The following is a 266,836-nucleotide window of genomic DNA, read 5'->3' as shown; positions in this document are numbered from 1 at the left end:
TGCTGCCCACAACATAACCCACCAGTAAATAAGTGTAAAGTACGCTGCCTGTTTACACATCACCGAAGGACATTAATAACCATGACACCACCGCTCGTCAGAGGCCCTCTCTGGTGGGCTACACGCTGCAAATGCCGTCGGGCGCCCTGGGATCTCGACCTCGTCCATTATGAGCCGGGACACCGACCTCTGGCTGGTACGTTGACCTCTGTGGGAGCAACAGAAGAGCCACGGAGGAGTCGCCAAGCTCCCAATGCGTGACCATCCGTGCTTTGCGTGTGGTGAGCATACAGCACAGCTCCTTGACTTATAATCTCATGGCCCGCACCACTCACTGCACACCCACCAGTGGGATCTTTCGCTCATGAAATTAGAGGGGAAAATATTTCACAATGAAGCGCTTTTTTTTTAGTCAATAATGACTGCGGGTGGATGAAAATCGCACCTCTGATGATCACTGTTAGCAATGTACGGTGCGAAAGAAGTTCAACATACAAGCGTAATGATGACTAAAACTACTCTCCAAACCCCCATGTATGACTGAATATTATGAGACAAACTCAGCTATTCGCGAAAATGTAATAACCAACAGAAAACTATTTTTTGTGTCTTTAGACAACTAGACTAAGAGAATGAGTCCATGATATCCACGGGCCTAAGACTTGGCTCAAACCCTAAGAGGTTTATTATCGACTAGACTGAGACTATGGCTCAAGTAAAATATGCCGACTAAATGAACTGTAGTGATGTCACGAGCCGATTACGATAATAAATTTAGAAATTTACTAGAGGAAAGTACCTACATTAAAATTAAACGAGATCCAACTAATACTTTAGAACGTAAGACCACTGCAATAATTGCAAATTCATTAATCCCTAAAAATGAGCAATACCAAATTAAGCCAAGGGCCTCAAAACCACCTAGACTCTATGGGCTACCAAAGATTCATGAAATCGGCATCCCATTACGACCCATAGTCAGTACAATTGGCTCTGCCACATATCAATTAGCAAAATATATAACCAAACAAATACAGCCCTACATTGGTAAGACATCTTCATTCATAAAAAATTCAGAACATCTTGTGAATGTGATTAAATATATTAAACTTACTCCTGATGATATTCTGGTAAGTTATGATGTGATGTCTCTATTCACTAAGGTTCCAGTGGACGAATCGCTTAAATTACTTGATACACTAGTAAAGAATACCGGTTTACCAAAAGATATTCCGAAACTTGCTGGCCATTGTTTAAATAACACTTACTTCTTATGGAGAGGGGATTTCTTTAAACAAAAGGAAGGAGCAGCAATGGGTTCTCCTTTATCCCCTGCTATAGCAAATTTGTACATTGAAAACTTTGAAATAAGAGCACTTGCCTCGAGCACATTAAAACCATCCTTTTGGTTTAGATATGTGGATGACACTTTGGTTGTCTGGCCACATGGTAAAGATACACTTAATGATTTTCTAAATCATCTCAATGCACAAAACCCGGCCATCCAGTTCACCATGGAAATGGAGGTGAATAACACACTCCCATTCCTAGATATTTTGCTTGGACATGGCCTAAATGGTAAAATGACACACAGCGTTTACAGAAAGCAAACGCACACTGATGCCTATCTGAATGCAGAATCACATCATCATCCAGCTCAGAAATCCTCTCTTATCAAGACGCTCATACATCGGGCTAAAACAGTGTCAGATGGTGAGAGTCTAGTGAGAGAGATTAAACACGTTAAAGACGCACTACGACAGAATGGCTACAATAATGCTCAAATTAACAGAGCACTGAATGCCAAATCACGATCGCAAAGCAATACTGCTGAAAGCGACCAGATTGTTAAAACAATAAAAATTCCATATATCTCAGGAGTAACTGACAAATTAGCCCGTGTTTTGCAAAAGCAAAACATTACAGTAAGATTTGGTACAGTACACAAAATTCAAAAACTAGTATCTTGCACTAAAGACGCATTACCTAAATTATCAACAGAAGGTGTATATCGGATTAATTGTTTATGTGGCAGCTGCTACATTGGACAGATGGGACGTAACATCAGCGTAAGACTAAAAGAACATCAGAGAAATATTAAATTATCTCAAACACAACTGTCGGCAGTGGCAGAACATGCTTGTCAACAAGGACACTCAATTATTTTTGACAATGTTGCAGTGGTGTGTAAAACTAATTATTACTGGCAAAGACTAATTAGAGAATCCATTGAAATTGAGAGGAACAAGAATAACTTTAATCGCTCTGACAGCTACAGGCTTAGTGCGGCCTGGAAGCGTATTATTAAATAATACACATTACATTTTGATTTAAAGAATTACTAATCTACAACTCATTACTAATCATAACCAATGACTGATTACTAATCGATTATATAATTACAATACCCCCCCCGCCTCTAATCACTGCACCTGATATGAGTTAAGTGATGACGTCACCCTGCTGCTCTATATAAAACCGGGAGCAAGCGAGGGCTTTACCATTCTGGCGAATTGCTCGATGATGCTGGATGTATTTACCAGCGAAACGTCGTACTCAAACTGTAAATGTGGATTCACTCTTCAACACACCGGTGGGCTAAAGTAGTGAATTATTTGTCTTTTGTCAACGTGACACTTTTTTGCTGATTGGCCGTGTCGGGTGGTGGAGGGTTACGACACATTTATAAATAAACGCGATCTAACCCAAAAACCTTTATTACGACTAAATGAATTCACGACTATTCAACCATGGCATCGTGTAACTCGGACCTGAGCGGCAGTGCCGTTTTCTCTCAATTTTCCCATAGCCCAAATGGATTGCAGGGCCTTACTGTCGTTGTCAGTGTTCACCGACCGATTGAATGGCCGCGAGCAATGGGCACAGTGTAATTTGCGGGTCCGTAATTAAGCCTCGCCCATAAACAACTGCCTTACACACTGTATCCATTTAAGCCAAGGGAGTTGAGCTCACTTTACTTCATTGGAGTTTATTATCTATGAAATCTCCAAACGGAACAACACCGAGAGAGTGATAGTCACAGTGTATCCAGAAGCTCGGCTGGATTAAACGAGGGGCTCGTGTTTACAAGACACGCACAGGGGTGGGTGGAGGGGGGTCATTATACCTTTAACCTGTACACGAAATTGTGTACAACTTGACTCAAAAATACTACACTGTACAGAGCACACACTTGAATACTCAATGAAGATCTGCGCCGGGCTATAAGTCACCACAAGAAATCTTATTCGTGCATTGCCTACAAATCCCCTTCACCAGCTTGCTCACAGACGGTCTGAGGCCAAATTTCTCGGGCTGCCCACAAAGGGGAGTGGGGGGGGGGCAAAAGGAGCAAACTTGCCCGAGTATTCAGACGAAAGACGGCAACGCAACGGACCTGGGGACTCGAGTGGCCTTCTGCCCCCGGGTCTCCAGTAACTTTCTGTCTGGGCGGCGCTGCCAATTCATGCAACTATCTGTCCACCAGTATGCAACTTTTTGGTGGAAATTATTTTTGTTTAATTTAAAATTGGAAAACATTTCCACTGCTTTGTATTTTATGTGCAGCCACTTCCACATACAACCCCCTCCCCCCACCAATTCTGCCACTTCTCTGTCCACAATTTCAGAATGGCCCAAAGTGGATCGGGTTAGGGCAGAGCCTGCGATGTGGAATGTCTCCACCATTGTGCGGAATCGCGTCAATCACAAGTTTGGTGGGCGTGCCTTGCATGGGGAGAGAGTTGATAGGATGTGGCGATCCACGCCGCACAGATCCGTGCAGATGTTTGGGGCCTCCGTTCTGCTCCATCTTCATGTATTCGTACAGAGAGTATAGAGCAAGAGTTTGGGAGCTCTTAAACATGTTCAGAAAGCAGCAAAACGGAGACGGACGTGCATATGAAAATTACGGTGATGATGAAGATAGAAGAAGAAAGATGATCCATAATACAGTTTTTTTAGGTTAGATCGCGTAAATATATAAATGTGTCGTTAAACCGGCCACCACCCGACACCGCCAACTAGTAAGGGTTGTCACGTACACAGAACGTGGCCAATTCGTCACTATAACAGCACACCGGTGTGTTAGAGAGCCGAGCCACAACATTTACAATCTGAGTACGACGTTTCGCCGGTAATTACAACTAGCTTCATCAGGCGACAGCCAGTTTTGTGTAGAAGTCCTTCTGTTTCGTTTCTTAAATATAGGGGTAGATGTGATGACAACGCTTGTGCGCTCTTCAAACCAGCAAGATGATGCTGGTAAAGACAGTCATTGATTATTTTCCATCTTTCTAAAATACTTCCCAGCATTCACGGCCTTAACATATTTTTTTTAAATAACAAGGTTCCTCTAACCCTTGAGACGCAGTCACAGTTGGACGCTTTTATAAACACAAATTGGATTGCACTCGAAACCAAACAACACGAGCAGACGCGAGATCAAACCTGCTGAGCCGACTCAATCCACGCGCATCAACACCACCTTCCGTCTCAGAGTACACTTCTACCAGAGCTCCGACGAAGACGTTAAGAGCTGCTTCAGTCTGCGACACACAGCAATGCATCTGGTCATAGTTGTGGCCACTGGTGTGCATCGTTTGTTTTGAGTCTAAATGCCGTATAAAGGAAACCTTTGTTGGACTTAACACATGTCGGAGAAACCACAAGGCCCCCCCCCCACCAAGTCTCCAAAATGTCACCGAAAGTACCCCCCCCCAGCTTTGATCTTCCCACGTGGGGTTTCTCTGCCTATCTTCACTGTCCTCCCAACAGCTAGCGATCTGCAGATAGCGCTGGCCCAGTGTCTCACCAGGATGCCCTATATCATTCAGGTATATGCAGTCACTAAACGAGACATTTTTGCATGGGTTAGGAAGGGGTCCTGCAGCACGTAGGAAGCTACAGTTACGGGTAAAGCCTTGCAATTGCTCACGCATGCCATTGCTGGTGGAAGGGTCTACAATAGAGGGAGCTCTAGAGAGACACTGTGGAGGATATCTGGCCCACTGGTCCATGCTGACCAGAGGTTTTGCACGCGCTAATGCGCGAAGCACAATTCTGTGCAATTCATACCACCATTAATTGAAGGGCATTTGCTATGTTGTTGTCCTATACTGATGGAGGCGTTTATCAATGTGTGATTTAACATTGATTCTTACACTCGTGATGAATGTGTCAAAGAATGTGTGTGTGTGTTTGGATGTTGCTGGAGGAAGCCCACTGTTAAACTTCTTAAGCAGGGCCACTCAGAGGCTGCTGGAGGCCTGGGGGCAGAATGCTGCCTGAGGTCCTCTGAATTTATATGCGGGGCCCCTCTTCTGTGTGAAGTGCAGGGCCCTGGTTTTAAGGCTACTTACTTGTAAATAAGCAACAAGATAACCGTGCGCTGCCGCTCGAGCAGCTGCGTTGAGTGGCTGCATATGCGCTCATGTTTGTACGTTCGTGCAACGGAGCAGAAAAAATAATATTCTCCCGTGGCTCCTGACTCAGAATTAAAGCCGAGGTTGGCACAGCAACAGCGAAGGGGATTGGGAGAGGGGGGGGAGAGACTAAAAAACACGAACAGCACTCTCTATTTCCTTACCCAAACTCTGCGAGTGTGAGCCGTAATCACTGTAAGCACTGTACACGTATAACCTGTCAGGCGTTGTTTACCCTTTCATAAGAGATTGAATTGCGTTCACATTGCTCTTGAGAAGCAATTTTACGGGTAAATCAACGCTGCACTGCTGTGGTTCGACTCTGGGTTTCAGCCGCCTGTGGTTTAATCTGGGGTTCTCTGGCCTCAGCTTGGACACCAATGACTGCACACACACACACACAAAAGACATTCCATTAAATATTTTGTCCTGCTTTTAATTTTGATATTTTGTAGGTCTGAGAATTAAAAGTTACCTTGCGATGCTCCCCATTTCTGTAAATTAGAAATCACTCGAGGATTCTCAGAGGGAGCTCTGTGATATCCACTTCTGTGGGCCGTTCTCTACCAGGAAGGGTTGCACTGCTGTGCGAGAGTTCCAAAATTAAACGAGATAAAACTGTGGGAAATAAGAAACATCGTTTATTTATTTATTTATTATAAAACATCTATATCGCAATGCATAGTTCCGATTCTTCTTTCTACAGTTGTGTTGACATTCACAGCGTTGTTAAAACTGAGACAAATCTCGTGTCACACGAAAAACCGTACACAGTATAGATGCACGGTTGAACTCTGATGCACGTTTCAACTGTGAAGGAGTTAACTATTCCCATGCATAAAAAACTTCTGCCCATGTGGAAGCAATTATAGTGCATTTACACATGTATATATGTCCACTGTTAAAAGATATGTAAATGGTTGTACCAGAATATTTTGAGAATCAAACCTCATCATCATCAATGCGGTGTTTCATTTGCCACTATTGTGAACACGTGGCACGCACAGGCAGACAGGAATGCACGTATAAAAAAATACACGAGGATATAAGCAGGCAAACGCTATTCTTTAAATGTATTCCTTTTCCAAACCGTCTTCCTCCTGAAAAATTAACATCATGCCCTAAAACAAGGACACACTCATTTTGGTAACGCTTGCAGTAAGCATTGCATCTCGTTGTGTCAAATGCTGCATTCCCATGAGCACTTTATAGCGAACTGGGCAAGCGGGCCTATCCCAGATTGCCACAGCGACCCGTGAGCTCCACCCGAGCCGTGCAGCCCACTCAGGTAGCTCCTGTTGCCAACGAGGATTACAATGCGAACACAATGGGAAAAAGAACGACCTGTGGAAGATGCCGTCGCATAACTACTTCAAAATTCCCTTCAATTGCCACGTATGCACACTCTCACTTGCCCAGCCGCAGTGATATTTAATGCAAGGTTGATGCAACCAAAACTGTTGTCCTCAAAGCAGGAACTATGCCAAATAGTTAGCGACATTTAAGCTCCACTTAACAGCTCAAAGATAAGCTGTTGGCATTTGAGCAATGATGTTTTTAGAATTTAGATGGATACTTTGAATGTGATAAACAGACAGGATAAGCAATGCAGAAGTCTGGTCGAGGACATGGCAGATAAGTGTTGTCGATATGATTAGGGAAAAGAAAATATCGTGCTGGGTAAGACGTGTGCTGGATGGAGAAGGACTTGTTGCCAAGCAGGCATTTTAGTGGTCTCCACCAGTTCAGCGACCAAGGGGAAGACCTAAGACAAGATGGCGGGAGGCTTTCAGGACAGATCCTGGAGGTTGCATGTCTACATTGCAAGCAGCTGCAGGATCTGGTAAAGGGCAGAAAGCATTGACGAAACGTGGATTTAACAGGTTTGGCAATGATGACATTGATCTTGAAATATTAAATAATGGTCTTTCGTGAAGTCATTGGTGATTGGGCTGAGACCGTGAAGCAGCAAAGAATTGAGAACCCAGAAAATCACTGCAATGGCTGTTTGGATATGAACCCAAGATTTTAGGATACCGGTTGAGCGCTCTGAAAATATAATAGCTCCCAGGGCGACCCGACCACCTTTAGGAAGAGCTATTCATAACAAACATAGCCCACCTCTACACAGGTCAGCAGGGGGAAATTTTAAGAAAACGCTATGCATCAACAACGGGTGGAAAAATATTCAGTTTTTATTACGAACGTGATTTTTTTTTCAAACGCAAAAGCATTTAGGTCACAGTGCCAGTGCATCGAATTCCTTCCATGAGTGAACGTGGCAGAAGCTGAGTGGCCCAAAGTGCCAGGCCTCTGCAAGGGACACTGTTGCCGTGGAGTGGTCACCTGAGCAACAACACAGGTTAAAGAGTGCAGAGTCAAATATGAGAGCGATTATTCCAATACTTGCACAGAAAACTATGTGCCTTTGCTCAACGGAAATAACACGTTAATTGCGAACCAACAACTTAGCCATGCGTTACACGCACACGTCTATTTAAAGAATCCTGGCATTTAACATCAGAGGTTCTATGACAATGCAACACGACCCACTGCAGCACCACACATATGGCATTTTTTTTAAAAAGTGCATACCACTGCAGAGTTTACATGAAGGGATGTTTGCATTTTCGTGACCGCATGTCATCATTATTATAAGCAGACGGCCATAAGCCATTTTTTCCCGGTGTAAAGTTGATCTCTACTTTTACGTGAGATCGGCTCTTAAACTGGCACTCAAACTGGCTCAGCATCCAAGCAGCATAAAGCAATTTTTAACAGCTAATATATTAACGTGCTTTAGGGGGCATACTGTGGTACAGTCCTTACCATCATAAGCCATTGTCTGTACGCTATTGGAGGAAGGCCTTCCCATGCCGTCACCATCCATCTGGGTCCAGTGCTGCTATCGTCCGTCTCTCTACTCCACATGAACTCATTTTATCGCTCCATGCCCGAGGGGGTAGTGCTCTTGGATGTACTCTCCCTCCTTTGGCTGCCATTCTGTCACCAGTCTCGCCCATCAGCCATCATCCCATTCAGCGACGTGACCTGGTTAATCTAATTTATCTTACTTGTCAACACGATGTCTTTGGTTCGTGTTTCTTTCCTGATCCGCGTGTTCCTTTTTCTGTCCCTCAGTGCAATTCTAAGCAACGCATCTCTCCAATGCTTCTTTGTGCAATTGTATGCTTTGCTCCATTTCTTTGCAAATATCCTTGCTTCAGATCACCTTTTCAAAGCTGGCAGCAGAGTGGACTGATTTAAAGACTGCCTTCTTCACGACTCACTGGTGTGCTCATTTTCACTATCATGTTCAACTCTCCGAAGGCACTCACACCATCCTGCTCTTGTTCTCCTCTTTATTGCAACGTGGTATATCACACTACCCTTTTTTTGTTATTAGAGCATGTGTGTGGCTCTGGAAAAGAATTCGGAGACTGAGACACATTGTGAGCTCTGCACGCATTTCGTCCCGACCAGGTATGGAAACTCCAGGGTAGGAAAATTATTTCATCGTGCTTGGCAAACCATCGTGCTTGGCAAGAGTTTATTTTGATGGGGCCCTCGTGTCGCTTATAAGATTGACTTATTAAGCAGCATGATCATTCGGTGGCCTCATCCTCACTCTGACAACTGCAACAATGTGATAAGACGCTGTCCATGCTTCATTCACAATCAGAAATAAAGACAATACTGGTGATTATCAATCCAGTACTAGACCCAAGGCCTCCTCATACCCCGTTAGTCACGATGTTGTCACGTGGGTTCAGTGCGGGTAGTAGAAGAGAGATGCCCATGACCGGTTTAAGTTATAAAGCACCACTGGTTTTTAGCCATGGCCAGGGATACAACTCAGATAGCTGGGTTCATAGCTCAGCATGCTAAACAATTCATATTCGTATGGCTGATGTTTGATGTGCAACAAATTTGATTTTACATTGATGCGGTTGAGCCAGACAATTATGTCGGGAGTAGCTTATACGCTCCACCACCAGAGTACAGCAGGATAATCGCGGTGACTCATTCCACAGCAGGTGAGCGTCAATTGCCACCACGGCATGGAGCTAAGCGGCATAAAACTCGATGAGACGGTTCTATTAGCAGGTTCGCCGATGGCTCCTGGGCGTAGCCGTATCCCTCTCTCTCTGTGTCCCGCCAGAGCAGTCTACTGCTGCGAGGGAACGTTGAAGGCAGTGTGGCGTCTTAAAGGCCCTCACGAAACCCACCAAATTATATTATTGCTGGATGGAGTTGTGCCGACGCGGCACAGACAATTCCACTGTAAAGTCCGTGTATGGAATCAACCCTACCCCACACCCACATCCAAATGGGGGTGGGGGGGGGGCTCTAGAGTGGGTGCGTGGAATGGAGCACCCATGATTTGATGCTTAATACACTTTGGCAGCTTGTGCATTTAATACATCTTCTGGAACTTGCTGAGAGGGCGGATTGCAAGCTTCGTGTACTCTCCTCTCCCTCTCCTGCACCCCCCCTCTCTCCCAGATCCCTTCAGTCCCCTGCCCTGGCATCACGTGACACCACCTCCTCTCTGGTGAGGGAATGGATGGGGCCCTCAGCCTCCCTCGCAGGGCACCCACTTCGCGCTGTCCTCTCACCTCCCTGCACTGGCTCACTTCACGCCTCCTTCCCCTTTAAGGACGGAATGCTCGCTATTCTTTCTTGTTTCCCCCTTTTCTCCTCTTCAAAAAAATCACCACGGGCCATTTAAAAAAAATATTTAAACCATATAAGCAGAGCTTTAAAAAAGCATTGACAGTTGCTTGTGTACATATTTTCCAACCTCTGCAAAAGCAGATCCGTGCAGTCTGAAAGACAAAATGCTATCAAATTAGTTTTAGAACGAGATATTTTCTTTAGTCTTTGAAATTTGTTTTTGTTGGTTGAGCAAACATCTTGTTCAGCTTTTAGTGAGGACACAGCAATGTAATTCAGACATCCACCGAAGCAGTTAAAATGGAAAAAAAAAGTCAACTGATGCCACACAATTTGGCACGATCAAATCATCGCTTTAAATCTGCTGTCGTGCAGACTAACGCGCATTCACAAAAAAAAACTTCAGTAGCTTTGCGTCTTTCTGCTGGAAAACATAACCACAGTGCGGCTGGCAACACGGCCTGACTGCGCCGGGGGCCCAGACAGCGAGTGAACACGTCTGTGGTCAGCGGCCACATCCCATCAAGATACTGGCTTTCGTCTCGCCATATGTGCACCGCCTCACCAGTGCTTGCTCCCTCACTTTTTAAGACATGAAATATGCCCCCACCCACCCCTCCCGATCTGGAAATCGTTAACTTTGCTCTATACACAGGAAAGAGAGAACTAATGTTACTGGCTTCTTGCCTGTTTCCAGTGCTCACTCTTGCCAATTCTAGAAAGACTTCAAGATGGGCAGTCCACGACTCAGTTTTTTTTTCTCTCAATTTGTTAACAAGATATTGTGGTTGGTACTGTGAGTTGCCAACCAGAAACTGCCGCGACTCTGCACGACTGAACTTTTTTTTCCCGGTCCTTACAGGGCACTGTGGAGAGTAGATGGTCGAGTAGAATTAAGCTTCTAGAGCATTCTTTTTTGGGGCACATTAACACTTTGCTTACTGTTCCAGTAGGCCTAACACTCGACTGGTTGAGCCAGTCGTTACTTTAAAGCTTTAATAGACGGCAAAAGGACCTTATCGGGGCTCCCTTCAATGGGCCTCTATTAGGCCACATGCTTATATGATTCTTCGCGATACTCAATCAAATATAGTGGCAGATTTCATCTCTAAGAGATTGGGACGAGCAAAGAGCACAACCAAGTTTTAAATTGGCTTCACTTTGTGTCCGTGTGCCGTCACTGGTGACCAGTGTCCGGAGCCAGGATCTGTTGTACTGGCTCGGTGATCTGACGTGGCCATTGATGAGTCCCCGGATACCTCTCTTGAATGCTTTAATGCGTTTGTACGCACACTAGGGAGAACCGGGCGCTCTTCCGGAGAGAGTCCAAGAGTCCAGTGCGCGGTTACGTCCAATAGAACTGGGCCTACCATGCACCAACTCGAAATGCACACAAAACGCAAAGGGTCGTTAATTGTTGAAAATTTCTGTTGGTTTGAAATGTAAAGACGTTTGGAGAAAATTGTAGTTCTCCAGCACCTCAAGTCTAAGCGGACGCCAGGAAGATTATGCGGGGTTTTTTTTTCCAAAGATTGCTAATGCACAAGGAGCCGAATCGTTTTAATTAATAAAAAAACGCACGCAAATAAACTGCAGTATAATTGTTACATTTCAAATCGTCTCATCTATTTGCACACCAGGTGATGGCATCACTCCATCTCCATGGTGGTCATCGTCTCGGGTGTGTTCGCTACCTTTGGCTGACATTCACACACACACACAAAAAAAAACCGTGTAAAACCTGTGGGTGTTATGGATAATTTATGAGTTTTCTGGCCTGCACTATTCTCGTGCTGCAGTTTCGATTGTTCAACCGTCCTCCGCACGAACCACCTCGGCTGCTCCACGTGGAAGAGCCCTCGACCCGAAGGCACCCACGGGGTCACACGCAAATCTCGCCCCGGGTCTCGGCGCCCGCCCAACAGGCGCGGCGAGCTCGGCTCGGCCCCCGGCGAGGAGAGCCCGCGCGCGGCGGACTCTCCCGGCCGTAGGAGAACGGACGAGCGAGGCGCGGCACAGGTTAACGTGCAGGGTGCGCAAGGCTCAAATGGAGAAGACTGTACCCCCGCTCGGGTACTGTACATCCCCAAGAACATCGCTCCGTGTGCGAAGTCTCCACCACCCCCCCCCCCGCCAAGGGCCTCCGCGCACGGCCGCTATCACTGCCAGGGGAGTCTCCTCTCCCCTCCCACGTGCAGACAGGTTCCATAATTTCTTGCAGATGTGTCTGGCAGGCGGCGGGAGGTTTTTTTTTTGCTCTGTTGTTTGGCCTGGCCCCGGTGACCGGGGGTGGGCGTGCGTGCTGGACAGGGTGGGGGTGAGGTGGTGGGGAGGAGGAGGAGGAGAAGGAGGTGGTAGGGGGGGGGGGAGATGCCAGGAAAATGTGAACCGCCGCCGAGCTGCGGGTCTCGAGCGGTGGTCGAGCAAGCAGAAGAAGGCGGTGGGGTCTTCTCGAGATCACCAAGCTCAGAACCAGCTGTGTGGGGCGAGACGCGAGAGAGTTGTCGCATCTGGCGCGACCGGCGTGTGCCCATTTGATTGTTGTCATTTAAAAAAAAAATGTGCACGGTTTTACTGGGATATTTTTTTTTTTAAAACGGGTTTTAATTCCTCGGATATATGGAACGTTCTCGTTTGCGCGAGCATCCGGGGTGTCGAGTGCCACGCAAGCACGCAGAACGTGACTCGTAGACATCGGCCTACGCTGATTGTTGAATTCAGTCACAAAAATTATCAGGCCACTGATTGGGAGGAACTTGATTGATCAGAATGTATTCAGTATTGAACTGTACAGAGTGGTCCAGTTTGTCTTGTGACCCCCAATTAATTGACCCTCTAACATTTTTTTCCCTCTGCATATTCATTTATGTTTTAAATAAACCTTACTTTAAAAATGTTAAGCAAGTTTTAGAAAACTATATAGGAGTCACGCGACATCTGGACCACCCTGCATGCACGTGTCAAGTAATTGGTAGCTTTGTAAACTTGACAATCAGGTTTGGGTCGTGCTGAAGTTAAAGACATTAATGTTAGAATTAAGCTACCAACTACGTGACCCAACCCAAAAACAAACATGGGATCATTGCGTTGACAACAATAACCTGCGTTTAAGTTTACAAGAATACAAATATTCTTTGGGTCTTTCGGTAAAAGCCACGTAGATAATTTTTCTATCTACGTGGCTTTACCGAAAGACCCAAAGAATATGAATTCCTGCAGTCACGAAAGCTTTAAGTCAAGTATACAAATATTGTATTGTTTTAATTCTTGTGCGTTTGGTGATGTTTTCATGTTGGTGTGATTGTGGTAAGGTCCCTTTAATGGGCATCACTCCACTGGTTGGAATCGCTACAGGTTGATGCTATGACGTGGGCGACACTTGAATTACAACTGAAACGTTCATTTTACACTCTTGTCGCAAAGTGGATATTAGACTCGATGGAAATTCGCTCAGGCTACTGCCCGCCAGTAATTCCAACATATTGAGAAAATACCAATGACAATATTTTTTCATTCTTCATTTTCTGAGGACTGTATATTCTGAATATAAAAAATATATTTTGGGACATCTCCCTACTACCGAAGAGGTAACTCGATTTTAATCAAACCTGGGCTAAAGTACACTGCTTTTATAAATAATGCAGATGTTTACATAACAATACTCAGACTCTTTGAAGTAGCAATATTTTGGTAAGTAATCATTCATGAGCTGAAGTGACCCATTAACCCCCCCGAGGTGCTGTGCAGATGAGCCTATTCCTGACCGTCTTTGAGGATGATACTACCATTCATTAGCATCAGTCATGCTCAATCCACTGCTGTATGAAGGGTTCAAGTCGCCACCACCTCTCATTATCCTGCGATGCAATAACCCAACGAACACTTCTACCCGAACTGATGTCATGGCTTCATCTCCCCGGTGGACCCTCTTGAGAACGATCAATTCCTTAAACGTTGTCACTTTAAAATATATTGCAGTGGTTAGATCTAGGAGGTGTCTTGTGAGTCCTGGCAGCCCTGCTGCTTCACCATCCCAATGATTTTTGCATCCAGAGCTGCTGGCGACTTGGGCCCATGGTTTAGGTCAGTGGTTCTTGACCTTTACTGTAGCCTTGCACTCCGTTAGTTCTCCATCGTTAAACAATGTATAGTGTCAATAAATAAATAAATAAAAAGGTTGAATGAAACAAAGTAGTTGTACTTACGTGCCCGTGCTTAATTAGTTTTTTGGATTATTTACTTTCGAAAAAAATCTGGCCATGTCTCGCACCCTCCAGAAAGGGCATCTCGCATCCCCAGGGCCTGCGTGCACTCCAGGTTAAGAACCACTGGTTTAGGTGCATTGATCATGAAATATTCTCCCATTCTGAACCCAGTGTCCGGTGAATGGGCACAGGGTTAGCACTCGGCTATAAACAGTGATTAACGTGCAATCCAGGTCGTTACGTTTCTTCAGGGATTTATGGTAAATGTTCAGAATGTGCGCGGGACTTTCAATGCTTTAAGCTCTAACCGTGTGATCGTAAACATCCCATCGACAATAATTGTCATTAATGATATAGCTGCTGAAAGTTACGTTTCGCAGATGAACTATATTAATGTTAAAACAAATAATATGAATGCCTGCAGTCACGAAAGCTTTAAATAAAAAATAATGTTTAGTTTATCCTGTGGGCTCCCTCCCCTCACCCGCCTCATTCTGCCTTTACCAGTGACTCAAATACTCTTTTAGCCGCAGTCATTCCACACACACACATAATTTACCAAATCCCAAAAAGTCACACCCACAATTTTCCAAACCCCAACAACCGGAGAGACATTTCTCAATTAGTTTTTCATCGCCATTTCTCACAAACCTTTGCAGTACACTGTGTTCTGTAACAACGTGACATTATCACCGCCTTGTGACGCTAAGTCAATCACAGAGGAGTTTATATCGGATGGGGAAAAAACGAATGCGAATTTTAGCATATCGATTTCTTGCCATCCAGCCTTAGATGATCTTAACCTATGAGAAATAGAAATCAACGAATGAATGAAATCTCCCTTCATTGTCGGGAAGAGCCATTGGCATCACTCGTGCGCGCGTGAACAATAAGGGCAGCGCTATTTGTTGTGATTTGCAGCGGTCAGCAATCGCGTAACCTGCGAATGTCTTTTACACAGTTTGTGGCTTTTGCAGAGAAGTTGGTTTTGGTCGCTGTGGGGGAGGAGAGAGGTCCTCTTGGAGTTGCCATGCAGCTTCAAAATAAACCATGTCATGGAAAACAGACGGCCGCTGGCCGTCGCCAACGCCAACATCTGATCTGCATTTCCTCGCATTCTTGTGGCAAGAGAGTGGCTGCTGCCTTTGTCTCGTTTTAAAAAAAAAAACCGCGACATAACATCACAACAGCAAAAATATATATACAGGAGTTACACTTAAGAACACGACCACAAGATTTATGAAAGTCTCAGCATAAGTCTTAAACGTGTTACATTTAAAGTGGTAAATGCTTGATTCATTTACATCACAACTTGTCCACCGTACAATGGTATAGGCTCGTGGAGTTCATCAAATAATTAAGAAGACATACAACATTTGTCTTTAACGGTGTCGATTATTTGCTTGAATGCACATGAATAAACAACCCCTAGGACAATGCTTTACTTGTGTACACGGAGGCAGAGACAGCGCTTACAAAGCCAGAATATATCCTACGGAACAATGGGGGCGATGTGTCACTCACAAGCCTTGGATATGGCCCAGCCCATGCCACGTACACACTACTCCAGGGGGAATCGCTTACACTGTGTTGCACACGAGGTGAGATTTAATACCACACTGGTGTTGCAGGATGGAGTCCACAGACTTGTGCAGTACATACAAGAGATCGGCAAAGCACAACTACGTAGGGTGGCAGGGTCAGTTTAATAAGTGTCAAAACTAAATAGAGGCCTCCCTTGGGGTGCTAATTGGTGTGGTGGCTAATTAGCATGCATGAAAGAACTAGCAACTTGCCAGGGTGTAGAAACAGGTGAGGTTTTGCTCACCGCTCGCAATTTTCAAACAAAGCACAAATCGCATCAGTTGTCTTAAAAGTGTGGATTTGCATACAATGCAACATCAGCGAAATAACGACCCCCGACCAAATGCAGCGCTACACTAACAAAGTCATCAAGGTGGAAGGGTACATGGTGAGAGAATGTGCTTGGCGGGAAGGTAGAGATAGTTTTGGTAACTTGTTAAGTCAAGAGGCCCTTTTATATTTTTTTGGTTTCACAAACAGCAACGGCCACATTTGTAGTCCGAAATGATATTTCTGATGTTAAACATATCTTTAATGTATAACAGATTTGGCAATTGCCAATGCAAATGGTTATTCCAGACACAACTTTTTTCTCACTCGACAGACACGCACCACAGCACTCGCCATTTGCTTCCAGCGAGCAAAACGGTCATTATTGTGAAGGCCAGGACGGTAAAGACCACGGCCAAGTAAAACACAGCTCGTGAAAACCCCCGAGACACAAGCGCATCATGGGAAGGCCATACGAGCTGGAGGACTGTGCGCTTCGTGCACATGGAGGCGCCGCCTAAGGTCTTGAGTCATGCCCACATCGTCATGCCATCGCAGGGCAGTGGTTGGTGAGCAGAGGAGGACTCGCAGCCTAAACCCGTGTTACCATGAGCTTTGTAATTTGACGGTCCTTCGAGATACCTACAGTCACAAATAACTAAGTAATTTGATGGGGGTTTTTTGTTTGTTTCATAGACGCAAATAAATACCATGGCAAGTTTTTGGACGAGTCTTTGATCAATGTGTCCAGTTTCTTAAGGATACGTTCCTATCAGCAACACGACGTTAATGCTCGCATGTCATTTAAATTAGATAACCTTTCCGAGAGTAATCTCATGACCCCACGTTACAGACAGACGGACAAAGATGATGCATTGATGCTGTCAAATGTGGTTGGAAAGCATTAAAACAGATATGCTCCTCATCAATCAAGACCATTGTAAAAATCCTGGCTTTGAAACGTACTCCACCCAAACATTTAGAAATACATTGAGCCTTTGCAAAATGTCAAGCCTTAGACTATGTTTCATGCTGTAAATACAGATTGTCCTGCGTGTTCCAACAGCGAATTTGTAATTATAGAACAACCACAAACATGCGAACACTCGGGCATTATTACAACAACCACGTGGTGTACGGGCATTATTACGACAACCACGTGATGTACGGGCATTATTACGACAACCACGTGATGTACGGGCATTATTACAACAACCACGTGATGTACGGGCATTATTACAACAACCACGTGATGTACGGGCATTATTACGACAACCACGTGGTGTACGGGCATTATTACGACAACCACGTGGTGTACGGGCATTATTACAACAACCACGTGATGTACGGGCATTATTACGACAACCACGTGGTGTACGGGCATTATTACGACAACCACGTGGTGTACGGGCATTATTACGACAACCACGTGGTGTACGGGCATTATTACGACAACCACGTGGTGTACGGGCATTATTACGACAACCACGTGGTGTACGGGCATTATGACGACAACCACGTGGTGTACGGGCATTATTACGACAACCACGTGGTGTACGGGTATACATATGGAGAATGTGTATATGGAGTAGAAGGAGGACGAGAGGGATTGAGCTAGGAAAGGCTTTGATTTTTTTAAATTAGGAAACATGTTTCCTGCTGGGAAATACTGCCCCTTGGCATATTACAGTAATATCTATTGTGTTCTTGCTACGGTCTACCAGCCTAACGGATCAATCTCAACGTACATCATCACCATCCTACAGTCTGCATCCCTCATCACCATTCCACAGGCCTCATAAGCCCACCCTCCATTTAACCCATCACAAAAAAACGACACGAGCATTGCTTGTTCACTGATTATGTTAAACTTTCTCAAAGGTACAAACTGTAAGGCACAGGGAATAATAGTAAAACCCATACATGCAATACAGGCACTGTATCTCAGAGTGAAATTATTGAGATCCTTTACCAATGCACCCAATACCTGGCCCTGTTCGCAAGGCACATGGGGACAAAGGGGGCCAACTTCTGAGCCAGTTTCTTCTTCTTCTTCAGAAAATTGACCCAAGCTGCTGCTGGGACTGCCTCTCCTGCCCCCGCTGAAGAGAGCGCACCCCCTACTCAGCCTTGAAGCCTCTTTGCCCAGGCCAACCCCAAATTTAAACTGGCACCGTGCACAACATGAAGCCCATTCAACCGACCCCCCCCACCACCGACACAACACTCGCAGGAGCCTCTTCACACATGACAACTACACACTTCTTACACCTCCTCGACAACAACCACTGACACTTCCTCACACATGGTGACTACAACCTTCTTACATCCCCTCGACAACAACCAACGAGCCTCCTCACACATGGCGACTACAACCTTAAATTTTGATTTAAAGCTTTCGTGACTGCAGTAATCCATACCCTTAGCTCTTTCGGTAAAGTCACGTTGAAGGGAAACAATAAAATAATAAAATATATATAAAACAATAAAAATTCTCACGACGTTTCGACCATAACGCAAACAGTCATCATCAGGTGTGAAAAAAACCAACGGCAAGAAACATTTGAAAGAAGTGGCGGTTTGCAGCAATCTATTTATTTATTTATTTTAAACGGCGTGTTCATTTATTCATTAAAATACGTTAGCGTCACGGGCAGCGATTTGGCAGTTTATTTAGAAGGACGAGTCCATCTATGTTCTGAAAAGAGGAGGGGGGAGACGAAAAATTAATGCATGCTGTCTGAAAGCCACTGTAAGCGTGAAGAATCAATTAAGACCTGAAATGGTTTATCAAATCCTTCCAATGATTGCTAAGCCAGAATCCATCTTCTCGGTTGAAATTGTCTCTGTGTTTGTATATGTGGATAGCCTCATGAATGAATCTCTCATGGTAGCCAGATGGCTTACAAAGAACCTCTGCCTTGGAAAAGTCAATGTCATGTGAGCCTACTGAATTGTAACAATGATCTGCCACGGCCGTTTCAACACATTACATAAAATCCGTGATCTGGTTCCGTCTGTAAAAGATGTGATTCCGGACATACAGTACCCTGGTGTCTACAAACTAAGTTGCCTCTGTGGTAGTAGTTACATTTAAGAAACCAAACGCCATGTCTCGGACCGCATTCATGAACACAAAGCAGGCCTTAAACACGGTAGGACCAACACCTCGGCCATGGCAGATCATTGTTATAATTCAGTAGGCTCACATAACATTGACTTCTCCAAGGCAGAGGTTCTTTGTAAGCCATCTGGCTACCATGAGAGATTCGTTCATGAGGCTATCCACATATACAAGCACAGAGACAATTTCAAACGAGAAGATGGATTCTGGCTTAGCAATCATTGGAAGGATTTGATAAACCATTTCAGGTCTTAATTGATTGTTCACGATTACGGTGGCTTTCAGACAGCATACATTAAGTTTTCGTCTCCCCCCTCCTCTTTACAGAACATAGATGGACTCGTCCTTCTCAACAAACTGCCAAATCGCTGTCCGTGGCGCTAACGGTTTTTTTTACTAAATAAATGCACCGCCCAAAAATAAATAAATAAATGCGAACCACCACTTCTTTAAAATGTTTCTTGCCGTTGGTTTTTTTTCACACCTGATGATGACCGTTTGCGTTATGGTCGAAACATCATGATAATTTTTATTGTTTAATATATATTTTATTATTTTATTGTTTCCCTTCAACATGACTTTACCGAAAGAGCTAAGGGTATGGACTACAACCTTCTTACATCCCCTCGACAACAACCACCGAGCCTCCGTGTGAGGAGGCTCGGTGATTGTTGTCAGGGGGATATAACACGTGACAACCTTCTTACATCCCCTCGACTAGGCCTCGGCAAGGTAAGGTAAAAACAATGAGCCTACCTTTACCCTACCTTTTACCTTACCACAATACAATCACTCTACCCTACCTTTTACCCTTCAGCAGCTAAGGTAAAAGGTGAAAGGTTAAAAGCAACGAGCCTACCTTTACCCTACCTTTTACCCTTACCCCATACAAATTACCCGATTACAGGGTAATTACTGGGGTACTACACATGAACAAGGTTTATAACAGGTAAATGCTAGGTAGAGCGCTTTATTTATCTAGAATACTCTCGATGATTCCAATTTTACACGCTTTCTTTTAAGTCACTCTGCCGTATCCTCAAATCTTGTAACTCAATTTTAACCCACATCCCAATGTGGTATCGACTGCAAAGTTGGTATACTTATTTCAAACTAATGACAATACTATATTCTATCATGAAAAATAAAAAAAATAAAAAAATTTCATATGTTATGTTTTGGCTTGGGTCTAATTGTCCACTGTCAACTGACGTTGGCTGTAATTGGCCACGGTCCATTACGTTGTGGCAAGCTTCGGGGCCACTTCCTGGAGTCGTGGAGTTCTGTCATTACTAGTAGGGTACATTTCATTAAAGCGTGTTTTAAAAAAAAGTTGTGTTTAAAATATTACTTGTCAAATGGAGGCCACGGACTGTGCCACGGAGCTTTTAGCGGTAAACAAGGCACCGTATTTACCGGGTTAATACTTCGCGCTACCTTTACCCTACCGGGCAATTCTTCCGAGCTACCTTTACCCTACCCTTTACCTTACCCCTTGACATGTCGATACATTTACCCTTTTACCCGGTTAAAAGGGTAAATTACCTTACCTTGCCGAGGCCTACCCTCGACAACAACCACCTAGCCTCCTCACACGTGGTGACTACAGCCTTCTTACACCCCCTCGACAACAACCACCTAGCCTCCTCACACATGGTGACTACAGCCTTCTTACACCCCCTCGACAACAACCACCTAGCCTCCTCACACATGGTGACTACAGCCTTCTTACACCCCCTCGACAACAACCACCTAGCCTCCTCACACGTGGTGACTACAGCCTTCTTACACCCCCTCAACAACAACCACCTAGCCTCCTCACACATGGTGACTACAACCTTCTTACACCCCCTCGACAACAACCACCTAGCCTCCTCACACAAGGTGACTACAAACTTCTTACACCCCCTCGACAACAACCACCGCGCCTCCTCACACATGGTGACTACAGCCTTCTTACACCCCCTCAACAACAACCACGTAGCCTCCTCACACAAGGTGACTACAGCCTTCTTACACCCCCTCAACAACAACCACCTAGCCTCCTCACACATGGTGACTACAGCCTTCTTACACCCCCTCAACAACAACCACCTAGCCTCCTCACACAAGGTGACTACAACCTTCTTACACCCCCTCAACAACAACCACCTAGCCTCCTCACACATGGTGACTACAGCCTTCTTACACCCCCTCAACAACAACCACCTAGCCTCCTCACACAAGGTGACTACAGCCTTCTTACACCCCCACGACAACAACCACCTAGCCTCCTCACACATGGTGACTACAGCCTTCTTACACCCCCTCGACAACAACCACCTAGCCTCCTCACACATGGTGACTACAGCCTTCTTACACCCCCTCGACAACAACCACCTAGCCTCCTCACACATGGTGACTACAGCCTTCTTACACCCCCTCGACAACAACCACCTAGCCTCCTCACACATGGTGACTACAACCTTCTTACATTCCCGACTTGCCCCGACAACAACCACCTAGCCTCCTCACACATGGTGACTACAACCTTCTTACACCCCCTCGACAACAACCACCTAGCCTCCTCACACGTGGTGACTACAGCCTTCTTACATTCCCGACTTGCCCCGACAACAACCACCTAGCCTCCTCACACATGGTGACTACAACCTTCTTACACCCCCTCGACAACAACCACCTAGCCTCCTCACACATGGTGACTACAACCTTCTTACACCCCCTCAACAACAACCACCTAGCCTCCTCACACATGGTGACTACAGCCTTCTTACACCCCCTCGACAACAACCACCTAGCCTCCTCACACGTGGTGACTACAGCCTTCTTACACCCCCTCAACAACAACCACCGCGCCTCCTCACACATGGTGACTACAACCTTCTTACACCCCCTCAACAACAACCACCTAGCCTCCTCACACATGGTGACTACAGCCTTCTTACACCCCCTCAACAACAACCACCTAGCCTCCTCACACAAGGTGACTACAGCCTTCTTACACCCCCACGACAACAACCACCTAGCCTCCTCACACATGGTGACTACAGCCTTCTTACACCCCCTCGACAACAACCACCTAGCCTCCTCACACATGGTGACTACAGCCTTCTTACACCCCCTCGACAACAACCACCTAGCCTCCTCACACATGGTGACTACAGCCTTCTTACACCCCCTCGACAACAACCACCTAGCCTCCTCACACATGGTGACTACAACCTTCTTACATTCCCGACTTGCCCCGACAACAACCACCTAGCCTCCTCACACATGGTGACTACAACCTTCTTACACCCCCTCGACAACAACCACCTAGCCTCCTCACACGTGGTGACTACAGCCTTCTTACATTCCCGACTTGCCCCGACAACAACCACCTAGCCTCCTCACACATGGTGACTACAACCTTCTTACACCCCCTCGACAACAACCACCTAGCCTCCTCACACATGGTGACTACAACCTTCTTACATTCCCGACTTGCCCCGACAACAACCACCTAGCCTCCTCACACATGGTGACTACAACCTTCTTACACCCCCTCGACAACAACCACCTTGCCTCCTCACACATGGTGACTACAACCTTCTTACACCCCCTCAACAACAACCACCTAGCCTCCTCACACATGGTGACTACAGCCTTCTTACACCCCCTCGACAACAACCACCTAGCCTCCTCACACGTGGTGACTACAGCCTTCTTACACCCCCTCAACAACAACCACCGCGCCTCCTCACACATGGTGACTACAACCTTCTTACACCCCCTCAACAACAACCACCTAGCCTCCTCACACATGGTGACTACAACCTTCTTACACCCCCTCGACAACAACCACCTAGCCTCCTCACACATGGTGACTACAGCCTTCTTACACCCCCTCGACAACAACCACCTAGCCTCCTCACACATGGTGACTACAACCTTCTTACATTCCCGACTTGCCCCGACAACAACCACCTAGCCTCCTCACACATGGTGACTACAACCTTCTTACACCCCCTCGACAACAACCACCTAGCCTCCTCACACGTGGTGACTACAGCCTTCTTACATTCCCGACTTGCCCCGACAACAACCACCTAGCCTCCTCACACATGGTGACTACAACCTTCTTACACCCCCTCGACAACAACCACCTAGCCTCCTCACACATGGTGACTACAACCTTCTTACACCCCCTCGACAACAACCACCTAGCCTCCTCACACGTGGTGACTACAGCCTTCTTACATTCCCGACTTGCCCCGACAACAACCACCTAGCCTCCTCACACATGGTGACTACAACCTTCTTACACCCCCTCGACAACAACCACCTAGCCTCCTCACACATGGTGACTACAACCTTCTTACACCCCCTCAACAACAACCACCTAGCCTCCTCACACATGGTGACTACAGCCTTCTTACACCCCCTCGACAACAACCACCTAGCCTCCTCACACGTGGTGACTACAGCCTTCTTACACCCCCTCAACAACAACCACCGCGCCTCCTCACACATGGTGACTACAACCTTCTTACACCCCCTCAACAACAACCACCTAGCCTCCTCACACATGGTGACTACAACCTTCTTACACCCCCTCGACAACAACCACCTAGCCTCCTCACACATGGTGACTACAGCCTTCTTACACCCCCTCGACAACAACCACCTAGCCTCCTCACACAAGGTGACTACAACCTTCTTACACCCCCTCAACAACAACCACCTAGCCTCCTCACACATGGTGACTACAACCTTCTTACACCCCCTCGACAACAACCACCTAGCCTCCTCACACAAGGTGACTACAAACTTCTTACACCCCCTCGACAACAACCACCGCGCCTCCTCACACATGGTGACTACAACCTTCTTACACCCCCTCGACAACAACCACCGCGCCTCCTCACACATGGTGACTACAGCCTTCTTACACCCCCTCAACAACAACCACGTAGCCTCCTCACACAAGGTGACTACAGCCTTCTTACACCCCCTCAACAACAACCACCTAGCCTCCTCACACATGGTGACTACAGCCTTCTTACACCCCCTCAACAACAACCACCTAGCCTCCTCACACAAGGTGACTACAACCTTCTTACACCCCCTCAACAACAACCACCTAGCCTCCTCACACAAGGTGACTACAGCCTTCTTACACCCCCACGACAACAACCACCTAGCCTCCTCACACATGGTGACTACAGCCTTCTTACACCCCCTCGACAACAACCACCTAGCCTCCTCACACATGGTGACTACAGCCTTCTTACACCCCCTCGACAACAACCACCTAGCCTCCTCACACATGGTGACTACAGCCTTCTTACACCCCCTCGACAACAACCACCTAGCCTCCTCACACATGGTGACTACAACCTTCTTACATTCCCGACTTGCCCCGACAACAACCACCTAGCCTCCTCACACATGGTGACTACAACCTTCTTACACCCCCTCGACAACAACCACCTAGCCTCCTCACACGTGGTGACTACAGCCTTCTTACATTCCCGACTTGCCCCGACAACAACCACCTAGCACAGCAACCGCACAACCGCACGCTTGCCGCCTTAGAATGAGACCTGCATGACAATGGGTCTGTCCGGGATGTTCCAGCAAGGCAGTTGCCAAGGCAGCCATGTACATAAGTGTAATGCTTAATAAGAAATAGTGGTGACTATCGGTAATGCTCATGATAAAGGGATTCTAATTATGATGACTGACATTTTTGATTCATGACGATGCAGTGAACTCATGACTTATTAAACACGTCACATGACCATGAACAACAGTCTGGCAAATAATGATCATGGGCCAACTAATTGATAGTGAATGTGATCTCATGCCATGTGCTGAACATCTTTGTGCTACTTTTTGAACAAGAGGTTGAGACTTGGGATGTTTGCGTGCAATTGAAGCGCACATTTCTAACGTTGCATGTCTATGCCGCAGGCATGGTCTGAACCCCACTTCGTAGAGCTGTCATTTGTGGCCAGGTCCCTTCAGAAAAAGAGTCATTTAGCTCATTGGGCCCTACTTGGTAAAATGAAATAAAAAGTTAACTTTAGAAAGTACGAACCCTTTAAGTGCCATCCATTGCATTGCACCACCACAAAGCTGAAAACTGTACTCCTTCTGCTTTATGTCACCCCAATGATTTCCAACGAACATCGAGACTGTGAAAATCTCAAAAGCCAGATGCAGATTCTTTTTTTTTTCTTCCTTGGAAAACTTCCTGTTTAAATTCCTCTCAGGCACAGTGCAAAGGACCTCAGCCTCCACAGCTACAGTAGTTTAATGCAATGTTTTATACAGCACATTCCTGGGGTTTAAATTAACTTTGTTTCCCTAAATATCCAATTAACTGGGGCACCCTGCAGTCCTCTTAAATTAATTCCATATGACAGAAGGCAAGAAATGGAAGCAAATAAATTGCTAAGTGAACACAGTTCCATAAAAAAAAGTAGAGTAATAAAAAGTAGTTTCAAAAGTAACACATGTTTAGATTTGGCTTAGACTGACACTACCTGATCTCGTATGTTAAAGACACAGGGAGCATATTCATAGCACATGGGGTGAACGACTGGGTCCGGAAATGCGGTCCACACAATGCTCTGTAAATCTGGCAACCTGAGTTGAACTTCTGTCCACGGCGAATGGTGGCAAGTGCTACCCACACTGACCAGCATCGTGAGGTATGGTAAAGTAACTCCCATGGCATCCAGGAGTGAATTCTCAGAGGCTTCATACACTGGTTAGAACTATTATGGCACCAACGTAATGTGTTATTTCTCAAACAACAATAAGCACCATTTTGCGGGGAAGTGAAACTGTTCGTGCTGGGGATGAGATTTACTCCCGTCACGGTAAAATGGAATTTCCACCACTGGATCAGAGCCACGAGTAGGAAATGAGCAACGCCTCGATGCTCATTCAAACAAGAGTTCGCCTCTTAACTTTGAGTCACAATGGTGACGTTGTGGACGACACGCTGCTGCTATGAAGGGGATGGAGAAGCGTTTGCTGTGTGTGCGTGGCGATGATTTCCCCCGTGAGATGTCTCATCTGTGCATCGGATATCCCCGTGTCAGCAGAAACTAGCTTTTTGCGAAAATGCTCTCTCTCTCTTCGTTGCAGCTCTTCCGCTCAAAAACATCTCCAGCATTTCATTAAACCACCTGCAAGCCAAAGCTAGCTTCAACGTTGGACCTATTTAGGCCTACATTCGAAACTGAAAACTTTTCTTTCTAACTGATTAGCACGGATGGCTAAATACGCTGCGAAAAAAGTTCGACATACATGCTGCATATACAAGCCGAATTTCATTTTAAAAAAATTCCCACTGGAATAACTGGCCAGTTTAATGAAGCCAGGCATTTTATACCTGCTGCGGACTCTGAGATTGCGTGGAGTTCCAAATGTGGTGCAAATTGGGTCAATGGTCAAACTGTAATTGGCTCCATGGAGTGTCTCTAAACGCTACATATCGGATGCAAGTCCCGGAGTCGTGATTTCTTATGAATTAATAAATACATGTAGCGTATTCCAGTACTCCATCGACCAATTCGTTAAAACAAAGAGATAATTTAGTTATGAGTACATAATCACGATTAAACCACGAAGCAGGGCGGTCAGCTAAGCCTCGTGTATATTTACTTACGAACGTGATAATTCTGTGTATTATTTTTTTAAGGGGCAATACTGTGCAGTACTTGTTTTATGTGTGTGAAAAATTGAAGACGATAAAAAAAACCTGATAAGCATCTCTTTTTGTTGTTGTTGTTGTGCACCACTCATCTCGAGTTTGCACCGCACAGCACGGCCACGGCACGGCCACAGCACGGTCACAGCACGTCCACAGCACGCCTTTCCCCCCGCGCCTTGCGCTTCTGCTCGCCGCTAGCTCGCTCGGAGCAATTTCCACTGAAACCTTTCACTCCCAGCCTCCCACGCGTGCCTTCCTTTTCCACGCGTGCCTTCCCGGCGGGCGCGATGCACAGGGCCCGCTGACGAAGCTCCGTCGCCAGGAAAGGCGGCTAACTTGCAACGCAAATGCCCCCACACCCCCCCCCCCCTTGTAAGATGGTGACATCAAAGTGACACGCTACGTTACCACGGCTAAGAAGGTAACGGCAGAGGTGCGTCCCTGCAACTGCATGCTCTAACGGTCACTGCTCGTGGAAAGGCCTCCACGAGAGGGAGCTCTAGACAGCCCCTCTCCACGGGGTATTTGGCTGATCAAACATCTTGGATGAGGTGGGATTACCCCGCGACTGTGGTGTAACTATTTATACTGCTGGGGGACAGAGGCGGGGAGGGGAGGGGGGGGGTTAAGGAACTGTAACTATAACTTCGAATCAAGGGTGGGAAAAACCCGATTTTTTTTTGCCCGACAAATCGGGTTATTGGTTTTTAATGTAATTAAACCCGATTTTGCCGATTAAAACCTGGTTTTATTATCGGCGTCTCGTGCACACTTCAATCCTGCTCCTCCTCCTCCTCGTCGTCGCTCTCGCTGCTGGACTCGGTGTTGTCGCCTTCGTCAGGCGTCGAGTAGTCGTGGAACGCGTTTAGGTTCGACTTGACGAAGACGAGCTTCTCGACTGTGCTGGGCGCCAGGCTGTTCCTCAACTTGGAATGGATAAATCCCAGCGTCGAGAAGTTTCGCTCAGACGCAGCAGCAGCAGCGGCGGTCGACGTGGCCACGCTGAACAGTTTGATGGCTCATCTTCTGGAGCCCGGGCCCCGGCCGGAACGCCGCTAACGGGGTGCGTGCGACTGAAATCCCGACTTAACTTTAATAAAACCGAATAAAACCGGATTTGGGCAGGATCCAGGTGCTGCCGGTTTTATATAAAAACCGATTAAAACCCGAATGAATAAAACCGGGCCTTGCCAGCCTTGCTTCGAATGCCGTGCCGGGAAATTGAATCAACCAGACACCTCTGGATTGCAAGCCGAGTGCGCTAAAAATGACACCGAGGCAGCATCTTACCTTGGGGCTTAAATAGCTTAAAAGTAAAGTTCCTTTGCACGTTAAATGATTCGCAATAATAAATCGACTAGTGAAAATGTTATCAAGTCGTGGCTAAGTTTTACGAACGAGCATTACAGACTTGGCATCATGTTACAAACACAAGGAGCCCAGTGTCTTTGTTTAAAGGAAAAAGAATATGGATGTGAATTGTATTTTTAAGTTGCTATTGATATTTTCCAGAAAACAACATCTTCTGCCATTGCTGTGCTACAATAAGGATTTTTTTTCCAGTGCAATGTTTCCCCGAAACACACAACTGCACATTGACGTAAGGCAACAAAAAATACTTGTCTTTAACTCATGAGGGCTGTCATCTTCACCTAAGAAGGGCTGCAAGCTAAGAGCTTTAATTATTTCACGGCTGCCACAAAAGGTTTTGGATTCCAGGAGAGATTTTTGCAGTGAGTCACACACACGAGTGTTAAACACAAACCACTGTTCTCTCTGCGCCTACAGTCAGCATGGGCGCTGTATGGAGATACATGTTTTTCGTGATCCCGCGTTGGCTGTGCTGGCACAAGCGAAAAAAACTAAAACACATTCGTCAGCCATGTGGCTACGTGGAAGAGCAAAGCGGCTCACAAACAGAAGGCTGCGAGATCAAATCCTGGTTGGAGTTTGACTCAGCTCATCATCCCCTCCGAGGTTGATAAATTGAAAACCACTTTGCAGAGGTCAACAGTGGTTGTCCTATTGACAGACTCACTCCGTTCACAGGAATGTGTAATTTCCACCACTTGATCAAGGCTGCGAAGAAGATTACGAGCACTAGCCTCAATGTTCATTTGAGCAGGAAATCACTTTGGCTTCTTGTTTGAAGGGCCATTGCCCAAAACGTCCCCTGCAACTTTACCCGAGCCATGCTAATGGGAAAAATAAAAAATACACGAGACGGTTACAATTTGAAACTGCGACTCAACTAAAAGCCCACGATTTGGTGGATGTAACGTGAGGCCGCACCGCAACGCACCACCTCTCCTGCCAACACTATCGCCGGGATAAATGTTTCCATGACTCATTGACGTCCCGACTATAAACGTCGGCACGAATCTATCACGACCCAGCGAGGGCATGGTGTGCATTCAGGAAATTCCAACTGGCTTTAAGTTTAATATATAAAACGTTCAGCGTGAGCCTGCAAACAATCCCCGTGGAATACAGCCATTCATTTCGCTATACCGTTGTCCAAGGATCGTTTTCCTCGCCGTGTCCCCGCCGTGTTTTTCGCAACGCGATGGGCGAGAGAGAGAACGAGTTTCGCCGTGAGTGTCAACGAGAGGAGAAGCGCGACACCGCAGATGCTCCGGCTGGTAAACCAACGAACAGCCCATTCATTCCGACATTGTTCAACGCTGCACCAAAAACAAACCCACCGGCATTCAACGTGATCACGAGCGCCGCGTTCCTCGTCACTCGGGCGCATTACCCTTGCATTCTGATTTACAGCACCACATCAATGGAAGGTGCCACGTGGAATCCTGTTTCAGTTTTAATGTTTTGCCCTATTGCCCTGATACTATTCCGCAAATGCAAAAAAAGCATTTGTTTTACATTACACGGTTGTGGTTTATGGGTTGAATCAAGACAACGCAACTAGGACTGTGGCGCTTCTGTCCACAGCGATCGCTACATTTTACAGTGCGTGGTTGGCATTAACGGACGCAGGTACTCGAGAGGATATTACATCCAGTCTCACTTACCCAGAGCAAGCCTCAATGAGTAAAACATGTATTTTTCAGGAGTGTCTTGCTAAATTTTCACATTAAGGAAGGGGGGCCCCTGGGGGTTGGTCACGATCGCTATGAGTTTCCCAAATCATTAGGAGGTAATTTTTCATAATTTGGACCGTGATGCCGGCTCACAATGGCACGTTCTTCTTCCAATGACAGCACGGGGTATTTAACGTCCACCGTGAAACAGACGCTGCATATATTACGGTTAGCACACCCACGTTATTAACCACGGCGGCCTGCCAGATTCAAACCGAGATCCTCCGCAACAAGCGGTGAACATGCTACCACTGGGCCGTGCCACCGCCGATATGAAAGAAGCGTAGCGTAATGAAGGCACATGTGGCCGACTCAGCTTCAAAGATCCCCCCATGGCCCAGTGGGTCACTTGATAGTGAACCTGGTAATCTTCTCAGCTTCATCGGTGCCAGATGTGGGCACGGACAATGAAATGCCGTAAGGATGAACGGGCGAGTAAGGAGGAAACTTCTCCAGCATGCAGATGGTGCAACCTTAAGCTTTGAAAACACGTGGCTGATTCAGTCACACCGAGCTGTAGGTAATTACAGATTAATTTATGGAGAACTACCTCCAAGTGTTTTAAGGGGGCCTTCAGTTAACTGCCAAAACGTGAACACCCTGCACGTACATCAGAAAGGGGGAGAGTTATTTATACGACATGCACAATTATCTTCGTAAACCATAACGCTTAAAAGCTGCGCGCTCACAAAACAGAACTGCATTCATTCGAATACATGGTTAGTGCGGTTTCAAACAATAAAATTCCATCCTTACACATCATGTCGTGGACAAATACAATGTGTCTTTACATGTGTGCGTCCGATTCGTGTTTTTTTTCTCTCTCAACGAAACATCTGGATATGCTTGTCGAAGTTTGGCACGTTCAGCCAAATACAAAACCGGGACTTCCAGCCAACAGCTATCTCCAGGCCACGTGCACATGCTTTGTTCGCTGCCACATGTACGTGTGTTTGTGGTCATGTATCGCTTCCTCTTGTTAGCTGCGCATCCACAGAGAGGCGCGATGCGTTGAGAACCCACGCACGAAACTAAACGCCCGCGACAACGACGCTCGATTACTCGAGTCAGCAGGCCGGAGCCCAAAGCGTTTGGCCGCATTACTGCCGTCTTGCAGCCTGAGGCCTCGAATAAGTTGGAGATGGTGGTGGTGGTGGTAGGGGGGTGGACAGCGAGGGAATTTAAACGCGAGGAGGGAATGGCTGAGTACATTTCCTGTCGAAAGCCGCAATCCATTGGTTCAGGGAGCATAGGATTTCCATTGAGCAGTAAGCCATTACACCACTGGCTGGGTTTGGCTCGCTGAGAGGGCACCAGTTTTGGGGGTTTTTTTTCCTTCCCTTGTCCCCATGCATCGACTCGAAAAGGGTCGATGACAAGAGGCCAGTCGTGTGACTGTATGGCACCTGCAAGCGAGACGACTGCTCAAGAACCCATTTTTGTTGTACATTTCCCAATGTAAGATTTAAACATACTCAAAACGTAATATATACACGTACATTCATGGCAATTGAATTACATTTTGGAATTAGTGGCAAGATTTTAACCACACGTTTTTTTTTAAATCCATGTAATGTATAACACCTTTCTGTGAGTTCCTACAGTGAGGGAAATAAGTATTTGATCCCCTGCTGATTTTGTACGTTTGCCCACTGACAAAGAAATGATCAGTCTATAATTTTAATGGTAGGTTTATTTGAACAGTGAGAGACAGAATAACAACAAGAAAATCCAGAAAAAACGCATGTCAAAAATGTTATAAATTGATTTGCATTTTAACGAGGGAAATAAGCATTTGACCCCCTCTCAATCAGAAAGATTTCTGGCTCCCAGGTGTCTTTTATACAGGTAACGAGCTGAGATTAGGAGCACACTTAAAGGGAGTGCTCCTAATCTCAGCTTGTTACCTGTATAAAAGACACCTGTCCACAGAAACAATCAATCATTCAGATTCCAAACCCTCCACCATGGTCAAGACCAAAGAGCTCTCAAAGGATGTCAGGGACAAGATTGTAGATCTACACAAGGCTGGAATGGGCTACAAGACCATTGCCAAGCATCTTGGTGAGAAGGTGACAACAGTTGATGCGATTATTCGCAAATGGAAGAAACACAAAAGAACTGTCAATCTCCCTCGGCCTGGGGCTCCATGCAAGATCTCACCTCGTGGAGTTGCAATGATCATGAGAACGGTGAGGAATCAGCCCAGAACTACACGTGAGGATCTTGTCAATGATCTCAAGGCAGCTGGGACCATAGTCACCATGAAAACAATTGGTAACACACTACGCCGCAAAGGACTGAAATCCTGCAGTGCCCGCAAGGTCCCCCTGCTCAAGAAAGCACATATACATGCCAGTCTGAAGTTTGCCAATGAACATCTGAATGATTCAGAGGACAACTGGGTGAAAGTGTTGTGGTCAGATGAGACCAAAATGGAGCTTTTTGGCATCAACTCAACTCGCCGTGTTTGGAGGAGGAATGCTGCCTATGACCCCAAGAACACCATCCCCACCGTCAAACATGGAGGTTGAAACATTATGCTTTGGGAGTGTTTTCTGCTCAGGGGACAGGACAACTTCACCGCATCAAAGGGACGATGGACGGGGCCATGTACTGTCAAATCTTGGGTGAGAACTTCCTTCCCTCAGCCAGGGCATTGAAAATGGGTCGTGGATGGGTATTCCAGCATGACAATGACCCAAAAGACACGGCCAAGGCAACAAAGGAGTGGCTCAAGAAGAAGCACATTAAGGTCTTGGAGTGGCCTAGCCAGTCTCCAGACCTTAATCCCATAGAAAATCTGTGGAGGGAGCTGAAGGTTCGAGTTGCCAAACGTCAGCCTCGAAACCTTAATGACTTGGAGAAGATCTGCAAAGAGAAGTGGGACAAAATCCCTCCTGAGATGTGTGCAAACCTGGTGGCCAACTACAAGAAACGTCTGACCTCTGTGATTGCCAACAAGGGTTTTGCCACCAAGTACTAAGTCATGTTTTGCAGAGGGGTCAAATACTTATTTCCCTCATTAAAATGCAAATCAATTTATAACATTTTTGACGTGTTTTTCTGGAATTTTGTTGTTATTCTGTCTCTCACTGTAAATAAACCTACCATTAAAATTATAGACTGATCATTTCTTTGTCAGTGGGCAAACGTACAAAATCAGAAGGGGATCAAATATTTTTTTCCCTCACTGTATATTGTAACATGACATTAATTTTATTCTAAAAACACCCACAAAATGTTTAAACAAACACTCCATGAATTTACCTGGACCAGAGAGTTTACTCTCAAGCCTTACAGCTCCTGACAGGACATTAGAGCTGGATCAAATCTGTAAATTACGAGAAACATCCCATCATATACTGTATTTAAGTCCTGTCGTGAAAACTCACCTCTTGAAAATGGCCTTTACCCCATAGTGCTGGCCGTTTACCCAGCTGGTTCTGTTTATTTCCTGCTTTCCATGCATGGTGCATTGGGATCTACGGATTAAATGCTGCTTACAAATGTAAATTATCATTATAACAGAAAAAATAGTTCAGGCTAGACAACCATTAAGTTTCAAACAAAGCACAAAAACACGTCTACAAAAAAGCATAATTTCAAAAACTGCTCATGATTTTTTTTTTCATCACGCCAAACAAAAGGGCTGAGCGTTTGCGTGCTGCTTGAAACTTAGCCGCTGGATGCCGATGAAACGTCTACAAAAGCTCAAGGCAAAAAGGACAGATTCACCAGGATTTACACAACGCTGCTGCCTGCACCGCGACAGACGATCGACGCCTGGCCAAGCTGTGGCCGCACACCGCGGGGCCCCTGAAGCTGTGGAGGGGGGTGGGGGGGCGACGCAGCTGTGGAGGCCTCCGCGGTCGGGGGTCTCCCGGGAGACTTACAGTGCTTTGGGCCTCCACGCGGAGCGCTCGCGAGAAAACAAATTGGCACCGCAGCTCGATGGCTAAGCTTGGAGAGACAAAAAATCTTGAGAGATTGGTTTTCTTCGTTTTACACTTTCACCACATCGAGCGCAGCGCGAGCGTTGTGGAGCGACAACGAAGCGAACAATGAAAGCCAGAATCAGAATAGTTATTTTATACTGGAGGAATCCGATGAGCTATAAACGCTCTTTTTCACAGATGTCCACTGCAATGAGTAGAGCGGTGGCGCAGCGGTTAGCATGCACTCAGGGATCCGAGTTGGAGTTTCCTCGGCCGCGGCCAACACAATTGGCAAGTGATATCGGAAGCAGTCCTGCGAAGTATGGTCAAAAAAATATACGACTGACATGGCGTGGGGAGGCTATCATGCAATTGGTTGATCGAGAATGGCTGGAATTATTTTTTTTTTACGTGGAAAATCGTCAGCAACCACGACGAGGCCCCAAAATCATTCGCAGGCAGCGAGCGAGGACCTCTCCAGAGGTCGCACAGCGGAGTGGGCCACTGCCTTTTAGCTAAATTTCATGAACACTCCTTCAATCACGCTTCATCGGCCATCGGGAGATATAAAAAAAAACACGGAACGACTGCCATACTTTGTGCAATAAAAAAATATATATACTGTTTGAAAACCGGTGCATATATTTCAGGTATATGCTGAGATGTTGCATCAGATTCTCCGAACGGTTGGCGAGTGATACTTGAGGACTGCATTGACACTGAGCACCCTCCTCGCGGCGAGATTTCATAACGGGTCAAAAAAATGTGGGAAACAGGAGGTATGTTTTAATAAGTGGCGGAGGAGCAAGCTGGGCCATATCCGGCGTGTGTGTGCCTCTGCCGCCAGCAGACGTGGCAGAAATACCTTCACGCGTGCGGGGATTTATTCTAACAAATTATTCCAAACTGCATCACAAAATAATTAAGGCTGCATTAGTTACCATCGCATGTAAACGCCCTGTAAGTATGTGAAATTGCTGGCTACGTACATCCAGTTTAATTACATTGTGTAAAAAAATGTATTTTTTTCAGCTTTTTTTTTTACTTTTGTCTCTTTCAATGTCATATATGGAATGAGGCACGCAAATAATTGTGATGAATAACTGAACATTTGTGGTAAATTAAAAGCAAATAGAATATGAAATGCATATTATGATTATTCTGGCTCCTACTTAAATAATGAAAGAAAAACAAGTTGGTGTGTGGCTCACGATATGCGCCAAACAGGGAAGCTGTTAACTTACAATTGCTTGTCACTCAAAATTACAATATTAGGCCCAGATGTGCCAGTAATGAATTGCCGCTACCTTGGCCGTGCTGCTGGGGACATGAGGCATCAAACGTTGAGGCGCCAAATGAAGCTGTGGTCCAGCAGGACCCACAGGTGTTAGCAAGGTGAAGAGCGACTTCCAGTCAGGTGGCTCGCTCCGAACTTTACGAATTTTGTTTTACCAGGTAAGCTACCACTGAACTATTTAGCGCTTTTTCAGAAGCGACCTAGCCACGAATGACAGCTTAACGAAGTGGCTTATCGTGTGGAAATTTAGAGCAGACATATACTCATAATGCATGTTTCTAAATGTGGAGGGAATAACCGGAGGACCTGGAGAAAAATCCAAGCGATCACGGGGAGAACACAAACTCCAAATATACAGGCGGCACGGTCGGGATCGAACCCACGACCTCCTGTATACCAGGCGAGGTAGTTAACATCTCCTAGCCACCGTGGCGTCCCACGGTGTGCATCCATGAAAATGACCGTTAGTATCGCGCAATTACACAGAGCATTTACATTTTAATTTTCCAGCTGTTTAGAGGCTTCCCGTGCAATTATGCACGGATGATTGTTTTTTTCCAATTTAAATGTTTATATTGTGTTGCACTGTAATCAGAGTGGAATTATGAAAGTGCCTAAGTCAAGCGCAGAGGAAATAGGAGTGAACGGCACAGAATATTAATTCGGGGAGGTCAGTGGGAGCGAAAGTCGCATTCGAGTTTGAAAACAATGCGACAAAATGCTTTGTGGATTGAAGTTGGTTGGAGGAGAGATGTTAGTGGAGGCATCTAAAATTATTCCAGTCACGAGAATGATCTTTTTCAGACATGGAAGATTAAGAGGCATTCTGCAGTAGATATGCTTCCAGACAATATCGCAGATCCCTGGAAGACTTTCTCTACCACTCGACCATTGATTTCCCTGCGTCGATTACATTGTCATTACGCGTCATCGATTTTTTTGCTTGCTCAATCTTCAGCTTGATGAAAATATGTAGTTTGTGTTTTTATGATCCTTCATATCTTCCAACAACCTCACAGAAAAGTCACAGCCTCACCATGCAGCGTTTCCTCCAAGGTGGTCTAAGCAACAGCGGTGCAATCAAGAGCTATTTCTCTCCTGTCTCTTGGTACTTTCCACCCTTGACAAGAGAAAACAAAAAAAGGTATCTCAGAAGCCCGTGCTCACACCTTGAGATAGGAAATGCCTTTAAGGACGTTAACAGGAGCTGGCACGGCAGCGACGCTCAAAACGACGGATATTGCACGAATGGAGGGCAGAGGGCACAGCGCAAAGCTAGGCCCGACCCTTCGAGAGCGGCCGAGCCAATGCCCTGGCCCTAACGATAGGCTCTTTATAGAAGAGCTACTCGAGGGGTACTCGATTTTCAAAACGACAGGAAAACAGAACACGTGTCCTGGGCCGCCCAGAAGATCCTGGAGGCCACGGGCAGGACGCCACCCGGGGCCCCCTCATTCGTTACCGACGAAATAACAGGCTGGTTGTGGGGGTCCTCTTGTGTGCGAGGGGAAGATTGTCCCTTTACAATCCCCCCCCTCCACTCGATGGGTGGCCGTGCAGACAATGACGGCCACTCACTCATCTGTACAAACCCATTTACCTCGCACGCCACATGCATTGCATTACTTGGAGTGGCATTCAGCTACCAGCGTAAATTCATATTGTGTGCCTAAATTGATGGAAACGTTTTATATGGGGAGGTTTTTGTTTAAATTTTACACGGTTGCTGAACAAAAGGCCCTTAAAGGTCAACATTGCTAAGCAGTCAGCAATGAACAGAACTGTTCAAAATGTAATGGACAAAAAGTTTATATGTTTCTTCAATCAAGCAAGGTTGTGAGAACCTAGGACAAGCGAATATTGGAAGTGATTCCTAAGTTGAGCAGAACGAGGAAAGAAGCAGAGAGGAGGAAAGTTTTAACCGTCATTGCCGTGATTGAACGATATTTGAATTTGCCTCTTGTAATTGCTGGCATCAGTAAGCACTGCACATACATCAAATTAGCAAGCATTGTTGTAAAATGGTGAGTTAAGACCCACAAAGATAAGAAGTTACTTCGGTGTAATGCTCATTATTTTTCACTTCAAGCAACTCTACACAAGGTCCTTGTAAAACTGAAATTGCGCTATCTGAAAGTTCAAATCAGACGCACGGTTTTTCATTATTTTCACGGTTATTTCTCTCCTGTGCCAGTTTCATCTGTAAGTCGTCGCACGCCGTTCAGACCACAGGTACGGACGTCTTAGCACAGCAGAGCATCCGCATCCATTCCCACGTGCATCGTAGCCAGCAATGTGCACTTGCACCGTGTTCATCCAGGTAACCGCTGAAGAGTTCACAGCGGTTTATTTAGGATATCTGAGAATGTGCAAGGATTGTGCATTAATCGTGGACAACATCTACGCACTATTACACTGTTGCGCAATAGTAAGGCCCCATCAGAAATATTGAATGTGAGCACCCACATAGGTTGAGAACATTTTCTCCTAAATCATAAATTTACCACAACTGCACATATGTATGTATGTTGAACTTATTTTGCATCCGCACGTAGTCAACTGTACTAATCGGAGGTGCGTGCAAAGACAACAAACTAAACACACATCTGCACGAAACACTAGGCTGTTATCTTTTGTTCATCCGCATTTATTGGCAAAAAAAAATTCCAGCAGGAATTGTTCAAGCATGCACATTCTAAATGACATCAGCTGTCAGCTCTGTTAAACACTGCCGCTGGGTTTGTTTAACTGACCTGGATGGACTCTCGAATGTTTAAAGTTATCCATGAACTTCTATACAACTAAACTATATATTTTTTATTTTACGAAGTTGGGCCCGCTGAGCCACATAGCTCTTTTTCTGAAGCGGCCTGGCCACAAATGATAGCTCAACGAAGAGGTTTATCACGTGGACATTATATAGCAGCAAGCTACGATATCAGCAAGTGGCTTTTATAGTCATTCTACGACTGCGCACTATAAGCATATCATTACATGAGCGCTACTCTTTTAAGCAAGAATACTCAAAGCTTCACGATTGCCCTTCGCGCACTTGCGTGCACGACACATAGCGCTCACGCGTTCTGGGAGCTACAGCCACAGGCGGGAGTAGTGCGGGATGAGCAACAGCAGAATACCCGAGAAATAGGCTCAATCCCCTGGCCACACCCAGTGCCCCGTGTCCCCTGTGCTCCTACACAGAGTCTGGCTCTATCGGGCTGTGCTATTGCACGTTAAGCTACGACGTTCAACTGCAGCAAACTCACTTCATTTAAAAATAATAATAGTAATTATGAAAAAAAGTTACACATTGTCAGTGCATTGCTGGATGAAGGGTCTCCACACGCCATGTCGGTCAGGGGGATGAAGGTGTGAAGGGAGCAGGAGGCAGGACCCGTTTAGATTTCAACTCGCCCCTGATGTGAGCCGTGGCCAAGAATCAAACTCAGGTCGGCATTTTTTTTTAGCACAGCGTGCTAAGGCACTGCACCACTTCTTCCCCATTTACTTATTCGGAATAACAAATAAAAATGACATTATTTTAAAACTTAACCCAAAAAGTGAGTTTAAATTAATTGGTTGAAACACATTTTTAGCAGCCCTCGTCCAATGCACATCTCTCCCCTTTGTGCCTTGACGGGCGCTGAGACGAAAACCCACGGTCACAGTGCAGGTCCGGCTAGGGCGGTACAGCAGGAGCAGCAGCAGCAGCAGCAAGCGCACAATAGGCACTCGTTCAGCCAACATTCTCGAGCAAATTAATAATGCGCCGCATTCCAGCGGCCCCTCTTCCCTTGGAAATCAAGCGGGGCCTCGTCAATAAATACCGTCCCTGCAAACGATTTAGTGCCGTGAATGAAAATGTCAAACTTCTGAGCAAACATTGAAATATAAATGTATCGATTGTAAAAAAAAAAAATGTTTAAATATTTTTTATTGTTCTACAGTGATGGTCGGGATTTATTTTCCACCATCTAAGCTTTGAAAATATGTATTGTTAAGAGATTGGATTGTCTTACATTTTCCATTTTATTCAAGTGTTGTCTTTCTTTCTAGAATGAAGTGTTCCATGAAACAGAAGGGTTGAAACGTTTCCTAAATTGCACATGCAGTAAAAGTGTGTATATATAAAAAAGATAAGTTGACATACATTGCGAATAAGGGATAGTTAATCAATTGCAGGATTTGGGGAAAGTGAGATTACAGTATATTAATGAGCTTTAAAAAAAACAAGCATTGTTAATATTTTGCCCATTAATCGTTGCGTTAAGACGTGCTTAAGTACATCCATGAGCACATATGCACCAACAGTAATTATGACACGAGATTTGAAGTTATACGGGAAGCCATGCCAGGAATTGCACAGAATAAAGCAGGCCTGTGTTTTAAAAGTAGCGAGTCAGCACCACCTAGTGATGATTATTAACATTACAGCAAGGGCCCTGATCTCAAGAGCCTTTGTAGAAATTTGTATATTTCTACAGAACATGAAAAAGAAGAATATGTTTTACGCTTGCTGGCAATAAAATAGGTGTTAAGATGTTCCAACATCAAATAGATAGCTTTTGCAAGGAATCACGTCTGCATTAACCACACAGTACTTGTGGTAAAACACTTGTGGTAAAACATGCAAACAGACGTGCTCTGGTAAGAGAGCAGTTATGTTCATTGCACTGAGATGTTGCTATGTTGTTTATGTTAGCTGTACCAGAGCCCAAATCGTGACAGCATCAATCACAGCCACCGGTATTCACCGTGCAATGGGCATGATCAACAAACCAACAAATTAGAAGCCACAATAACGAAGATACAATTAGTGCACAGTAAATGTTTTAATTACTGTTTAGCGCATAATATGAAATCAAAGGATGAAATAATTATGACGAAACAATTTTGACACCGTAATTAAAATAGTATTGCACAACCAAACGCATCAACAAAAGCTGAAAATGTAAACATGTGCGTCATTTTTTCTATTTTATTCAAAGTTTTGGGTTTTTTGTTTATACCTCTTAAACATGATACGATAACCATTATATTTTCCACCACGCATCCAATTTGGCACACGCTGGTGGCTGTATGCAAATAGCTTCACCTCGTTATCCCAAGCCTTCACGACTAGTCGGCGATTAATCAACCAATTCGAGAATTCAAGTAATTAATTCGTAAAATCTAATTACTCACTCCAGGGGTGACCCAAGTCTACCTTCATAGCAATTCAAATTCTCGCGCTAATGGTCCCTTCCAGACGGAATAAACAGTAACACCGATTGCTTTGTTCCACTCCCGAAGCTGTCATTTGCAGAATTCGTGAACCCGAGTCTGTGTCTATAATGAGACTCGCGGTACGACGGTTTAGCACTGGGTTACATGGTTAACAAAGGGTGCTTTATATAAGCATAAAATGTGCCCTGAACATGCACTCCCCTTTCTCAGTCACAACAATTCTCCAGCAAAAAAAAATAATCTGTTCCATAATCTCCCTAAAAAAAATACCTTGACAATAAATGGCAGAATTGATCATATATGTGAATTGTGCTTGTATTATTTTCATCACAAACCTTCACAGATAAAAATTCCCACCCAATCAGCATTTCTGCAAGGAATTGAAATTAAATTGAAAACGACATTTTCAGAAGGTCCTTCGAGTGTTCTTTTCAAACTTTACTCGCAGGGTTCCATACAAATAATGTGTTAATGGAATGTTTGAAGGTTGTATCATTATTATTATTATTATTCTCTGTCTGATTAGCTTTACATAAAAAAACGGCTTACAAATATATTTTGCATCAATGTAATTTCCTGCATTGGTGAGAAGGGATGTGCAGGAAATTGTACAGTGTGACATGCACCTTGCTATGTATGTATGTTGACCTTCTTTGGCATTGTGCGTAGCGGGACACACACTTACACTCAGCTTTGACATTAATAAGACATTTATAAATGATTCACAGCCCTTTGTTTTAGCTCTCCAATGTTGGTTTCAGCTTGGTCCCATGTGTTTCTCCCCACGATGTCCACCGTTTCGCTCCACATATTAGGAAGCCACTGGAACTGTGCACTTTTAAATCTAAATTGAAAACTCGCATTTCTCTAGAACCGCTTGTTGTGTTTATTTCATGGTCCTTCATCTGCACCTCCGATTAGCACGGTTGGCTACGTACGGTGCGAAAGAACTTCAACATACGTACACATGCACTGTAGCTTCTTAGAAACTAAACATAGTTCCCGAAATAATCACTTCCTGAAGAAGCTGCCGGCATTCGGAGGGAAACGACGGACATCGTGTTGCACAACACGCGGTATGGTGAGTGCGTACGAGAGTGGGCACCCAATGATGGCGCACATCTGTAATTCATTACCCAGCAGGCGAGGATTGGCAGATCATAGAGTAAAACTCTTAAACTCACTGGGCTGCAATGTGACGAGGAGATGGCAGCACAGCGGGTGCATTGAATCCGCATGTGCAGAGTGCTCAGTGAGATCGCGTTTATATAAATGTGTCGTTAAGCCTGCCACCACCCGACACGGCTAATTAGTAAGGTTTGGCACGTAAACAAAACATGCCAATTCGTTACTAGTACAGCACACCGGTGTGTTGGAGAGTAAACCCGCAATATTCACAAGTGTACACGATTTGTACTCGACTATAGAATCAAGATCGCGAGCATCATCTCTTAGATACGCAACTATAAGGTGATGCAGATGATGGTGAAAGGAGGCTTCCGCTCTCGTTAAAAAAAAATGGCTGGCGAACACGCGGCTTTTCAGCCCCGCTTGCCCATCCGTCTTCGTGTCGTGGCGACTCTGAAAGGGCAAACACACGGCTCGAGTGGGAGTGAAACCTAGATTAAGTGAAACAATTGCCAAAATGGTGCAAGTGGTAAGGATCCCATCCATCTTGCAGAGGCGGAGGTGTTGCTCTGCAGGCCTATGAGTGATTGCAGAGGAAAAGGTTGGCAGCCAGCGGATGACGCGAGGGTGAGGAGGAGGAGGAGGAAATAGAAGGGAGTTAAAAACAAAGGGTAATGAGAGAAGTTGTGGGACAGCGTGGCCTGTAATTGCAACACAATTATGTAAATATGTATTTCCCCCCCCCCCCAAAAAAAAATATGACCCTTAGCAGTCCACGTATACGCGTGCAGACATTGTTTTGGAGGAACGCTCAGTAAACAAACCCGTGAAATCTACGTGTGACAGCTGTGGTAAAAACACGGGGGGAGAAAAACACACGAAAATATTTCTCTCATTTAATTCCAGCCAAAGATTCACAGGATTGTATAATTTCCGATATTCGATGTTGTTGTGCAAACTCAAGCCTCCCGCGCGGCTGTCAGTTTTGTGTCTCGTGCACGCACGCGCGCACTCATTATCCCGACCACAACAAGATCTGCATCCCGATGGGGCATTAATTACGTGTCACAGGCTCCAACGTGGAAGCACGTCATCTCCCAAGCAGTTCATAATCACTGTCCACAGAGTGCTACGACTAATTAATTGCAAATGCTCGACGAAATTCTCAAAGCTAGTAAAGAATGCAAATACTCTTTGGTTCTATTCGGTAAAGTCACGTAGGTAAAAAATAAAACAAAAAATCGCGACGTTTCGGCCACAACGCAAGTGGCCTTCTTCAGGTGAAGGAACAGAACTGTCGAGACGACGGCACAGGAACGAAACAGGTGGACTTCTCCACAAATCTGTCTGTCGCCTGATGAAGCTAGTTGTAATCGTGCTCAGATTGCAAATGTTGTGGCTTGGCTCTCCAACACACCGGTGTGTGCTGTACTAGTGACGAATTGGCCACGTTCTGTTTACGTGACAACCCTTACTAGTTGGCTGTGTCGGGTGGTGGCGGGTTTTAACGGCACATGTATATATTTACGCGATCTAACCCAACAAAAAAAATCTCTATTGGTCGCGAAAGTCTACCACGTGTTAAAGTGACGCACACACTGCCGCAGCGTATTCCGAATGCCACAGTGCAACCACGTGTTCACTGCGATGAGTTATGTTTCGCTTTGCATTAAATAATAATTATTAGCGTAAAAAATATATAATGATATAGTAATTTTATTATAATGAATATTGGTAATTTTTATTCTAATAGTTATCAATCATTTTATTATTCATTGTTATAATAATTATTCATTAATAATACATATGATATAGTAATCATAATTATATCATTATAATAACATCATTATAACGTCTTTCTAATTATAATATCATTATAATTATTAATTATAATATAGTTATTATTCCTAATTCGTTTGTCTACCAAGGAAGGAAAAAAGGGTCCTGCCAGGTCTTTGCAGCAGGGGGCGACGTCACCATGTGCAATCCCAATTGAGTCATTTGCAAGTACATTTGTTTTTCTCCCGACGTGATGTTTGGTCAATACCACATTTTTTTACGGAAGAAAAGCCAGAAAACCCGGAGGAAACCCATGGATAACAAGGGAGGAGAACATACAAAGTCCAGTTAAACACGTAAACTTTCGCGGCCAATATCATACGTAAAATAGGTTTAGTTGGGTTAGATCGCATACATATAAACGTGTCGTTAAGCCCACCACAACCCGACACAGCCAATTAGTAAGGTTTGTCAAAATATGTAAATGTTGTGGATTTGCGCTCCAACACACCTGTGTGCTCTCCTCGTCATGAATTGGCATGTTTTGTTAACGTGACAACCCTTACTAATTGGCTGTGTCGGGTGTTGACGGGTTTAACGACACATTTATATATTTACGCGCTCTCACCCACCAAAACCTACATGACACAAACTCCACGCGGAGAGGCAAGTCAGACTTCGAACCCAGGATATTCTTGCTGCGAGCCACGAGTGTTACAGCGGCGCCGTCCTGCTGCCTCGTCAGGATGAACTCATCAGCTGTGTCGCTATCCTGGTCCTCCCGCTACTGAGGCACGGGAGGGTTACAGTTCTGGAAGCCACTGCCGTTCTGAGTCAATGACGTTCCTTTGTTGCGCCTTCAACAAAAAGACCAAACAAAGACGAAAGTTTGCTGCGTAACGCAGAGGGCACGGCTGGGTCGGCACCACTCATAACCTAGGTTCGAATCCACGTTTCGGTTCGAGGCTGGAAGGGGGATTGGTAACCATATTACTCAAAGCTAGTTCAGATACACGTCTGAAGGCTGAAATGGACACACGAAGGATGTGAATCGGCCTGTCAAAAATATTTTGCACAGCCATTCCCTAACACGCGGGGCGACGCACCGACCTTGCGATATTTTAGACTGGACAGTACCAACATAGTACAATCTGTAATGAACTGGGGGAAAATATTTCCTTAAAATAAAAAAATATATATTTGTTATCCACTTTGAATAGAGATATCCATGTGGATTGTAGCACTCACTGGTCGTGGAAAAATCGTTCCATCACAGGAGACACACCACACAGTGTCCCCTACGCTGTAAGAGAAACACGCATGAATGAAATGTTACCCCATCAGCGGCCTGATAGATCAAACTGGGACAGCCACTTCCTCTGTTGACTGCGGGAGTTCACGTAAAGAAAAACAAAAATAATGTTTGACTGCACCTCTGACAATAAGAAAAAAGAGAAAATTACATTAACACATCACGCACTCACAAGGCACGCACGGTTTCCAGAAGACAGGTGCGCTAACGACAGACTGCATGTTTATTCCCAGTAGCAATGCCTGCTGGAAGAAGGCTTACCTATACATATGCGAGTCGTGGGGGTTGTTTGACCATATTTCACCACGTTGGTCGATGCAGGTTGGTGGAGCATCGTAGAGTACAACAACGGATCTTTGCTGCACTCTGCTGCCCACAACATAACCCACCAGTAAATTAGTTTACCGCAGAACATTAATAACCATGACGCCATCGCCTCCGCTCGTCAGAGGCCCTCTCTGGTGGGCTACACGCTGCAAATGCCGACGTGCGTGCTGGGACACCGACCTCTGGCTGGTGAGTTTGACCTCTGTGGGAGCATGACCTGGCGGTGGAGGCATCAGAAGAGCCCTGGAGGAGTCGCCCAACTCCCCACGCGTGCGTGTGGTGAGCACGCGGCACAGCTCCCTCGACTTTTAATCTCATGACTTGCCACCGGTGGGAATTTTTGTTCATGAAATCAGCGGCAGAAATATTTCGCAATGAAGCGCTTCAAAAAAAATCTGAGTCATCAATGGCTGCGGGTGGATGAAAATCGCACCTCCGATTAGCACGGTTGGCTACGTACGATTGCTTTGGGTGTACAGACGAGGGGAAATTAGGCGTGCGGCAAGTACACACGCGAATTTTGCTTGCAAAGCCCTAAACTTCCCGCTGCTCAGTCACGCAGCCGAAGTCAGAAGCCAACACCAACCTGCTTTAATGCACGGTGGCCGCCCACGCAAACCCTGTCCAGGCTCGAACCTGCTTGGGCGTCCCAGTCGAGATAGATTGCATTAATAAAGTATTAAAGCTTTCGTGACTGCATAAAATTACTCATTGGTTTTTTCGGTAAAGTCACGTATGTAGAAATACAATAAAATTATGTTAAAACAAAAAACAATCACGACGTTTCGATCACAACACAAGCGATCTTCATCAGGTGTCAAGAACAAATCACGGAGGTTAATACAACAAAAAGATGAGAGACGAGAATTCAACAAACCTGAAAAAACATTATGTGAAGCACATCCAGTCAGGCCAACAACACAGTTAGACACTTCCTGGCGGACCACGAATTTCAGAAGAGTGTTAAATTTCGTGTTCAACCTTTGGATTGCACATACCAGCATAGATAGAATGAAAAATACGAGGTACACGGTCAGTAGAAATACATATACAAGTCCACCAAGAGGTATGGAGGGAGGAAAGACGGACAGGGAGGCAGAGAGAGAGAGAGGGGGGGCCGGAGGGATGAACAGAAGCTTAAATAGGAAATACGGTTGGAGGGGGGGTGGGGCCAGAGCGAGAGCGGCAGCTCAAACACGCACATCTTACACATACAAAACGGCAGCTCAAAAAAGGACCACCTCTTGTAAATACAAAACGGCAGCTCAAAAAATGACCACCTCTTGTAAATACAAAACGGCAGCTCAAAAAGGGCACATCTTACACATAAATACAACGGTAACTTCCCCGTAGAAGTGTGATAATAAAGTATTAAAGCTTTCGTGACTGCATAAAAGGATTCATTGTTCTTTTCGGTAAAGTCACATATGTAGAAATACAATAAAATTATATTAAACAAAAAACAATCACGACGTTTCGATCACAACGCAAGCGATCTTCATCAGGTGTCAAGAACAAATCACGGAGGTAAATACAACAAAAAGATGAGAGACGAGAATTCAACAAACCTGAAAAAACATTATGTGAAGCACATCCAGTCAGGCCAACAACACAGTTAGACACTTCCTGGCGGGCCACGAATTTCAGAAGAGTGTTAAATTTCGTGTTCAACCTTTGGATTGCACATACCAGCATAGATAGAATGAAAAATACGAGGTACACGGTCAGTAGAAATACATATACAAGTCCACCAAGAGGTATGGAGGGAGGAAAGACGGACAGGGAGGCAGAGAGAGGGGGGGGCGGAGGGATGAACAGAAGCTTAAATAGGAAATACGGTGGGAGGGGGGGAGGGGGCAGAGCGAGAGCGGCAGCTCAAACACGCACATCTTACACATACAAAACGGCAGCTCAAAAACGGCAGCTCAAAAAAGGACCACCTCTTGTGAATACAAAACGACAGCTCAAAAAATGACCACCTCTTGTAAATACAAAACGGCAGCTCAAAAAAGGGCACATCTTACACGTAATTACAACGGTAACTTTCCCATAGAAGTGTGATAATAAAGTATTAAAGCTTTCGTGACGGAGGTAAATACAACACTTGTATATGTATTTCTACTGACCGTGTACCTCGTATTTTTCATTCTATCTATACTGGTATGTGCAATCCAAAGGTTGAACACGAAATTTAACACTCTTCTGAAATTCGTGGTCCGCCAGGAAATGTCTAACTGTGTTGTTGGCCTGACTGGATGTGATTCACATAATGTTTTTTCAGGTTTGTTGAATTCTCGTCTCTCATCTTTTTGTTGTATTAACCTCCTTGATTTGTTCTTGACACCTGATGAATATCGCTTGCGTTGTGATCGAAACGTCGTGATTTTTTAAAATATAATTTTATTGTATTTCTACATACGTGACTTTACCGAAAAAACCAATGAGTCATTTTATGCAGTCACGAAAGCTTTAATACTTTATTATCACACTTCTACAGGGAAGTTACCGTTGTAATTACGTGTAAGATGTGCCCTTTTTTGAGCTGCCGTTTTGTATTTACAAGAGGTGGTCATTTTTTGAGCTGCCGTTTTGTATTTACAAGAGGTGATCCTTTTTTGAGCTGCCGTTTTGTATGTGTAAGATGTGCATGTTTGAGCTGCCGCTCTCGCTCTGGCCCCTCCCCCCCTCCAACCGTATTTCCTATTTAAGCTTCTGTTCATCCCTCCGCCCCCCCCTCTCTCTGCCTCCCTGTCCGTCTTTCCTCCCTCCTTACCTCTTGGTGGACTTGTATATGTATTTCTACTGACTGTGTACCTCGTATTTTTCATTCTATCTATGCTGGTATGTGCAATCCAAAGGTTGAACACGAAATTTAACACTCTTCTGAAATTCGTGGTCCGCCAGGAAGTGTCTGACTGTGTTGTTGGCCTGACTGGATGTGCTTCACATAATGTTTCTTCAGGTTTGTTGAATTCTCGTCTCTCATCTTTTTGTTGTATTAACCTCTGTGATTTGTTCTTGACACCTGATGAAGATCGCTTGCGTTGTGATCGAAACGTCGTGATTGTTTTTTGTTCTAATATAATTTTATTGTATTTCTACATAGATTACATTACCAAAACCCATCGTTTTTTGGAACAAGGACGTCGAGTGACGCATTTCCACCATCGCCGGTAAACACGACCAAGTCTGCCGCTGGGACGGAGACAGAGAAACCGGGGCAGGCGACTATCCAAACAAAGCGGAGCCGGCAGAAACACGGCCGTATCGAGTGCCGTCTGGCAGAAGTGGGCTCTTGTTCTTCGCGCGAGGCTGTCGCTGAACTTGTGGGCAGCGAGTGAGTAATTTTTTGCGGAAGAGACACTCACGCCTGGGTTTCCTGCTCTCTTACTTTCTCCAACTGTCAACAAACACCGCTCGTGCTGCTAGCCCGGGGTTCTGATGAGCCACTGGGGTCCTCTCTGACTGAAGCGTGACCGGCCTGTGGCTCCCATAACAATGTCATTTGTTCCGTCTGAGTCAAGTGAAGCTTGCCCCCACTGTGAACGGGGACATTTTGTTACATTTAAATTTTCACCGTCTCGATTGAAATGGATTTTGTTATTTTTTTTAACCTATCTATGTGACTTTACCGAAAGACCCAAATAATATGAAATGGATACCGCTGCAGAGAATTACACCACAGGAATATTTCCCTTCACGCAGAAAAAAAGTCTCACCCAGACATCATCTAGTCCGCACGTCCCTCGTTAACCAGGACTTACAATCCGGGGTGGGGGGGGAGTTGAATCCTTGTCAACTTGCAACCGCGAGCTGCCGCGGAATGTGAGACCTGGTGAAGGGGCAGCGTTGCACTGAGATGTAGCATCTGGCTCACACTCACAGCGGTGTCGTGTTCTAACAGCCGCTCGAGCTGGGCTTATTTTCCACATTGTGAGGACTGATGGCATTACTGTAGTAAAAATCATAATATTTACGCCCTTTCATCCAGAAAAGTCTGTCTGAGCCTCAAGATTGTTTTTTTTTTTCAGGAGGGTCCTGCATTGATATGTTTCGGCCAATTTCATGAATGCGCGTTTGGTTCAATGTGGGGGGAAGCCGGAGTACACGGAGATAACCCATGATATGAGGTGTAACAGTCAAAGCTCTGCACAGATATATTCAAGAATACATAACTTATTTTGAACTGGTGGGCTCCATGCACACGCTCTATTCCACACCCCATGTAAAGTCAAAATACCTTCCAGAACTGTACTGAAAGCTGTGTTCCACAGGCAGTAATAATGGGTTTAAAGTGTACGCGTGCACCATGCAATCATCGTGACAGAATATCACGTTTCAAGAACGTGCAAGTGCATGCTGTGATATATTTAATATGCGCTTTAAAACGATACCTGGATATGTGGAGCAGCGGTAGCACGTGCCGCGAGCAATACGAGGAAGGCATTTAAGTTACATTTCAGATTAGGGGGTTGACTTTGGCCCATCATCCCTTTGGGACTGGCAAAGTGAGGACCACTCCATGGACAATTCAACAGCAACAGTGGTTGTCGTATAGAAAAATGCTCAGCCGTCGGAGGAATGCCATCATTGCCACCACCGGCTCAGGGCTCGGGAGGTGAGCGCCAGCCCCACCGAGAGCCCAAATGAGCGCTGCAACCCCTCTTACCGTCTTCAAATTGTTAAAACGAGACCACCGTCGTCATCGTCGTCGTTGTTGTTAAAGACGATGCCCAGGGTGCGTTTTAACAAATCACCCTGAAGAAACGGATGTCCACGGAGTTCGTGGCGTGGGTTAAACGTCCAAAGCATGGGAAAATAACAGCTTCCCCCGTCTCACTCCTGCCGGATGCCCAGGCCGCCCACACGTCCCGGAGTTTAATTTGACTGTGATTCAGGCAAGAGAATCACCGCCTCCGCTATTTTTCCAAACATTTAATCACTTTTCTCGCACCCCCCCCCCCCCCCAATACATCGCAGTTTGGTGCATTTAATGAAGCCTTATCGCCCGGGAACAGAAGGTGCATGTTTGATTTAGACTGCAAAACTCTACAAGTGATGTAGTTTCCGCGTAAATCAGTTTTCATATTTTTATAAACATGCTGGGTTACGGATGAATTACTACTCACTAGTCGTAGGAATACAGCAACAAATATGAACCTCTTACCCAGTGCAAAAGAAACGATGACACCCCCAGATATTAACTCAGGGGGCATAAGACAAACGAAAAAAACACTTTTTAAGATTCGGCATCACCTGCGCTCACGCTAAGGTGCACGGGTTGAAACATTCAACAAAATATGAAAAATAAGAATAGGTGTTACCCTTTCTGGCAATAAAACAGGTGTTAAAATGTTCAAACACCAGATAGATAGCTTATGCGAGGAATCAAGTACTGCATTAACAACACGTACTTGTGATGAACATGCAAACAAACACGCTCTGATAATATATGCATTGTCTTTGAAACTGATTAGCCTACACCAGAGGCAGCCTTCTCTATGGCCTTGTCTCACCAGTGTTAGACCAGATAACAACGCCAAAAGGCAAACGGTACAACGACAATGCACGTATCAGAGCATGTATACAGTAACTCGGGCAGTGCCGGATTAAGCTAGTGCGGGGCCTGTAGCATGATGTTATAAAGAGGCCATATATACACAAAAATATAACAAATATTAAAACACAATGTTTTTACTTGCATAGTAAAGTAATCGTATTTTTTATTTGCTATACAGCCAGATAATACGACAAATCACTAACCTTAAACACCCAGTCGTTCATAAAAGTTGAAGGCGGTATAGTACTATAGTAAAAGATGGATTCTGGCTTAGTAATCATTGGAAGGATTTGATAAACCATTTCGGGTCTTAATTGGATTGATCACGCTTAAGGTGGCTTTCAGACTGCATCCATTATTTTTCGTCTCCCCCCTCCTCTTTTCCGAACATAGATAGACTCGTCCATCTGAACAAAATGTCAAATCGCTATCCGTGGTGCTAACGTTAAAAAAACGCCACTTTTTTCAAATTTTCTTGTTGTGGTTTTCACACCTGATGATGATTGCTTGTGTTGCAGTCGAAACGTCGTGATAATTTTATTGTTTTATATTTGTATTATTTTATTGTTTCCCTTCTACGTGACTTTACCGAAAGAACCAAGAATATGAATCCCTGCAGTCACGAAAGATTTAAATCAAAATTAAGTGCTATAGTAATAAAGCAAGTGCAGAATCACTGAACCGGAAATGATAGCTTGAAAGCATTTAGCGCGGGGCCCTTGAAAGTGCGGAGCCCGTAGCTACTACATGTGTAGCTACTTTTGCTACTGGGATCATCCGGCGCTCAGCTCAGGTGAGCAGCGATATCATGGGACCTTTTTGGCAATAAAATAATTCACTCCCTGCTTTGCCCCTCTTTACACACAGCTGCGCGACAGACAGGTCGCATGTAAACATTTTCCTGTGTGTGCAAGCGCTTCACAGACGAGCGCAAAGAACATGCATATGAAGAAAAAGTCAAAAATATTTCACTGCGTCAGACAGCTATTTATGAAGATCTGTCTTGGAGAAAATATGTTTAATCAACCGCGGAATATTTCACATTCGCCTACCACCAAAACTTCAAGACATTTGTCCAAACCCATAATGACATAAGCCACAAAAGTTGAACTAAGGCTTCAACAACGACAACAACAAAAAGTCGAATCAACGGTTCAACGTTTGAGGCCGGTTGCTCAAACATACATTTCCCACACACCCCGCATAAGTCGTCGCACACCCACCCACTCATCCCGCCAACACACCTTCAGAAAGTTATCATCACAAAGTCAATAATGGAAAGGAAAATAAAAGCCCCGTGCCAGGGCCTCTGACGGCCGCCGTCCGTTCTCCTCCCCTTCCGAGGCCGCGAGGTCGCGGGGTGGTGGTGGTGGTGGGGGGAGGATATAAGCAGTCGCCACCGCGTCCCCAACCCAACAACCCAGCCCCCCTCATCCCTCGTGAAGACAGCCCGCTCGCGACTCCGCGTCCCGGCATGGCCGCTCCGTTGCTCCGCTCCGCCGTCGCCACCCTCGCCACGCTGCTGCTAGCGCGGCCCGGCCTCGGCCAGACAGGTAACCGACGGCTCCTCCGCCGCCGCCGCCGCCTCGCTCTCCCCCCGTGAACGGCTCGTTCATTACGGGCCAACCCCACCGCTCTTTGTCACTGCGCTGCCGAGCGAGAGGGAAAAAAAAACATTGGTGGTTAAGTTTGCTGTTCTGGCCGTCATGTGTCTTTCATTTTCCCGTCGTGGCAGGGTGCTCGTTTGACCGCACTTGGTCACTCTCTCTCACTCTCTCACTCTCTCTCTCTCTTTCACTCTCTCTCTCACTCTCTCTCTCTCTCTTACTCTCTCTCTCTCACACTCTCTCTCACCCTCTCTCTCTCACTCTCTCTCTCGGTCGTTGCAATGTTTTGGTGACGGTTGGAGGCATTGAGATGCTGGCAAATGTTGTGTTTTGTTCGTGGATATCTTTTGGTGAGCAATTGTATATTTTAGTGCGTGTGTGTGTGTGTGCGTACTATTAACAGACACGTAAAAAAGAAACATTCTGAAGTTGTATCTGTTTGAGGTCCCCGATGGCATAACAAGTGTTTTGAAGCCCTCTCTTCTTATAAACAGTTGTCACTCTTAACCTGCCTGTGAGCTTACAAACACGTTTGTTGATATTTTGTTGTTAAATAAGCAACTGTGTATATTTTAAAAATGAACAGACGAATTAAACAAGTAGATCTTTGATCATTTTCTGAGGTATTCTTTAGCTTAAAAGCCCTCTCCACGCTTGTCATATAAACCACATGCTTTTGATACTTGCCCTGCAGTTTAGGCGATGAATGCACACAGTGTACCATCGTAATCATAAGTTCATCTTCATTAGGACGTCAGGTGAACTAGAGTATCATGCATGAGTTTACACAGATATCCTATTGCAGTATATTTAAATTATATTTACTGATGGTTTAAAGGCTGTAAGGGCCCATGGAAAAACTGCTGCGATATCGTATGAAACACAAAATATGAAGTTTGTGGTCTTGAGAATTACTTCTGGCAACACATCTTAGAGACGAAGCGGGTGTTACGACGCTCTTTTTTGGTGTACGCACTTCATTATTGACGTTTCATCCGATATCGTAGCAGTTTTCTCAAGGCCCCTTCCCAATGGCTACTCTCTGGCAGCAGAAAAAAAACATCTCTCAAGATTGATGCGAATGGTGTATTTGTTTTTGCGCAGTGGAAGGGGGCCAAAACTCGCATGTGGTTCAGACTGCGATATTTAAATGTTTATTTAATATCAACAGACAACGTTTTCTTTTTTTTAAATACCTCTTCGTACAAATCAGGGGTGCAACGGTCCAAGTTTGAGGAATCCATCAAGAGAACCGCCGATTCCATGGCGATTATCTAAACCCCCTTACAATCCCCACACGTGTGAATGTAATGCGCTCAGCTGCCCACCACATACACAGAATACCAAACTTAGATCATTGAGAGAGTATTCTGAGGGGGGAGGGGAGGACTTTAGCAGAGTGAATGGAAAATCTGGAATGCATTCTGCATGTCAGAGCTAAATCAACTTCTTTGCAACGCAAGTTATATTGTTGCATCCTTTTTTACGTGAATAAGAAGAGACAATCTTTGGATATACTATCCCAGCAGCTCCCTGCAAAATTGCACGCATGGATTCTATTCATGCCTACTGATACAAGCCTTGCAACAAAATCTCTCCTTTGCCACTTGAATTGAACTGGCAGGGCCATTATTCATCCATTTAGCCCTATAATCATTTGTGTTGGGTCTCACTAACTCGCTCAGTCTGACGAAACCCCTACAGAGCCCCATTCAGTAATTCTACAAAAAGCTACGCAAAGTATTTAAAATATGTAATTGATGAAAAAAACCCTTTGCAAAATAAAAAAAAATATTCCTTTAGGCTGAAAACAAATAGATTCAACAACATGCAAAGGGTGCGCAGCATTTCATGTACAAATGCTCTGAGCCTTATCCAACCCACCGCATCAAAAATACTGAAAGCATGAACATGTTTGTTATTTATGCCACCAACTCAAACGGGAGCGGTGGTGAGCACAGTGCTCAATGAGCATGGCAACCCGAGTTCCATTTCGGGCGATGGCGAACACAAGTGGTGAGCGATATTTGAACCAGGTAAACCAGCCTCGCTTCCGAGACAGACGATATCTGGGTGACGCGACCACGAACCAAGTCCTGGTGCCCTCTTTCCATACCATCTCTCTCTCTCTCTCTTCATCAACATCTTGCTCTCACCCCCTTGCCACGTTATCCGCAACTCCATCCACACTCCCTCACGCTCACCTTCACACCTCCTTCACCCGTTGTCCCCCTCCACCCTCTCCACTGCACCGTTGGCCTCGCGGGGTGTGGTGTGCAGGGGCGGGTGCAGAGTCTCGCTCGAGCTGCATGATGGATTTGGACCCGGGGCCCTGCCGCGCCTACCTGCCGCGCGTCTTCTACAACCGCTACACGCAGCGCTGCGAGCCCTTCCACTACGGCGGCTGCTTCGGCAATGGCAACAACTTCGAGAGCCTGGCCGAGTGCAACGCCAAGTGCGCCTGGATCCCCGGTGAGACCCCCCAGCGAAGGAGCTCCGGCGATCCGGTGGCTCGGCTGGGGCAGAGCGAGCGGCTCGCGAGTTCAAGTCCCAGTTTTGGGCGTTGAGAGTCAAACTCCATCGTCCCCCCTCTGAGGTGGGGGGGGGGGGGTCTGATCAAAATACTGAAAGCGTGGTCAATAGTTTTGTGGCGAGATATTAACTACCTCACCTGGTATACATGAGGTCGTGGGTTCGATCCCGACCCTCACGCCTCTACATTTGGAGTTTGCGTGTTCTCCCCGTGGTCGCGTGGATTTTTCTCCAATTTTTCCCTCCACGTGTAGAATTACACAATTAGAGTATTTTGCTGCAATAAATTTCGATATGATAAACCGCTTAATTAGGCTATCATTTGTGATGGCCAGGCCGCTTCTGAAAAAAGAGCTGCATAGCTCAGTTGGGCCTTGCCTGGTAAAATAAAAATAGGTTTAAAGTAGTTTTAAATTTCCATCGAAGGAGTCAGCAGTGAAACAGCACTGCTGCCTGTGTGTTGTGGTCTAGGAAGCACGAATGGAAGGACACCTTGGTCTTCCTTCTTTGAAAACTCGTTTTTTCATGATGTCCCTGCCACACCTACTTCGGAATGCCGAGTTCAACTCGCTCAGCGGCGCACAAGATCCGGAGCATTCTGGGGTTGAGTCAACCTCACCAACCCCCTCTGGGGGTCGATAAAATCAGTACCACTTGTCGGGAATTCAAACGTGTTTGTCCTCTGGGCAGACTTGTCCCCTGTAATAGGAATGTCGTATTTCCACCAATGGCCAAGAGCTATGAGTACTGCCTCGGTGCTCATTTGAGCAGGACATAACTTTGTCTTTGACCATAGATTACAATTGAGGAGGAAACAAACTGATACCAACTCTCCCATGTCATTTCCAGATTCGCATAATGACGTTAAAGATCCCGTGAAGTTGTTTGCAAGAGTAGGTCCAGAATGTGCCGGCGTCAAGGTCCCAATTTACCAAATAAGAAAACATTTACCCGCAAATTACTTAATTGCGATCATACATAGCAACCATCACCACCAACTGCAAAAAAACACTTGGCAAGACCCTCTTGATAGAGAGTCATGAGACTCAGTGAGGCTTTCCTGGCTAAACATGCAAATAAAATAATAAAAGTAATAACTCTGACATTCCACAGCCTGAACTACACAGACCCACACAGCAGCACCGCACGCAATCATTTGTTGTCCTTCTCCCTGCAGAGTTGGCTACGTACGGTGCCAAAGATACCATCGCTCACGGCGCTTTGCACGATCACAGTGACAGCATTGGGCATAAACACGCGTGGCGTGCGTTCATAGTTCATTTATTTGGTATAGCCCTGTGAGCCATTCGGCTCTTGAATCGGGTGCAACCGCAACAAACAAAAAACATGAACATGAAAACATCTTAAAGTGATTATGTGACTGTGCAAACAGAAAATACAGGAAAAAAATATCAAAATATTCCTGAAAGAGCACCGTACACCAACGCTGTGTGCAAAAATCCCAGTGGGATGCAAGTCAAATAACAACAACAACCACAAGACAACTAAGATTAAGGCCATCAGTCTAACTCCGTACTACAATAAACAAAAACATAGCCAAAACAAAAAAAAACTTTTCGAAATCACCAAAATAATGGCCATGAATGCAATGTAACAGTGATCATAGGGACTGTGACCGAATTTTTAACAATAAACTACATAAATAAATTATAACACCAAAATCTAGAGCCATATTTTAGGCCACTGAATAGCAGTGGCAGCTAGGGTTGTACAACTCCTCTAGAGCAGTTTTGAGTGAAGATCTCATAGGTAGTGATTCAAGTTGCAGTTTATTGGCAATAGCATTCCAGACCCTGGGGGCATCAATAGCAAAGGCCCTTCCTCCAGTTTTTGTACGGCAATAGGGAATGTGAAGCTGGTAAATGAGCGAAGACCTGAGGTCAAATTTGTTCTTTGAAACAGAGAGGAGATCCAGTAGGTAGTCTGCGGAATTTTTCGTAAGTACATCGTGAATAAATAAGATCTGGTGCACAAGCCGTCGAACATTAAGAGATGCTAAGTTTGACCCAATGTAGAGATCACAGTGGTGAGTCCTATATGGCAGCTCGTGACTCGCGTCTCCCTGTCCCCTAGTTGCGCCGAAGGCGTGCCGCCTGGACATGGAGGTGGGCGTCTGCCGCGCCCTCCTCCGCCGCTACTTCTTCAACATGACCTCGGGCTCCTGCGAGGAGTTTGGCTACGGAGGTTGCCAGGGCAACCTCAACAATTTCAAGGACGCAGCATCTTGCTACCAGCACTGCGTCCATCGTGCAGGTCGGTGCCGTCCTCGCTCCAGTCACGTCGTCGTCGGCTTCCGTGTAATCACTTACGTTTCCAGTTGTAGGCAGCCTTGTGCACGTTATTCACTTATGATAATAATTCCATTGGTAGGTGGCAAGGCGGCTCAGAGGTGTGTTTAGTTTGCTGTCCTTCCCCCCCTCCCCCCCCCCCCCCCCCCACGGTTGACTATGTACGGTGCGAAAGAAGTTCAACATGCAATACATGCGGAGGTCAGAGCGTTGAGATGGCAGCACTGAGATTCTGGGTTTTAATCCAGGTTCTCAAGTGCAGTGAGTTGATTATCTTTACCCCTGTCAGAGATTACTTGAAGGGATCTCAGAAGTAGCTCTTTGATACGCGCTTCCACAGGCAGTTCTCTGAGACGGAAAGTGAAACTGCTCTGCGAGAGTTCGTCACCTCTAATGGGTGATACCAATCGAAGAATGGAGATACAATCTGAGAAGACAATGAATTAGAAAAAAAAGAGACATTTCCTTGTTTGTATCCAGAAAAGCCTCACAGAGGCCCAATATTGTTTCAGAAGGGTCTTTCATAGGTGTCGGCAAATCCCTTTGTTTTGAGTGTTTTCACTTGGGGGGAGGGGGGACCACAGTGCTTTGAGAAAACCTATACAAACAAGGCAACAGCGTTTGTAGAGACCGATTTGGAATCTATTTTCTGTACTGCCGTCACGTGGCCACCTCACAGCTAAGGCGGTCAGAGGGAAGCGTCACAACACATTGTGAAATCTGCTTCATCCACCAACCCTGCCTCCAAAGAGCCGGTTTGCAGGTGCGCGCTACCGCGTCTCTCATACAGAGGCATCATGTTATGAAACGCACCAGATGTGTGATGATGATGATGATAATAAACCAGACCTGCTCTTCTGGGAACATCTGTGCCGTTCAGTGTTTCCATCTGGTAGGTGAAGCTATAAATGGAGCCACTGCCAAACCACCTGAGCACGCGACCTGAGACCAAGAATAGCTCTCACGTGTGCAGGTTTGTTTCCTCCCAACCGAGAGCCGCTTCGCATACAACCCCTGCACGCAAGTCAGCGTTAGAGGACACCAAGAGCAGCACCGTGAACTCCAGAAAATAAAAAAACGGTCAAACCAAACAAACAACAACAACAACAACAAGGCCGCGCGGTGCAATGGGGAGAGCAACAGCGAGCAGTTTGGGGAGGAGCACGCCAGCCGATCGAAGGTGATAGCCGAACACTCCTGCCTCGAATCATAACCAACCAGTCAACCAGCCACGAGTAGTACCAGTCCGCCCACTGATCGCTAAACCAACTAGCCAACCAATCACAAGTGCCAGGTCCTTCTACTCCGCTAACCCCACTTTCTCACGCTTCAATATGCCCACTTTTCGTTCAGTTTTTACGTTGGTTCGCACCGCCCGCCCGCCGCACCTGACGTGCTCCGAATGCTGTCTCCCCCTGTCCTCTCTATCTCCCCCCCTCCCCCCCCTGCGTGTGCAGTGCTCCCCCGGATCTGCCTGATGAAAGCCGACCCTGGTGAGTGCACCGCCGTCATCCCGCGCTTCCACTACAACCCGAAGACGAGCAACTGCGAGAGCTTCACCTACGGTGGCTGCGGCGGCAACGACAACAACTTCAGTAGCGAGCGCAGCTGCATGAGCGTCTGCGGCCAGGGTCAGTGCTGCTCAGTTGTCGCCCTCTCTCTCTCTCTCGTTTTTTTTTTTCCCAGCAGAGTCCTCCTTTGTTTTCTAGCTGTCCTGGGAAATCTGCGAAGCCTTCCTAGGACATTACGAGTTTATAGACCCAGTGTTTAAATCAGCCGGAACAGTCAAGAATGCTTACCCTGGGATTGTTTCAGCACGAGCGTCCATTTCGCCTTATTTTTGTCCATAAAACCCGGTAATATTGTCACGGGAATACAGGGTACAGTAATGTATGATTATTACAGATAGGCGTTCCTCATACTCTAGTGGAAATAACTTACACCGATGATCCCTACTCCAAGCCAACCTCGCAGCATTCTGGAAAATATAGTGGGGAAATTAATAATAATGCTTTCATTTTCTAAAGCATTATTCATGCCAAAAGCATCCCACAACGCTGTACATTAATAGTATATAAGGACCAAATCCCATGTAAGCGGTTGGTTACGTACAGCGCTAAAGAAGCCCAACACACACACACACACGTACAAACCAAGCAAATTCAAACTTTACTTCTGAGATTTTTTTTTTATAAACTAATTAAGAAATGGCACCAAAACCAAAAGCACAGAATTCACCAACGCATTCACACGTAGCTTCTCCCCTCTCACAGCCACCTTGTGAGATATTACATTTTTCCACTTCTAAGTCCCATTACTTTGTGCCTTAGAAGTGGCAGCCCTAGACATGGGGTTTTGGCTCAGGAGGGTAGGCCGGTCGAGGGGGGGGGGCAGCATTTTTCTTCAACCGCACGCGTCACCGCGTTCCGCGAGGGAGTGCGCTTGTTGCGAATTTATAGGCTGAGCATTATTTTGTTCGCGAGGGGTCACGGGATCAACAAAAAACATTATTTTTACAGTAGGTGCTGCCCCTGATAGTTCAAGGCAGATGGGGTGGTATTGGCAATTCCCAGAATGCGGGATTTTTTTTTTAATATCAAATCATGCGGTGTTGCGGTTCAATGGAAATCAACTTTAATAAAAACATGTGTTGTTTTTCAGCTGTCATTCCGGCGTCTACAAGTGCTCAGTACCTGAGCCCGTCTCGTCGTGTCTTCGTGGCCAGGAGGAGGCAAGGAAAGACCTTCAAGCACAAAATTATTCGCCAATGAACTATGCACACAACGCCACCAAATGAGGCCACAGGTCTCTGATATGTGTTTCCACGTCATGCCGTGTTTTTTTTGGCATTATGTCCGACGTTTAGCTCCACGTGCTGGAAGCTTTTTCAAGAACTGAATGAAAAGCTTCCGGTATGTAGAGATAAACGCCGGACATTGTGCCGAACAACTCCCAAAAACATCGGTGAGCCATATAGTACAACCGTGAAAAGCTACGCAGTGGCAATGCCAGGGTTGTTGTCGGAAGGGGTAAGGATTTGCCGTGGCTTCAATGCAGCATTTCAACTTTAGTTTATTACTGGATTAGTTTATAACTTTTTTACAACTTTAAATAGCTTGTTAAAGATGGTTAAATTTTTGCCTTTTAGAAAACACCTCAAAAGTGAAAAGGAAAGGCAGTATTATCTGGACCAAAATATTTAGTATTTAATTCTTAATCATTAAATTCTGAAGTCACTGTCCAATTTAAATTCAACGCCAGATTTATAAAGTCAATGATTTATATAGATAAAGTTTCACTGCATCGTCAGTTTGTGATCTCTCTGGGTGGTGTTGGGTGGATGCTATGAGCCCCTGGCAACCGAAATGTGGTGAGAGCTGTCCGTCGTACGTGATAAATTCGTCGGAATCATCACGCGCCATGGAAACGGGCGTAGGCATCAGACACAGCACCAACCTCCACACCGCACCACAAAGTTGCGCTCCACTGCTCAAATCACGGGGCATGCTTCAGAAATTAAAATCATAGTCGTTCCTATTCATTCACAGTCCTTTGTCAATGGACTACTGGATGTAGTCCCCCGCCCAATGCCGTGCTGGGCGTGTATATTGAACTTCTTTCGCACCGTACGTAGCCAACCGTGCTATGCTTCACGCTAGTAAGTGCAGATTCGTTAAGGGGGCGGGGGGGGGCAGAACCGATTTGGCTACCACTCGCCACTGACTTTAGCCGTGGCAATAAATTGAACTCGGGTCGCAGAGTCCATATCTCAGTCTGCCATTGCCCCACCCGTTTTCGGAAATGTGCTTATAAAAAACTATTAATAACAGCCATCAGTACATCTCTCCACATGAAAACAAAAACATGATTTACTCCACCAGCGTATGGATTTTTCAGATTAATATTATTTAGTACCATTTGTTTCAACAAGAAAGCTCTGGACTGGTTTTGACATTGTTTGGGTCTCATCAGTCGGGTCAGGCTTGTTAAACAAATACCGCTGGCTAGCCAGCTTATACTCTCATAGGGTACTCCATGTACACAGCAGGACCCTGTTCAACTCCTCAAGGAATTTTCTATAAAAACTAAAAATAACTCGTGTTAGTAATTAGAATTGTGGATACCAATTTCATTACCCATAATGCACCGCATTAGATGGGTCTTGAGACATTTCCAAGTCCATCGCTGTACAAACCTGCCACCACGAGAGGTGCTGCAATTGTGAGGTGCGCTGAGTAAACCAGAGGCAGTCTGCCTTGCATATGGCTGGGGTGAATGGCAACCCGTACGTTTAAGTCCACATTAAATTACCCAAACGGCAGTGCATGTGCCGATCACGTAGACGTGAGTCATCTCACACACGAGGCACGTTGTGAAACTCCTCAAACAACCGAATCGACGTGAACGTGCCTAATCTCATCAAATATTAAAAGATAATCAACCTTGAGGCCGGTTAGCAAATGCGTGGGAGACTGCCTGCAAAGTACCAGATCATGTCGGCTTGGGCTGCGAGGTCACCAAGAGAAGGCAGTAGAGCAATGGAGTCTTCGCATCTATCTGCGGAACTTTAAGTGTACCTCATCGTGTGCGTGGGGTTTCTCCAAGCAACTCTGAATTCGTCCCACATGCAATATATTCATTAATGAAATCGGCTTTGAACTGCAATGCAGAAACCCCGTGAGCAAAAAACTCTTGAGGCTCAGTGAGGCCGTTCTCTGCGAAAATATGGAACATTACTTTTATAAATCAAGAATCCGAGGGTTGTCACATAACATTACCATCTCGATGCCGTTAAACATATTTTGCGCGTCCTCCATCTTTATATAGATTTTTTCGTTTTCCAAAAATGACAAAATTGCACATAAAATATATACTGTTGTGTAGCTGTATACAGTAGTGTGAACGAGTATTTTTTTTATGAACAAAAAATGTGTTCTGTTGGAATTTTGATTAAAGCTTCTCAATATGCTAATTGAAAATTCAGTCTTTGTTCGAATTTGTCGAAGGAAAAGCAACTCATTCACAAGTGACACAAAGAATTGCGGGATTCTCTTTCACGGGAAGCATTTTTCTACATTGTACTTTGAAAGACAGTGCAGCTGTTGGCATTCATATAACGCCATAGATAGTTAATTCGATTTGTTTTAATTGCATGACAAAACCGAGGTTTCAAGCGTGTTTTGTTCGCGCCAATGTTGTTATTAAGCTGCATATGCCGAGGCTCAACTGTGGTGCAATCGTGCCACCTGCTGCACACAGCCAATTCGCGTCGCTGTCGAGAGCGCAGACGATGCAACTGCTCAGAGACCCCACGAGCCAGAGTGGTGGGGGGGGTCGTGGGGGGGTTCAGGCGCTTTACTGCACCAGGGGTCCACATCCACCCACCACAACGCACTAATTAGCTCGCCCCTATAACAAATGCATTACTTCACCATATCTTGTGTTGCTTGAAAGCTACAGCACTTCACATGGAGACTCAGGATGTAAAGACGATTCATGAATTACTTCCGATTCTCAATTTAAGATTTTTTTTTTTAATTCATTGAAACGAATGTAATGGGTTTCACGTGAGCTCGCGTTGACCGCTGCAGCCACTGGTGGCCCGCTTACATTCATTGCAGTACTGAAAAGAAAAAAAGTATTCCATTCAACTCGTAACCAACTGAATTGTAAGAATTAATCGGACCGCCGGGGAGGTGAATCGTGAGAGCTCAATGGAGACCGGGCGGAAATTCCCGCAGCCGGTCCGATTGTTCGTCAAATTAGCGCCGATAACCCAACAACTCGCGGCCACCCTCAACTGTGCATGAGCAACTGCCGGGGGCTCATTGGCTCGCTCCCACCGCGACCTCGTCTCAGGAGCAACGCGCAGCGCGTTTCAATCAGCACGACGGGTTGTTGATCGCCGATCGCTTCAGAGCCGCCGCAGGGTGGCTGCGGGCCGCGTCCGACACGAGGGCTGCCCACCCCGGCAAAACGGCCACACAGCAACGTTTATCCGTCACCGCCAAAGCACCGTACAGCAACACTTAGTGAGTGCGATAGGGGAATGTGTGGTCACCTGAGGAGCGGCGGTGCAGCGGTTAGCGCGCCGCGCTCGCGGCCACAAACACCCAGTGACGATTATTAGAACCGGTCCTGGGCCTACCCTAGGTCGACTCAGCCTCAAAATGAGTAGCGGGTGCATTGTATAAAAAAAAACGTCGCCACTGGGGAGACAAAGGCGGTCGGGCGTGGTGCTGGCCACTCACCTCATCGTGTGCCGTGCCGGCCTACATAGGTGATCGCTTACAGCACTTGCCCCAAGTATGTTAAGTCTATACGGGGGATCTTTGGATTTTCCTCTGTTTGCCTGCCAAAGGTATTTTAAAGTCCTATTCAGCCCTCAGCATGGAAAAAGTGGTATGCATCCGGCAGGTCATCCTGGTTATTACTGCAGGTGTTTTAACCATAAAATACGCGCCGCCTGCTTCACAGCAGACGCTAAAGATCCTGTGATGTCCTTTGATGTCATTGTGCGCTGGCGTAATGGTCAAAATTTACCTAATTATAAAAAAAAATGCTGAAAATTACTCAATTTGCATTACACGTGACAACATGGCCCCATCCTACGAAACTACTGCAGGTTGTGTGAAACATAGCACATTGATCTACAGCAATAGCGCAAATGCCAAATGTATTAAATAAATACTTATTAATGTTGTCGCCTTTCCCATAAAAAAATAATACACCTGACACACACACACACCGGTCAAACATCACATCACTCACAAGATCCATTCATTTAACACGTAGGCTTTTGCGACCAATATCCATAATAGTACAGTGACGAATTGTCATGTTCTGTTTACGTGACAACCCTTACTAGTTGGCTGTGTCGGGTGGTGGCGGGTTTTACGCGATCTAACCACCACCCCCCCCCCCCCCCCAAAAAAAAAAAACCCTCTATTATAGAAGATCCATTCGCGTGTGAATCTGATACGAGCGGAGGACATTGATCCAGTTTAAGGAGTCGGAGCGCCCGCGTGGAGACCAGTGCCAAGTTCACGGACCTCACACTTGTGCCACTCTGCCCGGGCTGTGAACTCACTCGTCCGCAGTCTTCCATCGAGTCAACCGCAGAGTTGGGCGCAATTCGTTGGGTCAAACCACATCGGGACTCTGTATAGCGAGAGACGCCGCAAGCCCCAACGTTTGATCGCGTCGTCTCTCTCTCGGCGTCAGCAACGTACGCGTCCACTTCTTTCTGAGGCTTTGCGAGAGTTATGTAACTCTCGACCATCCCGATTGCAGCCGCGGAAAATGACACGACTCTTTTTTTTTTAAATGACCGTACTCGAAGTCTATTCCGACGCTTCCGTTGCTTCTCGTGCCGACGTCAGTCGCCCGTGTGAAGTCGCCGCGTGCCACAAAACAGCCTTAAAACTCCGTCACTTGAGCCCGCTGTCCCTGACCTTCGCTTGAACCCGGGTCCGGAGGCATTCCGCGGGCTTTACTGCAGCGATCTAAACACAGCATCGCCACGCTGGGTCATGGGCATACACCCAGACGCAAGTCTACTGTAAATAAGGCGGAGGGCCATGGGACCCCCCTTAACAACGCCCACCCCTCCCCTCCTCCTCCCCCTAATCCGAATCAGGGCCTCATCGTGAGTGACTGGAGAGACACTCAACTTTTCAAGTTATCGAGGCAGCCAAGATACATCACGGCCATTGCCATCGACGCCATCGCACCTCGCCATCGCTTCCTTCCTCCTGCCAGATCCCACCCATGGAGTTTATAACAAGGGTGTGGATATTGGTGGACGTGTGTGTCTCCCGCCATTACACTACCAGGTGCACTCACCTCTCGTGCTCCCTGTTCTCAAAATGAATTGATCCATTTTTAGACTGTCTCTGTGTGTGAGGGTGGTGTCCAATACCATCGACGATTATCAGAACCGGCCCTGGGCCTCCCCTAGGTCGACTCAGCCTCAAATACGTACGTAGTGCGACGTGTAAAAACATTGCCGCTGGGGAGACAAAGACGGCCGGGCGTGGTGCTGGACACCCACCCCCTCGTGTGCCGTGCCGGCCTTCATAGGTGATCGCTTACAGCACTTGCCCCAACAGTCTGTTAATGCTATACGGAGGATCTTTGTCTTTGGTGTCCAGTGAAAGTAGTGTTAATAACGTGGTATGATGCAGGTCACGTTAGTGTGATGTGGCCGGATATGATGCGCACATTAATGTGGACCAAAACAACACGAGCATCAATGTTACGTTGCCATGAACGTTTCTACCCCTGCCTTCCAAGATCTGTTCTGAACATTCTCACCCCACTGGTGGAGTTGTTCACCGTGACTGTGGATATTGGGAGTGGGGGGGGGTGCCTCCCTACATTCGAGTTGGTGCCGCAGACCAACGGGAACCGTCCTGGAATTACCTCTGCCTCAACCGCACGTGCAGCCCGAGTAGCTGCATCGCTGCCAGAGCCATGATTTATCAAACGCAGTGAATGCAATTCTTCTTCCGGTTCTCACGTTGACATCAAACGGCGGCGAGACGAGATATCTGTCTCTTTGTGGAACATGTCCACACCCAGCGCTGGCCGGACAGCGCGGACATGCACAGGACGCGCGACTGCATCCCTGTCACCGCCACCACACACAAACACAAAGACCACCCCCCCCCCCCCCCGCTTGTCATATAGCCCTCAACAGACTGCTAGGGGTTAAGTGCCGTCAGCAAGCACCCGAAGAACGACAGTACGGCACACGAGTGGGTGGTGTGGTCAGCCCCACTTCGAAAAGTCACCACTTGTGTGTTCCATCGTCGTCCCCGAGTCTTTTGAAGACCACCATGTGTTCCGTTCAGATCGATCTTGGCGGGGCCATCGGATTATTTGTCAGTGATTACTCTACCAATTATCCGTTCCATCACTCGACATATCAAATGACATAAAAATAATAGTTACGGGGGGACCTCCCACCTCTGTTCCCACGTGCGCCGCGGGACGGGAGGTGATGGACCGGGCTTATAGAGGGGGTTTGTCCCCCCCCCCCCCTTCGGGATACAGTATATGAGGACGGCCGCCGTTTTCAAAAGTGTCTACGTTATCGATCACAAGAAAAGCAACCAATTACACGTCTTTTTTTAGAAAAAATGGATCGGCTTAATGGTCTTAATTTGGCTCTCCAGCGCTTCATTGTGAAGGTTGGGGGAGGGGGGAGGAGGACAGGGGGGCGGGGGGGGGGCAATGAACAAACGAACGAACGAACCCTGGACGAGGACTCGCGGCGACCCGTGCGGACTTCGTCTGCCAGCGTGCGGTGGCTGTGGAGCTGCCACCACGCAGGGCAAAGAGAGACAGAGAGAGAGCCGCGGGGGCGCCGCTGGCCATGCCGCTTCCCCCGGCAGCATCGCTCGACGCCCGGCCGCCACCACCCCCCCCAACCACCCCCCCCCACCACCACCCCCCCACCACCGCCACCACCACCCGCACAACCACCACCACCCCCCAACCACCACCACCCCCCCCACCACCACCACCACCACCCCCCCAACCACCACCACCACCCCCCCCCACCACTACCCCCCCACCACCGCCACCACCACCCGCACAACCACCACCCCACCACCACACCACCACCACCCCCCCCCAACACCACCACCACACCACCCCCCCCCCAACACCACCACCACCCCCCCACCACCACCACCGCCACCACCACCCGCACAACCACCAGCACCACCACCCCCCCCCCCAACACCACCACCCCCCCCAACACCACCACCCCCCCAACACCACCACCCCACGTACGACCACTGTCGAGCACTGGCAGCGCCTGTCCGTGCCAATCACACCATCGCTGTGGCGTGATGCGACAGCGAAGTTGCCCTTTCATGAAGGCGCCTTGATTGCTTTGAAAACTTCGGCCACAGTCAAGGGCAATCTCGTTTGGAGTGCCACCAGCATCGTTAACAACTTGCCGCTTCTCCTCTTTGCGTGCGCGCAGGCTCAATAATACGAATTGTTGTTGCCTGTCTTCATGTGCAATTGTCAAAAGCAATGTACGACATCCTTGCTGCCACTATGTTGAACTTTTTTCGCACCATACGTAGCCAACCGCGCTAAGCGTAGGTGCGGGGGAAGGACACCAAACTAAACACAAAAAGGCATTTTTTTTAATAAATGAGTTTTCGATCTAGATTTTCAAATGCGTGGCTCCAATGGCTTCCCAAATATTTGGGAGTAAAAACACGGGTGTGCATTGTGGACCCCAGCTCGCATTGCTGTGCGTAAGACGTCGGAGGCACTGGGAGACAGGGGCGGTGGTGCCACGGCGCCAATCCTAGGACCACGTCTTCACGAGTCACCTGGGGTACCCGTCTCCGATGAACATTCCTTTTAATTGTGCGCATGCGTGGGGCTGGAAAGTTGGCTCAACCTTCAATGTCACCGAAGCGTGGCGGGCTCGATGTTTGCCTTCTCATCCGTCCCCACGGAACCTCCTCGTCACTCACTTGTCAATGTGCCACCTCGCAGTCTCCCAAAAATAGCCGGCTAACGATAATGACCCCCCCTCCCCCTCCACCAATGCCGCCCCGCACCGCCCACCCCTCCTCCTCCTCCCGTCCCTCGTGGCGCTGCTACGTCAAGCATAAAAAAGAAAGGAGGGCGCTCACTCGCTCTACAAGTCGCTTGGGAGGGAGGCAGGGAGGAAACGGGAAGGAGGGTGGGAAGGAGGGAGCGAGCTTGGCCCCGTCAGACACAGGCGCACGCACGCGCGCGCGCACACACAGGCAGGCGCATCCGCTCCAAGTCGGCGTGGGTTGCTGCACCCGGGGCAGAAGCAACGAGGCCGCGGACAAGTGCGAAGGGAGGGCAGCTTCGCTGGGCAGCGTCGTGGAGAGGAAGGGGAAGAGCGCGCGCTGTGCTCGCGAGTGGCACGGACTCCCGCGGCAAATGTCCAATTCATAGGCGAGAGTTTCACCGGAGACACTGAGCGGAACATCTGTCGCGAGCTAATGAAGACAGCGGTCGCGTTACACGGAGCCAAAGACGAGGACGGAGGAGAGACGAGACGCCCCAACCACAGATGGGGAACTTTAGAATCAACAGCATCGCGTTACATCGGCTCTCAAAGGTGACTCCCGTTGACCCTGTTCATCGCTCATATTCTCATTCTATTCATCTTCATCACCATCATCTTCCTTTTCAGCATCATCAACGTCAGGAAGGCAAGTGGCATCATAGAAGTACAAGTATTGTTATTTTGTGCATTCGTGTCATTCCCGTGGCATGTGTGTTTCACGCAGCACAAGTCAAACACGGTTCCCTGTGATCATTGTAATGTTTGGAAAATGCATCGGGCTAACACTGCGATTGTGTAAACAGCTAAAGAACAAAAACATGCGAATCTGTTTTCTGAAACACCCCGTTACGTAGGGCGATGTTTCCACTCGTGGTTCCCATGAACTCCCGCTGCCCATCAAGTCATTCTGCCCATGAACCCCCTCTTCTCGTTAAGCCTCCCGCTCCACGCGCCCCATTCATCCGTTGATGCGTAAAACGAGGTTTTTTTTGTTGCCGGCATGTTACCCGGCCCTACCTCTCCTTCATCATCTACAAAACTGGGGTCGGAGCGCCAGAAGGGAGGGAGCCGCACAGCTGATTTACTTCAAGCACAAATGTTTTCATGAGCGTACATCATTAGCACAAAACTCTGCCCTGCACCCGCGTCTCATAGTCGAGTTGTCCCAATTGGTTTTCTTGAACTTCCTCCCTTCAATTGAACATTTACAAATGCCCGTCGCTCCCTTGTGTGTTGCGTGCTTTGTGTGAATCGTTTCCAAGCGGTGAGCGGCAATTTACTAAGCGGTCTTTTAAAATAGGAGAAACCATTACAGTTTGCGATTTAATGTGTCGCCAGTGCCATGTATGCCCTCCATAGTGCAATAAAAAAAAACTTAAATTAATCAAGCGGATTATAATTACGCTTCCCAAGCACTGTACCGCGATTACTTATCCCATTAGTCCTCGGTTCATATTCGACGGCGTGTTTAAAGGTCACATCCATTCATCATCGGGGTTTTAATGCGGCACGGTAGCCCTTTTCCGCCGCACAAAGTGACAGCGCGCAAGCGTGCGGCAAATGCGAGCAGCCGAGGAAGGAAGGAAATTACTAGGAATGGGGAAGCAATTCCAGGCATATATTGTTTTTTTGCCTGCGTGTCCGATTTTTGCGTTTAGTCAGGGCGGTGTGCCAGAGCCGAGGTCACGCGGATCGCGCTCGCCCGATTGCGCCAATTTGCTTCTCGTGCCTCGCTCTGCACTGGAATGCTCTCTCGTTTCGCCCACCGGCGATTGTATGATGGGCCCCGGGAGGCCGCGAGTTCAATGTCAAGAGGCGTCACGGTCGCTGCATGCTACTGATGTCACCACCGCCATCACCGCCGCCGACACCGCTCAACGTCGTCGTTTCCTTCCGCCAGTCACCACAGCCGCTGTGCACAAGCTGACATTTCACCTCCACGGTCTTGCTTTTGCAGCGACATTCCACCCGAGGGGTTTCATACCTGTGGCTGTGGATATGGGTACCACCACCCACCACCCACCCCCCCCCCCCCAAAATGATGTGGTGCCCCTCGCAATGCTCGCTGTTCCAAAATGGATCTAACAGATTTAGGCTGTATGCGTGTGTGTATTTGTATATAAATTATATTTAAAGACTAAGTATTACTTCCGTTCTCATTAACACAATCTTTAACATCCGTACGCACGTTGTAATGTGGTGTATGGCATATGAGAAGCAAGTTAATGTGTATCGACAAAATAAGAGTTAATGATAGATTGCGACGTTTCGTTTTCCCATCAAAAGCACATGTTGGCCACATCATATACACCGAAAGACAAAGACACACACATACATAGGTTGCCTTCTGAAAGTCACTGCCAAACAGCTCCTTAATTAACCACCAGATTGCCGAGAGGGTGCGTTCTACGATCCCGCACACATTGTCCTCGGGACGTGATGTATTTCTGCGGCGCCGTCCATGGTTTGATTCCCTCTCGAAACGCTGTCTAATGAAACGTGGCAACTGTGCCATCGTCTCGGTGACCCCCACCCCCCAAACGCGACTTGACCGCGCGGGGCACTGACAAACGAGCGAGATGTCTCGGCGAGTGCAGCAAAAGGTGACGTTTTCAAAAATCGCGTTTCTCTTCCCCACTCCCCCACCACTCCCCAACAGACGTGGGATGAAATGCATCGGTCCCATGAGCAGAGCGTGCGACGATTTCTCACCCCCACCACCCCCACCACCCCCTTCCACTCGCTCTGTCACGCCGCCGCCACTGTGCCCGTTCGCGTGTTATTGTCCAGCCGCACACAATTTATTTTCCGTCCGGACAACCCGTCCATATAAATGCACACGCGCGCGCTTTGGGGCCCACTCGCAATTCGCGCTCGGTTGTTTGGGGTGCGAGTAACGGGGTGGCTCCGCTGCCTTTTGCTTGACCCCCCTTGCGTGTTCACAGGCTGCGGGTTTCGAGCTGCGGTGCCCGTGAACACCCCCGGCCGAATAGGGTCCAGCGTGTCGGCAGTGCAGAATTTCATTTCTGGAACGAAACGGCAGCGCGCAGGCACCGGCCTTGAGAAATAACCTCGCCGTGTGCCTTGTCCAGACCGTCGCCACGTCTTTTTTTATGCCCAACATTTTATTTAAACAACGTTATTAAATTATGAAGGGGTGATAAACCTACCGGCAAACTGACGCGGGTGTGCTCACGTTTACAGTTTGTATGTTTTGCGTGTGACATGTGCACATGTGCACAAGCTTATAGCGTACATGTGGTCGTGTGCATGAGGGTGCGCTTATAGCAGTGTAGCATGTGACATGTTGGAGTGTTTATTTACAATTGGGTGTTTATATCAGTATGCCTATATATGTATCGCATGGAGTACGTATGTGCAGGCATGTTAATATGTGAATAGCATAAATGTGTATGTGGTATGTTTGTATATACAGAGGTGCTGCTGCTGCGGCACGGTGGTGAAATGTTAACTTCCTCTCCTGGTATATAGCAGGTCGGTGGTTCGATCCCGATTCCGATCCTGACGCCTGTATATTTGGAGTTTGCATGTACTCCCCATGGTCGCGTGGATTTTTCTCTGGGTCCTCCGGTTTCCCCCTCCACATTTAGAATCAACATCACGCGTTTCGAGGGTTTGGTTGCTAAAAATAAAATGCACGTGATAAACCACTTCGTTGAGCTATCATTTGTGGCCAGGTCTCATCTGAAAAAAGAGCTACGTAGCTCAGTGGGCCTTACTTGGTAAAATGATAACAAACAACAAAAAAAACGTTACGTTTGAATCTGCAACCGCACTTAATAATGAACTGCGCGCGTACTCGTCCTCTCACACTATTCGTCAACATTGTGGAGTTTTAGAGGCGTTGGCCGAGTCTCTGTGATCATCACGACTCCGCACTGAGCGGACTTGTCACTGGGGGCCGGTTGCTCTGTGCGACCGCCGCTCAAACAACGAGCGCCAGCGCTCTGCACCGAGCAGTGAGCGTCACGCGAACACACAGTGATGGAACGAGGCAGGTTTAACCAACGCGCCCGCCTCAGCGCCACGATGCCGGTGTTGCAATGAGCATGGGCGTCTGTGGTTTACATTCCCAAAACTGCCGCTTGCTTAAAAAAAAAGAGCAAAACAAAAAGAAATCCACCTGACAATCTCGATAGCAAATGACGTTGCACGTGAAATTCTCATTGTTCATTTCCACGCAGCGGGAATGTTTTATCGACCTTTGCCCCGGGGAAAGCCTCCCGCTCGTCCGTAGCTCCAAAAGAGTCCCGCAAGTAAAGATGTTCCCCTCCGCTCACGCCTCAACCTCATCGTTACGCCACGGTGGCGAGATGTTAATTACCTCGCCAGGTATGCAGGAGGCCGTGGGTTCGACCCTGACCCGAACGCTTGTAAATTTGGAGTTTGCATGTTCTCCCCGTGTGGATTTTTCTCCGCGTCCTCGGGTTTAGAGTATTTGGCTGCTATAGATTTCCACATGATGAGCCACTTCGTTGAGCTATCATTTGTGGCCAGGTGGCTTCTGAAAGAGAGCAGTATAGCTCAGTGGGTCTTACCTGGTAAAATAAAAAATAGTTTCGTTTATATAACAGCATCGCCGCCACGATGTCACCAGCGTGAAACTCAGGAATTTCATCAGCCCATTCCCACCGCTCGTTCTTTTAAATAAAGTAATAATAATGTACACCATGTTAATCTATTCTGACGCTTCATTTATTTACCCTTCCCAAATAACTTTTCGAGACGCGTAGCTGTGTCACGTCCTGTGCCGTTCTATACTTTTGGCATGGGTACATTTCCCACCAGAGGTGTATATATATGTAGGCCGGGCGCCAGTGCGATTGCTCGGGCCAGAGACACCCACGTGCGACAATTGGCATCGCTCGATCACAGGCAGGTGCAGCCACCAACCACTGGATGCATTTGCGATCAGCGAAACATATCCATCGTCGACCAAGAGCGACATAAAAAAATACTTCGACTTATTCCTGAACTGCGATGGTGAAAACGGATTGGGGCAGATGAACCGTTCATACCCAGCGCTAGTGTTTTTTTGCTGAAGCCTCGTCGTTTACGGGCGACGCATGTAACTGAATACATTCGCCTATGTCCAGAATTATCATGCTATAGTTAGCATAATTTTAAAAGAGTGATGTCTCATATGCACAGCCTTCATATTATAGGTGTATTGATGCATCAATTGATTAATACATTTACATATTTTTTTATGAACTACATTCGTTGAATGATGTATGTAAGAATCGATGTATTGTTATTTGTTTATGTTGTATGTGATGGGTTCACAAGATCTCTGCACAGCCACCAAAGGGGTTGCCAGGGTGGTGAGTTGTTAACTCCCTCGGCTGGTACACATGAGGTCGTGGGTTCGATCCCAGCTCCTGGATATTTGGAGTTTGTATGTTTCCCCGTGGTCGCGTTTTTCCCTCCACATTTAGAAACATGGTGTTTAGATTGTTGGGCTGCTATACATTTCCGCGTGATAAGCCACTTCGTTGAGTCATCATTTGTGACCAGGTTATTTGTGAAAAAAACTATATAGCTCAGCGGGGCTTTACCTAATTAAATAAAAATAGAAGAATTGACGTAAAAAAATAGAGAATCGATCCTTTGAATCGTGGAATTTCACCAAATCACGATGCTGTACCACCTCGAATTAATGTTAATATTCTCACACGTACCCCCTGCCGCTTGTGCCCTAAAACGGCCCAGCACCATTCATCACGAAGGAAATAATTTAGTTGTCCTAAGTGAAGAATTGAGGATATATTTCAGACTTTCCACTGGATTGTCAAGTTAGCGGTTACCCAATCCATGTCTTCTCTCCGCCCAGTTCTCCATCGCCTGCTACACGCAGTTATATAATAATATTTGTAAATGCCTGTAATATTTATTTACAGACCTCTGTCATCCCATTGCTAGATGAAGGGCCTGTCGGTCATGGGGGGTTGGTTTGATCATACTTCACCGCACTGGTTAGTGTGAGTTTGTGCAGGGAAAGAACCATGGACCAGTTTGGATAGTCGTGGCCAGGACCAGTTTGGATAGTCGTGGCCAGGAATCGAACTCAGGTAAGCCAAGTTCACAGCTCCACTCTGACAAATATCCTGTGGATTTAACGAGCGTGCCTGTGTGCGTGTGGGATGGGGTGGGGGGGGGGCTGGTATTTGTGCTCAAATTTCCTTTCCGTGACATAAGCGACCTCCCGCGATTGCCCTGCGATTGTTATCGAGCCGCGATATCGCCGGGAGGGTTTTCACAAACTCCCACAGGGGCCCCTCGCAAAGCTTTATTCCATCCCACGCAACAATCCCCGCGCCCCGTGATGACAACCAACAATACAATGTGCCGAGAGATGCTGCGCGATATTAAAAACTACAACTTGAATCCTCCTCCTCCTCCTCCCGTTCTGCATAATGGGATCCATCAAAAACCCTGCAGGCATCATTAGGGCAATGTTTTATTGCCGTCATGATTTGTTGAAAGGAGAGACAAGATGCGTCCTCCTGTTGTGGGAGCAGATACATCGGTTTTATTGGCATACATCGGTTTTATTGGCCACAGTGAATGGCTAAGTGGTTTATATACAGTAAGTGCTCTTGTTTACATCCTGCGGGAGCCTGGCCAAAGATAAAATGTACAGCACGTCAGCGCAATGACCAGCTCCAAATTGTCTCATTCATATTTAACCTTGACTTCCTCAATTAGCGATACAGACATTCAGCACCGGTCCAATTACCATAATGCCCTCGGAGTAAGATTTCAGCGACGTGAGAGAAGGGAGGGCATTGAACACTCGCGGGGTGGGCGCTTTGATGATTCTGAGCGACGGGTGAGCCGCAGAAAGCGACTGAACCGACAGATCTTCCCCGCCTGAGACACTCATTCAGGGTTCCAGCAGCGTTGCCGACTCGATGAAGGCACAGAACTCTTTACTGTCAGATCCTTTGAAAAAATGTTGAATTCTGCCACAGGGCTTCGCCACTTGTTCGACTCCAAGGTTAAGTCACAGTAGTAAAGGGTGGCCATGCTGATGACTTGAAAGATTAAAGCTGCACATGAGGCAATCTATTGGTTTGCCTCTACTAAACATTTTAAATGTACTTTATCAGTGTACGATTTAAATTTTTTTATTTCCAAATGAATTTGGATGATGTAACATACTCAAGCAATACTGTGGAAGAGTAGACCAACTACCCTGTGGAGGGGCTCCCTAGAGCTCCGTCTAGTGGAGGCCTCTCCTCCAGCAGTGACTTGAGTGAGACATTGCGGGGCTGCACCTTTACGTCACACGTTTGCCTTTGTAAGTGCCCCAAGGCTCAATTTAATGAAAGCCATAAGTTATATCCACGCTACAAAGCCACGAGTTTCCAAAGCAGGGATACAATGCGAAGAGAAGCTCACAGATGCATCAGATTTCTAAAAAATCGTTCTCTACCCGTCACCCCCGAGCCGTGCTCTCGAAGGCGCCTGGTGATTCACACTCACAAGACGACATCGAGAAGGTGGTGATGACGAAGCCACTCGTGGCATATCGCGATCCGTATTCTCCACGGTGAACAGATTTTACATCGGATATTACTTTCGAGGGCGATTGTCGTGGATTGATTTAACTTGAATTCAAAGAAAAGCAATTTGTGTTGCATTGTACATTATATAACCTCTTGCATTGTGGCACGTGATGTCATGCTGCGTAACTGTGTGTTCATTTGTTGCACTCGAGGATACGTTTTTTGCTCTTGTGAAGTTTGTCGTTTATGGTGTTTAGATGGGAGTTTTAATTGTTTCACTGAAAACTGTTTGCTCTTACGATCTCCTTATTTGATCGGTTCTCTTTTGAAAAAAAAGAGGCATTTACAGTCGATTAATGCAGGAATATATTTCGATGCGTTTGTGGAATTCTAGAGCGAGCTGGAGTTTGTGGCTTAGCAAATGTATGACTTAGTAAAATATGGCTTAGCATTACTTGATGTTCATGTCGATGATGATGAAGACAAATTTGAAGCTGAAAAATAAAATGAAGATAGCGATGATGATCACGACTATTGTCAACGATGGCAGTGGTCCTAATGACGATCGTGATGAATGCACGTGATGTTTATGATTACATATCATTATGATGGAAATGATACATGACGATGGATGGAAAATTGAGGTGATGATAGCGATGATTCTTCTTCTACAATTACTGTAGCAATCCACCAACACACAATACAATGTGAACGCAAATAGCATATTAATGCACCCACATCTCAAAATTCATTCTAGATTTAAAGTTTTCGTGACTGCAAGGATCCATATTCTTTGGTTCTTTCGGTAAAGTTACGTAGGTGAAAAAAAAATCACGAAGTTTCGATTGCAACACAAGCAATCATCATCAGGTGTGACAACCACAGCAAGACATTTTTTTACTGAAGTTTTTACTGAAGTACTGAAGTTCAGTAAAAAATGTGTTGCTGTGGTTGTCACACCTGATGACGATTGCTTGTGTTGCAATCGAAACGTCGTGATTTAATTCATTTTATTGTTTTCACCTACGTGACTTTACCGAAAGAACCAAAGAATATAAATACACATCTCGATAGACAGTGCACATTCTTTTATAGAGGCAGACAGGCCAGGGTCCATTTGAGGTATTCAACCAGGACCTGGATAGGGGCAGGGATGCGACAATCTGTATGACTGGGAGGAGCGAGTTCCACACTCTTGGGAAAGCAAAGGAGAATGAGCGACCTTGTTCACTGGTCAACGGTTGACTCGGGGCTTCCACAAAAACAAACTTTAGTTGCCGGAGTGGAGAGTGTTTGTAGGGGAGCAGAGTAAAATGAGAGGTCGTAGAGTGCGTGCAGAGGTAGGAAGAGGCAAGGCCGTGGATGACCATCTGTAGTTTCGAAATGAAGAATACGGAGTAGTTCGTGGAGGAAAATGTTGCAATAGTCGTGTGAAAATACATTGAAGGCGTGGGCGATGGTCTCAGTGGCACATCTGGGTCAGGAAATGGCAGACCCGGGGTATGTTGCGCAGTTGGAGATATGAGGCCCTGCAGAGTTGACATGTGGGAAGAGAGCAAGAGTTTGGCGCCACTGACAAATACAATGTTTCGCTTGCTCTTTGCCAGTTGTCAAAGTTTGGGAGGTGTACTCTCAAACTAGAGTCTACTTAGAGTGAACATTTGGCCTATGAGGGGCTTCGGTTTTGATGACAAAAAATTAGCGAGAGGAAAAAAAATCGACACAAAGGCGAGAAGAAACCGTGGTAAGACATGCAGGACGTGGAGTCTGAGAGTGATTTTGGGTTCATGGAGTCAATGGGAATGGCACCAGCGCAGAAGTGATGGCGAAAATAAAACACACATCTTGACAAGTGGGAGAAGAGGGGTAGAACCCTGCGGGACACCCACGTGAACATCAAGAAGCGGCGACGTGAGTGACGTAAGGAATTGGACGAACGTCAATTTAAACATTGTTAGTTCGCACGAAACAGCCATGATATAGAACAGGGGCAGAATGACAGCCAGAATAGCTCGAACAATCAGCTCTTACCTGCTGCTTGATATACGAGTTTAGTTTAATAGAAAATTCCTGTTTGACGAGGGTTGTTTGATGATGTTTGTATTTCACTTAACGACCGCGCCCCCTCCCCCGCCACCCCCTCATTATCTATTTACATACTTCCTGCTATTTTCTCATCAGCATTACAATTGCGTACGTCTATTAATGCAGTTAAAGCGGGCTGTTCTAATATCTCTACTCCGGCACGTGCAGTTGAAACGACAAAGCGATGCCTCCGAAAAGGAGTCCAAAGTTCATCCGTTGTTGTTGTTGTTGGCCCGCTCTCTCCGTGGAACACGGACCACGGCCGCTTCGTAACAAGCACTCAAAATAATGATCCTCAGAATGTGGGCCTCCTTGTGGGTATTATTTATCAAGTTTTAGATCTAATCTAGCAGCTATGGCGTAAAGAACAGCCGTAATTATACAGATTATTCTCGGAGGCGGGATCCTGGCATCGACAAGCAGAGCCACAGCAACAGTCTGCGGCCCCGTTAGGGTTTCGCCCCCCCGACTCCTATGAGCACCCCCCCTCCCCCTTCATCTCCCAAGCTGCTGTGATTTAAGGCAAAAAGCGAAAAAAACGAGGAAGTTTAATTATACCAGATTAGAGCAAATCGGCACGGATCTTAAAAGATGCAAGCCCCCCCCACCCACCCCCACTGAACCTCTGGGACCTTCCAATATGCTGCACCCCCCTCCCACCCACTCACCCCCACACATACAATGCAGTTATCCAATTAAAATTATCGGCTCCTGTAATTCGGTTTCAAATCCATAGGCGAGTATTTATTATTTACTTTTTGGAGCGGTCTGTTTCGCGTGTCCTTTGTTTTGCTGGGTCCTTGCGTGGCTGTCGTCGATAAACAGAACATGGCCGGCCTGCTCGAGACCAATTCCTCGACCACATCAATTCCACACACCCAGCCATCAGGTTTGCCATGGAAGTCGAAAAAAGATGGCAAGCTACCTTTTTTGGATGTCCTAATAAAAAAGAGACCTGATTGGTTCAACGAGCCACTCTGTCTACAGGAAAGCTACCCATACGGATGCTTACCTGAAACCGGATTCCCACCACCATCCATCCAAGAAGAATTCTCTCATCAAGACTCTGCACAACAGAGCCAAATGCGTATCCGACCAGGAACACATAGCCAGTGAACTCAAGCACGTACACCAAGCTCTTAAGGCTAATGGTTACTCCGACTACACAATCCGCAAAGCTATCACTCCAACCATGAAGAAGGACACATTACATAAATCCGTGATCTGGTTCCATCTGTAAAAGGTGTGATTCCGGACATACAGTTCCCTGGCGTCTACAAACTAAGTTGCCTCTGTGGTAGTAGTTACATTGGAGAAACCAAACGACATGTCTCGGACCGCATTCGTTAACACAAAGCAGACATAAAACACGGTAGGACCAACACCTCGGCCGTGGCAGATCACTGTTATAATTCAGTAGGCTCACGTGACATTGACTTCTCCAAGACAGAGGTTCTTTGCAAGCCATCTGGCTACCATGAGAGATTCCTTCATGAGGCTATCCACATATACAAACACAGAGACAATTTCAACCGAGAAGATGGATTCTATTCTACTTTTGAAGCTTTCGTGACTGCAAGGATTCATACTCTTGGTTTTATTCGGTCAAGTCACGTGGATAAAATAAAACTAAATAAAACATAATTAAAAGAAAATCATGACGTTTCGGAGGCAACACAAGCTTCCGTCTTCAGGTGGAATAGTCACAGCAAAAGATCTGTGTAGACGGAAGCTTGTGTTGCCTCCGAAACGTCGTGATTTTCTTTTTATTTTGTTTTATCTTATCTACGTGACTTGACCGAATAAAACCAAGAGTATAAAGATGGATTCTGGCTTAGCAATCATTGGAAGAATTTGATTAACCATTTTGGGTCTTAATTGATTGTTCACGCTTACGGTGGCTTTCAGACCGCATCCATTATTTTTCGTCTCCCTTCTCCTCTTTACCGAACATAAATGGACTCGTCCATCTGAACAAACTGTCAAATCGCTCTCCGTGGTGCTAACGTTAAAAAAACGCCACTTTTTTCAAATGTTCGTGCTGTGGTTTTCACACCCGATGATGATTGCTTGTGTTGCAGTCGAAACGTCGTGAGAATTGTATTGTTTTATATTTTTATTATTTTATTGTTTCCCTTCTATGTGCTGACTTTACCGAAAGAACCAAGACTACAGCAGCAGAGAGTTTACGGAACACTTGGGACCTCCATCCCTTCAATGACCCCCATCACCACCCCCGACTCTCTCACACGCTCCCCACCCCCCCCCCCCCAAATCTTCAAGGCGGCAAGAATCTCACTTCCCAGACCATGCCACCCACCCACTGCATCCGTTCGCTCGGTGCAGAAGTGAAAAGGCGGTGGCAGGGGATTGCCCGCGGCCTCAGAAATTCCCACGTGGCAGAAACAACGGCGTCGTTCACCCAGACGCCACGGCGAGCACTCAGAGCCCCGAGCGTGCCAGGCACGGAGCCCGCTGCGTCCATTAACGTCGGGTTAAAAACAGACGCCACAAGATTGCATAACAAGGCTTGTTTCCCCCCCCCCCCCCCCCCAATTAACATCGCGGACACCGGCGCATGTGTGTGCCCTCACGAGTTCTGGCCAGCGGGCAGAATGTGTCGGGTCTCTTTCGTTTATTTCAGCGAAGCACTCGTGTTTAAACGTCTGCTGTGACCGGAAGGAACTTGCATCAGCGTCGTTGGTAGTTTTTCGCTTCCTTAATTCGAAAGGTTTCAATGCACTCACCAAACGAACCCACATTATTTGATCGTAAAAAAAAAAAACTATTTCCGCACGAGGCTCACGTCTGCGAACTTCTGAGGCTTCATCGTTGCTCTCATCTCTTAAATCACGGAGGCAGCCGCTCTGATCTCAGGCATTTTGACGCATTATTACCATCATCATCATCATCACTATTCGTTTCTTTCCCGCAGACTTCCGTCTCGTAAAGCCGGAGCTTTTTAATTGAAGCTGCCGGCGCAACATCTGGCACGACGCTATGGCGAGCGCCCCGTGGATATTCTTCCTCCTGCTCGTCCACTTACAGGTTGGTGCCGCGTTCACCAAACTCCCCGGGCTCCCAGCGCCGCGTTGGACCTCTGGGCCAGCGCCATGCGGGCAACGACAGCGCCCAGCGGCTTCGAAATATCTCGCGAGGCGCCCCGTGCCCAAGGCAGGAAAAGGGGCTTACTGAGATGCTAAACGTCTGGCACCTGCCCTTGCCTCATGCCCACAAGGCAACTCTGCGCTGGCACTCGCAGCGGAGAGCGACAGGGTGGCAAGCGCCGTGCGTGCGAGATTGTGAGGCAAAGGCGCAGCCCTGCAATTGCCTGCTAGGCGCGATTTGCTGCCGTAAGGATAGCAGCAGCAGCAGCTACGGCAGCTCGCTCTGGAGATCTACCTCGAGAGCAGGGGTCGGCAACCTACGGCTCCGTCGCCGCGTGCGGCTCTTTAAGGAAGTGCTTCCTAATGTTATTTATTAAGGGCCACCACTTCGCATTCATATGCATTGCGGCCCTTGGAATGTTGAGTTTTTTTGTTTGTTAATGGAATTCGAAAAAATAAAAATTATTGTTATTCTGGTTTCCGGCCCCTGCTCGAGAAGGCATGTTTGGCCTACTCTTCCACGCTGACCAGACGTCTTAAAAGAAGCGGCAGTTCCCACGCGTACCTCACCACGCGAGACCTGACGAATATCTAACTGTGGGTGTAACATATTCATACCGCTGTATTGACGGAGGCGGCGGCGGCGGCGGCGGGGGAGTGGCAGGAAACTCGCCCCGTTGTTTCAGCTGCTGTGCTGAGACAGCGACTGGAACCGGCGGATCGTCCGGTGTGATGACCGTTAACACCACGGCACCCGCATGGGTGAGACACGCTTCGCTTGATTGACAGAGGGTGCCGATTTGTAATGCCTCTCTTTAATGATCCCCGCGTTCTGAGCACCGGACAATATTCACTCGGTATGTCGAGCTTCATAATAAGAGGTTGTTTTTTTATGGGATAGATCGCGTAAATATAAATGTGTCGTTCACCCACGACCACCCGACACAGCCAATTAGTAAGGTTTGTCACCTAAACTGAACATGCCAATTCGTTACTAGTACAGCACACCGGTGTGTTGGAGAGTGAGCCCACAACAGTTACAATTTGAGTTCGACGTTTCGCTGGTGATTACAAGCAGCTTCATTCCAATGAGCTTATTCTTAGCTCTTTCGGTAAAGTCACGTTGAAGGGAAACAATAAAATAATAAGTCACGTTGAAGGGAAACAATAAAATAATAAAATATATGTTATTTTATTGTTTCCCTTCAACGTGACTTTACCGAAAGAGCTAAGAATATTAATTACTGCAGTCACGAAAGCTTTAAATCAAAATCCAATGAGCTTGTTAACACGACAAATTGTAGAAACGATGGTGGGAAATGTGTTATTTCATTTAGTCATCATTGCTGCACGATTAAGTAATAGCACCACACTTGTTTCAAGAGAAGCCTCTCTTAATACATTTTATGTATTTATTTTAAAAGTAGACATCGCGGCACGAATAGAAGTACTAAAGTACAGTACAGGTCATACGCAGTCTTGTGACGAATCTTTTGGCTAGCCATCGTACAAAGACGGCCACTACATCGTTCTTTCAGACGCGCTTCTGCGGCCTTCTGGAACGCTCTTCCTTCCGATATTAGGAAGCTACTGGAGCTATGCACTTTTAAATAATCTAGATTGAAAACTAATTTCTTTGCAACTGCTTTTTGTATTTAGTTTGTGGTCCTTACCCCGCACCTTCGATTAGCGCATTTGGCTATGTGCAAAATAAGTTCAACATACATCACAATCAAGCTGAAAATACTATTGTTTCAGCCGCAATATTTAAGTGGTCGAAATGAATAATAATGTGATTATATATTGGTATGTCATGATAATTACTCATTCATTGGGTCTTTCGGTAAAGTCACGTAGATAGGTTTAAATTAATACAAATTAAATGAACAAAAAACTGACGACGTTTCGATCGCAACACAAGCGGTTGTCATAAGGTGGAGAGAAAAGGGGGGGGGGGTGGTAAGCCTCGAACGCAACTGTTTATAAAGGTTTAAAAGTGGGTATAGCCCATGTGTCAGAACGGAGTGGGCGGGGCACAAGAGTCTAGGTCAGCAGTGGATAGAGCATCCTATAGAGATGGAGTCTAGGCCATGATAGAGCAAAAGCTATAGAGATGGAGCCTTGGCCAGCAGCGGATAGCACATGCAGTAGGCATGGTGTACTAGAGGTAGTCTAGGCCAGCAGTTGATAGAGCAAGCTAAAGGCGTGGTGTACTCGTGGTAGTCTAGGTCAGCAGTGGATAGCGCATGCAATAGGCATGATGTACAAGAGGTAAGACACCAAACCAGCAACATCAGTAAGGATAAACGTTTTGAACTATCTCAATTAAAAAAGAGGGATGACATCGTCACCCTCTCAGCCGACAAGGGCAATGCCACAGTCATCATGGACAAAACCACATACAGTACAATAACAAAATTCAGGACCTACTTAATGATGGGAGCTACACAAAAAAATCAAACAGATCCCACCAACAGCCTCGTGACAAAAACCCACAGCATCATCACTGACTCGGCTTCATTAATTGTATGGCTTACCAAAATCCTCCATTGACTCACCCACTACAAACTGGCCCAGTTTCTGTCTGAGACCTTGCAACCATTCGCTGGTAAGACAACCTCATCTGTACTTAACTCAGCTCACTTGGTATCGTTAATTAAGGACATCTCACTACCTCCAGGTGGTTTGCTCGTTAGTTTCGATGTACTGTAGTTTATTTGTTCACCAAAGTTCCTGTGCCCGACACCATTGTAATCATTGAAGATTTAGTCCAACAAGGATTGAATGCTGATGTACCGGCCCTTGTTAAACACTACCTCACCAATACATACTTCACCTGGAATGGAACATTTTACAAACAAGTTGAAGGCACCACAATATGCTCTCCCTTATCTCCGGTTGGAGCCAATGTTTTCATGGAAAATTTTGAGGCAGATGCCATCCAGGCATCCACTCAACGTCTGTCCTTGTGGAAGAGGCACGTAGATGACACGTTCGTCATTTGGCTACATGGCCAACCAGCTCTGAACCAATTCCTCAACCACATCAATTCCATACAACCAGCCATCAAATTCACCAGGGAGGTGGAAAAGGATGGCAAGCTATCATTTTTGGATGTTCTAATCGAACAGAGACCAGATGGCTAAATAAACACTGTCTACAGGAAAGCAACTCATACGGATGCCTACCTAAAATCTGATTCCCACCACCATCCATCCCCGACCATCATCACCTAGCCAGTGAACTGAAAAACGTGCACCAAGCTCTCAAGATGAATGGATATTCGGACCACACAATCCGTAAAGCTATCACCCCGACCATTGGGAAAGAACCATCTGAGGATCAAAACCATCACCTTGCCATACATAGCAAGGGTCACCAAAAATATTTCCAAAATCTTGAGCAAACATAACATCCAGTACATAAAATTCGTGATCTGATTCTATCTGCAATACCCTGGCGTCTACAAACTAAGCTGTATCTGTGGCAGTAGTTACATCGGGGAAACTAAGCGACATGTATCGGACCGTGTTAGTGAACATAAGGCAGATATGAAACACGGCAGGACGAACACTTCGGCCGTGGCTGATCATTGTTTTAATGCGGTGGGCTCACACGAAATTGATTTCTCTCAGACGAAGGTACTTTGCAAGCCCACTGGGTATCAACAAAGATTCGTTCATGAAGCCATCCATTTTTACAAATATAGACACAATTTCAACCGAGATGACAGCTACAAACACGGCAATCACTGGAAGGACATTATCAACCAGTTTAAGTCGTAACTGCTGTAATGTTTCCATTTTTAACACTCTCCGATGCTCACCAAGTGTTTAGCCCCTCACGCAACCTGCTCCACTCATTCCGCCTGCAACCGCCGGGGAGAGAGCTGATGTGAGGAGCCCCGCTCTATCCACTGCTGGCCTAGACTACTGGCTATAGCTTGCTCTATCAACTGCTGGCCTAGACTACCTCTAGTACACCATCTCTATAGCTTGCTCTATCCACTGCTGACCTAGACTCTTGTGCCCCGCCCACTCCGTTCTGACACTTGGGCTACGCCCACTTTTAAACCTTTATAAACAATGGCGTTCGAGCCTTACCCCCCCCCTCCCTTTTCTCTCCGCCTGATGACGACCGCTTGTGCTGCGATCGAAACGTCGTGAGTTTTTTGTTTATTTTATTTTCATTAATTTGAACCTATCTACGTGACTTTACCGAAAGACCCAAAGAATATTAATTCCTGCAGTCACGAAAGCTTTAAGTCAAAAATTTTTTTTACTAAATAACTAAAGCATCAATGGGCGACTATTTCCGCAGCTGCCACCACGGCACAGCGTGGGGCAGTAGACCTCAGTCCAGCAGTGGGTTGACAAAGGTCTGCAAAAGGAGCATCAACATTGAGACGTATTCAGGAGGATCCTGCATTGGGATGTTTGGCCAACTCCACTCGTGGAGTAAACACGACAGATGATATGCACGATAATAACGGTTTTTTGGGATAGCCATCGTCCGTCAGTGGATTGATCGTGGCTCACGACATGCGTACTATGATTGTAGTCAACATGCTGGGGATTCTTTCACATTGTTTGTCCAATACCTCCCCTTGAAAATATCACTTTGGCAGTGACTGCATCACTTTAATCGATCCGTGAATTAATACGAGTGAGGTGCCGACACACGCATTGAATTGCGCGTGCAAACATCTCATGCCCTTCAGGGCGCCTATGTTTTGAGTTGGTGGGGCTCACGTAACCCCCTTCAGACACACTATAGGCACTGGCGTTCACTACAATAGAAAAATGTATTCTTAAATCGTGACCATGACACGTGACAATTCAAAAGATTGCCACAGGAAAGATCGTTCATTACATTCCTACCTCGAATCGTATCGTTTTAGATGGGATAGAGATGTACATAATACACCCAGTACATTCCCTTTGACGGTTATTGCAAACAAAGCTACAGAACATGTACATTGATGTATGTATTAATTCATTCACTTTCAGGGGTTGCATGCCTGTTCCCATTCACTTGTTCCCAATCACGTTCCCAATTACATATTCCCAAACGCCTGGACCCAAATCACACGTTCCCAAAACACCCATGGAACAAATTAGTGGACGGCGTGCTTCTGCATCGATGCGCGCGTTTACTAATTTGAACGCTCTCAAATGAAGACGAGTGTCATCATTCCTTCGCGACGTTCTCGGGGTACATGCCACGTGGACTCACCGATGTCCCTTGTACGCACGTGAGAGAGAGGCCTGCGTGGCGCCTTTGAGATGCAATCCTTCCGAAGTCGATTATGAAATGAAAAGCGATTTGCGTATTTATTTGGACAACGTAATTTGGGAGGGCTTTGAACCCATACCTCAATCCAACGTCGTGTCTTACTTTAAATTGTAAGCTCTACTTCTGAGTATCACGATGCGATTTGAATGTGTACAACATATGAATGCAAAATTTGACCTTTTTTGCCAGTATTCAACGTATGAAAAAGAATAGATTTTAGCTTTTCTGGCAATAAAACAGCAGGTGTTAGTGTGTTCAAACACCAAATAAATGCCTATTGTATGGAATCAAGTTTACTGCGTTAACCACACGCACTTGTGGTGAACATGCAAACAAACACGTTCTGATAATTATAAATGCATCGCCCTTGAAACTGATTGGCCTACACCAGAGTCAGCCTTCTTCAGGGCCTAGTCTCACCAGTTTCACACCAGAGAACGCGTAACCGCATCAACGCCACTGGACAGAATCAATAGTGTCAGGCTGATACTGTGTTGCCGAAGTTGGCATATCTGCCTTTCAAAAGAGACTCCTGCCTGGCTCTCGTTGGGGCTCTAAATAAAGATGTATTTCTCCCCGTGATGGTGCATACGCGCTAATTGCAAAAAAGCTCAAAATCCGTCAAGAACAGTTCCCATTCAGGAAATACTGTTTAGATGTACGTGCAATCGGAAGCGTTTCTGGGCAATGACTGTTCGTCACAGGGATATTGAAGAAGTGGAGTTGTTACTGGCGTGGGTTTTGGTTCTCGACTAACGTCGATGTACAATGTCACGGCCACACACCACCAGCATGCATCACCCAGCCACACAGTGCCTTCTTTCTCTGATCAGTGATCACACGATTCAGCAGACTGAACCCGTTGCCGGGCGATTCGACGTGCATTATGAAAACAAGATGCCACGGTGAATCATGTTTTAGGATGAATGGGTTCGTACACATGCTGGGCTCTTAGGCTCTCAGGAAGACGAAAAGACAAAGGCCCCAGTATAGCCTTAACAGACTCATAATAAAGGTTCTTGGGTTAGATCGCGTTTATTTATAAATGTGTCGTAACCCTCCACCACCCGACACGGCCAATCAGCAAAAAAAGTGTCACGTTGACAAAGACAAATAATTCACTACTTCAGCCCACCGGTGTGTTGAAGAGTTAATCCACATTTACAGTTTGAGTACGACGTTTCGCTGGTAAATACTTCCAGCATCATCGGGCAATTCCAGCATCATCGGGCAATTCGAATTGCCCGATGATGCTGGAAGTATTTACCAGCGAAACGTCGTACTCAAACTGTAAATGTGGATTAACTCTTCAACACACCGGTGGGCTGAAGTAGTGAATTATTTGTCTTTGTCAACGTGACACTTTTTTTGCTGATTGGCCGTGTCGGGTGGTGGAGGGTTACGACACATTTATAAATAAACGCGATCTAACCCAAGAACCTTTATTATGAATAATATTGGTCGCGAAAGCCTACGTGTTAAACTGGTCCTTAACAGACTGTTGGGGCAAGTGTTGTTAACGAGCACACACGAAGGCCGGCACGGCACACGAGGGGGGGGGGGGGGGTCTCCCTAGTGGCGATGTTTAAACACCGCACCAGGTACTCAGTTGAGGCTGAGTCGACCTAGGGGAGGCCCCCGGACCGATTCAAATATTCGCCACTGTTATTGGTCGTGAGCAGGAATCGAACTCGGGTCGCCGGGTCCGTAGCGCAGCGCGCTAAGGGGCCGTCCATAAATGACGTCACGCACCTAGGGGGGTGGGGGGTCAGACATTTGTGAGGATGTGTGACGATGGAGGGGGGGGGGGAGTTTGAGAAATGCGACGTCACATTAAAATGCGCAACTTTAGATAAATATAGGCAACACGTTTTACTTAATCATATTAACTCTTTAATAAATGTTTTCTCCTACAACATGAGAGTGTAGCGCCACATTAAATACGCACTACAATGACAATAGTTTAAAGCGATTTGAAGCATGTTTTATGTTTCAAAATGGAAATATGCTTTTGGGGGGGGGGGTGGAGCAGAGCTTTGTGACGTCATATTTGAGGGGGGGGGGTCTGACTTTTTGTGACGCCGTGTGACAAGGGGGGGGGGTCAAAAATCGTCCAAAATCGCGTGACGTCATTTAACGACGGCCCCTTACCGTTGCATGACCGCTCCCCCCCCCCCCCACAAACACGCGGACAATCGTTGAGTTGCGTGTTGGTGGAACACGTGAGGGCAACGAGAGCAGCAGTTTGACTTCCTGTACCACATACCGGGTGGCCTGGGGTCGCGTCGAGGCAGCGTGGAGGTGACCTGCGGAGCGCCACATGGCTCCTGAGTGCTTGCTGCTACGGGGTTGCCACCTGTTCTGGTTTTTACCAAGGGTTGTCCTAATTTTTTTTTTTGCGGGAGCTGCATTGGGAAATATGTCAGCTTTTCCGGGACATTTCACCCAGTTTATGTCACTTAGGCAAAACTACACCACTCAAGACAACGCGTGATACTATACTGTACTCTTCTTCCCATGATATGTCCTGGTGTTTGTACCTCGGAGGTCGTAACCGTAGCTTGCGATGGGGGCTTATGAGTGGAGACGCTGCATTCGGTAAAAATGTTGGCTTCGTAACCGTTATGCTGTTACACGCTTTAACCGTTTCTGTTTATTTGTATTTCCTGTTTGTGCGAAATGTTCTGTCCAGCATCTTGAGAAACTTTGTATTTAGATGCTGCAACAACATTTAAATCGTGAAATCGTTACAACGAGAGTGGAGCGAAACCCAGTCAGAATCTGGATTCAGCTACAGTCACGGTCAGGATCCCAGATCCAGGGCCAGTATCTCAGCATCAGAGGTCAGAGTTAAATGTTGAGCTGGCCCCTAGATGGACCCCACCAAATTCCAGACCATGATCTACAGGACCTCCAGTACTCAGAGTCTAGCCGTGGTAGTGACTTCATCCAACAATTTATTGGGCGAGCAGCTCGGATAATTGGCAATTAGTAATGAGAGGTTTCAGTGGGTGCACAGTTATAGAGACGTCTGTGGTGGAGCTAGGCATAAGAGAACCAAGCCAAAGTGTATGGGCCCAATTAGTCCATGAGACTCCAGATTCATGAAATAATGGGGTGCATCAAATACCATCTGAAATTCAGCTCCTCGTAAATAACATGCGAATTAACTTAGAAAAGTCAATATTTTCTCATCTCACCCCACCTATATTTTTGTATACATTTCTCTTATCTCACCACATCTATATGTCTTTTAATTTCACGAGGTTTTTATACATTGATAAGGAGGGTGGGGGGAGGGTCTACAAATTATTTCTGGCCCCCAATGGGCTATTACCACCACTAGGAGAAGCCCTACAAGGCCCAGAGGCAACGGTGACATTTGCAGGTCAGCCATCCCCACGCCAACGACTAAAATTAAATATGCTGGGTCGAGCTCTGCCGCTTCGTCTTTCTCTTTCTGTGAGGAATAACCGCGTTCGTGATGCCTAGCTGAGCTGTGTAATTCCGTAACAACGACAGTCGATGGAGATTTTGGCGAGCGGCACGGCTGGAGAGGTCATAAAGACGCCGCCCTCACCGACGCCACGGCCCCCTGCCAAGCACCTCAACACGCAGCGGATTTCCAAGATGCAGTACGAGTGCAACAAGAGGATGCTGCTGGAGCCGCCCTACAGTGGCACGGGTCAGTCCCCCACTCACACGTGCCACCCGTATGTATGCACGTATATTGAACTTCTTTTGCAACGTACATTGCCAACCGCGCTAATCGGAGGTGCGGGGAAGGATAACAAAGTCAAAAGAAAATGCAGTTTTAGAAAAATATCTACATTTAAAAGTGGCTTCCGAATATCGGAAGGAAGAGCATTCCAGACGGCCGCAGAGGCACATCCGAAAGTTCGTGATGTAGTGACCGTCTTTGTTCGATGGCCAGCCGACTCTTATGGGCGGTGATGCGGCCCAGCGGTAGTGCATTAACCGATTGTTGCAAATCGTAACGGCAAGAATCCAGTGGCTGCCCTGATTATTCCTGCAGGGATAATAACCATAATCATTCTAACGCGCCGTCTGCTTCACTGTGGACGTTGAAAGATCCCCTCACGTCATTCAGAGAGAGTCCAGGTGTCTGGGTCCAAATATGGCACATTCGAAAATTACACTGCAAATTACTCAATTTGGATTACACTTAGCAATCATCGCCCCCGACCAGCAAAGTAAGGCTCCAGGTCCCTCTTGAAAATGGTACTATCTTGATTACTTGAGTTCTCACCTGGTTAATCAAAATGAAACTTGAACCAGCCACACCACAAACACACCACGGCTACCCAAGTAACACAGCCACACCACAGACACACAGCCAACCCAGCAAAGACGGCTACAGCGACCCGCGAGTTTGCATAGCTACATCTAGAAACACAGCTATCCCCATCAAACATAGCTAGCTACCGGGTAACACAGCTGGCCCTAGTAAACACCTTCCACCTGTCCTGATTTTGCAAGGATTGTTGTTTTGTTGATATTGATGCTGTGCTGGGAAATCTGCAAGTGACCCCGGGGCATTCAAAGTCTCAATGATTGTGAGTTGGGTAAATCAACTTGAACATTACAGAACGTTATTCCAGGAATTATTTTAGCACGCACATTCATCTCACCGTATTTGTCATTAAAAGCTTTTTAACTGAGTTATGATAATTAAGGCCACAATAATGTAGTGGTAGTGCTTAACACCAATAATCCCTTCTCTGCAATAATGCACCACTCAAGACATGAAGTTCTCCCCCCTTCGGACATATTCATCTGTCTATGATCGGTTCTGGTTTGTTTCGTACCTTATAGGAAGAAAGGAAACCCGTGATAGTGGCAGTTGGAGATGGGGAGAGGCACGGCAACGCAAGTCCAAACACAGCACACGAGGGACATTTAGTTTGTAAGCGGTGTCACGTACCTTCAACAAGGATAAAGTTCCAACCTGACTTGTCACTACACTCTGTCACCGAAAATCGGTTTCACTGCCAGATTAACCACCAGCTATGACGCATACACAACCTTTTAAACAAACAGCGCCGTCTTTATGCAGCGTAAATCAGCGCTCAGGAGCGATGCGAGCTGGCCTGCGGCAGAACGCCGTGGTGCCCAGGCCATAGCTTATATGGCCAAAGGCACTTTGGCACTACTCTTTAGCCCCATTATTACCCGGGCCCGTCTGGTACTACGGAGCCTTCATACGCAATCAAGAACGGCGGCACCGCTGTGGATTTAAAGCCACCAAACGCCCTGGTTTGACCGGGACAGTCCTCGTTTCCAGCGAAGTATTTGCGGCAGAGAAAAAAGAGAGATTTTGTCTGCTGTGGAAAAAAAAAACCGATCTGGCCTGGTGCTTGACTCGTAATGCGGGAAAAGGGTAGGGGCTACCCAATTAGTTGGCGGGGCTACCTGAGCAGTGGATGGGGTCAATGTCAGGACGAGGTCACTCGCTGTGTAGATGGGGCTAGCGGCTCGGTGGGCGTGGCACCCAGGATGACGCACATCGCAATGTTGGTGAAGCCACACCTCGTGGCGACAGCAATACAATCGTCAGCCATGATCGTTCCGCTGCTGGATAAGGGCCTCCTGAAACGGTCGTCTCTTACAGTCCCGCAATGTAGCAATCTACTTAGCACCCTACGCGAGCCGATTCAGCCGCTGTCTCTGCAGTGGACATTCTCTCGGGCGCGTTTCACGCAAATGGCTGCCATTTTGACGTTAGTTTGACCACCGGTCAATCATCCCTTCCTCACTGGACCCAAGCCCACTTAATTTTCTTCACGGTCAGGATATCAGATCAGTAGGATGTGAAGGAGGGGGATCGGACATCGGCGACAATAAACCCTGCTGAACAGCCAGAGACCACCGCCAACGGCCATCGTTTTTCTGGGCACGGGAGCTCGTCGCTCTCGCTTGTGGTTTATTTCTCGGAGCGTGGATGCGAGGGGAGTTGTTTGAGTCGCCTTTGGGGGGGCCTTACAGGCAATGCTCGAGCCCCTCAGGCCAGGGTTCTTGTTGCTCCAGGGTCTACAGTCTGCACTAAAAATACTGGAGGCACACTGACCGAGACAGAGGCGACGTGGAGCGCTTGTTACGTTGCAATAAATATGAATAGCAAAAAAAAATCACGCGACTATTGAACATAATCTGTGCCTCTATTGTTCGTGGCTGTGGGCTAAAACTAGCCGGGTAACTGGCTAAACGGGATTTTCCATGTAACAAATTAACATTTAATTGAAATGGTGAAAAGAAGAAGTTGGGAAGACATAATAGTGACACCGAAGAGGTGGGAGTAACAAATACAGAAAACCTTGGATTGCGAGCATAATTCTTTCCAGAAACGTGCTTGTAATCCAAAGTACTCGTATATCAGTTGTGATCACGTGACGCTCGGCAGACAAAGCGTATACGTACTACTCGTATTGCAAGACCTCGCTCGTTTATCAAATTAATATTTATTTTAAAAATTTGCTCGTCTTGCAAAACACTCGCAGACCAAGTTACTCGCAATCCAAGGTTTTACTGTACAGAAAACTGACCACGGTTCAATCTCTGTAACCTTTTTCAATTTGTGCTCCTATTAATTACATTATTTGACTGGAATATTCTTAAATCCTATAGAATAAAAAAAAACACTCGCAATATAGTATCTTGCCATTTTATTACATTCAAAAGGCAGATTACTTTGAATGCTCCGAGTACAGGAGGATTGTGAGCAGAGTATGTTAATGACATTTGTCTGTGTTCCCTTGGAGAGCAATGGGGATCCCTCTGCTCATTATTATAAGAATACGAATCAAATTATGTTTGGTAAATACCGCACTGTATTCAAGTTGTGCTTGTAAGACATCATAATTGCAATCAGAGGCTATTGTTATATCATGCTCATTGTGGCAAATTCTCAATCATTTTCCTTTCGTGGCCCAAGATGCATTTGTCGCATTTCAGAGCACCACAGCAACAGGTGTGCGTGCTTTTTACGCAGATGCCAATGGAATTCTTAAGCGAATGACGACTCGTTTTTTTGTTTTGTTACTGTGTCTCTATAAAGCGCGACCACTCTCCCGTGTGCACAGGGCCACCCACAGCGAAATGGGCTAAAATGGCTTGGGCCAACCACGTGACACGCGTTGGCATACCCGAATGCGGGCCGTGGGCAAGCGGCGTTGCTGTCGTGTGTGCAGGCGGTCCAACTGCGCCGGTGACCGCGGGTTTTAGGGGGCCCAGGCTCTGGGCTGCAAAGAACGGAGGTTGATATCGGGCGGGGAGGCCCCATTTAATTCCTTGTCACCAGGGCTCATGACAATCTCGCTAAACCTCCTCTGCTGCAGGCTATGGTAGTGTCCTCTTAATTGAGAACATTGAATGAAAAACAACACGAGCCAAAAACAAAAACGGAGCACTCAACGCGTGCCTTGACTGTGCGTCCATCGGCCATGCTCTGGGCATGCAGTTTCCTATGGAAAAATAAAAAGTAAAAGTTGCAGCCATGCAATTACTCGCTATTTTAACTACTGACGGAAAGGCCTCCACTGGAGCCAACTCTCAAGCATATTTGTTCTATGCTTCCACGCTGACCGGACGTGTTGGAAGAGGTGGGCATAGCAACACTTTACTCCCACCGCACCCGACCTGCCTATCGACTTGACTGTGGCGAGCCCATTCATACAGCTGGGTTGGAGAAACTTGCTACATTGTATCAACTGTTGCGCCGGAAGATGGAATCAAACCGGCAACATCTGGATTTCAAGTCCAGTGCGCAGCTAATCATTTCCCCCGCGGCAGCTCCGGTTTTCTTGGAAGCCACGCAATAACGCAACACCATGCCAACTGGCAATTGCATTGCGTTGGGGGAGTCATTCCATGTGGTAGCAGTGGAGTGTCTTTGCGTCTGCCCACAGGGAAACACTGCAATCGCACGTGGGATGGCTGGCTCTGCTGGGGAGACACCATGGCAGGGGATGTCGCCGTGCAGCACTGCCCCGACTACTTCCCCGACTTCGATCTGCAAGGTCCATTAGCGCGCGCACACACACGCTATCCCACTGGTGCCAACTCCTCGAAGCGTGAAAGTCTCCAAACGAACCTCACAAAGTGGTTAGATGTCACTCGACAGACCTTCCAGAGCCGTCATGAATGTCACGACACAATTTGTTGAGTGTTAAACATCGCAAACTAACAATTGCCAACTGATAAAGGATCCTCGGTGCACACGTGGGATCATTCTCAAATCTGCATAATGTCCTCGACCCAGAAATTCGCTAGATTTGTCACAAGATCAAGAGAAAATATTGCTAAGTTGGCAACACTGCTCCAACCCGGACCCTATTGGTCCAACCTATTCTCAGGGATTCAATGAATTATGACGATTCAGGGTCGCAAGTCACATCACTAATGGATACTTTTTGTCCGATATACCATCTCATTGATATTCTCATATTCTCATTTAATCTGTCTCATTCGTGTAGTTCTGTTTACTCCATTAGTCCAGACGTAGGATTAGCATAAATTCAATGTTAGCGCGAGTTCCATGCATAATCACAGCTAACATCAGTGGCGAGTGACATTTGAACTGGTCCATTCACCATCCCACATTGAACAGCATGGGAAAGTAAGGTCAAACAACCACCATTACTGACATTGCGTGGGGAGGCTTTCATACAGAAATGTTTTGAAAAATGGGCTGCACATTACACGTAACATAGCAGCATTAGTAGCGTCCTTTATTGTGACACACGATACATTGCCTGTTTTGCATGAGCGACTTGGTTTAAAACACTTTACATTTCACAAATTCTAGACAATATTGAGCCCGAAAATCGATTCAAAATGCACGAATCATCACAGCCCAGTGCACCCAGCCAGCCCCGGCTCCAGCCTCCTCTCAGATTGGGGTGGGGGGGGGCAGTAAAACTGCTGTGTGTGGGGGGGGGGGGGCACTACAACAGTCATTCACCGCTAAGGATTTTGTACTTGGATGGTGCCACAGGGGTGGTGTAGGGCCGACCCAGGACCCACCCAGGGCATACTCCAGAGACCCTCTAGCACCGGCCGTGCCCACCCGAGCCAAGTCCCAGCAGCTGGTGGTTTCGCACAGCCCTGTAAAAAGGGAAGCTGTAATTTTTTACGCAGCGCGGGACATGTTTTATTAATATAATTATTGCCCAACTCCATAAACTGAACGTTAGAACGAGGGTGGGAAAATCTTGCAGAGTTGAGTTATGATAGGGGATGAGTAAACAGGGTCCTCATAAATGCAGTTGGCGATATGGCTGCGAATGGGAGCAGGGATATGCGAGTTCAGGGGTCGACGTTTTAACGGCGCAGACTATTCTGTGAGAAGTCTCACCCCAAACAGCCGCCTTTCTGTCCGAGATTATGACCAAATCTCATTGATCTCCCCAATCGTGTTGAGGACGCGGTCCAACAGACTGGCTGTTTCATCCCATCCACTCTGTGGTCAACAACCACACTAATGGCCACAACACTCCTCTTTATGGTTATTTCCCCACAATGCTTTAACTTTGGAATTCACTCCCATCGTCTCTATTCCCACGTTCGTACAACTTTACTCAATTCAAGAAATGTATGAACACTTACCTATGACACCTTCAATAGTTTCAAACAACACACAAAAAAATGCATATTACGCACACTGCTTCTGTGCATATGCAAAGACCATCAGTATTTCCTGAACAAGTGCATTGTGGTCTTCTCGTCTTAGATCACCATCAAATGTGACCCACTGACAGGAGCAATGCAGTGATAGACAATCGTGGACTGGCTTCATCCTTATCAGGACTCATCAGCACAGTTTAGTCACCAATGCTCACAGCTGTAAAGTCTGTCTCTGAAAACATTTCGTGTGGAGTCCCCCACATCCACACCACGGGGCCCATTATCTTGGCTAATGCCAAAAAAAAACAATCAAATCTGTTAATGACGAGCGAAAAAAACCCAACCCCAAAACAGAACAACAGGGCAGGTCAGAAACCCATGCTTGAAACAACACACAAAGCCTTCCACAGTGCCGTCTCCTGCTGGCCGCTTGGGCACGACACACCTATGGGCCTGTGCTCAGCAATTGTGATTTAAAAACAACAACAACAACAACAAAAACACCCAAATTTCAAAAAGCTAAGAAAAGTTGAGCCCAGTTCATGCTTGCATGGGGTGACCATCAGGGCTTTCCAGGCATTGTGGGTGTGGGGGCTGCGAGGTGGCCACGCGATGGCCGTGTTGAGCACTTCCCACCTTGCACGCATGATGATTCCCCCCCCCCACCCTGCTTACTCGGATTGCCTCCCCCATGAAACCACTCGTGAATGGAAATGTTCAAACATCCCTTTCTTGGTGAAATAATTGACATTATTATAATGTACCACAGGTTAACATGTAATGGAGAGAAGTCGCATCTCTGTTAACATCGGGCGTGCTCTTGGTCATCCCCATAGTTACGATGCCCCCGCTCCCCCATCACCACAAATCAGATTGTCCACGCACGGTTGGAGTGGCGCAGCGGCTAAAGGTGTGTACAGTGAGGGAAAAAAAGTATTTGATCCCCTGCTGATTTTGTACGTTTGCCCACTGACAAAGAAATGATCAGTCTATAATTTTAATGGTAGGTTTATTTGAACAGTAAGAGACAGAATAACAACAACAAAAATCCAGAAAAACGCATGTCAAAAATGTTATAAATTGATTTGCATTTTAATGAGGGAAGTAAGTATTCGACCCCCTCTCAATCAGAAAGGTTTCTGGCTCCCAGGTGTCTTTTATACAGGTAACGAACTGGGATTAGGAGCACACTCTTAAAGGGAGTGCTCCTAATCTCAGCTTGTTACCTGTATAAAAGACATCTGTCCACAGAAAAAATCAATCAATCAGATTCCAAACTCTCCACCATGGCCAAGACCAAAGAGCTCTCCAAGGATGTCAGGGACACGATTGTAGACCTACACAAGGCTGGAATGGGCTACAAGACCATTTCCAAGCTGCTTGGTGAGAAGGTGACAACAGTTGATGCGATTATTCGCAAATGGAAGAAACACAAAAGAGCTGTCAATCTCCCTCGGCCTGGGGCTCCATGCAAGATCTCACCTTGTGGAGTTGCAATGATCATGAGAACGGTGAGGAATCATCCCAGAACTACACGGGAGGATCTTGTCAATGATCTCAAGGCAGCTGGGACCATTGTCACCAAGAAAACAATTGGTAACACACTACGCCGTGAAGGACTGAAATCCTGCAGCGCCCGCAAGGTCCCCCTGCTCAAGAAAGCACATATACATGCCCGTGTGACGCTTGTCAATTAACATCTGAATGATTCAGAGGACAACTGGGTGAAAGTGTTGTGGTCAGATGAGACCAAAATGGAGCTCTTTGGCATCAACTCAACTCGCCGTGTTTGGAGGAGGAGGAATGCTGCCTATGACCCCAAGTACACCATCCCCACCGTCAAACATGGAGGTGGAAACATTATACTTTGGGGGTGTTTTTCTGCTAAGGGGACAGGACAACTTCACCGCATCAAAGAGACGATGGACGGGGCCATGTACCGTCAAATCTTGGGTGAGAACCTCCTTCCCTCAGCCAGGGCATTGAAAATGGGTCGTGGATGGGTATTCCAGCATGACAATGACCCAAAACACACGGCCAAGGCAACAAAGGAGTGGCTCAAGAAGAAGCACATTAAGGTCCTGGAGTGGCCTAGCCAGTCTGCTGTCCCTGTCTGGGGGGGGGGGGGGGCGCTGTTCAACCCTAGCACATGGGCAAGAAGCCGTGCATGTGTGACGAGTGCGGCAAGACGTTTTCTCGCGCTCGGCCTACAAGTATATATATTTTATATTCCGCTTGTGTGTTAATCTGTGTATACCCCGGATATTTTAGAGATCGCAATTCTCCTGCTGTGTATCCTACTGCTGTCCCTCCCGGCCATATCTAGTGCCACACTCAACTCTACAAACAGCTACCCTCGTTACTTTGCGTCCATACTTGTTGCTCGATTTGCCACTACACCTGCTAATGAAACAGCTCATAGACACTTCTACACTCCATCATTGTATCCTTTTAAACCCTATCTTTGTCCCATTACTTCACCAGCACTCCTTCCAAACTTCATTCTGCTCTTAAAAATAACACCATCTGCGAGCTACTGCTATTCGTCCAAGGTTTGCCGCTCTTCATCCTTTCACAGAAAATACTTGTGCAAACTATTAATTCTACTTTTCTTATTTCTGGGTGGTATTGAGCTTCATCCTGGCCCAAATGAAAAGAAATCGTATAATTCTGTAGCTTTTCTGGCAGGAAAGGTGTTGGTGTTCTACATGTCAACATCAGAGGGCTTGTGATAAAATTAAGTCAACTAAAACTAGAAGTGGCAAATCTTGACCCGGACATTGTTTGCCTAACAGAAACATTTCTCACTCCTGCATCAATGACTTGCAGATTGCGATTGACAACTACAACCTTTTTCGGCTTGACCGAGGATCTAAAGGAGGTGGAATTGCCATCTATATTCGTAACACTATTGCATGTTCACTAGCTCACTCCTTGTTTAAAAAATGTTGCTTTGAAGGTCTGGCTCTCAAAATAACTCTCCCAAATAATCAACAGATATTGGTAGTGTGCTGCTATCGACCGCCTAGTGGTAAGGATATTGAAGCTGCATCTGCACTCAGACAGCTTTTTGGGGGCCTCCCTAAAGGTGAAATAGTTTTAGTGGGTGATCTAAATTGGAATTGGCTAAACCCGCCAGTTGTGGCCACAAATTTTTCAGAAGAATTTAATCTGTTTCAATTAATAAATGTCCCCACAAGACCCAAACTAAAAAATCCGGGACAGTCATCTCTGCTTGACGTCCTATTGACAAATGCCCCTCACAATTTCACACTGACTGGTGTTCTGGGTAATAACCTTAGTGATCACTCCTTCATTTTTTGGGTGAGATCATCAGCCAGACCCAAAGCCCCCCCTAAATTGGTTGAGAAGCACTCTATTAGACACTTCAGCACACAGGCATTAACTAATGATGTGCTTCACTCGGATATTGACAAGGTCTGTGATATCCCCAACCTGACTACGGCTTGGGAGACCTTCAGGTACACGTTTCTCCAAATTCTTAACAAACATGCTCCGTTGGTTAGTTTAAAACTAAAGGCAACCGCCCACCATGGTTTGATCCTTTGATTACAAAGCTCATGAAAACAAGGGACAAGGCTTGGGCATGTGCTCAGAAAAGTAATTTGGTCGATGACTGGCTAGAATACAGGATTTTAAGGAATAGATGCGTCAAAAAAATACGGCATGCAAAAAATGCCTACTTTTCCTCCACTCTCCTGGAATCACATGGAAATGCCAGGATTTTCTGGAAAACAATCAAATGTATCGAAAAGGCATCCAAAACAGACAATCTGCCCGTTGAGCTTAAAGGAAATGGGGAATATTTTTCAGATCCCAAAAACAATACTTGACAATTTTATCCTTCATTTTTTCTGAAGCTGGTAATCTTTTTGATAATGTATTGGGAGTCACCCCTGCTCATGCTAATTCCTACACCCCTGTCCAAACATTAAACGAATTTAGTTTCCAGCCAATCCACGAAAGTAAAGTTCTGAAACAACTGTCCTATCTCAAAGGGTCCTCCTCTACCAGAGCAGATAGTATTCCCGTCTTTGCTCTACTATCTGTTGGTCACCTAAAATACAAACCTATAGCCCATATTTTCAACCTGTCCATCAAAGAAGCATCAGTTCCTCTAGAATGGAAACATTCCTAAGTCCGTCCACTTCACAAAGAGGGCCCTAAAGATGATCCAAATAACTACCGACCTATCTCAATTTTGTCCCCGTTGATGAAAATATTTGAAAAATTATTGACCTACCAAATTAGCAGTTTCCTGTCCACCAACAATCTACTACATCTAAAACAATCTGGGTTCCGAAAAAAATACAGCACCTCATCTGCTGCATTAGACTCTCTGAATCACATTTACAGTAGCCTTGATAATAAGCAGTACTGTGCCTGTCTTTTTCTAGACCTGTCCAAAGCTTTTGATACAGTAGACCACAACACCCTGCTTAGTAAACTGAGTTTTTTTCCGAAAACGCAGTAAAATGGTTACAAAATTACCTCTTTTCTCGCACCCAAACTGTATTCACAGATGGTTGGAGGTCAAACAGTATTAAGATAACAAAAGGGGTTCCATAGGGTTCCATCGTCGGCCCCCTTTTGTTCTTTCTTAATGTCAATGACTTGGGCACTGACCTGGATCATTCCAGGGTAAATCTTTTTGCAGATGACACGATACTGATTACTGCTGGCCGCTCTCCGGATGACGTGATTGCTAAGCTACAGGGTGATTTCAACAAACTACAACATCGGCTAGTTGCTCTTAAACTAGTCCTGAATACCTCCAAAACCAAGGTGCTATGCTTCTCACCAGGACTAAAGCAGGAAGTTATTTTCCCCCAATTACATTCCTTAAATAATTATCAAATAGAGCAAGTCAAGATCTATAAGTATATTGGAGTTATCCTTGATTAAAAACTGAATTTTGAAGATCACATTGATTATATTGGTAAAAATACAAAAATTGGTTTTCTGTATCGACACAAGCACTGCTTCCCCCCAATGTTCCGTTTGGAATTGATAAAAGCTACCATACTGCCTCTACTTGACTACTGTAACATCGTGTATAAATCAACCCCAAGTACTGTAATGAAGATGCTTGATTCCATCTATCACTGCCCATATAGGACTCACCACTGTGATCTCTAGATTGAGTCAAACATACCATCTCTTAATGTTCGATGGCTTGTGCACCAGATCTTATTTATTCACGATGTACTTACAAAAAAATCCGCAGACTAACTGCTGGATCTCCTCTCTGTTTCAAAGAACAAATTTGACCTCAGGTCTTCGCTCATTTACCAGCTTCACATTCCCTATTGCCGTACAAAAACTGGAGGAAGGGCCTTTGCTTTTGATGCCCCCAGGGTCTGGAATGCTATTGCCAATAAACTGCAACTTGAATCGCTACCAATGAGATCTTCTCTCAAAACTGCTCTAGAGGAGTTGTACACCCCTAGCTGCCACTGCTAATCATTGGCGTAAAATAAAATAATTTGTTTCGCTCCGGATGACGCTGCAAAGTAGTATCTGTATATTGATTTAGCGTGCTGATCTTAAAGGTGCATTGAAAAATTTGATACTCCAACTGATGCTTCTGTTGTTGTGGAGTAACTCATGCAGCCAGCTATGGCTCTAGGATTTGGTGTTACATGTTATTTATGTAGTTTATTGTAAAAATTCGGTCACAGTCCCTGTGATCACTGTTACATTGCAATTATGGTATTTTTTGGTGATTTCGAAATCGTTTTTTGGTTTGGACATGTTTGTTTTGTTGTAGTACGGAGTTAGACTGATGGCCTTAATCTAAGTTTTATTGTGGTTGTTGTTGTTGTTGTTTGACTTGCATCCCACTGGGATTTTTTGCACACAGCGTTGGTGTACGGTGCTTTTTTCAGGAATATTTTGCTGCCTTTTTCCTGGATTTTCTGTTTGCACAGTCACATAGTCACTTTAAGATGTTTTTCTTGTTCGTGTTTTTTTTGTGGTTGCACCCGATTCAAGAGCCGAATGGCTCACAGGGCTATACCAAAATAAATAAACGAAACAATTTTAATGATCGTTAATAAGGCAGGGAATTGCTTCCCTTGCGCCTGTGGCAGCGTTCTCGATACACGACCTCCTGCTCCTGTCGAATGCTGAAAATGTCCTACGAGTGGGTATTTTGAATATTTAGATAGTCATATTTCATCACATTTCTGCACAGTAAGGCACTCTCTGTGTTGAGTGTCGTTTCTCCATTAAATAAGACACAGATGGCCTACTTGATCACACACACACGGGACCTTGCTGATGTGAGACTGCCAGAGTATGTAGGGTACGGAAGATAAAGAACATCACTCCTTTATTCTAATTTATATAATTCACAGCCCTTTGTTCAAATATACTTCTGGACAATTGACTCCCCATGCCGTGTCGGTCAATGGGGAAATCTGTCATCATACTTCACCAAACCGGTCAGTGAGGGCTTGTCAAGTGAGGGGGTGGGGCGGAGGATGTGCCACTGATGTCAGCCGTGGCCAGGAATCGCACTCGGGTTGATAGCGCCTGCATCACTGCTCTGTAGACCCCCCCCCCCCCCCCCCCCATTGCCGATAACCAAACCGTTTAATTCACAGACGTTTATCATCGCCCTGGCCCGGCGAATATAATTAATGCGAGCCACATGCGCAAACGTATTTTCACGAAGAATCAACACAATATAGACCGGCTTTCGAGCCTTCTGCCCACGCGCGTAAAGGTCGCGCCGCAGAACGCTCGGTACGTCCCAACGGGCGCGCGATCGCACGCATACAGATCCAGGGGGGGGCCCTGATTAACACCGGACTTGATTTTTTTTCTTCTTTGCAGAGAAAGTCACAAAGATTTGCAACACGGACGGACAATGGTTCCGCCACCCCGACAGCAACAGGACTTGGTCCAACTACACGCTGTGCAATGCATTCACCGCTGACAAGCTCAAGGTAACAGCACGGCTTGTCACGCGCAAGCCGAGTTTGCCCAAGCTCATAATTCTCTCACGACTGCCAATGGAGCGGTCTGCGAGAGGTGGAATTTATGCTGAAAAAAAATTGTGTATTTGGGAGCTCTAAATTTACGATGGTGCCACTGATTTGTTCGATGAGGCTGAACTCCCAACACATGTTAAGAATTAATTTTTAGGTAGGAGGTCCTAGATAACCTGAGAAAGGCGCCCCTTGCACAAGTGTGATTTCAATCGTTCGCTGCAAACACATGGGGAAACATTTCTAAAAGCATGGCACACTTGATGGTTTATCACACTTGCTGCATTGGAGGAGAGGGATTATTCAGCATCTCTTTGTTGAATTTAACAATTCAGGAAATATGTACATCGACGTCCAAGTAGAGATCAATGAGGGTTTCCAAGTATTTCCGAGTGTGGTTCTTTCCGGGGTCATTTTGGTTGATGCCAGAATTTTCCTCGGATGTGGAAATGTCACACGATTGTCACTCGCTCTGCCCACGAGCCCTCAAGCATTGGGGCACACTGGCTTTCATATGTTTACTATTCACACTGTCCATCTTTTAGTAACGGGGGGGGGTGGGGGGTGGTGGGAGCGGGAGGGCGGTGCACCATAACTCCTGTAAAGATGGTCCAGTGTCAACAAAGGTTTAGTGTGAAGTCGTGTTTCTATTAGAGACTTGAAAAGTGGCGAAATCTATCAGATGGCTTTGCTGGATTTGGAGACACAAGCCGGCGCTACAAATGACAATGTGCAAATGTGACTACGTGCTTTGGCCAGACATTGAAAAAGATTGAAATAATCAACGCGTGCAAGTGATCGTTCTTACTTTTTTTTCTGCTTTTCATTGTAATTTTCATCACCAGCCTATTTCGAAAAAAGAATAATTCGCCGGATTGAGACGGTGGCGTTAAACTGCGCCATCGAATTTGCCCCACCGCGCAGTCAAAGCTCGCAATGACGACGCCGAGGCGGCGCCCATTCCTTACGGGGGCCACAGCAGGAAGCTCCACACGGGGCCGGTGGGTCAGGCACGGGCAGTTTGTGTCAGCTGGGGTGTGGGGATGGGGGTCTCATCGCACAGACCCCCGGCTTCATTAGCGCCACGGGCCACGCAGTAGGTTTAACCGCATCACCCGAAGGAGAAGCCATTAAATTTTGACTTAGAACTTTCGTGACTGCAGGAATTCATATTCTTGGTTCTTTCGGCAAAGTCACGTAGATGGAAAATAAAAATAGAAGAAAATTAATTAACATTTTTTCTGCTTTTATTTTTTATTTAAATGTATTCTTCATTTTATTTTTTCATTTTCTATCTACGTGACTTTACCGAAAACCATTAATTTTACTCTGTCTACTCGACCCAGCCCGGGTGACCTTTTTTTTCCTGGGGTAAAACAACAGCTGTCATTCTACCGAAATTAAACAAAACAAAAAAAACAACAGCAAGCAACAAAAACTTGGAAGTGGATATTTTTTGTTGTGTCCAAATGCATTCTCGAGCTTGTGTCGTGCGCAACGAGGGATATTGCCACGGGCACTGAACCGCGTACACATCAACCCTCGCAGATAATTAGCAGATTAATTGTGCTCCGAGGCTCCTCGTGGCCGGTTATAAATGGCTCGGGCTGCCGTGTAACGCGATCCGAGGTTTGCCAGCGCAGCCAAGGGAAAACGTTCATCCTGGAAAACAAAACAATAGCGGAGGCCGACGGCCGCCCTTGCCGCCACTCGTCTCGCGCGTCACAAATGTGCGATGTCGCACACGCATTGGTAGACTTGTCAGAAACGTATCGGTGTACGTTATTAGTTTTGTTTTTCACGGGGGATCAAATCGTTTTACACGTCCTTGAAATGCAAAAAAAATCACGGATCATCGGGGGGGGGCGGCGGCGGGGGTGGGGTGGAAATGAGCAAATTCGTTCTTGTTTCACCGAGCAAATACATACACGTTACCTGAAAGATGCTTAGCAAGGGCTCATTAGCAACGCACAAGCCTTGACGGTAAGTTATGATTTACTTTGATTTACGCCGTATTTACCGCGCTGCTGCCCGTGTAACTGCCGCAGAATATTAAACGCAGGCGGCGCGTTTTGTGATGACTGTGGGATGATGCGGTGGTGCACCGAATCCCGTTCGGATAACCGAACCGCAGGGCGCGTCAGGAAAACGATTTGCAAGCCAGACCTCACTCCTTTTTTGGGTATCGATTCTCGAGGCAAAGCCTCAGGGAAGCAGCTGGTGAAGGTGCAAACAGCTCGATGGCTAGGGAGAGGGGCCTGGGATGAATTCCAAAGTCACGCTGCAACAATTACAGCTGCGTCACACACTCGCACAAGGGTTCACTGTGGTAACAGGGTGCACCGCACTGAACCCCCCACAAGGTGCAGGCACCAAAGTTCGACTCCCAGTAAAGGGCACGAAATTTCTTTATCAGGAGGGCGTCCTCCATCCACTATATTGACCTGCATCTCCAGTGGTAAAATTTGGCCGTTGCACTCCAACAAGTGTGACTGTAGCAGCAGTACCTCTACGTGGTCAGCATGAGCCCTGCTCGTCATCATCATCATCTCTCCCTTTACTGTCACGGTCGTTGGGCCACTAATGCTTTCGGCCGTCAACTCTCTCCGCGTTTCCCTTTCCTTCGTATTCCTTGTCAGACGCTGTGCCGACTCATCAGTCCCTGTTATCGCTTTTGCATGTACAACATGTTGAACTTCTTTCGCAACCGCACGTAGCCAACCGCGTTGATCTAAGGTGCGGGGGAAGGACAATAAACTAAACACACAAGAAGGAGTTGTAAAGAAATTAGTTTTTTCAAACTAGATTTACAAGTGCACAGCTCCGATGGCTTCCTGATATCGGAAGGAAAGAACGTTCCAGACGGCCACAGAAGCGCATTTGAAAGCGCGCGACGCGGTGACCGCCTTTGGCTGGTGGCGAGCCAACAGCCGCTGCTGCTGCTGTGTGGAGTTGGCGTGATGGTTGATGGTCCTTTTAAGAGATCAGCATGGTGTTGTGGTTCATTCGTGGCAAGCACTTTGTGTAATTAGTGAGACCTTATATTTTGTATATTCGTTCGGCATCCAAATGATCTTGGGTCGGCCTCTCCTTCTGTATTCTTCCTTCCCTTGGTGCAAGTAATGAAAACAACAGGGTTCAGATAATCCAACTACCGCGTGTGACAAAGTTGTGATGTAACACACGCATCGATAGACTTATCAAGAAGTCCACTTTCATAGTGGTGGGGGGGGGGGGGGTTTCATAAATATTTTCGCTCAAAGATGCACAGTGTATATATTGTTATCAGCGTAAGCGTGTTTGGAGCAATATGGCGATGATTTATGCAGGCGTAAAGATTTTAGATTTGTTTTTCAAGAGGGGATACGATCATTTTACACATCGATGAAATGGAAAAAAAATTCACCAAGTCTACAGATCATCAGAGGGGAAATCAGCATATACCTTCTTGTTTCACCGAGCGATTCAATAAAAGTTACCTGGAAGATGCTCATTAGCAGCGCACAAGCTTTTACTTCCCGTGCTTCTATCAGGCTCTGTAGCCTGGCGGTCAAGGCCCCCTCCTAAGCCAGACTAGGGCCTCCCCTCTCCGGTGCAGCTGCACCGCCTGCACACTCGAGAGCTTACGCCACTTATTGTCAGAATCTCCTGCGGCGCGCGGTGGGTTTAAATCCTCGGCACCTTCCTCCACCTATTCCGGCACCCAGGCTACTTGTAGACTGTGCCAGCAGAATGTTGAGCATCGCTCGCTTGGTGTGCGCGGCAGATGGCGGTGAACCTGTTCTACCTGGCGGTGACCGGCCACGGAGTCTCCATCCTCGTGCTCCTCGTCTCCCTCACCATATTCTTCTACTTCAAGTGAGTCTCCCGTGCTCGCCGCAACGCTTAAGAGACACAGCAGGACGGGTTAGTGGTTGCTGCGGGTTGGACGGAGTTGCTCCCCCCCACCCTCGCCCCCTACGCTGTTCAAGAAGCCCCAAGTGCCCTTAGGTCAATGTTCTTCATTGAAAGGCCCCCCAACAATACACAAGTGTGCGTCGTGGGGAGGCCGTCAATATACGAGCGGGGAGCGGTGGCGCAGCGGTTAGCGTTACGAACCCGGCGACCCGGGTTTCCGATTCCCGCTCACGGCCATCGCCAGCGACGATTATCTGAACCGGGCCTGGGCCTCCCCTGGGTCGACTCAGCCTCAAATGTGTACCTCGTGCGGTGTGTTAACATCGACCACTCGGGTGACAAAGGCGTTGCTGTCCTGGCCTTCGTAGGCGCTGCTCGCTAAGAGCTCTTGCCCCTACAGTCTGTTAAGGCTACTCGGGGGATCTTCGGGTTTTTTTGTTCCTTTACGAGAGTTGAGCACAGAAACAAACTCACACACAGCATGCGGGTCTCAAGTCTCGGGTACTTTCGCCGTCTTGTAAAGCACAGGAGGAGAGCGTCCCCCCCCTCACCCCTCCCACCCCAGGTCATCATAATCTTTATTCATAGTGGAGGAATCCGATGAGCTATAAAGCTCTTTGACAGGCAAAAAACAAGCGCTTCAGTGTTTCTGTCCAGCAAACTGTGCAGCTCGTGTTGTACAAATGTTCACAAAATCCGAACCGTTCCGTCGGATCTGTAGCGTTGTGGCTTGCTAAACTCTCACGATTAGAGAACCCCCCCCCCCCCCAAAAAAAAAGAACGGGAGTTTGAATTAAACTGATTCATTGATTGTTTGTGCTGCACGACCCCGACTCGCCCGCGCAATAATCCCATTTATGGTCACTACCGCCGGCGCCTTTAAACACAATGCATTTTTTTGTGCGTTTCTGGTATATTACATCATTGGTGCGTGAGCATGCGCTGCGCACAAGCGAATGTGAGGGGTTTCCCCTCCCCCCGTAAAGTATTCGTTGGGTTCGATCTCTTGAATATAAATGTGCCGTTACGCCCGCCACAGCCAATTAGTAAGGGTATGTCACGTAAACAAGACGTGCAAGTTGGTTATTTCTTCGGCACACCGGTGTGTCGGAGAGTTATCTGGGCTGCCACTGGTGAGGCCCAGCCATAAAGAACAAGGCTGTCTCTTGTGCAGGCGAATCGGTGTCAAAGACAACGCCTTAAATTATGTTCGTTTGCATGTTCAACCACAATTACGTGTGGTTTATGCAGACTTGATTCCTTACAACAGGCATCTATTTGCTGCTTGAACATCTTAACACCTGCTGTTTTATTACCGGAAAGGGTGCAGCCCATTATACATTTTTCAAACTTTGGCACTGCCAAAAAAGTCCCATGATGAACCCAAAACATTTACAATTCGAGTACTCTGCGGCGTCTCGCTGGTGATTACCACCTAGCTTCATCAGGCAATTAGCCAGAATTTTACATCACTTTATCCTTCCGTTTTGGTGTTAAAGTAGAGTGAAGGGTGATGTCATGACTGAGGCTATCAGGTGCGAGTGTGGTTTTTGGTTGGTTTCGCGTTCAGAGTTTCCTTATGTAGTGGATGAACACGCGCAAACAGCGGGGAATGGTAAAGACGCGCGAGTTTATGGACAGTGGGGTTAACGTGGGGCCGACCAGGTGTGGCGGCGGGTTAACTGTGCGGTACCGACGGGCCAATGAAGCTGGAGAGCGATGTACGGCTGTGATTGGCCGGGGTTGTTGTCAAGGGCGGAGTGGCGCCGGAATGTCTGGGAATGGAGGGGGGCGAGTAACAGGTGCGAGGGGACGCGGGGCGTCCGTGGTACGCGGCCTAATTAATTGGTGGGTAATGAGAACGGGGATATATTCGGAAGACGGGAAGAACGAGTTGAGTTGTTGTCGCTGGGACTGGAACGAAGCAGGTCGGGGAGAACCGGAGCGAAGACATAGGAGACAGAACAGGCTAGCAGTGGAGCAGAGACGAGCGGAGACAGACAGCGAGCGACGAAGAGAGACAGGGACGACGCAGAGGGACAGTGAGAGGGATAGGGGAGGAAGCGGAGTGAGCGAGACGGGCGGAGCGCAGGGGGAGCGAGCTGCGGCTAAGCGGAATGACGGAGTCGCAGACGTAATGTGAAGAGTTGTAATAAAAGTGGTGTTGGAGAAAACAAGAAAGTTGTCCGCGTCAAGTCGACCACTACACTTATATAAATCGCTTGCGCACTCAATCCCCTAGCCCTGTGACCAAATCACTCAGTGCTCCCGGTCTCGTCAGATCTCAGAAGCTAAGGCAGTGGTTGAGCCTGGATAGTGCTTGGATGGATGACGATCTGCGCAAGACTGGTTATTATTTGGCCTAGGTGCCCACGTGGTAGACAGTCGAGGGCAGTGCAGCAACAGCCATTGTTATATTGCACTTCCATGCTGCCTGCGCATATCTTTCTTACTGACCAGCGTGTATAACTAAGGTCCAATATACGGATGTTAGCCATGGCCAAGAATTTAAATTCTGTGGCTGGATTCGTAGCGCCAGTTGCGCCAAGCGCCGCACAAACACTCCCCACATGGCTGTAAACGGTGAATAAGAATACCGGCGAGACTTCCACTTGAGCGTTCAGTTGTGCGGCATGTTTCCTGAACGAGTTTCCCCTCGCACACATTACTGCGTGCGAGGGTGCGGGGCGGGCCAGCTTGGGCACCCGGCGCGCCCTCTCGCACAACCCTTGTGGCACGAGCTCTTTCCAATGTGTGGCTGGAAGCAGTCCATGTTAATGAAACTTCAAACGCACGTCAAACGCCAAAAGGAACGAGTCAACGACGCGCGATCTGCTTGCGTCTCGTCACCGCTGGGCTCTCGGCCCCCTGTGTGCTCAAGGAAACGCTTTGTCGCTGGTTCCATCCGTGCATTGGGTCCAAGTTGCCTCCCGACTCTCTGCGGACATTTTGTCCACCGTCACACGCGACGCTTGAAAAGAGCAAGGATTTTTTGCGGGCAGGTAGCGAACAATTTAAATCGGTGTGAACTTAAAATACATCCATCGCCGGTGGTAATTATTGCACCGATATAGTTATTTGTAATATTAGCATGTAAGAAGAGGGACCGATCCTTCAAAGGCGGGTGGATTCAGCCGCCCCAGCCCCTCTGATGCTATGTGGGGGGCTTGTCTCGCACTTCCTGTTTTCTGTCCACAGAAGTCTCAGCTGCCAGAGGATCACGCTTCACAAGAACCTCTTCATGTCCTACATCCTCAACTCCATCATCACCATCATTCAGCTCACGGCAGTGGCCAACAATCAGGAGCTGGTGGCCAGCAAGCCGGTAGATGCCATACGAATAGTCGTGCGTCGCGGCCTGCTGGCAGAAATCCCTCTCGCGACCCCGCACTTTTCGCTGTGGGGGACTTCTCAGATTTCCACAAGTGCCCTTGCTGGCTCCTTTGTATTGATACAGAGGCCTGCCGGGTTTACTTAGGAGCACGGGACAACTTCGCAGTAATTACTTGTTGCATTCGACGAGAGGTCAAAGAGAGTTTATTTTGATAGGAAATGTGTTTCATATCCACGGGCTTGCGTGCGCGCACTGCGCCAAATTCCGTGGTAGCTCCTCTCACGCTCCCCCCGCACCCTCCACGATCCTCCTCATCCCCTGTCGCCACCCTCCCCTGCTCTTCAGGTCTGGTGCAAAGTGCTGCAGTTTTTCCACCAATATATGATGGGCTGCAACTACTTCTGGATGCTGTGCGAGGGCATTTACCTGCACACGCTCATCGTGGTGGCCGTCTTTGCCGAGAAGCAGCACCTGTTCTGGTACTACCTGCTCGGCTGGGGTGAGTCAGCTCGCGTCGATTCGCCTCAATCGCTTTCGTCTCGACACAACACGCCAGTGGCGTGACTCACGTGGGGGGCCACGGGGGTGCCTTGGCCGCCCCTGGTGGCCAAGGCCACGAGTTGGGGCCACCTTGACAACCACCACGGGAGCTGTAGTGGCTGCATTTTGTGAAGACGGAGCGCCCCGACAGCGTTAAATGTTTGAGACCGTGAGCGTGATGATGATTAGGCAAGAGGAGCCGCGATATAGAATAGCCTAGGTGCGGCCTGTGCGACACAAATCAAATAATGGGGCCCCACCTGACCGATTGCCACACCCCCCGAGTTGACAATGTAGTCACTACGCCACTGCACCACGTACTATAGGGTTCCCGAGCCATGAATAGGGAGAGATTGCCAAGGTGGCCTACTCCTATCCTTTCTCAAGAGTATTTAACGAGATTCCAGCTGAATTTCGTACCCAGGAATCAAAGAAGCAAAGAGCTTCCTGGGAATGAGTCAAATAGGCTATAAACTAAACGATTTAACTATTTTTTTTATTTCACCAAGTAAGGCCCACTGAGCTATACAGCTCTTTTTCAGAAGCGACCTGGCCATCACAAATGACGTGGAAATTTACAGCAACCAAATCCTCTAAACGCAAGTTTCTAAATGTGGAGGGAAAAACCGGAAGACCCGGAGAATAATCCACGCAACCACGGGGAGAACGTGCGAACTCCAAATATACAGACGTCAGGGTCAAGATCAAACCTACGACCTCCTGTATACCGGGCGAGGTAGTTAACATCTTCTAACCACCCTGGCCCTTGAGGGTGGTTAGGAGATGCTGTCCTCAACAGTGTTCTTTATGTGACACCATCGTCCACTGTTATATCAAACCCAGGAAGAAAAGAGCTTCACTTTTTCATTTCAAAATGTCATACAGTAATCTCTCAATTATCTTGGGTCATGGCAGGCAGGGCAATACATATGTATGTATAGCATTTGCCTGCGTAGGATGCGTAATTTATTTTAATGTTTTCCTAAAGTCATTGGTTTATTTTGCCGACAAGAGAAATAAGTAGAAAATGGCACGACCTTGTCATCACGGATGCCAAATTATTAAAACCCAAGATCGTTGATCAAATAATAATAAAAATTCCAAGCAGGGATTGGCACGTTTGATCACGCGCTCTCTTAATCAGTGCTCGCTATTAGCACTTGCCCCCGCCGCCTGTGTGGGCTACACGGAGATCTCTGTCGTTGTCTTTGTCCTCCCACAGGTTTCCCCATCGTCCCCGCTCTGATGCACGCCGTCGCACGCACCATCTACTACGACGACAAGTGCGTGCCGCATTACGCGGGGGGCCCACATTTGTCCAAAATCATCACAGCGCAGCAGCCATGCCACAACTGTTGCATTGTTAAAACTCCCACGGCCTGATGCCCGCTCCGTTAAAAAAAAAAGCCTCTCACGCCCCAAAACGCACCGGAATACATCGCCCGCCGAGAACGCGCGTCGCGGAATCGCGTTACCAAGTTTGTCCTGCAACAACAAACAAAAAACGTGCTAAGAAAATGTCCTTTTTACATCCTCGTTGCAGCTGCTGGATCAGCTCTGCCACTCACCTCCTCTACATCATCCATGGGCCCGTCGTGGCCGCACTGCTGGTGAGGACAACCGTGCCGTGAGGCGGCCCACACGAAGTTGTAGGCCACCACGTGATGTGCATCGGGTTGCCAAACATCCTGGTTTTCCCAGGATTGTCCTCTTCCTTTTTTTCCCCCCCAGGGAGCTGTCCTGTGAAATGTGTCATGTTTCCCCGGTACAGAAAAAAAAAACGTTTTTCTTGCCTGTTGTGTCAAAATTACACAATAATACAGTAAAACCTTGGATTGCGAGTAACTTGGTCTAGCGAGTGTTTTGCAAGACGAGCAAATTTTTTTAAAAATAAATATTAATTTGATAAACGAGCGCGGGTCTTGCAATACGAGTAGTAGTACGTATACGCTTTGTCTGCCGAGCGTCACGTGATCACAACTGATATACGAGTGCTTTGGATTACAAACACGTTTCTGGTAATAATGTGTGATGGTGCGCAACTTAAGAAAATGCACGCAAGGTCTCCTCTATGCTGCTTTTGTGAGATATTCTTCGTATTTTTCCCATGATACGTCCTGGTTGTTTTTGTATCGCGGAGCTGGTGACCCTACCTCCACGCTCACAGGCGTCATTACTCAGCGTCGGCTGGAGGCGTTCTCCACAGCATCAGCAACGTGGCCTCTGCCTTCACGCGTCTTATGAACAGACACGCGTTCTGTGCGCTGCTATCCCCGTGCCTCAAAATGAGAATAATACGTGTCCTCTTAGTGTGTCCACACCCAGTTCAATATTTGTCCATTGTTAAATCTTTACACAAGGACTCCAATGATCTGTCGATCCCGAAAGCAATGTCTCTAACTCTGCTTTCGAAAAAAAAAAGTGTAATGGCTGAAGGCTGCTCAAGGATGGTGGGGGTTGTTGAAAACAATCAAAACATGTGAACTCAGTACATTTGCGCGCCTGTGACTTATGCTCGCAGGGGCTCGGAGTCAACAGGCAGCGCAAGGAATTCGACAGTCCAGAGGGGAGGAATTCACTGAATTTGGACTCTTTCTCCCACCGAACAACGGCCCCTCTCGATCGGCTCCCCCACCATCCTCGCTTTTGCAATGCAATGTTCATACGGCGTCTAAACGCAGCGCTGAGACATCGTGCATAAGCAGGACATGTACATCATGGAGAACCACCACAAAGCTTCGTGGATAGGAAACGATCATAGGAAGAACGTAGAATTGTTGAGCCCAGCCTTGAAGAGTGGAGGGAAGCGCAGATGGCCATGAGGCGGGAGTTCCAGACCGCAGGGACAGCAGCTGAGAGGGAGCGACCTCCCATTGAGTAGAGGTTAACAGAGGGCCTTCAGTGAAGGCCTTGGTTACTGGAGGGCAGAGCACATGGAGGTGAGTAGAGCAAGATGAGACAAGTCGGCAGAAATGATCCCATGGAAGACGCTGATTCTCGACTGAATTGGGAGCCAGTGAAGGAATCTAAATGCAGGGGTGATCTCGTGTCATTACGTCACAGGCTAGGGGAGTTTTGTGACGGCATTCTAAATTCGTCAGGGGGCAGAAGTGGTGGATCTGTGGAGGCCACAGAGAGTTGCGATAGCCGAGTTATGTCTGCAGCGATAGCTGGGGGTAAGGTAGTGACAGATGTAATTGTCTCAACTGATGACGATTGCTTGTGTTGCGATCGAAACGTCGTGATCTATTAATAATTTTCTATCTACGCGACTTTACCGAAAGAACCAAAGAGTATGGATTCCTGCAGTCACGAAAGCTTCAAATCAAGATGGTAACAGATATTGGAGTTATTATTGCCGAGTTGTAGGCATGAAATCCTGCTGGATGGAGATATGTGGAAAGAGAATCAATGACAACTTCAGGGCTTCGCATGCTCTTCTCCAGCCTGTTGTCAGAGTTTAGGATGTGCACGCTCAACCTGGAGTGCGTATCGAGAGTGGACTTTTTTCCAATGAGGAATGCTTCAGCTTTGGGCCCATTTAGCTGGTGGAAGGTAGCACGATGTAAGATCGAGACCGTGTTAGGGCAGGATGCGAGAGTGGACAGAGATATTGGTTGGGTTCATGGAGTCAATGGGGAGGTAGAGCCACTGTCACCGGCATAGAAATGATGGCAGGAGAAATATTGAGAGGAGCAGGAGACCGGGGGATGGAAGCTCGTGGGGACACGACAGCACAGGGTCTTCTAGGAGAAAAAAACAGCTGTCGTATGGAAACGCGATTTCATGAGGTGAGAACAGAACCAGGAGATAGACTTTCCGGAAATTAAGGAACGATCCAACCCTGTGGCCGCTTACTCAGATTACCCCCCCGCCCCCCCCGTCACATGACCCAGGTGAACCTATTCTTCCTGCTGAACATCGTGCGCGTGCTGGTGACCAAGCTGAAGGTGACGCACCGCGCCGAGACGAGCATGTACATGAAGGCGGTGCGCGCCACCCTCATCCTCGTGCCGCTGCTCGGCATCCAGTTCGTGCTCGTGCCCTGGAAGCCGGAGCGGTTCGTGGGAGAAATCTACGACTACATCATGCACGTGCTCATGCACTACCAGGTGCTCATTCACCACCACGTGCTCATTCACCACCACGTGCTCATTCACCACCAGGTGCTCATGCACTACCAGGTGCTCATTCACCACCACGTGCTCATTCACCACCACGTGCTCATTCACCACCACGTGCTCATTCACCACCACGTGCTCATTCACCACCACCTGCTCATTCACCACCACGTGCTCATTCACCACCACGTGCTCATTCACCACCAGGTGCTCATTCACCACCACGTGCTCATGCACTACCAGGTGCTCATTCACCACCACGTGCTCATTCACCACCAGGTACTCATGCACTACCAGGTGCTCATTCACCACCACGTGCTCATTCACCACCACCTGCTCATTCACCACCACGTGCTCATTCACCACCACGTGCTCATTCACCACCACGTGCTCATGCACTACCAGGTGCTCATTCACCACCACGTGCTCATTCACCACCAGGTACTCATGCACTACCACGTGCTCATTCACCACCACGTGCTCATTCACCACAAGGTGCTCATTCACCACCACGTGCTCATGCACTACCAGGTGCTCATTCACCACCACGTGCTCATTCACCACCAGGTACTCATGCACTACCAGGTGCTCATTCACCACCACGTGCTCATTCACCACCACGTGCTCATTCACCACCAGGTGCTCATGCACTACCAGGTGCTTATTCACCACCACATGCTCATTCACCACCACGTGCTCATTCACCACCAGGTGCTCATGCACTACCAGGTGCTCATTCACCACCACGTGCTCATGCACTACCAGGTGCTCATTCACCACCACGTGCTCATTCACCACCAGGTGGCGCCTCACCACGAAACGTACCCGGGCGGCCGCCCGCTCCGTTAATTGCTCACCGCTCGTTCTCCAACACAATTAACAAAAAACGCGCGCCCGTTCGCACAGTCAAAAGTTTAGTTAATAGCCCCGTTCCCCCATGGTTTAGTTTGTTGTCCCGCCCCCTCACCTCCAATTAGCACGGTTGGTTGCGTACGGCGCGAAAGAAGTTCAACAGATATACACACATTGTCAATCCACCGTTTAAATCTTGAAATGCTTCCCTGTGTATATTTGCCGTGGGTATTTGTCCACACAAAAAAAAAAACTACGTAACCTTGACTTGAAAACGTCTTGACCATTTTTTCAGTATTCTCTTTCATGATCTTCCCCACACATTTAATACAACGCCGCAGCCCTACGAAAGTCTGATTTAAGGCACGGTGATCGCCCATCCAAGCACTAACCCAGGCCTTAATGCTGCTTCACTTACGAGGTGTCACAAGACGGGATGCCTTTCAAGGCGATTCTGTCGGGGAGGCGATCGGGAAGGTGACGACCCACGTTGTTTGAACGTAGCTGCCGTGCCCTTTGACGTGAACGGTACACACGTCTGACACGGCGAGAAACCCCGATTTGCCTTATCGCGCCTACGGCGGCTGTTGGCGCTGGAAGTGACATCACCTGCAGAAGTAGCGCCCCGAATAATGGAGTCCGAGCCTCATTCTTTTCCCCCGACACGGTAGAGTTTCCGCTTCCAATCGCCGCGAGTAATGAACACAATGCCCGCCGCCGCTGTGTTGCAGGGATTTCTGGTGGCAACGATATTCTGCTTCTGCAACGGCGAGGTAAGTAGTGGCCTTCTCGAACGCCTTGTTGGTCACGCATCGTGGCACGCTTCCAACAATAACTTCCCGAGAATTGTGAACCCGGTTACTGAAAGAGACGGCTGAACATTCAAAACTGTAACTCGCATTCGACTACGCGCTGCGCTAAATATGTGAAATGTGGGTGAAATATTCCTGGCAATGCCTTCTTCCTGCCCGAATCTTCCGCATAGATGTTGCGGTAATTCAAAGTAATTTAGAGCCATATGTCAAACCACTCCTGGATGAAGCAACCCCCCCCCCCATCCGCCGATGCTGTGTCGGACAGGAGAGTTGTTTGACCATACTTCACCACGTGGGTTTGTGAATAAAGAGGCTCAGGATCGGTTCAGATGTCGCTCACCACTAGCGTTGACTTTGGCTGGGAATTGAATTCAGGCCGCCGGGTTCATAGCGCCATCACCCTCCCCCCCCCTCCGAATTGATTGAAGTGTGATTTGAATTTTGGGGAGCGAAATGTAATCTTGCACGATTATCTAATGTCGTTTATTACCCACAGTCCATCAAGACGGCGCATCAAACATTCTCATAATTTTGCACATCGTCGATACGCTCACTGAAAAATATTTCCCTCTCAAATTAATGTCACTGCATTTGTAGCGCAGTGCGCCCAACTGCCGTATTGCCCCCCCCGCCCTCCGCGGCATCTCACTACACTTATTAATTGAGTTGCCTGTTTCATTCGAGTGGGAGATAAACAAAAAACACAGCTTCGATGCCTCATCCTCCATTGCCAATTGCTCTCGCGTTGAAAGGGTTTCGCTACAGACTGTCTCAGATAATAAAAACCAGCCTTCCCCCCCCTCTCCCACACGCACACGCACGTGTCGCGCCCACACCCCTCGCGTTACGTGAACCCGACGCAGAATATCCTACACGGCGCCTTCAGATGCTGCACGTGTAGCGCAGGGGCAATGCGTCCTGATTTAGGAGCGTGCGGCATGTACAAAAAAAATAACAACCGGAGATTTAACAAACAGAAAAAATGTGCGGTAATGCGCTCTGCGGGCGCTGGGGAAGGGCGGTCTGCATTTTACAACCAAACAAGGAGATGTCGCGTTAAGCCTGAGATCACTGCAGCCCCGAGGCCAAACAATCCGCAACCCCCCCCCCCCCAGCTGCCCCCCTATTACCTAACACCGTCCGCCCCCGGCCATCCACGGGGCTGCCGCAGAGTTTCCGCTCGCCGTGCTGGAAAACAAAAGCCACCGCGACTGCGAGCACCAAAAATAACACATCTGTTGACTCCACCGTTTGTACAGCAACAACAGCAAAATATTCCCAAGAATGATTCATATTTCCTCGCAAAGTTATGGAACGCCAGCAGGCCCACTCTGCACACAAGATAACGCGGCCCAGCTGCCCGTCCGCGTATTACATTGAAAATTACAAATCGTTAATTACAAGCAGAGGAGAAAGAAACACAAACACGGTGGGGAGATTTGCTAAATAAAAAAAAACGAGTCGGCGGCAACCTCCCTTTCCGGAAACTAAGACGCACCACGCAAAGCTTGTGCCCGCTGTCAATGTGGGTACCGCATAGAAATCTGGTCCCAGGCCGACCACATAGGAATGTGGGAACGGCGGCACGCATAGCTGCAGGATTGTCAGACGCACCCCCGACTTTCGCTCTTTAAAAAAAAAGAAAACGTATCATCCGTAGCGTACGGCAACAGGCAAAGACGGCAGGAACAGTTGGTAACGGCTCGGCCCCACGTCTCTCCCCTGCTCCTCCCGCCAGGTGCAAGCGGCGCTGAAGAGGTACTGGATTCTGTACATGCTGCGCATGGGGCACGAGCGCAGGGATCAATACTTCATGGCGTCCACGTCCTACACGGCCTCCGTCACCGAGCTGCCGTGCCCCAACGGCGGCGAGCACCACGGCAGGATGGCCAGCAGCGATGCGGAAGCGAACGCTTTCAAATTGGAGGAGATGTACACCTAGCGGACGCGAGCGCGGCGGGTTGGGTGGGGAGGTCGATTCGCCGAGCCGCGGGGCTCCTCTCGTGCGGTAAACGCCGCCGTAGCCGCCGCAGCTGCGCGAGCCGGTGACCTCGCGCGCAAACCCGGACGCGTGGGCACTCTCTGCTCAGGCGACGCGTGGACAAGTCCGCGCGGTGTGCTGGCCGCTGGGCCAGGAAGGGAGAACAACCCGAGGAGCCGAGCGACTCCCGCAGAGCGTTCCCGTTCGAAACGGGGGGGGGGAGGAGGCGGGGACCGGGTGCGTGACGGTGCGCAGATGTTCTCTCTTCACGGGACGGCACCCCCCCCCCCCCCCCCACATCCCCTAGGTAGAGGGGGTCAGGACGCTTGCGCTACGGCCGACAGCCCAGAACGGCAGCTCCTGCAGGACCCCCCTCGCTGCGAACCAGGCCGGTGGAGGCGACGCAGCGATCGACTCGACAAACACCGAAATGCGTGCGTGCGTGCAAGTGCTCACAAGTGATTGCCGCAAGTCATCACGAAATCAACGCACACGCACACGGGGAAGAGAGTTGGCCGGCTGCAGGTTGCGCGATCCAAATATGAACGGGCCGCGCCCATCGCTGCCCGCGAGGAGCACCCACACGCGAGGACAGCGCACCTGAGTGGGCAAGGAGAGAGGAGTGAAGGTGACCGTGCGTGCGCGCACGCGGTTGCCAGAGAGGTGCGACATAAACGGCTGTGGAGGACATTATACGCGCCCCATAAAACTTAAAGCGTAATCCACAACTCGGCGAAGCACCAGCCTAATGATGTATAGTCTCCGCTTGAACAGCCCCAGACTTTCCGAACGCCCGTGACCTTATTTAATCCACGTGGGGCCATTTTTTTCTTTATAGCGCCACGGTTTTTTCATTTAAAATGTGTGGGTGTGTGATTTTTTTTTCTTTTCTAACACTATCTGTGAACGCGCCAGGTGGAGATATGCTGGAGATATTAAATCCATTACGAAGCAGATAGCCGAGGGTGAACACGAACGAGCGTGACTTCCACACTCCTTATACCTGCGTCTTTAAGCCCGAGCAGGCTGCAATGTCTGTGCCGATGAGACGCGTGGTCGTGAAAGAGACGGGATAATTTACTCAAGCTAAACTATTTTTTATGTAATCAGATAGGGCCCACTGGGCTATAGAGCTCTTTTTATCAGAAGCGACATGGCCACAAATGACAGCTCAACGAAGTGACTTATCACGTGGAAATCTAGAGCAGCCAAATACTCAAAACGCATGTTTATAAATGTGGGGGGAAAACCAGAGGACCCGAAGAAAAATCAACGCGACCACAGGGAGAACATGCATCAGAGTCAGGCTCGAACCCACGACCTCTTGTAAACCAGGCGAGGCAGATCATGTCTCGCCACCGCGGCACCCCAGTGGAAGCACAAGCTTCAGTGCCACGTCACTTTGCGTTGAGTGCAGAGAAGTCGATCATTCATGATCAGGGGCTGCAAAGTTACGTGGCATCAACGGCTCTGTCCATGATAACATACTGACCGTCGTTGAAGTTAATCGTTTAGATAATGGGTAATGAGACGCTAAAGTAGCCCCTCCGTGCAAATATCCACACCACTTGTTTTGAAAGGAATGGAGGGCGTCCGAGAGGATGTCCTCCCGACACGATGGCGCGATAAGATCAGGTCACGTGCAGGAGCTAGGCGGATTATTACATCACACGACCACCTAAAGGATGGCGGTGGCTTGGGGAGACCTCATCCAGCAGTGAAATGACCATAGCTGACGAATTGTGACGGCTTGTTTAAAAATATATACTTGCAGTCTCATATAAACACCAAAGGCAGAGCCAACATGGCACCGTAAAGATATTTTAAGAGCAGCAGTGGCTACAAGCGACGTCTATCAAATACCACTTTTCCACTTGCACATTCGAGCCGTGCTGGGGCCGTGCCAAGCCAGCGTTGCACAGGTCAGGAAGCACCGGTTGCATTTCCATTTGCACGAGCCGAGGCATGCCTCTTGACGTCACACTATTCGCACGCGTCAATAGCCTCGCCCCAGCACGGATTGGTGCGTGATGAGCCATATTCAGACGACGTCTTGTGAGGACAGCGTATCGCGGTTCAGTTCCAGCTCAGCTCGGTAAAATTCCAGTGGAAAACAACCTGGGACCGTGCTGGGCCCGTGCTGGCATGGCTCACTTGTGCAAGTGGAAATGGGGTAAAAGTGAATACTGTCTGTATTAAACGCAGCGGGCCAGAATCCAGGTACCCGTCGGAGGCGGGCTCGACGTGCCGCGGGTTAGTGCGAGCGGTCGTGGTTTCAGTGGAAAGTGCAGTTAACAAAGCGTGTTCTTAAGACCCCATGTCATATCACACGCGTCACGTAAGTGACAGCGGCACTTAGGCAAACCGGCATTGACACTCACAACTAGCGTGCGCGGGGTGCATCGGCCGCATTGTTATTTCGTGCCTCTCTGCACGAGTGCTCTGTCAATAGACGTAATTGAGAAACGCTCGTTACCGGTGCAGTGGTTTCGACCTTCTGTTGTCGTTCTTTAAAATTTTGGAAAAAAAAACTATATATCGCATCTTACGCCTTAATTTTTTTTAGAATTATTTTTACAAAAAAATATTGTAGAAAAAATATTGAAAGGTTTCGAAGAATTTTGGGGGGGGGGGGGGGGAAATATATTAAGATTCACACACGTAGCGGTGTTCTTTTGGATACAAGCGTGCCAACAACAACAACAAGAGCACACACTCGCGCTCCGTACCGCGCCTTGCACGCAATGCGCTGAACGCGGCACGCCGGCGAGCATCCACAAAGCAACCGAACGACACATTTCCACCTTCAAACTCGTCAGCGAGTCGAAGCGACGCACACACACAACCCCGTTTACTGGTAAGCGCGTCCGAGGTGCCTCGCCACGAATGACTCCCACCCCGAGCCACCTCCTCCACCGCAAGCACAAAAGCCGCGTCTCTTCTTCCCCTCCTCCCACTCCAGCCCTGTCACCGCGCACAGAATGCCGCTGACCTGTCCGCAAAAGGGCTGCAGTTCAGCCCGGCACCCGACGATTTAAAAAAAAAAACCCTTCCTGCGCTCTGGGTGGGTGCATAACAATGCCTGCTGGGTGTGTGGGTAGTGGTGGAGTTACTCACCACACTAATGGCCGGTGCTGTTTGGTGAATGCACCGCGAGCTTACATTGTGGGAGCATTGGCACAACGCAGCAATGGATATTGTTGCGTTTGTGCTCTGCCGCAGCTGCCTCCCTCCCAATCCCCGGTGTGTCAGTCTCACGATACACGCATTGCATGGTGCGTGTGAGAGAGTCCGTTTGGTACGATTCGTGCAAATTGCATGATAATGCTGCATCCAGGCTAATGGAGTGAAATTTAAAATATATATATGCGTATTAAACTGAACAAGAAACAATATAAATGAGCGGGTAAAATGTTTTGGACAAAAATAATACATTCTTGAATGGAGACCTCAAATCGCTGGGAGGGTGAATGACAGCTGGTAAGCTCTGGCTCGAGGTTTCTTTACATTTTCGCTTTGCAACCTTTACTCCACTTTCTAAGTATACGCGATTTCCAGATTAGGCCCTTTCGCGGCACTTAATTAGTTTTCTTCCCCTTGCGAACGCTCCATGGACTAGCTCACTCGGCAGAGCTTACAGTGTTGTAATCTCAAGCACATCCCGGTAATTTCAAGCGATTTACCGACAACAGTGACGCTGAATGTGCGTGGTGCGAATGGAGGAGGCTCTTCCTTCCCGCGTGCGTACGGAGTGATATATAAACGCGGCGTAAGATCGTGTAAACTTTCGATTTAAAGCTTTCGTGACTGCAAGGATTAATCTTCTTTGGTTCTTTACGGTAAAGTCACGTAGAACGAGAATAAAATAATACAATAATAAAATAAAATTCTCACGACGTTTTGGCCACAACACAAGTAGCCGTCCTCAGGTGAAGAAACAGGGACTGTCCTGTTTCTTCACCTGTTTCTTCACCTGAGGACGGCTACTTGTGTTGTGGCCGAAACTTCGTGAGAATTTTATTGTTTTATTTTATTATTTTATTCTCATTCTACGTGACTTTACCGTAAAGAACCAAGGAAGATGAATCGTGTAAACTGTTTCTCTGAAACGGTACTCCGGGTGCGGGAGACGACGTTTTTGGAGCGTTATTGGACCGCGTGGTTGTCTGGGCGAAATCGAGAAGTGACGGCGTCACCACATGCCCGCTCACGCTCGATGCGCACCCATCAACGCGACGTGGGTAGGCAACTTGATTTTGAAACGCTCAACATTGGATATGCCTACATCTTGATTTGAAGCTTTCGTGACTGCAGGAAATGCATACTCTTTGGTTCTTTGGGTAAAGTCACGTAGGTATAAAACAACGCTTGTGTTGCGCCCGAAACGGGCTTCGCCCATTTCAAACCTTTTAAAACAGTCTGCCTCAGCAGCAGACCAAGCTTTCCCACCTGATGACGGGAGCTTGTGTTGCGCCCGAAAGTCACCCACGTGACTTTACCGGAAGAACCAAAGAGTATTGGTATGTATGCCTACCGTATGAACTTGTGGCCGATTTACACAAACGTCTCCTCGATGTGCCACTATAAAAAAAAAACATATGGCAAGATCTGCTTAGGCCGTTACGATAATTAATAAAGTAATTCCCACTGTTCCAACATTTCATTGTTTTTATTTTAATTTTGGTTTTTTTTTTACCCTAAATTTCCCTTCCCTGGAAAAACAGAGACGGCTACCCATACGGTGCAGAAACTACTCACGAGACGGGAGCATTAATCACAACTGCCCTCAGAATGAAAAACGCATTTCTTAGAACTCATTAACTCTGCCAGTCATGGCTTTCTTAAGTGACGATTACGTGTTCTAGATTTGAAGCTTTCGTGACTGCAAGGATCCATACTCTGTGGTTCTATTCGGTAAAGTCACGTAGGTAAAAAAGTAAAACAACAAAAATCACGACGTTTCGGCCACAACACAAGTTGCCTTCTTCAGGTGAAGGAACAGAACTGTCGGGACGACAGCACTTCAATGACCGCTGCTAAGATTCGCAGCGTCTTTTTAAGCTCGGTTGGAGGAGCAGGGCGCCTTGACAAAGGAGTTTACATATCAAAAATAGCTGTGTTAAAGTGTTGAAGCAGCAGGGTGTTACAGTCAGAAAATTAGCGGGGGGATCAGCATGTTTTTGTGTAGAGGGTGCGGAGGATGGGTCACTGTGTGTGTGCAATAGAAACGGAAAAAAATAAAGATCGGCAAGAATGTGCTGTCAGGGGAGAGTAGAAAAAATGGTTTAATAGAAAGTTCGGAAGGAATATGCTTGGTATACCATTACTTGAAATTGCTGTTAGAAATTAGTTGACGTTTGGTATGATTTAAAACGTCTTTCCAATGGTTGCTTAATTTGAAACCATCCTCTCGGTTGAAGTTATGTCTGTGTTTGTATATCTGAATGGCTTCGTGGACAAATCTCTGGTGATAACCTGTAGGTTTACAGAGACCCTTGGTATCGGAGAAGACAATCTCACGATCACCCATAGCGTTGTAACAATGATCAGCCACAGCAGATGAATTCGTTCTGCCGTGTTTCAGATCTGATTTGTGCTCGCGAATTCGGTCAGAGATATGTCGTTTCGTCTCACGGATGGGATCCCATCCGTGAAGGATGTCATCCCTGACTTACAGTACCCCGGAGTTTACAAATTGAGTTGTACCTGCGGTGATTGCTATATCGGGGAGACGAAACGACATATCTCTGAATTCGCGAGCACAAATCAGATCTGAAACACGGCAGAACGAATTCATCTGCTGTGGCTGATCATTGTTACAACGCTATGGGTGATCATGAGATTGTCTTCTCCGATACCAAGGGTCTCTGTAAACCTACAGATTATCACCAAAGATTTGTCCACGAAGCCATTCAGATATACAAACACAGACATAACTTCAACCGAGAGGATGGTTTCAAATTAAGCAACCATTGGAAAGACGTTTTAAATCATACCAAACGTCAACTAATTTCTAACAGCAATTTCAAGTAATGGTATACCAAGCATATTCCTTCCGAACTTTCTATTAAACCATTTTTTCTACTCTCCCCTGACAGCACATTCTTGCCGATCTTTAATTTTTTCCGTTTCTATTGCACGCACACAGTGACCCATCCTCCGCACCCTCTACAACACAACAACATGCTGATCCCCCAGCTAATTTACTAACTGTAACACCCTGCTGCTTCAACACTTTAACACAGCTATTTTTGATATGTAAACTCCTTTGTCAAGGCACCCTGGTCCTCCCACCGAGCTTAAAAAGACGCTGTGAATCTTAGCAGCGGTCATTGAAGTGCTGTCGTCCCGACAGTTCTGTTCCTTCACCTGAAGAAGGCCACTTGTGTTGTGGCCGAAACGTCGTGATTTTTGTTGTTTTACTTTTTTACCTACGTGACTTTACCGAATAGAACCAAAGAGTATGACGATTACGTATTACATTTTAAGCGATAACAGAAAGGCAGCAAAAACAAAAAAAGATTACAGCATTGCGCGAAATTAAATTAACGCGTAACTTTTTCAACTAAGTGGCTGCATGTGCGAGCCAGGCTCTTGTTGTGTGCGCAGCAGGTGTTGTTGTCAAGAGCTGCATGAAGACAATTTCACTCCGCTTTGTGCGAGTGTCATATCGCCCAGGGGCTCGGCGGAAGGTTGCGAGTTCAAATCCTGAATGGAGGGTGACTCAGCTCATCATCCCTGCAGTGTTTAATAATAAATAAAAAACGAGTACAACTTTGCAGGGAGCGAGCCAACAGGAGTACGTCCTATGGGTAGACTTTCCCCTGCCATAGGAATGTTGAATTTCCACTGTTGACTCCGGACTTATAAATGGTTATTTGAACAGGAAGTCACTTTCATTTGACCTGGGATATTTATGAGCAGGACACCGGAAAAAAACACACATGGGATGCTTGGTGAAGGCTGCAATACTGAAAATTATCGTTTGCAATCGCTACAGAGGGTTCCTTCCTGGACTCAGAGCGCTTGCTGGACTCAGAGATGTATCTACACTCGACGTGGCCCTGGGTTCGTTTTGCCAATGTGTGTGCAGAACCGTACTGTAAAGTATTGACGCAGTAATGTATTTTCCTGATAAACGTCCGTGCAGTGAATTAAAATCACGCGTATTTTTGTTTGCATATCAAGGATAATTATTGCGATGAATATTTTCAATTAAATATCTGTCGGCGATGAAACTAATTAAAAATACATTGCTCGTGTGTGTGTACATTCCTGCTGAACAAATAAAGGCTCTCATCCCCGTGCTCCATTTTTTATTTAATCGCTTACAATTAGACTGCATAATTGCATACCGCCGATGCGTAATGATACACCGGGGCAATTTCGTTCACAGCTCAGCCCCAAAAGTGCTCCTGGGCTGAGTTAACAAAAAAAAACCGTTTCCAACAGCTTCGAGACGACTTTGGCAATCACTTCGAGCAATCACGTATTTTTCCCATTTTGACGCCTCGCTCTTTAGGCTGCCGTGGTCGTCTTCGTCGTACGTCCACTTACATCAACACGGGGCGACGCGGAACCGCCAGACATCACGTGCTGCAGTGCCACTCTCGCCCAAGCCAGCCTGGGTCCCGTATAATTCATTGTACCGTAGGCGTTGGGAGACTTGGGGGAGCGCCTTTTGCCCGTTAAATATCACACGAGGAAAAGCCGTGGGCAGAGGTAGAGCGTAGGAGACTCAGAGATGCTTGGTCAGTGAGTCATCGTCATTTGGGACCAAAGCCCTGGGCAATGATTGACTGGCAAGGAACGTGGAGCAGGGGATAGAGGAAAGCGAGAGGGGAGTTCTGAGTGCGCAGTGCTGAAGCGTGGGGCGATGTGGTGGCAAGATGTTAAATACCTCACCTGGTATACAGGTCGTGGGTTCGATCCCGACCTTGTCCCCTGATGTATATTTGGAATTTGCTTGTTCTCCCCGTGGTCACGTGGATCTTTCTCCGGTGTTTCCCCTCCGCAAGTAGAAACATGCGTTTTTTGAGTATTTTGGCTGCAAAAGATTTCCATGTGATAAGCCACTCCGTTGATATATCAGTTGTGATAGCAAGGTCGCTTCTGAAAAAAGAGTTTTATAGCTCAGTGGACCATACCTGGTAAAATAAAAGTAGTAAAAAAATTGTTTATTTTAGTGTATTACCTGCTGTAGGGCCGAGGACGTTACTGGTGGGTCATCAATAAAGAGACCTTTGCTCAACAACGGAATGAGCTTAATCCTTTCGTATATACACATATAAAACTTTTTTCGTACCGTAAGCAGCCAACCGTGCTAATCGGAGGTGAAACAACAGTGTGATATCTTGATTTGAAGCTTTCGTGACTGCAGGAATCTATACTCTTTGGTTCTTTCGGTAAAGTCACGTCTATCTACGTGACTTTACCGAAAAAACCATAGTGTATAGAACATGGTGATGTTTATAAACACCTTGAAATCATTTTGTGGGATTTAAACCGAACCTGAAATTGCGTGGGATGTAATCAAAAGTAATCCACTGGATATGCATCTTAACGAGAGAAAGTCTTTCCGCTTAAGTCCACGGTTATTGGCACAATGACTCTGTGCTGCGGGCGAAATGTCGAGCCCCTTTCCCATTTTTTTATTTTTGCTACTTCATCCTTTACCCAGAAACCAAGCAACCGATCGTCAGCATTGTCGGGGCCACCTAGAGCTGCACGGAGCAACGTGATTGATGGCTTACTCTGCAGGCGACGAGGACAGCGAGCAACATCGGCCGCAGGGTTTCAACGGAGCTATTTTTTTTACAAACAAAACAACAACAAAAAAATATTCGTGCCACAGATTCGTAACGCGGGGCCACAACCGCTCCGCGCGGATGCCAGCGAGCTCGCCATCCGACCGTGACGCGCGGCGAGGCGTATCGGGCGAAGCCCCCTGGGACCTGCCTCGTCGCTGCCGTTCTCGCCAGATGCCCCGTCCGTCCGTCCGTCCATCGGTCCATCAGTGAATGAGACGTTAACCCCCAAGAGGCCAGGCCGACTGAATAAACTCGAGCGTGCAATGCCTTCCATTACGGTGCTTGTGGTTGAGGCCGTTTGCACGGAGGCATTCAAAACTTGTCAACGTTTCCATTTTCTCCAAATGAGAGCACTGATTGACACCGGGTGTGGAGTTTGAGAGCCGAAATTGGACCAGACTTGAGCGGAAAGACCTTTCCTTTCAGTGAGCTCAACATACGTTAGATCCAGTGCATTATTGTCGAATACATCCTACGCTATTTCTGATTCAGTTGAAATTCCCACATCGTTTCAAGGTATATTTATAAACATCACACCAGGGCCATGTTAGAAATATTGCGATTGTTATTGTAAGCATTAAAAACATGTTGCATTTGTTGTTTGACTTAATTTGGCTATATGAAAGACAAGCCACAGTAGAGTGATTGTAGCCATGCAAACCAAACTATGGATCATATAGTACACCACTGTAGTCTGCACTCTTTTAATGTAGAAATATCAAAACTGCACAAACTCCCTCCTGAAGCCTTCTCATAACCAGCAGATCAGGGGATTGGCAATTAGTTCCCGAACATATTTCCAGAATACGCAAAGAATAGAATCAGATCTGAAGACAATGTTTTTTATTGCCACGTGATGATCACCTCTATAGCAAGGCAGGATAGAAGGAGGACTGTCTAGAGTGGATGAGAGACCAGTGCAGGGACCTCATAAGTAGTTTGGTGACATCTTTCAGAGGCCGTTCTCTGAGACCGGGTGTTGAATTTCAACGTCTTCTTTCATCTCTAGACACGTACCGTATGTTGAACTTCTTTTGCACCGTACGTAGCCAACCGTCCTAATCGGAAGTGCGGGGGAGGGACAATAAACTAAACACATAAAGCAGTTCTAAACAAATTAGTTTTCAAATCTAGATTTAAAAGTGCATATCTCCAGTGGTATCCTCATATCTTAAGGAAGAGCGTTCCAGACGGCCGCAGAAGCGCATCTGAAAGCGCGCGATGCAGTGGCCGTCTTTGTTACTGAAAGAGCAGTTGGAATGTCGTTTACAGATCCCAAAAAAAAAATCTAAACTTGAAATGATTTTTTTTCAAAGCAACCTTCAATATTCAAAAAAGGTTTCACACGAGGCACTGCCAAACCCTAACAGCACTAAGCTTGGTGCGTCGCTAGCTGAACATGGGCTCCTGTTTGCCTTCACGACCACAAACGGCCTTGTCACTTATAACGCCGCATGGCATTTTCCTTAAACGTCTAGATCTCAAAAACTAAACACGGCTGACATATTTTCCACGATTTGGAAATGTCATACCCCTAGTTTGGAGATATAATGGCTCTATTTTAAATAACGAGACAACACAAACATGCTTTTGCAGCCATGCCACACACATTTTGAGCGTCAATTGCAGACGGATGTTTAACTGCGGCAGCTGCCACTATGAATATATGCGGTTATAAAATTGATGAGCCTTTCGCACATCTAATGCCATTTATACCTCTGTGATATCCCCTGTAGGCAACTCTCAATTATAAATTACGCAGTTTTTATTTTGCTCCAGTGGGACACCTGCTGTGTTTCTTCTTTTACACGATTTAGGCAACTGATCTCTGTCAAGCGCCCGCCTGGGACGCCTCGCTTCATTGTCACAACACGCTACCCAACAGCGGCACAAATGATTCCGTCGGGATGCCAAACCTGACTTCTGCGCAACGTGATTCAGTCGTGAAACAGGACCCTAAAAAAATATTTTAAAAACAGCGGCGACCAAGAGATGCAGAGCTGCCAAACCCGCAAATGTTGTCAGGGCACGGGAAAGCAGTGAAGCACAACGCAAATTTACTCACACGCCGACCGTGTCTTAAGGTGATCTGATGCTACCGTTTACGAGCGTCCCAAGCGCCGCAGGCAAATCACAAACGATGGGGCATTTGGGAAGCGCTGTCTGGCCACTCTCGCGATTTTCATTCACAGTGGCCACATTAAAGCCATCAGATTTAATGCTCAAGGGACATAGATAATACTGTTATCTATGGGTTGTTATGCATCTCTATGGATCTGTGTATCTCTATGGGTCTCTATGCATCTCTAAGCGTTCAGAGCATTTGCTGCTATAAATTCCCACGCGATGATATCATGAGATAGCCAGGCCGCTTCTGAAATAAGAGCTACAAAGCTCAGTGGGGCCTTACCTTGTAAAATAAAAAAGTTTGTAGATTTATAGCTTCGTTTTTTTTCAGCCACAAAATTCGCTGGATGTCAACCGCTCGCTCGCTCGCTCTCAGGTGTCTGCTGTCGTTGGCTATCACATATGATAGCTCAACGAAGTAAATGATATCATCACGATCGTGTGTGGGAAAAAAATAGCAGCCAAATACGCTTAACGCATTAAGACCCATAGAGATACGCAGAGATCCATAGAGACCTATACTTGTAGATACCTATAGAGACCCACACAGACCCATACTCAGAGACCCAGGGAGATCCAGAGACTCATAGAGATCCATAGAGACCCACAAAAACCCATGCTAATCTAGACGCGTAATGTTGATTTTAAATGTGGTTGAAAAAATCGGAGGACCCGGGGAAAAATGCACGTGACCACAGGGAGAGAGAGAGACGCAGACTCCAAATATGCAGCAGGCATCGTCAGGGTCCGGGATCGAAGACATACGAGGCGAGAGCGATAACATTACCGATCCCAAGTGACGCCATTCGATTGGACGTGGTTGGGTGGTGGAGAAGTCTACGACACAACACATTGAACAGACACCTCCGTTCCCCTCCTCCAGTCAGTCGTTGAAGGCCTCCCTCGCGTCACGCACCACACGAGTCAAAGTTGATTATTGTTGTTAAAGTTTATTGTTGCTATGGTGTATTGTTGCGTATTTGTTTGTTGTTATAGTTTATTGTGTTTCATTGTTGGGTCATTTATTGCGAAAGCTGCCAAGTGAACCGTGCACCGATCTGAATTCGATGGCTCCAGGTACCTGCGCCTATTCCACTCTCCCCACACCCTCGCTCCAACGTTTCTCCCAGCCCTCACTCACCTCTCCTTCATCTCTCTACCCCACCATCTCTCTCCCCCGCCATCACGGCTCCTCATTCCACCTCCTCATTCCTCCTCCTCTTCCTCCTCGTCGTCACCACCCTGACCCTCTTCACCAGACGCCTGCGCCGGGCCTGGTAGCCCCTCCACGCCGCTTGGATCACCGCCGCCGCTCGGTGCCCCCGCTCCTCCGGGGCCCGGGCCGCGTGCCGGGTCGACACGTATGCGGGGCTCAGGCGGTAGATCCCCCCGCCCGCTGCTTCGGGAGCCTCCACGCCGTGCGACGCCAGACGGCAGCGGAGGAGGAAACCACGCACCACCGCCTGCAAGGCCACGGCGGCACGGGTAGCCGAAGCAGAGGCGGTGGCGGCGGTGGTGGTGGAGGTTGTGCAGGTGGTGGGGATGGCCCTGGACCTGGCCATGGCAGAGGTAGAGGAGGCGGGGACGGCTCTGGCCCTGGTGGAGGTCGTGGTAGGAGAGTTCTTGGTGGTGGACGTTGAGGTGGGGACGGCCCTGGACCTGAGGGAGGTGGTGGAGGTGGGCACGGCCCTGATGGAGGTGGTGGCAGTGGGCACGGCTGTGGTCCTGTCCCTGGCCGTGATGGTGGGCACGGCTCTGGCCCTGGTGGAGGTCGTGGTGGGGACGTTCTTGGTGGTGGATGTTGAGGTCGGGACGGCCCTGGACCTGATGGAGGTGGTGGTGGGCACGGCCCTGTTGGAGGTGGTGGCAGCGGGCACGGCTGTGGTCCTGGCCCTCCTGGAATTGGAGTTGGAGCGGGTGGAGTGTGCAGGAGGCCCAGACTGCCCCATCGCGCCATGTGGTGGTGGTGGTGTTGGCAGCCGTTCAGCGCCGCTCTCCCTGCGCGCGCCCCCACGAACCTCGCCTCCTCCGCTCTCCCTGAGCCCCACGTTCTCCTCCACCTCCTCCTCCTTCCCCTCCTCGCAGAACCCACGGCCGTTTTGCCTCCGACTGCGATTCCCATCCTTCTTCTTACGCCTCTGAGCCTCCTCCCTCGCCGCCTCGCCTCGTCTCCCCGCTGCGGCTCCCTTCATCAGCCGGGCACCACACAAGTCCAGCCGAAGGCGGAGCTCACCGCCGGACCTACCGGAGACTTCCCCAAGGAACCCCCGCGCGGTCCCCACGGTCACCGTCACCAGACGATCGGCCGCCGGCGGCAGCCCGGGAGAGCTCCGACGCCGGAGGAGTGCGGCGACGGCCACCTCCGGGACCGACTCCGATTCGCCCTCCGACTCCGACGACGATGGCGGCGACGACGACGAGCACGATGATGATGATGATGAGCAGGACGAGTGCGGCTCAGTGGAAGAGCTACCGCCACGGTAGCGGCGTCCGCCGTCGCTCGGCAGAGGGGACCGGTTATCGTGACGACCGCCCCCTCTCTCGCGACGTCTTCCCCTCCCCTCCTCATCACGCTCCTCGACCTCCTCCTCGCTCCCTTCCTCCTCCTCGCCCTCTTCCTCCTCACGCTCCTTGCCCTCCCAATCCTCGTGCTCCTCACCCTCCTCCTCCTCATCAGCCTTCCACGTCACTGCCCTTCTGTCTCTCCCACAGCTCCCGTCCAGCATCCCCACGCCCCTCTGGGACCCCTCTTCTAACCGCTGCGGAGAGGTCGGAGGGGTCAACCGGTGGACACCTTCCGCCCGCAGGTCACAGGGCCTCTGCCCATACTGCTTGGGAGCTTGAGGAGAACCAAGGTGGTGGTGGTCGTGGTGGTTACCGTAGTGATGGTTACCATGGTGGTGGTTACCGTGGTTGTGGTTACCGTGGTTGTGGTTACCGTGGTGGAAGTGAGCATCGTGTTGGTTAGTTGTTAAAAGGTGGACGTGGAACAGCTGGGCCTGACCGCCACTACCACCACCACTACCACAGCCACCGCCACAACCACCACCACAGCCAGCACCACTACCACAACCACCAACACCACAACCAGCACCACAACCACCAACACTACAGCCAGCAACACCACCATTACCACAACTACCACTATGACCATCAACAGTCCGGCGACCACCACCACCGCGACCATCAACACTCTGGCGACCACCACCACCACCGCGACCATCAACAGTCCGGGGACCACCACCACCACCCTGACCATCAACACTCCGGGGACCACTACCACCGCCACCGTGACCATCAATGCTCCAGCGACCACTACCACCACCGTGACCATCAACACACCGGCCACCACTACCATCACCTCCCCTGTCCCCCTGTCCCGGAGTGCAGTCCCGTCCCACGTGGCGGCGAGGAGCGCCGGTGAGACGCCGGGAGACGCTGCTCAACGCGGAGGGTGGACGTGGGGTGGAGGTGGAGGGGAATGGTGCCATTGAAGAGTCCGCGTCTCTCCGAGTGTCCACCTAGGATACGAGAGAGAGCGTGCAGTGGGTGGATGGGTGAGTGGGTGGGTGAATGGGTGGGTGGATGGGTGGGTGAGTGGGTGGGTGGGTGAATGGGTGGGTGAGTGGGTGAGTGGATGAGTTAGTGGGTGGGTGAGTGAGTGTGAGCTGATAGTAAGGTAACTGATGATGATGATGATGTAAACCATGATGTAGGTGATGGTGATGTTGGTGACACAGCTAATGATTACGCAGCTGCTGCTGATACAGCTGATGATGACATAGCTGATTATGATGATACAGCTGATGATGACAGCTGATGATGCTGATGACATAGCTGATTATGATGACATAGCTGATGATGCTGCTGTTGATTATGCGGTTGATGATGTTGAAGCCTCACCACCTCATCTTCTTGCTTCATTAAGATCAGAATTCCTGTCGCATCTGCTGATGTCCGGTGTCTCCGTGCCTCTCGTCGTGAAGTATGGGAGGCGCCATCTTAAGAACACGCAAACACAGCGACCCATAGACTCACTACATAGTGATCCATAGACTCACTACACAGAGACCCATAGACTCACCACACAGAGATCCATAGACTCACTACACAGAGATTCATAGACTCACTACACAGAGATACATAGACTCACTACACAGAGACCCATAGACTCACCACACAGACACCCATAGACTCACCACACAGAGACCCATAGACTCACCACACAGACACCCATAGACTCACCACATAGAGACCCATAGATGAATCACACACAGAGCCATATAGTCACCACACAGAGACCCATAGACTCATCACACAGAGACCCATAGGTTCACCACACAGACACATAGACTCACCATAGAAACCCATAGACTCATCACGGCGAGCCATAGACTCACCACACAGAGTGAGTAGGTGATTGGGTGAGTGAGTGGGTCTGAGCGGATGGGTGTGTGGATGAGTGAGTGGGTGAGCGTGTTTAGTGGGTGAGTGTGTGTGAGCGTGTTTAGTGGGTGAGTGTGTGTGTGTGAGTGGGTGGGTGAGCGTGTTTGTGGGCGAGTGTGTGAGTGGGTGAGTGTGAGTGGGTGAGTGTGTGTGGGTGGGTGAGTGTGTGTGAGTGTGTGGGTGGGTGAGTGTGTGTGAGTGGGTGGGTGTGTGAGTGTGAGTGTGTGGGTGAGCGTGTTTAGTGGGTGAGCGTGTTTAGTGGGTGAGTGTGTGTGAGTGAATGAGTGTGAGTGTGTGATTGGGTGAGTGTGTGTTTGTGGGCGAGTGTGGGTGAGTGTGAGTGTGTGAATGGGTGAGTGTGTGTGAGTGGGTGAGTGTGTGTGAGTGTGGGTGAGTGTGAGTGTGTGAATGGGTGAGTGTGTGTGAGTGGGTGAGTGTGTGTGAGTGTGTGAGTGTGTGTGAATGGGTGAGTGTGTGTTTGTGGGCGAGTGTGCGTGTGGGTGGGTGAGTGTGTGAGTGGGTGAGTGTGAGTGGGTGAGTGTGTGTTTGTGGATGAGTGTGTGTGAGTATGTGGGTGGGTGAGTGTGTGTGAGTGTGTGAATGGGTGAGTGTGTGTGAGTGAGTGGGTGAGTGTGTGAGTGTGTGTGAGTGTGTGTTTGTGGGCGAGTGTGCGTGTCTCTGTTGCTATTTGACTCAGAGCGTTATAAAACCGAACGGTTTTATTTGTTAACGGTTTTTTTGGGACCGTTAGTTTAGAGAGTTTTGCGTGCACGTGCCTGTGTGTGTGTTGGTGTGTGTGTGTCTGTGTGTATGTGTGTGTGTTTGTGTGTGTGTCTGTGTGTCTGTCTGTGTGTGTGTCTGTGTGTGTCTGTGTGTGTGTGTCTGTGTGTGTGTCTGTCTGTCTGTGTGTGTGTCTGTGTGTGTGTCTCTGTGTGTGTCTGTGTGTGTCTGTGTGTGTGTTTGTGTCTGTGTGTGTGTGTGTCTGTGTGTCTGTGTGTGTGTTTGTGTGTGTGTCTGTGTGTGTCTGTGTGTGTGTCTGTGTGTCTGTCTGTGTGTGTGTCTGTGTGTGTGTCTGTGTGCGTCTGTGTGTGTCTGTCTGTGTGTGTGTGTCTGTGTGTGTCTGTGTGTGTCTGTGTGTGTGTCTGTATGTGTGTGTGTGTCTGTGTGTGTGTCTGTCTTCCCGCTCGCAGCCAGCACCAGTGAGTGGGGAGCGGTAGTGTAGTGGTTAGCGCTACGCTGCGCTACGAACCTGGCGACCCGGGTTCGATTCCTGCCCACGGCCAACATCAGTGACGATTCTCTGAACCGGTCCTGGGCCTCATCTGCCCAATTAAGAAAACAAATTCATCGTGAGTGGATATTCCCCACAGAGCCTCTCTATATTATAAGCAAAAGTTCTGCGAACATACAGGTTTGTTGTTTGATCTCGCAAATATAAATGTGTTGTTAAACCCGCCACCGCCCGGCACAGCCAATTAGTACGGGGTTTTGTGACATGAACAGAACATGCCAAATTTGTTACTAGTACAGCACACCGGTTGTGTGTTGGAGAGCAATTCCACAACATTTACAATCTGAGTACGACGTTTCGCCAGTAATTACAAGCGGCATCATCAGTCGGCAGCCAGATTTGTGCCTGTAGCCTGATGCAAACATTCACATCTATCTCGCGCCGGTAGAAGTGTGTCTTTAGGCACATGCCCAAGACATTTCAAAAACGCAATGAAGGTATTATTACTATTTATAATTTTATGGTTTCCCTTCTACGTGACTTTACCGAAAGAACCAAGACTATGAATCCCTGCAGTCACGAAAGCTTTAAATCAAAAAGGTACGAGAGAGTTTTTTTATGCACAGAAAGCGTAAGAAACATTGAACATTGTTTGGAGCTGTGAGACCCAAGCAAATGTGTAAAGTGGTGGGGGCAAAATTATAGGATCAAATAAAAATGTGCGGGATTTGCATCAATCACACCACACGCTCTTACGTTCTAACCAGGTGCTTGAACAAACGCAAGGTTATCTAGGGTAGCCCGCCCGGTGCGGCCAGCAACACAGAAGTCCACTTCGCAAAGGCGTGCGGGGCGAAATGGATGGAACATACCTGGGGGAGCAGGAGGATGATGGGGGGGGGGGGTAACGCGTCCATTCAACTAAGCCCAGCAACATTCCTCCTGCGCCCCAACTAATTTCTCACACGGTGATTCTTTTTTGATGGCCATTTAAACCGTCGCCATATATATAACTTCTCCGCGCTACAAATTGCTCCCGGGGGGGAGGAGGAGAGATGCGGGGGGCAGGGTGGGGGGGGGAGAAAGGGGCCCGCTCATCAGCAGCCGATGGACGGTGAGAGCACGGGGGTTCAGGAAATGTTCCAAACTTGGTGATCACCGCTCCTCGGTCCCTTCCTTTTAGCGGGCGAGCCCGACCCGGTGAGACCTGGTCCATCGCACGACAACGCCACACGTCTGTGTGCACGCATCACTTTGTACAAGCAAGCGGCGTGGCATGGCTTTGCCAATTGCGTCCTGGCGAAAGGACCCAAATGCTGCCCGCCCTCTCTCCCACGGCCCAATCTACTTTGTAACGCGGTGTCTGGGCCCAGTGTCGGACTGGCACACAAGAAAAATTAATCGGCCCAAATTCTGGATTTGATAGTTTACGTTTATTAATTTTGTTTTAAAATGGGTTTGCGCGACTGGGTTTAGTACTAAGTGGGGAGCGGTAGCGTAGCGGTTTGGCGCGCTGCGCTACGGACCTAGCGACCCGAGTTCGATTCTCGCTCGCGGCCAACACCACTGACGATTATCTGAGCCGGTCTTGGGCCTCCCCTAGGTCGACTCAGCCTCGAATGAGTACCTGGTGCGATGGGAAACAGCATCGCCATTAGGGAGACAAAGGCGGCCGGGGGGGGGGGGTTGGTGATGACCACCCACCCCCCTCGTGTGCCGTACCGGCCTTCACAGGTGCTACTCGCTAACAGCACTTGCCCCAACAGTCTGTTACAGGCTACACTGAGGATCTTTGTCTTGCGTTGCGATGTGATGGCGTGTGAGTGAGTATGCCGTGCGATCCTACATTGGTCCACTTAATGTTGGGTCCAACAAAACAGGGGGTGGCGGAGGATGCGGTGAGGAACAATCTTTGGGGGTGCTGAATCTTGGGGACTTAATGCCACCTGAGAGCGTGAATAAGCAATGGAGGAGTAAACAGCAGAGATAATACAAATCTTTTTTTTTTACTTTTCTCATTTGTATGTTTTACTCTGATCACATTTGCAATTTCCCGCACGCAGACCGGCCCTCGGAACGGACCGGCCCACTGGGCATGTACCCTGGACTGCTGCCCTATGGCCAGTCCCTGGTCGGCCTGCGGACCCTGGTGTAGCTCCACCGCCTACACACCCGCCAGCTACGCCACGAACGTGGCTGAACAAATCGAGCAGCGCTATTTTCGAAAGTAGAACTCACCTTCCCGAATGCAGAGAGCTGCATTGGCTTTTGGTTGCCGAACAAATACATGAGAAGGTTGCGCTCATTATATACAAAAGTGCTTGCCACAGATGTACCACAATAGCTTGCTGATCTCGTCAATGAGCACAAACCATCCATCACGCGACCTCACAGTCATCCTTCGCAGTGGCTTTTGGCTCGCCATCGAACAAAGAGAGTCACAGCATCGCGCGCATTCAGATGCGTTCTTCGGCCGTCTGGAACGCTCTCTCTTCCAACATTAGGAATCCAAATGTGAACACTCGTTTGTTTAGAACTGCTGTTTGTGTTTAGCTGTCTTTCCCCCCACACCTCCCATTAGCAAGGTTGGCTATATTTAGTGTAACAGAAGTTCAACATACAGCTCGTAATTTCTGAAAACGTCTATTTTAGACCGCGCCGAGCTTCATTGTATCACGTTAAACGGATTGGCTGTGATGCCGAGCCAGTCCAGACGGGTCCACGTGCTAAACAGATGGCAGCGCAGGATGATGCGATGTCCCACAGTGTCCTGCATAGGTAATTGTTCATTTTCCCCAAATACGTTGACTATGTTACACAACTTAAAAAATACACGCACACCCAAACACAATAATATGCAAAAACTATTTTAATTACTGTATAATAACAATGGTGTCTTGTGCTCCCAGATAATTGTGTGGAAAGGTTCTTCGGATGCTTAGCGATATAACAAGCACTGGACAATATTACAAACTGTGGACCGAGATCTTGGCGTATGCTGCCGTGTTTTTAATTTTAAAATGTTTTGTGATTTTATAAGCAATAAAAAAAAACAAAGAAGAATCCCTGCTCACGACACGCAACGTCCAAAAATTACATTACGACGAGTAATACTCAAATGTCGGATTTGAGGCTTCGAATTTGTCACTTGAGAGTACCTCCACTAAAGCCGTAGCACTGCGGTGTTTGATTCCTCGCCGAGGCTAACAACAGCGACGAGAGATGCCTGAAATAGTCCTGGGCCCTCTCCCCCCCTCCCTCCCTCCCTTCGTCAAACCCGGGGCACGTGAGGCAGTTGGGGGAGTCGATCTCTATCCCAGCGGGAACCACGTGCCACAAAGCAAAGGCTCTCGCGCCCTCTAGTGGCGAGGCTCTCGGTCATTTATCGCAGTGGTTCTTTAACCTTCTCTGCAGCCTGCACCAGCTTGGTTCTCAATCGTAAAAAAAAATGTATTGTTAATAAATACATAGGTTCTATGAGACAAAGTAGTTGTACTTACGTGGCCGTGGTTAATTTGTGTTTTTGATTATTTATCTTCTTTAAAAAAATCTGGCCATGTCTCGCACCCCTAGAAAGGGCATCCCAGGTTAAGAAGAACCACTAATTTCTAAAAAAAAAAATCCAACGCAGAAGATCCCTGGGTTTGATCTTCCACGAAGCTCATGGTCCACCCTAAACCGCATCCACACAAACCATGGCGGATGCGGACACCTGATGCAGAAAAGTGTGCGACTGTGGTCATCCAGAAAAGACTACATAACTTACAACGACGCAATGCCCGATCCACAAATACGAATGAGACATCACAGCGATACACCCCGCTGCTCCTGATGTGGCTATCTGACTTGACCACGTGAATGTGAATTCGTTGTTGTTGCTTTGCATCTACATCAGCCATGCGAAAGAAGACGAAGAAGAGGAGCTTTACGGTTCTCTCGGTAAAGTCACGTAGAAAGAAAAATAAATTAAATAGCATACGACGTTTCGATTGCAACACAAGCAATCATCAACAGGTACGAATTAATGAGAAGAGATGTATAGAACAGTAAAACAACCGAGGAACAATAGCAATGCTATGCCGTACAGTCGATTGTGCATACAAGGTTCCAATTTGTTTGAATACATTTCATGTGTATGAATAATTTCACACGTAGGATTTCGTGACCAATATTCATAATAAAGGATTTTGGGTGGGATCGCTTAAATACAAATTTGTTGTTAATCCACCACCAGCTGACATGCAATTAGTAAGATTGTGTCAAGTAAACAAAACGTGCCAATTAGTTACTACCTCAGCACATCGATGTGTTGGAGAGTAAATCCATAACATTTACTATTTGGGTACAACGTTTCGCTGGTGATCACAACCAGCTTCATTAGGCAATTTCTGGCAAAATGCAATCTAACCCAAAAACCTTTATAATTAATGTTTATGAATTATACACCTGTTGATTAAATGATACACTTCACTGCTATATATATAGAACGTAAACATTGCAGCGTAACATTATAGAGCATGTCGTTGGCTTCGTATGTTGACAGTAAATAGTAAGCATGTGCAATGAAGGGTAATTGCCCGAAACGTCGCCGTTATATATGCATTATCTTTGAAGGCCACAGTATTGTTGACGAGTATGTTGTTCAGTTCGTTTTGAATTCAAAGCATGTACATGTCTCGCAACAATTTCATCACCAGGGCTGGAAATTGGAGAGAAAAAAATACAGATCAAACTCATGAATTGACGTCACTGCGTAATTACGGGCGTCACGGTCCAAATTCGCCACATTTGGAAAATTATGCCCGCAAATCACTCAATTGGGATCACAAAGCAGCAACAATCGTCTACCACCCCCTCCCCCACCCCTTACGAAAATGTAGCACGACCCTTTAATTATTGGGTAAAATAAGGAATAATTTGTTTTTGTAATTACACCTAAAAAGTATGTTTGCTTATGTGTTATGCAGAGAAATGGGTATTGGAAGGAGGGCCAGGGTTTGTGCGTGACCCCCAACTCTCTTTGATTTTTCTCCCAGTACCAAACGTCCCAATGCCATGCAGCCATCCCCCAGAAAGCCAAGCCACGGTGCTCTCGTTGAAGCCCTACGAAGTGCTTGTGTGCCACTCTGAGAACACCGGGCTGATTCAGGGGTGGAGTGTTTCATGTAAAATGTCCGTATATGTTTTCCAGCCTACGATACTAAACTTACCTCGCCCCTTCCACTCAGCCCATGCACGCCCTACTTCATAACGATACCTTACCAAGAAAAAGCTCTCACCGAGTACCCGAAAACTTCTCAGGGGGCTCCTGCGTTGGGATGCCTTCGCCGCGTTGCCCAATTTAATTCGGGAGTGAACTTGATCCAAGCATGGCACATCCTGGCTTTGACATTCGTCGAAGACACTGGTGTTACGGTTTCAGTTTTTTTCAGTTTCATTTATAAGGTATAACCCTGTGAGCCATGCGGCTCTTGACTCGGGTGCAACCGTAACAAAACAAAAACATGATCAAGAAACATCTTAAAGTGACTACACGCAACAGAAAAATCCTGGAAAAAACAGCAAAGTATTCCAGAAAAACACCGTGTTTCAACGCTGTGTGCAAACATCCCAGTGGGATGCAAGTCAAACAATAACAACCATAAGACAATGTAGATTAAAGTTATCAGGCTAACTCTGTACAACAACAAACAAATATGGCTAATCCAAAAGCTTTCGAAATCACCAAAATAAAGCTATAAAAACAACGTAACAGTGATCACAGGAACTGTGATTGAAATTTAACAATAAACGATGTACATAACATGTACGACCAAACTTTGCAGCCAGAGCTGGCAGCATGAGTCACTCCATAACAGCAGGAGCATCAGTAGCAGAATCAACCGCATCAGAACATCAACGCAATGCGCACATGTCCGTCGACAATGTAAAATTAAAGACACACCACAGGAGTGCGATTGTGGCCACGCAACCCAAACAGGCAACCAGCGTTGTCTGAACTCTTTGAACGGAGGAGGAATATCACTCCTGAAGCCCTCGTCATGGTCAGTAGAGCTCGACATTGGCAATTAACTCGTGAACATATCGCTACCATCGTGCGCAACAATAATGTAGAAATGAGAAGTGTTTTGTACGTGGGAGAAAACTGGGGTAACCCCGAGAAAGAAAAAAAACCTAGGCATATGAGCACACAACACCAAGAGATCCGTGCAGTTGTGTTCCACTTCGAATGCCATACGATCACTTCACAGACCAGCGGGTTTGGGAGGTTCACAGACTTCTGCGTGATCTACCAACTTGACTCCGAAGTGCTGGATTACAGGTGTGCCTGTAGTCCTAGTATTACAAAACACATTCTTGCGGAGGAGGCTGGTAGGAACGTTGGTTGCACGGTCAGTGGCCACGGTCAACGACAGCGTGGTGTATTCCGCAAATATGCCCGACTGTGACGGCGGGCACAAGCCGACGTGAGTAGGTTAAACGTTGAGTTTTATAAGGGCACCACGGGGTGACCAGCCCCTCCTGACCCAGCCCCACCCCTCCCACCCCCCACCCAGCCCCACCCTACCCACCCAGCCCCTCCCCACCCTCCCTTCCCCACCCAGCCCCTCCCTACCCTCCCCTCTCCGCCCATCCCCACCCCTCCCATTTTTTTATATCCGAATGTCCGGATACACGTGGACAGACATCCACAGACATACACAATTAATCCCCTGCCTTCTGTGAGAATTAATCCCGGTTGGGCTTCCAGTCCACTACGTTTCCTACCAGTAATGCCCACTAGGAGCGCATTTGTTATATATCCGGGTGTCCGGATACACGTGGACAGACATCCACAGACATACACAATTAATCCACTGCCTCCTGTGAATTAATCCCGGTTGGGCTTCCAGTCCATATAAGGGCACCACGGGGTGACCAGCCCCTCCCCACCCAGCCCCACCCCACCCAGCCCCACCCCTCCCACCCCCCACCCAGCCCCACCCAGCCCCACCCTCCCCACCCAGCCCCACCTAGCCCCTCCCCACCCTCCCCTCCCCACCCAGCCTCTCCTCACCCAGCCCCTCCCTACCCTCCCCTCTCTACCCAGCCCCACCCCTCCCACGTGGACAGACATCCACAGACATACACAATTAATCCCCTGCCTCCTGTGAATGAATCCCGGTTGGGCTTCCAGTCCACTACGTTTCCTACCAGTATAAACATGATGTGACTGGAATCGTGTCCTTAACAGCTGCTATGAATTTTAATGCTTCACAGTGGTCATTTATAATCAGGCTGTGCATCAAACCTCGATTCCCCGCGGGCGCTGTCGTCTCCGCAAGATCTTATGAGAGACAAAGACATCCAATGTTCCAATTAGAACTCGAACCTGATGTTGTTCAGGTCACATTCAATTCCACCCTAGATTAACCAATCAATTCGATTGCGATTGTCATTTCGCTAAGTTTAACGCATGTTCCGGCTCACAAGAATGAAGGTTTTGTACAATAGTAATAATTGTTCTGCGTGTTTATGGAGTTGTGTCATTGTTCTGGTAATCAATGCTAACAATGGCAAGCCTTCAATTCAGATGAGCCGCACGTGTGCATCATGCGCACGTGATTACCGTGTACGGAACTACCATACCAATCGCGAATGAACCCACGAGGCTCGGAGCTGTGCTGTGGGTTAATGGTTCACTTACGCCACTTAGGAGCTATAATTAATAGCACCTTAACCTCATGATGATGATGATGAGATAATGGGCGGGAGATAAACACAATGAGATGGAGCAGGTTTTAAATTTGCTTGCAAGCTCCACCAAGGGCTGCTGATATTTGAATTTAGATAGATTTTTTTTTACATGCGTACAATCAATATCGGCCATGATTAATTTACTTAAACTGAGCTAATATTTACAATTCTTTATTTTCTGGAACAAATGCATTTATGACGCAGTGAATGCGTAAAGTCAACGAACAAGTAACCAAAATCGCCCAGAATGCGCCCCATCTCGGCAGAGTTCAGAGGTTTGTGAGCCTGGATAGCACCAGTAGCCTACAAAGCCTGTGTATGAGAGTACTGTATTGTAGTTCAGTTCATTTATTTGGTATAGCCCTATGAGTCATTCGGCTCTTGAATCGGGTGCAACCGCAACAAACAAAAAAATGAACAAGAAACATCTTAAAGTGACAACGCGCAACAGAAAATTCCAGGAAAAAAACAGCAAAGTCTTCCAGAAAAAGCACCGTATATCAACGCTGTGTGCAAAAATCCCAGCGGGATGCAAGTCAAACAATAACAACCATAAGACAATTTAGATTAAAGTTATCAGTCTAACTCTGTACAACAACAATCAAACATGGCTAATCCAAAAGTTTTCGAAATCACCAAAATAAAGCTATAAAAACAACGTAACAGTGATCATAGGAACTGTGATTGAAATTTAACAATAAACGATATATACATAACCTGTACGACCAAACTTTGCAGCCAGAGCTGGCAGCATGAGTCACTCCATAACAGCAGGAGCATCAGTGGGAGTGGGGAACGGTGGCGTGACGGTTAGCGCTACGCTGCGCTACGAACCCGGCGACCCGGGTTCCCGTTCCCGCTCACGGTCGACACCGGTGACGATTATCTGAACCGGTCTTGGGCCTCGCCTAGGTTGACTCGGCCTTAAATTAGTACCTGCTGCGGTGTGTAAACATCGCCACTAGGGAGACAAAGGCGGCCGGGCGTGGTGCTGCTGTCCACCCACCCCCCACGTGTGCCGTGCCGGCCTTCATAGGTGCTCGCTAACAGCACTTGTCCCTACAGTCTGTTAAGGCTCTACGGGGGGGGGGTGGGGGGGGTTGGTCTATATCTTTGTGCTGCGGTAGACGTGACAAGTGACTCTCTGACCTGGTCTGTGCTTCAATGCGCGTGCGAGAGAGAGAGGAGAGAGAGAGAGGAGAGAGAGAGGAGAGAGAGAGAGGCGGTCGGTGTCTCGTCGCCCTTTGCGCCCGCAAAGCAATCTTCGGCGCGAGTCGGACCGCGCGCGCTCGAGAGTAATCGGCGCCCGAGGTGACGGAGCCAGCTGAGAGGCGAGTCAGAGACGGCAGCGGCTGGCCCCTTTTGCTCGCTTTGTGCTCTACACGCGGCTGTTTGTGTGTGTCGACAATTTACAGCTCGCAATGGTTTTGGCGCGGAGTAGAATAGAATACCGGGCAAAGCTTTGGGGGGGGGGGGGGGGGGGTGGGGTGGGGTTTCGCTCCCTGTGAATCACGCAGCGTTACGATACGATGGCAATATTTCACGATAATGTGTAACCAATTATCTCCGATATTTACCAAAGAATTGTCATTATTTTTATTGCATTTTTCTCGCGCGTTGTCGATGTGTGTGGGTTTTTTTTTTACTTTTGTTTTTTAGACAAATGGATATCGCTTAAAATATCTTCAACATCAGTGAACTCGACCTAGGCCTACCATGCGTCTTTTCATCGTTGCGACTTTGCAATCTTCCTTAGGAACCCTTTGAATTTGTTCCCTGCAATATTGAAGACACTGATCGTGACCTCGCAGCACTGCGTAGTTAAGATGTCCCCTAGACAGCGGTCCCAAACCTTTTTGGCACCAGGGACCGGTTTCGTGCAAGACAATTTTTTTCACGGACCGGGGTGGGGGTGGTGGGTCATCATTGGGCCTTTCAACCTTTTCAAAGAAGTTATCCAGCGACGTTTGTTTTTTGACTCATTGTGGCTACTAGGGGGTTAGAGCTTGTGGCCTTACCAACACTGTGACTGAGACAAGTGCGCAGTGCGTGAAAGAGGCGCGGACGGAAGTGGTGAATAATAAAATAATGGGGGCTGGCCACGTGCGGACTAAAATAAGCGTCGGATTCTGAGTTCTCATAAGGAGCGTGTAACCTCGATCCCTCGCATGCGCAGTTTACAGTAAGGTTCATGCTCCTATTAGAATCTAATGCCGCCGCTGATCTGACAGGTGGCGGAGCTCAGACGGTAATGCGAGCGATGAGGAGCGGCTGTCAATACAGATGATGATGAAGCTTCATCATCATCTGTCAATACAGATTATGATGAAGCTTCATCTGTTAATACAGGTGATGATGAAGCTTCATCATCATCTGTCAATACAGATGATGATGAAGCTTCATCTGTCAATACAGGTGATGATGAAGCTTCATCATCATCTGTCAATACAGATTATGATGAAGCTTCATCTGTTAATACAGGTGATGATGAAGCTTCATCATCATCTGTCAATACAGATGATGATGAAGCTTCATCATCATCTGTCAATACAGATGATGATGAAGCTTCATCTGTCAATACAGGTGATGATGAAGCTTCATCATCATCTGTCAATACAGATTATGATGAAGCTTCATCTGTTAATACAGGTGATGATGAAGCTTCATCATCATCTGTCAATACAGATGATGATGAAGCTTCATCTGTCAATACAGGTGATGATGAAGCTTCATCATCATCTGTCATTACAGATGATGATGACGCTTCGCTCGCTCGCCCACCGCTCACCTCCAGCTGTGCGGCCCGTGCCCTAGACAATGTACATCGTCTATAACCCACACCTGTAAGACAAAATCCACGCTTTTGTACTTCGCTGTCGTCCCTGCTGCTGTGCCTGCGTACCACAGATCCCCATTGTAAAAAAAAAACCTCACGGGAAACTGCCTGAACGGGACCACGATCTGCGTTGGAAATCAAATAAACTCAATCTACAGGGTGGTCCAGATGCCTTGTGACCCCCCCCCCCCCCTCCATTCAATTCCAAAAAAATGAATGTTTGTCTTGAAGTAAGGTTTATTTAAAACAGAAATTAATATCTAGATTCTAAGCTTTCGTGACTGCAGGAATTACTTTTTGGTTCTTTGGGTAAAGTCACGTATAAAATAAATAAATAATAGAATACGGCGTTTCGATTGCAACACAAGCAACCATCATCAGGTACAAATGAATGACAAAACAAACATAGTAAACTTGGAAATCTTTGGAAGAACGTAATCAACCAAGGTGGGGGGTGTTGACTGTTGTGTTGGCCGACACACTGTGTTATATTGCATTATATCTCCAAGTTTACTATGTTTTCTCATTCATTTGTACCTGATGATGGTTGCAATCGAAACGTCGTATTCTATTATTATTTCATCACATTTATTTCTACGTGACTTTAGAGAAATTAATATGCAGAGAAAGGACAATGTTCGGGGTCAAATCTTCTTTCGTATGGCTGCTCGTGAAGATTCAGAGCACCGACTGGAATTTCACATTCAGGTTGGTCAAGCCGTGATAGCCGCGTCACGAGCAGCGGAGTGCGTCGCTGCGATGTCTCCAAGGAGCAATTAATTGCGGGTCACAAGACATCTGGACAAACTTGTGCAACGCTCTTTAGACAGATGCTGTCAGCGACGCTCAACGAATGAAATAATGAATACGATGACGTTCAATTTCCCCATGGGGGGTGGTGGGGGAGGGGTGGAAGATTCGGACGTCCACCGCAGAGATGGAGCAATGCAAGTAGCTCGAGTGCAGCTGCTCGCTGTTGGATCATTACAGCGCTGGGACCGTGAGAAACGGCGGCGGCTTTGGGGAGGCCTTCATCCAGCAGCGGCTTGATCATGGTTGATGATGACAACGACAACTGCGTACCTACCTTGTTTAACATGTCGCAATGTCGTACCAGCGGCATCGGAAGCAGCTGCGACTTCAACTCGGCCCATCATCCCTTCCTCTGGGGGGGGGGTCGATAAAACGAGTACCACTTTGTGGGGAAGTTAATCGCGGCTAAACCTATGAAGCAGTGGTCTTCATTGCAAGCCCCGCGGGCCACTGGCGGCCCCTGGTGGCCTTCAGTGCGGCCCCTGACGTGCGGCCCCCTACAATACACAAATGTGAAAACACCACGAGCTAGAAAACATCAATCTGATACGTGCATTGTCTTTGTACTGCTCGTCGTTTGGCGTTCTCTGGTCTGTCAATGGCGAGACTAGGCCATAAAGAAGGCTGTCTCTGGTGTAGACCAATCAGTTTCAAAGACAATGCCATGTAATATAGAGCTGATATAGGGCAATTTGTTCAGCAGAGGGATGTAAGTCTAGATATGATTGCATCATCCATGATTTTTAGGAATAACAATGCAATCCATATCATGTATGACGCAATACCAGGTTCAGATTGCATCAGTCATCGATTTATTCATAGATCCAGTCAAAGATTTATTTTTGTAATTTCTGGTTTAAATTGAGATCCCTTCCCTTTATAACTCACTAAAATTCCGCCATTCCCAAGTCAAGGGGTCGTGTCTACAGTCCCAGTAGGATATCTTGAAAACTAGAGCCAATCAACAATTTTAAGCATCATTTTCATTCTCAGTGACCCAGCATTAGTAAAGTTGGACTATATTTATTTCGGAAGCATTTTGGCTGTACACCAGTGTTATCAGAGCATGTTCGTATGCATGTTCACCACGAGTTCGTGTGGTTAACGCAGACGTCATTCCTTGCGAAATGCATCTATTTGGTATTTGAACATCTTAGCGCCTCCTGTTTTATTGCCAGAAAGGGTAAAACCCTTTTCTTGTTTTTCATACTGGCAAAAGGGTCACACGATACCCCACGCTGTCAAACTCAATGGTTTGCAATGCTTGACGGCTCTCACACTGGCGGATGTCTTATCGGCGAAAGTGGCCCGCCTCTGACAATTTGTGAAGATCGCTGCCAGGAAGAGACTCGCCCCCGACAAAGGAATGAGGAATGTCCACCGCTCTCGTTCAGAACTGCAAACAGGAGGTGAGCACCAATGCCCCAATGCTCATGCGAGCAGTAAATCACTGTCGCTTTGTAAACACACAACACATGGCCACGGTTTGTTGATGGTAAGAAATGGCCACAGGTGAATGGCAATGCCTTGCCCTCTAATGTCGCCGCGTGTGCAATTCCTTTCAGTGGATAGCCGCGCGGTGACTGTCAACGTGTGGCGACCAGATGTCAACCCCCTCGCCTGGTATACAGGAGGTCGTGGGTTCTATCCCGACTCTGACGCCTGCTGTATATTTGGAGTTTGCGTGTCTCTCCCTCGGTGGTCGCGTGGATTTGTCTCCGGGTCCTCCGGGGTTTTGCCCTCCACATTTAGATTAAACGTGCGTTTCGAGTGTTCGGTTTGCTATACATTCCCACACGATCGTGATGACCGAAAAATTACCCCAAGCCGTATGCAGCTTAGCGGCTACTTAAAGGTAAACAAATATCTCCGATCTGAAGAACGAGGCCTCCGCGGTGATTGGTCGGGAGGCAGACTTTTAAAGGGACTGGAAAGTAAGGATTGAACGCGAAAACGGCGAAACAGAAAGGATCCGTTAAAGGGAATGGACAGGGATTGGCCAGAAGGTTCGAGAAAAGGGAGCTGAGGAATCTACAAGGGGAGAGCACGAGGAGTGGGGAGGTTCGGATGAAGATACAAGCAGGAAGACAAGAACGAAAAACCTAGGGTCCCTTATTGTGGAAGTCTTTCAATAAACGTGGCTCTTCTTATTTCGTTGTCGTCGGAGTCGTTACACGGTGATGGGTCACTCGGTCGAGCTATCATTTGTGACGGCAGCGGTCGCTTCCGAAGAAAGAGCTACAACGGCTCGAGTTGGCCTTACCCGCGGAGAAAATCAAGAGCGGTCCGTAGTGGTCGCCGTCGTGTGCGCGACACGGAGAATCATCGCAGGCCACACGGCGAACAGTTCCACGAGAGTTTATTGTGGACGGCCCCCCCCCCCCCCCCCGGGAGTGCCGCGCGCGACGACCGATGGCTCGCCAGGCCGCAGCGGGTCGGGTGGAGCGCCAACAGACGGACGGCACTGCCGGGGGGACGCGGAGCGTTCTCAGACAAAGTGAATCATTTGGCGAGACAACGGGGTCAATAATTATTATGTTGCAGTCCGCCCACTCGTGATCGCCAAGAAGTACTTTTCGATCCCCGCCGATTGCCTCGACTGCAATCCAGCCTCTTTTGGTTCTATTCGGTAAAGTCACGTAGGTAAAAAAATAAAACAACAGAAAATCACGACGTTTCGGCCACAACACAAGCGGCCTTGTGCTGTGGCCGAAACGTCGTGATTTTTTGGTTGTTTTATTTTTTTACCTACGTGACTTTACCGAATAGAACCAAAGAGTGTGTATCCTTGCAGTCACGAAAGCTTCAAATCTAGAATTAATATCCAGCCATCCCGCCCGATCTCGTCGTCGAGTTGGACGACGGCAGCGACGCGCCGCCCGCCCAGACTCGCGCCGACAACAAGCGCCAGCAGCAGCAGCAGCAGGCGGCGATCGACACGACGGGCGCCACCCCCACCGGCCAAACGTGAGCCCCGGGGGGGCGTCCGCCGCAGTCGCGCGCGGCGACGCCGCCGCCCTCCGGGGTCAGCCGTCGATCCTCAGCTTCTTTGCCAAGGCGAGCCCCACCGCCCCCCCCCCAGGCAGTGAATTTAACGTGTTTATGTAATTTTTAAAACTTTTTACGAAACTTAGTGCCCCCGAGTAGCTCTCGACGAGGCCAATCGATTGACCACTAGTTTTGTTGTCGGTAAGGCAACGAGACTCGTGTCGCTCATCGGTTTTTTCCCACCCCGGGGCAGTGATGGGACCCCGGGGTCCCGCCAATTGCTTCAATTGGCGGAGACAACGCGACATCGACTTTGCTGTCGTGAGACCAGGGGGTCGGCAACCTTTCGATGATGATGATGAAGATGATGAAAATGATGAAGAAGCATTTCTTTCTCATCTTTGACCAAAATAGTTCGAGAGACGCATCACACGCGGGTAGCTACTTGTACAACACGTACACAAACACAGCAGCGGGTATACAGCAAATGACAACACACATTCTGACTTAAATAAACAACAGAGGTGATGGAATAAACTGTGTATTTTTAGATTGTTCCCTCCCCCACCCGCTTAGTTATTCCCTAACAACACAGTTTGACTGTTGTACATTTTGTTGTCACCAAACACATTCCAAAGTGACCCCATTCCCTGCCATATTTAAGCTATTATCTGTACGTTTAAGACTTAAGCTTTGTTTAAAAAAAAAAACGACTGCCCTCCAGGGGACAGCCCAAATAGCCGCATGCGGCCATCTGGAGGCGCAATTTGCCGAGCCCGGCATTAGACCGACTGCGTCGCTTCTCTCAGATGCTTCGTTCGGGTTGTTCGACATGTCGTCCGACGCTTCGCGCCACGTGCTTCCGCAAGGCACCCCGACAGTGCGTGCTTTATTCGCGCTGAACGTCTTTCGCGCCGTACGTAGCCAGCCGTGCTAACGGGCGGTGCGAAATTCAAGTGTTACTGAAGAGGCAATGCGCCGTGCAACCAGAAAAAAAAAATATCAAAGAGATGCACGCAACCAGACTTTCGCGGATTCAGAATCATGCGCCGGCCTTCAATTCAAACGGACAGGGTCACCCCTCGACGTAGATAATATTAATGTTAACTTGTAACGCGCTGCCGCGCAGCATTATTCACTCGCTCCACAAGAGAGAGGACGACTCAGAGGCACAAGGAGCCACAGGCAAGCAGGAAAGGCAGCAGCAACGCGGCGAGCAAGCGCCAATAACTGCCCCAAGCTCTGCAGTTCTCTCGATATAGTTCAAGGTGTTATCGGCCAATTCATGAGTGTTTACGTGAGGGAAGAATGCTGAGCGTCCGGAGAAAGCACACGCGTGCGAGAGGGAAACACTCTATCCCATATAGACGGAAATTCGTTTCTTTCGCACTGCTTTTTTTGTGTTCAGTGTGTTGCCCTAACCCCGCACCTCCGAATAAGCGCGGTTGGCTACGTACGGTGCGAAAAAAGTTCAACATGCAAACATGCGTCGGGTCCACGTTTTGCTGCGCTGCATTCCCCTGGCGAGCCCGGGGTATACGACGCATCCTCGACGCCCACGGGAAGGGAGTTTCGCCACATTTGTGAGATCCGCCAATGGGCGCGGCGATTTGGCGCTGACCATTGACGTGAATTTCAGCGTGGAGCATTCGACACCGTGACCCCCCCGCCCCCCCCAGACGCGCCACGGAGCTACGTGGCGTGCAGCAGGAGGCAGTGCTGGCAACATGCCGTGGCGTACGCGCATCAACCCACATTCTGTGCTCCTCCTGCCTTCCACCCCGACGCACCTCCGATGAACAGCGGTTCGCAACCGTACGGTGCGAAACGAGTTCAACGAAACGAGTTCAACGTACATGCATTACAATCACACTGACGAGCGTGGAGAGGCACGGTAAAAACGATCCCCCACGATCCGCACGGCGCGGTGAAGGCTTCATCCAGCGGTGGATTGATGAAGGGCTGTTCATTTGCACGATCTGCACGTACCACGGTCGCTACCGATAGCGATGCAGTTTGTCTCACAATTGTGGGTTATAGACGATGTACATCGTATACGGGGCATCTTAACTACGGAGTTCTGGGAAGCCACAATCAATGGTCTTGAATTGCCCCAGCACGACAAGACACACGCCACATGTTCCCTGCGTTAAAATAGACACCACCATGCACGAAGTGTTGCATTGCATCGTCACATACAGCTCCGGAGCCATTGTGAAAACAATCGTCCGCGTTGGTTTTTACACGTATACAGGGTGTTTAAAAACGATGGGCCCATTTTCAAAGCAGTATATTTCACGATGGCAACATGTTACAATTACACAAAAAGTTACAAACGGTTTAATGAGTTATCAAGTTTTACTAACCATTTTATAAATGCTCTACGTGCCCTCCACCTGCTGTACGGGCAACATCGAGACGATAGTTGAATTCGTCCCAAACGCCTCTCTTCTCACGTTTTCCTCTGAGGTGCGTGGTCGCCCTGTGCTCTTCTCCTTACATAAACAGCCTCCTCAAATTGTCGGTACCAACGACGAATGCTCTTTGACATTGGCGGATCAATGCCAAAACACCGTTGAAACGCACGCTGCATCGCAATTACGGATTCAGTCTTGCTGAACTGCAGAACGCAAAACGCCCCTTGTGTTGCGGGGTCACCGTCTGGCGAATGACTGAGGCTAGGGGCTGTTTGTGCACTGGGAGAGGCATCTAGCGGTCATCATTTGAAACTCTATGCCCCGCACTTTCAAGTGGTAAGAGTTTCATTCATGGGCGGTTCGTGGTTGCAGAGATATAGCGATTTCAAATCGGGTCCATCCGTTTAAAACACCCTGTATATAAAAACAAAAATCCTGAACATTTTCGTTTATGCTGCAGTACAGGATATGAAGTACTGCCTCGTGGTGTATTCAAGTGGCCACGGAGTCAGAATAAGGCACATTGACAAGGCAGATATGTTAAAACGTGACAGATAAAACGAACGATACTAACGATAATAAATCTCTTCAGCACGATCGAGCATGTTTACAGCCCTGAGCATTCCTATCACAGGGGGGGGCGATTTTATCCAAAGGACAACCACCAAGACAACATCGAGTATTGATATTATGTTTATGCCAGATATGACGTGAATTACAGACATGATGGGCACCGCTGAGAATTTAACAACGGCTGACAAGTTCCCGATGAAGTGGGGACAAAATAAAACGGACGATATGGAATCAACATTTGGGGAACAAATAGTGGAGCGCGTGGATCAGAGAACTAAACGTGATTTCCGGTACGTGCACGACGGGTTGAAGTGGGGCATAGTGGGACTGAGCAAGGCATGGTGTCGGCTATAAAGGATGACGGTGGCCGATGGATGGGGCTGGTGATGGAATGACAGCCAAAGGAGGAAGCTCTCTCGAGAGCTCGACCACCGCGGACGTGAAGCAGCGCGGCAAGAAGTGGATGTCGATGTTTTTTTTTTTTAAATAATATAAACTCAGCGTTTCGTGCTGCTCTCAAGTGGGGTATGCACATTTCACGTTTTCGGTGGCGAGGTTGTTAACTCCCTCTCCTGGTATGCAGGACGTCGTAGATTCGATCGCAACCCTGACGCCTGCTGTATATTTAGTTTGCATGTCTCTCTCTCTCTCTCCCCGTGATCCAATGTATGTTTCACTGGGTCCTCCTGTTTTCCCCTCCACATTTAGAAACATGAGTTTAGAATATTCAGCTGCTAGAAATTTCCACACGATAAGCCACTTCGTTGAGCCAAGTCTCATTCTGAAAAAAGAGCCACATAGCTCAGTGGGCCTTACCTGGTAAAATAAAAAAGTTCAGTTTAGAAGGTGTGTCTGTCCTCATTGTCTCTAAATGTATATCTTCATTTCTCCGTGTCTCTTTTTCTCTCTCGCCACGTGTCTCTGTCTCGAGCACTTTTTTTTTCCTCGTTCGCACGACAGCCACCTCAGTGTTGCGACATCGCTGCTCCGAATCGTCGGACTTCGCACGGAGATATACCGGTTACTCCCACGTCCCTTTAATTCGGCGCCTCATCATCATCCCGAGCGCGTTGCCTCCTGGGTGGTGGTGAGCTCTCTGCCCACCCCGCCCCAACACCCCCAATAGGAAGGTCATCTCTCACACGAGGTGGTGGTTGTGATGGTGGGCGTGTGACGCGGGTCGGCTGGAGTTCCAGGGTGGAGGATACACGGCCGAGAGGTAGGGGCCCGAGGGAGACCCCTCTTTGTCCGGGATCTGTGGGGACATGAAAGGCGAGTCCCAGGCGCCGGGGCCTTGGTAATCGATAGTTCCTGGGTGTGAACTCAGCCACGGAACGGGTGTCTCTCCGCCGCAGCCTCCCGACTGCTTGAGGAGCTTCTTATACTTGGAGCGTTTGTTCTGGAACCAGATCTTGACCTGCGTCTCGCGGTCACACGTGGGCGAGACCGCAGACAATGGAAACGTATCAGTGTTTTGTTTCAGCCGGAAAAGTCCGAAACGCTGTTCCGGGATTTATCTGCACGACACATCCATCTCGCCATATTTTGTGAGATATGTGTAAATACGTATGTTCACTGGATTATAGGAACGCAGGGTACAATAACGCATAATTATTTTGTATAGCCGTCCCTTGTACCCGAGTGCTGGTGCCTTACGCCCATAGGACCTACTCCATGCCAGCCTAGCAGCGTTCCAAAATATTGAGTGAGATATTAAGCCCTTGAAACCATCACAGGACTCTGTTGGCAGTACCATGAGCGGCATACGTTACGAAAGGATTAACTCACCGCGTTTGTCACCTCCAGAGTAACGAGCGTAAGTAAGACGACTTCGTTTTATATACAGCATCATTCACACAAGGCCTCATAGCGCTTTGCAACACAATCTCAATAAAACCAAAACACTAAAACCCCTTAAACATTAAAACTAAGAGGGTAAACAACTCTGCACAGACGGATACGCAAGCGAAAATAAACGTGTTTTCAGACGAGCCATAAAAACCTCCATTGACGGAGCGTCCCAAACGGCCTGGGGCAAGACTTGCCCCAGGGTGATAGAGAAAGCCCTAGCACTCATTTATCGCAGAGGGCAACCCATCCTATAGGCAGGGCGACTCTTCCCTGTCGAACCCGACCTGAGACAAATTCATAACTAGAGTATCAGTCACGCTCCTGCTATCGGCAGTTATTACGTTGACGACAAATATGGAACGAAAACTGAGAAGTGATCCACGTAAGCATGGGGAGACGCGCGCTTGAAGTTACATTGGCGCAGAAAGAGGAGCACATGGATTTGAGAACATACGCAGAGCTAATGACATCACCCAAAACGATGGTAAGAGGAGATGGAGCGATGAAATCAGTTAATGCGCAGGATGGCTTGTTTGAGGAGGCCATCATCCAGCAGCGGATTTATCACGGCTCATCACCATGATGATGATAATGAATGACGATCGTGGTCAATTAATACATTTACATACACGGGACATTGCCAAAGTTCATCATTTTATTGTGGCGTGCAAATGTAAAGCCCTGTTGTCAATCCACTGCTGGATGAGGGCCTCTGCACACCGTGCGGGTCATGGAGGTGACTGTACCATAGTTCACCACGCTGGTCTGTGCGGGTTAATGAAGGTGAGGCGCATACACGTTGCAGCATAATACAGTACAACAATTGATTTTTCACGCAGTGCACTCTGATGCCCACCACGCAGCCCTGCCGCAGCCTATGGCACCTGTTTTATGCGCGGCGGTGGTCACCCATCCAATCAATATCCAGGCTCGAACTCTGCTTTGCTTCCGAGATGTGTCCAGACCAGGTGCTATCCTGGCCATCCTCGTAGTGGCTTTTGACTGGCCATCGAACAAAGATGGTCACCACATGGCGCGCTTTCATATGCGCTTCTGCGGCCGTCTGGAACGCTCTTCCTTCCCACATTGGGAAGCCACTGCGAGCTATGCACTTTTAAATCATCCACATAAAACGTTTTTTTTTTTTAAACTGCCTTTTGTGTTTAGGTTGCTGCTCTTCCTACACACCTCCGATTAGGGTGGTTGGCTACGTACGGTGCGAAAGAAGTTTAACATATGTGCATACGATCTGGGTGAAGGATGTTTGCTGCGCATGTGAGTCCTTATCGAAAGCAGCAGGGGGCGGCATTACGCTCTGCCACCAACCCACCACTCCCACGCTGGCTGAGTGAGACTTCAGCGTGCGCGTGGCAACGATGGTGGGCAGGATGGGAGAGGTGCCCCCCCCCAACGCCGAGCCCCCCTGCCTACCCACAACTTTTTTGCAGAAGGAGAAAAATGTGGCAAGACGCCGCCACACGCCTCACCTCCTCCTTTAATGCATAGCCTTACAACATTGAAGCCACCTTCCAGAACATTGAATTAATAAATCACCTTCAAAGACCCAGGAATACATTTCAGCTCGGGTCTGCTTCGGGTCACGGCGAGAACATTTCAAGCTAAGGCTCTGCCCCCCCCCCCCCACCCAGGTGGCCCCCCTTAAACGTGTCAAGCTAAGGATCTGCCCCATCCAATTGCACCTCACTAACGTTTCAAGCTAAGGATCTGCCCCCCCCACCCAAGTTCCCCCCACTAAACGTTTCAAGCTAAGGATCTGCACTCCCTACCCAGTGCCCTCCACTAAACGTTTGAAGCTAAGCATATGCCCCCCTCATTAAAAAGCTGCCGATATTGACTTTACCGAATAGAACCAAAGAGTACACAAAGGGGCCGTCCATAAATGACGTCACGCGATTTTGGACGATTTTTGACCCCCCCCCCTTTCGTCACACGACGTCACAAAAAGTCAGACCCCCCTTCAAATATGACGTCACAAAGCTCTGCCCCCCCCCCCCCAAATAAAACATGCTTCAAATCGCTTTAAACTATTGTCATTGTAGTGCGTATTTAATGTGGCACTACACTCTGATGTTGTAGGATAAAACATTTATGAGAAAGTATATTTAATTAAGTAAGTGTTGTCTATATTTATTTAAAGTTCCGAATTTTTATTTGACGTCACATTTCTCAACCCCCCCCCCCCTCCCTCGTCACACATCGTCACAAATGTCTGACCTTCCCCCCGCCCCAAGTGCGTGACGTCATTTATGAACGGCCCCAAAGTAAATACGCCACGTGGATGTGTCACTGTGATCACAGCCTCGTGGTTGGCCGGTGGACTTTGGACCCATGCGGACGAATAAACTAATAATTGTGATTGAGAGAGGACGGTGATGACGAGGAGGATTATGGCGACTTTTCTTCATGATGGCGATGGTGATAATCACGACGACGAAGATTACGCGTGGAATGAGGTGTAGGGAGAATATTTATGATGATGATGATGATTACGAGCATAAGTCGAAGGGCACATTGATGATAATGAGGACCGTCGTGACGATAACCAGGAGGATGCTGATCACGACGCCGATCATGATCATGATGATGATGATGTCGACGATGAGAAACATGACGAGTAAGCCAGGGGGGAGTGGCAGGGTGGGCAGGGGTTGGGGGGCGTGGGGGAAGAGCTCATCACCTGGGTCTGCGTGAGTCCCAGAGAGGCGGCGAGCTCGGCGCGTTCGGGCAGCGCCAGGTACTGCGTCTGCTGGAAGCGGCGGTTGAGCGCGTGGAGCTGCAGACTCGAGTAGATGCTGCGCGCCTTGCGCGCCTTCTTGCTGCCCCTGCGTTCCGTACATCCAGGGCCCTGCAGCAAGGACGGCCGCTTCTCACCGCCTGCAGCCCCCGCAATTGCATCATCATCATCATGATCGTCGCTGCCGTCGTCATCAAATCATCATCATCGGCGTCGTCGTAATCATCAGCAATATTCGTTCGTCAATCACGCATAGCCAGCGGAGGACCCTTTGCGCCAATCGTGTGACCCCCACCCTCTTGCGACGGCATTCGCACAAACTGCTCTTGCCTGCGTACAGCAACAGCGCAATTCGCGTTATCCATTGTCATCGTCACGTGCTCGCGGGAGCACGTTGGCAACTTGTTGGTGTAGAGCGGTGGTTCTGAACCTTTACCGCAGCCTTGCACCCCTTTGATTTAATTCTTTAGCGACAAATTAAAAGTATAATGTTAATACATACATGAAACAAAGTAAGTTGCACTTACGTTCCCGTGCTGAATTTGTGTGTTCGATTGTTTACCTTCTAAAAAAAAAATCTGCCCATGTCTCGCACACCCACAGAAAGGGCACCCCAGATTAAGAACCACTGGTGCAGCGAGTTTCGTTTAGTTCGAATCCAGCGGCCGCCATGGTTAATCATGCGCGTGTATTAACCGCGCCGTCCGCTTCACAGGTGGACATTCAACATCCCAGTGAAGCCATTCGCAAGCATCGGCCGTTGTGTTCCGGCGTCACGATCCAAATTTGCAACATTTAAAAGAAAAAGTAACTACCCACAATGTTACTTAATTGGAATCACACATTGCAATCCCAGTACATCTACTGTAAAACAAAAACAACTTGGCAGGACCCTCTTGAAAACGAGTCTTGAGACTCGGCGAGGCTTTCCTGGGTGAACACGCGAATCGTACTAAAAATTGTAATCGTCATCGATACATCGTCGCTAAATGTTGCGAGAATTGATTTTCAACTTACTACAACAATAATAGGCAGGTTAGTAACGCCTGTACACGTGACATTTAATTTGTGTGGACGTGTCGGGTGGTGGAGGATTCCTAATGACATAGATTTGACCTGGATCATTGTGGCCCAATTCAAAATAAAATTTTAAAAATCATCAACACATCAATACACAGCTTCGAGTTTCAAGTTTATTTCGTACAGAATCATAACCATGACCACCATCATCGTCACTGGCATTACCATTATCATCATCACCATCATCACAGCACTGGAAATTAGTTATGAATTAATGGTCAAGTTTCTCATTGGCACGGCTATCAATATGACCTAAGAACTTGAGTGGCACGGTGTTGATACTTCTTCTTTGGTCGTCCCAACAGGTCTGTTCCTTTCACCTGAAGAAGGCCACTTGTGTTGTGGCCGAAACGTCGTGAGAATTTTATTGTGTTATTTTATTTTATTAATTTATTATTTTATTCTCATTCTACGTGACTTTACCGAAAGAACCAAAGAAGATGAATCCTTGCAGTCAGGAAAGCTTTAAATCGGTGTTGATACTATTACTACGCTCGCCGGGGCGCGTGATAAACTACAGACATATAGGGTAGCGTAATTAAAAGCATTATTGTTGATTCACTTTCCGGATATTCCTGTACGTACTAACATTGCATTGACAATGAATACTTGCCGTCGACTTGCTGCTCCTCTTCACGCCTTGGCTCAAGGCCACATTCTCTTTCCCAGCTGTCTACGACTATCTTTGTCTACATGAAATGAATAAAATTCCCACCGTCTCTGCACCTCCGATGAGCACGGTCGGCGAAACAGTTGCAACATGCCAGCGTCTTGGGTTGCGATCGCATTTCGCCGCCGCTGTACGGATCCACATTGTATAAACTTACGTAGGTAAATCTTGATTTGAAGCATTCGTGACTGCAGGAATCCATGCTTTTTGGTTCTTTCGGTAAAGTCACGGTAGGTAGAAAAATAAAATAGAAAAAAACGTCGTGATATGTTATTTTTTTATTTTATTCGATTTTTATTGACATAGGTAACACAATGACTCAGAGACCCATAGACTCACACAGGGACAAAACCGACTGCTTCTCTCTCCATACAAATCGTATGATCACTGTTTCCGTACTGCGTGTTGGGATGCGGTCACATGCAGACGAAATTTATAACACGCACATTCACATTGTTTCCTATCGTATATATTGTATTTCTTCGTATTATTCTGTTATAAGCAGGCATGCAGATACAATTTCAACACTGTGTAACGAAAAAAAAAATGTTCCTGGGTAGTAAGTGTTATTTACTAATTGCGTATGCCTCAAAAGTAAAGAAAATGGCTATTATTCCCCACAAACTTTGCTTTTGTGACCAAGACAGTGATATTTTGAAATGTACTTATTTTCAATGAGAAGACGTGGTGTGCATTTGTGTCATTCCTTCACGTAAAGTCCTGGTCACAAAAGCAAAGTTTGTGGGGGAATAATAATAGCCAAATGCTATTTTTTTATGGTAATTCATTTGTCAAGGCACCTTAATTACTCTCACACAGCTTAAAGGTCGCGGTCTGAGCTTGGCTGTGTTCACTCCAGCGCTGTCCTCGAGACAGTCTGGTCCCTTCACCTGATGAAGGCCACTTGTGTTGTGGCCGAAACGTCGTGATTTTTGTTGTTTTATTTTTTACCTACGTGACTTTACCGAATAGAACCAAAGAGTATGGATCCTTGCAGTCACGAAAGCTTCAAATCTAGAATTAATAGCCATTTTCTATACTTTTGAGGCATAAGCAATTAGAAAATAACACTTACTATCCAGGGACAAAAATCACGTTACATAGTGAATTATCAACGATGGCATCATACATTAAACCAAACTCGAAAGTAGAATTCAACACGTTTCACACTCGTGCGTGCGATACGACACGAGTCGTGGGCCTGTATTGACGTATCTGAAGCAAACCTTTCCCACGTACGCTTTATTAGTACGTATTGTATTCGTATTTCACATGGCATGCACGAACTTTTATCCACAGGCCGTGTTGCGTGCATAAATGTACAGGGCTACCTTGGGCTTAGAGCTGCATCATCATTCGGCATCGTATGCGACTGTGCAGATGCATACGGCCATAACTAACGCACCGACTAGATTTTAGACCATGAAGAGCATCTAGTGACTTGATGATCTAGTGACTAGATGATCTAGTCACTTGATGATCAGGTGACTTGATGATCTAGTGACTAGATGATCAAGTGACAAGATGATCTAGTGACTAGATGATCAGGTGACTAGATGATCAGGTGACTAGATGATCTAGCCAATAGATGATCTAGTGACTAGATGATAAAGTGACTTGATGATCCAGTGACTAGAGGATCTAGTGACTTGATGATCTAGTGACTAGATGATCTGGTGACTAGATGATCTGGTGACTAGATGATCTAGTGACTAGATGATCTGGTGACTAGATGATCTGGTGACTAGATAATCTAGTGACTAGATGATCTAGTGACTAGATGATCTGGTGACTTGATGATCTAGTGACTAGATGATCTGGTGACTAGATGATCAGGTGACTAGATGATCAGGTGACTAGATGATCAGGTGATTAGATGATCTGGTGACTAGATGATCGAGTGACCAGATGATGTAGTGAATAGATGATCTAGTGACAAGATGATCTAGTGACAAGATAATCTAATGACTAGATGATGTAGTGACTAGATGATCAGGTGACTAGATGATCTAGTCGCTAGATTATCAAGTGACAAGATGATCAAGTGACTAGATGATCAAGTGACTAGATGATCAAGTGACTAGATGATCTAGTCACTTGATGATCAGGTGACTTGATGATCAAGTGACTAGATGATGTAGTGACTAGATGATGTAGTAACTAGATGATCTAGTGACTAGATGATCAAGTGACTAGATGATCGAGTGACTAGATGATCAAATGACTAGATGATAAAGTGACTAGATGATCAAGTGACTAGATGATCAGGTGACTAGATGGTCAGGTGACTAGATCATCTAGTGACTAGATGATCAAGTGACTAGATGATCTAGTGACTAGATGATCTAGTCACTATATGATCAGGTGACTATATGATTTAGTGACTAGATGATCATCTAGTCACTTGATCATCTAGTCATCTGATCATCTAGTGACTAGATGATCAGGTGACTAGATGATCTACTGACTAGATGATCTAGTGACTAATTGATCTAGTGACTATATGTTCTAGTCACTTGATGATCTAGTGACTAGATCATCAAGTCACTAGATGATCTGGTGACTAGATGATCGAGTGACTAGATGATGCAGTGACTAGATGATGTAGTCACTAGATGATCTAGTGGCTAGATGATCTAGTCACTAGATGATCAGCTGACAAGATGATCAAGTGACTACATTATCTGTTTTCGTGACATGCTTCACGTGACTAGATGATCTAGTCACTAGATGATTAAGTGACTAGATGATCAAGTGACTAGATGATCAGGTTACTTGATGATGTATTGACTAGATGATCAGGTGACTAGATGTTCTAGTCATCTAGTGACTAGATCATCAAGTCACTAAATGATCTGGTGACTAGATGATCGAGTGACTAGATGATCTAGTGACTAGTTGATGTAGCCACTAGATGGTCTAGTGGCTAGATGATCTAGTCACTAGATGATTCAGTGACTAGTTGATCTAGTCACTAGATCTAGTCACTAGATCATCTAGTGACTAGATGATCAGGTGACTAGATCATCTAGTGACCATCTAGTCACTTGACCATCTAGTGACTAGATGATCAGGTGACTTGATCTAGTGACTAGTTGATCTAGTCACTAGATCATCTAGTGACTAGATGGTCTCGTGAACAGGGTTCGACAATCTGTGGCTCCCGGAGCCACATGCTTCTCTTCGTAATGACTGTTTTCGTGACATTCTTCACGTGGCATTGCGGCTCTTCAAATATCGAGTCGATTTTTTTGTTATCGAATTCAAAACAAATCTTCTTTTTAATTTGGTTGCCGACCACTGTACTTCGAGTTGAAAAGTCAGAATTTTGGTTTTTTTGCACACTTTCTAGTCACGCGTAGGCTTATAATTATAACAATCTGATACCAGGTAAATATTTATTGTTCATCTGGGCTCCCAAGAATGATTTCGCGGAGATTAATATTTATAGTTACACTCATAGGGCAGGCTCCGCATTGCTCCGAGTCCCACGCTAAACTCTCACGCATCCACGACCCGCCTGGATCAGTGAACCGAGTAATTCGCCTGCGTACGACGCTAAAGCCGATAAAAAGCGGACCTGGTCCGTTAGCGGTCACTTGGCACGCACTGATCGATATACAGGACGCGATTAACTGTAATTACAACAAGCCATAAACGACTTAAAGCTGTGCACGTACGGCAACCAAAACCATCAAAATGAAATATACGAACGATTTTATTGCCGCATTTAGATTAGGATATTCACGCAGTCACCAACACGGGTGTAACGTATCGCGAACCGAGACGTAAACGTGGCCTTTCGCAAGTTCGCCCTGCCACTTTAACGACATTTGCGAGATGTGTACGCATGTTGGACTTCTTTCGCACCGTACGTAGCCAACCGTGCTAATCGGAGGCGCCGGGGAAGTTACAACAAATGCCCGCTGACGGTAGGTAAACATATCCAAGAGATACATGTACGGCAAAACACAAACAAATGCACCTTTGCTTTCCGTGAATCGCGTACTCATGATGTGTACATGTTAGGGCATTCGTCATGACACAATACGAGAGCAGGCATGCATACACATCGAAAAACACAAGAATATCTTGCGCAACCCATTGACCAAACGCTTCCATCTGGGTGCGCATTATTTGCAGCAGCATTGATCCAGCACACGCAAACTCTTGAACCGGGTTCAACATACAGCGTCTCATCAGCAGTGACAACACGACTAGGCTCACTAATAGGAACACTTGTAGAGAACACAGGTATGTGTGTATACACAGTAACACGTACGGGCCACAAGAAATAATCACGCATTGAACACAGGTAACATCACGTATAAGAGCATCGGTAGGAGTAGGGTTAACTCTGCAACTGACAGCACAGTTAACGGTACAGGTGAGAGCCACAGGTGAAGGCTACACGTAAGAGCACTGCGCGTGTATTATATAACATTGGCTAATGGTAAAAGTATGGTCTACAAGTATTGTAATAGCATAGGTAAAAGAGCAGGTAATAGCCCGGATAACAACACACCTAAACTCACCGGTAAGAGCGCTGCATAAAACACACACACACACACGTAACTTTCCAAGTAACATCGCATGTACGAGCGAAGGTAAGCATACGTCTGAGGACAGGAAAGAGGGCAATGAACACCCACAGTAAGATCACGCCCAGGTAACAACAGGTAAGAGCCCATGTGACCTCACAGGTATGTGTTAGATTACCATGGGATACAACAGTTTGAAGGTACAGGTTTGGTTAGAGGCCCAATAATATCCCATGTAAGAGACGCATGTGGCATGACACGCACCCAGATAAAACCACAGGTAAGAGTCCAGGTAAACCCGCATTTAAGAACGACAACTAAGAGTGCAGGCAACACTGCGAGAAATATCACATCTAAGAGCCACAGGCAACCGCACAGGTGAGAGAGTCACGGGCGAAAGAGTCACGGGTGAGAGAGAATCACGGATAAGAGAGTCACGGGCGAGAGAGTCACGGATGAGAGAGCCACGAACAAGAGAGTCACGGCGAGAGAGTCACGGGCGAGAGAGTCACGGGCGAGAGAGAATCACGGATAAGAGAGTCACGGGCGAGAGAGTCACGGTGAGAGAGTCACGGGCGAGAGAGTCACGGGCGAGAGAGTCACGGGCGAGAGAGTCACGGGTGAGAAAGTCACGGATAAGAGAGTCACGGGCGAGAGAGTCACGGGCAAGAGAGTCACGGGCGAGAGAGTCACGGATAAGAGAGTCACGGGCGAGAGAGTCACGGGCGAGAGAGTCACGGATGAGAGAGTCACGGATGAGAGAGTCACGGGTGAGAGAGTCACGGGTGAGAGAGAATCACGGGCGAGAGAGTCACGGGCGAGAGAGTCACGGGCGAGAGAGTCACGGGCGAGAGAGTCACGGGCGAGAGAGTCACGGATGACAGAGTCACGGGTGAGAGAGTCACGAATAAGAGAGTCACGGGCGAGAGAGTCACGGGCGAGAGAGTCACGGGCGAGAGAGTCACGGGCGAGAGAGTCACGGGCGAGAGAGTCACGGGCGAGAGAGCCACGGGCGAGAGAGCCACGGGTGAGCTCCCAGGGTAATCCGCTCTGACTCACCTTCCCCGGGCCGTGGCTCGGCCCCACGTCCGCTCAGTTGGTAGGGCGGCAGGGGCTGTGAAAAGTTCCCGGCTGCCGACTCGGCGCGGAGTCTCCCCGGGTACCCCGAGGCGGCGAGGGGCCCCCCGTGCGGGACCCCGTGGCGGGGGTCTGGCTCCGCGAACCCGGGGAGCCCGGTCTTGAGGCGCGGGGGGAGCGGGGACGCCTCGTAGCGGTGCGGCGTCTGCATGGCACACGGGGGCCATGCGTGCCCCCACCGGACAGCAGCAGCAAGCAGCAACAGAAGAAGAAAAATAGCAGCGGGATCAACAGGAGAGAAATGAAAAGTAATAACAACGGGTAGCAAAAGCAACAGGAGCAAAATCAGAACAGCGGCCGCTGCAACAGCAGCATCAGCAGCAGAATTAGAAGTAACAGCAGCAGCAACGACTTGATCGAAATCGAAAGAGCAGCGGCAGCGGTAGCAGCAGCGGCAGCAGCAGGGGGTACGTTACAGCAGCAGCAGGGGGTAAGTTACAGCAGCAGCTGCACCATCGGGCAGCAGGGATCAGGATAAAGCGGCCCTGGACCGACGCGGTCGCGAGGAGTAGCGCGGGAGGCCCCGAGGAGGATTCACGCAGCTCCGTGGGATCGCGCGGCATCAGCGCCTCCTATATGCGGGGCACGGGAGTGGGGATCCAACCTAGACCTCCTCTACTCCTCCTCTACTCCCCTTCCTCCTCCCACGGAGGAGGCTCCCTTCACCCGCCCACCACGATCATCATCATCATCACACCCCTCCGCCCATAATCCCTCTCCCTCTCTCCCTCTCTCCCCATCACCTCGCTCGCCACCCATCACTTGGCTCCACCATCATCACACACTTGTGTCTCTTGGCGAATGTGCACATCACACCCAATGAATGCGTGATCAACCGAAGCGCACCTCCGGTTGGCACGGTTGGCTGTGTAGCGTGCGAAAGAAGTTCAACATACATACAAGAAGACAGTGTTTCGTTATCAAAACATACCATTACAGCACCCGCATGTGCTTATGGACTCGTATCTAGCGGCACGTGTGGACTCTCTCCGATTCCGTTCAATGTCCCCTGTGGTGCTCCGTGTTTTGGTTGGCTACGTACGGCGCGAAAAAAAGGTTCAACATACATTGCAGTGCGCACACTGTAGACACGAGCACTCCAATAATCCAGCAGAATGCGACTATCGGGCAGCGCTCTGCTGATGAGTCTCGAAAAGTGTAAACCGGCCCTGCGGTTTGCTGCTCTAACAAATGCTGCTCGAAAGCAGTGGTCGAGAAGACGCCGTGGGGTGACGAATCTCAATGTGATTTAGATGTTAACGTTTGTAGTTAAACACAATGTAATCCGATTATTGATTATTGTCCCACGTGGCATAGGCCATACGCATAATTGTGCATATGGTATAGGTGTATTGACGAATGTAAGAGATCGCCTCTCGATTTGAGAACATCTGCTGTATGCACTGTAGGTAATAACCAGGCACGCGCATGCATGCATAGGACACGACTGTTCAACGTTTTTTGTCACAGTGCGTGTGTGTGTGTTTTGATTGCAGTATCTTGATGGTGGCAAATTGAGTGCAAAAGCTGTGCCGGTTTCAATGCGCGGCGGTGTTTGTGCAACGGGGCCTGTACATAAAGCGACGAATATATGAACTGGTCCTGGGCCTCCCCTAGGTCGACTCGGCCTCAAATGAGTACCTGGTGCGGTGTGTAAACATCGACTCTACAAGGGATGCAAAGGCGACCGGGCGTGTTGCTGGCCACCAACTCCCGCGTGTTGCCGTGCCGGCCTTCATAGGTGCTCGCTAACAGCACTTGCCCCAACAGTCTGTTACAGGCTATACGGGGGACCTTTGTCTGTGCGCTATGTCACTGTGGCAGTACAGGCGACACGATCAATAACAAGTCATTACGTATAAACAATTACGCAACGAGAGGACGTATTTTCAACATCGGCCATGTTCGATCCACTGCTATATGAAGCCCCCTCTCCCCGAACCGTCGCCGTGCTGCACGAATTGTGCGATGCGAAATTCCACCCAGGACCTGCACACGAGCTGATTTCATCGCTTCATCTCCTCGGTGGACGTTCACTCGGACGCCTTCCGTCAACTTGGGGGTGGCGCTCCGTCATTATTCTTGACCGTCGGTCATTTGCTGTTATTGATAGTTGTAAAGTGAAGGTTTAACGGTGGTTGTAATGTGATTGAAAGTAAGAATATCGGTGGTTGTAAAATGAGTGATGATTGGCTACGTTCTGTAGACGGCTGTTCCGACTTCATGTGGCTTGGCCCAACACGCTTAAACCGCTCCGCTGGAGATCTGTGAAAAAGAGCTTTACAGTTCATCGGATTCCTCCAGCATAAATACATATTCTGATTCTGAGCTGCTTCCAATGACGCGTGAGTGAGCGGCTCATCCATGGCTTGGCTCAGTGCTCGGCTCGGGGAAATTCTCGGCGTGGCTGGAGCCACACGCTCAGAACCGGCTCAAGTTCAGTGCGTGGCTTTGAGCCGGCTCCCTTGAGCCAGAGCCGACTCAGCCTGAAATGAGTATCTGGTGCGATGTTCAGTAAACATCGCACCAGATACTCATGTTCAGTAAACATCGCCACTAGGGAGACAAAGGCTGTCGGGCGTGGTGCTGACCACCCACCCCCTCGTCTGCCGTTCCGGCCTTCATCGACCCCAAGAGTCTGTTCAGGCTATACGAAGTGTCTTTGTGTCTGCTGTATATGAATTTGTTTTTAACAACGAGATATTGCATGTGCACACACATGCACTTGACGTGCATTCGTGTGTTATTCTTATTTTGTCAGTAGCGTCACCACGATCACAAACACACGTTTCCATAAGCAGAGTGCATTTCCGATTAAATGTTAATACTTGTTTTCCCGCACTCCATTGCATTGTCAAAATACTCGATCCATTATAATGTATGAATATGTGTATACACAACGCGACGAGCTTAGAGAAATCACGACCTTGTATCATATACAATGTGCCCTGCAAGGTTTCGGGCAATGGCTCTTCTGCTGCATCCTCCATGTGCCGAGTCCTTTCTAAAAGACGTCGGCGAACATGGCCTTCTCTATGATAAAGGGTTTTTTTGGGTTAGATCGCGTAAAAATTAATGTGTCGTTAAACCCACCACCACCCGACACAGCCAATTAATAAGGTTTGTCACGCGAACAGCACATGCCAATTCGTTACTAGTACAGCGCACCGTTTGTGTGTTGGAGAGTAAATCCACAACATTTACAATCATACTAATTTGGCTGTGTCGGGTGGTGGCGGGTTCAACGACACATTTATATGTACGCGATATAGCCCCCCCCCCCAAAACCCCCTGTATTATGGATAATATTGGTCGCGAAAGCCTACTACGCGTTTAAATGGCCTTCTCTTCCATGTAGCTCTTGACCTTGACATTTACAAAATCGTGCATGGTGTAACTCAAAATCGTCTAACGTGCACAGTCAAAAAAAATAAACAACATTCAAAATTTCGATTTAAAGCTTTCGTGACTGCAGGGATTCATCTTCATGGTTCTTTCGGTAAAGTCACGTATAATGGAAATAAAATAAAAAAATAAAACATACTAAAATAAAATTCTCACGACGTTTCGGCCACAACACAAATAGCCTTCCTCAGGTGAAGAGACAGGACTGTCCAGAAGACAGCGCTTGAGTGAACACTGCCAAGCATGGACAGCATCTTTTAAGCTGTGTGGGAGGAACAGAGCGCCTTGACAAAGGAGTTAACATATAAATTAGCATGTAACTGGGGGATTAGCATGATGTTGGTGTGAGGGACAAGCTTGTGCTCAGACGGACGAGTCCATCTATGTTCGGAACGGAGGAGGGGGGGTGGGGAAGAGGAGGAAACAGCCACGGTACGCTGCTCTGTCCTGTGTTGCGTTATAACTATGCTATAAACTGGACTACTATAGAATACAATATTATACCTTCCAATCTAAACTACGTGGTATAATATCGTATCCATAGGCATTTTTTTAAAAAAAAATCTCTCGTCTTCTCATTACACATGGCCAAGGCACCGAAACGTTGACCTTACACCCCGCCTCCCCTTGCGGCCTCACTGGTCGACTCGTGGGTGGTGGCGGTGGGCTAACGACACATTTATATTTATATTCAGGCGATCTAACCACCCCTCCCCCCCCAAAAAAATCCTTAATTATGAACAATATTGGCCGTGAAAGCCTTCGTGCTAAACTGGTTCGTGTGTATGTAGAACTTCTTTCACGCCGTACGTAGCCACCCGTACTAATCGGAGGTTCGCCACGGTTAAGTCGATCGACAGGCAGGTCCGTCCGCATCTGCCGACTAAATTCCACTGGAAACGGTTATCGGTTCCAGACTTTCGGATCCGAGAACCGAATCTCAAAACGGTTACCGTTTACCGGCAGAGTGAGTACACAGCCTCACTAACTCGCTTTAACTCACTCCGGCCCTCACTTTAGAGGCCCAGATTCCAAAGTTTTCATTTTCAATGGCAGGATCAGAATATGTATTTATACTGGGGGAATCCGATGAGCTATAAAGCTCTTTATCACAGATGCCCGGTAGGGGCGGGTAAGAATGCTACAACAAATAGTACAACACATAATAGAAGTGCAAAGTACAAGAAAGGTAAACAAAATGTAATACTCTTTGGTTCTTTCGATAAAGTCACGTAGGTCGAAAAATAACAGATCACGACATTTCGATCGCAATCATATGCAACCGTAATCAGGTGGGACAACCACAGCAAGAAAAACAACTGCTGAAGAAGTAGGCCAGAGAGCTGCCGTGGCACGAGGTTATATAGTAGGCCTCGGCAGTAGGGGGGGGAGAGAGAAGGGGGGGGGGGCAGAAAGTGGACCCCGCAGCAGCACCCGGCTCACTGGAGTCAAGATCGGAGAGAGAGGCACAGAGAGAGAAAGAGAGAAAGACACACAAAGTCGGAAATAATAGCTGACATAGGCAGGTAGGATGGAGACATCACAGCCAGTTAAGACTTTACCTTGGTTAATAACGTTATCCCAATGATTGCTCAGTTTGTACCCATCTTTAGAATGGACATAACTCATTCGGTCACGATCATCTCTACATTATATCCTCATGTAAATAAATACTTGCCAATTTATATTTGTAATATCATTAGATTTTTATTTAAAGCTTTCGTGACTGCAGGGATTCATATTCTTGGTTCTTTCGGTAAAGTCACGTAGAAGGGAAACAATAAAATAATAAATATATAAAACAAGATCATTTTATTGTTTTATATTTTTTATTTTATTGTTTCCCTTCTACGTGACTTTACCGAAAGAACCAATAATATAATATCATTAGAGTTTGTGATTTTCGTGACTGCGGACGATGATGCTGATGATAATGACATTATTTTAAAATCTAGAGCAGTATAATGCGTATCATGAGCTAAATGTCTAATTGTATCTGTCCATGAACATTTTATACTTTTCATACATGTAGCAGATTGCGTTGTGTATTAAGAATAAAGCTTACTCGTCTTTAAGCAGACAGCGTGTGTGACACGTGTGCATTGAGAGGCTGGCGTTTCACGGGAAGGACTGTGTGTTTCTCACATAACCTGCGTTGTGTATCACGAAGCGATTTAGTAAATTGCAGGGAGACGCCTACATTCACATGGGCTACCGTTCCGTTACGATACCGTTCAGTGACCATGCATAAAATTCATGCTATCTTCGAGCTTAAAGAAACAGGAGTGAAATCACGACAGTAACCACGTCTCTGATGATGTAATTAAACTTACCTGTTGGGCTCTTCATGACTTAGACTCAGACATAGCCGGAGACCACAGTGATCAGAACATCATCATGTGGGTTCATAAAAAAAGAAATTTTAATATATATCTTAGGAAGATGTGGAAATTTTATCAATGAGAGGTGATAACGTGAAATGTGTCTTTGGATTAGTCTTACAGATGACAACGTGGTATGATTACCCGCGTCCCCTTGAAATGGCTTGCCATGTCACGACTCTGATGTATTTATTATCTTCTTTGGTTCTTTCGGTAAAGTCACGTAGAATGAGAATAAAACAATAAAATAACACAATAAAATTCTCATTCTACGTGACTTTACCGAAAGAACCAAAGAAGATGAATCCTTGCAGTCACGAAAGCTTTAAATCGGTATTTATTATCATTATGATGATCTCATTGAAATGCACACATTTGGAGTTATTTATGCAAATTTAATTGGAGAAGCGAAGTCTAACACACGAATGGCGGGCAGGGGGGGGGACAATATAAACCATCTCAGATTTTGCTGATGACACAGTCGTTATCAGTTCCAGTGGGAATGCACCACGGGAAACAAGTGCAGAACTTAACAAAGAGGGGCTGCAAAGTGGAGCTCAAGATAAATATTAGCAAAAACAAAGGTTGCGTACAACAAGTTGACTAAACAAATGAGTAATATTCATAAGGCTGCCACAGCGATGTGTGGGCAATGGTTAACGCGCTTAAAAGGAGCAGTTGCGCAGTGGTTAGTTAGCGTGCTGCGCTACTAACCTGGAGAGCCAGTTCTATTAGCCATATTTGTTTGTTGTGGTACAGAGTTAGACTGATAACTTTAATCTAAATTGTCTTATGGTTGTTATCGTTTAACTTGCATCCCACTGGGATTTTTGGACACAGCGTTGATATACGGTGCTTTTTTCTGGAAGATTTTGCTGTTTTTTTCCTGGATTTTTCTGTTGCGTGTAGTCACTTTAAGATGTTTCTTGTTCATTTTTTTGTTTGTTGTGGTTGCACCCGATTCAAGAGCCGAATGGCTCAAAGGACTATACCTAATAAATGAACTGAACTGAAATAAATGAACTCAACTAATTCTCGATCACTGTCACCACCAGGGACGATTATCTGAAATGGTCCTGGGCCTCCCCTAGGTCGAATAAACCTTAAATGAGTACCTGGTGCGGTGTGTAAAAACATCGCCACTGGGAGAAAACGGCGGTGGTGCTGACCACCCACCCCCTCGTGTGCCGTACCAGCCTTCATAGGTGCTCGCCAACAGCACTTGCCCCAACAGTCTGTTACAGGCCATACGGGTGATCTTTGTCCTTGTTAACACACTGCACTTGCAATCCAGATGTCGCCGGTTCAATTCCATCTCCCCGGATGGCAATTGAAACAACGTGACAAGTTTCAATCAGTGCATTAGCTAGTAATCTTCGAATGGAATAGTTCACCTGTTTCTGAATTTCGGACCCGATTAATATGTATCGATCTTGACAACGGGCGTCGTTTTCCCGGCTACCATTTAACAACCATAATATGTACGCGCGTGTACTCGCGTGTGTATGAGCCGTGCCGACCTTAATAGATGCTCGCTAACAGCACTTGCCCCAACAGTATGTTAAGGCTATAAGGGGGATCTTTGTCTTTGGTCAAGGGCTGTGTGTGCACGCGTACACGAGTTTATTGGACAGCAGGGTGGCGGAGTAGTTATCACGTATTCCTCGCAGCGAGAAGCACCTGGGTTCGATTCGGAACTCGGGGCGCCTATCTGTGCGGAGTTTTGTACGTTCTCCCGCTGTTCTGCATGGGGTTTTTTCCGGATTCTCCAGTTTCTTCCCATATATTAAAAATAAACATCCCAATGCTGATACATAATGAGCAAATTACCTTGTCCACTACTTGGCTGGACCCTCCTGAAGAAGAGTGTTGAGACTCACTTCGGCTTTCCTGGGGTAACCAAGCCGAACAATGATGATGGCACAGTGTGTGCACGCATGTAAGACAAAGATCCCACCCTATAGCCTGAACAGACTGCTGGGGCAATGCATTTGTTTTTTTTTATTAATGGGGCAGATGAAAGAGAGATGGTGGAAAGAGAGAGAGAGATGGCGGAGAGGAGAGCGAGCGCTTGGAGAAACGATGGAGGGTGTGGGGAGAGTGGAATGATACAAATACACACAGACACACACAAGACAAAAGTCCCCCGTATAGCTTTAACAGACTGTTGGGGCAGGTGCTGTTCACGAGTAGCACCTATGAAGGCCGGCACGGCACACGATGGGTGTGGCCAGCAACACGCCCGGTCGCATTCATCTCCCCAGTGTCGATGTTTACACACCGCACCACGTACTCGAATTGAGGCTGAGCCGACCTAGGGGAGGCCCAGGGCCATGTTAAGATAATCGTTACCGGCGGTGTCCGGCCATGAGTGAGAATCGAACTCGGTTCGCCGGTGACGTAGCCGCTACACGACGGCTCCCCCGCGTGGAGTACGCAACACAACTACACACCGCGGTAGCGGTTCACCGCAGATCAAAGCCGCAGGCTGCTCGGCTGCGTCTCCCAGGGCTGCTGAGGAGGAGGAGGCTGGGAGCTCGGTGCTCTGCTCAGGCAGGGCCGAGGAAACACAAACACGGGGGGGGGGGGGTGGGACGGGGATCTGCCCTGCCACGCTCCCCGCGGTGGGGGGGGGGGGGCGTGGATATCGGCACGCACGATGCCGCACGGAAGGGTCTCTCGGACGTCGCCACACACAGACAGATGTAACTACAAAGACGAACGGACACAATGACTAACGCGGACTTACATCGCGGCTCCAAGATGCGAATGCATCTCCAAGCCACCGTACAGGCACGAGCGGCGTTCATCTATTTATTGATTGATTGATTTTGAGACGGTCTTTTGAGACATTGAAGCCTGGACTTGTGAGCGAGGGAATAATACTCTGGAGCAAGGTGTTATCCAGCACCCATCACTCAGTGGTTCCTGCCCAGATCCCGCGACACCCGTTCCATCCGCACTGCACACCAGGTTACTCGTCGAAGCACCGATTGAACCCAAGAAAGGCGCAAGACTCATTCAGATGCCACTTACCCCCATCGATTGTTTCCGCGACTGGGAATCAAACCGCACGGCGCGTGAGATGTTTAAAGAGCTGCGTTGCGTACTTGGGAATCCTGGTTGGACTGCCCGTGATCACGCCAAGAAACCCAGCGGGTACATGAACTCATCGCGCTGGAGTGCTGTCCTACCAGACAGTCTCGTCCCTTCACCTGATGGAGGCCGCTTGTGTTGTGGCCGAAACGTCGTGAGAATATTATTGTGTTATTTTATTTTATCAATTTATTATTTTATTCTCATTCTACGTGACTTTACCGAAAGAACCAAAGAAGATGGATCATTGCAGTCACGAAAGCTTTAAATCGAAAGGTACATGAACTGTGAAGTGGAAGCGGGAAGTCATCCCGAAGCAACTGGAGAACGATCAAATTGGGACACTGGGCATGCGTGCGTGCATCTGCTACAGTCCCCCGTTTCTATGTCAATCCACCGCTGGATAAGTGCCTCGCGCCACGCCGCGCGCGGGCCGCGAGCGATGTTCGCGCATGTCGAGCGAGTGGAAAGCCGTGCCGCTGAAAAATCATCCGTGTGCATGGGGAGATGTCTCCGTCTCGGTGGTTTAGTTCGCACTGGTCTATTCCAGATGACACTCAGGCGTAGCGGGGAGCGGTGGCGCAGTGCTCTGCGCGACGCCCGATAAACCCGGCGATCTCAGTTCGAACCCTGGGCCACGACTAACGCGCGTGTGTCCGTGGCATGTACGTACCTATGCTGAACTTCATTCGCGCCGTACGTACAGCCCAACCGCGCTCCGGGGTGTCCCTTTCACCAACCTGCAACTGAGAAGAGCAGCGTGGTGAAGTATGGTCAAGCAACAACCCCCACCACCCGTCGTGGCGTGGAGGGGGGAGAGTGGAAGGGGGGGGGGGTGGTCTTCATCCAGCAGTGGCTTAACAAAGAGCTGCGAATGATTGGTCACATCCGGCCCTTACATCCCTACGACACATAACGAGTCAACGTCTCGCGTGTCAATATTCATTGCGCGAGAGCAATTAACACCCGCGGTGATGCTAACGCACAACGCCGTTCACATTAATCATTATTTCTAGCCCGGGGAGGGGGGGGGGGGGTGAGGAGTTGGTGGGGGCGAGCGATGCTAAATATTTATTGATTTTGTTAAAACAAGAAAATTAGCGCTTGATTGTATCCGCCGTGCTGGCGAGATCCGCGGGCTCGTGTCCCCTTCACCTTTAAGCAGATGGTGTTTTTTGGGGAGGAGGAGGAGGAGGGAGGGGGGGGGGCGCAATTTAGCAGCGGAGTGGCGTGGCTGGTCGCTCTGTTTGTTTTCCCAGCCATTTGGCTGTAATTGCGGCGTGCGTCGGGGCCAGTAAACGCTCACAGATGAAGGCGGCGTATCCCCAGCACAGTCGCGGGGCAGGGTTGCCGCTGCGAGCGGCCAATCCAACTTCAAGAGTTCCAATTATCAGCTCGATCTATTAATAAACGCACGCGGGTTGCGAGTTGAGCTGGGCCCGTGCGTGCGTGCGAGCGCGCGCGCGCGTTTGCGTGCAGGCAGCGTGGAAGCGGCGGTGCAGCGGTTCGCGCTACGCTGCGCTACCAACCCGAGTTCGATTCCCGGTCACGGCCAACACCATTGACGATTGTCTGAGCATGGTCCTGGGTCTCCCATAGGCAGACTCATGTGAGTACCCAGTGCGGTGTGGAGTAAACATCGCCACTCGGGAGACAAAGGCGGCCGGGCGTGGTGTTGGTCACCCACCCCCTCGTGTGCCGTGCCGGCCTTCATAGATGCTCGCCAAAAGCACTTGCCCCAACAGTCTGTTCAGGCTACACGGGGGATCTTTGTCTTTTGTGTGCAGGCTGTTAGGAGCGGTGGTGTAGCGGTTAGCCCTACGCACCTGGCGACCCGAGTTCGATTCACGCTCACGGCCAACACCAGTGACGATTATCTGAACCGGGCATGGACATACCGTAGGTCGACTCAGCCTCAAATGAGTACCTGGCGTGGTGTGTAAACTGGGGAGATAAAGGTGGTCGGGCGTGGTATTGGCCATCCGCCCCCTTGCGTGTCGTTCCGGCCTTTATAGGTGCTCGCTTACAGCACTTGCCCCAACAGTCTGTTACACGGGGAATCTTTGTCTTTTGTGTGCAGATAACTGCACGCGTTTGCTGCACGACTCTGCGTTTCCGTAAACAAGCCGGACACATAATAATGATACGAACTTGGCGATTTTGGAACTGCGTCAAATACATACTTTTTGGTTATTTCCCTAAAGTCACGTCGGTAGAAAAAATAGATCAAACGTCGTGATCTATCATTTTTTATACCTATGTTACTTTATCGAAAGAACTAAAGAGTATGGATTCCTGCAGTCACGAAAGCTTAAAATCAAGATTGTGTCAAATACGTTGCCATTCCACGGCCAATGGATACTATATAGAAGGGTCAAAAGAAGTGTCCAAGGTTTTAAAAAGATTAAACCGTCTACAAATGAGTGAATTTGCAGGTTCTAGATTTTAAGCTTTCGTGACTGCAAGGATCCATACTCTTTGGTTCTATTCGGTAAAGTCACGAAGGTAAAAATAAAATAACAAAAATCACGACGTTTCGGCCACAACACAAGCGGCCTTCATCAGGTGAAGGGGCCAGACTGTCCAGAGGACCTGATGAAGGCCGCTTGTGTTGTGGCCGAAACGTCGTGATTTTTGTTATTTCATTTTTACCTACGTGACTTTACCGAATAGAACCAAAGAGTATGAATTTGCAGGTGCTAGGCGGTAGACGATTATACGTCGGGGGACAGTGAGAGGCATGGATGGCGGCTTGGGGTGGTCTTATCCAGCGGTGGATTCAGCATGGCCGGTGTAGAACACCCCTCTGAGTCATTCCTCGCCTAAAATCTGCTTCGTCCTCATCTCAGTTGAATCTCCGTTCAGGGAGAGGTGGCGCAGTGGTGAGCGCTGTGGCTCAAATCATATCTGTGCTCGCGACACGTCGCCAGAAGGATTTGTAGGGAGACGGCCCTTTGTCTTGTTTTGTCTGTCAAATCAGTGTTTTGCCAAGATTTTCGGAGTTCTCTATCAAGAGACGAACTTTTATATATCAGGGAAACAACTCCTGTGGATTTAATTCCTACTTTTCTGCTTCCAGCGGCAGAATTAGTAGGCATTCAAGTCAATGCCGCGCTAGGCTTTGCTCAAGCAGCGAAACGCCGCCCAAGGGGTAAACGGTCGGGGGCTCTAGTACGGCTACGCAGACGCGGGATCCGAACAGTGCTTCCGAGCTTTTTCCTCTCCAACGTACGTTCACTGTACAACAAAATGGATGAACTTCAGCTACTGATGGTAAAAAACAAAGACTTTCTTTCATCTTCTGTTTTGTGCTTCACGGAGACATGGCTGTGTGATTTGATTCCGGACACTTCGCTACAACTAGCAGGATTCCATCTTGTAAGATCGGATCGTGACATAGCACTCTCCGGCAAGACGAAAAGCGGTGGTATTTGTTTTTATATTAACAGTGGCTGGTGTGTAGATGTCACAGTGATTCTGCAACATTGTTCTCCACTCCTTGAATCAATTTGTATAACCTGTAAACCGTTTTGCTCGCCTCGCGAGTTCGCGTCGCTCATTTTGGTCGGAGTATATTTGCCGCCTTGTCCTCAGGTTAAAGAGGCCCAACGCATGCTCGCCGATCAGATTCTGAGTGTGGAGCGAGCAAATCCAGATTCGTTGGTTATCGTACTTGGCGACTTTAACAAAGGTAATCTCAGCCACGAACTCCCCAAATACATACAATTCATTAAATGCCCAACCAGAGAAGGGAACACTCTGGATCACTGCTACACTACAGTCAGTAGAGCCTACCACGCCGTCCCCCGAGCAGCACTAGGACACTCTGACCATGCCATGGTCCACCTGATTCCTGCATACAGGCAGAAACTAAAACTCTGTAAACCTGCTGTGAGGACATCTAAACAGTGGACCAGTGAGGCTGTGGAAGATTTGCGGGCGTGCTTAGACTGTACTGACTGGGATATGTTCACGACTGCTACCAATCGTCTGGATGAACTCACAGAGGCTGTGACGTCCTACATCAGCTTCTGTGAGGACTGCTGTATCCCAACACGTACCAGGGTGAACTTTAACAACAATAAGCCCTGGTTCTCAGCAAAGCTCAGAAGGTTGAGGTTGGAGGAGGAAGCGTTTAGGAGTGGGGATAGAGACAGATTCAAGGAGTCGAAGAACAGGTTTAGCAAAGCAGTGAGAGAGGCTAAACGACTGTACTCAGAGAGACTAAAACACCAGTTCTCTACTAACGACGCTGCTTCTGTCTGGAGAGGGCTCAGGCAGATCACCAACTACAAACCCAGAGTCCCCCACGCCACTAACGACTCCCGCCTAGCCAACGACCTGAACGAGTTCTACTGTAGATTTGAAAAACAATTGGACTGTCCTGAACCACCCCTTCCCACCCAAGAGGCCCCATCCCCCACCCATACTACAGAGACGACTCTCTCCTTTCAGGAGGGAGAAGTTAATAGACTTTTCAAGAGGCAGAATCCACGCAAAGCAGCCGGACCGGACTCTGTCTCTCCAGCCACCCTCAGGCACTGCGCTGACCAGCTGTCTCCGGTGTTCACCAACATCTTTAACACCTCCCTGGAGACATGCCATGTACCAGCCTGTCTCAAGTCCTCCACCATCATCCCTGTGCCCAAAAAGCTAAGGCCAACAGGAATAAATGATTACAGACCGGTCGCCCTTACATCTGTGGTAATGAAGTCTTTTGAGCGCCTGGTCCTGGCACACCTCAAAGCCATCACAGACCCTCTCCTGGACCCCCTTCAGTTTGCCTACAGAGCCAACAGGTCTGTGGACGACGCAGTTAACATGGCCCTCCACTTCACCCTACAGCATCTGGATGCCCCAGCATCCTACGCCAGGATCCTGTTTGTGGACTTCAGCTCTGCCTTCAACACCATAATCCCTGCCCTGCTTCAGGACAAGCTATTCCAGCTGAACGTGCCCTAATCCACCTGCAGGTGGATCACAGACTTCCTGTCTGACAGGAAGCAGTGCGTTAAGCTGGGAACACAAGTCTCTGACTCCAGGTCCATCAGCACCGGAACTCCTCAGGGCTGCGTCCTTTCCCGACTGCTCTTCTCCCTGTATACCAACAGCTGCACCTCCAATCATCTGTCCGTCAAACTCTTGAAGTTTGCGGACAACACCACCCTCATTGGGCTGATCTCTGGTGGGGATGAGTCTGACTATAGGTGGGAAGCTGACAACCTGGTGACCTGGTGTAGCCAGAACAACTTAGAGCTAAATGCTCTAAAGACAGTTGAGATGGTTGTGGACTTCAGGAAGACTACAGCCCCACTCACCCCCATCACCCTGTTAGACTCCCCAGTCAAAATTGTAGAGTCCTTCCGCTTCCTGGGCACTATTCTCTCCCGGGACCTCAAGTGGGAACTGAACATCAGCTCCCTCACCAAGAGAGCTCAACAGAGGATGTACTTTCTATGGCAGCTGAAGAAATTCAACCTGCCAAAGACAATGATGGTGCAATTCTATACAGCGATCATTGAATCCATCCTCACCTCCTCCATAACCGTCTGGTACGCTGCTGCCACTGCCAAGGACAAGAGCAGACTGCAGCGTATCATCCACACTGCTGAGAAGGTAATTGCCTGCAATCTACCAACCCTCGAGGACCTGCACACGACAAGGACCATGAGGCGAGCGAGGAAGATTCCTCCCACCCTGGACACTCTGTTTCAGCTACTCCCCTCCGGCAGAAGGCTTCGGTCCATCAGGACCAAAACCTCACGCCATAAAAACAGTTTCTTCCCATCTGCTGCTGGCCTGTTAAACGAGGCCAAGGGCTAACACTGATATTAACATTTTATCTACATAATGACACCTTGCCGATATTAACTATGTTAACCTATTTGTATTTTTTATTTTTTTATTATATCTTAAAGCTATTTTATATTCGATATTCAATTTTATATACTTCAGCCCCTTGGTGTTAGTTAGACTTTTAACCCTTGTTATTATAGTAAGACTTGTTTAAGACTTATTTAAGATTTTAGATTCCTATATGTTGAATGTATGCACCATCCTGCCAAAGTAAATTCCGTGTCGATGTGAACTTTCATGGCGAATAAAACCCTTTCTGATTCTGATTCTTTCTTCACACTCAACTCTGATGTCGCTTCGGTATATTCTATTTTTCATGTCCCTCTTTGTGTCTTTCAATGTGATTCCTAGCATCCATTCTTCCTTTGCGAGTTCTTCATAATGTTTGTGCCAATTGTGTTTCCTCTGTCCATGTTTCTGATCAATATTTCATAACAGGTGATAGATATTATCTGATTTTGTTGTAAAGTTATTCTTTAGGCACATCGGCATGTTACTTTTCACTGTCAAGTTCAGCTCTTCAAAAAGCACTCGCAACTGACACTACACGTTGCCCAAATCCTATAAAATGTGTGCGGTCCGGTGAAGTTTGCAAGAGCCGTGTTGGTACACCTGCAAGAGCGGTTAGGATTCCTTTGGCTTCCAGGGGTCACGGCAATTAGCCAACGGGTAATTAGGAGGGCATGAAGAGCGAGGCGGATTCACTGGGGCTAGACTGATGACCCCCGTCTCCCAAGTCTTCTCGCCAGTGTAAACCCACGCACACAAGGTCCCGCGGCCCGTGTACAGAAAATAGCATCGCTCTGTAAACAGATAATTATATGGGAACGGAATGAAAATTACAGGAAAGGTTTTCTTTCTGGGCTCAACTTTGTTCCTTTAAAGTCGGGTCACCGTTTAATGTATCGGCTGCATGGACTCCACGGTGTCTCAAGCCACTTGCAAGCAGACATTGGGGGGAGAGTGGTAAGTGATGTATTGAGCAAGTCTAAGGCTTCTATTAATAATGATAATGAAAATCAAACGAGACAATACATAAATCCAGGTAAATTTAAGGAGTATGGTATGGCATATATACACGGCTACTGTAATGTCTGGGTCATGAAAACACAAAGGTATACTTTTTTTTATTAAGAATTTTAAAAGGTTGGATTTTTTTCTCCCAATTATATTTCATCTGTGCTATTAGTTAATGTTATAGGATAAGGGGAAGCCATTTCCACGTGGAATTCTTGTAGCTAGCAGAGCAACACGTTGTGTTGGGAAATGGCCCTGGAAGATATAATTTAAAAACACATGAAATTATCATAGATTGGTATCTTTATCCACAACTTGGGGGACGCATTTTTCTACGCGTTGCGCATATTGTTTGCGGCCTGCCAAAGCAAACATTTAATTCCCAGAGCTGAAACAAAACCAAATTAAGTGAATAACCAAATCCGTTTTTGCGTGCAGAGGTGAATTGAATGAGCCTATCAACTCAATGGATTTGACGCCTGATTTCATCAAAGGCTGCCTGTGTAACAATAAACATTTTTATAACGCCTGCATAATTCATGCATTCGATGCAGTGTTCGATCGAGATCCTGAAGGCACGCAGCCAAAGCTCAAAGTCCCTCGTATGCCAGCCTGCCCAGGTGAGAGCCTGAACAGGTGAGAGCCTTTAGCTGCTGCTTAAAAGTGGGTGACGCTTGGGTGCAGCGAATGTGCGCTGGGAGAGTTCCAGATGGCTGGTGCAGCTACAGAGAAATGTCGCTTAGCCTGGACGATACTGATTCTGGGCACTATAAACAAGAGTATTATACTTGCTCTGCAGGACGCGGCGATTTGCAGTGGTCAGTGGCGTGAGGATATGAACCCAGGATCTCGGTGGTGCTGGCTTAGTGCTCTGACCCTCGAGCCAAATGGCCACCTCAATTTAGACATTGTTTTAATTGTGGGAAGCTTTCATATCACAATAATTCTTCTCTCATCTATCCTTTCTTGATCTCTGTACCCAGTGAAATTTGGTTCCCACCAAGGCCATTCTATACAAGATCGTCTTCCTCTCAGAAACTCTTGTACTATGGTGTCAAATATACCATCCCTCGCCTCCTGCCCTTATTGCATTTCCTCCTGCGTGGAGATATATTGGAGCTGCATAGATGCATTGCTAACCATCGCTTCGATGCTATTAATACTTGCTCGACATCACTATTGGCATCATGAACCCATATTCATTGTTTACTGCCACATCCTTCCGTGGTGTGATTTAATCTTGGATTAGTTCTAACTTCCACCAGCTAAATGCTTCCAGAACTGCAGTTCTCGTAATTGGAAAAGTTGACACTGTAAAATTTCCAGTTTGAACATGCACCCTTAAACCTAGACATTTCACTGTGTAAACCCTTGAGTTGTCATTGATCCAGGGGCTTTTATTATCTTCCATCTCCACTCTGCAGTACCATATGCCTCCAATTGCTGACATTATTTTATGTTTTTGCTGCCACTCATCAATAACTTCACATCACGAATTTACGAAACTCTCTACAGCCTCTCAAAATCCATCACCTCCAAAATCCACAGCGAGACATCTGCCATTCCAAAATGTTACATCACCCCAATACTTCAGTCTCTCCCAATGCAATTCCGGATCAAATTCAAAACCACCCCTATCATCTTCAATAACCACCATGCACTCACCTGGAAAAACTTCCCCCCTCTTATATAACCCACATACGCACTGTTACAGTAAATGAAGACTTGTTAAAGCTCCCAGTCAACCATCGCTCATTGAGAAATCAACTTTTTCCTGACGTCCCCATATGGAACCCACTTTTCCCAGCCATCTGTGCTGTTGACTCTATACCCCTGTTAAAATCCAATACTTTCTGCCGATGATTCTCTTCTAAAAGTAAATATACCTCCTTTACCCAAAATGCCTATGTCCCACTTATGTACAGCATTGTGAAACGCAGTTGCATTTAGACACTGGAGTATATACATCCAAAATGCTGTTTTGCGTTGTAAAGCATAATGCACAACCAAACCACTGCCATTGCGATTAGGACGATGATCCCATCCGGCACTGATCGGCCGTTCCACGTAAACGAGTGCTTTCTGCATTTTCCGGTCGACACATCTTCGCCGTAAACACTGGCCCCTGTGCCACCTGCAGGGGCCACAGAGGCAGATGGCGAGATAAACCTCGGGAGGGGGTTACAAAGCCCAGGAGGTAACTTTAGGTCCAGCTCCAACAGGTGCCTTTGTTTCCTGGCAGAGGCTGCAACACGAGAAACAGCATCGTTTCTGGAGGAACAGATGGCGAGTGATGTTCTGTGCAGTGGCTCATCTCCTTTCAAAATTTATGCTAGTCTGTTGTGGAATAAAGTGGTGGAGAACAGGAACGAGGCACGTATATGTACTTGTCCATATTCATTAAAGGACATTACTTTGGATATTGCTAACAACTGCGTGCAGATGTGCATGCAACTATAATGCCCCAATGCATTAACCACTGTTAATGCAGGGCCATCGGTAGATAAAAAATAATCTAAATGTTTAATTTATTGACAATTCAAGCAGCAGCGCATGTACTCACCAGTAGAGGCAGACTATTGTAACGGTAAATAACAAAAATAGTCACTGTTAAATGTACAAAAGGTCAGTCATAAAATCATGGCAACTATAGCAGCTCGTTATCCTGTACCACTATGCCATATGCACGTGAGAATAGTCCTATTGTTCATGTTAAAACGTCTAACATTATACTCTCACTCTGGGGGAAATTATTCCATCTGCATCAGCACGCAATCCTCTCCTACGAATTTCTTAACGTAAAGTCTAGTTTGACCGAGTGTCTAAAAGCGACGGCAGATGCTGAAAATCAAATTGTGCTGTACGTGATGAGAGGGGGGTAAGGTTCCAGGGGATTACGGTGGCCTCCGGTGGGAGCGCCCGCTCACTTGGCACGCTCCATTTGGCCCATCACCACAAGTGGCCAGCACGGCACAGGTGCTCACACCGCTCAAGAGCCATGCCCCGACGCATGATGGTTATGGGCTCAATAATTGTTTTTTATAGCTTTCAACAGTAAAGTATTGCTCACTTATGGTGGAAGCGTCCTAAACCAATGCAGTACTGGTCATTTACGTTATCTTCTAGAAACAGTCCTGCACATGTTTTAAATATAATTTGGTAGAAAACTGATATTTCTTGAACCAGCTTTCACTATGCTCACAAAAATGTCAATTCTGAATTCACACACATGTGTATATATATACATACTACAGTGCTTTTGAACCCCATTAAGTTTTTTACGTGTCCTTTATATACAAGAAAATTAGCAAATAGGTACCGTACATGTATACAGGAAGGTGTCCCAGCTGTGATTCTCTTCAGCGCTCCATATAACCTTAGAAACCCAAAAATGTTTTCCAAATGTATACCGAGGTCTATGCTTGCCAATCAGAGCCTCAACATTTGCAGTGGTTGAGTTTGTCCATGCGAAGGAGGCGTCAATTTACGTTTAAGACAACTTGCATTTTGTAAATAAAAAAATGGCAATGCTGTTGGCAGCTGTGCTTTAGCACAATTAACAAAAAAATCCTCAACATTCCACAATAAAAATGGAGCCTTAAAATAAAAGTACATAATAGGCAAAGGCCCTCCATAACACTGTGTACCATCGGGGACGATGAGAATTTTTCCTTAAAATGTTTCCTGGTCACTCTTTAAAGTAGGCATGAATAATAGCTATTAATCAACCTTAAATAATCCAAAAAGTACTACTAAAAAACGTATTTACATTAAAAGTTAAAATTATTAAAAGCTAAACTGTGCCAGCAACATTTTGAATTACTTTTAATGAGCTTTAGGAATAGTTTTAGATTTTTTTTAAGGGGTTGTATATTACTCAATAGTTATCACTGGGAAACGATTCATGCCTATTTAAAAAAGTGATCAGAATTTTTTTTAAATGTAACTCATCAGGCCTCATGTTGTTAAGTGCAGTCTCCATCTCTTAACGTCATCTCTCAGATCTATTTATTTCAAATAAAGGGCCTTTGCCCAACATGCCACCGAGTATATATTTTTGTATCTTTGAAGGCAGTATTATGAACAAATTAGTGTTTTTTTTGCATTCAAGCTACAGCAAGATATTAAACAATCATCAGCTATGATGTTGGGAGGCCTTCCCACTCTCCCTTGTGATGCCACAATCCATCTCATTCTTGCACGATCCAATTTCATCACTCCCAATTCTGCAGTGGACATCCTATCACGTGCATTCCCTTCCTTGGCTGGCACTCCGCCGCTAGTTTAAGCCACCACCCATCATCCCTTCCGTCGACCGTGTCCTGCCCACGAGCCCACTTATTTGAAAGCACCTACTTTGAAAACAGAAAGAATCCAACTCAAGTATGGAAGACAACATTCAACTTTATAAACACTTCAGTTTAAATCTTGTGCAGGAATGCACATAACTTAAATGGTGGCGCAGGAACATTCGTAACGAGAACAATTATAAGAAGGCTAAAACAGTGTAACAGTCGGCAAGACGTGGTGTTATTTAGCAGATGTTCCGATGCTTGTTAGAAAAAAGGAAACAGATGTTAGCCGAGTCACTGCTGTGTCTAGGAAATACAGCCCAGAAGTTAGATCAGCTGTGCCGTTACGACTCTTGCAAAAGCATAGACATTTTACAAGGCGCTCAAGTGCTGTTGTTCCAGTTTTGCTCGTATCAATTATCACTTATACTTTTACGATGCACGCGCGCGCCATCCAGGAGGATGATGCAAGCCACCGCAGCGATTACTTCCACTACCGCACAATACCAGTGCGACCTGAGCGCCTGCAGAGCTCTGAAGGGTAGATATGTACATGGAGGAATTTGAACATTCAAGCTACATTACAATCCAAAAATCAGTCATTATTGCCCGTTTGAGGGTGCATTTATCATCCAGGTAACCCAATAATTCAAACGGCCATGTGTTAGATGGGCTGTCCCCTGGTTGTACAAGTGTGAAAAGGGGGTGGTAGTTGCCGAACACATTCGGTGGACAGCACTGGTGAAGCACAAAGTAGGCACCGTTTACAACAGTGAACTAAATGCTTTGTAATTTGCTTCAAATCCAACGTGTAGATTCACAAAGACTGTTAGTTTGCTTACAAGTGTGACCTATGATACAAAATACACTTTTTTTATGACAGCAGAGAACTGCTTATACACTGCAGTGCCACCTTCAGTGCTCAGTATGACCACAACCAACTCCCAATTGGTGGCATCACAGCTGCCTCGCATTATCAGCGCTGTCCAAACTCCCGGCACGTGCTGCGCCGACTGCTCTCACGCTGTGCAGCGAGTACAGGAGTTTCCTTTATTTTATCGCTCGACCTTGCGTTAACAGGGGATCGCCTCCTCTACTCTGCCCGACACAACACTGCAGCACGCAAACCATCCGCGCGCACGGGGCGAGCGATCGGCGCCAACGCAACACGCCAAGTCGCTCCGATGACCTCGCCGTCGCAGGGGGATTAACAATCAACGGCGGGACTGTGTGTGTGCTGTGCAGCAAAGCACGAGCGCCCCCCCCGAACGTGGGGCCCGGCGAGGACGCTAGGCTTGTGCGATGCGCTCAAGCACGCGGCGGTACTGCGCAAGCGTCTCCTGCAGCTGCTCCTCCAGCCACTGCTCCTGTCGCACAGGGTCCAGCTGCTGCAGCTGTGCCGTCAGCTCCTCCGAGTTCAGAAAGCGGCGCATCTTCTCCAACTCGCGGTTGTTTTTCTGCTCCAACAGCGCACAGACACAGATGCATACGAAACGCAAAACATACGCACAGGGTAGAGCCTAAAGCAGAGCGCACTCGATTGCCAAAACCCTATTCATGTCTGATCAACATTTTAAATATGGTTATTATATGATTTTTTTTACACATTTATGTAGAAATGTTTTTAAAAAGTAGCAAAATGGCATCGGCCCAATACTTTGTAATGATAAAACATAATTTAATGTTTTGAAATATTAAACATTTAAACTATTTTAAATAATTTTTTCATGGAAAATAATCTGTATTAGAATAACTTTACCAAAGGAAACATCTCAAGAGGGGATCCTAAATGGGTGACATCAATGATTCCCACATTGGACAAAGTAATAATAATAAATAAGTATATTTGGTATTCATGTAATTCTTACAGAGGAAAACTATAAGGTGCTATTTCTCAGATATAATCTCTGGTAGTTTCACAGTAGTGGGTGACATTGCTCAGTTATACCAATTGAGACTTTTTTTTCAGGTAATTTTTCAAATGTTGGCAAATTTTTATCATAACGCCAGCACACAATGGTCTACCCCTTTTGAAAGAATGTAACCGGATATTTAACATCTACTGGGAATCAGGTGGCGTGTATTTTTACGGTTAAAACAAGCAGGGCATGCCTGCTGGATTACAGCCTTTTTATTTACACGTTTTTATTTAACTCGCTGTCTGTTGTATCCTCAACTCTGTCTGTTGTTGTATCCTCAAATCTTGTAACTCAATTTTAACCCATTTCCCAATGTCGTATCGACTGCAAACTTGGTATACTTATGTCATACTGATGACAATACTATATTCTGTCATTAAAAAAATTAAAATGTTTAAACAATATTTTTTATATGTTATGTTTCGGCCTGGGTCTAATTGTCCACGCTCAACTCACGTTGATTGTAAATCACCACGGTCCCTTACGTTATGGCAAGCTTCGGGGCCACTTCCTGGAGTCGTGGAGTTCTGCCATTACTCGTACGGTACATTTCATTAAAGCGTGTTTTTTAAAAAGTATTTTTAAATATTACTTATTAAAGAGATAGGCTTTATGGGGCCACATGGTACCACTCAACATTTCAGCCAGTATACGAATCCGAATGTTTCTTCACAAAATCTGTTTTTCCACGTTTGTCATTGTTACCTTGAAGGGCAGGTTGAGCCTCTGCTTCACATCCTGGCAGTAGAGTTCAAACTGCTTCTGGTTGCTCCCATCCGTTGCCTTCAGCCTCAGGATCTCGTACACGCGCCGCGCCTGCCGCTGCACAGCGCGCGCCAACAGCGAATGGCACACACACACAAAACGTGAGCCAGATAAAAGACCGCCGGTGGAACCCTTCATTCAGGGAAATACTTTGTCAACGTGAATGCAAGTACTTTGAACTATACTTTATATGTCGCTTTGAAATGTATTTGTTTAGATCAGGGGCGGCCAATCTGTAACAGACCAAGAGCCAAAAAGTACCCATGAGTTTTGCAAAGACCCAAGTGTATATATATTGACAGTTTTCGGCATAGTACGGAAACATTCATTATTCTTTGCTACCATTATAGTACATTCTACATTATGCCCCTTCGATAGAGCGGCATTATGGTCGATTAAAGAGCCGCATGTGGCTCGGGAGATGTTGGTTGGCCACCGCTGGTTTACATTAATGTATGATCATGGGTGTACTGTGTTGATGTGTACTGTGTACGATTTTCTATTGATGCCTTTAATCAATTGTTTCAATATTTTAATTGAGATCCAAAATGACATTTAAAAGTTGTGTTAATATTGCTAAATGTTCTCAAAGATTTTGCCTGTAGTTGTTATACACCTTTGATCAAATTTTCTTAATCAATTAATAACATTTGCATGAACATACAATCATGCTTAACCATCTCTTTGTGATGCTCAGCAGGGCTTAGCGCCCCAAGGATTATCAACCCAGCTCAGGCCCCATTGCAGCAGCAGTAGTGGGCACAGGGAGGTTGCGCCAAGCGAACGAGCATGAATACAAAGGGAGCCACCCCCCGCCCCCCTAAGCAGCACCTATCACCACACCTTGTTGACTTTGAGGCGCAGCTGGGCCTCGGTGGCCATGGTACGAGTGAAACCGAGCAGAAGCTTGTCCGGGGAGAAGGCCGGCAGCGCCATGCACAACTTAGTGTCCACAAAGTCCCGCAAGCGCGAGAAGTTCTCCGACGGGTCCTCAGCTGTGGACAGTCGCCACGCGTGTTCGAGATGCACAAATAAAAATCTTCAGCTACAACTATGGGTCTTACATGAAATGGCTTGAAGCAGTATTTCGTGAAAATGCAATTATTGGTTATGTGTTTTGCATATGTATATTGGACAATTGTATGCAGCCAATTCAAATATCTACTGAAAACACAACAAATGTGCTCATACTGCATTAGGAATGCCTACTTAACATGTAACTTGAATGTCAATAATTCGTATTTTGCGCTTACATCACTTGATAATGTAACACTTTTAATTAATTGTAATAGGAACCAATTGGCGGAGAGTCCTCTGGTGTTTCACACAATACAATGTATTGAGTTTAATGCCCGTCTGAACTATTTGGACAAGGCAGGCAAAAAAGGGGGAAGGAACAAAATATTTAACGCTGGAATTGGGACAAGAAACCACTCCCGCTTCCCGGCATGAGATTAAAAAATCCACGGAACAGAAGTGTAATTGCCCAACCCTGCATCTGGGGTCACTCTCAGGAGTCCGCTAACAAATCCCAGCCACCCCAGACGTGTTTGCCGAGCGGTCAAAGGTGACACATTACTCGGGCCTCCCTAGACGTGGATGCAGACAGCTGCGGGGGGGGGGGGGGGATGTGGTGAGGGCGGTGTACCCGTGATGTCGAGCACATTGGGCTCGGCGATGTAGAATCGATGCACGGCCTCCAGCAGACGGGCACCGTGGCTCTCGCCCTGATATGGCGGGAGCACCAGCATTTGGCTACTCAAAGCACAAGCGCAACACAAACACCACGCACGTACATGCACACAGTGCAGGGGGGGCTATTCATAGATAATTCTGCTGCAAACAAGGCATAAGTGGCATGTGCTGTGTTTTCCCATCTCCTGTGTCATGACCCAACTCTGCATATGTATGATAAAAAATAAATATATACACGTAAGAAAAGGAGATGTAGATTTGGTACCAGATACACGACGACAAAGTGTGCTTATGGGCACTACAGAGGATGAAAATGCCTTCCTCCAGGGTTGAAACAAATCCCGAGGAAGGTAGCAAGGTGTTACAGCCAGCTGCCGAAACTAGTCAGGGGTAAGCAATTCTGATGGGTAGGCAGCATGTTGCGATGGTTGCATAAGGTACCTGATGCGTGGCCGTGTTTTGTCAGGGTAGGCATAGTAACTGTAGACGGTCATGTAGCCTGCAACGGCGTAGCGGGGAGAGCCATCCTGCATGTACTTCTCGTATCTGTGTAATGGATAAGCACCATCATCTACACTTACACAATACAGCACGCGCACTCTTTTAGCACACTAGTGTCGTTATTATTCAGCCTTTCCTTAAGGAGACAGTAGATATGTGCTGTGCATGTTTATTAAAAATGTAAACTTTACGACCAATAATTCTATAACTATAATTTAATATTTAAAATCATAACATGCCAAATTCGTCATAACATGATAAAAAAGACTCGCACTCACCACATACAATATGGTGTCCTCTCGACACTTTCAAGTTCATATATAAATAAGAAAACCATATTTATAATTTCAAAGTAGTATTCATTACCACTGTAAAGCTAGATGAAAGGGCGTGTCTCTGAAACTTCAACTCTATCTTATAGAAGTGTCTCAATGTCGAAATAAAACAGCTTTGCAGACTGTAACTTGGACAAGGAGCGCTATGCCAGACATCACTACAAACGCACGCTTTGTCAATGTTTTGGTCCTGGCACTCGAGCGTGATGCAGCTGTTCCTCCAGTACCAGAGCCAAATGTGTCGTACGCTATGACTATACGACTGATCCAAGACATGCAGGATGAACTGGCAGTGAAGACATCATAGTTTACTTATGTTATGACTTATCAAACAAGTTAGGATAAATCATGCAATACGCATGGATTATGTAACACCTTCCGTTTGCCTTTGGAAGTATTAAATTAGAAGTAGGGAAGCTGATCGGTATTTGTCAGGGAAAAGTGTCATTGCATAGTTGAAAACAGAAATAGTCTCGAAGGGTTGGGCAGCCCTTTGATTAATTTGGCAGATTTTGTACAGGGTAAGTGAACAGCAGCAACGCAAACTTCTATGACAGTTTGGTGATATAGGATCATCTTTGCGAGGGTTATCCCTTCCATTATGAACAGAGCTAATGCACAAATACTCAACGTTATTTGAAAAACATAAAAATAACAAATCCACTTCAGTATTTCACCTATTAAAAAAGTGGCATCCATTTCACAATATTTTTTTTTTAATAAACACAAATTTTATAAATACAGAAAGCCGTCGTGACTATTTGGAATTTGTTTACATAATTTGATAAACCGAGATGCTGTACAGTGTGTCATCGATCATGCGTTCCTTTTTAGTTAGAGCCAGTACTTACAGCAGGAAATAGTTCCACCTCTCATCATCCACATCAATGAAGCTTGCAGTCTCAATGAACCAGATGAGGAAGGTTTGAAGCCTGGAATGGAACTCTTTGAAACCTGAATTTGTCATATCAGCCTGTGAGAAGAGATAGTGGTTCTCAATGCCTGGCGTTTACTGTCACCAAAATCTAGCACTATCATGCAAGTCACATATAAGGTGAAGATAATTTAGGATGTAATTATTAATCTATTCATTGGTTAAAATAATGAGTATGCTTCCCACATATCCATCAAACTGTGTGAATAAATCCATTACAATGTATGCAAATAATATGCAAACATTAATACAGGTTAGTAAAGCTCCAAAGTCTCCCAACTTCTCAAAGTGATCATGAATGACAAATGCATCAGCACATACAATTGGCAGCAGGAACCCATCCATTGACCACACCTAGACATCCATCATCTTATTCTTGGTTATTTCGGTAAAGTCACGTAGAAGGGAAACAATAAAATAATACAAATATTGTTTCCCTTCTATGTGACTTTACCGAAAGAACCAAGAATATGAATCCCTACAGTCACGAAAGCTTTAAATCAAAATCCATCATCTTCCCATTATATCTGCACCACTCGTAAATTCCACTGGTAGAGCCATGCAAGGATTCTCAAACATAGTCAATATGATGTTAAGTGTAGATCCAGGGTTATACGCACAGGAAGCGCTGGCTCACCTTGTAGATCTGGTAGGTGATGTCTCCGCCCGTCTCCTGGCTTGGCACGGTGTACGTGTGCAGAAGCTCCCCAAACGGTTTGAACGAGGCATCTTTCTCGAGCAGTGAAACAAAGTCATCCACGTTGGAACAGCATCCTGGTGGAACGTACTTGCGCAGCTTCGCATCGATGTCATCTGCCTGAAAGGGGAACACAGCACATTGTACATTTAGTGTTTTGCTTTGGTATACTGTACTTGTAATGCAGATGATCAAGTCCTAAAGAGTAATATCTCTAACACTTTCCTCGGGACCAGTTAAGTTAAAATTTAGAAGTGTAAAACTCTTAGAGCAGAAAATATTGTGGCAAAGAGGATTTATTTGTAAAAACAGGAACTTAAGATCAATGTTCTGTTGTATTTATAGACAAATCAAGAAATTTCATCTAATTTGCAATTACATGAGCCAAAAAAAGCAACATTTATAAAGTATCCACCATTGAAACAAAATTAGTAAAGTAATTAACAGTAACATTTCAGTGTATAATTGCACATTAATAACTGACCTGTGGCAGTAGGGACTGATGCTTGCTATGTACAATACCAATTGAGTAATCTGTGGTGTAATATTCAAATTTGGCAAATTTGGACCCCGACACAAACACACAACGGCTTACTCTTGCGAATGTCAGACATTTTTGTTTATGCCCATCAAGCAAATGGCACATTTAAATGTTTATAACATCTTCAGTAATAATCAAGGCCGTCTATTAAATTTCAAACGCGAATCTCTGCAACTAGTAGTGAACACGCTACCGCTAGCTCTCATCACCGCCCTATCATTTAATTTCTAAAAAAAAAATAGCGTAAAAGCTTGCGTAAGTTTTATTTTTAAATAAGTGTAGACAAAGGCCTTTGTGGCTGTGTTGTGGTATATGAATGTGTTAATTTAATTTTCCTTCTACATATAACATTTACAACAAGGCATAATGTGAACAGAAGCTTTTGCAAATCTCCTAAATTAAATTTCTGAATGGAACCCGATAGTGCCGAGCTAAGAATTTGTTTGAATGTGTACACGATAAAAAAACAACTTTAATTTATCAAAAAAGGAAGAGTTACTTCACCTCCAGGCCGTGGAACGCTTCATCCACTCGAGAGGTGTACTTGATGTTCAGCAGGGTGGTGAGGCGACACGCACTGTAGTAGAGCTGGATTTGCAACCCCTGGTATCCAAACACCGTCTCACTGCCACGATACATGGCCATCACAGCGTCACACACCACCAACAAAGCATTTGGTATTCCACAACATTGCCAAATAAAACAAGTCTGGGATATAACTATTCAATCCTAAAATATTATATGTAAAATAAAGCAGTCTAGAATAGTCACCATATTTTTAAGCTATCGGCTTAATTCAAGCATTGGAGCATGTCCCATTTGCTTACATCTCCCATTCAACCAACGGGGCAAATTGCCAAGGCCAAATGTTTTGGCAGTTTTGTCAAACGAAAAATGTGGCCATATTTGTTAAGTTTTACACTTCACTGTGTCCATTTTCTTGATCAACCACATACTAAGCATACTAACTCCAAAGCACATTTCACAGCATAATAATTGAGCTGTGCCCGACGTACTTGTCATCAAAAACTTGGTGGCTATACTCCGGCTTAAATGTTGTTTCATCGTCCTCTAGATCCTCCAGGTTTCTCACTGCAAACACACAAACCACACTGTACATTGGGACATAACAACAGCAACAAGTCAAGCCCTACACATAACATCACTGTGGATTAATAGCAACAGTTGAATGAGTTACACACGCATCTGAAATTCATGCCAGGTAATCCAATGCTGCACACGGTAGCGAAATAGGTTTTTTTTTCCCCTCAGTGCCACGCAATATTTCAACAGATGTATCGTAGACTCTCGATTATCCACGTGCGGTTTAAACCCATTTGCGGATTAACTGCGCACACTGAGATTGACAAATTAATAACCGATGGATTTTCCCTTAAATCCAGATTAATAATCAGTTATACATTATCATACCTGTCAACCCATAATACGGTTTTACCTGTAGTCTTGTACAGGTAAAATTAGTTTTCAGGTCCATACGGCGTACAGGTGTTCCAATACCGACATTTTTTTTGTCTATTTGTTTGTGTTTCTCCCTTTAGACGGGACTTGTAGGATGGACGTTTAGATTTATAAGGGGCACGCTGTGACCAATAAGGTCTGAATTGGTCTGTAATAAGATGGGCACTGATAAGGGGTTGACAGGTATCCATTGTAATTTTTGGAAATTTTTACTGCAGGTCAAGTGCTTAAACCGAACATAATGTATACCTATATTAGCGGGTTTTGGCATAGAGATCCACAGAAAATTTATATTTTAGGATCCTTCGCGTCCGTCCTCCCTGTCATTAGCACGTATAATCGAGAGTCTACTAGATATGGTAAGAGTTTACACATTACTTTACCTAGTTTTAGTGAGATGGCTTCGTTTGTGTCCGATTTATATGCAGCCAACTTTGCTTGCATTTGACTTAAACCTAGAGCACAAAACAAAGACAAAGCAAAACTTTCACATGGTACAATAACCACATCACTGACAACACTGTACCCCCAGTTCCTAGACACATTGCAAAAACTATCTTCACCCATAGCTATATACATATGCTGAAACTATACCCCATCCCTGACCGTCTCTCACCTAAACCTCATACCTTGGATTCAATTAAACTAACCCCATATATAATCCTCACACAATCACAACATCTTCCCTAGTCTATAACTAAACCTCACTTAATCCCTAACCAACACAAATCTAAACTCACCCCTAACCACCACCTCATCCAGAAACATTGCTGTACCCCTAATATCCACCCTAAACATAACAACCTTCTCGCCTGACCGCATCCAATAATCTTATGCCAACCTCACCCATAAAAGCAGTGACTAAAACCTTAAACCCCATCCCTAAACCTTTATTTGCACTCATATCTGTTTGCACGGTTGCTTTAGTTTGTTTTTAACCTGGGCCACAAAATGATTCTTTCCTGGCCTCTTTAGTGCTCACCTGGTTAAACAAAAAACACTTGAACTTGATGCCTAAACCTTCACGGCATCTATAACCCGAAGTACACCTGGCCGTTATGTTTAGGGTTAGAGTAAGCGACTAGTGATAGGAAGGTTGCCCATTTCAGATCCTGATGGGACTTGACTCGGCCCACAATCCTTCCCGGGGGGGCCGATAAAATCTCCTACCACTCTGGAGAAGTCGAGCGGTTGTTCCATGGATGAACTGGTTCTTTGCCTCCGTCTGCCGTAAGAACGTGGCATTACCCCCACCGCTATCTCGGCACTGTAAACAGGAGCCAAGCACCGATGCCACAACGCTGAATTGGGCAGGAAAACACTTGGGACCTTTTTGAACTCTAACCCAACACAGCAGACCATCTCAACCCTTCGCTTAGTTCCCAGCCCCACTCCCAGAGTCACGATCCCTCGTTCCTCACTCCAACCCTAACATTAACCCCAACTTCTATACTCGTCTCCCCTTGCCCCTCAATCCCTAGGCAGGGACTCCGCGGGGCCCAAGTCCCACGACGCGCAGGGCCTCTCTCGCCCACCGCGTCGAGCCTTCCCGTCCGCCCTCCTCCACCCCTCCCAACCGCCGTCGTCTCCCGCAGCCGCCCCAGGTTCACGCGAGAAGACAGCGGAGATGAGACGGCGGAGAGACAACGAGGTTAGAGATGAAGCGGGTGGGAGAGACAGACAGAGAGAGACAGAGAGAAAAGGCGCGGGAGACGTCGAGCTTGCACTTACCCGCCATTTTCACTTCAAGCCTCTCTCGCAGGCGGGCGGGCGGGGGGGGAGTGGTGACGATGAACCAGGGCCCAGGGCCCAGGCCAAAGCAGCCGCGCGCCGAGCGCCGATGCGAGGAGACCAAGGCGGATCGGAGCGACCGATCGACTCTCGACTTCTCTGGGCTGCGCGGAGACGACGCTCGCGGCTTCCCGCGCATTTCACTGGGGGAGTGGGGGGGTCGAGGGCAGAAAGAGGGGGCGGGGGAAGGGGGAGGGGCCAGCGCGAGAAGGGGCGGGGCTATTAACCGCCCGCTCAGTTACCCGAATAACCGCGCAGTTACCCGAATAACCGCGATACGTGGCGGTTTCAAGTTTAAAGTTTCATTTATTAGGTATGAATATCAATATTCGGCTCTTAAGTCGGGTGCAACCGCAGCAAACAAATTTTGAACACAGAACATCTAAAAAGCGACAACGCGTAACAGAAACATCCTGGAATAAACCAGCAAATATTCCACGCATCGGGACAGCAGTCAACCCCGTATCAGTGTCATACCTTATTACAGACCAATTCAGACGTTATAGGGCGCCCCGTGCCGTTATAAATGTCAATGTTCATCCTACAAAGTCCCATCACAAGGGAGAAACACAAAACAAATAGACAATGACCACTAGTACACTCACCACTAGTACACTCACCACTAGTACACTCACCACTACACTCACCACTAGTACACTCACCACTAGTACACTCACCACTAGTACACTCACCACTACACTCACCACTAGAAAACTCACCACTACACTCACCACTAGTACACTCACCACTATACACTCATAACTTGTACACTCGCCACTAGTACACTCATCACTTGTACACTCACCACTAGTACACTCACCACTAGTACACTCACCACTAGTACACTCACCACTAGTACACTCATCACTTGTACACTCACCACGAGTACACTCACCACTCTACACTCACCACTAGTACACTCACCACTAGTACACTCACCACTAGTACACTCATCACTTGTACACTCACCACTAGTACACTCACCACTAGTACACTCACCACTTGTACAGTCACCACTAGTACACTCACCACTAGTACACTCACCACTTTTACACTCACCACTCTACACTCACCACTAGTACACTCACCACTAGTACACTCATCACTTGTACACTCACCACTAGTACACTCACCACTCTACACTCACCACTCTACACTCACCACTAGTACACTCGCCACTACTACACTCACCACTAGTACACTCACCACTAGTACACTCACCACTATACTCACCACTAGCACACTCATCACTAGTACACTCACCACTAGTACACTCACCACTCTACACTCACCACTTGTACACTCACCACTAGTACACTTACCACTATACACTCACCACTTGTACACTCACCACTAGTACACTCACCACTCTACACTCACCACTAGTACACTCACCACTAGTTTGCTCACCACTCTATACTCACCACGAGTACACTCACCACTACTATACCTATCAACCCCTTATCAGTGCCCTAACTTACTACAGACCAATTCAGGCCGTATTGGTCACCCCGTACCCTTATGAATATCAACGCTCATCCTACAAAGTCCCATCACAAGGGAGAAACACAAACAAATACACACAAAATTGTGTTGCCCCCATTGAAACGGCTGTCCGTCGTAAGGAGCTGAAAACTCAGTTTCCCTGTACAAGAATACGGGGTAAACCGTATGGGTTGACATCGATGTGAATATTAATAAAGTATTAAAGCTTTCGTGACTGCATAAAAATACTCATTGGTTTTTTCGGTAAAGTCACGTATGTAGAAATACAATAAAATTATGTTAAAACAATCACGACGTTTCGATCACAATGCAAGCGATCTTCATCAGGTGTCAAGAACAAAAAGATGAGAGACGAAAATTCAACAAACCTGAAAAAAAACATTATGTGAAGCACATCCAGTCAGGCCAACAACACAGTTAGACACTTCCTGGCGGACCACGAATTTCAGAAGAGTGTTTAACACGAAATTTAACACTCTTCTGAAATTCGTGGTCCGCCAGGAAGTGTCTAACTGTGTTGTTGGCCTGACTGGATGTGCTTCACATAATGTTTTTTCAGGTTTGTTGAATTCTCTTCTCTCATCTTTTTGTTGTATTAACCTTCGTGATTTGTTCTTGACACCTGATGAAGATCGCTTGCATTGTGATCGAAACGTCGTGATTGTTTTTGTTTTAATATAATTTTATTGTATTTCTACATACGTGACTTTACCGAAAAAAACAATGATGTGAATATTCTTTGTTTTTTTCGGTAAAGTCACGGAGATAGAAAAAAATAATAAAAACTCACGACATTTCGTGTGAATGATTGGCTAATCGGATAACATAATCATGCGTATACATAATGATTACGTTATAATGCGTGAGCAGCGCTATTTATTTTATAGGTTTACTGCAGTGGCAAATTGAAATGATATTTCATTCATATCAACTACGCACTTGAAGGTGTCTGAGACGGATGCTGAGAGTTTCTTGGCACGACAGGATTAAGCAACGCAGAAGTCCAGAAGAGAACGTGTAGCAAGCAAGTCAGAATAACAATAAATGCAATTTATAAAGCACACATTTCACGGACACAAATGATTTACTCGGAAGCACGGAACCGACAGCGTCACGGGAAAGCCAGACTCCGAATCTGTATTCGTACTGGAGGAATCCGATGAGCTATCAAGCTCTTTTTCACAGAAAAGACAAGACGATAGAGGTAGACATTTATAACAAAAAATAGGTGACCTTTAAGAAAGAGGTGGTGTAGATTGAATGCCGCCGCTGTGAATGTGCGGCGAGATGGCTCTCCAGACGGTGGTGGCTGCTGCCACGCGCACAAACGCCGCCTGGCACTGACGGCCCCTGGGTCCTTGGTGAGTGGCACTGCTGCGGAGAAATCCCACCGTGAGCTGCGTGTGGAGCAGGGCCCACAGGGGAGAGGAAGAAGAGAATCAAGGGAGACGGTTGGACGACCTTGAAAGCTGCGTGACATGCGCCGAGGACGACGCGGGCGAGATGGTTTTGCAACTCCTGCATGGAGGTGTCTTGAGGTTGGGTGAACTCGATGACGATCGAACGAGGACAGATGTGGGGCAAGATCTTTGATTTTCGATTTAAAGCTTTCGTGACTGCAAGGATTCATCTTCTTTGGTTCTTTCGGTAAAGTCACGTAGAATGAGAATAAAATAATAAATTGATAAAATAAAATAACACATTAAAATTCTCACGAGGTTTCGGCCACAACACAAGCGTCCTTCTGTCCTCCAGACAGTCTCGTCCCTTCACCTGATGAAGGCCGCTTGTGTTGTGGCCGAAACGTCGTGAGAATTTTATTGTGTTATTTTATGAATTTATTATTTTATTGTCATTCTACGTGACTTTACCGAAAGAACCAAAGAAGAGCTTTGATATTCTTAGTTCTTTCAGTAAAGTCACGTTGAAGGGAAACAACAAAATAATAAAAAAAATATATAAAACAATAAAAATTCTCACGACGTTTCGACCAGACGAAATTTTTTTCGTCTCCCCCCTCCTCTTTTCAGAATATAGATGGACTAGTCCTAAATAAACTGCCAAATCGCTGCGCGTGGCGCTAACGTTTTTTATAAATAAATAAATACACCGTTTAAAAATAAATTTATGCAAACCAACACACCTGAAGACGACCGTTTGTGTTATGGTCGAAACGTCGTGAGATTTTTTATTGTTTTATATATATTTTATTATTTTGTTGTTTCCCTTCAACGTGACTTTACCGAAAGAACTAAGAATATGAATTACTGCAGTCACGACAGCTTTCAATCAAAATTTAAGAGCTTTGATGTTTGCCTTGACTGAGAATCAACATCTGCAACAGGGTTCAGAGTGCAGTGCACTAACCACTGCATCACTGCTCCCAAAACAATGCTATTTACTATTCATTATTCTCATTCAGTGCCTGAGAAAACGTTTATGAACCCGAATGACGATCATGAAAATTCCATAGCTGTACCATGAGAGTATTCTAGAATCAAAACCGGTCTTTTCTTAATTATCCAATAGGGTTTATATTAACCAAATCCATGTCTTTTTAAAGAAAATGATGTATGAATCAAACAATGAGTAATTAAGGTTCAGAGTATGTGAAAAAGTAAGTGAACCCCTGGTTTCATTAGGCCAATTAAGAGAATAATTAGAATCAGGTGTTTAAATAATTAGGTAAAAGGTAAGTCTAATTTATGCTTCTACATTATGGTAAAATAGACATTTATCGTTGATTTTCCAGATATTGTATCGAATTCCAATTCATTTCAACCACAGCGACCGAAAGCAGAAGAGAATAAAGTATCAGAGCAGTGAATTTCAACAAATTCAATGTCAGTTATATACAGTGCTACAGCAAAATTAAGTTTAGTGTTTTATGACTTCGTTTTGTGCCAGATTCACTGCCATCAATAAAGTGCTACAGCGAACTGCAGTGAAGTGTTTGATGACTTTTGTGCAAAATTCACTGCCATTAAATTTACACAATATACAATTATAACTTCAACATTTTTTCGTAAATATTACAGCTTCTGTCCTAGGAGGAGTATCATGTTTTCGATGTCATTTGTTTAATCATGTTATCTTTATCTATTATGTGTTAGGACTTATATTAAGATCTAATAACATTTTAGGTTTGAAATGTGTAAATTACGTGAAACTCCTAAGGGGTTCACAAACTGTTTTCTCAGCACTGGAAAAATCTCAAGAGCAAAAATTGCCCAGCTCAGCACAGGGACAACTGGCCAGCGTTAAGAATTGGGAAAGAGACAATCTGATAAAAAACAAAAATTGCGTTTAATTCATGAAGCACATAAGGGCAACTTTGTAACACAGTGCTGCCCAAGTGAATCGAGACTTGTCAACGCAACAACCAACCGATTCGCTTTTTCATATCTCGAGATTTCGTTACTGCCAGCCAGCATACGTGATTGTCTTGCTCCCCTCTTGGGAAGTGGAAAGGCCACCCGTGTACATCATGCGGACCATCAGAACACATTTAACTCCGTGCCAAGAATAGCAAACGTTGTGAGATTTTTCTCTCGTACAACGCGCAGAATAATGGACACCAGATGCAGAATGCACGTAACGATACTTTAATGTACGATGTTTGAAATAATTGAACACTTTTACATTTGGAATCAATTCGTCGTCAGCGTTTCCAACTTAAAGCTTCATCAATAACATCCGTCCGACACTCGCTTTGGAAGCGAACATATTTACATTAAAGTTCATTAGCAGTCGAATATTCGGGGGAACAACAGCGAGTGACATTTTACACCGCGAAGCACCACACTTCTTCGTATGAGGAAACCACAAGTTGTGGTTAAACTTTACAGTTACAATGTCGATGGGCTGCACAACTTAATACATATCATTATTGACAAGCTGTATCACTTTCTTTTTGTGCTTGTTTACCGATGCAGGCTTCACTTAACTCCTTTTCGAAAGGCCTTGCCACGCTTTTGGATTAGGTGGCTACGTTACTCAGTAATCCAAATTGAGTAATTTCCATGCGATGTATATAAACATTTTCTCGGCACTGTATGAGAATAAAGACTAGTAAATAGCATTGGATAACCGAGAAGAATCCCTTTCCCAACAGGAGAGACCACACAAACTCCACACAGAAAGTTGGGAATCAAACTCAGGTCCTTCTTGCTGAGGCACAAGTTTTACCACTGTGTCACCATGCTTACCTCCTATCAGTGTGTGAAAACTATCAGATGGATAATTCAGTCACCAGGTAATCAAAAATAATGAAGGACTGAGCGCCCAAGTCGCGCATGTGGAGTAATCATAGTTTAATGCAGGCACAGCCTAAACAAAGAATGTTGAATCCCTTGAAAGTAATATTCATGACATAGCTCTGTTATTTACTGTCATGTGATTCGTGTGCATGTGGGTTCGCCAGCATAATCATGCATTGACCTATCTATAAAATTGGGTAAAAAAAACTGTTACGTTTTCTGACATTCACAAAACTTTAAGCACTCGCGGCTTTGTGACTTGGGCAGCCACCATCATCGCTAACCCATAAGGTTGTTATGCAGCTCTATGTCATGGCATTTAAATAAAACAAGCATTATACAACAAAAAAGCTAAAACATACCATAGGATGATAAACCATACGTCCAGTTAATTCTAATAGAGGTTAACTTTCTTATTGTACAATGCACATTTAGTACAATCTGAAGTCCAACACACCTTTGCATAATTCCATGCACAAAGCAGTGTAAATGGGCATACATTGTCCCTCGTCTATCATCGAGTTGGGCAAGGCCTGGCGCACAAGGGATTCTCCCTTGGGTGGCATACAAGGTGGCCTTGGGGCCATGGCATCACAAGCAACAGATGCAGGCAACAGCTGTTCAGCCACCCGCCATGTCTCATCAGGTAATGCCGATATTACAGCCCATTTACTATTTACCGCAGTCTACACTGGTTCAATACAGCAAGGTTGCTGCTGTTTTTAGCAGTCATTGCAAAAGCAGTGATTGGCGTTTTTCTTTTATATCGTCACCCAATTTAATTGCATCGCCCGACAGTGTAATGGTTTATGAAAACTTTCAATCTTTGCATGTCTGTTAATGCAAATAAAAAAAAGTTTTCCACCCTCCGAATATGTATGCGTGCAAAACAAATCACAACAGACCACTGGTTGATATTTCTCCAAACTAAACCAATGCAATTGTCATGAAGTGTCCTTTAATCTCCTTCACCAAGTGGCATTGCTTTATACAGTAAGGTAGCAGATCATATAATCAGTGATGTACAAGTGCAGGGCATGGCAAACATCCATGGTAGGACTTCCGCGTAGGTTTTCGTGTTTGTGCTGTACAGAACGCCAATGTGTTTTCAGGTTGTACCGATTTTAATTCGGCATGAAGTTCGACGCTTATGAAGTTCCCAGCACGTGGGGCATTTTGGACATCACGCTAAACAGGATACAACCATAAAACACATCGAACAATCAGAATCTTTATTTAGATTGGAGGAATCCGATGAGCTATGAAGCTCATGGTTTGGTAGACGTGTAGTGTTCCTTGTAAGACAATGGCACACATCCCGGGATCATATTCAAAACAGAACGAGTGATGAGCTGTTCCATATTTAAAGTAACCAACTACAGTAGTTCAATACGACTGTGTATTTTATCAGGGTGTTGCTTGTTACTCTCCAATGCATTTCCAGGTGGTGTCGTGCGTCGCTTGGTACGATGTCCGATGCTTCGCTCCATGTGCTGGAAGATTTTTCTTCAGGCGTTCCTGTAGAAGCTCCCAGCACGTGCAGCAAAGTTTCAGATTTCATGCCAAACAACACAGAGTACAACCTGCGAATATATCGGATATATATAGCAGCTGAATACAAGGTCTTTTCCATAGAAAAAAAATTGATGAAAAAAACCTGATGAAAAAAACCTGCTTGGCAACTGTTTTAATGCTTGCCCTACTGTCGAGGTCACTCATTTTGATGCTTGGGCGAGTTTACAGCTGTAGAATCCTTAACGGCAAACGCATTCTGTCTCTGCCATGGGAAGGCAGTGTTACATTGTTTCCTGTCTGTGCGTTTGTGAAGTAGTATTTCATTTTGACAGTGAGTCACCGTCCTGATTTGTTAGTCAAGGAAGTATGCATAAAGCAGCTGCTTCTCTGCATTTTGCAACGACAAAAAAAGAACGCGAGGATTTTATTTTTGTGTAAGCGCTACACAGCAACCCACAATATTTCATAGCTGCCTGAAAAATACACTTATAATTTAAATACAGAGGAACTGCCTTATGTACACTTCAAATCTACACGTTTTTTCTCTCTACTCCACATAAAACGTATGCATGGGACTTGACAGCATGTGTTTGTCCACTCAATGTTTAATGCAAGAGATTAAAGATGCCAGTTCCGAACACCAGACATCAATACTGGCTCACACAACTCAACATTCGCCAAACCACTTTGCAATGCCTGAGTGATGTGCTTTGTTCTGTCCAGATTACGCAAATAACAGCTATCACTTTTAAACTGGAGAAATTTATTACACCTAAATTTCAGCCTTCAAACTTTACAAACATTTTAAAAAATAAATGTTACAGCCAGCACACCAGTGTTCTAAAGTTTGGCAGTTGTGGTTTATCATCATAACACATGTAATTTGGTTAAAAATGTTTAAGAATTAATGTGACTTAAGGCAAGTTTTATGTCCCACATTAGCCTTTGAAAAAGGCTATTAAATATAGGTATTTTTTGACTCGGACATGTTTTGCACGATAACGTTTAAATTAAAATGGTCTTAGTTTTTTTTGCAGACAATTTTTTACCAAGAGTTTAACACTGTTTTCAATCCACAGAATGCAGTCAGTGTTTCCATCTAACATTATATGACAGTTAATGTCTCTGAGGTGAAAGTACAGTAATAACTGAACCTGCCAATGGACCAATTTTTTTAAAGCCTCGGTAGAAGGACCATTAACTTTTCAAGGGAATACAGTATAATACATGTTGGATACTTGTAAAAAAAATTAATAACATTAATAAGTTCAAGTAAACAAAAAAAACGAAAATATTTCAAGGCATGTAATTAAAACAAACCACAACCAATATTACCCAAACCGTATGAATACATATCACCAATTCGTTAAACTTAAAAAATACAACTGTGCGTAAAAAAAGAATGCTTGTTAAGAAACCAATCTGAAATGCTCACCACTAAAAACTAAGTAAAAGAATTTCAAACTACAATGCATTGGCGTAAAAAAACATAAATTAGCTGCACTTTGAAGGTGTCCATTTTAGACTTGCAGGGTCGATTACTTTGTTTGAGACTGGTTTTGAGGCTTCTTTTTCCAAAAAGTCATCAATGACATCCTGCAACAAAAACAACAAAATGCATTTTATGAATAAAAAAAAATGTACGTGCAAACTCTCTCTGCTTCATTAGCCAACAACAACTCCGTTGCTTTAAACCGATTCGTATGTTACTCTTCAATCCTACATTTCAATGAACCTCAAAAACTTCAAGAAAAAAAACTGGCAGCAAAATTGCTAAGCAAATTCCCAGTTAGGAAGGGCATTTAAATCGAGCCTCAACTTGCTTGTTAAGATACACTGTTGTTCATGTACGTGAAGATGTAATGGCATTCACAGTAACAAACTCATGGTTCCACCCATCTGGTTTTTTTTTTTGGTTCTATTTGTATTCGCAGCACGATAGGTTTTTTTTTTCTCTCTCCTGAAAACCTGCAAAATGTAACGAACAAAAGCCGCGCGTGCTCCGCATGCTTCGCCAGTTGTGCTGCAGCCGTGCATCGTTGCTTGGCATTGATGTCGACATTTTTTGCTTCCATTTGGTTCCTGAAGAAGCGCCCAACAAGTGGGGCGCGACGTCGAGCATACGCTGAACGCTTGGTCCAACCCAAAAAAAACTGCATCGGAAATCTGAAGAAGATCCAAACATTAAACTTTCCCAAGGAGGATTCAGTGTATGCGTGAAACTGCCAGCAGTTTCCAGTGGCTGCTGAAGGCATGCACCTGTCTTTTGAGCACAAGATGCTTTCCTTTCCAGTACTTGAGCATCTGCAGGGCTTGTAACGTGTTCACAATGTCCACGGGGTTCACTGCCGTGTCCTGGCTAATTTCTGGAGCGGAAAAAAATGTGCACACGTGTATATAAACAGCGTTAACAAAATCTTGAGTGAAATATTAAAATACAAATGCAAAAGACAATCTATATCATGCATGAACAGACAACGGGGTCAATAAGGTAAAATTAAGTGAGCGTGAAACAACATGAAAAATAATTATTTGGTTATTTTGGTAAAGTCACGTAGATAGGTTCAAATTAAGAAAAATTAAATAAACAAAAAATTACGACGTTTCGATCACAACACAAGCAATCGTCATCCTCCTGATGACGATCGCTTTTTTGTTTATTTTATTTGTTTTAATTTGAACCTAACTATTCGACTTTACCGAAAGACCCAAAAAATATGAATTCCTGCAGTCACGAAAGCTTTAAGTCAAGATTTAACATGAAAAAGGTTTCTCATCACAGAGTACAATAAAGCTAGACATTTCAACTCATCCGATGTTGATTGAGTCAACGGTCAGCCATTATGTCATATTATAAGTTCGTAGTCAACATCCCATCAGCCTTGCAACATGTAAATTATTAGATTTTACAGCAGAGATGTGTGTAACCATGCGTTGTCTTGTCCAGGGCAGCGAGCGACAGAGCCTAAAGTGCGGGCCCAACCACGACCGGCAAAAGCACTGCTGCAAATGTGCACAAGTGGCAGCAGGCACACCTTTAATTGAGATCTCCTTGCCCTGGAAAGCGTGGAGATATCGCAGCAGCACCTCCTTCCAGTAGCTTCGATAACTGATGAGGCCCAAGTCGGAAAGGGGCCTCTCAGGTGAACCGATCTTATTCTCCTCCTTGGACAACAGATAGCCTGCACAGCAACCACCACCACACAGTACTCAGCTGGGGAACTACCACTGAACTAAACTTCTTCATGACGGAACCCGGAACAGAGGTGACAACGTTAAACGTAGGTGCTAAGAATATTACACTGAACACTAAATTGACCAAAAAACGAACATACCAATTCATCGTTTAACGAGATAGATGTGTTCCTGAAAAGTGCCGCGTTACACGAAAATGTGTTGCGCGAGTAATTACTGCATATACATTAAAGGGCATACATCAATTAAAAATGTCAAATTTGAATCACATTTGCACAATAACATCACCCTGCAGTTATCCCATGGTGGGACAAAAAACAGAGATTAAAGTATGCTGTGTACTGTATCATTCCGCGTACTGTATCATATCCCTCAGCTGCGCAGCTCAAGAAAGCAGTTCAACGTCGACCGCTCAGAAACCATGTTACAGTAAAACCTTGGATTGCGAGCATAATTCGTTCCGGAAACGTGTTTGTAATCCAAAGCACTCGTATATCAAAGCACTCGTATATCAGTTGTGATCACGTGACGCTCGGCAGACAAAGCGTATACGTACTACTCATCTTGCAAGACCTCGCTCGTTTATCAAATTTATATTTATTTTAAATTTTTGCTCGTCTTGCAAAACACTCGCAGACCAAGTTACTCGCAATCCAAGGTTTTACTGTATAACTGCTCGCGTTCCGCACTGTGCTCATTGTTTTCCGAATTAAAAACCCGGGTTATAGCGAAAACGCGTTGTGTGAACACGCGCAGAGCGGGGACTTACCGTAACGAATAAGGCAACTTAAAAAGGTACTTACTGAAATCAATCAACATTTTTCCATAGCCCTGCCTCATAAACTGTGGCATTGTCAGGATGCAGGACACATTGTAGTTCAAGAACGAGTTTTTTTCCTGAAAAAAAGATAAATCAGTGCAATGAAGTTGCTGAAGAAGGGCAAAAGTCATATACAAGTTTAGTTCACAAACATACCACGAAAAAAGGGTCGTTGAAAAACTTTTGTAATGCAATCTTAAATCCAAAAACACTCATAAAAATTGATTTAATTTCACAAAAGTTCAGAGGATTGCAACCACAGTGTGTGCGAGACCTTTGAAAAGTATCCTATGATGTGGCAGCCTGTGTTGTCACCCTCCGTCATGACATAGAAAAGGAAGGGCTCCACATCATAGTAGAGTGTCTTGTGGTCGAGGAAAAGCTTGGCCAGGAGACATAAATTTTGGCAGTAGATCTATAAAACATGGGGATGACAGCCACTCTCAAGTTCAGTGAAAATCCAAGGGCTCAAACCGTAATTAAAACGTTAACAATAAAAATTGCGCTTGTTTAAAAGTCCACAACTTTGTATCGCACATAAATGTAGCTAATAGGTCATCCATACTATGGTTGGGCAATGGAGTGCTACCTTATTCTTCTTGCCATCCACCTCAAACACTGAAATGGTTCCCTTCCTGTAGATTTCATCTCCAGGGGGGTGCTTCCATACACACTTCTCCTGCACAGCACAGACATGCAACATTAGCAGTGCAAAATCAGCCACCGCACAATACAGCAAAGATGACAATGCAAGTCATTGAGGACTATTCTTTAAATCTGTGGCTAATCAACAGCAACCATTCATAATGCTCCCTTTGGAAAACGCGTGTAATGCATATGAACGTTAAAAAAAGGTGATACATACATATGCTGGTTTTCACCTTTATCACATGGTGCATAAAGACCAACCACAAAGTTACAGGCCACCATGATTAAATAACTAGAAAGGTGTGCAAGTACACCTCCACCACAGCAATTGTAAAAGTGTAAATGTGAACTGGCAAGGTCATTAAGTCAGCCTCTACCGCCGCTGCGTGCACCCACCGTGTGCCTCCGTAGAATGGTCTGGCTCTTCATGTATTTGAGGCAGAACTCGCACACGTAAAGCCGGCCCAGGCGTGCATATTCTTCAGGGTATGGCGAGTGGTACCATGTGTCTAGTTCGTAGCGGCCAAACATTATTGACTTGATCATGTTTGTCCCCTCCGTAAGGTGACCCTTTAGCCGCATCTTCTCCTGAACAGGCACAGTCATCTGGGTCATCAAGGTCAGCACAACAACAATTGAGGATATTTTAACCAATGCACCTCCACTCTTAGTTACACTTAATACTACAAGACTGAAGTGGTGTTAGGGAGTGAGGCAAAGTGTAAGAGGACAGAGTGACTTAAAGTAAACTAACACATGTTGAATTTTATACATTGATAAACACATCGGCAAGCTTTGTTGTTTCATGTGTGTTTATTATTTATGGGGAAAATATTGTAAATGGAGCCCAAATGGTCCAAGCCACGGATTGTTTTTTCAAACCAGAAAGGAAGTTCTAGCCTAATATTACTAACTGCAAAACTGACAAATCATCAACTAGACACATGTTTTATGCATGTTTGAAAAATCTGAAAACTCCACAATGGTCCAGCAAAAAATAAAATTGCATTCATTAATCGCTTACGTGAAGGCTACCCTAACAAGTTGTTTAACTGAAATCATATTCTCTCCACTTTCATTATCTTACTATATTTAATACATATCTGAGAATACAGTGCATTTAACAACAGACATAGGTCAATGCATAAATATGCTGAAAGGATTGTGAAGGTTGCTGAGTAAGCATAAGCTGAGATTCCACTGGTTCAGAGGGTGCACACACAAAGGGTATCCAATGAAAAGTAAATGAAGCAACATATTACATAGCAAGGGGAAAAACCATACGGAATTAATGATTGCATCTACAAAACGGTGGCAATCAAAAAAAAGCACGACTTGGCAGTTGCAAAATAAATAAAATGAAGCGTAATGCGATGGACTTAGAGGCCGTCCATAAATGACGTCACACGATTTTGGACGATTTTTGAACTACCCCCCCCCCTTTCGTCACACGACGTCACAAAAAGTCAGACCCCCCCCCCCTCAAATATGACGTCACAAAGCTCTGCCCCCCCCCCCCAAAAATAATAATAAAACATGCTTCAAATCGCTTTAAACTATTGTCATTGTAGTGCGTATTTAATGTGGCGATGCACTCTTGATTTTGTAGGAGAAAACATTTATTAAAAAGTCTATTTAATTCAGAAGAACGTGTTGTCTATATTTATTCAAAGTTGCGCATTTTGATATGCCGTCACATTTCTCAACCCCCTCCCTCGTCACACGTCGTCACAAGTGTCTGACCCCCCCCCCCCCCCCCAGGTGCGTGACGTCATTTATGGACGGCCCATAAGACAAACGTCATAAAACTGTGAAGAGGAAAAAAAACTTTAAAGCGTGAGAATATGTTTAGCTTCTATACTACTCCAAGCTGATGTTTCTGTATCTGTGAAGGGCATTCCCCTGCAGGGTGAAAACAAGCACTTGTCCCCTGTTTTCTTTGTGTTCATATTTTTTTGCTTTTTTTTAAATTGCATGCAAACAACAATAAAAAAGTACATCTTTCAGTTTGCCACATATATATCCAAATGCATAACAATAAAAAAAAGAGTCTGGCCCTTTGTGTGTCTGTTTAAATAAGCCAATGCAATTCTATTGTTCTAATCGACAATAGAATTGCATTGAACTTGATCATCACTACCATTAATATTATTGAAAAATCTATTATGAAATCTCAAGCAGTTTCTTCGTGAGAAAGGTGAGATTACCAGTCGTGTTAGAGACTCCCTTCACAGGTCAAGTCGTGCACTATGGATTCACATTTGAGGCATTTCCCTGCCACAGTTTCCCATGCATGGCTCGAATGAAAAGGGCGTGCAAACAGACAGTGGCCCAGCACAAGTGTAGCAGGCTGTGCTGGGGTTGGGTGTGCCAATGTCAGGTGGTGCAGTACCAAGTCATCCGACGCCCGTGCTTGGGCCTTGCGGAACAGTTCCAGGTCGTAGTCCGAGGTGAGGCCCTGCAAAAGGGGTTCTCGGCTATTTTCTTGACTTCGTGGATTTTCCTGAAAAGACCCCAGTTTGTTACAATACTATTATCCAACTCAATCGTGTTACTGAAACACTACTTGCATGCATTTTTTACCCAATAACCCACGACAAATTGTGCTCACAGGGATCAAATTATTACTATACACAAGCACAACAAGATAAGTTTAAACCCAACTTGGAGCAACACCAAACACTATTCTATACCTACCACTATTTTCTCCTTCTGCTCAGCCGGAGGAATTGAGCGACGCTTGCGCAGTTCAACTACTTTCTCCTTGAAGCGCTGCTGCTTGCTTGGCGATGCCTACACAGCACAACACCAAATCGGTCAACACCTGACGCTAACAACGACCTTACGCACATCACGCCCTCACTGGGGCCTGACACCTTCAGCACATTCACACGTGCGGGAAACACAGGCCTAAATACATGCATTGCACCACCTTATTAGCAAACATTTCGACTTAAGAATTATAACCAGCAATTGCCTTATATTAAGGGCATTAACTTGTACCAACAGTGTTGAAGAACGTAAAAGCAAATCAGAGGTAGAATGTTAGGTAAACATGAGAATAAGTTGGTTTGGCAAATAGGTCAGTAAATAAAATCTAAATTTTTGAACTACTTTGTGAGCATGTCATAAATTACAACAGCAACCACAAGCAGTATAGACTGCCCTGGTCCTGAGAACCAAAGCCGCTAGTAGTTGCCTGTGTTCATTGTTTGGATTAAAAAGGCCGCTAACCTGCTGCCTCGTGAAGTGGCGGTTGTTTTCCAGTTGCTTGTGTGCTAGAGTTCTCTCCTGCTTTTCACGTTGCTGAGCCCTCAACTACACACAACGTAAAAATCAATCAGAGGTACTCTTAAATCCTGAGATATTAGGATGGGGTTGGGGTAAAAGTGCGAAGAAGCGGAGCAATGTTGTACTTAAGCCCATGTTAAAATGCAGGCGAGAGATTCACATCGTCATACTGAGTTCAAGGCATGTGCTCAAATCTGCTTTCATGTTCAAGTTTCATTACATGAATCAAGGCATTTCAAGAATCAAAACCCAGCCTTCTGGGTGTAACCCTATTATTGACCTTTACAATATAACTTATTAAGTTACTCAGAATAAATGTTACGTTCCTTTTGCTGTAATTTACGTTTGCTTATTTTTTTCACATTGATGTCATTTAAATCTTATAGTTTTAACGTTTATGCTACTGAGACTCTGCTTACGGAAAACAATGTTTAAACAGTAAAGTGGCAAAATGGGCAAAGCCGGTACATGTGACCCGTGTTCTCACCTTGCACTCTTCGGCAGAGAGGTTGTGGTACAGGGGACACCCTGAAATGGAGAAGTGTCGCTCATGTTTCCCTGTGAGGTGACCTAAAGCAAACACAATGCCACGTAGTCTTTAATTATAACCTATCATACTTATCTCCGCAAACACTGCTCTCACATGCTAATGCTTTTAGAATCACAATAAAACCTTTCGAGCAAGATAATGATCTATTCATCGATTTATATAAAGCTCATGACACATGCATTTGGGATAATTATTTAATTATAATCAAGGATTTTATATGTTACTAATGAATTTAAGCAACCGCTCCAAACAATAGAAGCTGCTGAAATTGCCTCCATTAAAAAAAAGATTCTTGAATCGAATGATGACTGAATTATGACAATTCATTGAATTGCGTGGGGTGCAAATTGTTACACTCGTAGGGCTAATCAATGGCAAGTACAGCTGAGCTTCAATACACCCTCACCGAGGGAGTCGCATCCCGGGGTGGGACACTTGGAGTTGAAGTTGTAGCTCTCGTGGTATCGCCTGCGCTTGGGCCGGTTGGTGAGATGGCCGGTGAGCTCGTGGTACGGCGTGCCTCGGTCTGCAAAGTCCTGGCCAGGACTCGCTGCCTCCACCTCCGACTCGGAGAGGCCAGCGATCTCCTCTGGTGTGTGCGGAGGCGTTTGCTCCCTCTCCACGGGAGTTTTCAATTCTGTGCACGTGCAACGCATTACAGCTGCTTGTCTAGCATTTAGAAATGTAATGCATAGTCTAACAAAAACACAACATGTGGAAGTCACATATCAATTTATCGACTAAAATTGATTCTTGCGCTCATGGTACGTGGATTGAATTGTGTGAATTTAATAGATCGGAGCGCCTCTTATCCTCGATTTTATAATGTGCGACTAATATTATCCACGGCCATAATCTATGATCTGCGGGATCTATTATCTCTATGACCTGCTGAAGTGGTTTAATGATGGATTGATGATTTTGATGATGATGGTGTTGAGGATAATGAAATTGTTTCCACCGATGATTGCACAATCTCGCGCGATCTCCCTCTGTGCGCAGCCTCAGTTTCTGGCTGTGCCTTAACGCGGAATTTGTACTACACAAGCTGTAAATCCACAAACAGTGCCTCCTCATGTTGCTACAGCTAAGAGGAATTTCACTATCATTGGATTTCAAATTCATGAAAATTATAGACAAATGCTTTCTTTGGACTGATGGAATAAACAAGACACAGCAAATGAGAACGACAATTAAAACACTCAAACAAATGATCAATTATTGAATCCAACGATAACCACATTGTGACAACTCATCAAATTGGGAATAGTAAGGTGAAACCTTATATACCTAATAGATGCGGTATAGTGCCATACAAACATTTCTTACCTGGAGGGGGCTCTGCAGGCAGATCTGACTCAGAGAGTGAGCGCGTCCCTCTCAAAGGGTATTTTTTAGGAGTGCCATTCTGCTGGGTGCGGACTGAGCGCCGTGTCGTGTATGCAGAGTCTTCTGCTTTAAACACAATAACATTTACTCTTAACACTTATTCAATCACTTGCACCAACATGACCTTAATCCAATAGCAAATAAGTGAAAGTTGTATTGCTTGAATCTACAATATGGGTATGTAATTGTAAAAGCAGATACATTTGTTCACAATGGAAATACGTGCAAATGAATATCACAGCGTTACAATGACACTGCTCTTTTTTTAAGGAACGCAACTTGAAACTCATGAGAAACAAGCATAGGTATGTATTTCATAAATAAGGACTATGTGGTTTATTCGTTGTCTATCTTCAATAGGGTCATTCATACCTGACTACATATACGTCTGATAATGCAAATGTAACTCATTGAAGAAATTAACCACAATAATTTTCTCTGAATTGTATTTGCCGCTCTCATTTCATTGGATTGATTTGACTGCTTGTGTTGTGGTTATTGCAAACATGATCCCTTGTATAAAGGTGTCAGTTTTTGTGCCAGCTAAAAGGGTAAAAACCTATTACTATATCTTGTTGCTGGCAAAGGTCTCATAGTGTAAATGCTTACCCCGAGCTCTCAATACTCTGATAGTGCGCTGTTTTTGAGTTGTCCGCCTTTTGGCGTCATCTGGTCCAACACCAGTGGAGACTAGGCTCTAAGAAAAGCCGTCTCGGGTGTGGACCAATCAATTTCAAGGACAGTGCATATCGTTATCAGATTTGTCTCTTTTTGCTTGCATTTTGACTGCTTGTGTTGTGGTTATTGCAAACATGATCCCTTGTATAAAGGTGTCAGTTTTGGTGCCAGATAAAAGGGTAAAAACCTATTACTACTACTTTAACGGATGTAGTAAGAGTGCTACAACTGAGCGTATGGTCACACGAGGTTAACTTAATGACTGTGCCTGCAGTTTCACTGCTCGTGTTCGCGAAAGTTGCTCCCTCCTCCCGTACCGCAGTGGAAGATGATGTCTGCATGCATGGAGGCGGCGCGGGTGAGACGGGCGGAGGTGCGCCGGGGCTGCAAGTCACTCTCCCAGGTGCCTTGCTCCACCGCCGACTCCAGCTCCTCCACCGTGTGCTCCCCCGAGCGCTGCGGTGCACCAAGAAGCCACGGGTCATTTACACAAAAATGAGACGGGACAGCATGAGTGAAGTCACTCTTACTTTCCAAACCTATTCCGTGAGTGCTCAGCGGCTGGCAAGTGTTGATTACCATGCAACGATTCGTCATCATCAGCCATGATCTAGGCAATACCTGATTAAGTTTCCACAAGTTTGAACATCTCTCAAAGTGTTGCGGTACAACAATCCATCGAGCACCTGCATCATGAGCTGATATCAGAATCCATCCATCTCTGTGATGGATGAGCTCTCGGACGGCTCCCCATGGCTGCTACACTGTTGTTGTTCTCGACGAGCAACCATCATCCTGCCCATGCCTTTTTTATTCGCAATCAATATTTTTTTTATTTAACTTGAGTGTGTTGCTTAATTAAGAGGTGCCCAACAACGTGACAAGGTTACACATCACGTGCAGCCTCAAATCGCCAATTTCACCACCAGGCGGCGCAAGACAACGCCTTTGTAACCTCGAAGCCTGGGCGTGTGGGAACCAGTTAAAAAAAACACTTCAAACGACCTACAAAAACAACAACACGAGGCAACCGCAAGGTTGGGCGCGCACACACAAAAAAAACATCGCCTGCATGCTTTTTACTGGGACGGTTAAGAGTCCTTAACACCCAGGCGCTGCGAATGATTAATGCGTGGGGTGATTACATTGGGGTCACACCAACGAAACAAACCAATTGGGAGACGGACAGTTACATTGTGGTGTAAATGCGAAGTACAGTAGGCGTTCGGGTACAGTGGTGTAAATACGAAGTACAAGGAGGCACGCGCGCCCCGAGTGTCAATCACACGTGCCGAGCGCTAACAACACGTGCCGAGCGCTAACAACACGTGCCGAGCGCTAACAACGCACGTACCGAGCGCTAACAACGCACGTGCCGAGCGCTAACAACACGTGCCGAGCGCTAACACACACACGTGCCGAGCGCTAACAACGCACGTGCCGAGCGCTAACACACACGTGTCGAGCGCTAACACACACGTGTCGAGCGCTAACACACACGTGTCGAGCGCTAACACACACGTGTCGAGCGCTAACCACACGTGCCGAGCGCTAACAACACACGTGCCGAGCGCTAACAACACACGTGTCGAGCGCTAACACACACGTGCCGAGCGCTAACACGTGCCGAGCGCTAACAACACGTGCCGAGCGCTAACAACACGTGCCGAGCGCTAACAACGCACGTGCCGAGCGCTAACACACGTGCCGAGCGCTAACAACGCACGTGCCGAGCGCTAACAACACACGTGCCGAGCGCTAACACACACGTGCCGAGCGCTAACAACACACACGTGCCGAGCGCTAACAACACGTGCCGAGCGCTAACACCACACACGTGCCGAGCGCTAACAACACACGTGTTTGCACTTCGGCGCCGAGCCGTGAAGAACATGCGACAGGTGGCATTCCACAAAGCTGGCACGCGGCACGCAAGGCGGCACCGGGTTGCCATTGTCTCTCTCCGCCCGAGTACAGTAAGCGAATATAAAGCAAGCCTCATTTGTTTCTCCTCGGACATTGAAGGCCCGAAGCCACGCATCACCACCCCAACTTTTCTAACCACTGCTGCTGCTGCTGCCCGTCCAGCCACCACCACCACCGCCACCTTGCGCACATGCAAATGTAAACACTGCTCGACGAGGGCTCTACCGAACGCCGTGCGGGTGTGTGGCTGGCGGGCTGGCTGGCGGGGTTCATATGACCATACTTCATCACGAAGATCAATGTGCGAGTTGATGGAAGGCGGGGATCAAAAGACGTGGGCACGTACAAGTTGCATGGCAATGTATGTTTGCTTTATGCTACACTGCCCTTCTTGCCCATTACGGAAGCATGGCAGCATATTAAGTCAGCGATGCATCGCCCACACAGTGTCTGCTGTCCCAATACTCCCCACACACAACCCACCCAATGCCCTGTGTCCCCGCTCTCCCTGGCGGTCAATCTCCCTGCTGCCTTGCCCTCTCGGGGTGCCCTCCTGTCCCTGCGGGTTCGTGCTTTTGTTTTTGTGTTTTTTTCCTTTCCCCTCACGTCTCGTGAAAATAAAACAAAACACAGTATCAACGAAACAGCATTTGCTACAGCAAAGCTCGTGTAAGTAAAAAAAAAGTTAAAAAAGAAAAAAAATCAACCGCTCGTAACAGCGGTCAGAAAATAACAATGCTATTTTATACAATTACATTATAACAATACGGAGCGAGGCGCCGTGTTCGCATAGCCGCCCTGCCGGGTGAGGCGCGGCTCGGGCGGCCGGAACGCCAGGGAAGATCGAGGCTTTCCTGCGGCCTACTTCGCCTTTTCTTATGTAGAACAGCCACCGCGACGGTCCCAATTGCCCAACGAGGGTCCGAGGAGCAGTGCTACTCTCCTACATCACTCACGGCGTGTACAAGAGCAATGCTGCCTTTGCCGTTTAATTGTTGTTATTGTTGTTGCTGCTACCGAAGCAGGAGGCCAGGCCCAACAAATCGCCTTACCTTCCTGCGCGTCATGTTCTCTGCTCCGCCGCGCGTGAGAGCCCGGGGGTGTTGTGCGTTGTGTACCTGGTGAGGTTTGTGTGTGTGTGTGTTTTGTTGTTGTATGTGTCTGTTGTGTTTATTTGTGTGTGTGTGTGGGTTTGTGTGTTGCGGTCTCGGTGAGCGAGCGGAGCGCGAAACCGCGCGGCCCCGGTATGAACGAATGGGGCGTCACGTGACCCCGCCACCCGGCCCAGAGTAGGAGCCACAATAATAATATAAACAACACCAATAATATTAACAAAAGTATCAACAACAATATCAACAACAAAGATAATAACAACATAAACAACACCAATAATATTAACACCAATAATAATAACAAAAGTATCACCAACAACATAAACAACACCAATAATATTAACATCAATAATAACAAAAGTGTCAACATCAATAATAACAACAATATCAACATCGATAATAACAATATAAACAATACCAATAATATCAACACCAATAACAACATCAACAACATCGATAACAATATAAACAACACCAATAATAATAACACCAATAACAACATTATCAACAACACCAATAACAACATTATCAACAACACCAATAATATCAACAACACCAATAATAATATAAACAACACCAATAATAATATAAACAACACCAATAACAACATTATCAACAACACCAATAATAAACAATAATAACCATTACAACACGTTTCAGTGACAGTCATGATATAACAATAATTGTTATAACAAAACAAATTTCATTACAGGTACAATTAACTTTCATAATAACGATGATAGAAAATTACAAAACCAATTAACTAAACATTAATAACAAAAAGGAAATATAATAAACTAGCTGTACCCGGCATAACATACGCCGATCTAGCAAATCTTAGTTAAACATTCACGCATTTTTTTTACTTATATTTTTCCGTCAAAGATTTATCTAAAGCCACAAATGTCAATTTCTAGGTTTTTTTCCGACACCACTCAATTAATCAAACGATCTAATCCTTGATAGAGTAACAATATAATTTATTGGAAGCCAGATGAATTGTTGCACACATCCTTAGCTTTATATATCGATATCAATTAGAATTAAGACACATTACAATAAAACAATTAACATGGCAATAAATAATTTCAATAAAAACAGTAAAAGAAATCAGGACAATTCAAGTCACTTATAACAAATAACAAGAGCCAAAGACATACAAGTACATAAGAACATCTTCTTTGGTTATTTCGGTAAAGTCACGTAGAATGAGAATACAATAATAAATTGATAAAATAAAATAACAATAAAATTCTCACGACGTTTCGGCCACAACACAAGCGGCCTTCATCAGGTGAAGGGACGAGACTGTCTGGAGGACAACGCTGACAGTCTCGTCCCTTCACCTGATGAAGTCGCTTGTGTTGTGGCCGAAACGTCGTGATAATTTTATTGTGTTATTTTATTTTATCAATTTATTATTTTATTCTCATTCTACGTGACTTTACCGAAAGAACCAAAGAAGATGAATCCTTGCAGTCACGAAAGCTTTAAATCGATACATAAGAACAATAGAAAAACGTGCACAATGTGAACCTTTTATACACGCACAAACTCATACACACTCACTGTCATTATAATTCAAACCATACACACAAACTCTCCTGTACACAAACTCCGAGACACACACATAAACTTATAAACACACACATACAAACTCCTAAACACACACACACAAACTCCTAAACACACACACACGAACTCCTTAACACACACACACAAACTCCTAACCACACACACACAAACTCCTAAACACACACCCACAAACTCGTAAACACACACACAAACTCCTAAACACACACACAAACTCCAAAACACACACACACGAACTCCTAAACACACACACACAAACTCCTAAACACACACACACAAACTCCTAAACACACACACACACGAACTCCTAAACACACACACACAAACTCCTAAACACACACACACACGAACTCCTAAACACACACAAACTCCTAAACACACACACACATACTCCTAAACACACACACACACGAACTCCTAAACACACACACAAACTCCTAAACACACACACATACAAACTCCTAAACACACACACAAACTCCTAAACACACACACACAAACTCCTAAACACACACACAAACTTCTAAACACACACACAAACTCCTAAACACACACACACACAAACTCCTAAACACACACACACACACAAACTCCTAAACACACACAAACTCTTAAACACACACACACAAACTCCTAAACACACACACACTTCTAAACTCACACACACACACTCCTAAACACACACACACAAACTCCTAAACACACACAAACTCCTAAACACACCCACACAAATTCCTAAACACACACACACACAAACTCCTAAACACACACAAACTCCTAAACACACACACACACAAACTCCTAAACACACACACAAACTCCTAAACACACACACACAAACTCCTAAACACACACACACAAACTCCTAAACACACAAACTCCTAAACACACACCCACAAACTCCTAAACACACACACACACAAACTCCTAAACACACACACACGAACTCCTAAACACACACACAAACTCCTAAACACACACACACAAACTCCTAAACACACACACACAAACTCCTAAACACACACACACACACACAAACTCCTAAACACACCCACAAACTCCTAAACACACACACGCAAACTTCTAAACACACACAAACTCTGATTTAAAGCTTTCGTGACTGCAGTAATTCATATTCTTAGTTCTTTCGGTAAAGTCACGTTGAAGGGAAACAACAAAATAATAATATATATAAAACAATAAAAATTCTCACGACGTTTCGACCATAACACAAACGGTCGTCTTCAGGTGTGTTGGTTTGCATAAATTTATTTTCGAACGGTGTATTTATTTATTTATAATAAAAAACCGTTAGCGCCACGCGCAGCGATTTGGCAGTTTATTTAGGACTAGTCCATCTATATTCTGAAAAGAGGAAGGGGAAGACGAATCTATTTATTTATTTATTATGCTGTCTGAAAGCCACTGTAAGCGTGAACAATCAATTAAGACCTGAAATGGTTTATCAAATCTTTCCAATGATTGCTAAGATAGAATCCATCTTCTCGGTTGAAATTGTCTCTGTGCTTGTATTTGTGGATAGCCTCATGAACGAATTTCTCATGGTAGCCAGATGGCTTACAAAGAACCTGGTCCTACCGTGTTTAAGGTCTGCTTTGTGTTCACGAATGCGGTCCGAGACATGGCGTTTGGTTTCTCCAATGTAACTACTACCACAGAGACAACTTAGTTTGTAGACACCAGGGTATTGTATGTCCGGAATCACATCTTTTACAGACGGAACCAGATCACGGATTTTATGTAATGTGTTGAAACCGACCTGGATCTTGTGTTTATTCAAGATTTTGGAGATCTTTTTTGTGATCCCCACAATGTAGGGTAAAGTGATGGTTTTGAAAGGCTCCTCAAGAGGGTCCTTCTTCATGGTTTGAGTGATAGCTTTGTGGATTGTATAGTCGGAGTAACCATTAGCCTTAAACACACACACACAAACTCACAAACACACACATACTCCTAAACACACACACACAAACTCCTAAACACACACACACACAAACTCCTAAACACACACACAAACCCCTAAACACACACACACAAACTCCTAAACACACACACAAACTCTTAAACATACACACACGAACTCCTGAACACACACACACAAACTCCTAAACACACACACACAAACTCCTAAACACACACCCACAAACTCCTAAACACACACACAAACTCCTAAACACACACACAAACTCCAAAACACACACACACACGAACTCCTAAACACACACACACAAACTCCTAAACACACAAACTCCTAAACACACACCCACAAACTCCTAAACACACACACACACAAACTCCTAAACACACACACACGAACTCCTAAACACACACACAAACTCCTAAACACACATACACACAAACTCCTAAACACACACACACAAACTCCTAAACACACACACACACAAACTCCTAAACACACCCACAAACTCCTAAAGACACACACGCAAACTTCTAAACACACACAAACTCTGATTTAAAGCTTTCGTGACTGCAGTAGTTCATATTCTTAGTTCTTTCGGTAAAGTCACGTTGAAGGGAAACAACAAAATAATAATATATATATAAAACAATAAAAATTCTCACGACGTTTCGACCATAACACAAACGGTCGTCTTCAGGTGTGTTGGTTTGCATAAATTTATTTTCGAACGGTGTATTTATTTATTTATAATAAAAAACCGTTAGCGCCACGCGCAGCGATTTGGCAGTTTATTTAGGACTAGTCCATCTATATTCTGAAAAGAGGAAGGGGGAGACGAATCTATTTATTTATTTATTATGCTGTCTGAAAGCCACTGTAAGCGTGAACAATCAATTAAGACCTGAAATGGTTTATCAATTCTTTCCAATGATTGCTAAGATAGAATCCATCTTCTCGGTTGAAATTGTCTCTGTGCTTGTATTTGTGGATAGCCTCATGAACGAATCTCTCATGGTAGCCAGATGGCTTACAAAGAACCTGGTCCTACCGTGTTTAAGGTCTGCTTTGTGTTCACGAATGCGGTCCGAGACATGGCGTTTGGTTTCTCCAATGTAACTACTACCACAGAGACAACTTAGTTTGTAGACACCAGGGTATTGTATGTCCGGAATCACATCTTTTACAGACGGAACCAGATCACGGATTTTATGTAATGTGTTGAAACCGACCTGGATCTTGTGTTTATTCAAGATTTTGGAGATCTTTTTTGTGATCCCCGCAATGTAGGGTAAAGTGATGGTTTTGAAAGGCTCCTCAAGAGGGTCCTTCTTCATGGTTTGAGTGATAGCTTTGTGGATTGTATAGTCGGAGTAACCATTAGCCTTAAACACACACACACAAACTCACAAACACACACATACTCCTAAACACACACACACAAACTCCTAAACACACACACACAAACTCCTAAACACACACACAAACCCCTAAACACACACACACAAACTCCTAAACACACACACAAACTCCTAAACACACACACACAAACCCCTAAACACACACACACAAACTCCTAAACACACACACACAAACTCCTAAACACACACACAAACCCCTAAACACACACACACAAACTCCTAAACACACACACACAAACTCCTAAACACACACACAAACTCCTAAACACACACACACAAACCCCTAAACACACACACACAAACTCCTAAACACACACACACAAACTCCTAAACACACACACACAAACTCCTAAACACACACACAAACTTCTAAACACAACAACCGCCATTCGCCACTAAGTGGCGGTGACGTCACCACGACGCTTGTGCCAGGCTGGGTGCACTTTAAGGTCACGTGAAGTGTCGAACGCCCGCTGGCAGGGGATCATGGGGCAGACCCAGCAGGTGCCACGGGTCGACTGACTGAGATGACTGGCTGATGCACCACCTGTGCCCCCTACTGTGCCAACTTGCTGTGCTTTAGCCACCCGGCGCTCCGCTCGTTCTGAGCGTCGCTCCTCCGCCCTCCGTTGTTATTGAAGGGCGACTGCCTCCAACTGCCCAGTAGCGTCCTTCACGAGCCTCCTCCACAGAGGCCGATCTTGACACCGCTGGTACCAGTCATCGGCAAGTCCACTCAGCTCCACGTCCTCCTGTACCACATCACTCCATCTCTTCTCTTGCCCGTGCCGCGCCCGTTTAGCCCCCTCGATCCGGTCGAACAAAAGCTGTTTCGGCATGCGGTGGCTGGGCATGCGGGCTACATGACCCAGCCAACGCAGCCTTGCCTGCCGGAGGAGCTCACCGATGGGACCTTGTCCAGGTTTTGCAAGGATTTGTGAGCTCCTCACACAATCCAGTCTGGTTAAACCCAGGATGGAACGTAGGCAGGCCAGCCTAAATGTTTCTAACCGGCGAAGATGCTACATTAGGGGGGGTCCACGTTTCACAAGCGTAGAGAAGGGAGGGAATGACCGTGGCCGAGAAGACCTGAAGCTTAGTGCGGAGCGACAGACCAGGTAGCTTCCACACAGCGTTACGCAACAGATGAAAAGATATTGCCGCTCGACTGATTCGGAGCAAGACCTCTGCTGTCAAACCGGAGCCGGTCAAGAGCACACTGCCCAGGTATGGAAAATTCTCTACTCACCCCATAAACACACACACACTCTCTCTCATAAACAAAACATACATACAAAATACACAATCACACACACATACATACACACACGCGCGCGCCACTAAAGCCCCTTTGGCAGAGATGACCAGAGGGCTGTTGCTCAGCGCTCGCGAAATCTGTGGCAGTTTTTGCACAATTGCTGACCAGGCTCCACAGCATTAGCACTTGTGCAGCTGGACCCTGGTCAGCTGAGTGCACGTGCATGCCGGCAAGTCCCCCTTTGTGAGCCCTGCAGCAGAGGGATTGTCACACCGGGGTACGGCACGAAGAGGACCTGGCGAATATAAAAGTCAGCCCATCACAGCATCACAAGCGGAGGCACTTCTGCAACGAGGCACTAAAAAAAAACATCCCTGCCTATCCATAGTGTGGCGGTGTCTGGTAAGACTTAAATTTGTCTGAACGAGGAATAAAAAAACTCTTCGGCCTCATGCGCAAGACTCCGCGTAGCGAGGCGATTTTAATGTTTTGAATTTAAATGACTGCAGTTGTTTAACCCAGCAGTGAAATGGACATGACTGGTTATGACGACTACGATCTAGTATTCTATTTTACTGCACTAAGTGCCTTCAGATGCGTTTCAAAATACATTTGAGCAGCATTGAGGGAGAGGTGGATGGGAGGGAGGCTTATTTGGAAGCGAGTTGACTGGCTCAAGATTTAATTAGGTAGCTCTAATTGAGAGTGGCAAGCAGCCATTCTAAAACACAGGATTCAGCCTTAGGGATGCTGCTCTCAGCCAAGGCATGCCAGTGGAAGATCTCGACGCTGCCTCATAGTATTCATTGAGAAAAGACATGTTTAGAAAATTCATATCAAAAGACGTGTAGAAGTGTAACCGATGCTTCGTGTTGTTTTACATTTACTTTCGATGTTTTTTCCACGTGACCGAACAACGCAGCACAACACCGCGATGTCGAAACTGGAGCAGGCTCTGCTGGTCATTGTTGACACGTTCAATCGGTACTCCGGCAAGGATGCGGACAAGACGAATCTCGCCAAGTCCGAGCTGAAGGAGCTCATCAACATCGAACTTTCTCACTTCCTGGAGGTGAATGCTTCACTGCCAACACTGTATCAGCAACATACGTTAACAAGTTCACACGACATTACCTAAATTAATAACTTTGTTATTGATTGAATTATTGCTGTTGTCTGGACAGCAAAAAAAAAACCCTTATCTGTGCTTAAATTTCAGAGCGTAACTATAGCCTCATTTAAGAAATTCTGATGTAATAATATTCATCAATGAATCCGTTAACAGCACTGGTTGTGTTGAGGTTGCCACGAATGATTTGGCTGTAAACTCTCTCCATCGATGTCATTATTCCTGGCAAACTCCTTTCCCCCCCCCCCCCCATTTCTTATCTGTACGCCCGACACGAGCTGCACACCTTCTAATGATGAGCTACATTCTGCATATCATCCAAGCCATCGTGCGCACAAGAGGTAGTAACCCACAAGTGTCAGAAAATTATTCGATTCATTATCAGACCTATTTGCAAAGGTCAATTCTCCTTGAAGTGGTATTCCAGAAGTGCAATAATATTTGAGCCTTTTATGCAGGCAAGAAAATAATCCGGGAGCAGTGGAAAATCCATCCTATTATCCGTGTTTATTCGCACTTTACCACTTGCATAAAATCTGTAAAATGTGTGTAACACCCGAGTGGTAGAATTGGTCCATATTAAATTGGACAGGAGTTTTACTGCAATGAGAATTCTGCGTGACAGATCATTTTGTATTTTGGTATGGTGTGTATGTACCGTCATATTTTGTAACGTGACTGGTGTCCGACAATAGAGACAAGCACATGCCATGAAACCCTCAAATTCTGTTCTTCAACAAAGGTTATGCTAAGACTATTATTCTTATACTTTGTGAACCGCAGGGGGTGAAGGATCCCCAGATGCTGGAAATGCTCATGAGGGACCTGGACCTTAATGGAGATGCGGAGTGCGACTTCCAAGAGTTCATGACAATGCTCACCATCATCGCCACAGCCTGCCACTCATTAGTCAGCTGAGTGGCCAGTGGCCAAGCCATAGAGCATTCACAAGTACAGACTAAATGTAATTCAATCTAATGATCAAAAATGCTTAACCAATTTCAGATCACTAACATAAAATGAAATGTTAACATGTCTTCGCTTTTCCATATCACAATTAGTTAGATAGGTTGGGGTGATGCTGTAACTCTGCCGTACGATAATAGATCTAAAATTGCACAACGAGCAACATGGATTCCACAAACAACCAATTGTATCGACTACGAGCTTCGTATATATCCTTGCACAATGCCGGGATTACAAGGTATGAATGCCTTAATATCTATGCAGTGTAAGCATTAGCACAGCCAAGCAAAGCTAAGCCACAGGCAACACGTCACACCTAAAGCTGGCAGCAGCATTCACTGGAAACCGTTCAAAGCAAGTGCTGCAGCCAGCACATATCGGAGGCAACAGAAAAATGCTATTTGTGGAATGTGCACATTCCAAAATGTCACTACAATACATGCAGTGTATTGTGTGTATTGCAGTGATGATAAATCCAGTAGAATAGTCCTTTAGAGAACGCAAATTCCCAAAATTGCAACGACACAATATTTTTTTCACCCATCCTTTTTAAGGACTCCAGAATAAAACATGACTTTCTGTCCGAGTCTGAAAAAGTGGTATACATTCCTTCCGCCTTCATTTATTATTGAACGTCTACAACAAATGCAGCAGCTTCGCTTAGAAACTCTGCACATGTTGATCTGAGTTTCAGGGCCGGAAGGCTTTTAAAATAAAATACTTCACAACACTCAATACCACTCGCATCCCTGTCCAGTCACACCTTATACACTGCATACTCTTCCCAATTATGGAACACCAACCCTGTGTTAATGGTGGTAGGCAGATGAGATTGCGTTGGCATGTGTCGCTTGTATAAGACATGCCAAAGTAGATTGAACATTACCTAATAATTTGGGATTAATATAGCAATCCATGACAACACAATTGTAAATGATAATAAAACAATTCAAACAATGATGCATGTCTGGAAGTTATGCTTTTGATACCTTGCATATATGACACAGTTCTGCACTTTCAGCAGCCTTAATCAGTTTAAGGTTATGAAGTTGAACATAACAACCATTGGTGCCAAACGCTTAAAAGCTATTTCATGTCTAACTCAGTTTGGACCTGTAAACGGACTGTACACCCTTAAAAATAAACGTTAATAGAAAAGACAAATTATTTAAAAGGGAATGGTTGGTTTTTATTGTACACTTAGCCTCCGGACAGAAACACAGCAATGCTGATTGACGTTCTTCATGAAAAAGCATGTCATTCTGATATCCACACAAACGTAGATCCAAGTAAGTTAGGAGGGTTATGCCTCCATGCTCGTGTTATCATTGTCTCTTGTTGACGTGCACACACTCAAGTATTTACCACACTGGACAGGGATGGAGTATCTAACTAAACACGAGATGCAACAACCAAGAATGGACCTAAGGCCAGAGCATAACAGAGTGGGATTAATTCCTTTCTTGGACAGTTATCAAAATGTCAAATGTGTGAAAGCAGCAAGGCAGAATTCAAACTTGGAATTTTCCAACGCATGTGAGCAGTCCCCTTTGTGGTTACTTACAAGTAACATTAAAGACTGAATATTGTAATCGACTTGGCACTCAGCGACACTCCAATGAATAATTCAGTCACTTTACGCTGTATCGATGGAGGATGATATATATAAAAACAATTGTCTCACAACAAGATCAGAAATAAGCCCACGACGTAAGTATCTCGCTGTGTTCGCATTCAGGTTTGTAGTCTACACTAAACAAAAATAAACAATGTTTATAAAACAAATCACAAGGATGCCAGCCGATCCCATAAGACCGCAGAAGCTAAGCAGGTTCGAGGATGGATAGTACTTTTATGGTCAACCACCGTGCATAATAGGTGTTACATGCTGTGGGCCGACATGCTGGGCAGCAAATTACAGTACAAGATTCAATGGTGCAATGTAGTCCTATGCACTCGCGTCTACACTCACCGCCTTCACCAACCTGCACTGACTAGCGTGGTGAAGCATGATTAACGACGCCCCACACGGTGTGGGGAGGAGGCCCTCATCCAGCGGTGGATTGACCAAAAGGGCTGGACGTGCATAGGACACAAGGTGGATTTGGAACCATGAGGGGGACCAATTGAGGAGACGCAGGCTTATCGACGGCGGAAGGCGCGGGAGATTCTCCACGCGTTTGGCTCTTCGTAGCGGTTGTAGAGCGGCTCCAGGCGCTGCTGCTTCTTCTGCTTGCTGAGGCGCGTGGGGTCCGACACCTTGAAGAAGGCCGGCGCAAACTCCACAAGCCACTTGGGGTCGATGGTGGTGACCTCGCGCATATACTCCTTGGTGGTGAGCACCAGCTCGTGGTACACCACCCTGCGGGGTGGGGGGTTGTCACGCGCATGCGGTAGTGAGCGAGCGCGGCAGTACACGGGGTTTTAAATACAAATGACATGCGTCCATGGCACAAGGCCCTCTGCTGTAGGTCTTGTGTCTTTTTATTTCCCTCGCTCTTCCCCTATTTTAGCTCTGGTGTTTTTTTTCATTTGCTGTGCAATGGTAAAAGTTGCTTCAATGTGCCATGGCAATTAAGCGATAAATGCAAATATTTAGCCTCATCACCGCAGAAGCAGTCAAGCGTATACTTGCCTAAGCAGATTTCCCTACTACGAATATGGGATCAGGGCAATAACTTCCTCGAATTCACAGCATTTAATGATTTAATGACAGTCTTTCATTAATTATCGGCCAGCCTTTAAACTAAGAAGTCATGCTGTCTGCAGCACAACACTACCTCTCCAGCACACATGCCATCACAAGGTAAACTCACGTGATACATAGTAGTTACAATATTTTTCCATCGGCCGCCACTGCCCGCTACACCTACCACTCTGGTTGGCGGTTGAAGAGCGCGCTGGACGGGTGGATGTAGACCACCTGCTGGTCCACCAGCGTGCGGTAGCCTTCCTGAGGGTCCTTCTTGGCTGCGTTCCTGAAGAAGCCACTCAGTACGGCCTTTTGCACGCGTACTGTGGCCTTGGCACATGACACCACGTCCAGCTTGTGCCTTCACCACGGGTTTCAAACGACACGGAAACGATCAGCATTTACTTGTGAAGTGCATTGTGGCCCTCACATTGGGTCACCATTACAATATATTTTAGCAAATGTGACTGGCTGACAGCAGCAGAAATGTAGTAATGGACAACTGTACACAGGTTTTGTACTAATGAGGACTCATCAGCACAGTATAGTAACCAATGCTCACTGTTGCCAAGTCTGCCTCTGGGAACAATATATGTGGAGTCCCCACATCAGCACTATAGGGCCCATTAGCTTGATTAATTCCTACAATAATAAAACCTCTTAATGACGAGTAATCCCCATCATAACAGAATAATAGTGCAGGCTGGAAAATCACTCATTTTAAACAAGACACATTAGGAAAAAAAGCGGAGCCTCTGTGCATATGCAAATTACATTAGCATATTCTGGTAGATTTCACATTCTGACATAAAAACAGGAAGATAGCAATTACAATTTAACAGCCGATGATTGTAGCTAATTTAACAGATCAAGCAAAATGTTTCCGTTTTTCAACAGTGAATTTTGGATTGTTGTTTTTAAGGGCCTAATTGCTGTGACCAAGCGATGCGAATTGCATCTTCACAACTTGCCACGCGACACAACATCACACATGCATAAAGGCCAATTGCACACAGAATACATGGTTAAAATGAAATACAGAGTTCCTTCACACAAGGATCTGAAAACAACATGAGCGACACATGAGCGCACACACACAGAGCATTCAAACAACTATCAGCATGGCCTGGTGTTTACCCACAAAATACACCCATTAATAATGATGGTGGGTGCTGCCAGGACAGGTTCAGGATATCACTTTCCACAGGTGCCATATGCGGCGGTTGTGAATCAAACTCAGGTCGCTAGAACGATAACGCAGAACACACTATTGCAAAGGTAAAGATCCCCCATATAGTCTAAACATGCTGCTGGGGCAAGTGCTGTAAGCGAGCACCCATGAAGGCCGGCATGGCACATGAGGGGGTAGGTGGCCAACACCACGCCTGGCCGACATTGTCTTCCGCGTGGCGATGTTTACACACCTCACCAGGTATTAATTTGAGGCTGAGTCGACCTAGGGGAGGCCCAGGACCAGTTTAGATAATCATCACCGGTGTTAGCCGTGAGCAGCAATCGAACTCGGGTAGCGCAGCGCGCGCTAACCACTACCGCTCCCCCCACACACCAGTGCACTACTCCTCTTCCACACACCCACGCACCTGTCCATAATTCCCAGCATCTGTTTGCGCACATCCTGTGCTCGACGGAGCGTGCGCGCCTGCACAAAGTTCTCGTAGCACCATGCGTTGGAGAACTTGTTGTTCTTCCACGAGTTGTAGACGGCCAGCAGAGTGAGGTGGTCTCCCTCCGCTTGGTTGAACTTGGCCTTTTTCTGGTCGGCAAGCGCTTGCTTGTCCTGGAAACGCGGGCGCCAGGCAGCAGCGGGCACACGTCAGACAACATCAGATTGGCTGCGATTAGCTTACAAGTGAAAAAGTTATTAATATAGCCTCCATGCATTTTAAGGTCCTCCATGGCCTCACCCATGAATATCTTCTCACCTCCCATCTCTCTCGAAACCCTTGCACGCTCTCTCTCCACACCAGCAATCAAAGGCTTATGTTGGATTCCCCCAGTTAAACTTTGCTCAAGTGGGAGGTTGCTCATTCTCGTCTGCTGCCATTATGGTCTGGAACTCTCTTTCTAGAGACAGCCACGCTGATGACTCCTTAACCCCTGTTCAAGTAAAAGGTTGAAGACCTTTCCCTTTTCATCAGCCGAAGAATGTCTTCAATTACATACATACCATATGCCTTCTTTTCCCTCGATGTGCACGTGCTGTTGCTCTGCACAATTTCTCGAGATGTGATTGTATTCAAATGCTATATAAATCTGTATTGTATTGTATGACCAAATCAGTTTTTGGAAATTCTTGCTATAAATTGGGCATGTCAGAAAAAGATATGAATACACCGATATACTCACCATACACACTGCCATACAAATAATTTCAACAGAGAAGATGGATTTTGGCTTAGCAGTCATTGGAAGGATTTGATAAACCATTTCGGGTCTTAACTGATTTTTCACGCTTACGGTGGCTTTCAGACCGCATCCATCATTTTCGTCTCCCCCTTCCTCTTTTCCGAACATAGATGGACTCGTCCATCTGAATAACTGCCAAATCGCTCTGCATGGTGCTAACGTAAAAAAAAACCACGCCACTTTTTTCAAATTTTCTTGCTGTGATTTTCACACCTGATGATGATTGCTTGTGTTGTAGTCGAAACATCGTGATAATTTTATTGTTTTATATTTTTATTATTTTATTGTTTCCCTTCTACGTGACTTTACCGAAAGAACCAATAATATGAATCCCTGCAGTCATGAAAGCTTTAAATAAAAAGTTATAAATCATGTTTATTATTATCTTCACGAATATATAACCAGGCAGTGTGTTCGTGATTCGTTAATGAGTAAAACCTTCACAGTTACGGTGAAGTGAATCAGTGGCATTATTAGAGCACGCCACAGCAGCACACTTGAACATTAGCCTTTTTAATTCCTATTTACATTTCTCCATTAACCATTTCGGGCAGCCCAGGACACACAGGCTAGGCCTAGGGATATATTATTTGTCTTAGGGTGCGTCCTCCTTTAAGTGAACTGAGACGGATGCTCACGAGGGTCGGGTCATGTCACCTTGGGGCGGTAGAAGACGTTCTGTACGGACAGCATGGACACAATGGTGAGCATTTCCTCGCTGCAGCCGAGGTGTACGGACATGATGAGCATCTTGCACAGCATGGGCTCCAGGGGGAACTCTGCCATCTGCGCGGTACACAAAAACGCGCGTCACACATGCATGGGGCGGAAGCGTGGCCTCTAGGGGCCAACGACGCCACCTGGACAGGGCCCACGCAGCTCCCATGGTCCAAGGCCAGAGGCGGCCGCCACTCATTATAGCAACGCCACCCCTGACGCAGAAATAATTCACTCCCTCGTGGCTGAAAACATTTTCAATTATGTTCCACTGAACATGAAACTTAATCACGAATTAATATTAAGACGGCATAAATGCTGGAAAATTAAAAGTTTTGCAATCATTCAATGGAAATACAAATGGCCCGAAGCGGTGGCATTGTTTGTAATCTACAAAGTCCATGCCCTTATCTGCTAAGTATGTGATAATCCACTTCCCAGTGATTTAATGAATTGTCTCATCATTTAATTTATATTGTTTACCATTACTTTTCCTGCTTTGTATGATTTTCAAATTAAATGATTTGTATTAATGACAAATTATGTATTTTCACACTCACATTTAGGCTGAGTAGACCTAGGGGAGGCCAGAGCATTGCGACATGCCCACTATCGAAAGTACCATAGGGAGCCCTCAATTTCTCCTAAGCTCTCCCTCCAATGCCAGACACCACAACCACAGCCCAGCAACCAGCCGGTGAGCCGAGTCAGGGCTAGGGGGGGCGGGGTTGCGATGAACTCGTGTGCGCGGCATACCCGGCGACCCAGACGCGTGAGCAGCCCCTCGTCGTCCAGTGCCCCCAGCTGGTAGAGCTGTTCCATGGCAGTGATGAGCGTCTCCATGGGAGGGGCATCCATGAAGTCAAAGGACAGCAGGTCGTTGATGCCCATGGCCTGCACACGGGAGAGTGCGTGCAACACAGGCAGGGGTCAGTCACGGCCTCGCGCACACCCAGGGGGAGTCGGCAAGGAAGCTATAGACTAAAACTACATTAACACGTAAGCTTTCGCAAACCCATATTATTCATAAAAAAGGTTTTTAGGTTAAATCCCGTAAGTATAAATGTGTCCTAACCCTCCACCACAGCCAGTTAAGAATATGACGCGTAACCCAAAAACCTTTATTATGAATAAAACTACATTATTTTTTTATTTTACCAGGTAAGGCCCACTGAGCTATGTAGCTCTTTTTCAGAAGTGACCTGGCCACAAATGATAGCTCAACGAAGGGGCTTATCATCACGTGAAAATTTATAGCAACAAAATACTCTAAACGCGTTTCTAAATGTGGAGGGAAAAACCGGAGGACCCAGAGAAAAATCCACGTGACCACAGGGAGAACATGCAAACTACAAATATATATGTAGAACTTTTTTTATATAGGCATCAGGGTTGGGAAAGAACCCACGACCTCCTGTATACCAGGTGAACATCTCATCATCGCGGCGAAGCACCTTGCAAACCATTACTGTCACGATTAAACGCAAAGTAATCACTAATGCCGCATCAAAACTTGTGCCATTTTTCTCAGCTCGTGACAGTTTTATATTTGTTTAGGATTATGAGTAAGGAATACAAAGGTCAGCGCCAGTTATAAAACTCAACATTGTCTTTCATTGTCGCAGCTGGTATCTTAACAGCGCTGCTCATAATAATCAGCTAATGAAATTAATATTTTTCATAAGTTAAGTATAAAATCATTAAAAAATGCCCAACCATCGGGGTTTACTGTGGTAAATCTACCTAATTTGAAGAGCGATGCTTTAACATGGAGCAGTGTCAGGGTAAAAGATTCCCTTGGCCAGCTTAACACATAGTCGCCATTTCCATGGGCCCATGCCGTTCAGGGCTACCCAAATGTGGCGCACACGGAGGCCCCACCTTGAGGGACAGCACGGTGCTGGCAAGGTTGGTTCTCTGGATCTCGGGGACGTTGGTGGTGAGCATCTCGTCACGGTAGGCACGTTCCGTGTACAGGCGGTAAGTCTTGCCGGGGCCCGTGCGGCCGGCTCTGCCCGCACGCTGCTTCGCCTGGGCCTGGGCAGGTGGAAAGAAAGAGGTTGTTATCACGACAGCAAGAGGATAGTGGCGAGGATGACACAGCTTTTGCGTAACCGCAACAAAGTGCAAACAATGGTGGACAGAGCTGTTGGGTTTATTTACACGTGACTATTAAATGAATAAAATATAACACATCTGTAATAATAGGGTTTTTCCCCTTTTTTCTGGCAACAAAACTGAAAGCTTTTTACAAGGATTCATGTCTGCATTAACCACAATACCTGCAGTCAAAATGCAAACAAAAAACATACTATGATAACATATGCATTGTCCTTGAAACTGATTGGTCCACACCAAGGGACCGCTTTCTTTTGAGCCTCGACCCAATTGGTGCTCGACCAGATGACGCCAAAAGGCCAGAAAAAAGGGGAAAAACCCTATTATTACATTATTATTACATTTTGGTACTTGCAAAGGAGGTCTAATGATATAACATCTGCTCAACATGTGTATATACTCATAATAGAGGTTTTTGGGTTAGATCACGTTATTTATAAATGTGTCATAACCCTCCACCAACCGACACGGCCAAATAGTAAAACATGTGTCACGTTTACAAAGGACAAATAGTTCACTACTTTAGCCCACCGGTGTGTTGAAGAGTGAATCAACATCATTTAAAATTTGAGTACGACGTTTCGCTGGTAATTACATCCAGCATCATAGGGCAATTCGCCAGAATGGTAAAGCCCTCACTTGCTCCTGGTCTTAAATAGAGCAGCAGGGTGTGTATATACGGCTCCTTTGTAATATCACTGCTGGATGAGGACCTCTTCACACTGTGTGCGTCGAACAAGTGATTTGGCCATACTTCACCAAACTGGTCAGTGTGGGTTGGTGAAGGTGGGGAGTAGAGCCGTTGGAGCATTGTGCAGCATCATGCATTTTGCTGCACTGCTCTCTGCTGACAACGTAGATTTTCTCTCAACAGCAAATGACAAAGTGAGAGAGAAATGATGGGAGGCTGCTGCTGCTGCTGGTGATGCTCACCTGTGAGATGGGGGTGACCACCAGCTGGTCAATGCCCGTCTTAGAGTTGTAAACCTTTTGCTTGACGAAGCCAGGGTCCACCACGTAGTAGATGCCATCAATGGTCAGCGATGTCTCTGCGATGTTGGTGGCAATGACCACCTGCATCACACACAGCGAGTGGCATGTGGCAGCGTTGAGTGACATTCAGCAAAAACTGGCATGCGTCGCGGTGAGGTCGGTATGTATGTGGAACTTCTTTCACACCGTACGTAGCCAATCATGCTATTCGGAGGTGAATTCTCCCATCAGTGGCCAGGGAGCCAATATCATTCTTAAAAGAGATGCTGCCACACCGCCTTCAAAATATTATTTAAAAAATCCGAAAATCAGCAGTGTTTAATTTTTTTAAAAAAATTATCTTAATCAGTGTTTGACATTTTGTTTCCTCCATGTGTATAGAGCTTCTTCAAGAACTGAAGAGACTCTTCAGGGACTCAAGACGCACCCAGCAAGGTGGAGTGAAACTTCATTGGTAAAGAACACATGGCACTTCCTGAAAAAATACAGAAGGGGGCGCGCGCAGCAGTGAAAAACCTAAGCAGAAGATTGTGGGGTTATGAGCGAACAGCTTTAGCCTGGGCAGGAGCAGGGCACACACCTTCCGGCTGCCCGGGGGCGCAGGGTCGAAGATTCGTGTCTGCATCTCGCTGGGCAGCGCAGAGTAGACGGGCAGGATGATGAGCTCCGGCACCTCGGGGCCCAGCGACTTCATGCGCTCATAGAGGATCTCGCAAGCAGTGTCAATCTCCTCCTGACCCGTAAGGAACAGCAGGATGTCGCCTGCACAGTGCCACACCACGCACAGCGGTTTGACAAGTCCCGTTCAAGCGACACACAAGCCTTAAGCGAACATCAGCGAAAACCGACAGAGACGGGCAACTCCATCCGGGTCATTAAGCAAAAGGCAAGGCATTTCCATAACGTGATGCGCCAAGGACACCCAACTTCAAGAACCCTATTTATAATAACGTTATTTGCCTTCCAGAAAATGTTGTATTTAAGACATAAGGAACATTTTGTTTCTAACGACAGATGGTTACATGGTTTGTAATTAAACAAAGGCCTTTAGAGAAGATAAATCTAGGTTATTTTTTATATAATTCAGACAAACATCAACACGCAGTGGAGTGTCTTAACATATTATTTTAACAAGTTCTGTAAAATGATAACAACCTCATCAGACAAAAAACTGCAGGTAGGCTGGAAACATATAAAATTAATTCTAAACAAGAGCATAAGGTACTACTTTGACCATAACCTCAATTCTCCCAGCATGCCTTGCCATAGTATTTGAGGCACAAGGCAGCAGCAGTAAGGAATGATGGCTATGCTATAATGACGATTCCTAACCAGGACGAAACCGGTATTCAGTTGTCTCAATGTCCTGCTGCTGCGGAAGTAATATGGATACAATTTTGAATCTTGGCGGTCTAAACAAAAGAGGCCGTTGCGCATTATACACGCAGAATGGTGATATCACGTGACCTGTATGAAAGTCACTTGTGGCGTCGATGATTACTCTACCTATGCCAACGTGCACACGTGCAGTGCGGCCGGGCGTGAGCGCACGAGTGAGGCACCTGGCGGCTCGGTGAGGTGAATCTGCATGACGGTGATGAGCGACGCGTCCAGGTAGTCCGTCTCGGGCTCCTTGGTGTAGAGGATCTCCACGGGGTAGGTGCGCCCGGGGATGGTGAAGATGGGTGCCTCGTAGAAGTACTGCGAGAACTTGACGGCGTCCAGCGTGGCCGACGTCACAATCAGCTTCATGTCCAGACGCCGCTTTATGGTCTGACGGGTGGAGTGGGACACAACAAGTTAGCGTTCGCCCAGAAGCAACTCATTATGTTTCCTTTCTGATCTTTATTTACAACCGTTGTACTTTCCTAAATTGCTCTATGTAATATCGACGATTACTTGCAATATTATTCACCGGTAGGCAGCGAGTGATAAAGACTTAATACGAAAATATTTGTTCATGTTTACGATTACACTTGCTTACCCAGAAAAGCCTCATCAAGTCCCAAAACTGCCGTTTAGGAGGTTGTTAATACATTTGGTAGAAGGGAGCAATGTTACTATGCGTAATCCAAAGTCGTATTAACATTTTCAGCAATTAGATGTTTGGCCAATACCAGTTACATTCTATGCTGTTTTTAGCGATGTAAGGTAAATGAGAGAACCCAGAAAAAAACCATGCAGAACAAGGGGAGACCATACAAACTCCATAACGGCACCCGAGTCGGACATCGAACCCAAGACCTTCTTGCAAGTGTTACCATATTGAAATATCAACATAATATATCAACATATATTTCAACAAAGATGCAGATGCACTTTTGTGGCCGTCTGGAACGCTCTTCCTTCTGATATGAGGAAGATGCTGGAGCTATCCACTTTTAAATAATTGAGACTGAAAACTAATTTCTTTAGAACTGCTTTTTTCTGTTTAGTTTGTTGTATTTCCCCGCACCGCCGATTAGCACGGTTGGCTACGTACGGTGCGATAGAAGTTCAACATGCGTACGTATACCAACAATAACTACTCTGGCGATACTTAACCGGCAAAGCAACCTTCTTGTGCAGGCTATGACCGCCTTGAGCAGCCTACCTTCTTGAGGAGACCGAAGAGCACGTCGGTGTGGATGGTGCGCTCGTGGGCCTCGTCCAACATCACGACGGAGTACTGCATGAGCTCCGAGTCGATGAGACACTCCCTGAGCAACATGCCGTCCGTCATGTACTTGATCTTCGTCTCGGGACTGGTGCAGTCCTCAAAACGGATCGTGTACCCAACCTGCCAGCGTAACACGCACAAGCACATTTTTTACATTTCTGAAGGGCTCGCACAGATCCATACCACCGTGGCAATGAGCCCAGGTACATATGCTTTGAGATCCAATCCATTGCTGTTATTGCCATCTCCTGCCCAGTTTAACACGTACGGTTTCGCGACCAATATGATCCATGAAGGTTTTTTTTGGGTTAGATCGCATGAATATAAATGTGATGATGTAATTATTGTCCAAACGTTGTAGTCGAGTTGTAAATGTTGTGGTTAATACTCCAACACACCGGTGTGTTGTACTCGTAACAAATTGGCATGTTTTGTTGACGTGACAAAACCTTCCTAATTGTCTTCATTCGGAGGTCAATTTCATTTGAGCTCGGATGGGATCACTTGAGCTTGGATGAGCATGGATTCTGAGATCCGACAGCTATCTTATTCGTTTAATTTTACCATGTAAGGCCCACTGAGCTACATAGCTCTTTTTCAGAACCAATCTGGCCATCACAAATGATAGCTCAACGAATTGGCTTATCATGTGGACATTTATAGCAGCCAAAAACTCTAATCAAGATGATGACATGGACAAATTTTGGTTCACCGTAAGGGGGATGAGAATCTATGGAGTCAAACCGATGCTGCTACTCCCCCTTGCGGGCAGTTGTCCACAGCGGGGAAAAGGCTGTGACGGACGAGAGACGCACACACCTCTTGCCCGAGGCAGCAGCCGAACTCCTCGGAGACGCGCTTCGCCACGGACATGGCGGCCACACGACGGGGCTGCGTGCAGCCGATCTTCCCGCGCGTCGTGTAGCCCGCCTCCGCCAGGTACTGCGTGATCTGCGTTGTCTTGCCCGAGCCCGTCTCGCCGATCACGATCAGGATCTGGTTGTCGTTCACGGCCTAGCGTGGGGGAAAAATGGAACAAAGAGAGTGCGCGAGCGTGGCGGACGGCCGTGTGTCTTGGCGGAACGGTGCAATACGAGACGCACGTTTGCCACACGTGGGAGATGCTCCCATTGATAAATCCCTCCTCAAAACCACCGTCACCATGTGGACATGTACAGCTCTTTTGTCAATCTGCTGCTGGATGACAGCCTTCCCCATGCAGTGCAGATTGTTGGAGTTGTTCGACCATGCTTGGCAACGCTGAGGTGGCGAATGTTTGCAGCGTGGACGTGGAAGCATAGAAGTACAGAACAAAAATTTATCTTGCTGCATGGCTATCTAATCATTACCACATAGCTCTGCAGTCCTATGACAATCTGTTCGTGCATGCTCAACGACGCTTAGCTTCCAAGACCAGGCGCATTCCAGATACCAAGCCGTCAAAACCAACTTGGACATAAAGGTTACACCACAAACACCGCATGCAATAAACTGTTGCACCTTGCATCGATGAGCACAGTTGGCTATGTTAAATACATACATCTAAAGTAGCAAAGGCAATGCAGCTTCGTCTGTATTCTCAACTTCTCCACAGCAACACCTCACCTGCACCAACTGCTCCTTCAGCTTGTAGATGGGCAGGCTTTCTCGCTGCTCGATGATGGACATGGCCGTCTTCTTACCATACGAGGCCTTGTTGCCGCCAAATGCGTGCTTCTTCCACTCCGGCATGTCGGGCGGCATCAGGCCCAGGCCTCGCATGTTTGCTGCAATCTGGCGACCCTCGGCTGCACACGGTAACACATGCGGCACTCCATTCAGTACAGCGGTTCAGCACAACACGCGATGCCACGATGTGTTAGGCCACAGCATGTGTGCAGTCCTTTTGTCAACCCCACCACTGGATGAGAGCCTCAACACCACCAGCACAAGGCCACCAATGGAGATTAGCACCACCATAATGACATATGCCGACTTTTGAGTTTGACTTTTGCCTTGATGTGATATTACTTGTATCAGCGATGGTTGGCGAGCTCTGAAGACGTGAATTTCCTTTGTACAGTATTCCCTCATTATTTGTGGAGGGATACGTTCAATACAAATATATTAAATACATAAATAAGCTATTAAATACATGAAAATTATTACAACATATCTCTATCTCATCACTTTCTCACATCACTTCACCTCATCACTTTCTTTCTCTATCTCAATACAGTCGTGCAGAGTTCCAGAAGCGATTCACGGACAGCCAAAGTCACGGAAAACAAGTCCATGAATAACCAGGGAATACTGTACATGTACAGCCATTTTGTCAATCCCCTGCTGGATGAGAGACTGTGCACCCGCTGTTGGTCAGTGGTTACTTTACTACTGGTCAGGAGAGATTAAGGTTTGGTGCATAGACGTCAGAGCATTGCACAGAATAAAAATGGCATTTTCCCGCACCACCCTCTGCTGTCGATCACGTATCATAATAGTTAACTATAGTTATAATTGACCCCGAGTGTGGAGTAGGTGCTCGTGTATGTGTGCGCGTGGCAGGAGGGAGGGGCTTTGCCGTCAGGAAGAGGATCGATCCAGTGCATGTTGAGGCCCGTTGGGATGGAATCCATTTCAGCCTCGCGTGCCGCCTGCTTCATCTCGCGCCGCTCCTTGGCCAGAGCGCTCTGCATCATGGCGGCCTGCGACAGCGAGCCGTCCGGGTTCTGGGAAACAACGGGGAACAACGTGGGTGACAAGGACGGCGAGGTTTCGTCATCTCGGCGTTGAGACCAGAGTCTTGAGTTGAGACTGAGTTTCTGGATCAAAGTATTGAGTTGAGACTGCTTCCGATTTTAAAATTATCGCTTCCAGGGTGCCGCACAGAAAAAAGGAGACTTTCAGTGAATTGAGTGAAGGTATTAGCAGTGAAAAAAAAACTGAAAAAATAATTACTTAAAATTGTGAAAATTCAAAGACTCGTAGGGGCGCAGAAATTGTAAGCAGCACAAGCTGGAGCTGACCTTGACGATCTTGACGGGGCTGAGGTCAGTGCTGTGCTTAGTGTGGCCTCGCAGGAATGGAGGCTCCTCCTCCACCAGTTCAATCTCCACGTCCTCATCTGACAACACAGCGCCACCCATAGATCTTACCATCTCCCACCACAAAACCACACCCTACAGCACCACCTCCCACCACAACGCCAACCGCACAACACACCGTTCCACCATCAGCAACCTGCTTGTTACTCAGGCGCAACGTCTTTCACACAGTTCCAAAAAGGATGTCGATCGCGAATGATCTTCACACCTTCATCGTCGTCTATCTTGGGTAAGACTCCAGTCTCCTCATCGAAATCTGGGTATTCTTCTTTTGGAAGGACATTTGCTGCAATCATCTGTGAAGACGACAAAAATAAAAGAAATCGGAATCAAGACAAAGTTTAGTGTTTTGACTCTAAACAGAAAAAAATAAACCTAAAACCTGCAACTGTTCTCAAAAACCTAATAGCATCATCACACGTAGTACACTGAAGGAAAAAAAAGACTTTTCAAAAAGGAGCGCACTGCAACAAAACCATTAACATAACCTGAACGTCAGCTCCGGACCTTGGGACAGCGGTGGAGGGATGTTACCTACCTCACCTGACAAAGGAGGTCGTGGGTCCGATACAACCCTGATGCCTGTATATTTGGAGTTTACATGTCTCTCTCTCTCTCTCCCATGGTCGTGTGGCTTTTTCTCCAGGTCCTCCGGTTTTTCCCTCCACATTTAAAAACACGCGCTTGGAGTATTTGGCTGCTATAAATTTTCACGTGATAATCCACTTCGTTGAGCAATCATATGTGGCCAAGTCGCTTCAGAAAAAGAGCTACATAGCTCAGTGGGCCTTAGCTGGTAAATCAAGAACAGCCGAGTTTATAGTTCAGTTCAGATTTCGTAGCTCTCTGCCATGTGCCGTGTTGCTATCCCAGCTCCTGGGCCCGCTTCCCACCTGCTTGATCTCCCACTTCTCGGGGTCAGAGATCTTCGTGAGACGCTTGCGCTCCAGCAGGTCGTCCTCCACCTCGGGCGCGCTCACGAGCGGCATGTGCGATGGGCGGTCGGGGTTTCTTGCGGCCGCCGCTTCCTCGCCGGCGTCAGCCACCAGCAGGCGCCGCCGCGTCGGGTTCAGGTCCTCGCCCGTCTCCTGCTCCACGTCCTACGCTTGCCGAAACAAAAGCGGCCTTCAAACTTCGGTAGCACGGCACGCTACGAACTCGGCATCGATGCATATCGATTCTTGTAGCCAAGATGCATTGATCGAATCGTGAGCATAATAAAATGTCATTTTGCGATTTACACGAATTATAGGATTAGGCAGGTTTCAATTCAAAATATTTACACACCTAGCATACCACATCCTGTAAATATCGCACTATGGCTGTGGACACTAGTCACTTACGTCCTCCAGTCTATTAGAAACCTTGAAAAAATCAAGTAAGAAATTAAATCTTACATTTAGGCTAATGGAAGCAATGAGAGAACATGAGATAAAAAAGAACTGAAACAAAAAAAATATTCAGCTCAGAGGTGGGGGAGAGGAGAGTGAACCTTACATGCCTACTTATGTCAACAGAATCTTTAAGCTATGTCAATGTCTGAATCTTGTGTTGGAGCCAAAGCTCTGGGAGCACAGGTCCACAAACCTTCATGCTCAAGCTTGTCTTGGTTCCAGTGAAGGAGAGCACCTTGACCTTGACCTTCTGACCTTTGGTGACAACATCAGCCACGCTGGCGACGCGGCCCTCTCGTCGGATCTCAGAGATGTGAACCAACCCCTCCCAGCGTTTCCTACAGATGCAGGGATCACCATCAGTCATATATACATTTACTACCAATGGGTCAACAGAGCTCAATTACCACTCCAGCAGGAATACAACACTCTGGATCAGTGTTCTCATTTATATATGACGAAAAATAGATGATGCATGCTAGCAATGCGGCATTAGTTTATCATGTTATCTCGAATTGACTTAATTAGCTCTGGCCGCTCAGGAAGATTCAATTCGTGTTGCACATCTGTAATCCAGAACTTTAGAGGCAAGATGTAGTGGCCCATGCATGTGTGTGAAATTGACAGCGTCACAAAGCTGAAACATGGCCAGTAGATAGCAGCCGAGCAAATGGAATGTGAGCTTCAAGAGTGGGTTGTAGTGGTTAAATAACCCTCACAACACAAAAGCGTGGGGAGGCTCTCATCAAGCAGTGAATTGACAAAAAGGACTGTGCATGTGTGTACTTTGGTTATCTCCCACATGCCAAAAACGCCTTAAAAGTAATAATTGGCCAAGTAACCCAATGCAGCAACACCATAAAAGAGAATATTGAGACTCAGCATGAGGCTTTATTGTTTAAATAAATTCCACTATTATCGATGAGCCGAATTATTTATCTCGGTCGTGTTCAGTGTTGTGAGCGTGCGCGTGCGCTGCGTACCGGAGTCCCTCGAGCTGCACGAAGCAGCCGAACTGCATGATGCTCGACACCTTTCCGCTGTAGATGTCGCCCACGTTAGGCTCCTCGGGCGGAGGTTTGTCCACGTGGCGGTCGGGCCAGCGCTCCGCCTGCGACTGCTTCTCTTGCTCGGGGCTATTTGACCGCGTGCGCTCACGGTGCCTCCGGCGCTCGTGGCGTGACGAACGGGGTCGGTCGTGGGAGGGCGAGCGGGAGCGTGAATGGCGCCGCATACGGGAACGTGAGCGGGAGCGAGAGCGGGAGCGATGGCGCCGCCTTCGGTGGCGGTCCTCGTGCCGGAAATCCCGGTCGCGGCTGTCGCTTCTCTTGCTGCCGCTTGCCTCTGAACTAGAGCCATCGGCACGGATTCACAAAAACAAGGGGTTGTTCGTCACGGCCGATTGCTCTGGGACAAGATGAAAGTTAGCTACAAGCAATTATGTTAGCGTGTGTGTGTGTGTGCACGGCTGGGTCGCTAACACACCCGTGCTTGGCTTCCTGCCCCGTGAGTTTCGGGATCAGAGCCTCCAACTCCGCCATGGCATCCACGGCCACTTTGATGTCTTCAGCCTTGAGCATGGTTTGCTGTGGACACATACACACACACACTGTAGCTGGTGACGGGAGTCAAATTTTCCCATTGAAAGCATTCAAAACTGCCTGTCAAGCATTCTTATTTCAGTTATCAGCAATTATATTGGAGCCATTACAAGTACTAAAAGATTCAGAAACTAAAAATACTGGCATATTCCAATTATTGACACAAAAAATAATATGTTGGACTTAACAAGACCATCATTCATGACTGTGTCTTTATCTCTAGAAAGATAAACATGTTCTCTTTATCTACGCAGCATCTTGAGATGCAATCGCATCTAGACACGTTGAGTTTGTTGTGCTTCCCCCGCACCTCCGATTATCACGGTTGGCTATGTACGGTGCGAAAGAAGTTCAACAGACACACGTACATCCACAAAATATTGTACACACATCACAAAGCAGCTGCTGGTGCTTACCCGTGCAGCATCATCATCCGCCCTACAGAGGGCAGGGAAAAGCTCTTTCATCTTCTCCTGTTTCGTCTTGGTTGACGACGATGAAGCCTCAGCTAAAGAACAAGAGAGGCAAGGCTCATCAGCAAATTACTTCCGACAGAGTAATAACGAGGAAATACTGTAACAGAAAAACGAGTCAAAACCAAAATATACCCGAGTTATCGCTGGATGTCTTGGGAGCAGGTTTCATGGTCTGGATGAGACGCAGCAAGTTGTTAATAAGCGGGTCCTGTGGAAAACAAACGCAGCAAATTTAATGTCAAACACGAGTTTGTGGTTTAAAGCTTTCGTGACAGCAGGAATTCATACTCTTTGGGTCTTTCGGTAAAGTCACGTACATAGAAAACTAATAGATCATGACGATTCGATCGCAACACAGGCAATCGTCTTCAGGTGAGAGAAAGAAAGCTACTGAAACAAGGTCTTATATAGGCCTGAGATGGGAGTCCCCTCAGGGTAAGAGGGCAGGGCTAGAGATGGCCTCCCTGAGGCTGTGGAAGTGGCCATTATATTGTTTTAACGCTGTGGGCTCACATGAAATTGATTTTTCCAAGACGAAGGTACTATGCAAACCCACTGGCTATCATTAAAGATTTGTCCATGAAGCCATCCAGATATTTCAACAAAGACACAACTTCAACCGAGAAGATGGGTACAAATTGAGCAATCATTGGAAGGGCAAGATTAACCAGGTAAAGTCTTAACCTGCTGTGATGTTTCCATCCTTCCTGCCGATGTTAGCTGACTCTCCGAATTGCATTACTAGGTTGGATGTCTTTGTATTTGACAGGCTGATGCATCATTGACATGCTAATCTCTCACAATACAGTGGCCACTTCCACAGCCTCAGGAAGACCATCTGTAGCCCCGCCCTCTTACCCTGAGGCTGCACCCATCTCAGGCCTATATAAGACCTTGTTTCAGTAGCTTTACTCTCTCTCACCTGAAGACGATTGCCTGTGTTGCGATTGAAACGTTGTGATCTATTAGTTTTCTATCTACGTAACTTTACTACAAGACCCAAAAAGTATGAGTTTGTGGCTCAAGCTTTACTCCGCACCATACTGCAAAATGAGCTTCAAGCTTGATTCTTGGAGTACTCACTGAAAATTCCGCTCCATTTTGCTCCAGGACTTTTTTGAACTTTTCAAAAGTGTTGTTCTTCTCTGACAAACTGATGACAAATTCGGCTGCGAACAGACACAGAGTTGTATGTAAGTAAAAAAAGTCACGCGACTTTTGCGGAAGGTTTAGTACTAGTGCTATGTTATGGTCAGACAGGACAGTGTTTGTGATAGGGTAAGTCATTTTTGTGTGGTAGCGAGGCATTAGTTGGGATGTATTGTACACTCGCTCCAATCTTTGTTTCACCGATTCTACGTGATTTCCACCCTTGTTATTGTACTAAAGGATGCCGAGTCGCTCTAAGTTTATTCAGTGTGCGTACACTTAAATTTTCAGTTTCACTTCAACACAAATATGACATCTCCTGCACTGCGGCACTCATTCCCAAAGCTTGCCCCCTACTCCGAATCGCCAGCAGCACGCTCGCCACGAACAGTCGCTCAAACGTTAATGATTCGCCATATAGGCGTCCGTATGACTTACGTCCTCAACAAGTGGACAGGTAGATGGATGCATGCGGCAATGTGTGAACATTTGCGTCGTGCCATTGTGCATGAGGGTACCGAAGATTTGCCATCTAGGCATCCGTCTGATTGATGGTTAAATGCACGCGGCAATATATGAACGTGCCGTTGTGCGTGTTGCGTTACATTATCACACACAAAATGCACAAAATACACAAAAGACATCTATACACACAAAAACATTCGTGGTTAAAACATCGTTCTCACATTCGATTCATTTAAACCTTCCATGTGAGCAGCATCAAGCAATGTACAGCCTAAACATCACCCCAGTGTTCCGGAAAACAGATTTCAATGGGTAAACCGTGTATATCCGAAACTCGCGTTGTTAATATTATTATGCGTCAGTATCAAGTTGTTGTTGTTGTACGTCTCGCAGATACCACGTTATACTTGACTAAGTATTTATGTGCTCGTGCCATGTAAAGGTGTTAGCGGCTGTGGTCATGATGAGCTAGTGCAATGTAGAGGAACGAGTTTGGCATAGAGTATAACGTTGTGAATGTAGAGGAGTTAGCGGCGATAAGTTGGTGTCATTACACCAACTTTAGAGCAATTGGCTGAAATACATTTGCACTTGATAAGCCACTTCATTAGGCTACCATTTGTGATAGCCAGGTCGCTTCTGGAAAAAAATCTCTATCACTCAGTGGGCCTTACCTGGTAAAATAAAAAAAAACTAAGTTTAGTTTAGTAGAGGAGTAGGTACTCTACAGGGGAGTTGGTGAACGTACTAATAGCTCAGTGGGCTTTACCTGGTAAGATAAAAAAAAAGTTTACTTTTATTTGTATATTTTAAAAGTTATGTTTACCTTTCCCATACATAGCACCCCTATCGTGTTTTTGTATTGTTTGTTGTAACGTTCTGAGTCGCCCCTACTGGACGTCTGTGAAAAAGAGCTTAATAGCTCACCGTATTCCGCCTTTAGTATAAATAAATATTGTGATTCTGGCGTCGGTGTAGAAGAGCCCATGTAGAGGCGTTCGTATAGGGTAGCTGATGTAGAGGAGTCAGTGTAGAGTAGTTAGTATAGAGTAGTTGGTGAAGAGGCGTCAGTGTAGAGTAGTTAGTACAGAGTAGTTGGTGTAGAGGAGCCAGTGTAGAGTAGTTAGTAGAGAGTAGTTGGTGTAGAGGAGTCAGTGTAGAGTAGTTAGTAGAGAGTAGTTGGTGTAGAGGAGTTAGTGTAGAGGAGTTAGTGTAGACGAGTCAGTGTAGAGTAGTTAGTAGAGAGTAGTTGGTGTAGAGGAGCCAGTGTAGAGTAGTTAGTAGAGAGTAGTTGGTGTAGAGGAGTCAGTGTAGTTAGTATAGAGTAGTTGGTGTAGAGGAGTCAGTGTAGAGTAGTTCGTAGAGAGTAGTTTGTGTAGAGGAGTTAGTATACTAGTATAGTGTAGTTAGTGTAGGATAGTTGGTGGACAGGAGTTGGTGTTGGGCCTCCCAGGCCGCGCACGTTACCCAAGTCCTTGTCGTTAATTCCCAGGTGATTGTCCAGCTCCGTGCAGACCTTGGACACCAGGGACAGCTGCTCCAGGCGCCGGATCTCGGCCGGGTCCGCCATCTCTCCCGCCCCTGTTGCAGGGGGGAGACAAAGGCGGACGGGAATCGGGGGGGAGAGGAGGAGAGAGGCGAAGAGCGGCGACGGGTCAGGCTGAAGCAGCCTCCACAGGCCCCAAGTCAGCGCCGATGTAGGCCAAGGCTTTGGTGACCCCCCCACCACCCCCACGCCTGACGTCACCCAACACAACAACTACGGCGGCCCCTGCGCTGCTACTGCGGCTGCAAAAGCGATTGTGAATGGAGCGATTCCTCTTAAATCCCTCCTACCCCCCTCCTATCTCCCCTCCAACCCCACTTCCTACCCCCCCTACCCCTCTTCCTACCCCCCTCCTACCCCTTCTCCTACCCCCCTCCTACCCCTCTTCCTACCCCTCTTCCTACCCCCCCTCCTACCCCCCTACCCCTTCCTACCCACCCTACCCCCTCTCCTACCCCCTCTACCCCCCTTCTACTACCCCCCCTCCTACTACCCCCCTCCTGCTACCCCTTCACTGCCGGGTCCAACTCCACCAATGGGGTACGGCAACCAAACGCAACAAGAAAGAGCCATTCATTCCGAATTCGGTCATAAATACTGCTAAATAAACACTCAATATTTGTAGAGCCGCAATGCGCTCGGTCCTTAAAAAGAGCCGCAGGTTGCCGACAACCTCAACTCGACGAGCTGCCGTCAAGAGGAATAAGTAATATTTAATTTTTTTTTTAAACACGCTTTAATGAAATGTACCGTACTAGTAATGGAATAACCCCACACTCCAGGAAGTGGCCCCGAAGCTTGCCACAACGTAAGGTCGACTGAAGCCGAAACACAACATATAAAAAAATTATGTTTTAAAATATACGTTTTTTAATTATAGAATATCGTATTGTCATCAGTATGACATAAGTATACCAAGTTTGCAGTCGATACCACATTGGGAAGTGGGTTAAAATTGAGTTACAAGATTTGAGGATTACAACAGAAGGGAAACAATAAAATAATAAAAATATAAAAACAATTATTTTATTGTTTCCCTTCTACGTGACTTTACCGAAAGAACCAAGAAGATGAATCACTGCAGTCACGAAAGCTTTAAATCAAAACAGACAGTGAGTTAAATAAAAGCGTGTAATAATAAAAAAAATGCAGTAACAGCACTGTGCAGGGTGGTCCAGATGTCTTGTGTACCCCCAAATTGATTTTTCCTTTGCATATTCATTTGTTTATAATTGTATTTATTTAGCGAATGCTTGTACGCGTGAGTGTCATACAGTTAGAGCGCCTTTGTGTTTTGTTAAATGATCAGAATCAGAATATTTATTTATACTGGAGGGGGAATCCGATGAGCTATAAAGCGCTTGTTTTTTCACAGATGTCCTGTCGGGGCGGGTTAAACTGTTGCAACAACAAACAATACAAAAAAACACATGACGGTAGTGCAAAAAGATGATAGAGAAACCTGACGAAAAATATTAAGGTTTAGGAAATTAAATGGGCGTCACAAGACATCTGGACCACCATCTGCAGTATAAACAAATGTAGTCTTCGACGTATCGGGTCATTGCCTTTTACAGTAGATATGCCATGAAGCAGGGCCATTTCCCGAAACGTTATACATTTTTAATAACTCAGAGTCTGTGGAGCCCGTGGGTTGTGTAAACTAGAACTTTTAGTTTTGAAGTGGAGCAGAATTAGAATATTTATTCATCCCGGGGGGGTAAATCCGATGAGCTATAAAGTTCTGTTTCACAGATGTCCAGTCGGAGCGGGTCAGAACGTTACACCACCAAAACAGTACAAACAACGATATAGGTGAAAAGCATGGGTGAGGTAAGGGGCCGACCATAAATGACGTCACGCGATTTTTTGTACGATTTTTGACCCCCCTCCCCTCGTCATACGGCGTCACAAAAAGTCAGACCCCCCCTCTAATATGACGTCACAAAGCTCTGCCCCCCCCCAAAATAAAACATGCTTCAAATCGTTTTAAGCTATTGTCATTGTAGTGCGTATTTAATGTGGCGCTGCACTCTGATGTTGTAAGAGAAACATTTATTAAAAAGTCTATTTAATTAAGTAGAACGTGTTGTCTATATTTATTTAAAGTTGCGCATTTTGATGTGACGTCACATTTATCACACCCCCCCCCTCGTCACACATCGTCACAAATGTCTGACCCCCCCCCCAGGTGCGTGACGTCATTTAAGGACGGCCCCTAAGCAAATCACTAAACAAAAATACGTAAAATAGGTAAAATATACGCGTTCAAATTGTACAAGTTAGTAAATTCTCAAGCTTGGGCAAGGCAGCAAAACAAGGGGCCAAAAGCAGGCCCAGACCACACCAAGACAAACACGCAACGTCTCAATAAAATTGCACGTTAAAACTGAACTATCGATACATGGAGCAGGGATGGATTAACGAGACCCATTGTATTCCGAGCTATTGTTTCTTATATTCTCCACAGCGACCCCGGTGATTATTAACACGCTTTTATACTTGTGTTGCGTTATATTCCGGGTTCACTGCGGAGATCGGAGGGTGTACTGTCGAATCCACAACTGCGCGATCCCTCCTCGGTTGCAAAGTGGATCGATCATTCCGTTTGCTTGTGTCCTTGCGTGTTAAATATATATTTTTTAAAGGGTCCCGCCGACTGTTCGCAGTGAGGTGCGATGTTTCCGTGTCTAATCTCAACGGAGTAACTTGTGTAACGTTTTAGCATTGCGGTTGATTGGCCAATACCATGCTTGATTAGGGGGCCGTCCATAAATGACGTCACGCACCTAGGGGGGGGTGGGGTGGGGTCAGACCAGACATTTGTGACGATGTGTGACGATGTGTGACGGGGGGGGGGGGCTTTGAGAAATGTGACGTCACATCAAAATGCGCAACTTTAAATAAATATAGACAACACGTTCTACTTAATTAAATATACTTTTTGAGAAATGTTGTGCAGCGCCACATTAAATACGCACTACAATAACAATAGTTTAAAGCGATTTGAAGCATGTTTTAATTTTTTTGAGGGGGGGGGCAGAGCCGAATGGCTGACAGGGCTATACCAAAATAAATTTGTGACGTCATATTTGAGGAGGGGTCTGACTTGTGACGCCGTGTGACGAAGGGGGGAGGGGTGAAAAATAGTCCAAAATCGCATGACATAATTTATGGACGGCCCCTTACATTGTATGTTATGTAGTTTATTGTAACAATTCGGTCACAGTCCTTGTGATCACTGTTACGTTGCAATTATGGCTTTGTTTTTTTGGTGATTTCGAAAAGTTTTTTGGTTTGGACATGTTTGTTTTGTTGTAGTACGGAGTTAGACTGATGGCCTTAATCTAAGTTTTCTTGTGGTTGTTGTTGTTGTTTGTCTTGCATCCCACTAAGATTTTTTGCACACAGCGTTGGTGTACGGTGCTTTTTTCAGGAATATTTTTGCTGCTTTTTTTCATGGATTTTCTGTTTGCACAGTCACAGTCATATAGTCACTTTAAGATGTTTTTCTTGTTCGTGTTTTTGTTTGTTGTGGTTGCACCCGATTCAAGAGCCGAATGGCTCACAGGGCTATACCAAAATAAAGAAACTGAAATCAAACTATGTTTTGCTACGGAAGGAAACCAATGCAGGGACAGTCGGAGAACATACAAACTTCACACAAGGTGCCCGAGTCGGTAAATGTGAGGCGCAAGTATTATCACTTTGCTAACCTGCTGCCCTCTATGCCATCGTCATCGCAATATATGTGCAGACACTCCGTAGGTGTCCATCGGACACTTCGTCACGTGTACACTTTCCTCTGTCTTGTGCAAATATGCTCAAGTAGTGCCACACCTTTCTTGCACCAATCTCTCTCTTGCACCAATCTCTTTCTTCCTAAACAGTTTTAATTTCCCTGTTGTCCATCCTACTACGTGTTCAAAGCAGGAGGAGCAATGTGATCTGTATAATAAACAAGTGGCAGGCCATCTCGGTCGGTTCAACCATGACACGGATTGAGGTTTGTCCCGTGACCTGTCGGCAAATCAACGACATTTCAAGTGGACTCAATTGCCAGAAAGTGGTGACATCACCACTTTGTGGCGATTGACAGCTGTTGTAGACCAAAAAAATACTCAAGCAATTACACGAGACATTTTCAGTGTTCAAATTGGATTTTATTTTACAAGCACAAATACATGCGACCCCAACATTCAATACACAGTACACGTTAATAAGCCCACAGTTGCAAAGTCTAGATGCAAATGTTGATCAAATAGATAGAAAATGTTTAACAGTTGTTTTTTCACCCTCCATTTCACACAGCTCTTGTTGGGAAGGTAAGCTAGAAAGATATCAAGGCATGTTTGCTACTGAAACCTTCATAAAATTAAAATATAAAATTATACATGATATGTGTGCAATGAACGTTATGGTATATTTCCATTCACATAGGCTAGTAGGAACCACAATTTCCAACTCCTCTAGGTGGACGGGTCGACGAGTATTCCATCATAGCCAACAGTATTGGGTGTCCTACCCATCCTTCTCAACACAAAAAGCATCTTTCCCTGAATGCTCGGTGCTCCACAATACAACACAGCAGTGGGTTGGAGACGCTTGTTCATGAATACGCTGCTTGCGCCACTCAACATTGCAGTCACTGGTGCATATAATTAAGCAGTCCTCTTTTATATTGGTAGCATGTCACTATGACATGTGTACAAAAGAGCTTTATAGCTCATCAAATTCTTCCAGTATAAACAAATCTTCTGATTCAGCATTGTACTAGTTATTTGCCCTGTATATACTTGAGGCTTTATGGTAGCACGTCTATAAATTTTAATCAAGGCGTACTTTTTTTTGGAGCTTTGCAGACTCGCTGTGTTAGGCAGCACCTCCCTAGGCATGACTAGACAACCATTCATGATTTTACATTGACTGAATTTGACATATATACCAGATTACAGACTCTTAAGAATCTGTAAACTCTCACACATATAAAATAACATATCAGCTGGCCACATTAAAATTGTAGATAAGAGTTTTCAAGCTTCATTTTCTCAGGAAAAAAAACAAGATGGAACGATAAAATATTCACTGAAAATTTGTCAGCCACATTCACGTTTTCCTGGACCCTCTAAGGAACGCAGTAACAGGAGAATGTTTTATAGTCGCATCATTATGTGCATTTTGCCTTCGCCATAACGCACAAAACGGTAGGCACAAAAGTACAGCATTTTAGAAGTCAAGGTTAGTATTGCTCACCATTAATATTAACAAGCACAACTTTGTTAATACAATGGCATAAAAGGAACAGTCAATTAGCACAACTGTCAGAAGTGTATTAAACAATTGCTATATTTCTGTCCATGGCTATTAAAGAAAACAAGGCAGTCGAGGTACTTTTTTTACATTTACATCAAGCATTAATTTCCATGGTAAAATAAAACAAAAGGCACTGAGGCATTCTGCATTGTAATAAAAACAGTCTGAAATTACAAAGTGTTGCATGAAAACCAAACAACACAATCAAGAAAATACCAAAAAAAAGCCCTTAAAAATACACCATAATTCCCAGATTCCAGGCAGGTCAGGATACAAAAGGCATTGAAAACAATTAAGTCATCTTTGGGGTCGGTGGAGGAGACAACACTTATCGATCACCTGTGAAGAGAATAAACACAAACGTCAACCACGCTGAGCAACAAACATGCATTATTCATATTCCTGTATTCACTATTTTATTGCGATAAGAAAATTCACTCTATTTCATCATACAGTAATAGCTACTGACAAAGGTCATGACATTAGCTCTCCAATGGCTTACCATAACTGTAACAAACTGACAAATGCCAGGATTTAATAGTGGTCAGGTCAGATTTTGATTGTGCTCAACAAAGCCCATGCATGTGTAGACACAGCCGTATTGACAACGCTATGTTGAAAATAAAAATTATGTGAATGTGTCTGAATGGGAAATGTGTGTTTACATGCTACCTTTGGCCGCTTTGCTGGGGTAATTCTTCGGAAAGTTATTGTAAGGCTCTGGAGGTGGAAGTTCATTGAGAGGACGGAAAGAAAACCTCAACTCAAAGTCATCTACAACAAAGACAGGGAAATGCACATTAATAATGTCCATGTTTTGTCACAAGCATATGCACGCACACATAAGTACACGGACATGCATTGTCCTGCAGGCGTTTCAATTCTTAAAATTATATACCTGTGTGCAGTGATGTCAAAGCTTTGTGAACATCTATTAGGAAAACATAACCACCAGGACAAATTCACGAGAAGATATATCCCTTAATCTGGTAAATGGTCAAAAGAATAATGTAGCCAATGATACGATGATCATGACGATGTTCTATTATAGTGTCATTGTATACCATTCTAGAAAACTATGTTCACGTAAGTGGGATTATTTTCCAGATATTTCATGCCAACGAGCTACTTCCATAGGTAGTTACATATGCAAATGATTAGTCACAAATGTACCTCGCTTTACTGGGATGTTTGGAAATACCCAGTAGGCTAATTTTCTTACGTGTTAATAATGCATTAATATGTTACTTTGAACTCATTGTTATTGTGTGAACACATTAAAACTAATCAACCCAATTATTTCCCTGAGAACTTCTCAATGACGCAACAAAACAGCAATTGAAAGTAGATACAATGTCGATTTAAAGACATTAATACAATGGTATCTTAAAGGAGCAGTATAAAAAAGTGCGACATGTTATTCATCAGGAGGAGGGAGTCTGGACATTGGGGGAGTCTGGACATTAGGATGTTTGGGCCATTCCATTCATGATTATGCAGGGTCGTGCCAAAGGAATCCTGAATACCCCGAGAAAATCCACACATCCAAGGGGATGACACGAGGCACAATCATCTTCTAGCCGCACTTTACAGCCCAACGAGGTTGTCAAACGCGAACCAGCCATCAACCCTGTATAGCTTCCGAGATCCAACAGATGTGGGTGTATTCAGGGTGACTCTTGTTCGTGTTGAATCCACTGTTCACCAGCCTAACTCAATGTGTTGTTTCTCAATACCCAACTGAGGATGTATTCGTTGAGTGAATCACCCAACCACCTATTGCTGTTAGGTAAGATTACGCCAATATATTGGGACACTATGATACAAGACCCACAATAATTGTATCCTGTTTAAAAAAAAAAAATCGCCATATCGAGATTATTATGGCTAAAGCTGTCTTAATATTTATGAAATCACAATACAAATTGTATTAACGTTCTAAAATAACTAGCATTCATTAAATGATAGCCTTGTAAATCGTTTCCGGCAGACATTGATAGTATGGTAATTTTATAACATCATTTTTTGATACCATGTGCATGAAAGCATTACAGATTGTAACGTTACAGGCTTAAAGTGAAATGCAGTTGAATTACTTTTAAACAATCCTTAGTCATTATTTTAAGTAAATGAAAACACAAAAAAAAGATGATAAAAATGTGAAATACAATTAAGGTATAGGAGTCATGATCATCAATATATCAGTTATCACGAAATTATATTTGTATCGCTTTGTGAAAAATGACATCGTGGGAACATTTATCAGCTGCTCATCAAAGATGCTTGCTTCCCTACCTCTCTTGTTCACACTCTCATTCCTGTGTGCTGGTGGTGGAGGGGGAGGAGGCCCTGACGATTGGCTGATGTGAACAGGTGGAGGGGGGGGCGGCGGCTGTCCAATCCGGGAGGGCGGCAAGGGAGGAGGCCCACGGGTGTCGGACCTCATTGGAGGGGGCGGAGGGGGCAAGGCACCTGGACACACCAACACGCACATTTTACAGGGGCTGTGACTGATGCTGCAACCGTAAAGCGAGAGGAACACCTAACAGAGTATGGCTTAACGGCGACATAAGAGATTGGTGCCAGAAAGCTGTGGCAATACTTGAGTGAACTGGCACAAGACAGAGGAAAGTGGAAACAAATGACAAAATGTGCAGTGGACACACCTCTGGGCTATCTACCCATGTATGGTGGTGATGATGTGACTGACGCAGCTTTGGACACGCACAGCCAACTCAGAATGCAAATTTTAACAACGTCCAATCTGACGTAGTCATCAACAATGTATTCAATACCAAAGACTACTTACTATATGCATAACTTAATATTACCATGATATGCAATTGTACTTTTTTATGAAAACGGACATCCTTCGCTTAACGCGCGACATGCGTTCCTGAAAACTGCGTGTAAATCGAATCACACTGCACGATGCCTATTTTCCCATAGACATGTTATAAGGGAGGGGGGTGTTGCCGAAGAAAAATGTATTTCATTATTTTATCCCTGAATTTACAAAATCCGTATGAATGTAATACTTACTAATAAAATATTACTAACATTACAAAAAATACTTGATAAGGAGTTTTAAAACAAGTAATAGCTAAGATTTGAAAGATTACTTAATAAGTAGTAACTTCAGAGGTTCTTAAATGCTTCTCTGTGGGCTGCTTGTAGCAGCAGCACGCACGATGCAAAGAGAGGCAGCAGACCTACAATGGCTACGCCCAGCCCGTGACACCGGGCGCTGCCATGACACGGTGACGCCATCAGGAATATTTTTTTTACTTAATTTTTATCAACGAAAATCATTATTTCATTTGCACATTTTTCATTTTACGTTTGTTTTTTTTTCTTGAGCGCGTTACTCGAAGGACGCCTATATACGAATTAACACAAAGTATTAAACTTGCACCACAATCCTCTAACCACATGTTATCACAAAGCTCACAGTAGAATAACACAATTATTTCCTTGACCAAGGGTTCAAAGTTGCATGCTTCGCTTCTGTTAAAAAGTGGTCACTAATTAGCTTATTTTCAGTTCTGCCTCAAAAAGGGAACTGGGTGTCTTGCCAACTATTGCGCTGTGTGAGACCATTGTTCCCAGTGTAAGAAGCTCCAATCCCAACCAACTTAAAAAAAACTAACCATGCTGTTTGTGCCAGCGAGGTATATTATTTAATGTTTGACACCAAGATAATCAACTTGGGATCCCACCTGACTTGCTAGAGTTGTCTCTCGGCTGTTCCCTTGCTGGAGGGGGCGGTGCCCTCGAATGGGGAGGCGGTGGACCCCCCCTTTGTCCTGTAACAGACGTAAGCAGTTGTCAACTGAGGAGCAGAAGCATGGCTGAGTAGAGCATTCATCAAAAATAACAGTTAACAGAGCAACATGGATTATTTCTACTGCATCTCAGTGACAGTACCACGGTGTTTGTGAATTGATGCACATTATATATTTTTTTATTTTTGCTGCAATACAATGGACAAACGAGACACACGCAAACCACCCTATTGTCTTGACATCAATTACCAGTGGTGCTTCTCTTTTAGTCTTTCTTGAATTGTCAGAAATAATATACATTATGGCCATAGTGCTATTAAAATATTGAGTATGTTGACATAAGGCAATACGGAGACAAAGACAGTGCTCAAACACAACAGAAACACTGTTTAAGCAAATGAGGTTCTTGAACTGCGGTCAATAATGTGCAAATATACGGGCGAGTTCCTATTTCCCTTAAGTGTACAGTCTTCACATTGACAGCTCTCAAACTATAATTACATTGGGCATTAACACTTAAAGAAGATTGCTTCTTGAAGCCACTCCATGGTCAGGATATTATCTGGGATTCCAGTGTTCACTGCTGCACTCCCAGGTTAACGAGAGGTGACAAATTCTAAGAACGGCAAAAGCTCACCGCCATTGGTGGGTACAGATGGCGGCGCTCCTCTGCTGGGTGGTGGCGGCGGTGGCAATGCTGGACTCGACCTTGCACCTTGGTGTCGGCTGGGGCCTGGTGGGGGTGGTGGTCGGCCATCCGGTGGGTTAGGCAACGGTCGGCCACTGGCAGGTGGTGGTGGGGGCGGGAGGTTCTGCCTGTTGGAGTGAGGTGGAGGTGGGGGAGGAGGCTGGGACATGACGGGAGGTGGCGGAGGGGGGAATCCTCCGCCTCCTCCTCCTGGTTTGCCGAGCGGGAGACGCGGCGGCCCCATCCCAGGCCGTGGCGATGGGCCGGTAGGTGGGTTGCCACGAGGCGGATTGGCCATGGGTGGCATTGGCAACCGCATGCCAACAGGTTTCGGGGTTTCTGAAGAGAGGCCAGAGTCTGGCGGGTCACTGGGGCGAGTCCTCATACCAGGGGGCATCACAGGGGCACGGCCCGCACCAGAGTCTGCGTCAAAAGAGCATGCAAATTACTAGGTTAACGTTTAATATACAGTCTTTTATCACATCTATTAAGATGAGTACTTAAAGATGCATCCCAAGTAATTAAGGCAATAAGACATATGTGTTTAGAATAAAGAGTATGTGCATTTATTTACTGAATGTAACCTACTCAGGGGATTTGTAAAAAATAATTGATCAAATAAAACAAAAACGTATCTTCTTTGGTTCTTTCGGTAAAGTCACGTAGAATGAGAATAAAATAATAAATTGATAAAATAACACAATAATATTCTCACGACGTTTCGGCCACAACAAAAGAAAGAACAAAAGAAAGAACCAAAGAAGATGAATCATTGCAGTCACGACAGCTTTAAATCGAAACAAAAACGTAGTTAGTTTAAATTAAACATTATGAAAGCTTTTTAAGGGTAATAGGTGACTTTCAAAATGGATTTTCTCGTTTGACAAGTTTTATTTTGTACCTTCTCTGTAAGCTGAGTGAATGTTGGCAATCGCATGGGTGTGGCAACACAACATGAGTCACTGCAATCCCTTCAGTATACAGGTATTCTAATGCTCACTGCAATGCTCTATATGTTGGGTACAATGTTTAAAACAAGCGCACATATAAATAATGTATCAAACAAAACATGTCTCGCTTGATATGAAACTCATGTTATAGACATTGCTGAGAGCCATGTAAAACTGTCGTCCTTTAAACATCTCGTCAGACCTGATGGTGTATATTTTATAAAGTATATCCCCCCAAAAAACTGCGACACTTAACAAAACATGCGATATTTTATTTTTATTACACCTATCAAGCTCTCATTTAAGGGTACAAAAGCGTTTAAAAGGACAAGTCTTCAAAACTATAATATCCTTAAAGATTGCCAAACAAAAATGGCCAGGAATAAACAAAATCGTATTTTCAAGTCGCAACATTAAACATCAAATTATCTCAGAATAAATGTAAGTGTTTTTAAGAATAACAAAATAGGTACGGTGTATTTCAAACGTTTTGCTAGGCCTGTGCAGAGTTTGGTCCAACTCACCTGCTGCACCGCGACCACCGGCAGACTTCAGTTGAGGCATCCCTCCCGCAAAGAGTCCACCCAGCCCTGGAGGGCCTCCCCCCCCTCCCATGCCTCCTCCCCCTCCCATTCCTCCTCCGCCGCCACCTCCTCCACCCCCAATTTTTGGCTCTGGCATGCAACAATAAAGGGCGACATCAAATACTTTAGCCAAGTAGATTGACGTCATGCAACATCAGAAGTGAAGCAAATTCTCATTGCATTGACGCATCACAATTGGTTTTACAGTGCTCAAGTTAGCACATGCGCTGAATCAACGGATATTTTAAAGTAATCAACACTGATTTTGGTGGCCTGGTCAGGTGACGATGCGGATAAATAGAAAAGAGCATATCTTTTGTAATACATGGGTGTCTTCCCACACTGAGTCTCGGTTATCACAATGTGACACATGGAAAAATGAAACCGACTCTATGCTCCCTTTAACTGTCAGAAGTGGGTTACTGGCATATAGAGAATAGCCTTCACGTTTTACATCATTAGATAATTCAATATTGTCAGAAGGGCATGATTGTGAATACCTTTGGTGGACCACACACACATTTGGGAAACGTAAAAACTTGTTGGGCTTCGAATTGGTCAGTAGATGGCAATACAGCAAGTCGACTAAAACTACAGTGTTAGTCCTTTGGATGTTTTTTTTTCTTGAGGTACTCTGTATGCTCCCACATACCACGGGATTGGACAAACAATCCAGTGCATGACCCAGATAAAAACGTATCTTGGAATTCAGGATTTCCTGGATCAACAAAGGACTTTATTATAATTTGGAAATGCTACTTAAATAATACCTTGTTCATGCACATATGTTGTATTATGTAATTCGAGGCAGATATTTTCCATTGGATGTAAAACTAGCCGGAGTCTTCACAAAATTGTAATAACTGTCAAATGTTACAGCAAAGGGAAGGGAGAAAGCAGTTCTCTAACGCACAAGCCAGAGTTTTCCATTTTGCTGCCTTATCAGGAACGCACCAAGTTCCGTTTGTGCTAAAAAAATCAGCTGGCTTACAGATTTATCTTCAGCAGCTTTAAATCAGCTGAAGTGGTGCCGTATGTGGGTTGAGACATGCGGCATTTTAAACAGTTTGGCTGTTAACACATTGGGTATTATAGAGTAGTATATATTGCAGGGGTGGTGGCAGAGTGGTGAACGCCACTTGAGTGTGATTCCTGGCAAAGTCTAGAATTAGAGGCGAGTGAAATTTTTGACCGATTCTGGGCACTCACCTTCACCAACCTCAACTGCCTAGTGTGACTTACAGAAAACAATGCCAATGACTTGCACATCATGGGGAGGCCTTCATTCAGCAGTGGATTGACAAAGGTCATTAAATGATTATATACATCAGATGAAATGAAAAATAAATGTTGGCTTAATATCCAGTTACTGCTTTGAATGCCAAAGGTATGGAATTTTTTTTTTACTTGTTGTTGAAAGGTTTATTGCTTTTTAGAGCCTCGGGCAATGATACATTTCCATCAATGGGGGTAAAAGATCATAAATCTAAAACCCACTGGAGAAAATATTGTCCAGATGAAAATGCTTAGTTGTGTTTTATCACTGTACAATGGTAACATGGCTGAAACAGAACTAGGGCTTCAGTGATTAAATGAGATGCCAAAAGAGCTCAAAGACAATTACATTAGTGTTCCCCGCGTATCGGTCATACGGACAATGATGAATGGACTTTAAGAATGCTGAGGTTTCGCTACGTTATCCCCCCCACCCTCCCCTTCTTCCCTCTTCTTTCTTTTCCTGCAAATCTGCCGCTCACGATTGTTGCCCTTATGGTGGAAGGGCAGAAAGCCCAAGTGCCTCCAGACGCTCCCTTATTTGAGGGCGTACTGCTCCGGCTTTGTTGCATGCTCGTGACTTGTGTTTATCTCTTTGATGTTTGCGTCTTGTGTATTGGGTTCTTGAAACAAAAATGTATTGAAGGCCGAGGTGTCCATTTCCAGGAGAGATTTCCTATTTGTAAAAATATTCACCAATTCAATTTGTAACGTGCACAAATTGGACTTAAAAGGCACATTAAGCAGCGCGGGGAGACAACGACACCAAATGCGCACAAGCAAGGGAGGAGGGAGAGAATTCCAGACCACTGGAGTTGCGACAAGAGAAGAGAAGTTCGCCTTTTCTATAGTTCAACAGATGGACTTGCCGAGGGGGAGGCCACTTGAGGCAAATCGGAGGTTGATATTAAATAGGTTGCAACAGTGACTTAAGAAAACCTTCAAAAAAAGACAACCGTGCTAAAAACTCATACCTTGATAAATTGTGATACATTGTGGATGACCAACAAGTTAAGATCAAGGCACAGTGCGATTGTGGCCATGCAAGAAAACTATGTTTGAACATTTTAAAACCTGTATCATTGGCAGAAAGATTAAAGCTTATTCTTTTTCATAATTTTTATTCCAAGCAAAAAAGGTCCCATAGATATGGACTATATTAGTAAGCCACCCTTAGTCTCCACTCTTTTAATGAAGGAATATCAAAACTATGCAAACTCTCTTCTGAAGCCCTCTGGTGGCGAGCAGACCTCGACATGCACATTTAGCTCCTGAACACATTACCACTGTACGCAAGAATAGAACAGGTCAAGATATTATTTACAGAGATGTCTTGCGCGGCACACTTCCATACGTAAATGCAGTGTCTGTTCCCACAAGTGTTACGTGGTTGCCCATGCCTCCCAGACACGCACAGCTCCCTGGCCTGTGTGGCTGCACTGCACGTACTGCTGTCCACTATGGGTGTGCTTCGGTCGTTGGTGACGACTTTCTTTAAGCGGGCACCCTTGTGGATGTCCGACAGCAAGGCCCCACGTCCTTTGTTCTCATCGCGAGACAGCTTTGGTGGGTCAGAGTTCGCCTGCAGGACAAGATAGAGTGCAATGACGTTCTTGGTAGGTAATAGCACGGCAAGTCTCCCAAAACAACCGTCTAGTTGTATACACTGAGTATGTGACAATGCACACCAAATAGTCATGGTTGATGGTTCCATTTAATCATTATTCTTTGATCTGTAGTTGCTTTCTTGTTTGTATTCTCACTTATGTTATTTAGGATTGCACAATTTTGTCTGTGCCATGAGCCAGAAATGTACATTAATATATAATTTTAAAACTGCGTTTGCATTACATTTGCGATCATTACCATGTCTGTCAAGTTTCATTACATAAAATTAATCTCTGGCAAATTCACAGAGAATATTCCCCAAATTTACAAGGCAGGAAACCATTGCAATTGTAAAAATAGTTAAATTGTTGTCGAGGTGGCTGGCTGGCTCAAGGACTGGTGTTTTATCAGAGCAATGAATAGTGTGAAATATGCAGCAAAAATATATATTTTATTGCACGTTTTAACTATCTAACTTTCAGAAAAACTTCGATCTTAATTGTCTCATCTTAAATTTTATGAGCGAGTTTAATTCTTCTTAAGATAACTTTTCTTTGTTTGCAGATTAAATCTTGACTTAAAACTTTCATGACTGCAAGAATTAATATTCTTTGGGTCTTTCGGTAAAGTCACGTAGATAGGTTAAAATTCACAAAAAATAAACAAACCAAAAACTACGACGTTTCAATCGCAACACAAGCGGTCGTCATCAGGCGACTGCTTGTGATGCGATCGAAACGCCGTAGTTTGTTTATTTCATTTGTATTAATTTTAACCTATCTACGTGACTTTACCCCAAGACCCAAAGAATATTTGCAGATGAAGTCTTAAAAAAAAATACACATCATATAAATGGGCTGCCAACTGGTATTTAAAGTTTACGTATGTAACATTAACTGCCAGTTCCATAGCCCGGCAGGTAACAGAGGAGGGAAGCGGTACTCTGCACATGGTGCTTCTGTTGAATCGCATCCAATAATCAATTCACCTGGATTCAACACATGGGAAAGATTCACGAGGTGAACTTCAATTTGTACCCTAAAAAGAGGGGTTTTGAAACTAGTGCATATAACTAAATTGACAATTTAGAAGAGTTATTTTTGGCAGATACAACTACATTCTGTTTAGAAACTGCAGAGCTGTATTCTGTGCACTTTGAACATCTCACAGGGTCCACAGTTCAGAATGTCATATTCACAGTAAAAAGACCTCCTACATCCGCATTTAGCTGAGTTCTACATTTACACATTCTCTATGGAATTGTCAAAGAATGGGACGTGTTTGTTGAGTTGTATTGTGGGTGCAGAATTTGTTTTAATGTATATATCATCAACATGTAACCTATGAACAATTGCAAGTTCAGTCATTAGCTCTTCTGAAAAACATGTTTTACCCTCAGTGACTGTAAAGGTTAAATGTAAATAAATCACATTCCCGGTTCTTTCGGTAAATTCACGTAGAAGGGAAACAATAAAATGATAAAAATATAAAACAATAAAATTCTCACGACGTTTCGACTGCAACACAAGCAATCATCATCAGGCCCTTCTACGTGACTTTACCGAAAGAACCAGGAATGTGAATCCCTGTAGTCACGAAAGCTTTAAATCAAAAATCACATTCCTTTTGCCATATTTAAGGATGTTGTTAGATATTAGGGATGTTCATAATACAATTAAAAAAACTAATGCAAATAATTAACAATCACATGAATTGAGCCGCTTAGCTAATGTCCCAGTTTACTGTGAAACAAGGAACTGCACAGTATGCACTGATAACAAGTATTTGCGAGTAAGTGGGGTTAAAAATGAAGTTAATTTTTGGAAGCTTGTTATAACAAGCTAACGACAAATAGACAGTGTTTCTGCCAAGGTTACGTTTACGTAACGAACGTAACCTTAGTTACGAATTGTAGACGGACGATAACGTTGAAAGTGCCACTGCATACCGAGACAATGCGGACGAACGAGAGTACAGAAACAGGAATCCACGCACCTTTGACAAACTCGGGGGAGGGGGTGGTGGTGGTGGGGGTGGCGGCGGCGGCGGGACCGGCATGCTGGCAGCTTAGTACACGAAACTCTCTCAACACCATGAACCGACGAGGAATCGGCACCGGGTGATGGCCCTCGTCTCATGCAGCAAAGCTGGGGAAATCTGCAGCAAATGCAGCATAGGGCAGAACAGAAGTGCTCAAGCAGAACCCACAAGCAGAATCCAGCCCATAATCTGGGAGAACAGGTTATTTATGTGCACCACTTTGCATAAAACAGCTTTTTTTTTACAGAAATTCTCTAAATATTTGTGTAAAAATGCATCGTTCGGCTGCCCCTTTAAATGTTGCATTCTAATTTTAAAAAAGGAATACTGGATGGCAACTACTATGGTAAAGCGTATACTATTAATATAATTGTATCACTGTTCATTCATCTAATCACTCGTGAAATGTGTCATATATGGAAGAATATACGGCAAACTATCTAATAGCTCATTATTTAAAATAAGGATCTCCAAGCTCATTGCGTCATCATCTTGCACAGCACAGATGCCGCTTTAAGGGAAACTGCATTTCCTAAGACACCAATTTGACTTCTGATTACCGGTACTGTTCCCTGTGAATTCACACTTCCAATCGAACAATTAGAGTCTGGATTCTGAGCACATTGCACCAAAATGTGTTTTCCAATTTCCCTTCACTGTTGTGACCAAGAGAGTTATTAAAGCCATTGTACACAAATGCAATTGGTCATTTTGGAGCCCAATTCAATTACAGAACTGCAATACAAAAATAGTACAGTACAATAGCCTGTGCAGGTTTCAATTGCATGATACACAGGGATGCCTAAAGAACTGTATTTAAAACATAGCACTCCACCTGATAACAACTTGCAAGAGATAACTAGCTATCAGTCAAGAGTCAGTGACTCTTGAGTGATCGTTTTCCGCATATCCCAAGGCAAAATCTGGCTGCGTGGTTCAGCAGGCCTAACTGGAACTTTTGACGATGTCTAAGGCTCTTTATTTAAAGCAGCAGTACAGTCTTCCTGGCAAGCATTAAGCTATAACAAATTACCATACTGTACATCATGTTCAACAACTCTACAGTATTTTTCAATCTGCTATCTTTATTTACCTACAGCCAGCACTCTACGAAAACGGGTTTACATGGACTGAAAGACTTGCCAATGCAACTTTTTCGATTTCTCCAGAAATGTCTTTGCTTTTATTTTAAATTCGCTTGCTGTACTTGATTGCATGTATTGCTTTGCCATGTTGGTGACCCCAGGTACTGCTCTATCAAGTTCTCGCTTGGTTAAAACAAATATACTTCACCATGAATACACCTGTATTTCTGTCACGTGTTAAATTAAGCCCATGTGTAAATTTCACTTTTCCATGAAACATCGTTTTGTTTAATCTTTGCTAAAATCCAGTCGCAAGTGGCACATGGTAATCTAGTTGCCAGATCCACATGCATAATATGAATCAGGAAATAACTTTAAAGGCATGCATATACGCTAGGTATGTGTAACCTTCGACTTCCCTATACTGTATATATTTTAGGCTAAACGCGGAAGCTAAAAACGTAACAAATTCAGTTTGTAAAGTAAAATAATTAATCCTGTTCTCCAATACAAATCATCTCCAGTTCAGCTGAACTTTATTGCAAGGTATAATGCAACTTGGGGTGTGTCTAATACTAGATTCACCGTTACATAACCTTTTAGGCGTTGCCGAATACTACAAAAGTCAATATTACACCGAGTAAACACCGTACGACAGCCAGCAAGACCCTGTTATATTTTGAGAACAGGTTTTCATGATTAAGATGGGCCAGAATGTATTCTGGAGATTGTCTGATCGTTGCAGTTACAGGACAGTTCCGCAATAAAGGGTCGCTACGCCTCACAGACCCAATGATTTACATAATTTGCGTCCAAATTCGGTTGTCATTCAATGCCACGCACACAGATGCCCATATCAGTTTACACGTGGCACGCACCTCCCAATTATAGTCGAGCTGTGATTTTAGTCTCGACAAACTTTTAACAGACCCTGAAGTCTAGACGGCCTACATCGAAGTCGGATAGTCCGCACGCGCGACGATTCCAGCGGATACCAGCAGCCGTGGGGACGTTCGGCCAGCGGCTGCACAAGGCTCGCCACTTGAAACGACGTGATGCTTGCTGAAAGCAGCTTTAGCCCGCACAGATGGCGCATTGGAGGGGAGGATTTTTTTTGTTTTAAATCTGTCACTTGTCACTTAAAGGCCCCCCCCCTGTTGCAGTGAGCGAGGCGTGCGTGGTCAATGTGCGGTTGTGGTTTGCCCGACACAAGTATTTGAAGGTCCTATTCTGCCCTCGGTAAGGAAAATGTTTTTCTCACCGGCCCCGGTTAACAAACACCCGAGCCAACGCACACACGATAGGTTAGCTCCTGGCGAACTGACGAAGGCCACACCTGACAAGCGTCAACGTGCCAAGCTAGGTGCACTTAACCCCACGCGACACAAAACATGGGAAAGGAGCCTCGGACACGACTTACATTTCTCAGTCCGCACGCGTAGAGCGGCGCAAATCCGCGCTCCTCATTGGCTGACGCAACCACGCGCCGCACAAACCTACCAATCGGCAACGAGCAAATAGCGTGGTCTGCTTATCCGCTCTACCAAGTACAAACGCAATCCGCGTCCGCTCATAAACCAAACAAATCACAACTCACGGCGCGGTGAAGGACCGACCGGGCTTGGACGCGGGTTTTCGCGGGGCACTTTCGCGACTCGGCTCCGCTCTCAGAACCCCGAGACTTCGCCTCAGGTGCGACACGCCTCGCTCTCCCGGACTTCTACCGCCGCAGCGAAAGTGCCAGGGGGGAGGGGGTACCCTGTGTGGAGCGGAAACACGTGACTTCCTTACGGGCCTTGCCTTCTGGAGCACGTGACTCCCCCCCCCCCGGGTTCCCGCCTACTGGAGCACGTGACTCTTTCCAAGCCCCCCCCCCCCTCGGTTCCCGCCTACTGGAGCACGTGACTCTTTCCAAGCCCCCCCTCGGTTCCCGCCTTCTAGAGCACGTGACTCTGTCCAAGCCCGCCCCCCCACCTTGGTTCCCGCCTACTGGAGCACGTGACTCTTTCCAAGCCCCCCCCACTCCGCCTTCTGGAGCACGTGACTCCGTGCGGGCCCCGCCTTCTGGGTCACGTAACTCACACCCAGAAGTAACGCTTCCTTGAACACGTGACTCCTCCAGGGCCCCGCTCCCCATCTTCTTGGACACGTGCCTCCTTTATTTAGGGCACCAACAATAATAATACGAACAGCCGCCAATATTAACCACTTATTTGCGCCTGTGCCAGGCCAGGGGCACTCCGATGCCACGTGAAGTGTCGAACGCCCGCTGGCAGGTCACGGAACAGGCCCAGGTGCTTATGGGTTGACTGAGATGACTCGGCACATGCACCAACAGTGCCTAACTTGCTGTGTTTTAGACGCCCAGCGGTCCGCTCGTTGTCAGCGGTCGCTCCTCTGTCCTCCGTTGTTGTTGGCGGGCGACTGCTGCCAACTGTTCCAGTAGCGTCCTTCACGAGACTCCTCCACAGAGGCCGATCTTGACACTGCTGCTACCAGTCTTCAGGACAATCAGTCTATCTATTCTCTAGCCCGTGCCGCGCCTGTTTAGTCTCTTATGAGCTTCATAGCTCATCGGCTTTATCCAGGATAAATAAATATGCTGAATGAAGATTCTGATTGTCCGGTCAAAGCTACTTTCGCATGCGGGCTACATCAGGGAGTTCAATCGATGAGAATGTGCCCAGACCATTTAAGGATAAGTGAGCTCCCCACACAATCCAGCCTGGTTAAACCACGGATGGATCTTAGCCAGGCGAGTCAAAAAAATTCAAACCGGTGCAGATGTTCCATTCGAGAGGTCCACGTTTCGCAAGCACCCAAAGAAGCAACAGACCAGGTAGCTTCTACGCAGCGTTACGCAGCTGACGAAAAGAATGCCACTCGGCTGATTCTGAGCCAGACCTTTGTTGCGAAACCGGAGTTGGCCATTAAGTACCCAGGTATGGAAACTCCACTCTCTCTACAACTTGCCCATCGCTCATGGAGAGTTGAGGGTGTGGAGTATTACTGGTAGGAACGAAGTTGTAAACTGAGTGTACCAGCCTGCAATAGATTAATGTGTCCGTCCGTCCCCTTTCAATACTTTAACGAAGTGAAATCTCGTGCTGTTGGGTGTAAAATCAGCAAGACAGCGCAGAGACTTGTCCTACCAGCCCACCCTGCAGGGACCTGTTATTATATTGTTGGGTCTGTCGGTAAAGTCACGTAGATAGGTTCAAAGAAAATAACAAAAAAAACTAGGACGTTGCCATCGAAACGTCGTAGTTTTTAATTTTGTTTTCTTTGAACCTGTTTACGTGACTTTACCGAAAGACCCAATAATATGAATTCCTGCAGTCACGAAAGCTTCGGTGTGGAGTATTGTTTGATACTGAAACGTCGCCTCAATTTTACTATGTATAAACAGTAAAACTCCGACAATTGTGTACGTTTGAACCCAAATGAGTAACAATTTAATAAAACATACTGTTCCACATATTGGAACAATCGTTCTCGTGCCTGCTTTCTCTCTGACACTGCGATGATGATATAACTTCACGTAGAGCTCTCACAACCCAACCACTCTCCTTCCCCTCCAGGTGGTTACTGAACTCCAACTGCCCTTTCACATTTAAAAAAAAAAATGTCCTTAAAATCATCACTTAAACTACATTTCAAATTCCTTAACGGCCTTAACTGACAGCGTCGTGTCTGTCCGCTGGTCACACTCCCCCGCTGCACCCAAGAGCTGTTAAGAGTGGGGCTCTATACACTAACGAACTCTTTTGCCCGTCCAAAGGGACCAGTGTATATTGCAGTAAATCTGAAATATTCAATAGAAAAATTGTTCAGCTCATGATTATTAATGACGGAGGGGGGGGGGGGTTACCCCATGTGGAGTGACGTCACGCGCTAATGGTTATTGTGGAGGGGTGCGGCATGTGGAGTGACGTCACCCGCTCATGATTATTAATGAGGGGGTTGCCCCATGTGGAGTGACGTCACCCCCGCTAATGGTTATTGTGGAGGGGTGCGGCATGTGGAGTGACGTCACCCGCTCATGATTATTAATGAGGGGGGTTGCCCCATGTGGAGTGACGTCACCCCCGCTAATGGTTATTGTGGAGGGGTGCGGCATGTGGAGTGACGTCACCCGCTTATTATTATGAATGAGGGAAGGCGGGTTGACACCATGTGGAGTGACGTCACCCGCTCATGATTATTAATGAGGGGGGTTGCCCCATGTGGAGTGACGTCACCCCCGCTAATGGTTATTGTGGAGGGGTGCGGCATGTGGAGTGACGTCACCCGCTTATTATTATGAATGAGGGAAGGCGGGTTGACACCATGTGGAGTGACGTCACCCGCTCATGATTATTAATGAGGGGGGTTGCC

At 46.3% G+C, this 266,836-nt stretch overlaps 9 protein-coding genes across 19 annotated transcripts; 3 read left to right on the top strand and 6 right to left on the bottom strand.

The window, feature by feature from the left end:
- Window positions 1–52,020: 52,020 nt before the first annotated feature.
- Window positions 52,021–62,086, top strand: LOC116948591 (carboxypeptidase inhibitor SmCI-like). The gene is made up of 5 exons (XM_032965402.2): window positions 52,021–52,212; window positions 54,547–54,738; window positions 56,893–57,072; window positions 58,565–58,738; window positions 59,769–62,086. The coding sequence occupies exons 1-5, from the start codon at window positions 52,134–52,136 to the stop codon at window positions 59,876–59,878; spliced, it is 735 nt and encodes a 244-aa protein (XP_032821293.2). The 5' UTR covers window positions 52,021–52,133; the 3' UTR covers window positions 59,879–62,086.
- Window positions 62,087–67,777: 5,691 nt separating this feature from the next.
- Window positions 67,778–122,552, top strand: LOC116948589 (calcitonin gene-related peptide type 1 receptor-like). The gene is made up of 13 exons (XM_032965401.2): window positions 67,778–68,235; window positions 80,236–80,348; window positions 89,225–89,387; window positions 93,628–93,738; window positions 102,206–102,318; window positions 106,127–106,218; window positions 109,456–109,582; window positions 109,937–110,090; window positions 111,354–111,414; window positions 111,675–111,741; window positions 114,028–114,243; window positions 115,836–115,877; window positions 117,658–122,552. The coding sequence occupies exons 2-13, from the start codon at window positions 80,301–80,303 to the stop codon at window positions 117,859–117,861; spliced, it is 1,398 nt and encodes a 465-aa protein (XP_032821292.2). The 5' UTR covers window positions 67,778–68,235; window positions 80,236–80,300; the 3' UTR covers window positions 117,862–122,552.
- Window positions 122,553–128,664: 6,112 nt separating this feature from the next.
- On the bottom strand, window positions 128,665–134,665 carry LOC142929767 (uncharacterized). 2 transcript variants are annotated; one of them, XM_076071635.1, is made up of 3 exons: window positions 134,533–134,665; window positions 132,741–132,838; window positions 128,665–132,358 (listed from the first exon to the last, which is right to left on the bottom strand). In XM_076071635.1, the coding sequence occupies exons 2-3, from the start codon at window positions 132,759–132,761 to the stop codon at window positions 130,031–130,033; spliced, it is 2,349 nt and encodes a 782-aa protein (XP_075927750.1). In that variant the 5' UTR covers window positions 132,762–132,838; window positions 134,533–134,665; the 3' UTR covers window positions 128,665–130,030. The 2 variants fall into 2 exon arrangements, with proteins under 2 accessions (XP_075927750.1, XP_075927749.1); XM_076071634.1 differs by lacking the exon at window positions 134,533–134,665 and adding an exon at window positions 133,196–134,469.
- Window positions 134,666–149,590: 14,925 nt separating this feature from the next.
- Window positions 149,591–166,474, bottom strand: LOC116948540 (homeobox protein DLX-4-like). Its single transcript, XM_076071633.1, has 3 exons — window positions 163,835–166,474; window positions 156,428–156,624; window positions 149,591–153,295 (listed from the first exon to the last, which is right to left on the bottom strand). Exons 1-3 carry the CDS (start codon window positions 164,061–164,063, stop codon window positions 153,017–153,019), a joined length of 705 nt encoding a protein of 234 aa, XP_075927748.1. The 5' UTR covers window positions 164,064–166,474; the 3' UTR covers window positions 149,591–153,016.
- A 17,579-nt stretch (window positions 166,475–184,053) lies between these two features.
- HAT1 (histone acetyltransferase 1) lies at window positions 184,054–194,770 on the bottom strand. Of its 3 annotated transcripts, none has more exons than XM_076071631.1 (11): window positions 194,557–194,770; window positions 193,209–193,280; window positions 192,363–192,438; window positions 191,851–191,971; window positions 190,746–190,925; window positions 190,026–190,147; window positions 188,780–188,884; window positions 188,292–188,398; window positions 187,487–187,638; window positions 186,584–186,700; window positions 184,054–185,419 (listed from the first exon to the last, which is right to left on the bottom strand). In XM_076071631.1, the coding sequence occupies exons 1-11, from the start codon at window positions 194,753–194,755 to the stop codon at window positions 185,249–185,251; spliced, it is 1,422 nt and encodes a 473-aa protein (XP_075927746.1). In that variant the 5' UTR covers window positions 194,756–194,770; the 3' UTR covers window positions 184,054–185,248. The 3 variants fall into 3 exon arrangements, with proteins under 3 accessions (XP_075927746.1, XP_032821290.2, XP_075927747.1); XM_032965399.2 differs by having other exon boundaries at window positions 184,054–185,416; XM_076071632.1 differs by lacking the exon at window positions 194,557–194,770 and adding an exon at window positions 193,996–194,221.
- A 4,941-nt stretch (window positions 194,771–199,711) lies between these two features.
- Window positions 199,712–215,682, bottom strand: LOC116948587 (histone acetyltransferase KAT7-like). 6 transcript variants are annotated; one of them, XM_032965393.2, is made up of 15 exons: window positions 215,446–215,682; window positions 212,785–212,923; window positions 211,730–211,855; window positions 210,807–211,037; window positions 210,338–210,420; window positions 209,794–209,877; window positions 209,257–209,352; window positions 208,952–209,062; window positions 206,956–207,147; window positions 206,501–206,590; window positions 206,186–206,326; window positions 205,895–205,988; window positions 204,932–205,078; window positions 204,156–204,262; window positions 199,712–203,492 (listed from the first exon to the last, which is right to left on the bottom strand). In XM_032965393.2, the coding sequence occupies exons 1-15, from the start codon at window positions 215,458–215,460 to the stop codon at window positions 203,391–203,393; spliced, it is 1,758 nt and encodes a 585-aa protein (XP_032821284.2). In that variant the 5' UTR covers window positions 215,461–215,682; the 3' UTR covers window positions 199,712–203,390. The 6 variants fall into 6 exon arrangements, with proteins under 6 accessions (XP_032821284.2, XP_032821281.2, XP_032821282.2 ...); XM_032965390.2 differs by having other exon boundaries at window positions 206,956–207,165; window positions 215,446–215,681; XM_032965391.2 differs by having other exon boundaries at window positions 206,956–207,165; window positions 211,730–211,852; window positions 215,446–215,681.
- Window positions 215,683–220,215: 4,533 nt separating this feature from the next.
- Window positions 220,216–224,771, top strand: LOC116948586 (protein S100-B-like). Of its 2 annotated transcripts, XM_032965388.2 has the most exons (3): window positions 220,216–222,118; window positions 222,639–222,788; window positions 223,629–224,771. In XM_032965388.2, the coding sequence occupies exons 2-3, from the start codon at window positions 222,651–222,653 to the stop codon at window positions 223,761–223,763; spliced, it is 273 nt and encodes a 90-aa protein (XP_032821279.2). In that variant the 5' UTR covers window positions 220,216–222,118; window positions 222,639–222,650; the 3' UTR covers window positions 223,764–224,771. The 2 variants fall into 2 exon arrangements, with proteins under 2 accessions (XP_032821279.2, XP_032821280.2); XM_032965389.2 differs by lacking the exon at window positions 220,216–222,118 and having other exon boundaries at window positions 222,135–222,788.
- Window positions 224,772–224,975: 204 nt separating this feature from the next.
- Window positions 224,976–245,373, bottom strand: DHX8 (DEAH-box helicase 8). Its single transcript, XM_032965386.2, has 23 exons — window positions 245,053–245,373; window positions 243,055–243,140; window positions 242,104–242,179; window positions 241,912–242,003; window positions 241,380–241,480; window positions 240,878–241,243; window positions 240,088–240,232; window positions 239,394–239,600; window positions 238,709–238,796; window positions 238,423–238,520; window positions 237,978–238,125; window positions 237,023–237,204; window positions 236,237–236,431; window positions 235,352–235,537; window positions 234,321–234,531; window positions 233,339–233,520; window positions 232,699–232,839; window positions 231,529–231,684; window positions 230,404–230,541; window positions 229,588–229,716; window positions 228,105–228,301; window positions 226,685–226,864; window positions 224,976–226,173 (listed from the first exon to the last, which is right to left on the bottom strand). Exons 1-23 carry the CDS (start codon window positions 245,153–245,155, stop codon window positions 225,954–225,956), a joined length of 3,627 nt encoding a protein of 1,208 aa, XP_032821277.1. The 5' UTR covers window positions 245,156–245,373; the 3' UTR covers window positions 224,976–225,953.
- A 3,899-nt stretch (window positions 245,374–249,272) lies between these two features.
- Window positions 249,273–264,303, bottom strand: LOC116948583 (uncharacterized). Of its 2 annotated transcripts, none has more exons than XM_032965384.2 (9): window positions 264,057–264,303; window positions 261,330–261,491; window positions 259,176–259,308; window positions 256,392–256,541; window positions 254,867–255,340; window positions 254,164–254,250; window positions 252,740–252,916; window positions 251,117–251,218; window positions 249,273–250,783 (listed from the first exon to the last, which is right to left on the bottom strand). In XM_032965384.2, the coding sequence occupies exons 2-9, from the start codon at window positions 261,390–261,392 to the stop codon at window positions 250,773–250,775; spliced, it is 1,197 nt and encodes a 398-aa protein (XP_032821275.2). In that variant the 5' UTR covers window positions 261,393–261,491; window positions 264,057–264,303; the 3' UTR covers window positions 249,273–250,772. The 2 variants fall into 2 exon arrangements, with proteins under 2 accessions (XP_032821275.2, XP_032821276.2); XM_032965385.2 differs by lacking the exon at window positions 264,057–264,303 and adding an exon at window positions 263,880–264,033.
- Between the last annotated feature and the right edge of the window lie 2,533 nt (window positions 264,304–266,836).

The sequence above is a fragment of the Petromyzon marinus genome, chromosome 34 (genome assembly GCF_048934315.1).
Source record: "Petromyzon marinus isolate PM22_M1 ecotype Great Lakes invasive population chromosome 34, UKy_Petmar_22M1.pri1.0, whole genome shotgun sequence".
NCBI lineage: Eukaryota > Metazoa > Chordata > Hyperoartia > Petromyzontiformes > Petromyzontidae > Petromyzon > Petromyzon marinus.
The sequence above is the reverse complement of the archived record's forward strand: the minus strand, read 5'-3'. Positions and strand labels throughout refer to the sequence as shown.

Bases quoted from the DNA above. Each gene is read 5' to 3' on its own strand.
- LOC116948583 (XM_032965384.2), bottom strand. From the start codon at position 261,392: ATGCCGGTCCCGCCGCCGCCGCCACCCCCACCACCACCACCCCCTCCC. The intron at 255,341-256,391 runs GTGAGTTGGACC...CTTTTGACGCAG, and splicing joins CGGTGGTCGCGGTGCAGCAG to ACTCTGGTGCGGGCCGTGCC. The intron at 254,251-254,866 runs GTGAGCTTTTGC...CGTCTGTTACAG, and splicing joins ATCTGTACCCACCAATGGCG to GACAAAGGGGGGGTCCACCG.
- LOC116948591 (XM_032965402.2), top strand. From the start codon at position 52,134: ATGGCCGCTCCGTTGCTCCGCTCCGCCGTCGCCACCCTCGCCACGCTG. The intron at 52,213-54,546 runs GTAACCGACGGC...TGTGGTGTGCAG, and splicing joins GCCCGGCCTCGGCCAGACAG to GGGCGGGTGCAGAGTCTCGC. The intron at 57,073-58,564 runs GTCGGTGCCGTC...CTGCGTGTGCAG, and splicing joins GCACTGCGTCCATCGTGCAG to TGCTCCCCCGGATCTGCCTG.
- LOC116948589 (XM_032965401.2), top strand. From the start codon at position 80,301: ATGGCGAGCGCCCCGTGGATATTCTTCCTCCTGCTCGTCCACTTACAG. The intron at 80,349-89,224 runs GTTGGTGCCGCG...TAACAACGACAG, and splicing joins TCCTGCTCGTCCACTTACAG to TCGATGGAGATTTTGGCGAG. The intron at 109,583-109,936 runs GTAGATGCCATA...CCTGCTCTTCAG, and splicing joins AGCTGGTGGCCAGCAAGCCG to GTCTGGTGCAAAGTGCTGCA.
- LOC116948587 (XM_032965390.2), bottom strand. The intron at 211,856-212,784 runs GTACGGGAGGAG...TTGTGTTTAAAG, and splicing joins AGACATCATCTTCCACTGCG to CAGAAGACTCTGCATACACG. The intron at 209,878-210,337 runs GTGAGAACACGG...CGTTGTGTGTAG, and splicing joins TCTCTGCCGAAGAGTGCAAG to TTGAGGGCTCAGCAACGTGA.
- LOC116948540 (XM_076071633.1), bottom strand. From the start codon at position 164,063: ATGCAGACGCCGCACCGCTACGAGGCGTCCCCGCTCCCCCCGCGCCTC. The intron at 156,625-163,834 runs GTGAGTCAGAGC...CGGGGGCTGCAG, and splicing joins CGAGCCACGGCCCGGGGAAG to GCGGTGAGAAGCGGCCGTCC. The intron at 153,296-156,427 runs GTGATGAGCTCT...CGCGAGACGCAG, and splicing joins TGGGACTCACGCAGACCCAG to GTCAAGATCTGGTTCCAGAA.
- DHX8 (XM_032965386.2), bottom strand. From the start codon at position 245,155: ATGGCGGACCCGGCCGAGATCCGGCGCCTGGAGCAGCTGTCCCTGGTG. The intron at 241,481-241,911 runs GTAAGCACCAGC...ATGTGTCCACAG, and splicing joins CGGATGATGATGCTGCACGG to CAAACCATGCTCAAGGCTGA. The intron at 238,126-238,422 runs GTCAGCTCCAGC...GTTGTTTCCCAG, and splicing joins GCCCCGTCAAGATCGTCAAG to AACCCGGACGGCTCGCTGTC.
- LOC142929767 (XM_076071634.1), bottom strand. From the start codon at position 133,229: ATGGCTCGCCGTGATGAGTCTATGGGTTTCTATG. The intron at 132,839-133,195 runs GTGAGTCTATGT...CGTGTTCTTAAG, and splicing joins TGAGTCTATGGGTTTCTATG to ATGGCGCCTCCCATACTTCA. The intron at 132,359-132,740 runs GTGAGGCTTCAA...CTCGTATCCTAG, and splicing joins TGAAGCAAGAAGATGAGGTG to GTGGACACTCGGAGAGACGC.
- LOC116948586 (XM_032965389.2), top strand. From the start codon at position 222,579: ATGCTTCGTGTTGTTTTACATTTACTTTCGATGTTTTTTCCACGTGAC. The intron at 222,789-223,628 runs GTGAATGCTTCA...TGTGAACCGCAG, and splicing joins AACTTTCTCACTTCCTGGAG to GGGGTGAAGGATCCCCAGAT.
- HAT1 (XM_076071631.1), bottom strand. From the start codon at position 194,755: ATGCGCGGGAAGCCGCGAGCGTCGTCTCCGCGCAGCCCAGAGAAGTCG. The intron at 193,281-194,556 runs GTAAGTGCAAGC...TTTGTGCTCTAG, and splicing joins GCTTGAAGTGAAAATGGCGG to GTTTAAGTCAAATGCAAGCA. The intron at 191,972-192,362 runs GTACGTCGGGCA...GTATCGTGGCAG, and splicing joins CACCAAGTTTTTGATGACAA to TGAGACGGTGTTTGGATACC.